The sequence below is a fragment of the Struthio camelus genome, chromosome 1 (genome assembly GCF_040807025.1).
Source record: "Struthio camelus isolate bStrCam1 chromosome 1, bStrCam1.hap1, whole genome shotgun sequence".
Lineage (NCBI taxonomy): Eukaryota > Metazoa > Chordata > Aves > Struthioniformes > Struthionidae > Struthio > Struthio camelus.
In genome coordinates this window covers 144,597,194-144,879,746 of record NC_090942.1, presented here as the reverse complement: position 1 = coordinate 144,879,746, position 282,553 = coordinate 144,597,194, and the positions used below count along the sequence as shown (strand labels likewise).

Sequence of the window (282,553 nt, the reverse complement as noted above, 5' to 3'; positions counted from 1 at the left end):
TATCCATATTTGGCATTAGTGTTTTCCTGCAGATTCATATTTACAGATAACAGAACTACTTTTGGAGAGGATCCCAAAGATTCACCTACTGTAATGTGAACATCTAAAATAGGAAAGAGAAGCCACCTTTACAATGCCTTCCTCCATAAAGTCTAAAAAGACTAGCACAATTGCATTGTGAGCATCTGAATGTGAATACAAGATGAAATCTACCAAAAATGGCTATAAAAAGTGTTCGAGACATTTATACGGCAAGGTATGTATAAGCCAGTGAATAGTCACTGATAAATGCTGTATCTTCCATTACTTTTCCCTGCAAGTGCAGTTCTTGCATTTTTTGCTTCAAGGGTCATTGGATCTAATCCAAACTACATTAGGGTAAGAGAACAGATGTTTGGATCATATTGGAGGTGTCCTTGTCATCACAGGAGGTGAGAAAGTCAGGCTACATTTGTAATAGTCTTCTAAAAGAACAAGGGAAGAATAGTCCCATCTGGCCTCTTGCCTGGTGATTTGGGCCTGTGAAGTAAAAATATTTTGTTCAGATTCTCACTGGCTGAGAATTTTGCACAATCCAGTTTTTCCTGCATGAGCTCTGTTACCAATAGGTTTTTGTCCAAAGGTATGCTCTGCTTCCTCTGTTAGTCAAATACTTTCAAAAGGGAATTCCATAAAGAAAACAGGCATTTCTTCAGACATACTGGTGTGACTAATCTCCTATCACATTATATTTGCTAACTTTCGATTGTGTCTCATTTATTGTGTACGAGCTGTGAAACTCCCACGAGACTCACAAAACACAAGCTGGTAAGACTGAAGCTTTCTCTGATGGAAATGGAGAGAGATATGTTCCTCATTTAGGCTATGTCGATCTCTCTCCAGAATAATTGATCTGCTTATTATACAGGAAGCCTCTATATGCAGTTCAAGGATTCTGCCTTGCTGGGACCAGGTGTTTACATTTGAGTATGACAATGACAAAATGAGTGGAATGACTATGCCATATATTCTTGATGATAAAGAGCCCTGTACAATAAACAAATAAATAGTAAAATGAAAATATTTTCACTTTCTTCACTAAGGTTCCATGAAAGAGAGCTGTTTTGAATAATATAGATATGTAAATATTCATCCCTTACTACACAGTTGATTTTCAAAATCCCCAGTGGAATAGCAGTTCGATTATTAGCCTCTGGATCTGAAAGAAGAGAGGAGAAAAAGATGTTTGGTTTTTTTCCCCTATATTCCAGCATTTGCATCCTTGATGCATTTTACTGTGCAATGAAAATTTAAGATACATTCTATGACCTCCACTCATTTGAAGTAGACTGTACTTCTAACTTCAGATGGCTTGATCACATGCTTTTGGAGAGCATTTATCTTATCTAAATCTGAGGGGCACAGATTTACTGCAAAGACTGAATAATTCATCTATTTCACAGAATCACATAATCACAGAATGGTTGAGGTTGGAAGGGACCTCTGGAGATCATCTAGTCCAACCAGGGTCCTCTAGAGCATATTTCCCAGGATCGAATCCAGGCGGGTTTTGAACGTCTCCAGCAAAGGAGACTGTACAACCCCTCTGGGTAACCTGTGCCAGTGCTCTGTCACCCTCACAGTCAAGAAATTTGTCCTCAGGTTCAGGTGGAACTTCCTGTGTTTCAGTTTCTGCCCGTTGCCTCTTGTCCTGTTGCTGGGCACCGCGGAGAAGAGACTGGCCTCATCCTCTTGACACCCCTGCTTCAGATACTTGTAGACATTGATCAGTTCCCCCCTCAGCCTTTCTTCATAGGAGAGATTCATGGACTATTGATTGCTCAGATTATTTTGGAATACTTTGCAGTTTCCCAATTATAGTTCTTCTAATCGTTTACTCAGTAAAAAAAAAATAAAAATGCACATACTTTACCATGGTCATTAAACAGGTCTGTGGCACTGTTTAATGATTTTGAAGGGAAATTCTTTAAAATGTGGTTGTAAAGATCTTTTTCCTTAAAAAAAAAAGGAAATTATATTTTTAAAAGTATAAAATAAAAATCATTACTCATGAAAGAGCTGAGTAGTAAATATGAACAGACAGAAGAACATGATACTGAAGAATATGTAAAGAGAAACAATGCTATTAGATGATTTTGTTCCCCTGAACACCACTGTCAGCACAATCTGTTGTTTGTTAGAAAAAGCATCTACAGATGGAAGAACATCACATAGAACATGTAATTTAGAAGTATGCACTCAAAAAATAACAATCCTGCAACATGAAAAATGTCACTGAAATTCCAAAATAGTAGTGAAGGAAAAAAAAGGACCAAAGGGGCAGGAAAAAAAAAAAAAGAAAGGAAAACAAAGCGAACATCTCAAGATATAATATAATTCACAAGAAAAATTCACACTATCCACTGCAAAACATAACTATCTGGTACCAATCAACAGGAATACTGTGAAGACAGAATTGATTCAAGGAGACGTTTCTTCGCCCATCCCGCCAGTGGCTGCGGGCAGTGAGAGGCTCCCGGCAGCACAGCAGGGAGGCCATGGCCTGGGCCTATCCCAGACGGGAGCTGCTCTGAGCTGCACCTGTGCCTTGCTGGGATATATAAAACCTATGCCCTATGCCAGGGATATTATTTGGGTCTAAACAGGCACCTGAGTTTATCTTCATCTCTCCTTGACCCCTGGATATCTCCTCCTGTTTCCAGACCCCAGTCCTCACTCAGGATCGCCATTAAGGCTTCCTGGGCCTAATTCCCTAATTGTCCTTTTGCCTCTGGTGGTGCTTGAAGGTGCTCAGCCTGTTGTGCAGCTACTGCCACCGCCACTTCCCCTTACTCCAGGGCTGCCGAACATCCCTGCTTCAGCACCCTGCTGCAAGCAGGTTATCCTCTGTTCATAACCATCTACACGACCTTGCAACTTCTAAAACTTATCTTCCTGCCTCACTGCCTTCTTGATGTGTGGTCATTAATAGCTAAAACAAATAGATGTGCTGATCACCTATTTTTCTCATACTATACCTCTCTTTAGCCAGTTTTAACACAATTTTCTCCACTGATACCAGGGTGGCCTTATCTGGGCTTGAGCCCAGGAAACAGGATAATCGATTTTCATAGCCATTTCTTTCCATGATCTGGTCTAGTCAGGTACCACGGACTCATTTTGGGAGTCAGGGTCATCCACCGTCTTCCCTTCCAAAATGCCCTTCTGTTCAAACAAAAAGATTCCTCAAAGGTCTAAAACCCCTTTTCCCCAAACTGCTGACCCAGAAGCCAGCAAGTGCTTAAAAAGCCTTTACTGATCTCGTGTTAGTTCAACAGATTGATCACATTCTCCACTAAAATCATGTCACACAGAAAGACTGTTCAATTCACATAGTTTAAGTGAAATTAAGATTGAAGAAGTTTATTGATTTATTAACAACATATAATTAACTAACAATCTGTGGGCTCTACATTCAGGAGATATATCAGCAATGCAGCAATAAAACTGCAATCCCAGGCACTTACCAAAGGTTAGTAAACAATTACAGATTTCTGAACAGCCTTGTATAACTAATCCCCAAAAGTTCTCATCACACCCCGCACACGCATGCACACACGCACCCGCACACAAGCACACACGCACAGTTGGGCGCTCCTCAGTCATGCAGGTCACCAGCACACCCGGGAGCGTGGGTTCCCCTCTTCTTCCCGTGGGAGATGCAGATGCGCTAATGGTATGTGAGCCCCTGACACCCCCAAAAATCCTGTGGACTCACATGCAGGGGGACATCCCACGAGGCCCTGCGCACCCCCGGGGCGGGTGCCTGCACGCTGCCCCGCAGGGCCAGCCCGCTGGCTGGGCACAGGCACCCCACGGGAGGGATGCTCTGCCCTGGCTCGTCGGAGGTCGCAAAGCTGGGGGCGACTCTTGCAGTGTCCAGCCCGGTTTGGGAGTTGCCCTGTTCCCACTTCCCTCTCCCCACTGGTACAAAGTCTCATGCTTCTTCCTCATGTCCTTTCAAGCAGGTTCCTCTTTCCTTGCAGACGGCTTCTTTGCAGTCTCTAATTCCTTGGTTCCTCTTCAGTCCAGCTGATGGGTATCTTCCTCTTCAGCATGACCAGCCTGGAGCAGATGCCCTCCCAGGTGCTTCTGGGTCTTCCATGCATACACGGGGACTGTGCTCCTGCTCCTATTTAACTGCTGTTGTTACCCAGGGCAATTTGCAAAAGGTGGGCTGTGCAGACACACCTTACAAGACAAACACAATTTGAAATAGGCATGGTATTTGAAAATTAATATGACAAAACTCAATATGAGATCTTATGAAAGGAAAAGTAATTTTTTAATAGAAAAATCTCTAAATTGATTTTGCCTGTTCACATTCTCACATCCGCTTATTCAAAGCGTCAGGTTGTGTGTGTGCAAATGATCTGCAAAGGAAAAAGCAGAGGATGTGGCTAGCTACCTTTCAAGACATCACTGCATCTATGGAGTTCTTGAATGAACGGATTTTGGACTTCCTTTTATATCTGTTGGATTGGATGCTGTATGGGATATTTGCTCATTATTTTGTTTCATAAGTTGCATGCAAGCAAACAAAATGACTCTTCGTTTGCTCCTTCCCAGTCATCCTCCCTTTATCTTGCTGAAGGGGAATTAGAAGCCCCCTGACTTACAAGAAAGCAAAGATTTTTTTGTTTTTTCTTCTTATTGCAACATAATGTGTGTATTAGGATAGAGTTAGAGGGTCAGAAACATAACCCAGTCCTCTTCTTACACCCCACACATTCTCACTCTAGGCTTTACTGTGTGCTGACTGGTTGACAGGCCTGAATCTATTACTCTTAATACAAAATGTACAGCTGTTCTACTCGCAAGAACAGTGGAGAGTGAGGTCACTGAAACATTGAAGAGAAATTTAATTGGTATCTTTCTGGCTCAGTACCTCTATATTAATGCTGGTGGAATTCTTCCTCACGCAAAATCAGGGCTAGTGATTTTTTGCACCACTTTTTAAAGAATGGCATCTTATTCTATTTTGATATAGTCAAATTATATTCTGCTTCCATTAGGTCTTCACAAAAGACATATATTTTAATTCCAGTTTTACAAATTCTAAAAACTTTAGCTCTACCAATTGTTTAGATTTTTGTGGTTACTTCCTGATTTGCCACATATGCTGTATTTATGCTCCTTAAAACAATTTAATGAATGTGATCTTGTTAATGAGATCCTAAATAACTTCATGAAGAACGTGACTTGTCTCCCAAACTCATCTTAAAGTAAGCTAATGTACTTCTTTCAAATCCTTTTTTAAGCTAAGTTGTGTAACTTGTTGTTCTAATTAAGCTTTTATCAAAAGCTGTTCTGAAGCCTTATTTCAAGAGATACTACATATGCTTTAGTGTTATCTTTCCTCGGACTGAGCTAGAAATTAACATTTAATTTGTTTTTACTGTGCAAATATCAACCTTTACCATACCTTTCACTTTCACTCTTTGACATTGCTCATCTATTTATTTTAAAGATTTCTGAGGCACCAGTAGTGAGCTAAAAATAATTTCTTGCTTCTGAACCACTTAGCATGACTGTCACTTAGAGAAAACAAAAAAATAGCAAATCTATCGATCTGTTCCTATCCCCACCCCATACACCCGCAAAACCTGCAACTGTGTACTTGCCAGCCTATCATTCATTTCTGCACCAAAAAATTCTATTTTTCAATTTGCTAGAGAGAATGCTGGACTTCAGATTGTCTGATCTTGAGAGTATCAACACGGCGAGATTTGTCTGTTCATGAGTATTGATGGCCATGTGGAGTAAAAAAATGTTTCTGTGCTGAACTATCCATTCACCTTTGAACTAACATGTGAAACAAAATGGTTGAGTTCTGGGGTTTTGGGATGGTTACTTGTTTGGTGGATTTTTGGTCTCGCTCTAAATTTCTGGCAGGTTCTAACTCTCTGAAAAGGAGATCTTGGCTTCTTTTAATTGCATAAGTAACTATAAGAAGCTTTTTTCTGAACAACTCTGTATCTTTTTGTGATAAAGTTGGCATATCCACACCAAAAAATTCCTTAGATACAGAAAAGCCCAAGTGTATTGACATTATTCTCATACTTTTTAAATAGGAACTATCTTATGAAGGATGGGACAGTTAAACTGGAGGATCAGTCAGATGAGATCATAAAAGTAGAATCTGGATCTGTATTAACAAGTTATGCAACACTAGGCAGACATCCAAATACTGAAATTTTAGATATTGTTATAGTAAGCTGAGAAGATCAAAATAATAGCAGAAACCAACAAAATAAATAAGGAGTATCCCAATTGTACCACTATTATCCTTTGCTATTGAAAACCTGTGAGACTGCGGGAGCAGTGTGAGTAAAAATGGTTCAACAACTAGAAAAAATATGGCATCTTGACAGAAAATCTATTTCTGATACACAGTAAATGATACATCAGTAAGATAACAATAACAAGCATTACCAGGTATAGTCTCCTTATTAAGGATACATCTGGTGAGAAAAGTGGAATTTCAGATAGTACTAAATAATGTAAAGTATTCCACACATTCCAGTAAAAAAGTTTATACAATTATGTTTGTATTCATATAAAAGAACACAAAGTGTTATAAGATGGGCCTCGTTCTCAGGAAGTGAAAATTTTGTGACAAAAATGACTATATGGTTAGAAAAACTATCTGAGCAGAGACTCAAACAACTGCAAAAAAGTTTAGTTTAGAGAGACAAAGAGTAAAAGGTACTAGAGTGGTGCTATTGGCACAGCCTTGAATAAAGAATACTCAATACATTTAAGAATGTATTGTCTGTCCTTAGATGTGATTCAGGCAGTAACTTGACATAAATGAAAAAGGAATTAGACATCTATTACCTCTCTAGTCACAGGGCTTTTTTTTTTTTTTTTTTTTCCTGGGGCAGGAAGATGGTCAGGGGAGGATTGTTTTCTTTCCTCCTTTTTTATTTTTTTTCCCCCCACAAAAGATATCTAAACTTTATAATTTAGGATCGTACCATACTTTGGAGCACTATGCAAGAACAACCCAGCTAGGTCCATCCCAAATTCTTCCAACCGTGTATTTTACTACAGCACAATTCAAAGCTTGGATCCTGAAAGATTTGTAGCCTATTCCACTCAAAATCTTTTTTATGGACAAAAAGGAAGTATGCATTAGATACAAGTAAATCCAAGAATTTTTTGTTAGTATAACTGAAATCCTAAACAGTTTAATTCAAGAATTATTATTAATCTAGATCTACTTGTTAGAGAAAAATAAATAAAAATAATATAATTAAAATTGATATACACACTTCTTAGTTTCTCCCCCTTTTCCTGATGTTTCCCCTACTCTTCCGGGTTATAAGGTTAGTGGTTTCATTCTGATGGTGGTGGCAGGTGTTGAGGGGGATTATCAGCACATGGTATCCTTTGAAGGGAGGAGCACAATGTCCTTGTTGATGGTTTCTTCTTCTGCAATCTAGGATCCACTTAGGATCATTTTTATATTTGCTAACACATTGTATCACCTTTTACTTTTTCTTCATTGGTCTGCAGGTTCACATTACATCCAAATTTACTATATATGGTGGCTTTTACGTTTGTTAGTACTATTTCTTTGTCACCCCTATAACCAGTGTTGTCCAGCTCCAGGTCTGCATTTCTTTAACTGACTACTTGTGAGTTGTTTCTCTCTGTGGGGTCTCCAGTGAGAAGCCCGCACCCCATCCCTTACCACCCCAGGCCTGCACTCCTCTGCAATGCATCGTCTGCCTCCACTTCTCAAGGCCTCTGCTCTTGTACCGGGTCTATATTCCTCTACACTATGTCAGTGCGTTAGAGTTGTAAATAACTCATTCTACACAGAATAACTGTTTGATACTGCTGACTATATAAAACTATTGTTGTACCATGCAAATATAATCAAAAATAAACCAAATGAGTGATAGACACCTGATCAATCAGAGAAATTGCAGTCACAGCTAAATGAAGTCAAACAAAGCTGAAGGCAGGTAAAGGGAAGTTCAGACAGAGAAAGCCTGACAAGCCTTAGTCCTGAGGCCTTGCAAATTCATTATAAAGCTTAAGATCTATTACTAGCAATGGTTACACTGTATTATAGGGCTACATGGTTACAAGACATGTAAGCTCAGGTGCTACTATCTCACATAAAGCAGTGGATTCCACTATGTAAATGCCATTCATTTCAAAAGAGCAAATGTTCATGACACCTTCTGAGTATAAATCTATAATCTCTTTTCATATCTTTAGCAAACCAAATTAAATTTAGTCTTTATAAAATGTTGGTGGCTTAAAGACATATCCATTCTTTGTTAATATATTTCAAGCTAGAATTTATCTCTTACTATACAATCTTATAGATGGGTTATAGTCAATTTTTAACACATAAAAATTATATATCACTGTTCTTCAATTACATAGTTCATTCTCCTATGCATCAAGCACATTGTGGATTACTAATTTTCAGAATATATAGTAAGATAAGAAGGTTTAGTCCAAGGAAAGAAATGAAAACTTGGTATATTTTGCTCTAATACGTCTTAATTTATAAGTTTAAATGTGTGGATAACATTAAATGAAATCAGTAGGCCAAAGGAAAAAGAAAAAAAAAAAAAATCCTGTGGTGCTTCTTGTTGACATAGCCTAAAGTGTAAAATTATAGTCTCTAAACTGATTTGAAAGCAAAATGATGGTTATTAAATGATGAAAAAAATGTTGATAAACAAGAATTTCAAGGCAAGATGCTTAGAACTATACTTCCATATCCATATGTAGCCATGCAAAGAAATATGAATGAATGTTAGAAATCCAATTCCAGTCATTGACATAACCTTTGAAATTAAAATGGTTCAGTACTTTGCAAGCTCTGGAATGCATCTTCTTATTGCTGACCATGAAAATAATAGTGACTTAGGAAGAACACAGGCTGAAGACAAAGAGGGTAGCTGTTTGTTTTTGTGTTTTTTTTTTCCCTCATAATCATCTCAATGGTTTAGGAGCATGAGCATATTGAAAAGGAGAAAGCAAAAAAAAATCTATTTCTGTAGATTCTATTCACTGCATTCATTCAGTGTATATTGTCAATATCTTTACTTGACAAATACATAATTTTTTTGCATAAGTAGATAAAATTTTATGAGATATTGACTAAATAAGAAATCAGATTGATAGAACGAGCACAGGTTGCAGAAGGTATTAGCACAATTCCTCAAGACTGATTTCTGATAAATCTTATTTAATATCTTCATTAATGACATCAGCTTTAAGAGCAGGAATGTGATAATGACATTTGCTAATGGTCTAAAGAAAAGAAACATCATGAAGAGGAAGAATAGAATACTGCAGAGAGAAATTGGATGATCTTAAACACTGAGGTGACTTCATTGCACCAGAATGCATTGTCTTGCAACTGGAAAGTGAACCTGATCTTGATTGTCTGCCTACTGAATACCGCTACTAAAAATAAAAGGTAAAAGTAGTGGTGAGAAATGGAAAAAAGCTGTGTACTCCCAAAATACAAGGCAAGATAGAGAAGAAGAAAGAACTACGGATGACTGAACCACCTGTGTAATGCCACCCTGAGGTGAAAAGGTGTCTTACAAAACCCAGAACATATGTGATTTATTTCTGATACACAATAGGAAGTTTTAACAATACAGCAACTTTCAATATCCCATTTATAATACTGTTCTATGGACAACTCCAGGCATCCATATTAACAAAAATAAAGTTCAAAACGGAGTAAATACAAAGAACAAATGGGAAATGATGAGCCTTTCATAGGAGAAAACGTTTTATCTTATGAACTTAACTTAGGTAGACAAGCTTAATAAAGAACAAAATAAGGAAGATAAGGAAGATGTATGTAGTCTATAAATAAATCAGGAATGGACATTTTCAAGAGCCTAAATATTTTATTTGGATTTTAGAAGGATTTAACCACAAAAGGAACATGGTTACTTTTGAATCAATTTCATTTTGCATTTATAAAGAATAAATAACTTTAATGTTCACTAGAACCTGACTTTCCCACATGCCATTGCCATTCCCTAACCATGAAGCAGCATAATTTTTTTCACTCTCGCTCTCACTTCACAGGTAAATAGCTACTATAATCTAGATCAAAAGTATTTACTAATCACTAAACCTAAGCATCAGCTTACTGTGTGTGCTAGGGATCTACACTTTTTAAATTACGTAACTACAACAGCAACATCACAGTTACAGCTGATCTATTTATGACTCTAACCCTCATAATTCTTGGGGATCATATACAACCCTGATTGTTTAACTATAGCATTTTCTTGACATTTCAGGTCTATTTTCTTTAAAATTAAAGAAAAAAATATCAATAGCTCATAAAGATAAAAAATGATCTTTTACCATACCAAAGCATAGTTAAATAATTCTATCTAACTGGCCAAACTGACTTACAGAGAGTTTTTCTATGGAGATACTTTCCACCAAAACATGCAGGACAGGACAGTTTCTGATTCAGTCAATGGCTGCTGGTTCATGGGCAATCTCTGCCTATCTGTGGCTAAAGAGTGGATGATCAATAGAGGAAGAGAAACTACACTGCAGAAACTAATTTTGCTCTCATCTTGGTTTCTTTGGTTTCTGCATGGTGATTATTAACTATTAAAGGTCTAAATATGAAAACTATAATGGGAAAGGAACAGAAGCAGAAGACGCCTATAGTTTATCCTTTTAAATTTCAATTTTTCTTGAGTTTCTTGACTTTGCCTACTCATAGTTACACTATCCTTGCTGCACTGTCCTCTTGAAGTGTCATTAACATAATTGAAACTAGAATTTATTTAGTTCTACCTAAGTTGTTTCAAAGGGGCTTATAATATGCTTTTCCCCTTGGAGCATTAATTCACCCATTCAATTATCAGTGAAACAAGACAGAGGGAGCACAACTATATGTAACAATAAATTGTATTGCTGAAGTACTCCTAGAAAAGAGGATGTCCTTTCAATCTGTTCTAAACAATATGGATTTATCAGTATATTGGATAAGTTCTTAAATATTGATGACAACTTCTGTTCTGTTGTAGTGCTAACATGTAAAAAATAAATTTATTAGATACCATGTTTCACTTGCAGGCACATTCATAATAATCAGCTGTAAGTGTCTTGCTGTACTGGTGTACATTTTTTTACTTCATAGCTGCACAATGTAATGTGAAGTAACATATTGTGTTCTCATAATTAAACAGGTTTATGCCAATTGCTTCTATTAAATTCTAACTATCTTAGAAGAATATTTTCTCATCATTAAGGACTCCTGTTGCCCTTTCAAGATAGTACAAGTTTACCTTGATATTGGTAGGATTTTATCGATTGAGATCAATTCATCCATATATATATTAAGGCTTCTGCTTGACTTACAAGTACAAATCTGGCCTCTGGTGCCCTTCAAGCGATGACCAGCCTTTTTATTGGCTCTCTGCACTGTCACCTTTTTTTTTGGCACTGAGCAAGAGAACCAAAATATGGGTGCAATATAACCCATGTTCGTATCGTAAATAATATAAACACTTATATTTATGGAGGTGGTGTAAATCACGGTCTAGCCAGCAGCTACAGTAGGTACATATAGGCTGCTAAATATCTGTGAACTAAGCTCAAACTTTGAGTCCAAGGCTGACCATGCCGTTTGATTGTTAATTCACTCCTCAACTCTGCTGTGAACTTAGTTTTCTCCAAAATAAGTCTGATACAGGATGTAGCATCGCTGTGTCAGTATAAATTAGTCAGTACCATTTGGCCACATAGCTGGGGATTCTTTAGCTCTCTTTTATTTAGCAACATGAATATAAGTTTGGGGCCTTTTAGTTGTGTCTGAGTCCCAATACACAGTATTGGCTATGTTCATATAAAAGTTGCACATCTTTTTGTGTATATAAACAATGTAATAATTGTGACATTTACATCCACTGAAAAATGCATGTATTAACATATTTCAGAGGAGCTCTTTCTGTTTAGAGATAGAGAAGGAAGAAAGCAAGGGCGGGAGGAGAGTTTATTTTTAAGTAAGTTTAACATATAATGTCACCCTCAGCAGTCAAAGTGATAGACACTTTTGTTAATGAACAGACACTAAAGTATTCACTCTTTAGATGTACAAAATATTACATGAGACACTAGTAGAAAGCAGCGTTACTTTATGCCAGTTGACCAGCTAACATCATTTTTCCACTGCAAAATAAGTCAAATTCAAGACATTAGACAGACCAATGGACTGCCTGAAAGAGATCAGTTTTATATGGCTTATTTCTATTTTTTTTTCTGTGTTTCTTACCACATATAGGGATCAAATAAACAAAATATATTGTTATTTCTCTCTTCCTATCTCAGACTAAGGGCAATGTTGTTTTGCTGCAATACTTTTCTTAGAGTTTTCTCTAACGAATTTATTCACATCATTTAGCAACAAATCTGTTACACTGTTTACTGGTTTTAGGTTCATGGTGTTTTGTCTTTCTGTAACACAGAAAGTCTTATTAAATTAGATCTCACAAGTGTTAAATCCTTTTTCAGACTGCAGTAATAATTAATTCAGCATAGAATTTCTTTCCAAAGTCTTTTTTCATATTGCTTCCATTTATATCTATACACATAGAAAACATATTTTGATCTTTCATTTTCCTTCTTGTAAAATATTTGCACATTAGGATAAAATTAATCTAATTTCTAGGAAATATTATGTTTAAAATGTGTCAAAAAATTCATTACCATTTAAAATATTTCTTGCATTATTTTAAATATTTATCCTTTTTCTTTCATTTCTCTCTTTCATAGTTTATTTTTCTTTTTATTTTCTGTTTGGGTAGGGTGACTTGTGATAGATTCTGGCCTACTTTTTTAAAATTTCACAGAATTATTGGGGACCAGGGCTATAACTCCAAGTAAACACCATAGCCACATCCAGAGTCTACACATCCTTTACCACCTGGTGTCTAGGTATGCATGGAATTTGGGTATGTAAGTAGGAAGATTACAGATTGTCTGTCAACCAAGTCCTGAAGCTAGGCAATCAGGACAAGGACTCTAGGATGTAGCACAGCATGTTTACATTTTCGATCGGTTTAGGCATTTCTGATCAGACCCTTAAAAAAATTTGAGTTGGGTTTGATTACTGGAGACCACCATCTAATTCTCTATTTCTCAGAAGTAGGGAGGTTTATAAAGTTATTATTAGTCAGATAGGTTCCTTCTGCATAATATTTGATGATGAAAGCTATATGAAGATCTTGAGCTAAAGTCTTTTCCTGGAAACTTACTAAAACTTTTGATAATAGAAGCATTAGAATTACCTGTTAGTGCTTCTTCCTCCTCTGTGTCCACTTTCTTATTTTTAATTTATGGCTTCTTAAAGCCTTGATTTTGCTTATAAAATAGGCGTTTCACTGGAAAACCAAACAGATTGGATGATTATAAAGTGTGTTATATGTTTCTACTTTTGTCTGAAATAACTCTACTGCAGTGAGATTTGGGAATATAAAAAGAGTGTCTTAAATTTTGCTCTTAAAAAAAAAAAAAAAAAGATTTCACCAGGAGATTGAGAAACTCTTTTTCTTTTACATTGGTCTATTGAATAATATTTATATTTCAGATCGTTCATTATGGCACAGAAACAGACTTACACATTTAATAGTCTTCACTTGCAGTCTTTTATACAACTAGAAACAAGATAGCTAACCCTAATCCTATTTTTCTTTTTTTTCTTTTCTCAGACAATTTCTGTACAATATCTACCTGAATAGCTCTGACATGGCTTTACTTACACATCTGAAATTACATTGGACTAAAATAAATAAACAATATAAGTGGTAAGAATAAATAAAGCACACCTTATACATCGTCTGTCTGCAAGTAAACAATTGATAGGCGCCACACAGGCAAGCGTGGGACTCAGGATGGTGCAGCCCGTAGAAGAGGGGTTTGCTCTGGGGTGCTCCCCAAGAATTTAGGAACCCCGGGTGCACTACGGCCAGAGCCACCACACTGTGGGGTTGCCGTAGCCTCATGGGTGCGGAGCATGAGTGCAGAGCAAACCTAGTCAGCAAAGGAGAAGTGACACCGCAGACTCACACTGTAAGCATCTAGATACCTTGGAATTTCGTACTGATAGCTGTTGAATGTGCGTACTGATAGCTGCTGACTGTGCGCACTGAGAGCTGTTAAACGTGCGACTGCTAAACATGCGCACTGATAGCTGCTGAATGTACTGATAAGCATTCTGTTGACCATCCTGTCGGCATCCATACTGTTATGACCTGAGGCCATCTGTTCCATTGTCCAACTGTTGGTCTGGCACTGATTAATGAACTAAGCCCAGGAAGGATAAAAGGAAGTAAGCCACATACCTCTGTGTGGACTCGGACTCACCGACTCACCGTCAGCTGGCCTGCGGACCCGACAACCCACCCATCAGCCGGGACGCCCCTGATGCCAACTGCCAGAGAGAACCTGAATCCTCTTGGCGCAGCTCGAGCGTGGTGAGAACAATCCGGGGAAAACTATACCGGAGGGGTGGCCCATAAGGACAAGGAAAGGGCGAGAGCGGTCATTATACCGTGCATCCGAGAGCAGTCATTGTACTGTGCTTCCGTGGCTTAACCATAGAGCTCTGATATGTGTGTGTTTTTGATTCTTTACTATACTTCTTAGCTTTGTTATACTTGTAGATTGTCTGCTGTTAATGGTTTAGTGTTGTCCAGTGTCCGTCATATGTGTAGAACCTCTTAGATCTAATAAATTCTTACATCTGACGAAGAATGATCTCTCGAGTTCAGTGCAACTAATCCCAGAATACGAAAGAATCCCGGACGCCCCTCTAGTGGCGCGTCACAACAATTTAGGTGCTAATATAATTCAAAGCCTAGTTCAAGATTTGCTCTTCTTTCATTAAAGTCTTAATGAAAAAGCAGTAGAAAAAAAAAATCTGTGCATGCGAATTTGGAGTGTAGACAAGACAATGCATACAGACACCCTCTATTCTAACAGAATCATTTATTACTGTGATGCCAAGAAATACGAAATAAATCTGACTGAAGTTGCTTTCCATTATTTCTTCTTTCTATCAGATATCTTCTATTAGATTTAATTGAATCTTCTCCAACAACCAGTTTAGCAACAGCAAATAGCACTAACAATTTAGTAAGTGTTTCTTTTCCTCATTTAACTCATTTTAAACTTTTTTTGTGCATTATTTAAAGGTCTTAATCACACTTGCACCAAGTGAACAAGAAAAAAAGAAATTATTCCTTTATTTCTATCTTCTACTGAAGCCATACCACTAGCAAGCTAGAGCTTTGTGCAAAACTACACTTAGTATTGATGCGGTTGTTTCAGTATTTTGCTATTCCACAGATCAAGATTATACTATTTTTTTTTGTCTGACTTCTAGACCAGTGTATCCAGCCTCTATTTTTGGCAATATGTTGAGGGACGAATGTCCCTATGCAGAGGATCACTCACTCTGCCACAGACGTTAATGAAGAAATGGGGCTGAAGCTGCACTATTCCAGGGCCTGCATATGGATGTCTTCTTTCTGTTCTTTCTTGCAGTATGTCTCCGCAGGGACCAGCCTGTCAGAAGCATCTTTATCTTTCTGCATATCTTTTGCTTAAAAAGAAGCTTTCAAATAGCAGGGGGAAAAGCATGTAAGTAAACACCGACAACATTAATTTGCCTACCCAAAGGGAGGGTTGTCTTGCAGTATCTTTAGCTGTTTCACTAGTATGAGGCCTGATGATCCTCCTCCCTGCCCCTTGGAGGATCCAGTGGGTCTAAGAAAAGAAGGGGATGGTAAAGTATGAAATCATCTAATTGCTAATTTACAAGCCAGAATTTATTAATCCTGCTTTCTTTATTCTGTGGAGGTGGAGCACAAGACTGACATTAAGAAGGTAAGGTCCTCATGGCACAGCCCCCTTGCCTACCTGCAAAATGCTCAGCATGAATCCTAGTGTGTTCCACAATAACAAGTATAAAATAGGATTGAAAATGGAGGAAAAAACAAATTCCATCCAACCACTTTATTTACTTGTAATTTAACTATCTGCCTTTAATTGGGTTAAAGGGGTTAATGAAATGTTTTGTTATAGGAGTTTGTGATCTGGCAGTTTTGTAGAGAGCGAAGGAATAAATAATTTGCTTCAAGAAACAGGTAATTCTATATGCAAAAGCAAGATGCCCGTGTAACTTCGTCATTATTTGGCACTCATGACACTTGGCAAAGAGCTTGCTAACTTGCCAGCAGTCTTCAAGCCCTCCGTTTTGTAGTTCATAAGTGTAAAGAGATAAGAGAATATATCTGGACTGGAAATAATTTCAGCAAGTTTTATAATATACATTGTCCTCTGCGCTCTGATGGTCTGCCCAGAGAATCTGTGGGCCAATTAATCCCGCTCAGGGCTGAACTAATTCTAAATATTGAACATAATGCTTCTCTGTCGCTGAAAGGTTTATTTTTGACCCAACAGAGGCAAGAAAAATGCCCAACGGCAGTAGAGAGGTCATTATAGGGAAGGTGTTCCTCCCCCATTTGGTTGCTGAAATGTAGTACATGGAAACTAAACCTTGTACAGACACTTTACTGTTAAATCATTTCTCTCAAATGTACAAATCTGATCTCATAATTCTTTATGGTTGATTTTGTTACTGATAAATATATCCTTCTACAATAGCACTATCTGCAACACTATAATTTTTACTTTTTTTTTTTTCTAGAACCATTTAAATTGATTTTTCTTGTTTTTAAAGTTCCCCTACCTGTCCTGTACGTATGACGAGAGGATGAATACATCTTGAAATAGATGAGCAACTGTGATACAATGCCAGTTCTTTTCAGTATCACTTTAGAAAGAACTATAATAGCATCCGTCAGTAAAATAGGTGTTCTTTCTAAAGAACTATCATAAACTAGATTTTTTTAGTGTATTTTATTTATTAGGAACTATCTATGTGAGATACAGGGATGACATATATAGGATGACAAACATCTTTTTTTAACTGCTAAAGGACCTTAAAAATTAAGGAAACTGTCACTGAAGTGATTTTACAGTTATTACAAACCATAGCCTGTGAAATTAGAATTTAGTAGCATTTTGAGAGATGTTTGTCTGGAAATGAGGCATCTAGAAACATCAAGTAGTGCTTTTAGTTTCAGCAAAGGGCAAGGACTAATTTGCATGCTTCTATGGCTCTTCCTATGAGCTGATCAACAAAGCAATGTTGGCTTCAGTCCTGACAATTCTGGCTGATAGCCTCACTTCCCTGGCTGCATGGTGTGTGACTCATGCATTTATAAAGTGCACGAGGGATAAAGGGATTCATCCTGCACTCATTGACTTCAGTGGAACAGTATCAAACACAGAGACTCATTGAAACTCAATGGGATTTAGACTCCTAGGCAGAGCTGTACAAAAAACTGATTCTTTAGTTGTTACACTGACATTTTTAAGTAGATGGAAAAATAAAAAAGTAAAAACTGGGTTGATTAGAAACATTACCATGCTTATTTTCTTGGAACAACTAAAAGTCAAACAAAGTATGTCATTTGTCTTAAAATAAAATTCTTCTGTTTAGGAGGAAAGGACGATCTGATTTTTTATTATTTTAATAATTTTTAAAATGGAAAAAGGTGTTTCAAAACAAACAAAGTAAATATTTCACTCTGAAAATGTTGATACGAAAACTTCAGTTAAAAGAAAACATCATTTTCACTAAAGCTGTTCATGAATAATTTCAGTATCTCCAGATTGCATCTTTTTTTAAATAAATAATTTATAGAAGAATATATTGCTCATACTATCTATGCTAAAGTACCTTCTCAAGCTGGGATTTACAGTTTTGTTTCCTTAGTGGAGAAGGGCTTGCTCTGAGGCAGCTCCAGGGGTTTGTCCTTCCTCCAGTGCAGTCCTTTCCCACAGAGATGCCTATTCTTACCTCATAGCTGACTTCTGAAGATGCTGCTGAACCATCCTGCCTTTTAAAAATGAAAGCAGCACGAATTTTGAGTCATTTAATGCAGCAGGTTGTAAACTGTGCTCACTCAGGATCTGATTCACAGAAAAGTGAGCAGGCTATTTAGCAAAGAGATGGAAGAACCCAAGGGCTCACTGGGACAAACTGGGAAGATAGTCGTGTGTACCCCAGCGGGGTTTTGAACAGCCCTTGTTTGTTAGTCAGAGCCATTAGGCAGGCATTTGAAATATATTTCATGAACTATATCCCACTGGTTATAGTGGGACGTACCTACATGCTTCCACAGTCTGGTCTTTAAATAGCACAAGTCTAAATAGACCTGTAATTTAAACACCTTAAACATTTTGGACTTAAGTGGAACTAAAACAGTTTGTTCCAGCTTAGAATTATCTCCTTCTCCTGCCCTTCTGTTCCTTTTCCTCTAAAGCTACTTTTACAGAAATGACAAGTCAAGTTGCTGTAACTTTTTTTTTTTTTTCAGTTAGAGTTTGCAACTCTTTTGCCTTCACCAGGATTAATTTAAAAGAGTAAAGCATTTTTATGACTTAAAGTCACCTCTGCATCTTTCGGCTTGGTAGCTGTGCTCATACCACACTTTTGAAAGACTAAAGAATAAAGAGCTTGTATTTGGATGCCCAGGACTTTATCACAATCTCCTCGTAAAATTAAAATCAGTCAGCTACGAAGTAAAAGCTCTAAAACAGAAGACAAAACACTATCTGTAATTTGTTATACAGATTTAGCTTAGACATTTGACAAGGCTTCTCACAGGGGATATATAAAAAAGATAGTGCCAAGTTTATGAATTGACTTGGAACATCCTTATAGAGATTCCCTCTTTGTCAGGCTAAGACTCTGATAGATAGCTGTGATTTTAGAGTGTACTGGATGACGGGATATAGCCTTAAGGGAACAGTGGTGTGTATTAGTTGTACATAAAGCTTTGACAAAAACAAGTACAAAAATATATTAATTTCATCTCATAATTCATTTCAAAACAATGCAAGAGTAATTATTATAAAAAAGGGGTTTTTTTTCATTCTTTGATACTGAAATCTTAATGTGAAATTTTAAAAGGTTAAAGACTGCTTACTATATATGAGTTTCTCTGTAATAGCAAATTAACTACTCATGCAATTAAGCAATCTGCTTAGATTTCTTACTCTGATTTTTGAAGTGTTAATAGAGCTAAATTACTCAAATCTAGAAATGTTAATTAGATGAAGAAATGGAGAAAAGGAGGAGCAATGTGAAATATAGATTAAAAAAAGAAAATAAATATTTCAATTGAGAATAAAAAATAAAAAAGAGAAATGAAATAGTAACAAAATAACTATAAATGACTTGATTCCACCCATGATACAGTAGAATATTTCATTTATTTAGGGCTTATTGATGACAAAGCCACATAGCTATGGCTAAATTAAAATTCCTATTTATTTTAAGTGCTGGAAGTACCTGGGATATTCTGAGCCACTGGGAGTGTGTCTCTGAATCATCATGAACATCAGGGACGAGACTCAGAGCCAGGCTGTTGGAAACTAAATTTACAGGTCAGGCGGCTCTCTAAAGTGCTTGGTAATTAGTGGAGATCTAGGCAACACAGCCACTGAAGACTAGAAAGCCGTTCAGATAAGGCACTGATAAGCCGTTCAGATAAGGCAGATTTTACTTTAGGATGAGTACGCAACTGGCTGTATTGACTAGATAACAGTGTAGACACACTAAAATGTAATATAGGCCCTTATGTTGCAAACACCTACATTTAAGTGCCTGAATCTGAAGCAGAATTTCACCGCCATTTACCACCTATTCTCAATACACATGTACAGAAGAAAGTGCTGTAATTTTAACAGTAGCCTCTATGCAGCTGATCACAGAAACTTTGAATTCATTTTCCTGAACATTTCTTCTTAATATCTTTTCATACTGAACATATCTCTGTGTGCACAGGGTTGGTATATGTACGACAAGCTTTATCGGAAACCTGCACCCTTCCCGACTGGCCAGTGGAGGTAAGGAGGGTACCCCGCAAGACCTGAAAAGGCACGGGATGCCTGTGCTTGTGCCGCAGAATCTTTCCCTGAAACCCTTCAGATTGGGAGAAGGTGGCAGCACAGCTGCTTGCTGACCACAGAGGACGGGGGGCACTGAGCTTCCTAGGCTCTTCCCTGAGAGCTGGAGGGGACATGGTCTCCTAGGATTTGCCTATGATTTTCCCCACGTTTGGCTCCTGACTGTCCCTTCCGTATTTTAACTCTTAACCAATCGGACTCACGCTATTTCCAGTTTTTCTCCTTCAAAGCAAGCACAAGGAAAATTGTGCCAATTTCTGGTTTGAGATAGTTTCAGTTTGGCCAAAAAAAAAAAAAAAAAAAAAAACAACTTCCAAAGAATCACGACTGCGCCCCAGGGCTCCATTCCCTGGATTTATAAAAAGAAGTGCTCTAAAAAAAGGCCTGTTATCGTCCTTGCCTAAAACACACCTGAATGCTCTTCTCATCTATATAGAGCACTTTTCTGCATGTTGCTCAGAATTTTTATTCAAAACAGAGAGGTTTTCCCTGTGCTCTCTTCTCAAGGTTAATTGTCATGTTGCTATTGACTCTCAAATGATGGCTTCATTTTACTACCTGTCCCTGGGGCATAAAGAATGTGGCACAGAAATTAATGTTCCTGAAAGCATGACTAGCCAAATGTGGTAGGAAGGCTTTGTTGAAGTGTAAAGAGGCTGGACAGACTGACAGTCCTTTCTTTCCCCCTATTTCTCATCCAAAGCCTGGTCACCTTTAAATCGTGATAAACAGTAAATATTAATTATGACAAAGAGGAGAGCTGTTTTAAGCATTTTTGGAGGATATGCAACGGACTGAGGCGTAACATACACCAGCAGTCTGAAAGAATAAAATAAGACAAAACGGAACATCAGGTAAAAACAATTAAAAATAGTACTTCATTAGGAGAAGTTGCAGGCATTAATTTCAAGATACAACTGATACCATAGCAAATCTTTTCTTCCACAAAGATTAGTAACAAAGATGATAAATAGTGTGATTAAGTATTACACAAAACCTAAGGTGATGTGTCACGAATATTACCTGAATACATATATTTTATAGGAGAAAAGAAAAGGAAAGTTGTAGCTGGAAAAAAAAAAAAACAACAAGCTTTTATATAAATATGTTGCTTGGCTCCGAATCAGTTATAGGAGCAGTTAATATTTTTTTTCATTCAGCTGCTGAAAAAAAAATTACTAAAATACTTTGGATTTACCAAAGAATAATAAAAATAAAAATCTATTGCGTATTCTTCTGAAGTAGATTTATTATGAACTCAAGGTATTCTACTTCATTTGAAAGATCTTTCTTTTTTAATCAGAAATAAATGATGCTGATAACTGCTGCATGTTGTTTCAAAATAGCAAACAAAAAAGTCAGACGTTGCATTTTGAAAAAAATTCACAAAAATGTGTTATATTTTCTACTTTTTCTCTCTCCCTTCGACCCCTAATACTTAAGGAAATTCAGTTAGTCTGGAATGAGTTGGGGGGGAGCTACGAGGTGGATGATTATTCATTTCATTGAGAACACTTTTTTCAGTTTTAATTATTACAGACTAAATCCTAAGGGTTACTTTTTGTAGACAGCAATAGATTTAGTGATTTGTATCTTTATTCTGTAGCAGGTATTTACTTCATTTGCTTCAGCAAAGTTTCTCTTGACTTCTTTCCAGTGATCTGTGATAGCAGAGTTTATGCTATATCATGCCAGTAGCTTGCAATGTAACAGGGTACAATTCAGCAGCAAAAACCCAACATAGTTTTGGATTGCTTTTGCAGAACCATGTTAAATACAGGACAGACATCCTGAGGGAGGTATTTATCATTGAACAAGGACAAATTATGACAAACTGCAATGGCAAGTGAGGTAGTGAAATGTAATTATGTACAAGCAAAATGATGAAGAAAGGCATTGTACTGCTAAGATCTATTGTTAATCTTTGAATTCCTAAGGGAAGAGATTAAAGTCCAATTGATCAAGCCACATGATGCTCAACCTTACAATATGCTGTTAATATACTATAAGAAATAATGCTGGATTGATTCCTTAGAGGATTTAATAAGCTTGTTTTTGTTGTTATTTTCTCTTGATTATTTTGTTGTTTTGCGTATGGGACACATATTATAAATCACTTGGTTAACAAGACTTCCAGCAGAATCATAGGAGAATATTTCCTCTTCACACTCCAGGTGGGTTCCTATCCTTTTTAAGTTGTTCTTCTTCATGCAACAGGTAGAAGCAAAAGTTACAAATTTGGGGAGATTATTGAGAATTTTCCTTATTTTTAGGTTGCTTTTGCTTATCAGAACATATCAGAACATTAAATGATATAAAAACATAGGGAGAAACAATCATAATACATTTTACTTTCTGTAAAAGATTTTGAATATCATAATAAACATCAAAGGAGGAAAATTCCATTAATTGTTAAATTTATGTATATGCCTTCTTAACGGTATCTTGTGTAACTACATAGTTGAGACATATTCTGTGAATGTAAGTTGAAACTCTGGGGACATGGTTACTTACTTCCATAGAAGTAAGGTTCGTATCTAGTCTATTCAAAATGTGAAACCTTGAAAATTCACCTTATATGGATTATCTTGTATTACTGTAAAAAAGAAATGCATTTTCAAACCATGGAAGCCTTTAGTCTTAACATCTGACAATGTTTTAGAGAACAATTAATATCAAGACAAAAAATATGAATTTTTGACATAAATTCATATATGAATTTATAATACACCTGTAGAACTCAGCAGACAGAAATTTCAGTTAAATAGGCAATGTTGGTGAGAATACAGATACTAAATATCTCCAGTGATCAGAAAATCTTGTCTATTGCTGCCTTCTGATGGGTTCCACGTCTAATCCTGTAAAGCATGTTAGACTATTGTAGAGTCTGATAATGAAGTATGGTTCCCATTGATGGAGATTCAAAAGTTAGATATAAATCACCTGATATTTCCTTTTTAAAAAACACTATATTATTATTAGTAGTAGTAGTATCATTTTAGTATCCTTATTGACAGAAGAAATCTTTCAATTAGTACCTAATGTACAGTATTAGTCTCCAGATCTGCAAAATCAATATACTTCCTAAAGGAACACTTGCTTTCTATAAATTTTAGCTTTTCAGCAACACTGAAAATGATAGATTTACTTAGAGATCTGATTGAGACTATTTAGACATTGTTCTCACTGACGTAAAGCAATGCCACTTGTAGACATGCAAGTCTGGTATAAAAAGGTTGACTTAAGACCTTTCTCTGCAGAAAGTTAGGAAGCTGAAGGAATTGCGATGGAGGAGGGAAAACAAAAAACAAAAAAAACCAGTCAGCCATTATGTGAAATGACTGTTTTTCATATATGGGCAAATTTCAACATTATGGTTGTGAGTTTTTTTGTCCTGCTTGAGTACATAGAATAATGAGTCACAGGATTAATAATATTACTCAGTTGAGGGCAGGAAGCTGATGTTGCTGTTCTTATTACCATCACAACTGATTTGCCAAGCCGTTATTGTCAGGACATTGCATCCATTTAGCAAATTTCATTAATATAGCATGGCACGTGAGATCAGAAGTGTGCAGATGATGGTAATGCTAATTTGAAGTTCAGGAAAAAATCAATTTTAAAAAGAATGCATTAGATACAGGAATCCATTTGTTTACTTCTTTCCTAATTATTATAACTTTGTTTTTGTCCTCTAATAAGGATAGCTAAGGATTTTTTTTTCTGGGACTATGAAGTTATGCACTTTAATAACATGAAGTTCATGTTGAATTGCATGTCTTTGACTGATTCATGACCTCATTTTGATCTAGAGGTGTAATTTTCAGCAGTTCAAGAAAACCCCATTCACTGCTAGGAATTAGAACTAAATAGATCTCTGACCAGTAAGAGATCCTTGTAGTAATATGAAAAGAAGCCATTGCAAATTTTTAAGATGAAAAGGAAAAAAATTGAGAAGTATGGCTTAAGGCATTCTCCTGAATTCTTTATCTGCCTTGAACCTGGGCTTAGCAAAAATTAGCACTAGTGCAACATAATACAGATTTTGTTTGGTCTGATTCTTGTAAAGCTCTTTGAGAGAAATCAAGTTCATCAGTTTTATCTGGAGATTGCAAAACAAACTTTGAGAGGAAAGGGATAGATTCTTTATAACTAATGTATTGAATCCTGCAGGATCATACAGTACATGACTGAGAAAGGTTATGGGTACAGATGAAGCAGGATACACTGAAACTCAGACTCTCCCATATGTTTTTTTACCAATATCTCTGTTCCTTTTCTCACAGCCACAAAGTAGTGTCTGTGTCAAAGCAGAGGGTAGAAGTTATTTAGCAGTAGGAAGTAAAGCAGACTGGTCTCTTCCCTTCTGAGCAAGATAAAGCACAGGCTGGGGTGAAGAAAGAGCTCCTAGTGAACAGAAAGGGATTTCTACAGAAACAAACATATTTTTTCCACCTGCTTTTCATTCATACATTTTCTCTGTCTTTTTCTACAAAGTGTAAAGACCCAAAAGGCAAGTCATGCAGTCTGCTTTCTTCTTTCAAAAGCATAAAGAAAGCCAAGGGAGCTGATATTCTCAAAACACCTTGTAGGTCCTATATGGCAATTTATTCTGTCTTGTCTCTGAAGAAAAGCTTCTCAGTTGAAGGAGGGAAAAGGAAATGTTTCTGTGAAACTTTGACTTTTATAAAAAAATGAAGGTGTTCAGCCAGCTCCACTCCACAGTAAAGAGTGCAGTATAGCCTTCCCTGAGGAGCAGAGCATGAGTATTTTATCAGAGAACAATCCTCTGCCTTGAGGACTGTCAGTAAGAGTAGATTTATGACCTGAAGCTTAGCTGCACAGAAAAGGTGGAGAACAAGCAGAGCAATCACTTCCACCCGGATACGAATAGTTCCTCTCCTTCCACCCTCCAACCAATTTGCTTGGAAAACGGACGGTTGCTTAGTAGCACTGCCCGCTTCTTTCCATAGCTCTGTACGGTAAATGTCATGATCATTTGTTTCTTTCCTGCTCTAATTTTAGATTTTGCAGGCAACTTGATTTGAAGGCATACTCTAAGGAAACTGAAAGCCTCAGGAAAGAGATGATGTGTTTTCCTCCTGACAGAAGCTGACTTTAAAGAGTGAAATTTCACTTAAAAAAAATCACCTAAATAGCACTAAATAACAAAGTAGGAAATACAATATAAACAAAACAAACAAAAAAACCAAACAAACAGCAGGAAAACAACACAGTATTACGCATGGTGCCAAATACAGTATAGAAGAATAGCCATATAGCTGTGAAGCAGTAAGAAGCAGAAATATAAACTTTCAGCATTGCTGCTAAGACCAATATACTACAAATGTAAGTCAGCTGAAGCTTTGTACCAAGAAAAAAAGGGGGGAAAAATGCTGAAAATTTAGAATGCTGTCAACTGAGTTTTATGTTACTTTTATAGATTAAAATGCATCAATAAAATGTACATTTCTTGGAAAGTAGATCAGCTAAAATTGTCTCAAGCATCTTTAATTATCTGTAATTTAATGCTGATATGGTGGCAGTGATGATAAAGTGGCAAAAGCTGATCTGAAAACTGCTATATTCTGGGAACTAGTGTTTGCAATCACTTGCTTGTATTTCCTTGAAAGTACAGTTGGGTACAGATAATTTTATTATCAACATTAACAGTAAGAGTATAACAAAAATATGCACCTCTGTAGTAAAAAAAGATATGAGGATGACTTGCAGTGGCAGATCTTCATATGCTATAAATTGACAAAGTTCTATTCAATTTAATGCAGTAATTTACTCTGAATGTCACTATCAGGTTCTCTCTTGCTGTACAAGCTGGTTTTAGTTTGTTTGCTTCCTTTGTTTTGCTTCTGGATTCAATGTTGTTGTGGCACAGATGTCCTTGTCAAATCAAACCCACCCTTCAACCTCTTCTGTGAAATATGAAGTTTAAAGTGAAAGTGTACTCCAGTTAATGAAGACAATTATTGTTCTAAACATGTCACCTGTGTCACATAGGAAACACTTGAGGGCATATTTCTTTGACAGTTATTTAATTATTATAGGGTTAAATAAAGTATATTCTTGCCTTACTCACTTTGAAGCAACCAAACAAACACCTCTCAGATTAATTACGATATCATATGTCATTATTCTTATTTTTGTCCATTTTGAGACTAAGCTGAATTTATTTTTTAACTATCATTTGATGTGACTACTCATTAGAAACTCAGATATACGCCAACTACTGCATCTAGTTTTCCCTTTATTCTGTTATGAGATCTGGTGAACCTTTGCACTTGTGTGTAAGTCATGACACAATGTGGGTCCTTTAATATCATTTTATCAGGGTGATAGTATTTCTTTAACATGACATTTTGTTCTTTAATCTGTTTATTATGAGCATCATTGTTTACTGCTTGCGTACAATCTGCAGAGTAAATTGTTAGTTCTTTTATCTTGGATTTCCTTATACTTTATTCTGCTTTAAAAATAGAAAGTTCATTTTACAAAATATATATACATATATATACATATATATATACATATATATATACATATATATAAAAAACTGAAGTCACTCTGATTTCATTTTTTTCACAAATAACCAGGTTTTATTTCTGGAAAAATATAGTGAAGATTTCAATATTAATACAATCCAGTGAAAAAATTATAATATAATAAAAATTCAGTAGTTTTCTCATTTACCCTCTTCCCTCAAAATTTCCTTAACTACTGGAGGAAATTTCTACAGATAGTTTTATGTGAATTATATGTGAATTGAATCAAAATGGTGAAATGCGCCTGCTGAGCGAAGCAGAAATATATATAAGTTTAAAGTGACATTTAATTTATATTTTGTTAAATCTTATTTTTGTTATTTCGGGTATATGTCACAACATTTTACTATAAATAAGAAAAAAAAAGAATTATAAATATGTACCTAAGTGAGAGTTTGGAGATGGCAGGATATCATTGATAAAAGAGATGAATCAAATTATCAAATAAGGTATCAATGCAATGTAACATTAAACATACATAGGAAATGCTTGATAAGGTAACTAAAAATAAGTTATGCTATCACCAGAGTAAATTATTCATTGATATCAACCAAGTACAGCTCCCTTGAGAAGGGGAATTTTTCCTGGGGCTTCACTTTCCGAATATGCTGTTTCTATACTACTTTATCAAACAAAGTATTAGTGAGACTGAGCACTGTTTCGTAATAATCAACATTCTCCCCAATCTTCAGTGATAAATTATGATTCCAACTATTACGTGACTTAAAACATGATATTTAGTATGAGTATCACTTCTAATGACATTTTTCAATAAACATTGACTTTCAAATATGTTTTAGACAGATTGAAATGAGTCCTGCAAATATATGGTAAATATAGTCTTAACTGTAACTTCCTTGCTATGGATAAACTAAAATTAGAATATATATGAACAGGGCATCAGCAACTTATTTTTTCAACTTGTAACAGAAAAAAAATATATACAGAAAAGGCCTCACGTTAGTGAGAACAGAGCAACTGCTACACATTTGTGTTATTCTGGAGAGAGCATGAATATCATTCTTAATTCAGTAACATTGAAGTCAGTGAAAATTTTGCAATTGCTTTTAGATAGAACAGATTTAGACCAATATGTACATCCATGAGTAAAGAAATAGTGGAACTAAGGCTTTGCAGAAGCACACACAGTGCTTTCTAAAGTCACAGATAGGCATCTAACTCTCATGGGCTTTATATTTAAACGTTATTAGCTCGTCTAACCATGTATGAGGAAATCTATTATGACAGCCGAGTGAACAAGGGAAAACACTTTCCACAGCATTTAATTTGATTTCAAGAGCAAATTCTGATGTAGCAGCTTCTTTCAGTCTTTCCATGTTAATAAACTGTAATTCCCAAGTACATATCTAAATATAAAATTAAATATAAATATAAATATATATTTTTTAAAAGTAGCCCAGTTGAGGGAACTATGGCTTTTATCCTCTTAGGGACACAGGGGGCAATTTTCTCAAATAGAACTTGTGGCCAAAAGAATCCCTGACAGGCCACCACTGGACTCTTGGTATGTCCTCACGGCATAAGGTGCCTCTTCTTACTAGGGATTCTTATTCAGTCATTTCTCCCTGGTATAGTGATAACACTTTTCCACCATCTGTTAGACCTTCTACTTGTGAGAATACTTGTCCAGCTGGCTGAAATGAGAGTAGTGATTGCAGATGCACAAGTTACTGAACACTTCTCCCGGAAGTGGCCAAGAAAGGGAAGGATTGTCTTTACCCTTCACAGATCATGGCCTGGCCCTGGGCCAAGGAAGGCCTGAGGACTAGTCTAGTCGATGCTTGACATGGGAGGTGGGAGGAGAGTGAGCAAGACAGAGCAAAGAAGTCAGGAATGTTATATTCAAGCTGCCTGTGGCTGTACTCCTAAGTCTAGATTAATGCTCTGTCCTACCCACACGCAGCCCCCCAGGCTCAGGCTAAAAAGGGTGCCTGCATGTATGTGTGCAGAGGAGGGGGGAAGAGGGCAGGGTAGTAAATTAATAACAAGATATGTGCAGTCCAGTGAGTGGAGCACACTGAAAAATACTGGATCTTGGTTTTTTGTCTCCAAAGACTTTTGTTTTATAACCAGTGATACAATGAAACAGAGTACAGGAAGCAGGAAACAGAGATTTACCCTACCTTCCACAATTAATTATTAGAAGGGGAAAAGTATATGTTTGAAATAGGAATGCTGGTTTTATTATTCTAATTGGAATTCGGAATGATAGGCCAAAAGAAGGAACAAAATGTGTACTAGAATAGCTTACTAAGTAGAGTACTACCAAGCTGTTAGAAGCTATTATAACGTTTCTTTGGTTGAGAAAAAATGGACTGTGATGACGAAGACACATTAAGGTCATCTTCTTTATGTTCAGAAGACAAACTAAGAGTAGAACACAGTAGCTCATTTTGTAGGATGAACAAAAGAAACTACTTTTTCATCTTCTGGTTACAGTTACTCACCTTTTCGGTGGAAAATTCAGATTGCTCAGATGTAGACTCATCAGTCCTACCCACATGCAACTATGGCCCACATCACCAGAAGAGATACAAAGAAAAAGTCAAAAAGGTGTATATATTCTTGCACTATTCCATCGGAGGTAAGTATCAGTAATCCAGAGAATGGCAGAACTGACATGGCTATATCAGTTACAGTGCAGGAATGCATGCACAGTATCATTATATTGTCTTCTCACAATATCTGGATATCACCATAAGTTTATCACCGTAATGCTGCCCATTACTGCTTTTCTCATTATGTACACATTATATAGACTTCTAATAAAGATATGATATAGTTTTGTCTAGTATTTCTACAGCAGTTACATAAATGTAGCAGAAAGAATGCAGGAACTTTTTAAAGGCCATTGTTTATCTGTTGTGATTCTATTTATTTTTAGTCTTCTGACCTTGTCTTAGTTGTATATACATTTTTCTAATAGTTATCCCTTATAGTCTCTTTCATCCACTCTATTTCATTCTTCTGTTTTGTCACATACGGCCATTACCTTACCCTTGTAAATGTAAACCCTGCTTTCACCTAGCCAAGGTTTTATATAACCCTTTTATATTTTTACCTACTTCTCCAACAGCTGTTTCTTATTCATTGTGAAATCCCAACACAGATGCTGAGCTAGGAGAATACTGCTTCTGAAATACTTGCTTCAGACAGCCTGTGACTGTAGCTTCCGTTTTTAATTCCTCTCTCAAAAGTGCCTGGGGTCATTTCAATTCCTATTGGAAGAACAAGCCACTAGAAAGCTGATACAGTGAGTGTGAAATTCACAAAGACAGACCACTGGCTCACTGCTGAAGATGAGGCACACTGGGACTTCTCTCCTAGATAGAGCTGATGTCTTGTTGGATCACTCTTTTTTGCATGATGCCAAGGAAAGCATCCTGATGATACAAAAGCCATAATGACACAAAATGATCTAGATGTTGGTGCATTCTTGTTCCAGTCTGCATACATATATATGTGTATTGCATGCCTTCAGGCTTTAATGGTGCAATTTACTATTCCAATTGGAGTTAGGTGTAAATATGAGTTTTAATGTTCTGCAAGTATAGACATTTCAATGTTTATAATAGTCTGAAAAAAATTATACAGAGGTTCTATCATTATCAGTTAATCATTATTATTAAAAAATAATTATTTCCCTATATATCCAGTCAATATTGCCCTCTCAATTTCTCCAACAAATTTCTCTCCGGTTGTATACCCTCTGGCCCGTAGTCCTTCTTTTCTGTTCCATCACCTCTTTCTCTCAGTACAGTTCCATACCTGTTCTACCTCCACCACAGCTGCTTCTTCTTGCATTTCACTCCCCTTGTAAGTCTTTCCTTTCTACCTTTTCTTCTTGACAGCTGAGGGACTGCAGAGTGACAGAAGTACAGAGTGATCCTCTGTATTGTCTATCCCATCACTCCTTATTCCTAGGCTAGGTATTACTAGGATACATACAGCCAAAATCAGAAAGCTGTCCCTTCATTCATAGATGTGGATATCTTGAAAGATGGTTGTAGTTGATCTAGGATGGAGCAGTCCTGAGCTGCTGAATGCCTTCCTGTCTTCCTCCTTAGTGTCAGCCTGAGTACCTGAAGGAGCTATACTAATCTCGATCATTCATAAACAAGGACACAAGGCACTGATGAAATTAATCAGTAAGAGGGGATTTCCTAAAGCAGTAAGACTGTTATCCTAGTGCCAGTATTTCCTAAATCTGCAAATCACTGTGCCCTGAAGCTTGAAAGTGTCAGCTGTTTGAACGTGCGGACCATCTGAATTATTGATATTAAGTGCCATGGAAAAAGCTATTAATAAAGAGAGAGAACTGAATAATATCTTCATTTTCAATTGCTTCAACAGCAGTAAAACCATGTTCTTTGTGGAAACGTACATTCTGGGAGCTCTGTTGAAATTGCTTTACCGTTCTAGTTTGTAATCTCCACTCTGAGCATACAAGGACTCAATTTTAACTATTTCCTTTAAAATAAACTTTTTATTTCCTTTCCCTTTATAATGATTAAAAGGTAATGGGTTTAAATCATTTCAGGTTGTTTGATTTTGTCACAGGGCTCTGAGTTATGAAAAGCAGACTGAAAAAACTATGTCCGGATATAGAAGCTCTAATTTTCTTGGAATACCTGACAATGACTCTATAGGTTAATTTTTATTCTAATCAACTAAATATCATTTAGTTTCATTATATATTTTTTTTTCCTTTTATAGATGCATCAGAAATGTTTGTGTTTCTTATTCTCCTGTGGCTAATGTATTTGCTGGTGCTACAAATGTGAAATATCACTGGAGTCACTTCAATTTGAAGTCACTGGATGCAAATCGCATTTTTTTGTGACTTTAACCTTAAAATTTTGCATGGAAAGATGGAATTTATAAGATGACAACATATACTATATTCTGCTTATTCAAGTTCTTTTGATGTTCTGACTTTCTTATTCATAACTACATTAAGAAGCTCAGTATAGTTATGACACTATAGGATAAAGTTCCCTTTCATATTAAATGTCAATTGATTTTTTTTTTTTTTAATTCATACTTATTTCAACAGGAGTGTAACCCAAGACAGCTATATATAATTAGCTGTATTACTTTGATTATTTAGATTTGTAGGTGGTTTTATGGAAGTTCTTTGCTCTAAAGATTTCAGATGCATGGAAAGTCTTAAGAGCCTTTACAAGTTTAAGCTAATGATTATTCAGCGCATAAAAAGAGAAAAAAGAGAAATAAAGTGAGACTTAAACTGTCATGTTTATAAACTTTTAATTTAATCAAACTTAAAACACTCAAAATAGAGAATCTATGTTAAAAATTATTCAGTTAATTTGTAATTCTAATGATAGTAGAAAGTCATGTCTTTAGACTACTAGCGACTACATGTGTTGTAGATCAGATTCAGTATTAGGTGCCAGATTCAGTATTAGGTGCCAGATTCATTTTCTCCAAGAATAAAATACGTTCCATATTTTTTTGTCTTTATATCTATGTATATTTGTATTTAAAGATTTTTATTATTTAACAGAGGCTGTTGCAAGTCACCTTGTGGATTGAAAAAGATCTATGTTCCTACATGTCTTTAACTGAGAAAATCTCAAAGTTTACGCTTTGCAGTATATTATGAGATATACTAGGGACTCTTTCGTTTGATCTGATCTCAGAGTTGTCATGGAAGTATGGAAAGCATGTGTTTTTCTGTGTCCAGTTCTTAGTTAACATCAAGGCTTATAACAGGAACATACAAGACTAAAGTGATAAAAAGTCCAGCTTTGAAACTGGAATCTTCATTATATCAGGAACAACAACAACAACAAAAACTATAATACATACTTATCAGTTCTTTTTGCAGAGTGGAGTGACAAATCTGTTGTCCGTGGTTGAAATAGCAAGTCTTCTAGTCAGAAGATTTAAGCAGCGAAGAACTGCAGCACCACACACTGAAATTCATAATTCACTCCCCCCAGATCTAGTAGTGAAAAGAATTATCAGAATGAGTAAAATAACATTTGCAAGAAATTTATGCTAGGTAGCGCCTAGAATAGATAATGTCAAGGCACTAAAATCAAATTATGCATTAAAAAAAAAAAAATCTCTTTAAAGTTGTGGTTTGCATTTGTTTTTGTTTTGCTTTGATTTTTGTGTACATGTCCACTCCCAGCATCCTGAGGTGGCTGGCAATTTAAGTTAGTCTTAAGAACGTTTAACGTAATAGAAAAGTGGCATATTTTGCCACTAACATATTTAACAAAAGAGTTCAGGTTCTAAAAATAGTTAACAAATAAATTCCAGTTCACTGCTGAATCCTTAAATCACCAGGAGCAAAATTAGATTTGCTTTTAGATTTGTGCCTGTTTTATTTAAAGAAAAAGGGAAAAGAAATATCCTTTTGTCAGAACAATCTACTGTTTGAAGTCAACAGTGGGACCTGCCCTTTCCCTTTTTCATGGGGTTGAGCAGAATTTCAAAACAAGTAAGTGTTTTGTAAATGGTTTTAGAACTTAGAAGCTTAGGAAGCATTTTGGGGTCAAAATCAAAGGCACTGCACCATGAACTGAACACAGACAGCAAGATGAATTAGCCTTGATGTGGTGGGAAAACCTCCCCTGTTATACCTGCAGGCCATATTGCTAAGTGGTTAGCCTGTTAAATAAAGTGAGGGACTGATGCCAGGAGCACGGCGAAGTGCCAGAGAATGGTTTGCATCCACAAACCACTGCGGGACCTGGGTCCTGGGTGGCTTGGAGGCATAGGCGGTGCTCCTGGACTGTAGTTTTCAGTATATATCTTCATGCAAAAGAATCCAGTTCACGTGCTCCAAGAACACTTGTCATGCAAATCAAAGTTTACTTTGTGAGGAGTTTAATGAGTAAGCACTGGCAGGGTTAATTTAAAAATAACGTCTCAATCCAAACAAAAATACTAATGTAAGTACTCCTCGGCAGTTCAATATTGCTTCTTTTTCCTGTGGCCTACTTCCTGAATTTTTATTTTCAGTATTATGTGCTTTCTGGTTCTTCTCTTTTCCTGGTTTCTTTTGCACTTTTCTTTTTCTGAACACCCTCGGAGTTCAGTCGATACAGGTTCAGGTCACTGTGAAGTGTCTCCTCCTGTGTGCTTCATTAACAAACCCTTTCTCCTGTAGCTCTTGCCTTCCTCCAGACTCAGTTTTGTCCACTCTGCATCATTCACTTTTACCCTGTTTCTGTAACCTCGTTTTCACGGATGAATAGGATTCATTCCCTTTCTCTGAGGAACAACTGAGGACTAGATGCTGCAATAGAATTACAGCAACTGAGGAATTATTTTCACCAACTGTGTGAAAATAAACAAGCTAAGTTACCCTCTCACCTTCTGCTGAGTTATATTATACTGGTGTGTCTTCTGAAGAAAAGCCAGTGTATACCTCTGGAAAAAAAATGCGTGTAAAAGGACCAGTCTCAAAATATCTGTGAAATTGAACCTGTATGATTTAAATTCTGTGACTCATAACTATTTGAAAATAATTTTTTTATATTCTAACACTGGAATCTGACAACCAGGCAGCAAATAACAGCCGTGTATACATATGTGATAAATTTAACTGTTCATGAAGATAGATGTAGAAATGTACCTCAGCTATCAAGATATGTAGACATCTAGATCCCACCCCCCCCCCCAAAAAAAATCCTTCTTTGCAAGAGTTCCTGAAAAGGTTCTGTATTTGCACATAAAACATCATACTGACTGCTAAAATATTTGAAATAGCTTTCATACTCATATTTCAAAGCTTGGAATATAAAAACTGCTCTAAAGCCAATTGCTAAAGTTATGGAGGCATATAATGACCCTAGAAGTAACAGAAATATGGTTTTGATTAATTTTTTAATAAATTATAATTTTCCATTGTAGAAAAAAATGATAAATGTTCAAGTTTACCTCTCTTTTAATCAATTTGCATTTGCTTTTTAACTTTTTAAAGGAAAAAAAAAATTACAGTATTAACAAATATCAGATTGCCTGAGACTCTACCCCATCAAGAAAAAAAGTGCTATTATTCCTTATATTTGATTCATTTTCTTTATAGATGAAAAAAGAAAATAAAGTAATAATCTGTCATCTGCTTCAGACCTAAAGCACCATTTTCCCTGTTCAGAAGGTATCATGAGAAAATATGAAAGAATTGACATATAATGAAAAAGATCAATATGAATTTGAGAGTTGAAAAAGGCTATATGACACTGTCGTCTCTTAAAAAACTTTACTGTCTCCTTCAGGCAATCATTGAGATGACTAAAATGTGTTAATTGTCCTACGGTAATTTTTTTTTCTGTTTTTAAGGAAAGCACTGACAAAAGTAAAGCTCTATAAATTCAGAATGTATGGATACCTAAACTATGCAGAAAGGCATCAAGCCCAAATATTTTCAGTTGACAAATAACAATGACACCAGATCTAGATTTCAAAACAGAGAAGGATGATCAGTTTAGTTTAAATGCAGAAATCCATCCTAAGAAGGACAAATGTCAGGATAAAATTATAGGTCATAAGGACAGATGTAAGCATAGGACAGATACAAGGATAAATACTAAAAAGTTTGTATCTATTCTTCCAGGATTACCTGAAACCTACAGATTTTTGAGTGTGATATCCTAGATTCATAGGGATGTATAGAAATTGTTGCAGCTGTTAAATTTCAGTATACTTATTAACAAGTGATTTACATTTTCTGTTTTGTGTTTAGCATTCTCTCTCACATGGTACTTAGTAAAAAGATTTTTTTGTTTCTTATGGTTCACCTATTAGTAAACTGCTGAGTGTCAAGAAAGTTGATCAAAACCAACTCTGCAGAGGTCTGTCTATTTGGTGAGATATTGTCGCTCTCTTGAAGAATTATTTTTTTGCTTTTAATCTCTGTTAGTGCCTAGATACATGACAGCATTCTGGATGTATCACAGGAAGAACCCTGCTAGCAGAGGCTTTGCACCACCGAATTTTGGAGGTTTCATGAACCTGCATAGGTTAGAAATCTATGTTCTCAGTTAGCCTATGGAAGAAGAAACTATCCTCCTCAGGAAAATTCATCACACGTAAGATCTAGATGGCCTGTTAACAGTGGGAGCTGAAGAAGACCAGATTCCCAATACAGATCTCGAGTGTCCAAAGTTCTAGCAATTAGTGACGTCTTTGCTTTTCTTCAGCTGTGTGCTGCACGTCTGAGTGCTGCTGACAGTTATTCCGCGTGTCCTTGGCCTATATAAACTCATATCTCATAGGATCAGCAGGAAGAGCAGGAATTTCATACTTACTATTTACTGACGCAGCAATTTACAGAGTTGCTGCAAATGAAATACCACATTTTAATCAGGTGCACATACAGTTGATAATTTATCCTATAATTTCATTCATTAAACTTATCTTATTTTAAGTGTCCACTCTGGAAATATAATGACACACCTGCAGTTAGATCGCAAGATTCTAACAACCCTGAGTATCCCTTCTCTTACATATGCTGGAGATTTTATTTTTGATGATGGCATTTTTATTTGATTAATTTTTACTCATATTCTTACTGACTTTCCACTAATTTCATGGTGCAGAATCTACAGTCTGATGAGCAGCTTAGAATTTTTTGAATAAGCTCATTATAACCGGGAAGAGTTGGGTATTAAACCAGCTCCACAGGTGATTGTTGTCCCATCTCCAGCAGCTCCCTCCCTGACCACTGCTCCCTGAATGCCTCCATTGCCCTTTTTGCAACTGGCAGCCCTATTGAAAGTAGAGTAAGGAGCTCAGCTGGCTCTTGGCTTGCGCTCCCTGAGTCCTGGGGAAAGCTGGCAGCACATGACTCCTGATCCCCTACTTTGTTCTGACTGTCCACCACTCAGAAAAGAAAAAAGGCTTGTAATCAGCAACCAATACTATTCCTTGTTTCTCAGCTCCAGCTTTGAGGACGCCCTAACATATAACAGCTGGCAGTGGTTTTTGAGGGATTAAGGGCTAGTGTTTCCTGGAACACAGCATATTTCAGTGCTCTTCCTTCTCCATGCCTCTACCCCAGGAAAGTGAGGAGAAAAGCAGATTTGGAGCATAATCCCTCTCTACTGGCTTCTGCACGTAAGAAGGTTCTCCAGACAGGATCTGTGCTTGGTTTCTACTTTCTATATTCCCTGTTTGTGTCTGACACTTCACCTTTCTTGAAATAAAATGATTTGAACTTTTCTTTTGTCATTTCCCAATGCAAGTGCATATTTCACTTTCCTGTATTATTGACCATGGCAGCTCTGTTGCCTGTCTAAAGTAGGACATCTTGAGATTTAATTTTATACTTCTTAATATCCAGATCAGCACAGTAGATTATGTTCAACATTTCTAAATCCATATGGTATAGCATTATGACACAATGCCTTTGTTCAAAATCCCATTATAATCTCATTATATGCAGTGATTTCATTTTACTAGTCCACGTAAAAACGTATCCTTTGAGATACTCCTTTATTTTTTTTTTTTGTTCCTTCCCACAGAACATATTTACTGTGTTATTTTAAGATTAGGCCACTTCAAACTTCTACCTGCCAAATTCATTTAGAAACAGATTTATTTGACTACTATTTATTTTAAAACCTTCTTCCTGCAGTTTCTCTGTTGCTGTTTATAGGTGTTCCTGAAACCACAAACTCAATTGAAAATACTTTTGCAATATCATCTTCATTTCTTGAAATCTGAAAATTGCACTATAGCTTCTAAAGTGGGATATCCAGTGACTGAAGTTGTAGTACTCATGAAGCTGTTCTCTATCAATCTGTGTGTTGCTGTCTTTACAAAATAACCTCCAATGCAGGATATGAGAGGATGATCCTCAACCTCTGCAGTCACCTCAGGTCTTGTTTACCTTTGACACCATAAAATGAAATTTCTATACATCAAAATGGTAACTGCATTTTTTTCCCCAGATATATGAAATAAGCCTTGTCATAAAGTGGAAGCTACTATCCACTGATACATGCATTCTTGTCACACAAGGGTATGTCTGCTACCTATTTGTTTACTCTGATTGGAGACTTTTAATGCAGATTTAAGAAATATGAAAGATTTAGAAAGCTTTTTACATGTTGATGATACAGCTTAACTAGCTGTAGCTAAATACGACTTGAGAATGATGTCTTTTTAGGGGTTGAGAAGTCTTGCTGTGCAATACAATAGCAGTCTACTTTACTTGAATCCTTGATTCAAGATCAATATTGAGAAGAGCTAAATGCTGACAATGAATAATAGCAATGATATAAACAGCAGGGTAAGAGGAGAACCTGGCTCTAAGCTGACACTATCCCCTAAGACAAACACTATGTCAGATCTTGACTGCTGGGCTGGCATGAAGTGCGGATAGCCATAAAGACCAATGCCTTTCAAGGATGATGAATACTCTTATGTAAATAATCTTTCAGTGGAATATTTTTAACATTAAAAACAGAACAAGAAAAATGATGGATGAAAAATATTCTCTCACAGTCATACAGTACAGAGTGGCACAAATCTGGGGACAAACACAGCTGTTGTGATAGAAAACAAACAAACAAGCTAAAAAACATGGAAACACACCTGTACCTATCAGGGAAATACCTGATGAAATAGTGATAAATTATATAAGTGAAATAAGAGATGGCAGAAATGGGTGATGGCTGTGAGTTAGGTACAGAAAAAACATGGTATCAGATATCAAAACCTGAGAAAAGATAAGGTACTCTCTAGAAATGTAATGTTTTTTGAATAAAGCATAGGTGAAGTTCATGATGATTTTAATGCTAGGTCTTTGGCTGTTGGAAAGAAACATAACTCTGCCATTAATCTAAGTCAATGTCAAATTATGCCAGTTCTGAGTCTGGCCTTTCCTTTTTAATCAAACCTGCGCTCTTGGGAATGGGACTACTTTGAAGCATATGGATAACCTATAATCCCTGAGAAGAGGTAACAGAGGAATAATTTTTTGTTTTCTCGCTTGAGGGTCTTCATCTAAGAGGGAAAACAAAAAAGATATCATCCCCTATTTCATTTCTCATTTACATAAATAGACATTTCAGAAATGACTAGAACTTCCTGGAAATGTTCTGCTGTTTTTTGGGGAGCAGGGACAGAAAATCAAGTAAGGGAATTGTAGATATTGTCAACATTTGTCAATTTTCCATTGAAAAAATGGAATGCACATATTTTCTTTCATATTTATTTTCCATTTGAATTGTTTCAATATTAATGTATATTCCCCTTAATTACCACAGTGTCTCAGGGGAGCTGCAGTTCGTCTGGTTCAGGAGAAAGTTCTTTCTGTCATCTGGCTTCATGGCTGCATTGCATCTTCTCCATCCCTGGCTGACCTGAGTAGAATTAAGGTAAAGTAGTCGGGGTGGCCCATAAAAGGCTGCAAAAGCATAGTATCCCTAAAATATAACTATTAGAATACATAGTGGGAAACTTGGTGACCACAGCTGAATATTAAAGAAAATGGTTTGAATCAAAACTACATTCCAAAGTGAAATGTTATTTATTATGCTATAGCTCAGAGCAGATGTCTAGACATTTCCAAACCCCTTCCTAAATTTTTTATTTGCATTGATAAAAAGTCAATATTTGGCTTTTCAATCTAATCTGAAATGCAGATAAGCATGTTAACATATTATGATATTGAATACATAATATCATAATTTCTAGTGAGATGAAAATCCCAGTTTTTACCAGCTGCTAATGGTCTTTGCAGAGACTCAGGATGATGAGGTTTGTGATGTCAAACAGCTGTAGATGAAAATATGAGAAACAGTTGACAGTAATTAAATAATACAGATGTAAAACTACAAATCTGAGACAAGCACATAATTGCCACGGTATTATTTCATATGATTTTATGTGATATTAAATACCAATAAATTGTCATACTCTCAAGCAAAGTGTAAATAGGAATATACTAATCTGCAGATTTATATTTCAGACAGTAAAGAAAGAAAACAACACAATATTTAGTTAGCATGAACAAACTTCTGAAGTTTTTTTCTTTTTTAATATGAAATTGATTAACTGAAAAAAGGTGATTTATTGAGTTCACCCAGCAGTTTAAGGTGAATAGTTCACAGAAATGACACAATTGTAGCCTTTTTTCTTGTGTATGAATTATCTCAAAGCAAGCTGTGAATTTTTTGAGTGTAACTGTAATTAAACATATTTGCCAAACAATTCTAAATCTGCAGTTTATTTGCAAAAGCTCTATATACAAATTCAATATTCAAAAGTCAAGCTGTGTGATTAGGTCAGTAGGCACATAATATGTTTCTTTTTCAAAAGCTTGATTCTTCATATGCAAAGCCTGATATTAATCATTCAGAATTTGCTTTTTGCAAATACTCTTCAATAATATGCTCAAAATTCATCAAACATTATTATTAGTACCTCTATTCAACAGAATAGTTACAGAAAGCAAACAATATCCAACCTAAATCACTAAAATGTCTATGCAACTTCCCAGTGAAAGGAAGCCTGGCTGATAAATGGAATTTAACAGCATGAAAGGAGAAACTATAAGTGCTTACTAAATTTAAAGGAAGAATGAATTTCACGTACCTGCAGTATATGTAAAACCCTTAAATATATATGAGTAACAAATCTATATTGCTACTCTTACATATTTTTTCTAACAAAACTCTTTATTTATCTAAATTTTAATATAAAATGAAAGTGTATTTACTTTCATGAATGTATTATAGTTATCTGAATTATTTTGATTCTTAATTTGGAAGATATATTTACAGCTGCTAAGCTATACACTGACATAGGAAGTTGCTTCCCTCAGCTTTCTTTCAGTGCTACAGAAAATACTAACAGAACAATTAAATCATTAGTTCAATGGGAGTTGCAGCGCAAACAGGTAATAAATATATGGAGCTTATTCTCTTATATCTTCATTGTCTCAGTTTCTTTCCTTTTAGTGGCAGGCTTATAGAACTACAAAAGCCATGATAACTCAACAACTTAAAAGTGCAACCTCTGTTACTTTAACATTTTAAAACTGTGTGTCAAGGCATCATTTACATTAGATAATGAAATGGGTGTGGGGGAGAAAACACACTTCTGAAAGACTTTCTACAAAAAAGGATGAACACGTAGTTCTTTGCACAAAGCATTAGAAAATACTGTGATATTTTATTATTAAAAATGCTGCTGAAAAGTTTATACATATGTGTCCAGCCATATATATCTTCTATCATTACTTAAGGCAAAAAACAAAAAATTGCAAAACAATAACAAAAGAAACCATTAAACCCTGCGTGCCTTTTAAGGTCAAGAATATAAGCCTGGGAAAGTACTTTTTCTTTTACAGTTTGCAAAGTATGTTTTGAAATCATTATTATAGAATTCTATGAAGACCCTATAAATCTGTTCCTTTTATAAATCATACATTGGTTGAGATGTATTAAATTATGAAATCAACTTGATTGTAATTACTTTAAAAGCTAAAATCATTCACTTACAGGATTTTTTTTTTACCCAAATGTCACAAGCCTGACACAGTACTGTACATATTGCTAGCAGAAGACAATTGGAAGTACTAAACAAATACTGTAATTCACATTACAAACATACCCAACTGATTATGATGCCAAGCATCATTGCCTTTTTTTCTTTTTTTTTTCTTTTTTTCTTTTTTTTTTCTTTTTTTCACCCTTTTTTTTTTTAAAGAGTCATGAACTGCTGCATCTCAGCTGAGGCATTACATAGGTGGCGAAAATGGCCTGGTATAGAGTCAGCATTAATCAACATGATGTGATGGACCAGTGAAAAAGACAGTTTTCCATTTGCTACTACTTGTACTTTGGGCTTGTTGCTTCATCAAATTCCAACCTGATCATCCAGGCCGGGGCATAGTACATTTATCACATATACAGAATTATATCAGTCACTTGTTGCATTTTTATCATATTGTTAACTTGCTTTTTATTTCTTTCTTTCAGAATATGTTTTACTGCCTGCTACAACAAGGGAGTTGTGCGGATGAACAGACCTCAGTGAATCACCTTGTCTACGATTTTAGTTTTCGGGATGACTATTCCAAAGCCTTTTGGAACAAAAAGAAAACAAAAAGAATAGAAAACAAAATGAGGTACAAGGCATCTTGTGTTAGATTCTGTATGGGACATATAATATTTGATGCAGCTTAGTCGTGAACTAATAATACAAAATACATCTGGGATAATCATGTTCAAGTGCAGACCAATTTTGTTCAAACATCTTTGGTTACTATCTCCTGGTGACACAGTAACTTTCTAAGACAAAATATAAAGCAACTTTCATTTGTGAGAACCTATTTCTAGCTTTTCACATTCAAATCACCTGCTTAAATGAAATTGTTCACTTCTTTGTTTGATAGCTCTGCTTGGCCCTTATTTTTCCAGCTAAGGGAGGGCAGAAGAGAATAATCAGTTACAAATTTTGCCATTCCTGACAGTGATGTTATCTGGAATTTGCAGTTATATCCAGATGTAGAACATCCTATGACCTCTCTGCTTCTTTGTCCTTATGTTCACTGACTATGGGACTACTCTATAATAGATCAGCAAAAACAGTATTTTCTGACAATTATGCTCTCAAGCACAAAAATAGGATATTGAGCAGAGTAGATCTTCACGCACTGATCATTTTAAAACTTTTTAGAAAATAGACAACCAATGAACCCATCATTTCCCTACCTTTATATTGCGTTTTTCCCTTGTTTAGCCAAGATGAGAATGAACTTTCTCAGCTTGGATTCTTCTGTAGCTGCTGGTGAATATAGAGCTATTTTTCCTTGGAAAAGGCTGACCAAAAAGCAGGCTTTCTTTGCTTTTGTCAGGGCACAAAACTCTTCCTAATGCATCACAACAATCAAGAACTACAAACTGGACTTTTTGAATATATATTATTGGATGTTTCTTGGTTCAGTTCAACAAGCTTAAAATAGTAATTGTACTTTTTTCCCCCCATTTTCCAATCCATTGCTTTGTTGCAATTTAACGAAGGCTAACATAAAATTAAATTATAGAAAAAAAACATTTCAGAAAAGAACAACAATCTCCTATGAATGCTTTAACATGCACTAGTGTAACCTGTAAGAGAAATATGCAGGTCACACAAACAATTGTATCCTCTGCTTGATGCCATGGTATAAATGAAACATGTTAGAAAAACCTCATCTTTTTGTTTACCACTAGTAATTAAGAAGAAAATCCTCCTTTGGGCCTGGAGGAAACAGAGGTGATATGACTAATGTATATACACATAGGTCACAACTGAATGCACAATCTTTCTAAAAGCTCTTTTCAAACTGAAAACATCAATAAAAGCTTCTTCTTTTTTTTGTTTTTAAACTCACAGCTATGTACATTTTTACAAAGTTTCTTTAAATATAGTTCAGGCTGGCAAGTCATCTCTTTGCACAGAACTATACGTATTTTACTGCATAGTCAGTCCTCCTCTTTTTTTTCTTTTTTGTTTTTAATAATAAAATCCTATTCCCCCTTCTGGATTACAGCTTCATATGCTGGGTAAAAGCCCATGGTGATGTCTTTGTTTTAACAAGGGCCATTCATGGTATGGCACATAAAGAACTTTTTTTGATTTTATTTATTAAAAAAAAAAAAACACCTGTACAGTCACTGGCTCTCTGTTCCAGAAGATTCTGCTTTGCTTGTTACATTCAAAACACCATTTTAAATGACTTCTTCTGGCCTCAACTTTCAATCAAAGTGGTTGAGATCTTAAAGCAGTATCGTAACAGCAATGTACACGTTTCACATTTCACAGGGTTTGTGGTTGATCTTTAATATCAGAGAGTTTCTATGGGAAGGATCAGCAAGAAAATAATGACTGTCCTTCTCTTTTACTTGCTTTTACTTTAGATTTTGACAGGGTGTTCTATGGATGGTATTATTCTTTTTCCTCTTCTTTTGCTTTTTGTTTTTTCTTTTTTTCTTTCTTCCAAGTGGCTTGTGAGAGTAGAGGGGGAAGGGCCGAGCTATACCCTAGTGGTGGAATGTCCATGGGGCAAATTCGTACTGTTTTGTCCTCCGCTGAAGGTGTTGAAAGTATGCAAAGGCTGCATGCCTGTTAATGTATTTGGAATCATGGTTATGGTGTTGGGTGTCATGAGAGGAATGTCATCTGGGGACCTTCTCAACGTAAGGGTATAGTCAGGCGGACAGGTGAGTCTCAGCGTGTCGTGAGCCTGCAGCGATTCACACTCGTGGTCGTGTTCCAGCTGTTTCATCTGCAACGACATAATCTCTTCGTTTTGTATGTGTGCGATATCATTGGTTGTGTTCCTCTGGGGGCTAGGACGCCTGTGAGTCTCGTGACGCCGCTTGTCTTTCTTGTAGTATAATGCAGCAAAAGCTAAAATGTTGAGGAATAGCAAGGAGGCCCCCACGGCAATGGTGACGCTCAACTCGGTGGAGTAATCTCGCTTGTTTTCTATCAGAACTGTTGTATCCTCGGGAGCTGTTTTATGGGTGTCCTTTGAATGTTTGGGATTGTTGGCTGGTGTCATCGCTGGGCGTTTGGTGGCTGGCCACAATTTACCAGGAGAACGTCGGGTAACATAAGGAAATGATGTCATGTCAGGAGGGGGGACTTTAGTTGTTGTGGAAACATACTGAAATATTTCATTTAGGTTGTGAAGGTGTGGTACAAGCTCCAACCAGAAAGCGACTTTTGTCGCTCGGTAGTGATCGCGAACTCGGGGTTTCAGGCCAATATGCAGATAAAGCTGGTCTTTAGGATTGTATTTGGACCAAGCCACTTCTTCAAAGCGGTTGGGTTTAGTGTGGATGAACTTTGTGTCCTGTGGAACAGGCTGGTTTGGATCGCTACAAAAATAAAAACAAGCAATATTATAATCACATTAAAAAAATATCCTAGAGTTAATACTTTATCCTATAATTAATACAATCTAGAAATAGAAATTAAAAAAGAAAGGAGCTCTCAGACTTTACAGTAGAAGTTAACATACAAGCAAATGAATAATTACTCACGGTACAACAAATCTCAGGTACTATGATATTTAGTTACATGAAAGTAGAAAAAAAAAAAAAAAGATGCATTTCAGGTCCCAAAAGCTCATCTGTATTTTTGTGATTGCCATTCAGTCTCATACGCTGAAATGATCTTTGAGAGGTGCTAAGGTACTTCCCCATAGGTGTAGGTTCATAAAGGTGTAGGTTCAGCTCTTCTCAAGACTTGAAATTAGCTTTCTTATTTAAGATACCTTTGCTATGAGTAGTAAATACAGGCATCTAACCTCTATGGCAATGTCAGTAATCCCTGTGATCATAAGAATTTTTACCAGTTGAGGATTTCATATGTATATTACATAAAAATTTAAAGACATGAAGTGGTAGAACTAATACAGGTAACTGGGAACCACTGCTATTTGTGTTCCTTGATGTAACTATTAGATGTCCTTTGTTCAGCTATCTACCGGAGGGAAAAGCTTTTGAACTCCTTGTATGTTGTAAATCTTTCTATTGTTTGCAATCAGAGATTGCTATTTGAAAGTTCAGCACGTTCAATGGCACTAAATAACTGTATTCACTGATCCTTAACTGTCTCATCTAAGGATGAGAAATATAATAGAAGAGGTCAAAAAGCTTTATAATAGTTAAGTAGGAGTAGAGATAAGATTAGTACAGTATAGAAGTGGAGAGATAATTTCAAAATTAGTAAGCCAAATATTAATTTAAATTTTGCTTTTCCCATTTTTTTCCTTATAGGTTCAAAATAAAGCAAACTAATGGCACAAGAAGCATTTAAATGTGGTTAATGTGTATCTAACCTTATAATCTATGTAAACTTTATGTAAATATTACTTTATCTGGGCATGAAAAAATATACAAATAAAAAAATGTAATATTTTAATATTCTGTTGTATATGAGTTTGAATTCTCTTGCAGCAAAACATATGTTTCGGACTTTGTAATATGTTGTACTGAAAGTATATAATTTATTTTCTGTACATTACTCTGAGAACTTTCCATTCTGTTTTTCCATTCCCATATGCATTAGTTTATTTCCTGTGAAAATTATTTTAATATTTTTTTCTAATATATTGTTATGTATGTCAGGGGAATTCCAATATTCATTCCTACAGATTTTAAAGCATTTTAGATCTTTCCTTTTTCTTTTTCCAAATGCTCATGAGCATGATTACCTAGTTCAGTGTTCCTTTGCTATTCATAAAGAGCTATTCCTTAGTTCTTAGGCCAGAATGGTAATCTGGCTTTAATAATTTAAATATTTCTTGTAATTGCGTGTTTAGCTGAAAGAATTTGTCTTTCAATTTTATTGAGTGAAAGAAAGAATTCTCTTCCTATTTCATTTTGGTACTGTGTTTTATTTGTCTTTTTTCCTATTATGCTGTATCAAATATTTCCCATTAGAAGAAGGTATAAACTGGAGATTCCAGAACTATGGCTATTATTTTATAACTTTTAGCCAAATTCTGTGTATTATGAACCAAACTTGATTTCATATAATTGTTCATACTTGCTGAAGCTGGGGAGGAATATCCAGTTCCACGCAGTACAGCATCAGATTTCAATATACTGCTGCTTTGAGGGATTCTAACATGCATTCAGGAAAGAAATAGAAGTATTATTTCTTTTGTTCTCAAAGAAGAGACAGGAGGATTTGGTAAATCCAGAGAAGATATTGGCCCAATACAATATATCTACTATAGTAATTTTAGGCTCAACACGTAACTTCGAAAACAAAGAAAAAATCAAGTTGATTGTCACAGTAAAAATCATCTTTCTTGTCAGAAGCTCAAAATCCTGGAAGCATTACAGCACAAAATTTCTGTCCTACATACTACTCATGACTTAAGCACTTATTGGTCTATTTCTTAAGCCTAAAAATCTAGGAAGAGTCCTGTAGAATACACATAAATTAAGCTAGCGTATGTAAATGAGTTTTTCTTGAGACAAAATACGGGAGCTGAAGAAGAACACTTCTGCACTCAGTTTAATGAGCTCTGGGTCCTGATTGCCGGCTTCCCCCTTCTCCTTCTGTAGGTGATGATAATGAGAATGAAGGGAGTTCTGGCCCCACAGAAGGTTTGTCTTTTATCAAAATTGAATGTATTGAAGCACTTAGACTGATCACTTCACTTTTTTTCATGTCCCTATACAAAGGAGAGCAGACAATGATTTTGAAATGGCTTTGAAATTAACATTCCCTTCCCTATGAACAGACTACAAAACAAATAAATATCAGCTCCTTTCTGTCTCTGCCATTCTGGGCCTCCATCTCTCCTTTTCTACAATATCTGCTAGGAGTAGCCAATAATATTGCCACCTCCTCCAAATGCAAGAGAGAAAAATTATATGTATGTCTGTATGTACATACGTATGTATGTATGTATAAGGATGGCCTTATACATACAGGATAAGGATGGCCCCTGGTATTTCAGGGTTTCTTTATATGGCTGTGTGTGGGCCTGAAAATCCTCAGGGAAGGAAGGAGTAGGAAACAAAGGCAGCCAGTCCTACAGACATATCATTGTTTTGCTGAGGGCAGGAGAACTGTACAGTTGACATGAACTATAGGGTTGATACAATCAGTTAATAACTGAATAGATGGTCTGAATATTAGCTCTCTGAATCTGGAGGACAGGCAGCTAAAGGTATTTTTTCACAAGACAATGGAATAACTAAGTCCAGTCCTAGACAGAGGATCTAATAAATCATGGATCTTGGTTTTGTAGACTAATGTTAATTTACCAAAATTATTCAGTGGGCATAAATAATAAGATCTTTAAGTTCTTTGACTTGCCTTCATGCTCATGGTGAAAGTTCATAAAAACATGAGGTTATGACTTACGATGTGTTAAGTCTTTTTCTTGGGGTGCAGTACAGTTTATCCTACTGTATATAGTTTTCAGGTACTATAGGTAGACACAGAACATAGATGTACATAACCATTTCTTCTATCCGATTAGCTGTTTGCCAACAATTTTGATCTTCCATTGAACTGTAACTTTCCCATTTCTATTTTTAGCCCCTCACATCACCTTCGAGTATCTGGCCACTCTTGAGGCTCAGGTGTGTCATTACAGAACAAAAGACCATCCTTTAAAACCCCACAGTAAATCACAATGATAAGAATATAACCTGAATAAATAGTTTCAGTTCTGTACTTCCTCCATTAATATCATAGGAACAAGATAACTCAATTCCCAATCCCATCAGTTGGCAGGGGGTGTTCTCTTTCTTCATTCATTAGCTATAACAAAATTGTTAGTTATAGTTGTTCATTTTTTCTTCTAATTATTTATTTTTATCACTTTTAGATAGTTTAATTTAAATAGTTTCTCCATCTAGAAATGCCTCCACCATGAAATTTATGTAATGAACTTGTCTTTAATAGACAAGAATGGTCCTTCTTGTTTTATCTATCTAAGGTGTTTTTTATGAACATGTGCAAAATCATCTGATTTCACCTCTCCCTTTTTTCCACTTTCAATCTGCGATGGATTTTGCTCAATTTGAAGGATTTTGCTCAATTTAGCATGTTGCAGTTTATTGTCATTTAAGTCACACCTCATGGGTTACAACTGTACGTTCAAAGCATCGATTTTTTTCTCAAGTGCTATAAAATAAATGTACACTGACTGAAGAGCAACAAACATTCCCATTCACAAAGTGAATTAGCAGCTCACCATTAGGGCAAATGATGGAACTGAATATTTCATACCAGGTGATATCAACACCAGAAGAATGACAGAAACCTTAGAAGTTTTCTCTTAACCTGAGTTCCATGTAACATGTTGAAATGACATTTGTCTTTTATGTACTGTCACAACAGCATTAACCATTACTCAGTACAACAGAATTGTCGCATTGGTGCTTTCGGACATTAAAGTATTTCATTCTTTTGTGTCATTCTTTGACTTCATTGGAGAACCAAATGCCTTAACAGTTACACACAGTCAGCAAGTATGTTGAACCGAGTCCGTCTCCAAGACACTAAAGATCCCTTGATCATTTATTTTCTTTCAGTAGTCCTCTTTTGCTCCATACAAGAAAGAAAAAAAAAAAAAGGGAAAAAGAACTGCACAGAGTTTCTTCATACTCCTCTAATTTTCCATGATATCACAATAATAATAACGATACAGCCATTCTTGCCTGAAATAGTGGTGCATGAGCATATTTTTTCCTTACCTCCTTTCCTCACTTATCACCATAGCACACTGTTTACCATGCTCTCAGTCATCTACTGCAACTACTCTGGAAGCCAAACCATAACTGTACTGTTTCATTTGACTAACACACATACTTATGTCTTCAGACAGATATAAAAAAGAAATGCAAGTCTCCTAAAGGAGTTCACAGAGATGTGATATGAAAATACATTTTAATCATTATAAGTTAAACTGAGTCTTCCATTAGAAAGCCAAACTGAATATAAAGCATATATCCATTTAATCAGCTATTTGCTAATTTGCTATTAACAGTTAGCTATGCACTTCAGAAACAGTGGTAGTAAAAGTAATTCAGAAGAATTTCTCCGATTTACAAAGAAAACAAATATATGTCCTTTAGGACTATAGCCTTCTCATCACCAGTATTACAAGTAAAGCTGGATGAATGGGGGCAGAAATAGGGAGCGTTGTATCTACTCCAAAGAAGGTAATTATCAGAAACTCAGTAGATGCCTGTAAAGAGAGCATGGCTTCCTATCTATTGTATGAAACTTCAAGTCCTTCTTTCCAAGAGTGTAACTGGCAGCATATTTCAGAAGCATTGGCACGTAACACCTCATGTCACTCACTCTCCCCCACAGAGGTACCTGTGAAGGCTGTAACACAACACTAACAGAACATTTGAGCATATAAAATTACTACTACAGTTACGATTGTACTACTGGCAGCAGACTGAAGCTTTAAGCGCACCTCTTAACGAAGCTCTCACATATAATTTTGCAAACAGTGAAATCAAAAAAAAAAAGTAATTTTAATATCCCAAATGTGGTTTTTCACACCTACTCTATAACAATTTACTTCCCTATTTCTGAGGCATGTTTTCAGAAATATATAGTTTCGAAAAGGCTAAGATAACTGTGAATGCAAAAAATATAGTCTTAGCAAGGTAAAAAATTTAGGATTGGCAAAATGCAGCTTCTAAGTATTCATTTCAAGCACAATCCATTTGACATTAAACAGTCACTTTATTTGTCACCTCTTATTTGCTAGCTTCAGTAACTGATTTCAAAGTAAAATGCAATGAAAGCACTGTGCTTTGTGCTGTAGCTTTGACACCTAGTGATTTTAGGGCATTGACCTGCCCGCCAAACCCAGCCTTGGCAGCTGGCCCATTAAACAACGTGTTGTTTTTAGCAGCGGGCAGCAGCGGGCAGTGTGTGTCAGTCAAAAGCCCAGCACAGCCCATCAAGAAAGATGCACTAACTGATGAGTATTTACGCAATAAGTAGCTGCATAGGGCTTCTGTGTGAGACTGGAAGATTATTAGAGACATTAAAATAAACTAATAAGTCTGCAGTCATCTAGCTGTCAGATTTTGTATACATGCTGCTGTGGGTAAAAAGAAAGCCAAGTTATATCAGAATAAAGAAGAGAAATGATGAATAAAAAAAAATAATTAAAAATAAAACCAGTCCTGAACCGTATCATTCTTTTCAAGAGCTGGGGGGCCTGAGTGTGCACGTGGATTGCTCATGGGAGGGTAGAGAGAAGAACAGCTGCCCCAGAGAAGTCCCCTGTGTCTCTTGGTTTGAAGTGCTACAATTTTCTTTTTTCCATTGAATGCACCAGAGGTGCAGAGTAAATGAAATCTTACATATTCTTTACCTCCAAGAATTCTCTTACACTATCCGGAACAATTAATCATTGTTCATATAAACCAAGGGGGAAAAAAAAAAAAAAAACAAGTTAACATGCCTTGCATTGCTCTTTTCCTTTCCTTGGGACAACTGAAATTTTATTCATAGGTCTTTTATAAATGACACATCTTTCAGACAACTTGTAAAGGGGCGATTTTATAACAGAATATATGCTCCATTCCTGTCTCATTTCCATTTACTGTGTGTATCAGCGATGAGGAAACTTCAGAAGTGATTAATGGTCCTCCAAAAGCATTTGTCATGTCTTCAGGTGTAACATGATCATGGGTTCATAGCCGGAGGACTCAGTGATGGTATGTGTAGCCCGCTAAAATTAGCTTTCAAGTAGCAATACCTGGAAACTGCTTATAATTATGAGTAATGGTAGCAGTCAGGGCTGTGAGAAGTTCCTATCAGCCTCAAATAATCAGCTACATGTGACTTCTCACTCTGCAGGGAACAAAAGATAATACAAAGATATATAAGGTGTATGTACATATAAGTGTGTGTGTGTGTGTGTGTGTGTGTGTGTGTGTGTGTTTGTAAAGATAACATAAAATATGAAGAAACTGGAAATAATAGTGATGGAGTGGAGATCTCACATCTCCTTAATAATTCAATCATGTATTTTTTAAGAATCAGAAGTCCTATATTCCATTCATAATAATAAAGGTAGAATGATAGCAAAATAATCTTTCAGAGCGCGCAATACAGCCAGCATGCAGCATTCTTTGTCCATAAAGCAAGCTTTCACCCTTAAGTTTGTCCATTCCAGTACTGATGACTTCTTGTTGCCAAACACATCCAAACATCCTGCTCTTCATTCTCTATTGTTGCAGTATGGTGGGATTTCTGCATGTAGAAGTTCCTGTCTGTCTAGCATGTAGTGCAACAAAAGATTTCTTTTTGTCTTGTAAAGTGACCTGAAGCGTTTGATTATTTTTCACTCAATTCGTGCTCCAGTTTTTTGTTAAGGCTGCAAAATCTCCCTCATTAGAATGTCATTTGGGTTCTTTAAAAGACTGCTAGAGCTGTTGAAACCCCTGAGTGTCAGAACACTAGGCACGCTGAAATTTTCTTATATTGCTGCATACCATTCACTGCACTGCAGTAAAGCTGCAGTTTCCAGAGCCCAGTCCTGCCGTTAAACATTCATTTGAAAGATTTACAGCCCCTTTGTGCCACAAGTATCTTTATTTTAATTCAGTACCGAAGACTCAAGGTTAACAATAAAGCCCTTGCTGTTGAAGTAAAGCACTGCAATACTCTTTAAAAGAATGCTACAGAAAGAGAGTTTAGAGCACAGAAATTATTAATTGGACTTGCATATTAAGCTGCTTTGAGGGCTCTTTCCTTGATGTTTACAACTCCATTTTGGCAAAGCATTTTCGTCTTTATTTGGTTTGGTAATCAGAATTAATTTAAATTTTAATTTTTTAACTATCTTGAAACACATTTTATATCTGACACTTTTCTTGATTCTAGTCAATTACTTCTTATTGCCTTTATAACCCTCAGAAGGGCTGTCTTTCTGATCCATAACTTCCTCAAGTTGCCATTCCCATGAAGGTCCCTATTTTTGCAACAAATCAGTGCTATCTGCGTCACAGTCTCCTCTTCAAGTAATAGATGTTTCCTCTGATTTTCAGCATGTTAGTGAGCCACCTCTTCTCTCGCAGACATGCTTTTTCATAATAATTGCCCTATCTTTTGAATCAAAAGTACAGTGCATTATTCTTCTCGCTGAGCTAGTGAAAGAAAACAGTTTGAGAGAACACACTAGTTAAAAATCTATATTAAATATGAATAAGACCCAGTTATATACTGCCTTACGCGTCCCAAATAGTGCTGTAATGCTATTGTAAGATCAGGGTTTGAATACACTGCTATGCAATACTGAATATTTTGGAAGCATGTTATCAACCAAAAGGAATGCTCGAGGTCAAACATACCCAGTTTTGGCGAAGTTTGTCCAGTATGTCATAACCACTGCACTGAGCATGACGTCGTTCTTGGAAAAGTTGCAGTTAAACAGTTCTGTGGGGCCAATCATAGGAATGCCAAACACGTAAGGGACTTCATCACCATGAGCTGAATCCGCCCAACTTGGTTTCATTTCACTTTGGCAGTGGTGATAAAATGCATAGAAATATGTTGGAGATCCATACTGGGCATGTAGGTCAGCGGTGGCCACAGCAGGAGCAACCCACTGGTGATCGGTAAAAAGAGCTACCAAGGTCTTCCGTCTTGTTTCAGGGTTTTCTTTGTCTGCCCAGTCAGTGTACATGAATTTAATGGTCTCTCGCAGCGTATCTTTCCCTTCTGGATAACCGTATAGATTGTCCACAAAATTGGAGACGGAAAAGTCAAAATCATTGGGTGAAACACCATCTTCATTGTCTACAATGCCATCCACAAATTTTAAACCTTCCCCTTGATTGACTCCTAGCATTATGTCATAATTAAGGAATTCCCCTTGCTCCATGAGAATCTGAGGGTCATCTGGAATCACATCCCCATCGATCACAGGCCCAAAGGCAATGTGGTACGTGGCTGGAGTGATGGTCTGTTGAATGAGTTCTTTGTAGTTCTTATTCCGAAGGCATTCAACCAAATCAGTGGTATCCAGCATGTCGCAGCCCACTTTATCTGCCAATATCCGAGTGTACTTGGCAGGCTGATAGTTCACTGCCCAGCTGGACAGGGCTGTTCCACTCTGTATGATTGCCTTTTGGAACAAACCTGCAGGTGCAAATTGTTTAAATGCAAATTGAAATATATTTTAAAAAAAATTAAAAGCAGCTTTCACTAAGCAAAGAATACTTTGATTGTATGATGCCTAAAGGATGAAAATTCTTCTATTTCAGTTCAATGTCCATATTTCCTACTCACTTCTACCTTTCTATAGTACTAATCTCCAATAGCCTACTAATTAAAATCTCTTTTGTTCTTGATGCTCATACACAGAAAGCATGAAGGTTTCAGGTTACTGTTTCAAGAATAAAACTCATGTTTGTAATGTAGTTTTATTGCATCTTTAATGGAAGTCCCCTAGCTTTAACACAGCAGTAGTGCTGTAAAACTTTCTTCTTTAAAGGAATGGCAGCTACAAGCAATCATATCCTCTTCTCCATGTAAATGACTCTCATAAATGCGCTCCTCAGTAGTTTAAAGGTCAAATGAAAATTACATGCTCTCATTCCCTTCACGGATGCCATGCACCACATAATTTGAAAAAATTTCCCCTGTTAAAACCAATTTAATAGGCTTGAGCCTTCTACTCTGACATCATTTTTTTCATTACCGTCCACATACACACATATATATACACGTATATGTGTGTATATGTATATTTTTTCTTTGTTTAGCATTGCCTAGTTAGTGAATTAAGATATATTTGCATTTTTCTAAAGAGAATAAGACTAGATTCAATGATCCTTTCTGGTTGTTCTCTATGTACCAGTGTACAGATCAACCAAAGATACAGACTGATGAGCTTCTTTGTGTCACAGGAGCACTGAAAAGCAGCTAGAGCACACTGGTGAATCTGCCCCATCTGCTTTTTCTTGGTAGGATTGCTAAAATGGCCAATGTTATACTTAAGCTAAAATGCCTGGGCCTCTTCTGCACACAGTTTCCAATGACAAGCTCTTGAAATGCCTAAGACAGCAAAAGTTTCAAATGAATTTAAATACCTTGAAGTATTTATACGGAAAAGTGGCTGTGGTCGATATACCTTTGTGATGATTACTTACTGCACATGCTACAAAATTTCAATGCTGCAATTAGTTAAGTTTTTCATTGCTCCATCTGCTTGCTTTTGGCATGGCTTACTCAACAGTTATTTAATGCACCCTATTTGTATCAATACACTGAATTGTCACGGACGATTCTACACACTCCCAAATAAGGTGTTCTTACTAGCAGCTCTGTTACAACCGCCTGCGACGGCTCAGCCTTCTGACATAGATTTCCGGATGTTTAATATAATAGAAGGAGCATGGGGTTATAAATACAGCAGATTCGTTGGTCCTGCCTTCTTTTATTAATTCTTTGTAGAGGTGATCTTACCAACAGGAATCTGTATGGTTCAGTGCTGCTGCTGTGTGTGCGTGTACATACATATATGTATGTAAGTACTTTTTTTTTGAGAGTAGACATCTCACAGCTCTGATACTTATCAAAATATTAAGAACTTAGTGTAGGATCACACACTACTTGCAGGGGGTTAACTTATTTTTGAATAAGATCAAGATATTTCATTATTAAGTAATGAGTAATGAAAGCATCTAAAGACATTTTGGAAGTGCAGACAGGGGTGCATAAGAAATGGAAAAGGTCACTGCCCTTTTCTATTTTAATTAGAGCAAACTTTGATAGAAGAGTCAGTGGAGAATATTGATAAAACTTTAAAAGTATATTGCTCATAGCACTTTCTGCATAAAATTTCAGTTATAATAGCATTTATTTTTTCATGTCAAAAATATTTATATTGACTAATATGAATGCAGAATACTAGCTAGAAGGTATTTTACAAAAATTACAGACTTTACATAATTCTAAGAGTCTACCTAATATGGCCACTTGCCTTACACTATAATGTTAAAAAAAAAAAAGGTCACATTAGACTTAAAAAAATCATTTTACTATAACCAAACTACTTAGCTCTGCTCATAAGATCATTACCTTCCGAATAATGAGAGAGTGTCAGAAGACTAACACAGGAAGCTCCTGCCCCAGATCCAAAAATAGTAACTCTTTTTGGGTCTCCTCCAAAGGATCCAATATTTTCTTCAATCCAACGCAAAGCTTGGATTTGGTCAAGCAATCCATAATTGCCTTTTGCAGCTTGATCCCCAGTACTCAGAAAACCTATAAGGCAAAAAAGATAATTTTAGTTCACCAGCCACAGTGTTCGCTACAGGGTATCCACATAGTCACAACACATATTCCCATCTTTTCATCTTCTGGGCTTTTTTTTGCTTCTTTTTTTAAAGGTCACAGTACTAGTTAAATGTCTCCAATGCAAGCAGTGGAACTCATTCTAGATGCTGTTTGTTTTGTTTTTTCCTACTGCAGAGGTCAGCGTTTTGGTGAAAAATCATTACCTCCTCTTTGAAATAACTCTATATCAAAGAAGCAATGGAGATTGCAGATTTTAGACATTTAATAACTGTATGCAAGTAATGCACAAAAACTTATGAAACACTTTTTGTGCAAAGACAACGTTCAGGAAGAAGTGGAATAGTAGTTCTCTCACTAAGGACAATGTTCCATAACACATTCATTTAAATGTCTCTTTTCATGGACTAAAATTATTCTAAACTACATATAGTTTATACTATTAAGCTATAGCTATATAAGCTATTGTACTTGTGATACAGATAGACATTCAGAAATAGAAAAAGAAGGATGAAGAAAAAAATAAAAAGAATAGCAAAAAGCTTAGGAAAAAGACTGCACTCCAATTTTGCAAAGGGTTTTTATTAGGAAGATAGCAGGTAAATCCTCAGCATTTCAGCCTTTGCTATGGAGATTTTATCTGAACAAATCAGGCTTTTTTTTTTTCCTTGGAAACTGCAGGAAAAACTGCGCTGTAATTTTTTGTTCTTGCACTGTGGTTATCAGATTTTAGAAACAAAGCATGACACATTTGCTGCTTGTCTTGCAACTTAGAACAAAATAACCAAAAGATTTGGACTGAGATTAATTTTGTTTTTCTGAATCTTGCTAACCTGAAACATTACACTTAGCCATGCTGCCTATCATTCACAGCCTAGACCTTCTGCTACGTCCAAATTACCACGCAGGGTCATGCACTTACACTCCTCTTTTTAACTCCCACAGACCTTTTCCTGTCAAACAACTGGAAGTCAGAGGTCTATTAGAAATACCTTACAGCAGATGAAAGTTTTCAGATGGACGCTACTGATTTAGGCCCCACTGATAGTTGCTTATCAAGACAAAGCAAGGGATCGCTCACTGGTGTTTCCAAGTCAACTATCATACTTCAGATACATTTGCCAGAAGAGGGCCCCAGGACTCAGGAGATCGGCAGTCTCGAAAACACTGAAAGGTTTTGCAGTGAAAGGAAGATTCATTGTCTGTAATCCTGTAAGGATCCTCCGCATGCTGTGAAAACACCTTTGTGCTCCTAGGGAGGGCTGTAAGGGGAACCAGAGGTCCCTAGGGAAAAAAGGCCTTGCAGTACATTTGAACGACTTTGGCACAGGGGAACAGATTTCTTTTGTGCTGGCTGTGGTTATTTTTTTTAGTGACAGGCAGAATGAAAATTGACAAGGTTAAAGGCAATAAATGAATGAAAACAGAGGAAATGGAAGAGGAGAAAGAGCAAGAGGAGAGAAGCAGAAGAAATTAGAGGTGTCAGACTTCATCACACCTGCATTTCCATACTATTTTCTATGGTAAAATTCCTACCAATGAGATGTAAAACCTAGCCTCAAATAATATAACATAAAGACCAAACTTTAAATTTGGAATGCTATATAGTCCACATTATGGTAGCGTAAATTTCTACGTTCAAATTTGGCCATGGTTAAATGAAATGTATTATCTTGCACCAAGAAAAAATCTTTTTCATATTTAATTAGCTATTATTAATAGGGATTTAATATCAGCAAGTGCCTCTTAAGCCGTTGTATTTATCACAAAACAGTTGCTTTAATTTGCAGTAATATGAATCATACCCTTATTACCTAGTATTTGACGTAGCTTTCTCATAAAAAATTCACTAATAATAGCAATCATCATAGTTAGAAGAGCAGTAACGTCTTATTTCTCTTCCATACAAGTAGGGGAAAAACAAACAAACAATTATCCATAATTGCTCCCCTCCCCCCTTTTTTAACAGATATGTTTTTCTCTTTTTTCACATGACTTTATTATCTTTTTAGGACTGTCAAAGAAAGAATAACCCACTTGCTGGTTTTGTTGCTGCAATTCACTGCAATGTTCTATAATATTCTATAATTAAGCCTTTATTCAATCAGAACTATGACCTCCCTGGGAGAAAGTGACTGTTGTAGCCTTTAAAGCAGCATGATAATTAATATTCAGAACCTAAACATGCTTTAGCTCTTCTACCAGCATCAAGCTAAAGCTGGTTGATCTTTGTGCTTTTGAATTCCTTCCAAATGTACTAAAAGGTGACTGAGTGAAACAGCAATCAATGAATATCTGATGTTAGACAAATGAAGAATTTTTGTTTCCACAGTTCTTGGCTGATTCTCATTAATTGCAAAAGCAAATCTTCCTAATTTAAAAGCTAGTCATCAAAGCGAAGTGTCAGCCCCACGTGACACCAAAATGAATCCATAAATCTGTCTTTTCTTGATGAGAATATATATACTTTCATGCCCTGAATACTGAATCAAAATATTTCTTCAAAGCCATTTCAAAAAATTCAGGTAAAGAGTATCAATTTGTCCAGAAATACACAACAGTAACAGAATGTTTTCTTCATGTGACCACTATGAAGATTTCACAGCAGTATGTTCATGTGTCACCCTAAAATCCCGAACAAAAACCAACTCAGCTTTGTTTTATCTTTTGTGGCTATTAGGTATATATTTTTACGTGCAGTAAAAATATTTTCTATTGTAGTGTATGTCATGATATGAAGGCCAGTCTGTGAACGGAAAATCTCTTGACCAGGGTTTTCCCAGAACCTGAAAGTTCTTCTCACTATCTTAATACAAAAAAGGAAGGAATTACAATAGTTCAATATGGAAAAAAAAGGAGTTTTCTTCCACATAATGACACAGAAAGGCATCAACTGTGAAATTCACTTCTTTACTTTACAAAACTTCTCTTAAATATTGAATTGTAAGGGTGTCCACATGGCCCCCATTGCAAATTGCCCTGGGTAACAACAGCAGTTAAATAGGAGCAGGAGCACAGTCCCCGTGTATGCATGGAAGACCCAGAAGCACCTGGGAGGGCATCTGCTCCAGGCTGGTCATGCTGAAGAGGAAGATGCCCATCAGCTGGACTGAAGAGGAACCAAGGAATTAGAGACTGCAAAGAAGCCGTCTGCAAGGAAAGAGGAACCTGCTTGAAAGGACATGAGGAAGAAGCATGAGACTTTGTACCAGTGGGGAGAGGGAAGTGGGAACAGGGCAGCTCCCAAACCGGGCTGGACACTGCAAGAGTCGCCCCCAGCTTTGCGACCTCCGACGAGCCAGGGCAGAGCATCCCTCCCGTGGGGTGCCTGTGCCCAGCCAGCGGGCTGGCCCTGCGGGGCAGCGTGCAGGCACCCGCCCCGGGGGTGCGCAGGGCCTCGTGGGATGTCCCCCTGCATGTGAGTCCACAGGATTTTTGGGGGTGTCAGGGGCTCACATACCATTAGCGCATCTGCATCTCCCACGGGAAGAAGAGGGGAACCCACGCTCCCGGGTGTGCTGGTGACCTGCATGACTGAGGAGCGCCCAACTGTGCGTGTGTGCTTGTGTGCAGGTGCGTGTGTGCATGCGTGTGCGGGGTGTGATGAGAACTTTTGGGGATTAGTTATACAAGGCTGTTCAGAAATCTGTAATTGTTTACTAACCTTTGGTAAGTGCCTGGGATTGCAGTTTTATTGCTGCATTGCTGATATATCTCCTGAATGTATAGCTCAGTGACTGTCAGCTAATTATGTGTCATTAATAAATCAATAAACAGCTTTTATCCTTATTTGATTTAAGCCACGTGAATTTAGCTTTTTTTCTTAGGCATTGGTTTATTAAACAAATAAATAAACAAAAATATGTAATTTTATGATAATAGAAGTGAGCCTACAGAGTTCTTGATTTGTTTTGCTATGTGACTTGCAATCAGTATTGCCTTCTTTTTTCTACATTCTTTCATGTAGAAAAAAGTAATGTTTCTTCAAAATGAGTTTTCTGAAGTAAAAAACATTTTGATTTGTCTCTGATTCTATTAATGGAAGCATTCTAGATGAAAGCTTTAGTTTTAACCAACTAAATTAGCTACAGTGAAGAAGGAAGAAGACTGTAAGTGGAAATTACTGGGAATTTTCCTTTTCCACGGCCCTTAAAAATGAATAGACTTGTAAGTCACATGCTGTCATTTGTACTCTTTCAACAATGCAGTGAAGACACAGAGCTACACAAACAGCTCCTTTGGATCCTACTTACACACGACGAAATCTGAGGCTGTATCTCTATAGTTGTTTTTCCCACTGTGCCACAGGAATCTTACTGAGACACTAAAAATTAAACAAGCAGTGCTAATTCCTCATTCCAATGAGAACCACTAAAAAGTTATGCTGTGAAATAGGAGTGGAGCTGCAGTGAGAAACAGCCAGTGCCAATCCAAAATCCCCACAATCCACCCAGGCTGGGTGGATTTACTGCTGCCCAGCTCTCACCTTGACCTCACAGATTGGGGGAGGGAGGGAATGTCTATGTTAGCAGGACCTGCAGACCCACAAGGGTCAGTCTGCAGAACAGAAAAGTTGGTGTGAGGACCTTATGTACACTCTATATGCATGTCAGAGTTTCTTTGTTTGCTCATTTTGTTTTTTACCTTGGACTAGCTGTTGTCTGGTACCATGGACGACTAATCATTGGCAGGTGGAGCGTTAGGGTATGCGCATTGTCCAGTGGAGGTTTATCTGGAAGGAATTCAGCTTGTACCTGACAGGACCACTCTGTGATATGAGACAACATGCAAGAGGTGGGGACAATCTGGAAGTTTCCTATGAAAGTGCACTGCTGATCTGAACTAAAACACTAGTGTGGACACACTCAGAGTCATAATGATAATCTTCCAGCCACAGAATCTTGATGTGCATGGAGAAGGCTCTGGTACAGCCATATTTCAGCTGTGGATCTTGCCCAGATATGCGAGTAGTTCACGAGACTGCTTAACAACTATAAAGCATTTCATTTTATAAGATATTGGAAAATATTCTAGCCTAATACTAGTAAATAGTATTCCCAACTAAAAGTTATGCAATGATTTATGGAAACTGAATAGATAATTTGGGGAAAACAGCATGAGTATGTCAAGAAGCAACAATCATGACATCTTTGTGTCATGTAGAGCTCCAGATCAGAGGAGCTATGAAAGGATGATTGGATCTCAGTGAACTTAAGCCATCTGAAAGTTGTGTCTCTAATCTAACATTATTCATACCACCTTGACTGCTAATGCAGGGAGACAAAAACAAAAACAAAAACAAAAACAATCAACTCTAAAAGCAGCCTCAGATTTTTAGACACCTATCTTTGGAAGAGCTGAATTCCCATCACAAAGTATTTTTCTTTCCCTGTGGAAGTTAGGCAAATTTGACAACAGATAAAAGACAAGCTTAGATTCATTACCTATCTTTTAGGCAACGTAAGGTGATATCAGTTCCTACCTAGAGAATAATGTCACCTCTAGTAGTGGTGGCTCCTGTCGATCATGACAGAGAGACTGGAAATGAGGAAGATTCTGTTCTGCCTGTTACTGAGATGTAAATACTGAATGACTCCCCTAACTTCACTGCAGCTATCCTGGGCTTAGCCAGTAGAAAAATGAAGAGAAATTTGTTTCCATTTGAGGACACTTTTCATTCCTCTTACTTGCTTTGAAGTAGTTCTACGGAAAAGAAGAGGTTTTATCTTCTGAGAATTACTAACCAAGCTATTTGCATGAATAAAAATTTCACTTTTAAAAGAATAGAAAAATAATTAAAATGCATACTCTTTGGAAAAATAAAGAAAAAAGCCACCATGAAGTTTAAATACTGTAGATTATGACCTGAGAGCTATAGCTTCAGCCTGAGCGATAAATGCCACCCCCAAGATAACTGCTATCCTGTAGCAATTTGCATTCATTTTATTCCTATGTACTGATTTCTCATTCTTTTTAAATCATTCCAATAATAAAATACTATGACAACTGTCCTTTGCCAGTTCCTACACAGTATTAGCCAGTATTATATCACTGCAGGAAAAGTCTATTCTTTATCTTTGTATTTTGGCCTCTGGGCTAATCCGTATCAAATCAATTTGATAGCTGGCTGAAATCCTAAATTTCAACTGTGAGTGTTCTTCCATTGCTTTGTCCTTTTTTTTTTTTCTTTTTTATTCTGTTTGTTTGCTCAAAAAGCAATGCTAGCAGGACACTGGAAACTGAGCTACACGTCTGTGTTCAGATTTTTTTGATTGCTTCCTCACTCATCCTTTCTGCATCAGTCAGCGATGACACTTGAATTCCAGTATCAACACCAACTGTAAATGAAGAACAGCAGCCCCCAATAACAGTTACATGTAATAAAAGTTGCCTGCTGCAAGTGAAGAGCGGAACAGTGATAACAACAATTGATAACACTTCCACTACATTACACATTTTTTGAAAACATTTATTTCTTTTACTTTCTCTGCTTAACTATTAACTGCTGTATGCTCATTTCTTTCTCCTCTTACAGAGTTCCCACTGGATATACATAGTCACTGAGGTGCAAGCATAGTTCTCTGTAAGCCATGCCAGGGTGTAATAGACTAGAAGTCAGTAGAAACATAAGGGGAAGCTAGGGACAACTAAAAATGCGAAAGATTCCCCTGTTGTGACTTTCTTGCAGCTTGGATTTTTCAGTAACTTTTATCAATAGTAATAAATAAATAAGTAAATAAATAGATGCCTTCTTTTTTCAAGGATGAATGTTTTTGCACCACTCTAGTAGCTCTTGGGAAAATTTTTGATGTTCTAAATTTGTACTGCAGTGGATAATATAAAATGTCTTAGCAAAAATAGCAAAGACTGACTTGGTGTATCAAAGCCAATATTTTCTGACTGTTTCAAAATAGTAGTAAAATTAATAAATGCAATTCAACATTAGAAAATTATATTAACTTTTTAAGATTTAAGAAAATCAAAATGCTGAAATACATTTGAGTTTGATATATTTGGCTATATTTGATTTTTTCACAATTAAAGGAAAAAATAAATCTGAATAATGAAAGATAAAAAACTCATTCTATCCAACATTTTAATAGCTACTACAAGAAATTTAAAAAGTTCATCTAAAGTGACACACTCTTGCCTGGAAAAGAAGTATTTCTGTTTCCCTTTCTGCCCTTCATAGACTTGCTTAAAAACAAAATATTTAATTTATGAGCTGAAGACACAACCCATACATAAAGATTAATGTCAAACTTAATAAGCCACACTGAACAGCCAAGATATCACAGTGAGAAATCCATCATCAGGAAACCTGGACAAAATAAACAAGCTAGTACATTATGACACATTTGTCTCCTCCTTTCTAAGCCTCTGCTGTATTCTCTCATTTCAGATTTTTGTCTGTCTTTATGCCTCTTCACACCTGCTGCCTACACCTGTATAGCCTGATGCAATTTGTTTGGCAGACAAAATTCTCACAAAGAAGATGGACTTATACAAGAGCTGATCAGAAAGTATGACATAAGCAATATAAATAATATACAAGAGACTATGCTTAGAAGCATTATCTTGTATTTTTTTGGTTTCATTTGTGAAATGACAGAGCAGGGCATTTTTAAAGCAAATAGCAAATGGCAAGTATACAGCAGGGTCTTCATATTTTCTAATGGCTTTTGTCTGTACACATCACATTTACCACTGTAAAAGTGTACCTGACGAACTCAAATGTTAAAGCGTTCAAATGTAAAATGAAAACCACTGGGGATTACTGTGTACTTGGAGACTATAGCTGGTTCAGGAAGTCCCTGAGATATAAATAGTTGGAGGCTAGAAGACTATTAGAGGGACTGATCAGATATGTTTGTTCTTCACCTTCCCTAACCATCTGCTAAACTTCACGAACCATCCCCAACAGTGTTTGCAGACCAGATGCTTGGCTTGATGATCATTTGGTTGGAATCAACGTAGCTGTTACTATGCTTCCTTTATCATCATATTATGTATACTGCTTTTGACTTTGAGTCTATGGTTAACTTTGCCAGTGCAGTTTAAACTTTACTAGAGAGAGGGTGGGATGCAAGACAGAGTGATGGTGTTCTCGGCACACATTTAGCAGGAAGAAAAACACTGCTGAAATTTTTCTGTAGCAGGAAGGACCCATGCAATCCTCTCAATATCACTTCTGCACAGACTTGTCCTGTGCAGACAGATCCTGAGATAAGCTATGTCATGACTATGACAAATAGGACTGTAGAGTGGCCATGTATGGGTTTGTGTAGAAATAATGTAAAGGTAGATAGTTCTTCATGCTGAAAACAAAATAATGCTTTTCTTTCAGCTGCAAAATGGTGTAAGATTTGCAGGTGCTACTTTCAAAGCATTTTTGTTTTAATATTCAGCAACTTAAGTGCTCAGCTATTGCCTTCTGCTATAAAACAGTGGTCACAGAAGGACATTTCTGCACCTTACGGCCTCTTATTCTATCCTGCTCCAGATAAGACTCATTTAATTTTAACTCAAGATATAGTAAGTAAAAAGAAAGTTGTAGTGAAGACAACTCAGCTTACAGTTTTCATATCAGTTAGTAGATTAAGTTATAAGATACAAGATAGCAATGTCTTTAATCCAATTTTCCAACTCAGGTGTAAGCAAGAAAAAAAAAAAAAAATCTCTTATGATTCTACCTTGATGGATTCTTTTAAATTACTTCTATTGTGAAGACAAAACCTAAGTCCGCTTATCTAGAAAGAACAGCTCATTATCACATGTGGTACAAAAGAATAGGTCAGAGAGAGGCTGAATTGAGAATATTATCGTTTGTTTCTATATTGCTTCAGTACTGAAATCTAAAGTGTGCCCTTTGCAGTTAAGGAGAAAATCTAGCCTTAAATACATAAAAGCCTTTTGAAAATGTCCTGGATCTCATATGTTTATAAGAACACTTAAGGAGAAAAGAATGAGAAAAGACAATAGGATTTAAAACTTATAAATATACACACACACATATATATATATATTTAAACAGTGAAAAGCCTCTTATAAAGCATAAATTTAACAAAGCATTAGTGACGTCAACAAGCCTTCTTTAGTTAAACCATTGTGATATTTCTACCATGAAATGTTTTTAATGAATAAAATAGAAAGTTTAAACATGACACCTTAATTGCTTTTAAATTTACCTTGTTTGGTGTAAAATGCTCTGAAATTACTGCAGGTTAGGCCAATGAATGTTATCTAAAATATTAGAGATTAAGGATATACTCAGCATTCAATTCTATCAGTCATCATTATTCAGGATGAGTAGCACACAACTCTGTAAGAAGTACCACTGAAGAAGCTTTGGTCATTTGATATGAATGTAGATTTTAAAAAATAGTGAATAAATATGGCAGCAAAACACATTAATCGATTTAATGTCTTCTCACTTACTATTTAACCAAGTGTTCACAAGTTAAACTTGCCATTATGCAAAATACAATCAATAACACAGCAGGTCCAATAAAAAGTTGTTGACTATATTATAAAGAGCCTAATTTAGAAAAAAAAAAAAAAAAGAAACAGGCTAAATTCAATCAATTGCTCTAAGAATGTTATTGTCGGGGGGGGGGAAATAGCTTATGTGTGTTGGAGGAGAGATTTACAAATAGCTGATGTAGTTAGTCAGCCTATGTTTAGAAACTATTCTCTGACCACTGCTCTAGACGATCACTTAACAAACAAGAGAAATGTATAACAATTATAGAAAATCAGGTGAATGACCTATTAATTATTCCACAGTTATAGCAAAAATCTCCATACCCAAAGCATCTGGTCTTTTTTGGAAATGCCTATTTCATCACGAACAGATTGTGATCTGCAGCTCTATGACAGCTGTAAAGAATTTTTGTATTATTATCATCAAATATATATCAACTTTATATATGAAACCAAGGCTTAATTAACATATTTTTGATTTTTCAACTAAATGACCAATATGGTAAGGAAGAGGCAACATCGTTAGCTGGCCATCCATCTTAGAGAACAACTAAAACGACATGTGAAAAAAAGTTACTTACTGTAAAGCCAAACACAGATATTAAGCTTACCCAGGAAGAACGTCAGGAAGGTTAACCTGCATGACACAAACAGCAACCAGCTGCAAGCACAGCATGGAGATTTTTACTTTTAATTAAAAACTATAAAAGATTGGAATCTTTTGAATAAAAGGATCACTGGAGATTAGGCATAATTTTTCTTGTTAGGAAAAACACCAGGTGACCAAGCAGACAATACTATCAAATGGTTGCAAGTCACTTTAAAAATGAGAAGTAAGGGTTCATTGCTTTAAGAACTTCACTGAGCTTTTTTGTTGTTGTTGTTTAATATCTAAAAGAAAGCTACCCAATAGGTTTATTGTTGTTGCACAATGCTATTTTTAAGAAAAATAAAATTGCACTGTAAACCCCTAAGTTTCTATTGAACTGTAAAGAAGCTCACTGAAATAGAGACTTCTCTGTTGCTGGATATGTGGTTGATATGATATTATTGAACCATACCTCTGCAAACAGACAGGTGTACTTCTTAATGCCAAATGTGTAGTAATATTCAACTAAATTAAAAGTTTACCTAAATGGCTCCCAACATGAATCCTGTTGGCAGCTTAGGAAGTAGCCACCAACACTGACATATATCTCTGCACTTTTAGTTTTATCTTCTTGTTGCTTAGCTGCATCTTTTTCTATAAGATTGCTGTTCTTTGATGTGGCTGGGAACAAATAGCACTCAAACTGTCTGACTTGAAACATCAATGAGATATGTGTCCACTAGGTCCAGTGGAAAGACATTTGGAATTGTATGTTTCCATATCTAAAATAACACTGTTATGTTGGATAGTGCATATCACGGCGTGACCTTGATTCTGTGAATTTGGTGCTTTCAAGGCAGATGCATACTGACGCAACAGATTCCCTACAGGTAACACGCCCAGCTCGCACAGGAATGCTGCTTCTCACAGGATTGATGAGCTGAGTGTAAGGATTCAGTGGAGGCACAAAGCTGGAAGCTGGACAACACATGCACTCTACATTGTTGACACTACAGTAGAAAAAAAGGGTCACATGGAAGAAAAACCAATGTGGCAAGGGTTACTCTGGTTCTGAGATGAATAATGACCTCTTATGGATATGTCTGTCTATATCTACATCCTTATCACTATCCTAGAGAGAGGTAATAGACATTTAAAGATCAGCATCAACCATCTTCCTTGGGAATGTGCAGAATGAATGATCTGGGAAAAGTGTCTTCAGTGAGCCTTGGTGCCAAAAATGCCTCCATGGGCATGCAGGTAGCTGGCAGGAGTTGTGGTTTCCAGTGGGTTGACCTGATGTCAGAATGGTCCCATTGTCAGCAGGAACACACAGGTCAGTAGCAAGCTTGTTCCCAACTTGAAATGTATGTCCCCCAAAGGAAAGTGCATCTTTGTGCCTCAGGGTTCATGCTTTTCCTGTATGCTTTAATTTAAACATAAAACTAAATATTTAATTGGAAGGATGGATGCAGCAAAAGTTTCAGGAAGCAGCGGACCAGCAGATATTGAATAAGTAATACAACACAAAGACATCTCATTAAAAATAATTGATTTGCATTTGTTTAGTTCGAATGGACTACTTTTAGAGGTAAGCATTTTTTAAATGCAAAAAGAAGGACAATCCCAGAAAGAGAAAGCAGCAGATAATAAAATACAGCAAAACTTTTCCCTAACATTCAGCATGCCTTCATTCATCTATTAGAAAAGGCTATGTGTTTTCAAATGGCAGATTTCTAATGAGGACTGACCATTTGGAAGCGGACAATGGTTAACAACTGATCATTAATGTTGGTTTTCATCTTAGCTTACTTGTCTTCTGCTCCGTTGACAACTCTCTTACTCTCTTAAGCACCATTCTCAGATACAAGAGGCAGACATTAGGGGTTGCTTCATTGGGTTGTGTGGCTTTCTGTGTCATCCAGGTACAAAGTCCATTCCCCTAAACTAGCAAACAATGCCTAACATTTAGAATGCTTAGCTTATACAAGTGAGAATGATCTTTGCTGGTTTTTAACTACAAATATTCAAAGACAGCAATATATTATACATCTAGACTACAAAACACTAGCCTCAGAATAAAAATCCTGTTAAAATTAAAACTGAACGTTTTTAGTTTAATGACAACTTTTTCATCAGACAGGCATGCCCATTTTCAGGCTAAAAGACAGAGAGCAAGAAATCTCTTTTTATCTAAATCAGAATGGAAGTATATCAAGCTGAAGAAAAGAACAAACTCCTCCTTTTCTAGTTGGAAATATTTTTGCATAATATTTTGTTTCAGACTGTAACGCTTTAAAGGAGAATAATATATGGCCCTGTAACAACAACAGCAAGACATACTTAAAAAATGAATGTTTTTTAACCATTAACTTGAGAAACGATGGTTACACTGGTCACAGGCAGAGATCCTCATACTTCTTTTATATATCCACAAACTGTCCAGTTATTGTGGCTGCTGCTGCTTCTTTTTTTATGCTCACAGAAGAATACAAGTACAGAACTGTAATGTAAATGTACCTGGCCCAATGCACCAGCAATTATTCACTCAGCAACATTTGAAAGCCAGAAACTATTGCATCTGTGCCAGCTAATCTATGATGAAAAGAAAAAAAGCATCAGAGTTAACCCTTCTTCTTTTAGCAAAAATATATTTTATGTTTCTAATATTCAGCTGGCTTGAAGCCTGGACACTCATCAGTGCTCTGTGTGGGAGCCATGAATTGGTTATGGATCAGTTCTAGATCTTGCCTTCAAAAACATTCTTTGAACACTAGTGAAGCAAAATGCTCGTTGTTGATAAGCACACAGAAAACAAACACAATTGGTACTGAGAGAAAAGCTAAACTGGCTCTTAGTACAAATAAAGCACTCGCTCTATTTCTCTAACTTCCATCATAATTTTAATTTCCAAAAATTTTGTACTAGTAAGCAAAACAGAATTCAGAAACATTTATTTTGTGTCATAAATAATGCTGTGTTTATTTAGACTCATATAAGAGTGGAGCTTTTTGTGATTTGGATTGCTGTGGATTTTTAGATCATCAGATCATTAGTGCTTACTATTAAATTGAAAGTGAAGCGTTTAAGATTACCAAGCATATTGCATTATTTTAATCCCAACAAATGGTTATTGACCTTTTTATTGAACAAAGCTGATAAGGCCATTGCATTTGTTTATTTGTGGTGGATATCATTGATATCAATAACCTATAAACTAAGTAGTATTGTGTTCTGAAAGTTCATATAACATGCAGTGGGATTTTCTGAGGGATTAGAAAAATAAGCTCTGCTGATAGTATTTGACTAGAATTGGTAATATCCTTAATACTTTGAAAAATGCTTAACTCCTTGACAAAGCACTAAGGAAAGGGACTGGGGAGAAATGAACCTTATCGCTTGCTAGTCTGACAGTGACTAATCACTGGTTTGACAAACCTTAAATAAAATTCCTGGGAGCCAAAAATAGACTTGAAGAGAGACACTATTGCTAAAAGTCTTTTTATGCTACGTACTCTGGATATATCTTGCAAAAGAGATTAATAAGCATACTGTACAGACCCCTTTGAGAAAGGCATAGCACAAATGGTTTCCAACTGGAGTAAATGATTCATAACTTTTTATCTTGATTCACTAGGTTTTCGATCCTACATCCTCCTTTAAATGCAATTTCTAAGATAGAATGCACCATCTAAAATACCTTCTAAAGAACCCAGTTTTAGTAAGTGGATACAGGCAATATTTCCCACTTAAATACAAAATAATGGTGTTTTAAAGCAGATTATAAAGGACATAACAATTTTATGTCAATTTTCTTTGCCATCAGTTTTTAAGAAAAGCCTGAAATAAAAATATTTCCTGGCCTTCTAATATTGGTTCCTTCTTAACATGCTTCTTAAAGTGATTAAACTTACTTTGTGTTTTATCAAAACTAATTGGCAGAAGAAACTGCAAACTTTATGAGTTCTGTTGCTGAAGTTACCAAAATGGCTGTATTCAGAGGGATCAGTTTGGAGTGTAGTTAATCTTTTTCAGCACAAGATTGGTTGGCATGCAAGGGTGACTTAGGTGTCTATATCCCAAAGTTAGACCCTACCTTTGCTAATTCTAGAGCTATGGGTGCACTGATTAGTCTGTCGTAAACCTTAAAGAGCCTTCGACCTTTTACGGAATAACAGGGTCCCAGGAACCCTTCTGATGCTGGTGAGAGCAGCATTGCTACCCAGCTTCCATCCCTCATAAGCCTCATACTTACTGGTTTTGCTGTCTGAGTGGTCCATTAGGCAGCTTCAGTAAAGGGCTAAAATTAGGTTTTTAGAAAGCTAGAAGTGTTTACATACTTTTGTCTCCATCTGCTATTTAAAACAGAGCTTCAGAAAACTTGAATCAGATAAGGTATGTTTCAGCAATTATACGAACAAATCTAAATCCTAGTAAGAGAGGCAAAATGTACATATTATTTCTGACTTCTGCTGGTAGAAAAAAGTCCTATATGCGCATTAACTTTTTTTTAAAGAAGCTTTTTACAAAACTATCTTTTCTAAGTCTTTGACACTGAAGAATATATTAAAATAGATTGTCCCAGATTAGTTTTGCACATCATGAATCTCCTGTAAGAAATAAATAGATTTGAATAATACGCGCTAGCATTCATAGTTCTGCAGGCCTTCTAACAAAGTGATCCAAATCAATTCTTTTGCACATTCACACACATGGAATATTCTGATCTGAGCATCTAAGGAGTTTACAATAATGGTAGAATTATTATGTGCCAAAACCACTCTTCTGAAAAACAAAAAAAGGAAATATAAAACCCCTCTTAACACTTCTGCAGCCTCAGTAATCCCATCATTTAAACATAGCAGTCTGAAATATTTTAAATAATACTTTGACAAAGAAATTAGAGGCAGAAAAGGGCTTATTCAGTCAAATAGTCTATGACACTTGCCCATGAAGGAGATTGCCTTTCACACTGTTTACTTTTACTGATCTGACTATATTTTTATCTTTCTATATAATTATTCATGTTTCTGGTGCTTTTCTTTCATGGTTTTGTCCTTATTAAAGCTGTAATAACAACTGAGACAAGGCTTAATGCTAAAAATATTATGAAAGAACCAATATGTATATTTTTGACATTTTAATATAAACCCCACCTGCTGGCAGGTGAGCTCATGCTACAATTGCCATCATGTTCATGGATATCGCATAAACTTCTTTCTCTTAAGTGGTATATAATGGTTTCCTAATAGAATTATTCTAGGGCTTAGAGAGTAATTGGATTTTTAATGATTATATTTCTAATTTAAAAATAGAAAATGACAATTAGATTTTCTAATCTAATCTCCTACATAATGTGGGATTTTCCCAACAGTATATTTGTACTTTGCTTTTTTTTTTTTTTGAGTTTCATTCTAAATAATGAAATAATGCAAGCAATATGGCTTCTATATCTTCCCTATTTTAGCTGTACTTATTTATCTAATACCACAGAGAAGTTTTGAAAATGGAATTAGCAGTATATGCTTCATGTAACTAAATCACTGTAAGTGCTAACAAAAATTAGTTATTATTCTCTAGTTTTAAAAATCACTTCTATGAAACTCAAAATAAATCTATTTTGTTCAGTCTCATTTTGTTTATTTGTTGCACTGTTTACCTACCCATGCAGCAGTTTTGATGATAAAGTGAGAGAAGTCTAACAACACTAGAACAAAGACATTAAACTAGAATTGGCTTGAGCACATATTCTGGGGCTTCTAGACATCTGCAACTATTTCTCAAAAATCATCTTTTTTTCCTGCAGGATACATTCCCTTTTGATGGTTTCTGTGAGACAAATGGAAACCCTCCAGTGATATCCCTTCCTCTCAGACATGATTTTGGGGGTTATCCTCCCCACTGCTGTCGTCCTCAAAGCAACATTCCAAAAACAAAGCAAAGCAAAGCAAATCCTTGATCAGTTGACAGAAAAAAATCACAAGGGTATTGAGAATTTTTCTTCAACAAAAGATGTGACTAGTAAGAGGACCCTATTCACACAGGCAAACCCTGGCAAAGAAAGATTAATCTTTCTAAATTTTTGTATAGTTACTGTGAAGAGAGAGAGAGGAACTTTTCTAGAAGGTGAGTTAAAATGTTTAAGTTACTCTAGAGCTCTGAACTGCCACTGAAGGAATCCCTTTTCAGATCAACTAAAAAGAAGGTAAGTGGGACCAGCGTCTTCTTCCATGGGTAGATCACCCTGAGTACAAGATAAGATGTGTACCTCGGGGCAAGCAGGGGAAGTGCTTACAGAAGTGTGTCGAAGTGGACTCCTCTTCAAACCCAACCAAGCAGTGGTGAAACAGTGAGGAAGGAGATGATCGCTTACTGCTTTCTAAAGAAACTACCAGAACTTCTTATTGGGATGCAGCACAGGTCAGAGGAACGGTCTGAAAGACAGCCACCGCCTGCTAGGGTTAGGCAGGGCTGCGAGAGCAGTTAATATGCTTCTCAAAGCTATTGCTTTTCCAATGCCAATTTCTGCTACCACTTCTTCTTAACAATGAAATTTGCATATCCACATCCCAAACCTGAATCTTAGTCCTACAGAATCAATTCAGCTCTCCTTCTGTCATAATTTGGCATATATTAAATCAGCAAACTGACTCTTGATATCCCTACATTCGATGTATCGGCAATAAAAGATGAGAGACACTACTAATTTCTGCCCCAACTGGTTCTCAAGGAGTTAACTCAGACCTATAAGACAAGCGGAACTAACAGGTCTTAGGGCTCAAAATCCAGCAAAACAGTTCTGAGAATATCATAATTATCACCCAGCCAAAATGGTAAAGAAAGAAATCTATCTACAGCAGAAGAAAATAAGGAAGTATTTTATAAAGGCATAGTCTGTTCATCTCAAGACTTCAGTTTGGTTACTCCAGTCTGAGAAAGTCATATCTGCTGAAATGATTCTCCATGGCAGAAATGTATCTGCAAAGCCTGAAAAGTCTGTGATTAAATTATGTTATTAAAACAAAAATATTAATGTAGCAAAGAAAACAGCAAAAGATTGTGACAGAAAATCCTGAAGTGGCTTATAAACTATATAGGAAAGTCAAATTTGCTTCTGAATTTACACACACACCTCTTATTTTATGAAATAAATGTGCATTTATTGAGTACATGGACTTCTCTGTTTCCATACCATATTCTTTTTTTATCAAATAGATGCTATTTGTCGTGAGCAAAAGAAAAAAAAAATCCTGTTCAGTATTAACATTTTGAATATTTCAAAATGTTATTAGAAAAATCATAATTTTCCATTTGTTATTTTTAACCAAAGGATGCAACTGCACACAAATAAAGGTCTCTCTAAAAATCAGTTCTGAAGACTATGAGTTCACATTGTGTAGTTTTGGCAAAGCTCTTTGTATTGTTTCTATAGAAAGCCAGAGATGAATGTTTGTTCCCTGTCCTTTGATTCTCGCAATTCTTAAGCTGGCAGAGAAGAGAGAAACAGTTCTTGCATAAAATAAAAACATCTTTAAATCTCTCCGCATTATCTTATGTTCAAGAATATAACACTAAAATTAGGAGATTCTCAGTTCTCTAGAAGTTAAGGATAATGTTACCATTGACCACATTGAGAGCACATTCACTGCATCTTACCCATCCCTAAATTATTGCTCAACGGAAACCAGGAATCCCTAGGAATGACTACAGAGAGAGAATTTTTCCCTTCAGTCTACCATACTTCCAAAAAATTCTGACAACAAAGCATTAATTGCTAAATAATCTGAAAAAAATGCTCTCTATGAATTTGTTTTCATATATGGATCCTCAGAAATAACAGTTTCTGATATGTCTGCATACAGCTCTGACAGGAATGAAATTATTCTTTATAACGAATAGAACCAAAGTGAGGGTAACTTTGTATCAAACGTCTCTTGCTGTTACACTACTAGAGGCAAAAGCAAAAAACATTTTCATATTTATGGTTGTACTTTGTAGAAATTTTTTACTAAATCTAACTCTTGCTGACCTTTTATTCAAAAATATATTTTCGTTTCTTTTAGAGGGCAAACCAATCATTTATTTCTTTTGCAGTATTTGCCTATTAAAATGATTATTTACTTTATTGTAAAAATGGAATGGTTTTATGTTGCCTAGAGACAGAACAGAACTTCATATTACTAATACACATGAACAAATAAAGCAATCACAGATGAAAATTACTTATTCTTTATTCTACCAGTTTGTTTACCCTTCTATTTAGGGATAATCCTTTTTTTTTTTTTTTTTTTTTTTTGCCATCACTTTACATATTTTGACAACAAACCATTCTTACTGAAGGTAGCAATAACCTTTTGCAGATTACTACATTTTATGGTCTTTCCTTTACATTCAAAGCATTTCACCAGATAACATTGTAAATGGATTATTGCGCCCATTCACTAGATTGCTGGCACAAAGATGAGGCTGAGCTATGGCATTCAACTTCCATAACTTTACTTATTGCTCTAGTTTTATTTGAATGTAAATATGATGCAAAGTGCCTTTCCTGAAAAAATATACAAAATTATTTTAAGGTATACTTTCCAACTTACATCATGAGACAAGCACAAACAAGTAACATTTGTGCTAAGTCTACTCCCATTCAAAACAGTCATCGTACAATGAAAAAGATAATAGACTACATGATTTCAAATACATGTTTTCAGACTTGTATAATTTGTTAGTGTTATTATGCAAAAAATGGTAATTCCCCTCCTGGTTTTGAACTTGAACTGTACCTTTTTCCCTACGTATATTTTCCACATATTTGTATATTTCTATGCATTTGTCTCTGGAACATCACTGGCAGTTATATATATATATGTTTATGTATATATACATGTATATATTCATATACATATGTGTATGTATCTATAGGCATTCATTCAGCAACAGCTTAAAAATATATGTCTTTTGTTAAAAAATTTCCATCTCCTGCATGGAAATTTGCTAGGACATGTAAGTAAATTAAATCTCTAAACTAGGAGAAGGTTGCAGACCCTATTCACTGGTCTATCTGTTTGTTTGTTTGTTTCCCATGGGAATTTAAGGTGTAATACAGATGTAATCTATAAACTTTTTCCTCCTACAATTGCTTTCATCACCAGATAGCACATGGTTTCTGTTTGCCTCTTTACTTTCTGGCCCCATGATTTTTTCAAGCCTGCCTGAATAGTTACCTAGTTTACCAGGAAAAATAGTCTCTCATCACTCCGAATATTTCCTTTGGGACTGAATAAATAATAAACCAGTTTTCCCACTTCTTTGGTGAATATGCTACTATCAGATTATGATGCCCAAGGTGGGCTATTTCTATATGCTGCCTCCCACTGAGTGCAAGTCAAATTGGTTCCTAAGAGGAAGATATCTAATACTGCCTACCTTCAGTTGCATGGATCCTTCATCCTAACTTGGAAGACACCTAAGTTAGGGAAAGTGAATCTTTCCTAAGGTCTTCAGAGCTGCCTATCTCTGTCCTTGGACTTTACTAGAAACTTGGTTTATTTTTAAAGAATAGAGTCTAACTGTGGAGACAGGCATCTGAAATGTCCATGAGATAGTGTCTCAGTTTAGCCTCTAGGCAAATACAATTAACCTGGGGACAGGGCTGCCACTTAGGGAGACCCAGACGGGCTGGAGGAACAGGCCAACAGGAACCTCTGTAAGGACTAATGCCAAAACCTGCCCGAGGGAAGGAAGAGCTCTTGCAGTGACTCAGGCAGAAGACAGAGGGGTCAGGTATGCAGGCATGGGGTCATGGCAGGCAGCAAAGGGATCAAAAGCATCCTAGGCTGTATGGACAGGAGCACAGCTATTCAATCATGGGAAGGGATTATCCTACGCAGCAGTCATCAGACCACATCTAGACTGCTGTGTCCAATTTTGGTACCCCCAATACAGGAATCACAGAATGGTTGAGATTTGAAGGGATCTTTAGAGATCTAGTCCAATTCCTCTGCTCAAGAGGGTCATCTATACAAAGAGGAAAGACACGGACAAATGGGGGCGAGCTTAGAGGAGGGCCCCCAAGGTAGGGGAGACTGGAGCATTTGCCCTGTAAGGAGAGGCCGGGAGAGCTAGACTGGCTCAGCCTGGGGAAAAGATGACTTCAGGGGCACCAAACTGCCCTTTCTGCGCCTACAAGAGGTCATCAAGGAGACAGAGCCGGTCTTCTCACAGTGAGGCATGGTGTGAGAGAGACAGGCAACCACCACAAGTTGCAACAAGAGATGCTCAGGCTGGATATAAGGAGAAACTTCCCTGTGAGGACCATCAGGCAGTGGAGCAGTTGGCCCTCCAAGGTTGTATCATCTCCGACCTTAGAGGTTTTCAAGACCCAGCTGGATACAGCCCTGAGCAGCCTGATCTGATCTCAGAGCTGGCCTTGCTGTGGGCAGGGGGTTGAACTAGAGACCTCTGAGGTCTCTTTCTGCCTGAACTACCCTGTGATCCTATGAACACTTTATTTTGCTGGCAAAACAAAAGCTTATAAACAGCCCAACATCTATACAAACGTATGAAATACTCTCCTCAGAAGTAATTTGCAGCACCACTTCCAAAAGAATTTTCAAAAAAGAAAAAAAGAATTAAGAGCTAACATCTCCATTTATTTCAAAGAGAACTTTAAAAAGCCCACCCTTATAGATTCACACATCTCTAAGACAAGGAGGGTTTTCGTCTTGCATAGTAAATATTATTTGGGTAAATAATATGTGAGTTGTGGTAAAACAGCTAATGGTAATTGGTATTTGCCTAACAATTTGTGGAACACATGAAGCAGCCTGGATATTGTGAATGTTCTTTTATGTGAGTTGGTTAGTTGTTTGTCGTCATTTGCTGAATTTGTTACATTATATAAAGAGACAATTCTGCTTGCATGCTACTTTGGGATCAAAGCAATGACTCACAAGCACTATTTGTCTGTTTTGTGACAACACGTCTTTGTACCAATATTCTTACTGAAGATATCAGAGCTCCCAACAGGATGCAGGATTTTTATGGTGCTTTCTTCATTCTCTAACTATTTCATGGCAGGTCACCAAATATTTTTGTAAGTGGGTCATTGAGCCTATTCACAGTTTTTCTTTTTTGCCTATTTTGATCCAAGATACAAAATGCTCTTCCCCTCCCCCCCCCTCCCCCCAGTGGTAGCCTCCTGAGAATGAGTTGCAGAGACAGATGATCAGTGCACAGATATATTTATTTGTATTTTCTAATACCAGAGCACAGTGAATAAGGTTTAAGAATGAAAAGTAAACCAGGAAAATGCCCTAATCCCCTGGACAGAAGCTTAAGTGTTTTTTTCTAAAACTTGGTCTGAAATATTTAGCACATAGATATAAATATATGTGTGTATATCTTCATTCCAGTTAGAAGACATATGAATCCAAAGATTTTTAGTTTTCATGGACTGGTTTGAGAATTTTTAATTCCTTGTTAGCTCACCATATGTATTGCTTCCAGAGACTTAACTTTTAGGTTATATTCCAAGCCGCTTGGCAGAAAGTTTCAGCTACAGGAAGAGCTGAAACTCTGAAAGTGCCGGCTTCTTCATATTTTGAGATTTTAAAAAATCCTGTTTACATAGAATTTTGAAGACCTAATATTAATTTCAAATCAAACAAAACAAATGATGACAATTCAGTTAAAAAATTAAACAACTTTTTTGACAGTCTAATACTGACAGGCTTTGCATGAAATTACTAGAGACTGGGTCAATGTTTCTTCTGGTATCTCCTAAATAATAAGTGCAATAAGTGCATGCACCCCTACCAAATTGCTTCTCTGGAACAGCAACTGACGAAAAAAGGTAAATACAAAAGAGAGATAAAAATAAATGTACATGCTCTCCAACCACAGCCTAGCTAGCCTCTACTGAGTACAGGTATACATAGCCATTCCTGTGGTAGGATTACTTTTGTCCTACTTGCTCCTGCCTTCTCTTCCACTGTTCTCTCTTTTATGCCACACCAGGGAGAGACTTCACTGGTATCATGCCTTTGAGAATTAGAAAGTAGAACTCTCTTCCTTTTACAAATGGAGAATCTGAAGCAGATAAGCTGAAAATTCAAGAAACTGAGAAAAATATTTTTAGAATTATTAATGGAAAAAAGAAGTGCATGGCTCCCAGTCCTGAGTTCGGCATGCTATAAAGTGAATGTTTTCACCAAAGATTTGAAAATAAATAGAAAATCACTGATAATAAATTTTCCAGGTGACTGATGCAATGAGGATAAAACATCCAGATAGTATGATACAAAATCATTTAGAACCCTGTCTGATTTTTTTTTCAAATAAAAAATCTATATTTAAAGCAAAGTGCAGAGTTATATAGAAACAAGGAACGGAAGCCATAGCTACAGAATGTGTGTTAATGTGAGAGAAGCAATGGACAGTATCCTGGAAATCAATGACTAAAAAAGCCCTAGGGCTTTTTAGAGCAACTGAAAAGAAGACTCCAGTGCAATGGGCTGATGCTATCTTTGGATACATAAGCAGAGAGCAGTTTGTAAGAAAAGGGAGATGACTTCATCCCTGCTAAGAACACAGCAATCCTTTCTGAGGGCTTTTTTAAACTTTACTTTTATTTTAAAAAGTTATCAGTGCGAATGAAGGATAAATCAAAAAATGTAGGAACTGAAGAAAAAGACAGAGAGGAACGATAGGATTCATCCTTATTAATTTCAGATGTAGTCACTGTAGACAGCTGACCTGGTCCTCTAGGTCTCCCTTTAAAGTCAATCTGATTCTTTAGACTTTGGAGCCCCAATCTGCTGAGTTTTTGCACAAAGAAGATTGAGACATGACTTAACTGCAACGTAAAAGTACTTTTCTGATCACAAAAAAATTGTTTACTTAGCAGGGGAAAGTCATAAAAGGAAAAAAAATGGCTGTAAGCTAAAGTGTGACAAATTCAAATGAGGTATAAAACATGCAGGCTTTTTAGTAAGAGTAAGTAACGATGATACATTAATCTAATGGTTAGCGCATTATGTTGACTTCACAGAACTCCAGCAAGAAGTTGTTTTGGGAGCATAAAATTTAAGTGCAGAATTATTGTATCTCACAAAATACAACTTTGTCTGTTGAAAGGACACAATCTGAAGATGCTGCTTAGCTATAATATTGCAGTCTCAACGGGCACACAGATTAACTTGCAGACTACTAATAAAGAAGGGAACTGAAGTTTATGTTCTAGCCCAGGACCAAAAGACAGCTCATCTGAAATTTCTGCATGCCCATTAAAGATGGCATGCAGGGCTCTTTCTGGGGCATGTGAATAGTAGAGCTGATCGTGAGGGGACCGTGAGAACACCAGTTACAGGGGAACGTAACATTCTTACAGAGCCAGAACTAAATTAGCAGCACTAAGCAAATTATTAGCATAAGAAACCACTCCTCAGACTTGATCCTTTGATTAAACGTTTCAATTCTGTAAATTGGTGGAAGCTCCTTTTCCCTCCAGGATGGAAGCATTTTCCTTTCCATTGAAATTTTCCATTAGTGTGCAACCATTTTATTTCACAGTTATGTTTTTCCTGATCAAATTTTCCTCCTCTTACACTACTAAGTGTGCCAGAGACCAAGCACACTGGTCCGATCAGCTTCCTGAACTGCACGCCCTAAAGGAAGGCAAGTGATCACAATGTTATGAATGCATATTGCTGCTCTTCAAGGATATAAAGGGGGATTTTCATGTAGTAACCTCTAATCACCTGCACAACCATCAGGGAAAAATTTGTCCCTTTATCTTGTCCTCTACAATTCGTTTAGGATACCATTCAGCTGCTTTCCACGGTGCGTTAAATCAATAGTTCTAGAAGACATTAAACTTCTCCCAGAATCTTTCAGTTTTGAGACATATAACTTTTCCTGTACAATGCAACACAACCAGTAATTCCATTTTAAATGAGAAGTGTTAAGTCCCATGAGAAAGTGGATATTAACTTTGTCTAAGACTTCCTCTAAATGCATTCTACAGCTAATGCAGTTTTCTTGCTGTCATTTACAGGGATTTTATGTTATTTCTGACAACCATGGTTGAGAATTATTTTCTTCTAATGGTGAATCATTTTTGTATGTAAAAAGAGCCATTGTTCTAGCAAATACAGGAAAATTCATAAACAAAAAGTTTGCAACATATTTTAGAAAGATTTTAGGGAGAAAGATGAGGTTTTAGATTACTGGCTGGTATAAAAGCCCATATTCCTTTAAAAATAATAATTTTAAATAGCTGAAGCAATGCAAGATGGTTTAATTACATTACTACTATGCCATGAATGTCATATTTGTATGCTCTTCCTGTGATTAAAGCAAAAGAAAAAAGATAAACAGAATTTACATAGAAATGAACCTAAAATATTATTTGACAAAAAACTGAAAAATAAACATCTAAATATACTACATGATCATAAAGATCACAATTGGAAATTATTGAAAAAATATGAATCTTAAAATTTGCATCTTAAATTGCATTTTAGCTAATCTGCTACAGGGAAGCAAGGGATATACAGATATGTCATAGAGTGAACAACAGGGAAAACGGAATGGATTTTTAACCAGCATTTTCAGTATATGGTTATTTAATTTTAAAACAACAACACAGACTAATCTATTGTATCTTTTAAGTCAAGCAGTTCATAGTGGCAATTACATGCATTTACTTACTTATTAAATGCCTCACAATGTTTGTAAAAAGAACATTGCCATGAGAATGCAAAGAAATTAGATTAAAACAAAGCTCAAAACAAACAACAGACTCACTGGTAACTTAACAGACCTCCTGCATGAAATAAAATAAAATGCTGAAATAAAGAATAGCCTTAGCCTTCCCAGACTAACGTGTCTACGACAGTATTTTTTTTTTTTTTTTAGGCAGAAAACCTGTTTAAGTCCCACTCTTGCAAGTACTTACAGACAAGTATAACTTTGCACGTATGATTAGGCCTTCTGAAATCAACGGACCCACTCACACTCTTAAGCATTTGCAAAATCAGACATTGCATAACTTGTATGAACCATTTCCCAAATGCAGAATCCAGTAGCTGTAAATTTAATGTTTACCATGTTAATGTTGTCAACAAAGTAGGCTTTATCTAAAACTACCAGACTGCAATGCACTTTGCACTAGAGTAGCGGTTTCTCCATTCTTATTCCCCTGATTAGTCAAAAGCTAAACAATGTGAAACTGTTTTCTCCAGTTGCAACCACATCTCTATTACAGGAGGAACAAGTCCCCCAAATGGTAGCCCATTGATCAAATTGAAAGACGGAGTTAAGAACCATGGTTCCTCTGGCAGCAATTATATTTATCAGACCTCAGGAGAAGCACTGTAGCACAATATCCCTTTCGCAGTCAACTTTGCCAGGATGAAAAGTAGCACTGCAAAAAGTTTCACAGTTAAGTAAGCGAGATCATGAGGGTTAAAGAGTGAAAAGCAGAGCAAAGAAAACAACATGAACTTCAGTGGTTATCCTAAAAGGAATTAAGTCACTGTCTCTCAGAAGATGAAAATTCAACAGAACTAATGCAACTGTGATATAACAATACAAAATATAATAAAACATATATGATATATAAGATCTTATCTCTTATATAAAATATGTTTGATATTTGATATATAAGATATTTGTGATAATTTTAAGTCATAATAGCACAAAGGAAGAAACCATGCTCAGCCCTAGACAGTGGAAAGTCAATGAGAGAGATTAATATAGAAGGAAATATTTGGAAGAGACATCTCAGAGAAATAATAATAAATAAATCATGCAGAAATATTGTTATCAGTACTTTGGGGGATGGATATGGATTCCGTTAAGAATAAAAACTATTTCTCAGAATCTCAAGGAAAAATACTCTCAAAATTACTATAAATATATGAATGCAAAACAGCAATATGCTATTAACATTTCAGATTAAAGAGTTACGGACAAAAGGACAAACGTGCAATTACTTCCTCTCATCCACAGCAACAGTAAAACTTTACTTTCCCTAGTACATATAATTTCTAATTACGCCTGTTATGATTTCATTTTAGTTCTTACTGTTGCTCTAAAAACAATGCAGAAGGAAAGAATAAGTGTAATACTTCATAGTGAGCTTCTTTTGGGAGGTATGTACTGACATCTGTTATGCCCATAAAAGCCTAATTATTAGTAAGAACTGGCTGGCAAACGAAAAGTATATCATTTCTCAATTGTCAGCAATGACAAAAGAAGAAAAAACATGAGGAAGAACTTTTCCGTCTCTCCTTGTACACTTCAATGTATGCAGTGCTGCCTATTTTTGTTAGGAAAATCATATAAAAAACTTGAAAAGAATCTTCTTTTCAAGTTGGAATGACCATTGCTACTTCAAGTATTTCTGTAGACACTTTTGAATGCAATTTAGTCTTTGCACATGGGATTTTTTTCAGGTGATTTTATTCTAGGCCTCATAGTTAGGGGTAGTCATCTGGGAGGTGGCCATCCCAAGTTCATACCTCTTCTCCAAATTATGTACTTATGTATATAATATCTCTGATGTACTCCTCCCACTTTTTCTGCTCAACAAAAATGAGACTCCTGGTGTGTATTTAAGCTGCACTGTAAAGTGACTCTTTCCCAAAAAGTACTTCTGTCCTGCATTTCCCAGTGTGCTGTAATCAAAATCAATATATGTTAATGCAAACATTTGCTTTTAACAAATTAGAACTTTCCAGAAAGATAATATTGACTAATTAAAAATCAGGAAACAAGATACCAAAATATTTATGGTATATTCAATTCTCTTTATGATTTCCTTTCCCATTCTCCTCATCAATACTTCTGTGTTTTAAGGTTGTCTTCATATTCTTTCAGTTAGTACAGGCATATTTTTGCTCCTTACAATAAAATAAATAATACAGACAATGAGTGAATAGCAGCCCAAAATAAAGGATAATTCTTGTTTTATGGTCAAGTCACAAGTTCATGAACATCAGTTTTGCATCTTTTTAGACTACGATCAGATATAGATGGATTTATGAACATCAGCTGAAGGATTTCATACCAGTGAAAATGACAGTGTGGATGATAGATTTTACTATTGTAGACTGTATGTTTACTTAGAGTTGAAGATTTTGAATAATTTAAACTCATATGTTTTAATATTTGGACATTATTAATGTTAAATCTTCTCATATCTAAAAACAGATTCTCTATATGTGTTTACGTTTTTGACTTGGCTTTTAAAGTCATGTTTTGTTGCTTCTGATGGTATAGTATACTGTGGTAAGGACGAGAATCAGGCCTAACCTATCTTAAAAATACTTCGTCATTGTTATGTGATCAACCTGAAATCAGATTGATAGCTGTTATTTAAAAAAAGGCTTTGTTATTTCAATAACAATACACCAGGTAATTACCAGGTTAAATTCATGAAGCATTTACATTTATGCTACCATCCTCAATGTCTGGAAATATGACTTAAAGATGGTGTTGAGAAAAAAGGAATAAAAAGCAAAATGGAGAAAATGTTGCTGAACATCTTTTCTGTGAATAGCAACATAGAGAACCTTCAGAGACCTTAGGTCTTAAGGGATCAGCCAATAGTGAACAGGGGTTTCAAAAATATCAGAGAGATAGAAACATGGGTGCCTACCTGCTTAAATTGACAGAAAAGTCAAACAACTGGCGGGAGAAAAAAAGTATAATTACCCCTCAGCTATAGATAGGGCAATGAAACAGAATTATGCAACCCATAACCCAATTGAATGGCAGGTGTTCATATTCTTTTGAGAATAAGGCCTAAATAAAACCAAGGTCAAGTGGGAAATCTGATAATAATCGAAAGTGAACCCCATTCTTTCAAACTTAAGTGAAAGTGCACCCTTTCACCTCAATAGCATAAATCCCAGACCCATACAACTTCACAGAAAGCTTAACATTGACTCAAGAAGATTTGGATAAGAGCCATGATATCAGATGCAGCATTTTTTGTTCAGCATAAACTTCCTTAAAATCAATGAGAGATGAGAGCTTCATTTAAAACTCTAAAAAGGAAAAAAGAAAAAGACTGCTCTCTGTAAGTAGTTGTAATCTGAACTATGCACAGTGACTACCAACTATCTATCTCAAGTCACTGTACAATTAACACAACAGTAGTCCTTTCAAATATAAAATTAGACCTTTAACAGATTTAGTTCTGTGACATTTTGTAGACCATTAAATATGTTAAAAGTCTGTTCAGCTATCTACATAAGATACAGGAGAGAAAAAAGCTAAACCTTATACACTGAAATGTCAATGTCAGTTTGAAGCCCCATTAGCACTGGAAAAGTCATTCTTTGCCTAGAAAACTGAAAAACATGAGTCACTTCAAACTTTCAGTATATTTTTCACAGGATCTCAGTCATTTCTGAGAGTCTTTTTTAATCTAAATATTTTTTAATAAAGCAAACGCAAATCAAGTTGGAAATGATGTACGTCTTAGATTGTCAAAGTCCTTTCAGATTTTTCCTATACAGCTCTGCTTTTCTTACACATATGGGCTAAACACATACACAGGCGACAGTAACAATTACATTGGATACACAGTTGAATTCTCTTCTTCATTGTGGGCTTCAGAATACTAGTTTAGGCAGGAAAATGATGTAGCTACCTAAGTTCTACCGAAGGTTTTAAGGTATTCACCAAACCAAGAGGCTTCAGGCAAGTTAAGAGTAGGATTCCTTTTCAATTAACTTAAGCAATATCAGAGTTAAGGCCTTTGCCAAAGCTTATGATCTAGGTTCTTTTAGCCAGTCGATGAAAACTGTCTAAAGGCAACCTTGGCAGATTGATGGTTATGGAAAATATAGTTCCTTATTTTATGCTAAAGTCTAGAGCAGCAATATACACATTACTACTGTATAAGCATACGCACAGTTGCAAATGCCAAGTACATAAGCGGGGTTTCGTAAAGGATCTACATAGGCTTCACATAATCCTGCACTGGTCAGTATAGCCAAAGGACCGGCATTTGTAACTGATATCAATAGCCGGTCATGTTTTCAGTGACAGGTCCTTTCATACTCTTGTCCTATTACCCACATAATAGTAGAGTGACATGCAGTGACATCAGTGCTATAAGAAGACATATTTTTCTTGTCATCATGACTGTGCACACAGGAATTTCAGAATGTTCCATATGATATTTGGAAGGAAAAGAAAAGAATAAAATCAAAACCAAGATAAAAACCCTAACGACAAATTAGGTCCTTAGTGTGATCTAAATATCTAAGAAACAAGAAGCAAAGTTTCCCTGAACAAAGGAGATAATTGATGTGCGACTTATACAGTGTCCTGCAGTATCTCTTTCAAAATAGCTCCCTGTGCAGACACATGTCCTGAGATAGAAGGGGGAGGGAAGTGTCTTCTGGCTTAACCTGTGTCCTTCTCAAATCAACACATGTTATCTCAGTTATGCAGGTGAGTAATCAATATAAATTTCTCTAATTACCATGCTTTTTAAACCTGAAAATGAATTATATTGCAAGAAAAAGACCATATTGTGAGAAACTCACTATAAGCTGCTCTGCTCAAGGTTAGACAAATATTTATACAATGTACATAGATCATTATCAATCATATTTCTAGTTCAAGTCTAACTTGACACCACAGAAGCATAATTTATACACTTAACTGTGGTGATTCTTCTTGTCTAGTCCATTTGTCCAGTTAGTGGTCTTTCAGCTTGGAAGTTGTTTTGTTCTCACTCAAATTACTGTCTTTGGTAAAAATGCTTATTTCAATTCCCACTTTATTTGCTCTCTAATCCCTCATAAAGAAATAGTTACTCCTTTATGGTCAGTTTATTTCTATATCTCACTTGCAATTCACAGAAAGGAAAGCAAAAGGAATGCTCTCTGACTTATTTCGGTACTGCGGCTCTCACAGTAAAGCTGTTATGCAAAACCTAGATCATGCATAACATTTACAGTGCTTAAATACACATAAAATGGACATAAATGCTATTAAAAAACAATGTGGCAGAAGAGAGAGTTTTATTCTTAATGCATCTTTGCCATTGGAAACTCTAAAAAGCCTTCTATAAAATACTAGCTTTGTCTCCTCTATTGTATTCGTTGTTCAATAACACTTCTAAACACCTAAAAACATCAGCAAAACCTGTTTCAGCTCATCAGTCCTTCTGATAGTTATATATTATGAATGGACACTACAGTGACTGGAAACCCAAACATTGGAATAAAATGCTAACTTATAATAAAATATTCACTTAGAAGAAGATTATTAATGACAATATCATTTTCACTTTTATTATTTTCATAAAACAAAACATTGATGTACATTTTTCAAAAGATATAAGAACAAGACGATATCAAATCAGTTTCCTCAATACAGTGTCATGACAGGAAAGGATGAATTAAAAAATCCCTACCAAATCAAGGATAAAATTCGGTATGCTGTTTGATAGTAGGTTATGAAAGACTGCAATTGATAGAATGAGATCATGTTGTTATAAGAAGAAGAAACGTTATAAGAAGAAGAGATTAGCTAGAAGTGATATATGATAAATTCCATGTAATTTTTTGACCTACTTTTATTCCTTACTAGGAATTAACTCTCATATAGGTAGCAAATGAGTATACTGCATTATAAGAGAATAAGAAAATGATAGCATCAGACTTGCTAGTGAGAGAGATTTTGGTCAGAAAATCAGTTTTTCAGATCTGACTTTTACATGATTTCATTGCATAAAATAAACTATGTATTTGCTTTATGGCTTTTCTTCCAGTTTCAGTTATGTACAATGCAGAATTTATGAGTGTTTGTCTGAATAAATTTATGCAAACTAGAGGAATAATAATGTCTCTCAACTTCCTTTACTGTGGACTTGATTATTTGTCATAAAAGGCCATTTTAAAAATGCATTACTTGTGGTAGCTCTACATGAAGAGTATCTTTTCAACAGAGAAGAGAAATAAACAATGACTAACTTTTAAGTTTGATTTAATAGTTCATGAATAAATAAAAAAGTACTGCTCTTTCTGTTACAAGTACAGATAAGCAAATGGTATAATTCCCTTTGTCGTCTTTGTCATCTCGTTTTCTCTTTTTACCTCCAGTCTTTTTATACCGTGTTTTCAAAACAGTATTGTGGTGTTGTTTCTTGCTTTTTCAAGTACCCCCATGTGCAAGCTGCACTGAGTCAGCTCTACTGGAAGCAATGTTTTGGAAACAAGTGAATAGCAAAGAGATATGCAAATAAATTGATAAACCGTCTGAACCAAAACATATCCCCTTTTTTTTGTAACATTCAGTAGCTGGCTTACCTTCGCATATTACCCTATTGCACTTCTATGCCATTTACGAACTGTATTCACGTGGTAGGTCAACCCATAAGGCAAAGTGGATACAAAAAAGATTGCAGGCAACAGTGACAAAACTAGTAAGCACACCAGCAACCAAGCCAAAGGCTGCACTGCCTAGAGAGATATGAATGAAGACGCCTCCAAACGTAAAGGCAATTAGGACTAGATGGCACTTTCCTTCCAAATCATATGCCCCGGCAGAAGACAGCAGAGACAAGCCAACAAAGAAATCAGGCTAGTAGAAGCAGCTGTGCAGAAGCTGAAGTTGGACATTTGAATACTTGGCAGTTTTTGATTGAAATTTCTTCGTCCACATTTTCCTAATTCTCCCCTCTTTCTACTTATCTTAGCTCTCCTATCTTTAGTTCACCTCAGTTTTACCATCCTTCCTCTCTGCCTATTTCCTCTTTCTTTCCACTTAGATGACTCTCCTAAGAATCCCTTCTCTTCAAGTACGTTAGCGTCCATGATTTTTCCTACCACCATAATCTTTATGTTCCTCTGTCACCCTCCTTCCATGCGAGTGCTTGTCTACAATAAGCTTTTAGGACAGAGACTGCCCACTGCTCTATGTCTATGTATTTCTTAACACACATATCATTCTTGTCTGTGCAGGTATAAAGCACGATTAATACTAAGATCAAATGCTGCCTCAAGTGAGCACAAATATTTCCCCTGAAACCATCAGAGGTTACTCATATTTTATAGCTTACGTTGATCATATAAAGGATGAATTGCTCATAGGATTATTAAGAAATTAAATACAAACATGACCGTTTATCTTTACCAGGCTCTGATGTCCATAAGTAAACAAAAAGGATAGAATTGCATTTGCAAATTTTGTAAAAATTAATTTAAAATTAACATTTACTACAAGTGATAAATCCTTGAAAATCAGTAGAGAATCCTAGTTTTTATTCTCTGTGAGAAATAATATATATGCTTGTCTATAGCTACAATGAATTGCATAGTGGGAACATGGAGTTTCATCCACAAGCAAGCAGACTGAATTTTCAGAGATTATCACCAAACTCTGTGTACCTAATACTAATTCTGCATGCAACTCCTTGTAACAATAATAGCATTCTGTTGCTTCAACAGCAATAAAAGCAGGCTTTATTTATTTCAGGAGAACATTTTGCTACCATTTTGTTAGGTCAGGATTTTACCCACAATGTTTATACAGAATACACACAATTAATTTGACTTAGACATTCAGAATGATTTGATAAGATCCAAAAGCTATTTTACGCACTAGAACATGTGAAGGAAGACTAGTTTATGTGAAATCTCCTGGAAGTGAAAAAACAAAATTAAAATCCAATATCAATCTTACATGTTAGACTAATCTGCAATTCTTTGACATCACAGTACAGAAAGTCCTTCAAAAAAGAAAAATAACTGAAAGATCAATTTTAAATATCCAAATAAATTATTTGATCATCTTAATTTATGATGTCATTTCTTCTCTGTTCTGAACAAAAGCAAATTTCAAATTGTTGCAAGTAGGTAAAATGTCCCAAAACTGAGTGGAATAATAAATACTAATGAGCAAAATTCGAAAGCTACACTTGAAAGTACAAAAATTCTGTGCAAGAAAAATGGAATGTAAGTACAAAAATAAGGTATAAGTTAAAACTTTATTTTCCATAGCTCTTAGTGTATTTTAAGAAAGGAGTAAAACAATTTTCTCTACAAGTGAATATACTCCCACAGGAAGTCTAAATGCTGACATATTTCCATGGGTATTTTTCACCTGATTGTATGTTAGAAAATTCCTATTAAATTTTATAAAAAAGAAAATAATTCCTTAGCAACTGCTCACATGTTCATGAAAAACTCGCAGAAGGAGTAAAGACCTTGCTGATGTGCAGTGTTACCTCCGAGGGGGAGAAGAACCATGCAGCATTTCCTTTATGTGAAAGATGACCACAGTAGAGTGACTGGCGGTATACAGTGATAGACTGTAGCACTGATAAACTACTCTGATGGGGAACCCCTCTATTAAGAAATAGTGTCTTGCTGGATATTGCCAGCAGATATTTTTCATTGAAACAAGGGATCAGGCCAACACTCTGTGTAGTTAAATTAGTGACTAATGTGATTATTAAGTACATTGGGGTTTTAGTTCAGCACCCTGATAAAGCAAAAGAGGCAATTCTTTTTGCATTCTCTTAATAAATCTTCTGACACAAATAGCTAACAATTTCACCAAGCTGTCTCCTGACGTAAATAGACAATACTTCAGCTAAATCAATGTAGCTGTTTTATTTCACATTGGCAGAGAATGTTGCTCTTTCTGCAATATCATAAGATAAAATCCAAAGACAAGCCCAGTATACTGATGCCAGTGTAATGCAGTACTAATGCAGAAAATAAATCTAGTGTGTAGGGGGTCAACTGGGGTAGAGCCTGGTGGCAATAGTTGAGTTAGAGGTCTTTTCAAAGTTAAATAAATAATATATGGATTGTAAAACTGGATAATGAGACCTTTATATTCACATAGAGTAGAGTTAAAAATATCTTTAAAAAAAAAGTAACAGAAAGGGAGATAGAGAGAAAGGGAAATTTCTAACAGAGAGAGTGAATACAATATGAGGACTGGATCAGTGTCTTTTCCCAGTCTTCCCGAGAAAATACTAGTCATTTGAATAGACTTCTGGGACAAGATACTAAAAATGTAAGGGATTCAGTACCTATGTGAGGTAGACTGGATTCCATCTTTGTGGTATTTCCCCCATAATCTGCTGGATGAACCTGTTTCACCATCCTTAGAGGTTCAATGGGGGTTGAGATGGATAGCAGAAAGTTAACACAACCTCTCTCTCTAATTCTAGGTCCTGTCCAGCCACACAGGAACTGAAGTCACATTTCCTACACCCCAAAAGATTGCTCCAAACACTAAGCCAAGGAGTATTCCAGGCAAAAAGCCTAAACATATAGGATGAAGAGCAATAAGAATAATAATAAAAACAAAAATGGCCTCAACGCACTGGGGACAAGCAAACAGACGAGAATTTTGAGAATTTTTTGAATGTTATTGCCATATGTTTCTATTTAGAAATCAAGGATTATTCAACATCCTGTCACTGTACAATTTTATATCAAGGCTATCCAAATCTTTATTATATTTGAATTCTTTGAGCTGTCTAGACCACACCTTCATACTTTGGCAGGAAATTATCTTTTCAGACATTAAAAAAAGGCTCAGGATTGAAATTCTTTACCACACAGTGCATTAAAGACAAAAACAATATGTTTCAGGAAATACTATTTAAGCTGGGAGTAATGTATACAAAGATAAAGCAGATAAAACTCATAGTAAGATACTCTTTCAAATTCTTGTCTTTTGTTATTGCAAGGACTAAATCAGTTATCTATGAATATTAATATTAATTACTTGAATCTTTTCACTGTAGCAATATCAGAAAGTCTTTATACATTCAATAGTGTATTGATTTCATATAAAAATTCTAAATTCATGTGTTTCTAGAGTCAAGATTAGAATGTAAGGTAGCTGTCTAAACTCCCATCATAAGCAATAGAGATCTAAACAATCAATGGAATTAATATCAGTTGGTTGCACAAATGTAGGTATCTACTTTAGAGAGAAATGAATAGCTCCCTTGACTCCACTGCTTGGGCCTAACTCACATGTAACACCCACAATGAAGATATCTAAACTTAGTTATTTGAATCTAGACCTGAATGTCCCCTTATCCCAATAACATTAGGTTGTCTGGTATGATGATTTTTAGATTTTCCCTAATTAAAGACTATTCAATCTTTTTTTTTTTTTTTCTCGTCACATGCTACTTGTTCATGTATGCATGAACCATTACTCACTTCAACCATGGTAAAATAATTCAGCTTAGAAAATTATCTGTATCATTACCTAAAGCAAAAGCTCAGCCAAGCTACAAAGAAGCTGATCTCTTACTTTTCTTCTCTTTCGTTTTAGCAATGCTCTTCCCTTTCTAGTTTGAATATAAATTTCAAGCAGAAGTTTGAAACACTAAGCAATTTCTACCACAAAGGCACCAAACACAATCCACACCTTTGTGCTTATATCAACAAACGTGTTAATCTCGGACATAGGCCACGGACACACGCTGCATTTCTCTACTACATTACTACACAATTTTGCACAACCCGGAAGATAAATGACACCCTTCACCTCATAATTTTTTGTTACCTTTGTTTTTAAACACAGATACAAGTTTCACAAACTGTTCAACTAAAGTGCCTTTAAAAAACATACTATAGCAAGCCCTCCACCTATACTCCACCTGTACCCTGAAGGGATCCTTAAACATACAGTGGCTGAATGTAAAAATAAAGATTTAAACCACATGCATGTCTTTGAGCATGGCTACATATACAGAGATAACTGAAATCCACAGAATTCCCAAAGCACACAGAATTCCCACACAGAATTCCCAAAGCACCTTAAAATAGTGGGTCTCCACAACTAAAGGTCTGCTCAGTTAAAACTTTCCAGTGCTTAAGCGCTGACCTTCCAGGATTACTGCTGCTTATTCAGGGACCAAAGTATGTGGGGCTTCAGTCCACAGCAGGACTCTTTCCTCATCTTGCTGATTTGCCTGAAAGCTAGATGCAGATGCCAACTGTATATAAACAGACAATGGGATAAGGAGAGTTCAGACAGAAAGGAGATTAAAAGTAGTTGCAAATAAAATATGTTCTATTCCCTGGCTAACATAAATTCAGGCCTATCTTGTGCAGTCACTGACTGAAAACTTTGAAGAAGACGATTACGTAGGCCTGCCGGTATTTTGGTATGGAAATGAATGAGCTAAGTGAGATGCATTGTTGGAGTACAGCTACAGGTCGGAAAGGCCAGATGCACAAGTCAGATGGAAGATCTGAAGAAACATAATGTTTAATGATGCAAATTAGGGCTTGAATTCATTCTTTAAATGTATATTAATGGAGATATCACACTCTACATGCTATTCCCTTTACAAGCAGTCATTGCGTTCCTGTAAAATGTGTTGGCTGTTAATGTTGATAAAGGTTATTCCTGCAGACAAGGACTGATCGGGCTGATGATTGTCTCTGCCATATGTCCTGTACTTGTATACAAAGATGAGGATGTGCTCTAAAACAGGAAAATTCAAAAAATTCATTAATATGCCATGCAGTAGTTGATGGGTACATCCATGTTTTTTTCCATTACTTTCCCATGTGTTGACTGTCCCAACATTATTTTAGTACATTAAATACTTTGCATAGCAACACTGGTTCTAAAGTTTGAGTGAATTCGGTGGCAGTGAGGCTGTAATTCTTAGCAGTCTTGAAACGCAGCATAAATCATTCATTTTCTCCAAGAATATCATGCACTCATATTAATTTCCTCCAGGCTAAAACACAATTGCCTGGCATCTGTGCATACATTTCAATAGTTCTAAATGATTATCCATCTTTATACAGAAAGACAAACAGAGATTTATCAATGAATCAAAATTCAGTTTAAGTTGTTGAAAATTTCAGTCAAAATTCTAAAAAAGATTTGGGGAAAAGCAAATTGTGGTCATTGCGCTTTATAGGAGCTGTGATTTGTGTTCTGCACAGCTTCATTCTCCTGTAAAGGCCAGTCCTCTTGGTCTGTGTACATGCTAGAACACACCAAAGCTTCTCACTTGGAGAAAGGAGAGAGTTTATGCCTGGCAAGAGTCGATAGTAGGTGAAGTCTATCGCAAGAGTCTGTCTAATTGAGGAGAATGGAATCAAAAGTCAAAAATTTTAAATCTCATGACAGTACCATAGTAGTTTTTCTTTTTTTTTTTTTTTAAGTAGCTATTTGAAAACTGAAATAACAAAAAAATTTTGTGAAAAATAAAATCAATTCCATTAGGAAAAAAACCAGATGATTTCAGTTATATCCCAGAGTTTCTATTTTTATTTATTTGAATTACTGTCTTGCACTTGAAGAACTAAATGGACAGCGAAATGATGTCTCCTTTTCATGACTGTAGGGTATCATCTTCCATTTTTTCCCTTGGCTAAAATATTGTCATTAGATGATAAATAAGCTTAGCAATTTCAGTAATTAAAAATTGTGGTTAAATGGTGAAAATAACTTCATATGATCATTTAACCTATAAAGCAAGGGACGAGCTAGAAGGCTTGTTTTCTTTATGGAAGATAAAGATTTATTGATTATATGAATAAAACAACAGTAATAAGTACAGCCTGCCACATACAGAATGTAGGCTGTTGAACAAACCACGAGATGGAGAAATAAATGTTCTGGTTCCTTTTTAGTCCATTTTCCTTTCCTCATTTTGTTTCTTTTTTTCCTTTCCCCTCTCTTGAGCTGCTTCTGTATCTTATGCACCAATTGGATGTAATAGTTGAACTACTTTTTAACACAAAACAGTTTTTGAGAAGATCTAATGTCATCTGAAAGCCGCATATGCAACATCTCAGTTATCAACTGAAAATTACTACACATTCCTGACAAAATAGGAAAATGATGTCTTATGTACATCATTTTATTAATCTGTCTTTTTGCCCTTATGTATTTTTTCTGGACCTTTCACTTACAATGAAGATATTCTCTTCTGCCATACAAAGAACTTTTCTGTTCATGGGTTTTATTGCTGTGGCCCTCTCTGGATCCAACTCTCTACAAGACCATCATGTGAATAACATGTAACTGCTAGTGGGATCTTGTAAAAAATGAACTCATTTCAGTATGTCATTTTCAAAGTACACTAAATTTTAAAATATTTTAAATATTCCATTCCTCTAGTATAATGATTATTTGTCACATAATAATGTAAAATATCAACTTTGGAGGAAGAAAACAAAAACCCAGGATATGCACATATTTGTATCCTTTTCTGTCCTAGACTTAGTCATGCTGAAGGAAGTGGTGACTCAGTCACCCCATTCTGACAAATCCTTTTATTCTTTCCACTTAATAGCTAGGGAGACAGGCTTTTTCTTAAAGGTCAGACGCCAAACACTGGAACTGCATCTTCTGCTGTCAAAACCGTTAGTGCTGTCAGGTCCTCTCCATGTTTCTGAGTTGAGATGCAGTGTTTCCATTAGCTATTGTGTATACTGTCCCCTCTGGGGATGGTGTCAGGACTCCTTTCATTCAGTATGTCTTGCAGTGTAAGCGACACCAATGTGTGTGCCATTATGCCACCTCTATTTGGTATTTCACACTTATAATTTCATTTTCATCCCCAAAATTTATATATCTTGTTATACTGTTTATTCAGCAAACCCAGGGAAGACTATAAAGTTAGGAAGGCTGACTGAGGACATTGGATAGTAATTGCATAATAAAATTCTGTATTCTTGTGAATTCCATTTAATTAATGGTTACTGGATTGCCAAGCACAAGAGGGATAACTTGACTCTAAAAAAACTTTAAAACTTTGTTTAATATATTTACATATTCTGAGATCAAACCACATCCTTCTTTATATAGCTCCAAAAGTTAAAAAAGACAACACTACTTCCAGGTTTCTTGTTCAATAACTGTACTATAAGATTACCCACCTGACAAAAATCTAACAAAATAAATTATGCCTATATATATGTTCAGTAGTATCAAGTATTGACATGGTTCAGCTCACATGATAGTAAAAAAAAAAAAACCTCCATGAAGCTAATTATAGTTTTTCTCAAGGCTTTCAGATTTCTGAAACTCTGCAAAACATGATTGTTACAGCAGAAGAAAAAATAAAAACCAAACCAAGAGAATGCCTAAAAAAACCCCAAAGGATAACTCCAGTTTGAAATACTATTTTTATTGTGCAGGAAAGTAATATAGTACTGCTGTCCTGTATCTCAAAGAAACTTTTCTTTTTTCAGAATCATTCCCTCAACAGGTGATTCTGATTCATCCACAGCCCTCACCTTCTTGCTAGTTCCCCTATATGAAGAAACCGAAAAAAAAAAAAAAAACAAACCCTTTCTTCTCTACTAACAAACTTGTGTTTGAATTCCATTACACAGAAATTGTAATTACCTAAATGTTTCAGGTCTTTTGGAGTCTTACATAGTAGGGTTTTTAGTGCAAGTTTTCTTTTTTTCTCTTTTCTTTCTCTTTTCTTTTTTCTTTTTTTCATTTTTTTAGTGCAAATAGCTGTTACCTGCAAGCAGTTGTTACTGGTTACCAGTTTTATGAACAATCGCTGTCATCTGTAGAAAATTTCAATTTTTATTGATACTACAGTAACTGAAAATTAATTGTGTAAAACAAGTAAAAATGTGATTCAGAAGGATATCACAATACTTTGGTGGAATATTATTTGGGCGTATAAGGTAGGATTCAACTAACCAAATAGACTTTTCTATCTGAGTTGTCAAGATATTCTTTATAGTAATTTCAGAGAATAAGGCATTTCTAGGACTTTATTTTCTTCCTCAGTGGTTGCCTAAAATGGATCATATTACTTTTGCTTACATCCACTATGTACGGAGCATACGATCTGAGCTCCCAATCAGACCTTGCCTCCTATGTCCTCAAGAGGTTGCCTCATGAAGGAAGTATTCCACCTCCATAAACTCAAGCTTGTAGAAACAGATAGCAGCATGAGGCATTCAAGCTAAAGTTTATCAGATGCTCTAGGAACATTTCTTAATAGAAACACTTGAAAAAAGGTTGATAGATTTGCCATTTTGAGAAGCATGTGGGGAAGTATTAGTGATCAGACCTTTTGTTAAATTAAAAATATTTGAAATTTTCTTTTCCATTTCATTCTCATGCTTTGATATTAAAATTTTGTGCAGGTAGTCTGCTACCTCCTCAGTCAAATTATTTAACAATCAATTTCTTTTTGTCTTGGTTGAAATTATTCAGTTTCAAAGAACAAATGTAATCCACCTTCATCAATTTAGTGTCTAACTTAGGCCCTTTTAACAGGTACGGAAAGATGATCTAGTCCACCCACAACAGGTACCAACCTTACCCACTGAGAGTACCGGGAATGTCATGCAGTGTTACTCACTGGAACTTCAGGCGGAGGAGTCCTCTTCTGAAAACAAGAGCTTAATTAAGTCAAACAAAGTGCTGATTTCAGTCTACTTAGAGAAGACACCTTGTTTCCAGAAGAGTGTCCTTTTCACCAATGCATGTCATATGTACGTACAGTATGATCCACTGTTCCTTTTCATCAAGCTGAGAAACTGCAGCTGGGAATGCAAGATGTCAAGAATAACAGAGAAGACAAAGCCCAATTCTAGGGTAGGTTAGAGCACTTAGAAGACAGCAGAATTCTCATTCAAATCCACCTGAGCATAGAATTGCTGGTTATATTTTCCACAACATTAAGTACAGGATAGGACCCCAGTTTTCCACTTCATGAGTACTGTAACCACTAGACCACTAGACAGTAAACCACCACAACCACCAGGTCAGATGAAGTTAATTACAATTCTGAGCTTGTCTAGTTTTCAAGGTTTCTCCAGGACATTTAGGTCTTCAGGTCAGGATGTACTGGATCTCAGTGCAGAATGTAGGTAAGGAGGTGACAAAAAAGAAAAGTCAATGGATTCCTCACCTGGAACTTAAGTCTAGGTAGACTCAAACCCAGCATAATACTCTAAATCAGATAATACTTCATTAAAGATTTTATGTGTTTCATGCTAAACTTGTTTTAGTTAAAATGATGATGAAAATACAGTTGTGCAATTGTGCACACTCTGTATCTTTTAGAGTGATCCTCTTGTGATCCTCCAAAAACGTTTGGAAAGACCAGATCTATCTAAAGACTGCAAGAGCTGGGCCTGTTCAGCCTGGAGAAGAGAAGATTGAGAGGGGATCTCATCAACGTGTACAAGTATCTGAAGGGGGAGTGTCAAGAGGATGAGGCCAGCCTCTTCTGCGTGGTGCCCAGCAACAGGACAAGAGGCAATGGGCAGAAACTGAACCACAGGCAGTTCCATCTGAACCTGAGAAAAAACTTCTTCACTGTGAGGGTGACAGAGCATTGGAACAGGTTGCCCAGAGAGGTGGTGGAGTCTCCTTCCCTGGAGATATTCAAAACTCGCCTGGATGTGATCCTGGGCAATATGGTCTAGAGGACCCTGCTTGAACAGGGAGGTTGGACTAGATGATCTCCAGAGGTCCCATCCAACCTAAACGATTCTGTGATTCTGTGATTCTATTCCTGATAACATTAACGAAAAATATAAAATAAAATAAAATAAAAAGCATGCAAAGGGGAGAATACCTGTCTACCTTGCCAAAAAACAAATCAGCAAATGAAAGAAATAGTAAGGCTTTCATTTTAAACAAAACAGAGCTCAAATCCAATTTTCAGAAACTGTTTGCAGGTTTAAAAGTGGAGCTTTAACTAACATCTAAAATACCTCCCTGAATGAATGAATCTCCTAAAATTGCATCTTAGGTTTGTTTTTTTTTTTCCTTTTTTCCAACAATGAAAAAAATCTCTATTCATTAGTGCATTTTAAATGAATAGTATTCATGAGACTGAGTACTAGTGAAATGTTTTGCTGGATCAGAGCCAACTGCTCAGCACCTTGCAGAATCAAGTGTCAGATTCATTCATTTGATGATTGAGCCTGTCATTGCAAAAAGAAAAACTTTATATATATCTGCACGCGCAGATCATCTGGTAACATGCTCTGACACAGCCGATCATGAAACAGTCTTGGAGAGACACAAGAAGGCTCGAAGTACCCGTACTGTTTACGTATTAGTACAATGTTCATTTTTGATTTGCTAGGCTTCTATCTTACATTGAGACCCTGCAAGGGCCACGAGGACACTACCAGCCCTTACAGGTCCTGATCAGCCCCACTGTGGACCCTTCAGGCCACCCCCACCCCCTCAGCCCTATCCCCAGCCCAGCCCAGCCCAGGGCCATCAGTCGCTGCCCTCCGGTGCCGCAGCAGTGCTGCCTCCAGCCCCAACACAGCCTGGCCCCCTGGAGGACCTCCTGAAGGCCCCTCAGACGTCACTGCTGCTGATCCCCAGCCCTCTCCCTGGCCCTGTCTCCTTTTCCCAGAGCCCCTGGAGGGACCTCAGACCTGCCTCATCGCTCGCGGTGCCAGAGGCTCTCGATGGATCCCAGGACCAGCTCCATTTCTGCCGCTGCTTGCGGACCCTGCCGGACACTGCCCCATCAGCGAGGGCACAGCCAGGGCTGTGGGCACCCTCGGCTCCCGGCTCCCCTAACCCGGGGAGCAGCCGGTCCTTGCTGCACCCTGACAGCCTCTTAGTGTTTTGTGTGGCAATGATCTTTAACTGATTTTCTTGAATTCTCCCATTCAATTAACTTCTTACAGAGTTATTGACATTTTTAAGAATTTAAAAGAATTAATCCAAAACCTAAATTCCACCTTAAAAGTTCAGCGTATGTTAGATCAAGTCATTATTGTTTGGATAGAGGTTTTCCTTTCAATTACTAACTTAAAATATTTTAACTTAACTAACTTATAATATTTTTCTGTAACCACCTGGCTATATAGTCCTGATTATTTTTTTCCCTTCTCTCTGTGGCTGGTTTGTGCCCAGCATGATTTGATGAGCAATATATACAGTGCCCATGTTGTCGGTGTCTCAGACTAAGTTGTCTATATCTTATAATCTTTCTCCCCACCTGTGAGAGTTCGAGTTCCCACTGAAGGAGCCTCTTTCCCTTATTGACTATATAGCAAGCTTGGTGAGACCAGCCCTCTACTTACTTCACAGCTTCATTACTTTCTTTTCAGCCTCTGGACTGAAAGTTGTTGAAAGCCATATTGAAAAAGGGGGGATTTCAGTATGAATCCTGATGGCCCATCACCCATGCGAGTAGTATAAATACGTTCCCGGTAAGACCAATAATGTTAGCATACTTTCCACAGATCTCTAATCTTATGGGGGTACTGTTGTTTGCAGTTTAAGTCTTTGGAAGACATAAAGTAAATAAGACAAAGACTTTCCAGAGGAACCTTGGACAAATCCACAGAGTAAGTAAAAATGAAAACCTTTGTGCCAGAGCTTTTCTAAATATTCAGCATCCAGAGAGTCCAGGACCTAGCTATACCTCATTTGTGCTTTATCCTGGCAATAAGGCCTCCCCTTTTCACAGAACCCCTTCCACTTAAGGGGTTATTCCTTTCCTCAGACCTCATCATACTTCATTCAGATTAATGGTCTCCTTTATTTTAGAGGACAAGGTACCATTAATTGTCTTCAGCATCTCAGTTGCCTTATGGATTCAATTTGATTATTCTTCTACGGTTAGTTCTGTCTAGCATATGACCAGTCCTTCCCTGCACACAGACCACTTCAAGTGGTTATCTATGTGCAGCATAACTTCTCATATGCACAACAGAGTATGTTCTTTAGGGCAAGTTAAAAGAATAAATTTCGCTTTCTAACTAGATGATAGGAATGTCATAAGAAACAGGTATGTCTCATATCACAGTTTGTTATTAAATTGTAATATACTGACACACAGTCTTCACAGTACTGAAGCAGACTTTTAAACAACCAACTTTTCTCTTTGTGTTTATACAGTGTATGTTCTCACTGGTAATTATTTAGTGTAGTCTTTTTTGCTCTATTTGAAGGCTGGGATTAGATTTTAGAATATAATCTCCACTAAGTAAGTAATGATCAATAAACATTAGACATGAATTTAATAAGGTATAAATTAAGTATAAACATATAAATTAAGTATATATTGATTGTGAAAAGGGCATTTCTTCAAGTTTAAGATATTTAAATCCAAGTCACTTTAATTTGATTAAAAACAATTCACAAACAAGCAAACATGTATTAAAGTTCTTTTTCATACTTAAAAAAAAAAACATCTTAACCGCAGACAAGGAAAAATGCATCTCCAGCCAGACCTCTGTTTTTCTCTCCAGTCCGTGGACTACTGTAATTAGGCCCAAGTATCTTTTTACGTAGCAACTGAGGAAGCTTAACATTTTTGAAAAGGTATTGTTTATTTTACAAATGCCTAGATGAAAGTATTGCCCACATACTAAACATAGAATTACAAAAATGTACCTATAAGTTAGCAGCTTTACAAAGCAAAAGCTTGCAAGCTTCAAGGATAATAGACAGATAGAGATATAGATTATATTTATAGATATTATAGATATATGTGCATATTTATATGCATATAAATACATGCATATAAAAATACATATTAGTTATGTATATATGTCTATGCATATTACATGTCTGTATGCTTATATATCTATAAATATAGGTATATGAATATACATATTGAATATACATATTAGCTGTATATGTACATTTATATGCATATAAATGTATGTTATTATAAATATGCATACAGATATATATATATCACATATAAAGAACGATATTAGACTAAATTGACCTAACAGAATAGTTTGGGACATCCAGAGTAAAGAAATTTCAGAAAAACAAAATTAAGATGTATATTCTTTTTGTAGTTCATTAAGATGTTTGCCTGGCACAACACTGAATATATAGCTAGGGACATACACCACCTGCTTCTGTCACAAGGCCAAGTATTTTTTCTTTGGTTAGGTATGTATTATTTACTTAATATAGTTACTACTTAGAATACCAAGGGTTTGGTAAAAACTTTGTGTTAGTCTTTATTTGTCTGCTCCATGACCACAAACAAAATTTTGCCTTCTAAAGTTACTATTCAAATCCCTGCTTCTTTGCTGAAAATCTGAAGTGGTACAACTCAATTTGCAGAATTTGTCCTTCAATTTTGTGTTTACATTGAAGCAGAAAAAAAAAATCCAGAAGAGAAAGTAGTTTATGGCAAAGAATACAAAACACTTTTGAAAATGATTAGATGTGTTAATACACTGATCTTTTGCACACCACACAAGGACCAGTATATAGAAATAACACTTTTTCAGTCAAGAGGGTGTTAATACCAGTGGTGAATGTCATGACTGCATTGCACCAGATGATGTTCTTTGGAAACAGATCATTGCTTTTGTTCTGTTTCTTTGAAAGGAAGGTCTTTAATAAGATTCTTCCCTTCATGAGAAAAGAGAATCCCTGTTATTTCAACCTATTCCACAATAATGATCATAGTATATGTAAATAGTTATATATCTATCTAGGTATGGTAGACAGACAGAGACTTAACCAAGCAAAACATAAGCCTAACAAACTGGACAGATAATAGAGGGCAAAAGAAAGGATTAGGGTCACTTAAGAACACAAAATACTAGTGTTGAGAAGTAAACCTAAAAATACGACATGCAGTCTACCTTCCACACCCAAACAAACTCTAGAACTTGCATATATAGAATTTATATTTCCACTGTCACAATTACAATTTGAATATCTTTATCTAAAGAATTTTCAGAGGATTTCAAAACAGCTCATTAAAGAGAAAGAAAAAGATATTACAACTTATGACACCATGCAATTAGAATATGGAAAATAAACAAAGCTCTCTAATGTAATTGAGCACTAGTACTGTAACTGAGCAGTAGGCATGACTTCAGAAAAGTGACTATAGGTAAAAATACATGCATGCATAATGTGTTCCTATTTATTTAAGTCTTCCTTTAAAACAAGCTGTTTTGAAAGCAAATAGAATTTATGTGTTTAATTAGACCTCTTTTCTTTTATCAAACAAGTTTTCTCAGATCAGACTATTTTCAAAATATACCAGCCTGACAATCAAAGCTCCAGGGCTTTTACCTGGACTTTTACCAGGATTTTTCACATTCAGCTCAGTGATACAGACAGAACACAATATTTCTCTTACAGCCTCTCCTTGAATTCATTCAGGTATTCTTGCCACTCCAGCACTGTTATACAATAACACTGAAGCTTCAGATAATTTAGCAGTTACAAAAAAGGCAGTATGACACAATTTGGATAGTAACTAAAAGGGCATGATAGTAAGTCAACAGATCTTAAAAAAATGTAAATAGTTAATGATTACTCTAATGATTAGAATTCTTTTTGTCTTTAGCCCCCATCGCCAAATCTGGTTTGAATTCAACAAACAGGTAATCATCTAGTTCTGATTTGGTTGTGCTTGCCGTTTCTTTCACCTGGCATTTGGATATTTTCTCTCATGCTGGAATGCAGTTTTGCTCTCTTTCCATTTTGATTGTTTTTCTTTTCTTTTTCTAAAAGACAATCAGCCCCTTGAATATAACTGTTCAGGCAGTCCATGTGCAAAATACACAGCATGCTTCAGGAAATGATTAAGGTCACAATGCTCATCAGGCCTTGAAACCATGTCAGAGGTAACCTTCAGCCCTAATGTCCTTAGGCAGTGTTCAGGAAACAGCTAATACTCATGCATATGAAAAAGAATCAGCTCTAACTAAGAGGATTTGAATGTGATTCCTAGCTTACCTGGAAGAACTAAGATACACAGTTTATATAGGAAGAATGCATGAAAGCAGCCAACTTAAGGAAATAATTTGTATGTCCCTACCTGAAAGATTGCTGATCTATGTGGCATAGACAGTAGAATATACTGAATAGACGTAAATAAAAAAAAAAAACAAAACAGTGTCTAGAACCAGAAAGGCTTTTTTAATTTTGCTTTCTTTTTGGCATTGCACTTGGTATATACACCATTCTACATTGCCTGAGTGTTGTCAAAAATTAAACAAACAAACCCAACAACAACAACATAAAAAAGGATAAGACAGAGCAAAGTATGGTCTAGAGAAAATTCTTCACACTTGTTAAAGGGATCTTCTCATTATTGATAAGCTTTATATTCACGATCAGTTTGATTGCACCTGACTAATCAGCTTCTGAGGGAACATTATGTACAACCTACGTGGGATCACTAGAAGATACTGAGCATTACAGAGAAAATAAAACAAGTTAAAGTAGTATCTCTGAAAAGAAACAGCTAGAGGAAGAATAAAGGAGCCTGATGGACACATTTCACCTCAGTTCTATATTAAAGGTCTATAGTTTCACAGATTTGGGTTGTGCACTTTTTGATATGCTCACAACTATTTCTAGAGGTACTGACAACACATATTTATGATACTGAAGACACCAGAGAAGGAACGCTAACTTATTACTTTCATGGTTGGTTTAAACTTCAGGATTCTGCACACAACCTCACGATCCTGTTTTTTTCTACCTCTGTCAGTTCTAATGTTTATGTGGCCACAGGTAAATGGGATGAGTTTGTTGAGACTTAAAATTATGATGTACAGGAACAGTTATCAGTTACATCTGTGAATTGCTCTGTCTCAGCCCACAGCTTCACATTTGGTAGAACAGGTTAAAGGAAGGAATTTTACGTCTAATTTAGTCATCATACAGGTCAAGGCAAGTCCTCCCAAATATCCATCCCATTTCCTAATCTTTCATCACAGCAGAATGGAAGTAGGAAAAATAGACTGGTCAAAGAGTATAACTGAGATTTCAAAGTCACAAAGCACTTTATATGAGCTGAACTTTTACACAAAACCATGACTAAATGCAATTTTTAATTAAAGCTCCATATAGCACAAAAAAACTAAAGAATAATGTATGTTGTATGTTGAAAGCTTCAAGAATCAGGAGGTATATTTTTACAAAAAATCTCACTCTTACACTTCAGGGTAGGGTATCAGACCTTTTTCCCTATCCTAAATAGTAAGTAGTGCTAAAAATGTTCTGTGAATACTCATACTTTTAGATGATTCCAAACCAGGAATATTTGGCAGTATTCACTAACCTCTTGGTTTTACAAAATAACAATTTGTTGTCTTCGGTAATAATGCCAGATGCTTCAATATTTAAAGTGTTACTTTATCTGTTCTGTAAGACACAGGAAAGAGTAGGTACCCTAGGGAAATTTCCATCTAAGCAGAAATTTCTTGTAAGAGCTAATATTAGAGATGTTAGACCTTATTTCTGCTGTAGCCAAAATTAGGGAACTGTGTAAAACTATTTTTAAAAAAAGGTATCAAAGGACTAGAGGAAGAAATATGACATTCCAGTTAATGGGCCTTTCACTACTTCCTTACATTTTAAAATAGCCAATATTTTAATAATTATTGTAGATTTGTATCTACAAACCATAAATTCTGCCTTGCAACACCACTCTATTCTGAAAGAGAAGAACTTAAAATATATTAGAACAAAAGATCAGGAATATGTCAAATATTGTTTTGGTTCTAAAGTAGCCCACATCTTCTAGAAACAATGGAGCGTTTATATATTTGTGGATATTTATTAAGAAATTATGTAATAGCCATATCTGCAGTTTCTCAAAAATTGTGTATTTATTACATTCAAAAATGTATAATTGTTTTTAACAATGAAGACCTATTATTTAAAAGTGTGACAATACTTAAAAAAAAAAAAAACTCTCAAGCACCAGTCTTGTGCATAACTCTTTGAAAAATAAACTGAGTAGGTTTAAGCAAACAGTCGAATCTTGATTTCATAACCAAAGGGGAAGAGAAGAAAGGCAGAAAGGGGAAAAAAAAAGTCAATTTGGATGGAATAAAAACAGTGTACTTTCTTTTCTTGGCAAAAATTTAAAACTTCTTAAGTTAGTTTCCTGCTTAATTAAATATTCCTATATGACACAAAAGGTCATCTATGAGTCATTTCAATAAAAGCAAAATAAATGTACTGAAATATCCTTTTTTTGTGGAATTACCTCTGAACACACTTCATATGTTGATCATGTTTTAGGTTCCTATAGCAGTTGCTTCTGAATAGTCATTGCCTATTGCAGGACATACCAGCCTCAGATTCAAAAAATGGGAATTTTATTCCTGAATTCACCACTGATCTTTTGAATTTCTTTATAAAGTTATTGTCTTTTACTATGTTCTCATTACTTCTCCTCACTTGTGAGCATATATGTTTCTCTGTGATGATGCTCAGTAAATAAATAGCATTATGTAAGAGGAAGTACTCTAATTCGTAATCTTCTGAGTGATGTGCAGAGTTTAGTTTGGCTTAAATAAACTTCTTTAAGGTTTTTTTTTTCCTTGAAGAGTGAATTTTGCTTGTAATTTAATATTCTGCTTCATAATCACTGGAAGATAATAGAAGCAAGTACATAAATAGAGACTTTTGGAGTCTCTAATGCTCAGAATTTTGCATCACGCTGTAAATTGTGGCTCACAAATACATACAAAAATGCTAAAAGGTCAGTTCTGTCTGTAAATGCTGATCATTCCCTGATCATTTTTTTCCAAATTGAAGTGCTGATAGCCCTTACAGAACACCTCCCATATATTTTATGTTTTCCAGAGTACTATATCCCATGGCTAGACATATTTTCATCTGCAGTTCTTCTTCTGAAGTCCCAGTGCCACTATTGTTCTTAGAATAATTCAAGAATCTCTTCTACTATGAGGACAAAATTCTGACAGGGAGAATAATTTGCCATCACTAATAGCTTGGTTTTAAGAATGAAGTAAATAAAATTTTATATAAATCTTAAAAATAAGACAATTAAGGCTTCAAGCAACTTCACATAATGTTATTAAATGAAAAGATAATGTTATATGCAAATCATTGGTATATGGAATTAGGCATTTGCTTAGATGATAAATTCTTTGTGTACATTTATCCATTGTCATGGAGTAAATAATACACAATGACATTACTTAATATTATTAAATATTTATTTAGATCCAGGTTGAGAAATCCACTAGCTGCTCAGGCCTTTTTATGGCCTCCTATCAGAGGGCACACATCTTGACTCAGAATAGATGAGACCAAAACACTGGTAAACTTCCTTCTCTGCACCTCACTGAGGATCAGCTGGTTACATAATAGTGATTATCTCATCATCTTGTAAAATGTCCCTGTTGCTGCTGTTGACAGGCACTCAACCAAATTTGCTTAACATCTGCAGGTCAGGCTTGCCACTTCTATGATGTTACCACTGTGAGCTATTTTGGATTGATTATTCTGTTTCCATGAAGTATCAAGGAAAACAGAGGAAACACCTGAAACAATTATTTAGAATATAAACTAGCACACTGATTTGGATATAGCTCTTTGAATACTGTTATAGTTCAAGCTGATCTTGCACTTTTCCTTACAAATTAAAAAAGTAAGAAAATCCCAACTTGCTTCCCAGCATGCTGTTTAGAGTCTAACTTCTGTAACGGAGTATAACAACTTCCTGCTGAACCAGCACGTCAAATTACATTTTTCTAACCAACTGCATGTGTTAGTGGTCAAAGAGATTAATCAAGGACTTTGCTCAGAATTGTTTTTACGCAATCTTGCTTTTTCTGTAGACGACAATATAAAAATGTTTCATTTTACCAATGAAGGGAACATGCACAGTTGTTTCCTAAGTAAAATATATTGTATTGCATATTTACTAATTATGTTAATATATGATCAACATGGCAATTTCTCATTTTTCTGATCCTGTCCTCTATTTTCTTTTTCTTGTAAACAGAAATGATACAGATAATTCATTAGATTTTCCAAAGTAGAATCCCTCTGTACACGATTTCCCTATCCCATCAGTTCAATTTCCCTTAAGCAGGGTATATCAGAGTCAGGCACATTTTGTTTACGGTAAAAAAAACTAGCTTCAGAGGGGAAAAAAAAAATTAATAACTGTAAGTGGACAGGATACGAAGCTGCCAATTCAGAACTTCTGTGAGAAGTTGCCTTTTGCTGTTTGTGATTGTAAATGCCTTTAAGATGACATAAAAGATATTTCCAGGTATGGGAATTATAACATATTCTTCTTTTAGGTACCACATCTGAACAGATACACAGATCTTGGCAATTTGTTTCTTGATGAGTCAGCTGTGCGGGTAACTGATTACCAGACTGAAATATTTCTTTGTCTAAGTGATTTGCTTCCTGCTATTATCTTTGCAAATGCAGAGAGAGTGAAGTTATTAACATGAAAGGCTGACCTTCTCTGCACTAGGAAAAGATGATGCCTTTTACAGAAAGCAATCTGAAAGTGAAAACTGGATGCCTTAAATTGAAAGGTAAAAGTCCTATTGATTTCAACAGCAGGAGGATTTCATCATGAATGTGAGACAATTTTGTCCCACAGGTTATTGAATATATTGAATACAGTTATGAAGCAGAAATAATAATCAACGTCTGTGCTATTTTAGCATGGATGCAGAATGGATTTCTTCCTCTCTATAAATTTTCTCTTTTAGAAGACTGTATTTGAAGGAAATCTCTAGAATATTTTCTCATGCTGTCCATGTACACGTCCTATAAGAAGGTCGTAAAGAGTGGGCCAAACTGCTGAGTTTTAATAAATAAGCATTCCTTACAAAGACGGGCTTTTATTAAATAACTTCTATTTCTTAGAGATAAAAGACATCACAGCTCTAATACAAAAGTAGAAGAAGACTAGCTAGGCTTGATTCTCTCTTATCAGACACAGGCACAGCTAGCCAGCTTCAGCAGGCACTATAAAGATGTCAGTAAAATTAGCTTTCATTTCAGCTGAGCCTTGACCACAATCATAAGAAAAATCAAATAAATGAGAGTCCATAGACTCTTTTCGACAAAGGCCTAGTTTTTATTTCTTGATAGAATAGCAAAGTGATTTAAACTCAGCAGTTCTGGCAGGAAATAGAAACTTCCACAAATCAAGATAAGTGAATGAAATATTTTTCCTTTAAAAAAGCGATTGTAGTATTTGTAAATGAAGATGAGACCATTTTTAAAAATGAAATGGTGATTCTCATATGGAAGAGGCTATGTGTGTCTACATAAACAGATGTAAGCAGGCATGAGCTAATGGGCCATGACCTGGAATCTGTACTTTGTGCCTTCATTTTGAGGTGTCCAAGCAAAACCATCCAGAAGACTCTGGGTGTATTCATGCCAATCTGACTGATGATGCCATGAGAGTTTTTAGGCTCCTGAACAACAGAAGGAAGTGTCTTTGCTCTTGATACTTTAATAATTTCTGCTGCATTGTCAATTAGGAGTAGCAGTCACAGATAGGGACATCTTTTGCATTGGATAGATCAAGCAACAGAAAGATGGAGCCTTCTCCAGAGATTTCTGTGGAAAGAAAAGTGATTATCCTCCTATCACTCTTCTACCATGAACAAAAGGCTTACCCCACTTATCAATTTGTAACCCTGGCTAAAAGCAAAGAGAAATCTTCCTCTCCTTGAAAAGACATCAAATGAAGCAATGCAATTCCTTCCAAGAGCAAGGCAAAAGTAGAGATGAAATTAGGACCTTATGAGTCATAATTTGTTCTCTGCTCTATTCTAGGAGCATAACATCTGTGAGCCACCCTTTATTCAAGGATATTCAGAACTGAGTTCTCTATATTTTCATCAAGGACTAATCTAGCTCCGTGATGAAAAGGAATTGAGTGACTATGGTAGAAAGTGTGTGTTTGAGTCCTCCTATTTTCCACAGTAAAATAAAAAATAACAATAAAAAAATTAAAAAAGGGAAAGGGATTACTTTTTTCTCTGCCTAAGAAGCACAGGAATAACGGTGATATTTCTTTTGTAAATGGAAAATTACACAGCAGTCGCATACTATGTTTGTATTTGTGTAACACTGTGTTATGAAGCTTCACAGTCAAACTTCCTAAAAGTTTACAGTAACTAGGTCATCTTTACCAAAGGCATAAAGCTTTAATGGCATTTCTTTTCCTTAAAAAATTCCCAACAGAACAAGAGTTCCACTGATTATGTCTTGCTTGGGCAAGTGTGATCCTATTGAGAGCATGTGGGCATAAAAATTTGATGTCACGGCTAATTAGTCTTTGTCTGACACTGGCTATGGAATATATAATCTTCTACTGAAAATCAAGACATTATTTGATACATTTCTAATGGTCTGAAATATATTTTCATGGAAACTCAATTATCTATGGATTAGATTATAATAGGAACATTAGGGAGTTAGCTATTTGCTGTTCTAATGTAAAAAGATCATTTTAACGGAACATAAATATTTATAATCAAACAGATTTGTTATACATGGAATAAAAATTAAATGTGAAAATTTATATTTACAATACTGTGTCACAAATAGTCACATGCCTGAGTAAATGTTAAAAATTGGTTTAATATTTCCAGAGGAAGTGAAGACACACAGCTATGCGGGGCTCCTACAGAGATTAGTTTTGATTTTCTTTAGATTTCCAAATTCTAATTTACTGAAAATTAATGTTGAATTAGTGAAGAAACCTAGGTTCCTTTTGCTCTTATTTTCGCCTCTAAAGCTCGGAGAAGACTATAACCATTTATTTACGCTTTCCCAGATCCCAAAGAGGGTATTTAGTTCTAGGTAAAATAAATAATGCAATCCACAGATGGCTTGGGAAGTGGGAAACAAATAAACAAAAATGTAAAAATCTGAAACCAATTTTTTTGCCTGTTCTAAGCCTGCCCACCTTTTCCTACAGTAATTTTATTACACCTCACATTGCTATACATTCTCATAATTGATCTAGGCTCCAAAAGAATCACTGCTACCACAGCAGACCTGGCACTAATGAATGTCGAAGGAGCACATTATTTCGATTCCCTAAATGGAAGTCATCATTTTCAATTAGAAGGCAGAAATGAAAAGATGAAAATTGATGACCTATCTATCTCAGCTGCTAACCTTTACCAGCAGATATCTACCAGAGAATCCACTTAATATCCATCACCAGGAAAAGCTTTATTCATTCAATATTCTCAGATACCCTAGATAGGCTTTAGGAGCCATTAAATCGAAAATTTCATTGTCAGTTCAGAAACTGAAGCCCTCAAAACACGCAAGAAGCATATTTTTAACTGTATAGCATATATTCAAATAGCGGCTAGTACTATAGAGCTAAAGCTTGATAAGGTATTGCAAAGCGCTAAAAAATATTTCAGTCAGTCATTGCCAGCCAGTCTGTGATTTCAAGGAACAGCTACAGGTTTGAAATAATGCAATAAAAATATATATTTGTTTGGTGCTATCCTTCTGAGATAATATGTCAGGGGCTGTTGCAAGCTTGCAACTGTAACTCTGCAAGCTGCTAACTTTCACTTCAACTCTTGCAAAATGCTCCCCTGCCTTCTCAAAGTAGTATATTCATACTCATATTATTACCAACTGCCTCACACACACTTTTGCTATCAGGATAGTTTCCAAGGGATGACTAGACTGAATAATACTTTACATTATTCCTTCTACTTTCTGCATAAAATATGCAAACCACTGTGATAAGGGAAGATTTCATACAAGATGAAAGATTTCATATGCTTATCTTCTGGTCAGCCAGAATCTTTATTGTATTATTAAGACAATGTACATTTACACTTTTGAAGAAATTATACAAATCTTCGTTTAAGAAACACAGAAATGTTGATGGCTTTTTATGAGATAAAGGAATTAAATACACTGAAATCTTGATGCCTTTGAGCTCATTTCTTGTAGACCTCAATGGACCTAGAATTTCAGTCATATTTCTTTTTCTCTAATACACTACAATGCAAGCAATGTATATATTATCATTAGGAACTCTTACGGCTTCTATTTCAGCCTGATGCTCTAAATTACTGTTTTTAAAGTCTGAACATCTCAAAAATATTGTGAAAATATTTTACTTCCAAATTCAGACATCATCTTAAAATATTGGTAGACTTCTCCTTATTTCTTAAGCTTATTCTATCATATAAAACCATTCCAAACCTTTTACATCCATTGACAGTTGTGAAATCAAGTACAAAGTTTCAGATTTCCATTCATATGTCCAAACTGACAAGACAATCTTATGTATATCAAAAAAAAAATTGAAAATGAAAATAAAAATGAGAAGTGGACATAAGAGTCAAATCCAGTAGAGTCGTAACGATTTATCCCAACACAACATCCAGTTCATAGATACGAACAACATCAAAAAACAGGTCCAATGCTCTGATTGGCTTGGTTCTCCATAAATAAATAAATAAATAAATAAATAGGTCCTCATATGAAAAGAAAAAGAAAAAAAAAAAACTAAGAAGCTCTGCCCTTCTCCTCAAGATTTCTTGCACCAATTCAGGTGAGTTTCAGATTTCCCACACTTTCCTCTAGTCATTTTCTACCATTTTTGCATTTCTGTTCAAGACAATTCCTTAAGTGCTAAAGAATGGATACAACTTATGCTATGCAAGGATTTTTATTACCATTCACAAGACAGGCAAATGAAAATACTAAGTAATCCTAAGCAGTATCTGATTTCAATAAAAGCCTTAATAAGAAACTGACAGCTGCCAGTAAAGCTTTAGAAAATGTAGCCAGAAATAGGTTTTCACACAAGTCACTAGGAGCAACTTGTCATTTTCAAATGCAAGGTCAGAGTTATGTGCCTTATGGTATGGACTCTGGTTTCTACTTCATGGCTTCCAATCTCTTCCAGCCACAAGATTTCCTGCATAACTGCCTGCTGGCCATCACAGGCTTAATAAGCATGAAAGAAAAATCAACAACTTTTGTTTCTGCAAGATTCGATTTTTGACTGTAGAGCAGGCCAGCATATCCCTGGAAGCTTGAGAAATTTGTAATTCTAGTTTTTACATCTTTGAACTAATATCGAAACTCTGCAGTTATGCGAAGGACAACTATAATTCTAGGTTTAAATAGATTTGCCAATAACAAAGATGAAATTGAAGGTTTTATAGCAATGTCTTTTTTTCTCCTGTTCCAGTGTTATATACACTCTATTAGTTGTCAAAGGAAGTTTGAACTTCACTTTCTTTTTATCAATTGTCATTTTATACTTGCATTTGTTTAACCTGAGGTTATTCTAATTGGTTGTTACACTTTTTTTATCACTGATTAAAGCAGCGACCGTAAGGCAATACTTTCAGATTTATACCAGGTTATCACTGACATTGAATCCATTTCTGAATTTTGTAAGAGTAGCACAAAATCCACAGTGAGTTCAATACAAATATGGAACAATAGGTGCCAGACTATACTCTGAGAATTTTATACACTCAGCCTATGTTATGGATATATATAAGGATGGAATTTGACCTTAACTTTAATATCTTCTTGTAAACTTTCAGGCAAAAGCTTCATTTAATAATGATGAATTGAAATTATTCTCAAATATAATTCAAGTCTTAAAAAATTGTACCAATATGGTCAAGTTTGCTTTTACAGTACAAATTGTCACAACTGCCTTTCTGTAAATTCTGAAATAAATGATTCCCGTTTGTTTTTCTTCAAATGTTCTTAGCAATACAGGCAAACTACTGCCTCACTGATAAATGTAAAAACACATGGTTATGAGAAAGGAATTAGCTTTCAGAAGAAAAAAAAAAAAAATCATCTAAAGGCATGATGTTTGAAAAATAAACTCAGCCTTGCAAGAAATTCTTACTCTTCAGTGTTATTGTAGTTAAATATATATATAAAATTAAAAACTAAATAAATATGTATTATGAAAAAAATCACATTTTCATATTCATGTTTCAAATTAGAAAGTTGTTTTAAGATAGTGTTCTAGGTACAACAGCACTTACCTTGATGATCCTAGAAGTTTTCATATGATAACTGCTGTGCTTCATATACGCAGCAATAAACTGCTGTGCTTCATATATGCAGCAATAAACTGCTGTGCTACGTATATGCAGCAATAGGAATGTAAGCTACCTAACAAAGAGTTTCCTCATAGCATGTTACATTTAGTATCCATAGATCACTGATTAATATAAACATTTTAGAGCTTCAGTAACGATATTATGAATTCAAATACCACAGGAAAAACAGAGGAATACCGATTCAACATTTTTACGAGATTCAGCAAAAATTTCCTTCTATTTTGTAACAACTTCTCTTTTCTATAAACTGATTAACTATGAAATCTCCACAAGCTTTATATCTATTATGTAAAAACAATTTAATACTAAAAAAATCATGAAAACACAGTTTTGACCACAGGTCAGTGTGGCAACAGTTCACAAATACATTGATAAACATATACTTCATCAGATTCAGAAATCTTATTAAATGAGCTTTCAATTAGATAAAAATGTACCATAGGAAAATGTGCTTAAACATTTCTGAGTTTTAAATGTGATTTAGAGATTTGAATAACATATTTCCTATGCAAACAAGTTTAACAGTTTCATTTTTGTTCAATTTGCTTAGGCTACCTCATAGAATGCTTACAAAAATTATATTTCAGTTTGAAATACTCTGAATGACTTTATCATTTGTTTTTAAACCTGCATGTTATAAATGCATATGTCAATATATGCATAATTTGGTGGGTTTGATTCTTCCTTTGCAAGTAGCTATTGCCTGAGATCAGATTTTTTTTAAAGTATCATCATTTTGATTTTGTTTATTTCAAGTACTATTTTAAAAGATCTAGCAATCCTCACTGTTGAATTCATCTAAAATTCAGGCCCTCTATCCATATCAACACAAAAAGCGATCTTAAAAAAAAAAAAGACAGAACACCTGTTATTCATCACTTCTACAGATGAATCACCAAATCAGGACAATCCTCTCAAACTGCCTTAATACCAGCATGAGAGCATAATTTCAAACACTCATTCTCTAATTTTTTAGCACAAAGCTACGGAAAAATCAATTAAAAGGGTAACATTGTAAATGTTGGTTGACATAAAACATTCTTATGAAAGAAAGTAGGCTCAGAGTGATGACCAAGTATCAGCCTATTCACTGAATTACCAATATTCAGTGAATTTCCTAAAATTTGTCTCTTTTTAACGTCTTCTATACTGTCTTATAGCTTTCTGCTTTATTTGACAATACAGTTTACAATAAAAATTTTCTAAAAGCATGCTTTACTACCTCAATCAGTTGGTTCAATCCGTCAAGCCTGGAGATCTGTTTTGTTGCCTTGCGGCAAGAGGAACCTTCAGTCCGAAGGTTGTTGCTAAATTCCAGTTTTGACAATTACATACTAAGAACGTCCATACTTGTCCCTACAGATGTACTTGCCCCTGCAGAATTATGTACAAGTTATCTAAACTTATCAGAAGTTTTAAGACTTCAAATGATTTCAGACTCTACAAAGGAAGCCATATGAGAACCGAACAAGCTCTTACGATCTTTTAGCGAAATAACTGCACTTCTAACCTGTAATCACTCTATGAAAGGAATATATCTAATGTTAGAAACCCTATGAATGTACATTTAGCTTCTGATGATAGTGCAACTCATATACATGTTACTTTTGAAGTTAGAAGCAGAAGACGTAGTAACACGACAGTCCCAAATTGTGAAAAGTTCATATTTAATGGGAAATGGATAAGGTGTGTCAGCTGCATTTGCACAAATCCAATATCTGAGACCTAACAATATATTTAAAATAACAGAACAAAATATTGCTCAAAAAGTTAAATAAAAAATAACATAATTCTGATGTATACAAAAAGGTGTTAATACTCATGGAAATACTATTTATTTACCATTGCTGAGAATTTAGGAGCTCCATTGAAGTAGAAAGTCAGTTCAACTGACATTATCTGGCACAGTTATTGGAAAACAAATAAGACAGGCCAGGGACCAAAATGACCATAGAATCTCCTTGTATGAAGCTCAGAGATGTAGGTAAGGCAATGTAGCAAAGCTTACACTGGCATCATCAACACAAACAGTCACTGCAAGCTAAATTGAGCTTAAATAAACTTCTTTTCTTGTGTAAGCACGGAATTGTGATTTACTTAGTGCACTCCCATTCCTGGACCATTTCTAAGGGTACAGATCTACCCCTGGTCCTTTCTACCAGCGATCACACTAAAGTTTTCTGTACTAGTGGAGTCACATGCACTGGAGATAGAGGAGGGCAACATGCAGGCACAAAGGGAACAAATAATTGCATTCAATTCAGTTCAACTGATATCTCATTCAAAAAACCCATAAAAGAATCATTCTGTACAACAATTACACTTGTGAGGATAAAATTGCAACATATTGTAGGATACTGTACAGAGAGGCCCTATCAGCATGAAGGAATCTACCCTGTTGGAAATCAAGGTCATATACTAATTCATTCCTTTGATTACTGCTGTACAGCTTCCAGAGCATATTTTTATAAATCAGTATAATATATAGGCTGCTCACAAGAACGTCAACTTGAAGGTTACACATGCTGATGGTCAATAACTGTTTATTTCACTTGCATGCTCCTGGAAAAACAGGCTTTCAAGTTGCTACAAAAAAATTAGTACTTTATTCAAGATTTATTTCTGAAAACCCGCTAATCTCTCAATCTTAATAAGTTAAATTCCACCATATTCTGCTTACTTAGTACATAACGACTTCTTAAAGAACCCATAAATTACATAAAATTCTCCATCACATTTTGCCATCCACTGACATGCTTTGGTCAGTCAGGTTCTAAGCAGTTCATTTACAACATATGCTACTTCAGGGCATTGATGTTTTAGATTGCACACCAGATACTCAACAACGTAATGAAAGCTAAGGATCTCAATATCTTGCTGAAGTACATAGCCTCCTTGTAAAATAAACCCTGATTTATACAACATTGTTTATTATGATCATTTATAGAGAACTATAATTGCCATGTGGATATAATTTCCACTGAAAGGAAATCCATTTTTTTAAGACAGAGTACTCACTGTGAAAAAAAGGAGATAGATAAAAGATAGACTATTCTTATCTTCATGATTTGGAGTTCTTAGAGGAAGAAAATAATAAATTTTAAGTCATTTTGAAAATGTTAAGTCAATTTTATTTTTATTTTGAACTCTGAGTATGTCTCGTTTGCTGCATTAGATGTTTCATTGAACTCTGGCTTCCAGAATACCCGTTTCATATTCCTAGCATTCATCTCAGATTTTGCCCTTAATAGCTCACACAAAAACATCAAGTTCATATTTGAATGTGCAAACCTTTCTAAGGATTGCTGATTTTTTTTTCCAAGTTTATAAAGCGAAATCTAAATTAAATATCATAAAAATAGAGCTATGTTTTTTGGTGGGGTGGGGAAAGGCTGATTTGGGGGCCTCTTTTAAAAAATGGAAAATATCTCTGGTTCTCCTACTCACCACATTTTATTTCCACTGTTGCACAGGCTAACCTGGCACTCAGCATATTCAGCAGTTATCACAGAACACTTCAGGTCATGTCACAGTAAAATAATAATAAGCATAAATCCCCCTTCTTTACACAGTAGCACTCTGCTTTGCATTGCGCCTCTGGTACTAAGCAAAAGGAAAAGTTAAGCCTCTGGTTTCTTTTATTGTCCTGAGGGATCCTATCCAGGGGATATAATTTGATAAACATAAACCTGACTTCACAGGGAAAAATATGGTTTTCTGAACAACAGCAACCAATATTATGGCTGTATACGCTCTTAGGGCTCTAGGTATCCCAGGCACCCCTATTCAAAGGACAGGGAGGTATAATAAAAGAGTTAGACAATCTTAGCTGAGCTGCTAAGCCAAGCTAACCCGTTCAGCCTCGCTGTTCGTTGTTTTGCTATGTTACTTGAACACACAGGGAGAAGTGAGATACTTATTCCCAGGGTAGCTCTGCAGTCAGTCCTTCAAGAGGGAGAGGAAACGTGGTTCTCCTGTCTTCTGGATATGAAGATAAATACCATTCAGAGCACAATCCAAAGGCTTATATTTTAGCCAGATGGAAGAAGAAAAGAAAGAGAGGAAGATATTTGTCTCTAATATCCAACTAAAATGATTTATAGCTCTGAAGGTCACTATGTTACAGCTACTGCAAGTAAAACTTTTTTTTTCTGACTGAGATGCCTACTTTTTGGTAACTTGTGACCAAAAGTTTCAGAAAAAGGGTAACTTGAGACCAAAAGCATATCACACTTATAACAATAGGCAGCCAGATTGAAGCCAGAAAAGGATACAGAAACCTTGTCTTTATGGAGTCTGCTAAAACCTAGTTTTAAAATTCTAGGGGTGTAGAGGTGTACGTTATGAGCAGGTCTTTGCAAATCGTAAGATTTTAGTGAGTTATAGGATGAGCACAAATTCCTTTAAATATAATGAAAAATTAATAGCAACAGAATGCAATAAAAAAAAGAAGAAAAAAAAAGGCCCGTCCGTATAGCTTGTATTCTATCACTTTGATAAAAATGTCATGGCTGTATAGATATTTTTTGAGGCTAAACATTGTGCTTCAGTAAAAGTCAGTCAGGTACAGTAAGTGGTCCCTAACAGTTTTCATTTTCCTTCATCTGTGAAAAATAACTGCTAAAATACAGACTTTGTTAAACATATATAATCACTGTTATCAATTTGATCTCAAGATTTCAAATTGAGATTTTCTGACTAATGTCATATAATGATTATCTATGCTGTCCTCATAGATTTTCTTTCTATTGCTATTAAAGGCACAATAGAGACGGACAGGAAAATAATTTAATGTAATGTACCACAATTACAGGACTAACGTTTATGATAAGAATAGTAACATACAAGATTCAGGTGCATTCAGGTGAGAATCTTCCAGAGGAAGAAAAGATATACTTAAGCGATGTGAGTACCTTATTATTATCTCTGACTGATGAAGTGCATAGTCGCCTATCGCAGGATGTGATAATAGTAATAGAATTACACAACCCCATTATTTTAGTCCAGTCTGTGTATGTCCTTCTATGTATAAACACCACATTTACAGATATAAATACATCTTTCAAAAAAAAAAAAAAGGATAATTAACTGGAAATACTGGATACAAATCTTGTCACTCTTCAAAATTTCAGGCTTTACATAAGCTTCTTCTGTAACAGTTTGTAGTATGAGTACAACCCTTACAAACAAATCCATCACTGTGTTTTTCTGAGTATTTCTCAGAGGAAAAAAATCTTAGATAACTTTTTAAGTATGCAGCACTAATTATACTATTTTTTTAATTGTGTTTGTTTCCATATACTTGTTTGTATAAAGAAATATGTCCTCTCGTACATTATTTTCCTTACAGATTAAGGAAAAAGTATTTTGAATTCCTCTAACATTTTCCAAAGTCTATGGAATCTAATGCATTCTCAAGAATCATATTCATATTTCATAAGACCAGAAAGAAATAAATAGAAATATGCTCTTAAAGATACAATTCCTCTGACTTGCTTTAAGTGTGCACTGTATGGATATTCCGAATATGTTTTGGCTTCTACTCCAAATGTAGACCTTCTACAGCAAAGAGCAAATTCTGTAGAGTCTCAAGTTTTAACAGTTACTACTGTTGAGAGGCATATTTATTTAATGCCAAATATAACATTCTATCTTTCCTAATCCATGTAAAATCCTCGCAGCTTTTACTTTGCAGTTTCTCATATGAATATCTCTGTATTGTGCCTTCTTTTCCTAAATAACATAATATAAAAAAAAGTATTGGCTCTCTTTCTGCTGTTTTTTGTTTATTTTCAATATAGGTACCTACAACAGGAGTTCATAAATACAAATATTACAAACTTTTCTTTTTCCTTTAAACTGATATATAGCAGCTGAACAATGTAACGTCATCTTAAACTACTTATAATCATCTGTATCCCTCAACAATATTAAGAAATCAGCATAAACTTTTAAAGAAATCCTTTCAATAATAATAATTTTTTACAGCTAGGTCACTATAATCAAGTTCCTGGGCATACAGTTTATCTAACATAGAAACAAGACATTTTATGAAAGATTATACATGTGCCCGTAAAAAGTGTCTTGAATTCTTCATATATACTTTTATTTTCTCTCTTTTTTGTGCATCTGTGTCCCAAAATTGCATGCACACACACACTAAAAGACCTTTTTCCATTTCTGCCTTAAGCTTAAATCTGCCTCTAACTTGGACAACACACTGTTCCACATTGAACGAGTCAAAATCAAGAACAAGGGAAAAAAAACCTCAGTACTTTGACGAGATAGAAAATGGTTTAAACTTTTTAACCACATTTATAAATAATCCCTGCAAAAGAAGCTTCATCTGTTCCAAAGAAAGACATTCTAAGAATATAGACCAGCTTTGCTATCAACGAAGCAAGATTTAAAATCTTTGCACAAGTCATCCTATATCAACACTGAGAAATTACTAAATCTTACCTTGTACATCTAAAATGCTGAAAATATGAGCGTTCTAGCAATATGCATTCTAGCCTACTATTTTGTTATTTAATCTAATGTTGACATGGGATTATTTGCAACGTCAAGAGATGCTACTCTTAGCAGTTTGAATAATAACGTCACTCAACAATATAATCCATGTTTATGGAGTTCCTGATATTTAGAAAGAGAATGTACATCCTTGAATGTACTCCTTGAAACCCCTTGACTCCATTTAACCTGTAATATAAATTCTATTAGTGTGTATAGTCTGCTTTGTCTGTATTACCTCTACACCTTCTGCCCTAAGAACCAATTTCCACATCAAAATAATACAAATAAATAACAGTTCCCCCTTCCTACCATTATGAATCATTTTAAAACTGGTAAGTACTCTTTCTTTATTTGTTTTCTTCTTTATTTGCATGGAATGGAGGAGATTTTAATGGAAGAGAGATATTAGTACTCAAACCTGGCTAAATCATGGAGCCAAGAACAATTATGTTGTGATCACACATTTAACATAAACTAATGTAGCTATAAAAATGCAGTCATTTTTGTTTAAGGAGAAGGCACCTCTCAAAACGAAAAGGAGATGTAGTCTAGCTCAGTTACCATGAAATATTGAACAGAATTCAGTATCAGTAACACAGTCAATCCATCCACCAGTAAGAATGTTCTGTTTTAAAAACAAAACTGGTCCAAGTGCTCTTAAAGGGGGCTGCGATCGATCAGTGGCTATATTAAGCAATTACATATTTCTCTCCGAGTAGCCACTTAATGGAAACACCATCTAAGTACTGCAGTATATATCTGATGATGAACAAAAGAGCCACTTACCTAAAACTCCCAGCCTGTAATTGAGGGTGACAACAATGACATTTCCATAACTTGCCAGAATGCTCCCATCAATCATGTTGCCAGTACCCTCCATGTAAGATCCACCATGGATGTAGACCATAACTGGTTTCTTGCTGTTCTGATCATGAATGTCTGAAAAAATTCAAGTAAGGAAAACATAATAAAGTAATACAAAATAATGAAAAAATCATATTAGCTATATACAAAAATGCTAACAAAAATTCTTAATTATTTTCCATGTTATCCATTTCGTCACCGCCACTTTTAATCAGCTACCTTGCTCAGCTCAGGATCATCTACAAGCCTAATAGGATTATAGGTTGAATGTTTCTATTTGTTATTTCAAATACAAAATGTTCTCAAAAAACTAGAAATGCCTTCAATATTACAAGGAACATAATTTGAAAGTAAACATATAGTCTCAAGAGTAAAATTAGACCACAGAATAATCGTTTTTAAAATATTCATATTTACATACATGCCAATTTACAAATATCTGTACATTTAACAATAAAATTACAATAATGATCTGTACTGTCTTACTCCTCACTGAGATATATTTGTTGAAATTGTATTTTTGATATTCAGTAGCAGATATTATCACAAAACCAAATTGTTCTGTTAAAAATGAACATAGCAAACCATCCCTCCTTTAAAGCAGTCTAGGAGTTAACACAGAGAATTTAACTGAATTCATGGTCCAGACTTTCGAATTTAAATCAAGTGATGTCTTTTTTTTGAATTTTTTCTTATCAAAGTAGTCAGGTGTGAAAGAAGTAACCTTAATTTAGGACTCTGAATTGCATGGTTGGTCTTTTGTACATGCAGAAAAGCTCTTCACTACTTTCAAATAGGGAAACAGCTGGGTGTTAATTTTCAAAAGAGAATTAAATGAAATTGATATTAATATTTTCACACTTCAGAGTGAGTTATAAAGATGCAAAAATTAATGATTTGGGATATAGGGGTATATTTAGCACTGCATTCATATATCTTTTTCAAATTATCAAAAAATCAGGCTCCTGACTCCAGTGAGGGTTCACACTACCTAAACTAGGAACTTACATTTTCTACAGAAAAAAAAAACAGACACCAAGCTACTTTAAAAAGCAGAAGGCAATTTAGGCAGCCTACCTTAAATTTTCTCTCTTCATTACAAATACAATTCTTACAAATAATTCAGTGCATCTGCATGAGAAGAACTTATTTGAATCACATAACGCAACATACTAGGCAAAGCAGAGTGTCTGACTATTTAATCAGGGTTCAAAACAAAATGTGAGTTCTCTTCTGAGTAGGGTAGGTATGTATTGAACAGTGGAAAAAAGGAGGTGGAGGAAGAAAAGGCTGAGCCAAAAATTGAGAAGTAGGAGATTTGGATCTAAAAGCCTTCCAGTACTCTTCCTTCCTCTCAGAAACACTCTAACCTACTAAAAACCTGAACAACAGTGAAGCAAAATCTCTTCTAAAGGAAACATTTATAGAAATGTATAAAAAAAATGTAATATATTGCATACATGGAACTACTTAAAGATAAAGTAAATTATGCATGGCTATAGCTTATGGCTCACTTTTTACTTTCCTCATATTTATGCTGTACTCTACCAAGAATAGTCAATTGGGTGCAAAGGAAAATATGATCAAGCTCCAGATCTACACCTGTCTAGTTCTCACAAGTTTGAGGCTTCACACAGAAGCATTCTTCATTTCACAAAAATACACATATTTTACTTGTACTATATATGCTGTATTTAAGCAGCAGAATAAAAGCTTTTGTGGTAAGAGATATGTAATCGTTTTAACTGTAAGACTAAGGCAGCCATTATATCATAGAAAGAAACAAGATGCATCATACTGGACATATTGTTACACTTGCCATATTCTCAGCAAAGCACACGAAAACGTGTTTGACACCTTCTGTAAAAGCTCAGTTAAGTGCTCAAAAGATGCAAGCTACAATTATTTGTGTTACAGAATTATTTTCCCCTTCTATACCAAAAGTCTCATGGCATGATCTGTTGTATTTAATCCTGTCTTACTACATAGTTCTACCTCAGGGCTCAATTTTTCAGTACTGAAGTCTATGGGAGGTTTCCTTTTTGCCTTCCTGGGAACATGATTAGCTTCAATATAAAAGAAATGAGCTCCACTCTTTGTGTGATTAGATCTCAAATGGATGTCCTTGTTAATCATCAAATCCTAACATGTTATAATTTTGGAAGAAGTCTGAATAATAATATATTCATAATAGTGTACCTATGTTAAGTTTTTAAAGACATTTTGGTTTTGCTTGTTACTTATCTTTTGCTTAAAAATTAATTATAGGAGTTGGTACAGCACATGATGATACCATAATTTTTTTTAAAAGGTGTTTCACAGAAAAAAAAATGTGACATTCAGGTAATAGCAGGGTCAGTTTGGAATACTTTGCACAGTGTTTTCTGTGTTGTAAGAAATCGTGTACTTTAGTAATGAAGGTGGTACAGTAGAGAGCAACCAATGTGAATAAAAGACCAGAAATTTTTATTTCTGTATTTTATATAGACAGAGTAGCTCCAATAGAGCTGAACTCTCAGGAAAAGAGGAGAATAAAGGGTGACCTTGCTGCAGTATACATGATTCTAAGGGGAACAGAGAGGATAAATGTTTTAAAGTTATTTGAACTGATGTCAGATAGAAGAAAACAGGACAAATAGAAGAAAACAGGACAAAGGCATGGAATAACACTTGGGATTGGTCAAGCATGAGAGGAATAAGGGATACATTATTCCAAAAACAGAACAATAAACAGCCCAAAGCTGTTAGCTACTCAATTAATTTGAAAATATTTTTCTGAATTTGATAAGGATATATCTAAAGTAAAATAAACTGTCAGTGTAACTTTAATGAAAAGCAAGGGTGAGAAGAGAGGAAGATTTCATGACTTCTTTCCATTTCAGCGCATCCTAAACAGCTTGCTGTGCCAAGGCAAGAAAAAAGTATTTCCTGGTAAAACTTTTTCTGGGTACTTCACTGTGAACTTTATCATTTCCTTTCAGGGAATCCAATCCAACTCTGAAAGAAGTCAATGAAAAAGACTGTCATCGATTTCAGTGGGAAGCTCGTCAAAGCCAGAATGAATGTATCTCAGAGGATAGCTGATTACAGGAAAAAAACAGTAAAGCAACATCAACAGCTGTCTTTACTTTTGTGTCCTCGAAATAAACCACATCCTGTGAGAAAAAAATTACATAAAAATACCACAGACGAAGCACAATGCAACTGCATCCAACATACAGTATGTGCACAGGGGAAAGAGTGGAAGTGAAAGGAAGGATATATGTGAGCTATTTCATGAATTTCAAACAGGTGAATTTACAAAATGTATAAGAAGGAAAAGAGCACATGCATGTTTCAAACTCCTTTTCTCATCCTAAGCAAGAATAGGGGGGAAAAAGCATGTGGCTGTAAATAATATTTATACGACTCACTTCACACATATTTAGGGATAACCTTTACACTTATGTCACAGGGGAACTGCAGTCATCTATATGCTAATTTGGATTTAAAAAAGAAAAACAATGAAAGTAGTTTCTAGACAAGAAGAAAATAAAGAAGCACACTCAGGTGTGCCTTTGCAAATAAGGGACTAAAAATCATGTTGAAATAACAGCAATAACAATAATAATAGTAATAGTAATAATAAAAAAGTTTATGTTCATGCATCAGGGTTGAGCTTTGAAAAAACAAAAAATACCTTCATCTTCACCACGATCATTACTGGTTATATCATCTGCGCTTTTCTTTGTGTTGGCTCCTGGGTCATAGTGAGGAGGAGAATAAAGGGAAAAAGAGAATTCAAAAACAGCAGGTTCTCAAAAATGAAAAACACAATAGCCCCCAAAAAAGAAAAATGTAACAAAAATGTCAAAATCTGTTACATTTGAAATTGAAAAACAAAAAAGATGCAAACTGCACATAAACGTAAAATGTCAAGAAGAACAAATAGAAAACACTTGAAAAAATGTATCGTATTTTGTGACAATGCAGTTATTTCAGTTAAAAGTGATTGCTGCAAAAACAAAATTAATGTGCTATTAAAAAAGAATACTATAAACCAAAAAAGTATATTTAAAAATTCACCAAATTATGGTTTCTACATAAGAAATGCAATTAATATATTCCATTTTGTAACCTTGAAGAAATAACGCCTTCAGTCACTGTCGTCAATGACTTCACATTTTATTCATCCTGATTAGGATATATTAACTATTAGCCACAACCTGAAGTTCAAATGGAACCAATATAAATAAAATTATTATGGAGTCTTATACAACTTGAAGGGACCAAGATAAACCGGACAGCCCTCCTTTTAACCTTCCTTCCTGTATGAGCAAAAAGACATTTAAAACAGTAAACTGAAAATGAAGGAGAAACATAGAGTTGAGTCAATTCCAGATATGAAATTGGTCCAAAAGTAGCCCTCGTTCATATTATACCATGTTTCATGCTCTTTAAAAAAATCTAGAAATTAATTGAAACCAGTTACTTACCAGGATAACAAGCTTGCACTTATTTTTTAAAAGATTTAACAATGAATACATTCTAATTTGGATTCAGTGTGCTTTCTCAAAATACTTTTTATCTGTACACATGTATACATACACCCAGATGCATACATACACACAGATACAGACACATACACCTCCCCCCCCCCACACACACATCATAGCTTGCGCTTACAAGAGCAAAGGGAAACAACATGATAGTTCATCATCATGCTTTTCCTTGGGTAATAAATCTTTTTTCTGACTGAAAAAATGACACTAAACTATCCTCCTACCAAATTTTTTTTTTTTATTTACTGTGCCTATTCCTCTGGCAAGTAACCCAGTGCAATGTAAAAAATTATTTATTAAAGAGTGAATTATTAATTTGAAACTCAATTTCTAAGTTAATTTAAAACTGAAACACGGCTACTAAACAAATAAAATTTGTTTAGTACCATTTTAGTAACCATTTTAGTAAATTAGTAACCTTTTTTTTTTCCTAATTTTCTTTATTGGAAAGTGCATTTTCCATCCAGGCTGAAAAAGAACTACATACTTCATTAAGTACAGATTTTATATACAGTGTTTGTATACGAAGGATGAACATGCCACAGAAAAATCAATACTATGGTCTGGTATTAAAAATCTCTAAATTATGGGCTTTATAAATCTAACGGTTGGTCATTTGACATCGTGAAAGCTAAAGGGGAAATCTTTCTGATTTGATTGAATTCAGGAACAACAGCCTTCCATATGGTTATAGTAGACACTTTCTGCCCCTTAATATTTTCTTCCTAAATATTTTCAGGTATCCAGAAACTTAGGTTTTCTTACTGTGGATAATATTCACTTTATTTTATTTTCATTTGTCAATAAAGTTAATAAAGTTGAACCAGAAATTCATTCTCCTGTGGTCTTACAAGGAATGTAATCTTCTTACTTGGCGAGGGAGGCTTTATACCTGTATTTAGCTAAAATGTTTATTTTATGATTTTCTTTTCTGTTTAAAATGTCATTATCCCCTCAAAATTCAAGGTTCCAAAAAACCCAGCCCATAACTGTAAATAAGACAGAATGTGCTTAATTGTTGTTAAAGTACTAAAGACTTGTTCATATACATAGTTTTAGGATTATGTTCTGTGCACCAGTTTGCTTTCCAGAGCCTTCTTGATATAGATGGAACATGGATTTTGTATAGAAATTTTCTGGAACCACTATCAATATATTATATACGCTGGCTGAAAATTGAAACTAGCCAATTCAAATTCCAGTGAAGAACATTATTTTCTCATTAACCGAATGGTTTAACAGTGAGGTTGATTAGTTAGTCAAACGTGTGGATGAGACTCCATCTCCATGCCAAGCCTATGTCTTTGATTCAGTTGCACACATGTTACTGCATATGTAGTATATGAGTGAGTTCAGTTATATGTATTCAGCACATAATTAACTAGGTAAAATTTCACTGACAGTGAAATATGGTTGGTCGCTAATCTATCAATTTTGTTCACAAATGTCAGATACGGGCTCTAAATTTCTGTCATCATCCAAATTTGCACACCTTTTTTTTGTTTGTTTGTTTTTACTTTTACCCATAGGTTTTCGTCCAAATAAGGTAGAATCTTCTCTCAAGTGCTACCTAAACAAAATTTATTTTGTAGTCAGATATAACAGTTACTCCACTGGTAAAATGTCATTATTTTCAAATCCTGAAAAAAAAATAAAGAAAAAAGGAAAATATAGCCAATAAACCCAAAAGGCTGCAAACATATAATACAGGAAATATTGATGTCAGTCCCTCCAGTGAGATATCCTTCTAATTATTTGATAAAACAATATATAATCATCACATGCCAAATACAAATCAACTACTGTATATGAAAAGAAAGTGGGCTTGTCTCATCTGTATTGATTAAAAGTTGACAAAACCCACATGATCCAAATTATACTGCTATTAGACAAATACTAGATGTGGAATCATTTAGACTGTAATCCAGTTTGAAGGACTTTATGAGTGTACGAAGGAAATATGCCTCACAGTGTTTCAGTTCAGATCCTACCCAAATCAGAAAGAAGAAGTATCAATATACATCAGTGAGATACTGCATGGATTTTCTCTTAATGTAGTGCTTCTTAGAATGACCCTGGCTCATTCAGCATCAGAAAGAACAACACAAGCGTGATGACAATTTAGGAGGTGTCTCTACACCATGCTACTAGCTGGGATCAAGCACAAACATCACATAACTTAGGTATGTGACATAAGTTTATTAGAAATATCTGAAATATTTTGTTTTTTCGGTCTTCACAGCTTGAAGAAATTATCATGGGATCACATATTTTGAAAACAGTTTAATATTATACTAAAATGTATTACAGTATATTGTGCAGGAATGCTGTCTCTTTTACCTGTTGTGTAACATTCTTCCATTGGTTGTGAGTGTCTTTTCTTTGTTTTTTTTTTTTTCCCTAACTGAAACATACTTTTACGACTAAGTTCTTGTCTGATGGTTGGGTTTGATTTTTAATTCTTTTTGAGATCTGCTAAAACAGATTACATCAATGAATTCTCAAACTGGGTGTCTGTGTTGCTAGCACCATTTTCTTTTTTTTTTTTTAATACCACTAAATAGAAAAGGTACTAGCCATATGGGTAATAATGTTAGTATAAAATAATTTGAGGAGAATAGAATTGCTACTGCTGGAATTATTTAAGTAGCACCAGAAACATATACCATAGTTCAGAAAAAATTATATCAACCTTTATGTAAGCTGCCAAATATAAGCTACCAGAACCAAAATACTCTCTCAGACATGAAAGATTTAGAATTTTCCAACCAAGTTACTTGGGTTTTTTTTGTTAAAAATGTTGTTTCTTTAATCCTGAAACTTCTATAAGAAGATTTTATCCCCTATCTTAGCAAAAAAAAAAAAAAAAAAAAAAAAAAGATACTTTATCCATCTAAGCTAAGGTTGCACTTCAAGTCCTTAATCTAAGGAGACAGAATGGGAGCTTGACCCAGAGTCTTGCATGGCTCAGCGGAGCTCCCTACATACACAGACGCCTTGTTCCACAGGCCAGTGCTTCCCTCCTCTTTAGGGTTTCATTGGGGGGTTTTGGGGAATGGGGCATTTTTCTTCTCCTATGAATACAAGTAACAGGAGCAGCAACTTTAGCCTTTGATTCCCACATGCCAAGGGAACATTATCACTGTGTTATAAGATCAACACTTCTGTAAGCTAACAAATATGTAACCATTTATCCAACATGAAACAGAGAAATGGTAAATCTTAAGAGCCATCCTGGCACTGGCAGTAGAGAACAGGGCAGGCAGCAACTGTGATCTAGAGTATTACAGACTGAGTTCCAGGAAAATCTCCTATTCTATTGACCAATCTGCGGTTTGACTGGACATCTGAGTTTTCAGTTTGACAGGTCTGTGTTTCATTTTGATGTAGATGAATAGCATCAAAGAAAAATATTTCAAAATGTCAATAGGATGAAATTATTTTTCTGCTTGACCAAGATCGAGGAACTTTTTAATTACATATATTAAATATGCTGTAGATATTGTAGATCGATTGAGGACTATATTGCTATGAAAGTTCGTGTCTTGGAAAGTTCTAAGAGTCCATAATGCTAATGATGACCAGAGAAAGAGGTGACTTCAGAACTCATGTACCAAATGTTAGGTGACCTCCTGACATTTGTCCTACAATTCCATTCACCGCTAAACGATGCTAAAAGGCATGGCATAATTACTCACTGAACTGTCAAACCTCTTTTGTAAAGGAATTTTGCTTGTCAGAAAATGTTTGCTATTTTTTAGAATGCACTTCTGTATTACAGGCACAGAAAAATGTAGGAATGTAGCACATGAGCCAGTTCTAAACTAGTGCCAGCCAGCCTAGCCATAACAGTGCAAACTTTCATTTGGGCTATTTTTTTCTTCCTAAGAAGCTCTATGTACAAGGTAGTTGTAAGGTTTAATTGTTAGCAAGTATCTTGCTTGAAAAAGTTTTTCATTTTGAAATGCTGACCTACGTGCTCATTCACTTAAAAATTTACTTAATTTCACTTATTTGTGGTTGTAGGTTCATCTTGCAATCCCACGTTCACTCTGTCTGGATCTCACAAAAAAACCCTGTCACAAATGAAGAAGTCACCCCACTGTCAGTCTGTCAGTGGATATTCATCCACTAGCTCACATTTCCTGTGATTATGAATAAAAATCTTATTCAAAGACACGTTTTCTAGGGTTGCAGGTCTTTGCAGATGTATTCATAACTGATGCTAAATCCTTCTCCCATCTAGTCAAATATATCATATATATGTAACGCAGGTAGGTCCTCTGCAGGTACTTCACCAGTGCTTGCATTTTAGATATCCATTCTGCATCCTTTAACGGCAGCAAATAATTTGCAGCTATTGCTTAAGCTGATGCCATTTCTTTGCATTTTATATGTAATTGCTCTGTCTGTCATACAGTATATCTTTCGACACCATGTAAGTTTGGGAAAGCACTAAGTTTTCAGAAATTACACAGCACATTATTAGTTGTATGACCTCCCAACTTCACAAAGAGCCTGCTCAACTTTCTGGAAACTTTTAGCTCAAATCAGATTAATAAAGAATTTAATAGTCATTCTCTCAGTGCTATTATGTCTTACTTATACAGATATTCCAATAGGTCTCTAAGGCTCTTGGTTTCCCATCCCATGAGAACTATTATAATCTTACAATCAGCTCAAGTCAACAGTTCATTACCATCTCAAGGGAATAGCAATAGGGAAGCAGAAGTCTGCTTTCCTTTCTGCATTTCTCTCGAGACTTGTGGGTTAGCTTTACCATAATTCTTACTCAGTGCACAAGCCTTAAGTTATCATACTTCCAAAAAGCAGGGTCTGTCAGCTGGTGTGTTTGGCTGTCATAATACTGTCCATGGCTCCAGAACTATGGCCAAGGCTCTGAAGTCGGCTTTATAGCTCTGCCGAGAAATTCTCATTTGGCAGCTGAAGAAAGATCAAGAGAGGCATGTAGGCATTTCAAATAAAACTGAACGAAAAAGATTATCAAGAATTACAGCTTGTCAAAGTGTCTTAAAATCTGGCTGTGGATTACCTACACCAGGAGAGAGCTCAGAGAAAGGGAAGACATCTATTTATGCACCTGCATTTTTAAAGGCTTGTTGATTTTAATCAAGGAGACATATATGCATGTTCTCTAGATTTAAACATCCATTAATTCTCAACTACTTACAGAATACTGGCAGCGTGTGTGTGTGCACTTGCGTATGGGAGTATATGCACGCAAATATACAGACACGAAAACACCATCTAGTTAATAGTCTTCAAGAGAGAACACAGGGTTTATTTTTTTGCCCCTCCCTTCCCATATGGTGTTAAAATAAAATTACAGTCTTTTAATTTTACATACCTAGACCTGAGGCGTTTGTACTAACTGTACACATATGCATATATTTTCCAGTTACATTCTGCAAGTAGAAGGTAAAGGAAGACATACATATTCTAGAACTCTTATTTTCTGGGATAACAAGATAAATTAATTTAACAATCATTCTTGTAACTGTTCTGGACAACTTTTTCTTTAGATAATTTATGTGATTAATTAAATAATAATTGAAGGAATGTTAATTATTTCATCTATCCCTGAATTTACAATTTGGTAACAAAAGTAAACAAGGTAGGAAAATACAGGGATTTTATAGTTTGATGCTAATCTTTTCTTTTTTGATTTACATACCAGTGAACATTCAGGAAACACTGTAGGTGATTCATGTACATATGTAATTAGCCTCCCCTTTTTAAATACAATATGACTTTAAAATAGAAGGACCTGTGCTTTAGTTTAGGCAAACGTCTGAAACAGTATGCTAAATGTAGATTATTTATATTATGTGAGAGAAAGTATATTCATCTAGCAGACTCATATCTGCTCTGTATAAGATTGTACAAATGTAGGACTGAGGATACTTATTAATCCTCCGTTATTTCTATGGCAAATTTTAACCAATTTATAGTTTGTCAGTTTACTGGTTATTAATCTGATAGTATAGATTCTGATTTCCCTGCAGGAATTACCTGTCAAGGGATGGAAAATCATGGATTTGTAACAGACTGTTTTGCTACAAGTGAAGACAATCTGAAAATGTCAAAGATCACAGGACATGCATGGGAAGCAAGGCCTTCTGCACACAGACCTCACGTCTCCCCTTGCTTGCAGGATTCCATATGTTTTTCATGGAGTATCTCAAAATGCATGACAAATGTCTTGGTTCAAGGATCTCTTATCCTCAGGGACAACCAAACTGGAGTAAGAGATGGAGGGTCAGAATTGACTCATGTTATTAAAGGAAAATGAACTAATAAACAGTGATGTTAGCACTTGCCCCATATACACCTGCTGGAAAACATTAGGTTTAAGGCACAAAGAAGGATCAGAGGAGGGGCAAGAAACAGAAGATCCTATGACCTCACAGATTAACCAGAATGCACCCTTTTCCTCTTGGGCAGGGAAGCTTGTATGTAGGTATTATTTTATAAACTCATACATACTATGCAAAATTTATTCAGGGTATCACTACAGAAAATATTTAGAAAAAAAGATTACATTCTATGGGAAGAATCTGCATCAAAAAGAGGCCATGTTACAGTAGTGTATTACTTAATTTTTGTATTCTTTTTGAGGTTCTGAGAGCTTGTTCAAGTCCTTGTTCAAACTTTCTCCCTCGAAATTTGAATCCTTTCTATAGTATGCGTAACTCCTAACAAAAATTGCTTTCAATTATTTCAAAGCAATATTAGCCAAAAATTAGACGCCTTCCATCTCTCTCCTAAATAATAAGCGGACTTAGAGTCCTACAGTCTGGTAGTCTTTAATGTGAAAAGCAATTAAAGCTTGTTAGGCCCAGAGCTTCACTTAAATCTACTGGAATTAGTTTTGTTTGGTTGTGTTTTAATTCTTATATTATACTTGAATAGTAGAAGACAAAAGATTACAGTCATCACCATTCTAATACCAATAACAACAATAAAAAATATCCTTTGTGTTGCAACGGCTGGCACTGTATAGTAGCAACTAAAGAACAAGCAATATAACTGAATTTGTATTCCTCCACAACACTTTCTTAATAGCCTCAGCTGCAACAGTAAAAAAAAAAAAAAATACTAGCATTCCAGACCAGAGCAAATGTGTAGCTGCTGTATGGCCAGGAAATGTGTCTTTTCAAAAAAAGAAAATTAAAGAACAATTTTGTGTCATATTCAAAATTGAATGGACTGCCAAAAAATGCTGCAAAATCCCTAGAGCTCTGTGTTCCATGCATTAGTGAGAATTAAAACAGAAGAAAATGCTATTTCATAGGCTTCTTTCAAATAGAACCTTAGAGAATCAACAAAAAATCTACATAGGAAAATTTATAGAAAAACATGGTAGCAAAGGAGTTGCATTAAAAAATATGAAATTCTAAAACCTCAGTTCTTTGTTCTGCATTATATAGCCTTCAATTAAATGATTGCAAATGGCTTTGTTCCAGAAAGATTGTTTGCATCTTTTAGACCATTAATTGTTCTATACACAGAGAATGAAAATGGGATGACAAGTGCAATAGTTTAAGTGCCAATATTCTCTATATTTATGTTCCCCCCAAACAAAGACAGAAATAATGACTCCTCCAAGCCCTAAATTATATTTTTTCTATAAGTTTTTTTTCCCTAGACAACAATAAGTACATTAATTCAGATCATAACTCAGAAGTTTCACATGCTTCAAAGTAGACTAGATCTTCCATCAAAGTAATATAGGGTAGTGGAACATATTAATTGGCACACAGAGCTATTGCATTGTCCAGTATAGCTCCACAGAAGGATGGAAGCAGTTTTGAAAGGTGTGAATGCTGTGAAATTTAGTAATAATTGCTAATAATTATTATTTCAATATCAGCTATGATGGATACAGCAGTTATTCTTCTTACAAGCTTATTCCACAGCAATATGTTAAAATGGATTCATCTCAATGAAAAGAAACTCCAAAATAGAAAAAGGAGTGTTCTATGCTTATTGATATATAGATAATTCATATTGCACTTTGAACATGATATGCATCAGATATGTAAAGATAGAGCCTATGTGACATTGATCAAATATTAGATTGACACAGATTCCAGGGTAGGGAAAGTCTTCATACTATTTGTTCAGATAGAAGAAGGAAATGTGACCCTGATCACTGGTTAGGACCACAAAGAGCTTAAAAAAACAGTAACAACAGTTATTAATTAAGAGCTATTTTTTTTATAAAGTTTTGTTCTTTTCACACTCTGATTACCTTATGCTGTATTCACGTCAATAGCAAGTTGCTACTGACTCTTATTCCAAGTAAGATTCAAAAGATTAAACCTTAACTTAGGTATATTTACACAAATGGCATTTCCCTGTCCCTCTCCCAAAGTTTTCAAAGCCTTCCACATATTTCCACGTAGGAAATTAGACGCTAATTTAAAGCAGGTTGTTAAATATACATCTGTGATGTAGGTAAAAGAAAGGCATTTAGGCTTGGACACTTATCATACTTGCTAAAATAGACATACCTGAAAGCTTTCTCCTATTCTGAAACTATTGGTATTTATTTAGATTGTACTTATTCATCCTGGAGAAGGTGATAAAGCCAGTTTGATCTTTCATTCCGTATTAATCCATTTCACTACCTACTTCTCTTGGATCAGTTTTTTATGAATAATTCACCACGGTACATAAGAAACACTTTAAAAAAAAAAAAAACACTAGATTTATTTTAATGTACAATTATTTTTGTTAGAAAACCTAACTTTGGATAAAAATTACCAAAGACAAGATTTTTTAATGATATTTTAATAGTTATTGCTTTTATTAATTATTATTCCTTTAGAAAATTAATGACTATCATTAATATAGAAACGAGGTAGCTGTACACTTGTTTAGCAGTCTTTTTAGAAGGATTTTCATCACACAAGTTGCACCACATGAGAGGATCTAGAGCTTAAAGTCTTCTAAATGCAGCACATTGCTTTGACATAACAGCCTATAATGGCTGAAAAGAAAGAAGCCATTGTGCAGCCTATCCTTTCAGTGACCTCCAACAGATAAGGGGAGTGTTTCTTGCACTTCCAGCGTAACTGAATCCGCTCTGTTTGATTTAGGGTTGGACTGAGCCTGCAGTTCTTGCTGATTGAATAATGACACGCTCATTAAAAAGCATAAATCTACTATATAGTTATTTAAATTAATTCAAACTTAAGCACTTTTTTTTTTATTCTGTACAAGCATCAGGAGGAACACTGTCTATATGCTATTCTGGCAGTGATCTCAAACAGCTTACATTTCTGTGCTAAATTGGTGCACTTGATGAGGTATGAATGTAAAAATGCTAAAATCTCTGGGTGCACAATACTGCTATGTAAAAGCAGAGCATTTGCTTTCACCCATCTCACCTCCCTCGTCAGTGAAGCCATTTTGAAATTCAGAAAAGACAACCGGATGCTCCTTTCCTGAAGCATAAAACCCAAAATCCAACAAGTCAGATAAATTCAAATATTAAAAATAACACTCTTTCTCTTTGCTGGCTCTAACCAGGCAAGGCTCTTAGGAACATGCCTAGTTTTAAGCATATGAGCAGTCCTGTTGATTTCAATACCAACACGCACAAGCTTCAGCGCTGTGATCAAACCGGCTTCAGTCTTGTCTGAGGACAGATACGAGTAAGCTTTTGCCTACATTAAAGCTCCAAGAACATGAGAGTCCCTGTAGGATTCAGCCGTCACTGATTTCTGTCTGCTAAAGGACTCTGTTGTAATTGAACAGAATCAGGAACTGCACACCTGACTAGTTTTACCTAGATACTTGTCCCACTTACTATAAAAAAAATCAGAACTGAACTATATAAATCCCACTGCAAAGTTTGTCCAGAAGGACATATAATATACTGCATTAATAAGTAAGCAGGTGTAAGGTATGGGTAGAGCACAATTAGCTGCAGAGGGGCACAAGATAATTATGATTATACTGCAGTTAAGTTTCTAGGAATATAGAGGACTTCTAAATTTGAAGATATAAGTCAAATTTATTATTAATCAACATTCCCAAGTCTATGCATAACTAGACTTTGCAGAAAGGGTTTAATCATTTTGACATAGCATTACCTATAAAGGCTAAGTAATTTCAAGTAAGTTTAAAAGAGAGAAGTACCTGTGTGCCCTTTAAAGTGACTGTAAATGGCTGTGTAAAAGAATTTGAAATAACATTCAGTTTTAGTAACTAACAGTAACTGTCACACTCTGTCTGCACATAACTGAATAATCCAGGAACACATTCTGCATTTGCGACTGATGGCGAAGCTCTTTTTGCAAACTTTCCTGTTGGGTATTTGTAGGCACCAAGCTGTGAGCTGAATAATCAGCTCTTAAGAATACCTCTAATCGTTTGGTGCAGCTATTTTAATTCTTCTTTTTGAATACAGCCTCAGTTTGCAGCTGTCTTTGGAGAGCTGAGGAACTAATAGTGCTTGTTATTTCAGTGGATCCTGTGAGAATGGAATTCTGTTCCATTGTAGTGACATAGTAGAGTATTTTTGCACCTTATTCACTTGTAATTTTGATATTTACTGGATCTCTGATATCTTATTTTTCGTTTGGGAGTTCTGGACACATATGTTACCAGGTAAGCAGCATATCTGTATCAGACAGAAAACATTCAAAGGAAATACATGCGACAGCATGCAAAACTTTATTTCTTTTTAGCTTTTGCTTTTCAGCGCATGATACTGAGTTTTCCTGTTTGTCCCTATCAGAGACATTTCCATGACATCTTCATCTATTTGCAGCAATTAAACAATTAGACCAGCAAATAATTAAAAAGTTAAAAAACAATTGAAAGTTAAAAATTAAGAGAAAAAGATGACACAGAATATATTCTATTTCAAGGAAAGTCAGACCTAACCTGGATATGATGAAGATCTTTATAACTTGAAGTATGAGTATTTAATTATTCTAACACTTTTCAAAAACAGTGCACATGCAGAGAAGATTTTCGCTAGAAGTGATAGTGTATGCTTATGATATAAGATGGAAGTTGATAAGGAAGATCCATTGAAATGCTTTATTCACTATTCAGTGTTGAAAATGTAGACAACTTTATCAAACAAATATTAAGAGTCCTTATTGCAAAGAGCTTATGCTCTGAGAAGATATAAAGGGAAATATTCACTGCCAAGGCTTCTAAATAAAATATACAAAAAATAATACTTTTAAAGAAGAAAAACTTGCATTCTACTTTTGAGTTGTTGCCACAGAAGGAAAAGTAAAGACCAAAAGACATGAGGATCAGGCTATTCAGAAAATGTGCAACTATAATGTCAGGAGACAGATTCACCGGGTAACAAGGTGGTAGTTCATGAGCAGGCCGCTATACAAAGAGTCTTGCTAAGATCCTGGAAATCAGAAAGAGCAGATCTAGACTTAAATAAACAAATATAGAAAGAGAAGGGACATTGGTTTTGTTCATGCTATGGTTTGTGAGGTCTAAATTTGTGACATGCAAAGTTTATGAGCAGCCCCACACTCAAGTATTAAAGAGTATTAAGCAGCTGTAGGACTTTCTAGAATATGCCCAAAGTTATTGCAGGATTTTGATTTTCATGCATCTGGCTACACGAAAAAGAACTTTAAAAAATTCATCAGTTGATACTAGTTGTATTTTGAAAACATAGTATTCCTGGCAATACTCCTCTGTCCTCCACTTGGTGAGATTCAGAGGAAATTTTCACAGAAAAACATTAGGGAAGAGGGTTGAAGAAGGGAAAAGCCCGGACAGAAAGTGCAACATTCCACATTATTTTGGTTTTAACTGTTACAAAGCATAAGTTTTGAGCATCTTAGGAAGCTGTTTTGAGAATTTGCATAACTAAAAATTTTAAAGTTGAACTATTGTTTTGATTCAAATGGACTATATAATTTTAATTATATTATACTAATATAAAAACCCTTGGTTAGAATCACCATGAAGAATGACATGTTGAATTTTACATTTAAAGGGAATCATATACGAACGAATCATGCAGAATTATCTGTGAAATAACGGGGCTTGTGTATGCAATTACTTCTAAGAAGTCCTATTCCAATGTTCTAAGACTAAATATACATGAATGGCTCTTGTGAGAAGGAACAGCTCATGTTCTAATTTCTTTGGTTTCTTTAAGGAATATTGTTATATATATATTCACGTTATCTATTTTCTTTGTGTACTTCAGCTCTTACAGCAGAAAACTAGAACTTAGGACTGCATTTGTATTCAGCTGTAAAAGAGATCTGAATGTTCACTTGTCTCAATCAGTGCAATTTACAATTTAAAACACCTACCAGCTATTTAAGGAAATTAAATATAATTGGCAGTTTTGCTCAGGCAAAAAAGCCACAGAATTTGAGCACGCTGAAGGTCACTGACAAAGTAAAGGAGTGCGGGTGTCTGATGGTAGAACTGGCACAGCATCTGTCCAAATTATACCTGCCTGTATGTTGTCGGCAATCTGTCATTCATTTCAGTATTGCAATACACTCACAGAATCAAAACAAAAATGCTGGCACCACAGACAGCTTCTCTTCCACTGATAGCAACAACAGGAAGATATTACGCTTAAAAATACAGAAAAAAAGATTGTTGCCGTCAAATCTCTCAGGGCATTACTTCCAGTTTTCTTCAGGCATCTATGAAACCTCCTTTGCAAGCTTAAAACCCACTGATGAAGACTAAACGATGTAGCAAGATGAACTTACTGCGTAACCTTGAGCTCTCCTCTGCACTCTGACACACAACTCTTCTGCTGAACAAAAAAAGCAGTATCTGCAAACTGCTTTTCACCTGAGACAGAATTTGAAGAAAAAAAAACCACTAGGTGAAAGGTGATTGTTGTTGTTGTTGTTCTTTTAGGAAACTGCCAAAAGGACAATTTCATGGATTTCACCATGTGTTCTTTTGCCTGTGTATGTGTGTCTATGTGACATTTGCCATATTCTCTACGAATTTTAAAATTCCATACTTGGACTTGTTCACAACACAGGAAAATGCTGAGAATGTCTACTGCTTTTTGTTTTCTCTCTCAGGCACTACAATGGGTATTTTCACACTTCTTAGCAGCAAAGCGTGATAAAATTGGGCATAGATTGTGGAGGATGGGAAAGGGAAAAAACTCAGTTCATGAATAAAAAAGTCATTGAACTCTCTGAGAAGCTGTGAGAGCTTGGATATGTGCAATATTTTGTGTAAATGATAGATTTGGGACCAATTTCACCGTAAATTCAGTAACAGTCCCTCATGCAAACACAACAATATTCAGATCTAAATTATCAAAAACTTGCCATGATATTTCTGAGGGGAGTGTTTTAGCTTGGCATGTGTTTTCTAAAACCTATGATATTAGTTTTGCCATATGTTTAATAATTCATACAATAAAAGGATAATGGCAAGATCTGCAAAATTTGCATCTTGAATTCAGTGCAAATATCTTTCTAGATGTTGGCCTTTACATAAACCTTTGCCATCATCCACATTTTAACTCTGATGATATAATTTTCCTAGAGATCAAAGTGCACTCCCCTTTTCTGTCCCATATTGACTTTATCACATTTCATTTTAATATCTCATTTCACATGTCTCTGCATGGCTTCCCTCTTCCCTTTATTATGAATTTCTGTTGTAAAAAGCCGCAATTCCTGCAACAACCTTTAATTTGTGATTCAGATTCTTGCCTTTGAAAACAGGTTCCAAATCCCTTAATATCAGCAGTATGGTACAAAATAGACCATCAAAATAATTGATAACGTTCCCTTTTGCCACAGTAGCTCACAGATTTCCTCACTAAGTAAGTGATATCATCCGACAAGTTGTTTTCTTCCAACTCTTTCCCCATTCCTTTTCATCTCATAGCATCCTCTGTTGCCATACTTTTCTTCACACTGGTCAGCTTTCTGAAATTACGTTTTTACTTCATCCTTACGAGTCTGATCTTTCTGCTCCCTCCTATTTCATGATGTTACATTTCTTTTTTTTAGTTAACTTTACCCTTGCTCAACTACCTTTAGTATATACTGTCCTACACTATCAAAACTAATCCAATTCCATGCTGTCTTCAATTATTGACCATCATTAGCAGTCCGGTAATACTTGAGCATTATTTCAGTTTCTCTAATTTTGTATTTGGTATTTACTCTTCATTTACTCTTTATTTCTTCTCTGGGTATCTAGTTTTAAAAGAAGTAACAGGAATTAAAGACACCTAAGAGATAGTTACAATAGGTCACATCTTAATAAACTGAAGTATCAGAAGAGGAAAAAATAGCCCCTATATCCTTAGATACATTAAGGATAAACCAATATTTTATTCTTAAAAAGGCTTGAGGATAAAATTGTTGATCTGTTCGCAAAATACTTCAATATCTAATTAAAACAAGCTAGTATAATAGAGGATTAGTAGGAACAGATATTGTGCATATTAAAACCCAAGAAAAATAATGTTATGATAGCCTAAGGAAAATAGCAATTAAAAACATCATAAAGTATTTAGATACATTGATAGAAAAAAAAAAAAAAAAGCTGTCTTTAAAGCATGCTGCTTTAATCTGCTAGAAATCTTTAGGCATCTCCATAGACTACTTGATAAAAGAAACTTGTTGATAAAGTTATTTGGGTTTTCAAAAAGTCTTTGATAAACCCTTTTTGGTGGGAAGATGAGAACATAATTAGTCACAGAGAAAGAGGTGAAATAATGTCATAGATTCAAAATAAGCTACACAGTGTGTGTTAAGTTGTAACCACAGGTCAATTTTCAATGTAGTAAAAGACTAGAGGTGTAGTGAAGTGATGCTCTATATTAAGCTGGTGTTGTTTAACATTCTGTTAATAAGCTGGAAAAAGGGATGAATTATGATACAGTAGAATTTTCCAAGAATACAAATTACAATGAGTCAAGGCCCAAGAGAATGTGATTTTCTTCAAAGACAGTTTATAAAACTGGATAAGTGAGGGATGCCTCTTAAGGTGCTATTTTTTGAACCAAAGTCAATCATACATCTACATACCTTAAAAATATGACCAATTCACCCTAGGTACTCCCTGCAGTCAATGGAGAAAAAGAATATCTGCCCCAAGTTGAGATGAGTTGCAACCTAGGTGTGTTTATTTTCTCCATATTCAACAAAATGTGAGCTTAGGAGTGGTTAGCACAGAGATGGATATACCTGTACTGTAAGATGTTTAAAAAAGAATGCACGTGTCATGCACAGTGGAAATAATAACTCGAGCTAGATACACAATTGCTATGTTCCAGGAAAAAGGCTTGGGCATCACTCTAGTCATATCAATGAGAACCTTACCAAAAAAAGGAAGAAAGAAAGAAAGAAAAAAAAAAAACCAGCTGATACAATGCTTAGAATGTCAAAGCATAAAACAAAATAATTCTGAAAATATTGTAATTTTGTATTTTAATATATAATAACTAGTTATAGCTGGTCTATATTAGGAATGTTGCGTTCACTTTCAGTTTCCTTTTCATACAAAACTTAGAGCAGAAATAAAAAGAACAAAAATAGATATTTTTAAAAGGCAATGCATTCACAACTCATTGAAGGAAATACCAGGCACTCATCAACATTTTGTAATAATTTTTAAACATCTTATACGATATAATTGACACCAACAACTCAATAGAAGACAAAATGGACAGTTATCACTGTTTATTATATTGAAATATGCAGGACGGCTTTATGCTCAAAATCAAGCTTATACTGCAGAGATCATGAGTTGCATGTTTCACTGTATAAATCAGCCACCAACAATCTAGGAGGAAAATTCTAGTGAAGTTAACTTGTGACAGAATTCCCCTTTTTTTAACTATTAATATTTCTTGTGCTGAAGCATGAGAAAGAAGCCAGTTTGAGAGTGAGGAACAGGATAAAAATCATTGGGCTTGTCTTGAACAATCACTGCAACTTCAGTTTTAAACGACATCAGAGTAAATTCATTTGTACAGCGATGTATAAGGATAAAATTCAGGATGAAACAACTGTGGGAGCAGATGTGTGCAGATGCTAGAGTAATATTAGGATTGAAGTCAGAACCTGTTACTGTCCCCAATGCTCACCATTAAACCTCATCTGGAACAGCTTTACCACGTGAGACTTTATGGAAGGGAGGAGCTGTGAGCCTGATGCCAGCTCCACTTGTCTATTGTGGGAGGATCCCTTCTGCCTTCTCTCAGCCAGTCTCTCAGAGATAGTAGCGATAAAAATGCAGCTCTTCTGTTTCACTGCCACCCCCACAATACCACAGATAATGAGTATGGTGAGAGTCCTTCCTTCATTTCAGGTTTTTGGAACATAATCTCTCAAAGGAAGAAATCATTCTTCCTTTGTGAGTGTGTGCATGTGTATTTAATGAGTAAAAGATATAAAGGCATAATGAAAAGACATCTGCTCCATGTGGGTGTTTGTCATAAATTTACTGCTTAGCTTGTATGCTATATATTTCTAATCTTAATGACAAAATTAAAACCGTTTTGGAATGCGTTTTATTCCACCTGTAAACCTCAGTGTATTAATTGATTCATGGTGCAATATTCTCTTCCAACCCTGCCATCTTAGAAGAAATGTTATATTGTCAGGGATAAACGTGGACCTCTGTTCATCTTTAAGAACATGTGTGCTTCACAGTTATCTTAAAATACACTTCCTTAAAAAATAAAAGCTAAGGGAGCACACAAAAGAGGTGCAACCTATTTTCTAAAGATCATTTAAACCTGCAGTGTAAGTATGTGCCTACTAATGAACATATGTCCAGAACGGATGTACAGTAATAAAAGACATACATAATGATCTGTCCTGAAAGCAGCAATGGCAATAGGAAGCACAAAGCTTCACCCTGACCTCCACCCAGCAACACAGGAGATAGGCTCAACTGATCAAGAGCTGCAACGGCCTTAGAAAAAAAGGCATCAAGTTGTAATGACAAATTAGCAAAGCTGTGACTGTCTGGCACCCCTTCCCATATACAACTGGCTAATATAATATATCGTATCTGTATGAAAAATAATATAATTTTAATAGTTATGCTTCATTAATAATTGATCATTATAACAATCAATAATTATTTTATATATATATATATGAGAACTATAATATCTGTCCTTTATGGATTGAGGCTGCATTTATTAGAATTAAAAGGGACAATATCTTACTAATAAATATAGTAACAATCAGACATGCGTAGTCATAATCTGGTAATTGGGTTGGGTTATTAGTAAGTCGAAAGAGAATAACAGCCCATACCAGAAAAGGGGCAGCAGGACACAGGGAAATACTGCTGTTTCTTTAAATCTCCAATGTATCACGACGCTTACATCATGCTGCGTTGGGTTACATCATGTTACGACCAGTGATGTAACCCGTCGCAATGCAATGCACACATCGCATTTAGTCAGTTACTTAAAGAAATAGCACTTTTTCAGCTTGCCCACAGGATCACTGTGGACAAAAGAGGTTTTTGTTGTGTTAATTAAAATTATGCATTGCTACAGTACTTCTGGGTACTCTTGAAGTTCCTTGTTTTAAGAAAAGTAGGAAGGCAAATAGAACTAAAATACATTGTAAATATATGTAACAAATATGTATAGCAAGCAGATAGGCTTGATGTGGCCACAAAATGAAAACATACCCGACTACATGAATACATCATATAGTAAACTTGGAAGTAAATAAAGGAAGGAAGGAAATCTCAGTTGCTTCACTCTCGTTATAAGCATATTCCCTCTTTAAATATAAAATGTATCTTTTTGTTCGATCAGAATTGCATTTTTTATGGACTGGGTTAAACAGAATTTAGGGTAAAGTTTTCCAATATTTCCAGTTATCTCTTGTGCTATCAAAGCAGGCTCTGGCTGCAGCTGAAGCAGTCATTCCCAGGCAGCAGCAGGCTGCTGAAGGCATCAGAGCAGCCCCATGCACGCTGCCTCCACTGCACATGCCCAAGTCCGGTAAGAGCCAAACTGTGGATGATGGTGGTGTGGCTGCCCAGAGGTTATTTGAATAGATGAAGTAGCACTAACAACTGTGATTAGAGCCAAATACTCCACATCAACAGTAATATTTTGCCTAGTGTTGAATAATAAGCTAGCTATAGTCTTATGACAGGAAAGAGCTACAGCTGTGGATTCAAATATCTATCACATTTCCAAATAGAAAACATCTGATAAAATTGCCCACAACTAATTCCAGATTATGCTGTTCAAGCATTAAGGACTGGCACCAGCACTAGACTAAGAAAAAGAAAAGAACTGGTCAAGGTGAGACAAAGATTAGGCTTGCTTGTTTGTAGATAAGACTGCAATTAGTTTAGAATTTTACTCTTCTGCTTTCCATACTATCCTTTGGAAAACGATTCCTTTTTTTAAGTCTTTAAATATATGAGAGATGAACACAGTCTTCAAAATGTATTAACTCTTTTATTAATCCCATACTCCGTAAAACTCAGATTTAGATGGTGACCAGAGAAAGTGCCTTTAGCATACGATCCACAGAACCTGGAAAGGAAATGTTAACATACTGTTTCAGTCTCTGTCCTGGTTTTTCTGCTGCCAGATTTGAGCATTAAATCATATCTAATCTACCGAGCACACTGTATTTTCCCTGTTGTATTGTCCATGCTCAGTCAATATTTCATCCATTCTGTCTACCTTCACTGAAGGCATACACAGTGGATCTATACAGCCTTGCTCATTTTCTACTCTGCTCCACTTTGCACACCTTGTTCTACTCATAGCTTGCATGCGTGCACACATACACACACACACACACACACACGCACGCACACGCACACGTACACGCACACGCACACACACACAAAACCAACTTCCCTTGAAGAACTGACTCTAACTGGAATAATTTTTTAAGGATGGTAGGAGACCTAGACAGGAATGTACATCTTCTTCCATCAGCAGCTGTAGTCATGAAGAGTTTACCATTTCTAGACTAAATCCCACCCCTTCTACGCTCTCGCTTACCTGCTTATTACTATCCTCTTGCTATGTGCTAATTCAACCTCTTGTGTGATTCCTACAAAGCTCATCTCAGACAAAAATGTGTCAAGTTAGCAAAGAATCATTCTTTAAACTGATTAAGCTAAGGTATTCTGACTGAAATGGGTCAGGAGACAATCATATGAGCAGCTTCACTAGCAGAGGCAGCAATTGGATGACAATCAGTAACTTTGTTAGGTGCTACAGCTGCAGTATGAAAAGGATGTGTATCTACTTCCCTGAAATATTTAAGCAAGTGATAAGTCATTAGCAGAGAAGCAAGGATTAAGTATTTGCTGGAGAAGGATGAACACTAATTCAATCTCTAAGAACAGAGTTGGAAAGCAGAGTGGTATTATGTCATCAGGAAGCAGGAACTATAATTTATGAAAGAGTAGATGCCAAAAAATGACAGTAAAAGCATCAAGACACTTAACTTGATACAGCTGACTCTCAAAAATCTATGATTCCAATTTTCGAAAGAAATATTTCGTCTTATGTCTGCTCGTTTTCTCCCTTGCCCTTCTTATATAGCAACAGGACATGCTATATAGTACCCCTGTTCTTCAAAGGATCTTAAAAAATACTAACGAAATACCTGAATTCGGATCACAACACAGTCAAAGTGGCTCACTATGACTGAAAGAGAAAGACAAACATATGGAATGGGGTCTTACTCCTGGCACTTCTGCAAAAATCTATACTTGTATTAAGTATGCAGCCCCTATGAAATCACGGCAATTAAGACTCAGGCATTACTCAAAGTAAAAGAAGCATATGAGTTACATCGTAAATGACCAGTTCTAAAGAAAAAAAGATAACATAAATTCAATGCTGCAGGCAGAGAATATGACATTATATTAAAATGGATTAGTTTACATGGAGAACAACCTCTGGATGCTGTATTTCAACAGCAATCAAATTTTACCTCTGCTATATTAAAATAACTAAATCCTTGGAGCAAACAGAAAGCAAAAAGGGGACTGAGCTTGAAGGGTGTCTCTAAGGCACTATACCTTCCAGGGCCCCTTCTGGGACAGTGCTAATTATGCATTAGGCTTCACTCAAGGCTTTGCCTGAAGGCACGATTGAGCCATAAATGATTATTTATATCATCTGCTCCAGCCAAGACTGATTCTTTTCTACAGCAAAAATGTTAAACTCAGAATCAGGTCAGAATCTCATAGAATCTTAATAGTTATTAAGTAAGCTGAAAAGTCTTCCTTTCTAGATTATGTAAAGCCTTTAAAGTAAAAATCTGGGTTTATGGTTGAACTTCTTGCTCTAAGGCTTATGCTAAAACATCTAAATTTCCTTACAATTTATTTCTAGAATTTTCTACCATCTTAGAGATAAGTGCTGTGCCCTTCCTTCACCCAAGCAGCAAAGATTCATGACATGACAAGCTAAGCTATATTAATGAGACTTCTGTTAATGAGGAAAAAGTACAGTCTAGCAGAATGAAAACTTCAGCAGTTTGTCATCCACAACCAAAGTCATTAGCAAAATGCTGTTTTGGCTTATGAAGTTTGTGGCATCATATTTCATATTCACAATGAAAAAAAAGGATGTGATATACAGTCCAGATATACAGAGCAGTAACATACAGAGTAGGTTTTATGATGGAGAATTTGCAAAAATGCACAGTGGCATACGAAAATAAAGTGTGAGTATAGAAGAGTATTATTTTTTTGTATTGATACACAGCTTCATGGCTATTTGTTGATAGTCACATTCACCTATGTACAAAATGCAAAATTCATGCATCTGAATTACCACAATGTCAGTTTTTTGAAATTTAAAATGGAGTGCATTACTAGGTGAGGAAAAGCAGGACCATGAGGAACCTACTAACGCTTTTAAAAGTTCCAGTCTCAAGGAGGTTTGACCCCATCATCAATTTTCTACATAACACGATTTATTCTCCCCAGAATGCTGTAGCTATTATACTCTTTGTACCTTGTGCACCCTGAATGGGACACTGAAAATGATTTATCTTAAGTCATTATATTGTCAGTATTTTCATTGCTACACTATAGAAGACCTAATCCAAATCTTAAATATGATAGTCTTACTATTTATTACACTTGTAGAAGTGCATATTCATAAAAGAAGGTGAAACAAGTATTGACTTTAGGATGGCCACAGATGACATTCATTCACATTATGAAACAATATGTCTGCTTCCACATAAAATATCATTATTATTGTGTGTAGATGGAATGAGATAAAGACTATTTTATGGTATTCATTTGCTGTAATAAGACAATTTAAGGGGAAAAAGTAGGCCTTCAGCAGCTTAAGAAAAATGAAACAGAAAAGGACAAAGTTAGTACAGTAAAAATCCTGCTTCTCCAACCCATATTAAATTCAGCATCCTCTCTTTTCCAAAATGGATTCTATTATATGTGCATATGAGTGTGTGCTTGTGGATCCTGAAGATCCTAAGAGGATCAAGGTGTCCTTTTGGTCCTTGCTTTATGCTCAGCATACCTGAGCCCTCTTAGTGTGGCTGCAGGATATATTCTAACAGTACTTTTAGAATGGCAAACCACAGGTATATATCCACGTACTGCTTGTTTCAATGCTTATGCACATTCTGCAGATCGACCTGGAAATGATATATAGGAATGCAGGAATCTACTGAGAGCTATAATGTCAAGTCCACCTAGAATTTGAAGAGAAATAAAAGTATTAACTCTCTGCAAGAAGGAATTGTACAGCTTGTGCTGCTAACTTACTACTTCTGGTAGTCCATCCAAACTAACAAGAGACTTAGGGATAAATACAAATCAGAAAGTATTTTCCAGGGACTGAATTACAGACAAGCTGTTTTAACAATAGATCTTGTCCCCCAAAATCCATGTCAGTTGCACCATATTGTTCATACAAATTAGCATCAATAGTTTCAGCATTAAAGTCCCTTTCCAAACTTTCCATACGTAGCCAGTGACTGGAAGAGAATGTGCAGAAAGCAGACAGCAAGCCCCACCAAAAGGACCTGCATTAATGGTCTAGGCAATAAAAAATGAAATGTGTTTACCTGAAAACACCAATGGGATCTTTACTGCTCCCTGATGAGGTATGCAAAGTAAGAAATGCCTACTCTTCAGGACTGCCTTCCTTCACTGACCAGTAAGACACTAGCTTCAATCCTGTTCCCTTGGGAATTCATTCTGGAAACAGTGGTGGCTATGGGCCAAAAGCTGCTGTCAATTTTACTTTTGAAAATCCAAAATAATTTAACCAAAGGCAGTACATGGCACACATGACAGAAGAATGCGGCTGCATATAATCTCATATAAAGTAATTAATTGTATTGCTTTGGGGATTGGAATGGAACGTAGCACTGATAACCTGTCAACAATTTAGGTGACCATTTCAGTAAAGTTCAGGAGAGACAGTGGTAATGGAACATTTCCATGCCTTTAATTATGTTCAAAGGCATCAGAAAGAGTCAGAGAGCAACAAAAGTCAGAACTGCATACACATATAGAGTTGTCTTCTAACTTTCAAATGAACTGAAAATCTGTAAAATATTTTCTCATGAATAGAAACGAAGACTATCAGGAAAGAAAAGAAATAGACTAACTAAAATAACAAACAGAGCACACTTAATGACACTTACACTATTTGTCCAGAAGATCCCAAACATTTACATAGATTCTGACCAAAATTCAGATGTGAGGTTTAGATTTGCTCAAAAATAGTAAGCTGCGTGTTGTTAGATCTTTGAGATCCTGAGACTCATGTTAACCTCCAGTTAAGGAAGCTATGTTTGGTTTTTCCAGTTTATAGCAAATGTAACAGATGTAGCAACCAGGAGCAGTCCCATATTTTGGTTCCAGCTTTCACCTCTTTAATGCCTTTGTCGTTTTTTCTTCCTCGACAGAGAGCAATTACTCAGTCTTGACAAAGACAAAATGGTTTAACCTCTAACTAAACTCTAATTAAAGTGAGATTATTGCCCTCTTTCCATATACTACTTGTTGAACTACTGTGAACAGCTTGAAACCAGTGCAATTACTCACAGAAGTAAATATTGATTGTGCAATATTCGATAAAGAATAGAGAACTAGGGAGCAGAGAAGTAATCCCCAGTTATCTCTGCATATGTAAAGGGTGTAAAATTTCTTGTTGTCTTTCAACTTAGACCCCTAAAGAAAAGAAAAAACTGAGCCTCAGTAGACAGTAGACAGGGGAAGCCTCTCCCAAAAGCAATTCATACCGCCAGTGATAAGCAGGATTTATGAGCGCTAAGTCAGTGGTTTAATTATGAAATATGTATTTTCTTGTAAAACAGTTTCTACTATCCTGTCAGAAGTTCAGACTGACAGTCTATTATTTAAACAAAAACCTACACATTACATCACAAGGAGATAAAACATTGAACAGACAGGAAACTGAAAGAACTTTGAAATGTAATACTAAAAACCAAATTAGCTTTCAGAGGAGAAACATACTTGTAAAACAAAGAAGCTTACATTAATAAATATATAATGTAGGCAACACACCAGAGTTTCAATTATGGGGAGAAATAAAATAGCTTTAACGAGTCCCTTAGAGATTGTCTGCAATGTGTGAAGTAGCAGAACAGAGAGATCCCTGAGCTAGCACTGAACAAGCTCATTGGCGACTAGAAGCAGAATAACTATATCACATTCCTATTACCCAAGCTAATTAGTTCAGAGTGGCAAGAATACTTAGTCTGGGTGCAGCAACCCATTATGTTGTGTAGGAAGAGCTCTCTTCTCCTCTTACAGCACCGTGCAATGTAGATAAATCGGTTCCTGTGCAGTTTGATCAGCAATATTTAAAACAGTTGTATTTTATAGCGAAGACACCCTCTCAAGGTTTTGCTTCCAGCAGCTGGGACTCATCATTCAGTCTCTGAAACATCTTCTAATGGCTTTTTGTCATAATTTCAAGTAATTATTAAAATGGCATCTTTTAACAAAATAAAGAAATTAAAAGTTCTCCAGTTCACAAATGGATCTTTTTTGACTGCATCTCTCTTTGACTACTTATCAGGAATTTGGTGCTAGCAAATAGCAAGATCTACAAAGGAAAAAAATATCTTTGTAAGAAAAAGATATGTTTTGGTACAGCTTTGCAACTGTTCAATTATTGTTATAATTTAATGTACAATTATTGTTATAATTTAATGTAATAATATATGCTACAATAATGGCTTTGCATGTCAGGTGCAACTGAGCTAAAAGCAGTATTGGTTTGAAAGAATACTTACAAACAGAATAATCCTGTTTCTAATGACTATCAGATACTGAAAAAGTGAATATAGGTATTATCATTTAAACGAAATTATCCTATAATTTGGCTTATTTCAGTAAATGAATTATTTAAAAAAAATATTTTGCACAAGAAAAGTTCAAGTTAAAAGAGATCCTTTCTTTCTCTGTAAATAACAAACAAGACCCATATATATTTTTAGTTGCATGAATTCAGCTAAAATAATTCAACGTGACAGCAAAACACCTCCAAAATGTAAGCTAAAGAAGTCACCTCAGTCATATCTCTCTAACCCTGACAGAAAACATGCCATTTATTTATCTGTATTATGTTCAGACCATTTCAGACCAGTTTCAAATGCCATGCCCTTCAGTGCAAAGCATCCTGGCCTCAGAGTCCCTTGCTGTAATTATAATTTCACATGCTGGCATCACAGCACTGAGATGTGTCTAGGAAATGAACCTGTAAAGCATTGTGTGCTGAAAGGCTTGCGGTGGGGAAAGCCTGCCCCCGGCTATAGCCTTCAACCACATGTCCACCCGTGCACAATCTGTTACAAAGGTTACAGCCACATAAGACCACATAATTATTGAGGATTGTATGTGCAGGCGTCATGCGAGGTCCTGCACGTTCATCATTTGCAGTGCTGAGAAACCTGAGGAAATCTCAGACTTTATGATAGAACCGTGAAGTTTTAAAGAATCACTCCTAAACAGATATTCCTGGGTTACAACAAAAAGCCAAATTCTACATCCAGCAAGACAGCTACAATTAAGCAATGGTTAAGGTTGTTACATAGGCACGAATGGGCACATCATCAATTTATCCTCTTATGCATTCATCCAACTTTGACCACTATTCATTTCTGCTGAAAAACCTGCAATGTTTGAGTTGAACATTGGGTACAATGTTCTCTCTCTGATAAGCTCTGAAGGAGGCTGGTATCCCTGTATCTTATTTGCTGTCTACTCTGAGACTGCACTACCTAAAGGCCATCTTTCAAAGATGTTTACTGTGGAAAAGTCTGTCTTTTTTATGCAGATTACAAAATCTTCTTTAGCTTTTCAATTACAAATTATTATTATTATTATTATTATTATTATTATTATTATTATTATTATTTGTGATACTACAATAGTTACTTGTTACAAACACCTCTCTCAAAATGCAGTATAGCTAAAATGAATTTTCTAAAATGCCTGGCAACCCGGATACATAAAGTTAGAGCATTAGGATTATTTGTGTGTTCAGTTTATTCAAGCAGAATCTAAGAAGAAAAAAATACTAGGGATGCCCTGCCTTTCTTGTGCCTAAATAGCTACTGGAACGATAAACACATTTTCAGTGCAAAATTTAGCAAGGATTTATCCTTATTTTAAACTTGATTTCTCATACAGAAAGTCATGAATTATTTTCTTGTTCTAATTACAATATTAAATCTCTTTTCTATGCACGGATTTTTACTCTGCTACTTTAATTAAAGCTCTAGAAGAGAAAGTAAGACTTCTTTGGCTCTGTAATGTTGTTATTCATTTGATACTGCTGTTCCTACTTCAGAGTCAAACAGCAAATTTGAACCATGGGAGTTCTGTTGCTGACTGTTAGTTAGCAGTGCTAACTAGTACTACCCTGCACTCTAGTACATACTTGACAATATTTTCATCTATTGTACACATATTAATCTTTATAAATAATAACTTTGTAATCAGGCCTATTAATGACAAAAATTGGCTTGAAACCTCTCATGATACCGAGGTCTTCATTTTTGTGGCTGTTGTATGCATAGCTATTCTACTTTTTTTTTAGGTTTTCTGAGAAAGACTGCAAGATTTCTTTCACAATTACATTTTTAGCCTAGTTTCATATGGCTATGACAATCAGGGAATTACATCTATCCATCCATACAAATAATTACACTGCTAATTAATTTCAGCTTTAATTTCAATGTCTCAGGTTGCTACAAGTCGCTCAAAAAAAAAAAAAAAAAACCAACCAAAAAAGCAGCCGAAATCCAATCTAATGCTACCTCTGAGGGAAGCCAGGATTAACTCAGATGTACCTTCCCTGCAATCAGCAGCCCAAACCACAGCAGCATACTAACCAGTCCAACCCAGCTACTGTTTACCTTGGGACTACCCAAAACAATGCCATCTTTTGCCTCTTTGAACTGTCACAGAGGACATGGAAAGATCTGGGAGTACAGTAAAAGGCAGGGAGGCAGAGGGATTGAACAGGAGACCAAAGGTACAAATACCTAACAAACAAGTAATTCTATTGTATCCTACTGAATATTATTTACTATTACTATGTGAGAGTTCCCATAATGCTAAACGCTGGAGAATGTGGGCAGGGGAAGGCACGGTTCTCTGTCTTTACGAATTGAATCTGTAAAGACATCCAATTCAGATATGGTGATTCCAAAGGACCAAATAAAGAGGTGGTTCTAACTTACATTATGAAAACCTCCTCTGAGAATTTATTTTTCTTTCTTTTTTCTTGTTATGCCTAGTGGTAGTGTTTTGATCACATAGTTTAGCTTTGGTGACCCACACAAAAGCTGTTGGCATCAAAGACACAGTACTATCCACATAATGGAATGGTAAAAATATGTCAAATATTTGTGTTAGGATGGAGTAAAGCATAAAACTTGTGCGCAGAAAATTGCCAGGGAAGAAATAAAATGTCATCTCTTCAGTAGAAAGAAAAGGAAATAGAATTTAATAAGAAATGCGAACAGAACTGGATGCAGTGAAGTTTACTTGTGTTCCAACAAAGGTGTCAAGAAAGAGAATCAGTCTTAATATAAGTGTCAAAGACAGAAAAAATAGAGGACTTCAGGAAGAAAATGACAGTATCAAAGGAGGTTTAAAAGGAAGAGAAATTGATTTTCGCTGCTTTTGTAACTGATAGGCTTTATACCGAAGTATTGGACTTGGTATTTCTTTCAAACTTCAAAATTTCTTATTGCAGTAGTTCTTTTTCCCACACACAGATCCAAAAATTAAGTATTCCCTGAAGCAGGAATTAGAAACCAGATGCGTCCCTCCTTCAACAGCACCTTAACAAGCTTGTATACGATGCTACCTAGAGCAACAAATGTTCAACCATCTTATACCCTCTAAATGGAAACGGCTAAGAAACTTCACTCTGGAACACCCTATTGAATGGGGATTGAAGCACTTTCCATTCTCTGGAGAGGAACACGTGGGTTCATGCTCCCTTAGCGGAGGAAATGAGTGGACTGCCTGCCACATTCTGCGTAAATGCCTTGAATGTCACATAGTAAGTTAAAGGGAATCTGCTTCTCTTCTGTCCTCCTGAATCCACCCCTGAAAAAAACCTATAAAAGCATTAAAAGTCTTAAGACTGTTTGCTTTTAAACTGCATATAAGCCTACAGGCTACAACACAGTTCATACTGTAAACGCACGCAACACAACAAAGCAATTTTGCCTCTTGTTGTCAAAGCTGTAAATAAAATACAAATCAGAAGCTACTTCTTCCCTTTTAGACAATCATTATTTAACTGCTAAAGAACAGGTGCAATGATTCCTGTCTGTGCATTAGGTAAATCCACACCATTGAAAAAATACCACTGGAATCTGTATAAGTACTAATAATGAATGAACACAATGAAATCTGCATTTCATAAAAAGGATTTATTAGACTCAGGATTTATTTATGATACTGTTAGAAACAATGGAATAAAAACTGCACTCTGTCCTACACGGTTTGTTCTTCTCTTCTGGCATTATTAATATCAATTAATCTCACATATGTCGCTTTTGCCCCTTCAGTACAAGAAATACGTTGCATGTATTGCCAAGAAATGCAGTTGAATGGACACAGAAGCATCAACATACTGTTCCTGCAGGGAGAGGTCTCTTTTTACACTCCCTTTTGAATGTGCAGAAGTCCATTTGTGCAGCCAGGCATGCACCCCCCACAACCCGACTGAAAACTCTCTGGCAGGAAGAACAGACTGGTAGTGGGAAAGGTATTTATTACTACCCATCTAAAAAGCATATTCTGAATCACGGAAGGCAAAGATACTAAAAATGTGTTTTTCAAGTTAAGGGAATATCTAACTCAGTATATTCATAGTCTTGAGAGACAGTAGGTAGGAATTATACAAATTATCCACGACAATTCTGTATATTCTTTACTATTACATTTTGCTCAGATGAAACCCTGTGAGCCCAACTTGTATGTCTCTAACGCATACCCTAGGTTAATATATTCCTGAGATGAAGAATAATCTTTCACTTTCCTTAGGATTTTGTTCCAGTATTGCATAGTCCTTACTAATAAAATAAAATAAAATAAAATAAAATAAAATAAAATGATCGCACTTAGGACTGTTTCCCCATTTGAATTAGTCTGACTTCAAAATCTCACCCACTTGTTCTTGTGCCTTTTCTTATACTCCAAATTAAAAGGTCTTTTAGTGCTTGTTATTTTCTCCCTGTGAAGGTACTTAAACAGTGTAAGTAAGTCACTTGAAATCTTATTTTTCACAAGCTAAACAGATTGAGCTATTTAAATCTTTTGCTGCAAGGAATTGTCTCTGACTCCCTAAAAAGCCCTTTTCTGCATTCTCCAGTTCTACACCATTTTTTAAAATGTGACTGTATCAAAGTGTCCTAAAAAGAAAATTTGGAGAATGAAAATACCTACTGAAACAATTATCTAGTATTTCAAAATACTAAAATAATCACTAGAAGAATAAAAAAGAGTAATGATTAAAAAAAAAATGCAACTGCTTCCAACTATATCAAATTGAAACATTAATTTCATGTGTTACATGCCTACTAATGCTACATGTTGCATGACTGCCAAATTATTGATAACACACATGCTTAAAACAAGGACTTCCTAATTAGGCTTTTCTCTGCTTATAGTGAAGCTAAGTTGAGATATAACATTGTTAAAAAAAAAGACTAGTACTCACATTATATTTTCTCTGGTGTGCAGAGAATGACTGGGAGTCCAGAGGGGTAAAAAAGAGAAATTTATTTATATTCAAATATGTCAACTGAAAAGTTCATGAAAAATGACAGAATAAATTGAATCACACAACAACCTTCGTAACAACCATCTAAATAATCATATGACTTGAACACCACCTTGGAGGCTTTGAGGTAGTCACCCTCCTAATTTGAAAGGTTTAAATCTATTTACAGCTAATGAATGGGCTATGCTGACAATTCTAAAACTAGAAATATTTAGTTTTTTTACAGGATGGATACAGTGAAAGAACATAAGTATGACTGTACTGGGTGGGATCAAAGATTCATCAGTCCCTGTCAGCGGCCTGAATATGATCAATAAAAGTGGAGTTTTTTACAGTGAAGACACTTGCAGCAGTAGAAGCACCCTTACATTTTTTTTTCCAGATTAAAGTTACTTATAGGTCTGTACTTAAAAAACAGAGGTAAAAGAAAAATTCAAGAATGACTAAGCTAATTAATGTCAATTAAGGAAGTTATCAATATTTTCTGGGCATAAGTTTGTGTTTCTTTGGCAGTCCAGTGAAATCTCAAGAATACAGACTGACACAGAAACCTCCAGTGAATGAAGTGCTGCAACTGTGAAATGGATGAGTAGACAATTATAATTGAGGGAGACAGTCAACAAACCTTGATGAGTCAGTTTCTTTAAAAGGAACATCCATCTGCATAGCTAGAAACAATTAAAAAAAAAAAAAAGGAAAAAGAGATAGGCAGGTGGCTACTGTGTATAATAAAGTACTGTATTATTATTTTCAGATGCAACTATCTGACATACTGGAAAGGAAGCTTATGTTTTAGGGATAAAGAGAACCACAAGGTAGCAAACATGCAGGGGAAAAAAAAACTCAAGGAACTACTGCAACTGCTGTAATAAAATTAATATAATGTATCAATGGAAAAAAAAAAAAGAAATAGGAGTACATCTTGGGTTAATATCACTACTGAAGAAGAATAAGAATGAAAAATTAAAGAGACAAAATTGGAAAGATGCTTAAGATTGCAGTGGAACATGAGAAGTTTCTAATTACTTACACAATGAATGTTCATTAATAACTGCACAATTAATATATTCAAATTAAAACAGAAAAAGATTTCCTGAACTACTCATATTTCATGATTCAAATGAAATTTTGATCTTCCCTATGATAGAACTCTCTCACCCACCCTTAAAAGGGAACAGGTACCACCTCCAGCTAAAGCATTTGAACTCAAATTACTAAAGAATGGAGTAGATATAATGAAACTGGGCAGAAGTAATAGATGGTACAATATATATTTGTACTTTGGATATATTAGAAATTTAGAGTTTGTTTATGCAAGAGCCCTTTAATATTTTAATTGGTCTTGAAATGAATATATTTAACCTAATACAAAACACTGTGATCTCATTTCCACTTATTGCAGAATACTTAATCTTTTAAAAGTATGATTCAAATTCTCTACAAGTCAATATTTTTTTTCTGTTTCTTTTTTATATGGACTTTAGCAAGCTCCAAAATTAGATTCGATGAATGTGGAATCCTAAAAAGAGATCTCTAAATAATCATATTGTATATTAGAACTTTTTTAGAAAACAAGAATGCATTTTCCTCCTCAATCTTGCCTGTGAGGGGAAAGGAGGGGATGAGTTTTCCAAGGTAACAACTGGCTGTGCCGCTGGTGTTGGCAACAGGGCTTTGGTTTCTATGACCATGGGACCCTGTTTGAAGATCAACAGCTGATGGGGAGCGATGGGATCCACCTTACCAAGTGGGGCACGCGTGTCTTTGCCAACAGATTGGCCAGCCTGGTAAGGAGGGCTTTAAACTAGGCAAGATGGGGGAAGGGGAGTGGTATAGTGGCAGGGGAGTCAGTAAAACACCGCTCAAGTCAGGATGCCTCCAGTGGGTGCATGCAGCCAGGGGAGACAGCATGCAACATGGCTATGGAGGATCCTCTTGCACCTCTCCTGGGAAGCCTGCATGCTCGACTGGCTCTCTGAAATGCCTGCATACCAGTGTATGCAGCATGGGGAATAAGCAGGAAGAGTTAGAGATCTGTGTGCGGTCGCAGGACCACGATCTCATTGCAGTTACAGAGACATGGTGGGAGAGTTCACATGACTGGGATGCTGTCATGGATGGCTATGTGCTTTTTAGGAAAGACAGGCCAGGAAGGCGAGGTGGTAGAGTTGCTCTTTATGTGAGGGAGCAACTAGAATGTGTGGATCGGGGTGGATGGAGAGCAAGTTGAGAGCCTATGGATAAGGATTAAAGGGCAGGCTAACATGGGTGACACGGTGGTGGGGGTTTACTACTGGCCACCTGATCAGGAAGAGGAAATTGATGAGGCCTTCTACAGACAGCTGGAAGTAGCCTCACGATCACAGGCCCTGGTTCTCATGGGAGACTTCAACCACCCTGACATCTGTTGGCAAGACAGCACAGCTAGGCACAAACAGTCCAAGAGGTTCCTGCAAAGCATTAAGGATAATTTCTTGACTCAGGTGGTGGAGACGCCAACGAGGAGAGGTGCAATGCTAGACCTTGTACTAACAAACAAAGAAGGTCTGGTTGGAGATGTGAAGGTTGGGGGCAGCCTTCACTGCAGTGACCGTGAGATGGTGGAGTGTAGGATCCTACGAGGAGGGAGCAGGGCAAGAAGTAGGATCACAACCCCGGACTTCAGGAGAGCTAACTTTGGCCTCTTCAGGGACCTACTTAGGGGAATCTCATGGGGTAGGGCCCTAGAAGGAAGAGGGGTCCAAGAAAGCTGGTTAATATCACCTCCTCCAGATTGGTGCATCCCTCTGAGGAAGAAGTCCAGCAAAGTGGGCAGGAGACCTGCATGGATGAGCAAGGAACTCCTGACAAAACTCCAGCAGAAGAAGGAAGCCTACAGAATGTGGGAAAGGGGACAGGCCACTTGGGAGGAAGACAGGGATGTTGTCAGAGTGTGCAGGGATGCGACAAGGAAGGCTAAGGCCCAGTTGGAATTAAATCTCACAAGAGATGTCAAGGACAACAAGAAGGGCTTCTTCCAATACATCAATAGCAAAAGGAAGACTAGGGAAAATGTCGGCCCACTGCTGAATGGGGCAGGTGCCCTGGTGACAAAGGATTTAGAGAAGGCAGAGTTACTGAATGCTGCCTTTGCTTCAGTCTTCACTGCTAAGGCCAGTGCTCAGGAATTCCAGACCCTGGGGACAAGAGAGGAAGGCTGGAGAAAGGAAGACTCTCCGTTGGTTGAGGAGGATCAGGTTAGAGATCATTTGTGCAAACCTGACATCTAAAAATCCATGGGCCCCGATGGGATGCACTCACGAGTGCTGAGGGAGCTGGCGGATGTCATTGCTAGGCAACTCTCCATCATCTTGGAAAGGTCCTGGAGATCAGGGGAGGTGCCTGAGGACTGGAAGAAAGCCAATGTCACCCTAGTCTTCAAAAAGGGCAAGAAGGAGGAGCCAGGAAACTCCAGGCCTGTCAGCCTCACCTCCATCCCTGGAAAGGTGATGGAACAGCTCATCCTGGAGGTCTTCACTAAGCATGTGGAGGACAAGAAGGTGATCAGGAGGAGTCAGCACGGATTCATGAAACCCTCTGCACCAGGACAGGCTGGGGGCTGACCTGCTGGAAAGCAGCTCTGCAGAGAACAACCTGGGAGTCCTGGTGGACAACAAGTTGACCATGAGCCAGCAGTGTGCCCTTGTGGCCAAGAAGGCCAATGGTCTCCTGGGGTGCATTGGGTAGAGTGTTGCCAGCAGGTCGAAGGAGGTGATCCTGCCCCTCTCCTCAGCCCTGGGGAGGCCTCACCTGGAGTCCTGTGTCCACTTCTGGGCTCCCCAGTACAAGAGAGACATGGCACTACTGGAAAGAGTCTAGCGGAGGGCTACAAAGATGATGAGGGGACTGGAGCATCTCTCCTATGAAGGAAGGCTGAGAGAACTGGTCCTGTTTAGCCTGGAGAAGAGAAGATTGAGAGGCGATCTCATAAACGTGTACAAGTATGTGAAGAGGGAGTGTCAAGAGGATGAGGCCAGCCTCTTCTCCGTGGTGCCCAGTGACAGGACAAGAGGCAACGGGCACAAACTGAAACGCAGGAAGTTCCACCTAAACCTGAGAAAAAACTTCTTCACTGTGAGGGTGGCAGAGTATTGGGACAGGTTGCCCAGAGAGGTAGTGGAGTCTCCTTCCCTGGAGATATTCAAAACCTGTCTGCATGTGATCCTGAGAAATATGGTCTAGAGGACCCTGCTTGAGCAGGGAGGTTGGACTAGATGATCTCCAGAGGTCCCTTCCAAACTACGCCATTCTGTGATTCTGTGATTTCACTCTACACAAATGACTGTTTACAGCCTTTGCTAAAAAATGGAAATAGTTATCAAATTTGGTAGTTACCAAATACAGCTATTTGGGCCTGTCTATAAAAGTCTGAAAGAAGAAAATAAAAAGATAAAGACTGATGTAAGAAAAGCATGGGCCGAAGTCCTTAAAGATGTATTTTAGAAAAGTATATTATTTGGAGAGAGAGCGGAAGACTAAAGGGAGAACAGCCAAAAATAGTTAAGATGCTGTACTATCAAAATATAGGAAGGAATATGTGGAAACAGTACTAAAGATATAAATAATAATAATAGAAATATAAGAAAGGTAGTAATAAAATGTCTATATCCCATTGCAAGTTTTTTGAATCATTTATTCTTTAAAATTTGTACTGTTATTTCTTGAAAAATATAAGCTTTATTTACAAGATTAGATTGACTCCACCCTGACCCAGCCTTATGAGAGAGGAAACATGATCCACTCTGTGTACTTTATGGCCTGGTAGGAATTCAGGCTAGACCTTCTCAGTGAGTGTACAAATTACCGACTGCTTTAGAGGTGGCTGCTCCTTTCTCCTCCAACAAGCTGGCTATTGAATCAGTTCTGCTCAGGGAGCAGGACCTGAGAAATGCATTTTCATGTCCAGAGTGTAAGAAATCTTCCATGCTACCTTGAGTCAGAAAGGGACAGGATATGCTTCTGTACTTAAATTCCTTATTTGCTAACTGTCAGCAGTTCCCCACTTTGCTAGAGTTTTGGATTGCTCTCCAGTGGTAGCCAGCTTTCTCCATGGTAGTCTTAAATACTTAATTCGGGCACGCTGAACAATTTGGAAGCTATCAGGTGTTTCTTCGTTGGGTGTCCTGTCAGGGGACTGGGTAAGCTCCAATTCACCATCTTTTGAACTTAATGAAACAGATGAAGTGATTAAATTATACATAACAGAGCATACAACTCCCCCCAAAAATTGTAATGGCAGACTCAGGGATAAACTCGTTAAAAGTTTTTCATTCTAGGGGAGAACTGAGAGATTGACTAGTTTCCTTAAACAAGTTTACTCCAACAATGGGACTGATGGTCTTGTTCAGAAAATAGAAGAACAGTCTATTTTTCTTCACTCATTTCTGTAACCAATGACCTTACCTATTAAGTATGACTTTTAAGCAAAAATGTGGAGCTTGGCCTTAGGCCTCTTACCTGATTCTGTCTATGCTACCCTATTGCACAGCTGAGAGTAGTGAACTATATTTGAGTACAAAAGTCATTTGGCAGGAAATGTCAATCAAATATAAAACTAATTATATAGAAATTATAAGTCAATCAAAGAAATTATAAATCAAATTTGTTAGTGCTTTTTTGTTGTTCATGAAAAATTTATGAGCATCTACTTTCTGGGTTACAGGCAAGCCATCACATTTTTAGAAAACAGTAGATACAACTTTTAAAACTATTTCTTCATAAACTTCAGAAACTATCTTAGACTATGTGTGATTGGAATGAACTCTCCAGGAGCGTGTCACACTTTGTGTTACTAAGGAAAAATACTAAGAAATGCTGGTCTCAAAATTCGCACAAAAAAGCATAACAAATCAGAGTCACAATCTTCTCGGGCTGTCCAAATGACCAGATCGATATTGCTGATGAGAAAATAGTAAAGCTTTCTTCACTCAGTTGAGTTTCTATGATAAGTCATGTGGGGGCAGGGGAGAATCAGCCTTGTTTTATGCCGATAGACATAAAACCTGGTGGCCGTTGGTATTTTACTCTATTTCAGCTGAAGTTCACCACATTACCTTCAGACATAATGACTACGACAAAATTAGCAATTGTATATGCATATATCATCTTGATTAGTACAGCTGACATATGTTGAAATAATCAAGGTGTGAAACATTACCATAAACATTACCATTACAGCACATTAGATGAGCTGTGGCTATTCTTAAGATGTGTACTTTACAACAAACATAAGGTAAAATGCACTAGCTTAAACATCTTTCACTGTGAGGGTGACAGAGCATTGGAACAGGTTGCCCAGAGAGGTAGTGGAGTCTCCTTCCCTGGAGATATTCAAAAGCCGTCTGGATGTGATCCTGAGAAATATGGTCTAGAGGACCCTGCTTGAGCAGGGAGGTTGGACTAGATGATCTCCAGAGGTCCCTTCCAACCTAAACGATTCTGTGATTCTGTGATCTTTCATTAATGCTTTTTACATTTATATTTACAAGTTAATGCATTAATATTAGACTAAGAAAGTGCATACAGTCATCTTGTGTAGCTATCTCTTGTACTACAATAGCCTGGTTGTGTTTCTGAGCTTTTTAGACCAGTCTCATCTGTGGGGAAGAAAGGATAATGTGTCTGTCAGTGGAAAGGGAGCACATTCATCATGGCACCATTCCCACTTTGAAGGGAAATCAAGGTTACAGCCAAGGTTACAGCTAACTGATCAGAGAAAGCAAGTTAGGGAATACACAGCCAAATACTATATTAAGGAAATTGGGATCAGGCAAAAATGTGACTTTTTCTACTGATAAACATCTCTTGGGTATTGTAAGTAAAAAATAATATTTTCTAGTTCTACACAACCTAAGTGCGCTTCATGCAATAAGCATACAATGCCTTTGAAGAATTAGGTTGTGAACACACAAGTAGTTGGTTGTTCTATGCACGGTTTGTTTAGCAGCAACAAGGAAATTAACAGTGCCAGCATGGGGTAAGGTCTTCGACCTTAGCCCGCTGAAAGGAGTACTAAGGAAGCTTCACACAAAAAAAAAAAAAAAAAAATGCAGCTGGAGATCCCAAAGTGCCTGGTGCCAGTGTACAAGCACTTAGGCCCTTTAGATCCAGTCTCAGGAGGGTGTTTATAGGTCATGCTAAGTATTCATTTCAGAACGATGTACAAGGGTAATGCCAATTAGGTCACAGCCATCTGGCAGACCTGTGAGAGCAAACACTCCACGTTGTCCTCAGGAGTAATTTCTTTATTAGCTGAGAGAGAGTAAAGAAAATTAAAGGACTCTCAAAGACATTCAAAATGATTAACTCACATCTGTAAACAACATAGTTTCTTCCCAAACCCATTTCTGGTTACTAAATTTTATTACATGTTTTGCCTTCATTCCTTCCTTTGGTAAGCTTTGCGATAGAAACATGTTAACTATGCAGCACATATTAATAACAGCTTTTCTTTCATTCATCAGCAATTTATCTAATCACTTACAAATTTAAATAGATTACACTGGCTGCTTCTTTGCCTTATCCATCCACAAAGCTTTTCTCTTCTTTAAATATTTAAATGCCCTAGGACCCTCTTCTAGCATAGTTCTTATTTCTTATAATACGTCTTCTATCTCTTGGAAGAAATTATATCTGTTATCTTATTTCTGGCCCTACTTTATGAGCATTGATAATAAAGAATTAAATGTAAACTGTGATAGCATGGCTTCTCTCTTCTGTCTGTAAATGAATTAGATCATCTTTTAGATGCCCTAGTTTTAAACTTCTTTACTGAATACTTAAAAATCTTCACGGTACAATGGCTCCCAAATCTATTGTCATTTGGACCTGCCAGAGTTTTGCTTAGAGGTCACAAACTAATAGCAACGCTAGGCAAATTGCAGCCAGTAAATGGGTCACAGAGGGGAATAAAATAGAGCCTAGAAAAGACAGTGCACATAAATGGAAGTAAGGATGCAGTCTTTCAGGTTTTAAGCATGTGGGAAGTAAATTGAGCATTTTACCACCCATTGGCATTTCCTGCTCACAAGTTTCTAACCTTAATCAGAGAAAATAAATATAAACTTCATTTTCCAAATGGACAACCTAGACACAAACATAGCAGATTATCTGCAAATATTTAATGTGGCCTCTGTAAGAACGGCCCTGAGATTTCCTCAGTCCCAACATAACTTCCCTGAGAAATCTTTCTATCTGACCTCTTTGATTAAAACCCTATCCTGGAAAGTTCTGACCTGTTGAGAATATTGACAGCAGTGAAGACAGAAAAAATCTTTCTGCGTATCCAAAGTAACACGGTTTTAGAGAGAGAAATCAAATTTCTGCCAAGCGTGTTTATATAAATGCTGTTCAAATTCTTCTCAAATAAGACTGGCTTCACAAGAAAGTTGCTTAGGGCAAACAAGACTTTAAGAAAGTACATTCGAAATAATTAAAAAAAAACGAAGAAATAAAAAGTTTAAAAAAACACGGTGCTGTGGAAGCACATGCTGAAATCTATAAATGCAAAAGAAGACCAAAACTAATATAATGCTTTCAGTAGGAAAAAAAGAAAGGAAGAAGAAAATAGTCAATTTTGGTTCACATCTGTATATTCCCAAAGCAAGCTATAATAAATCTGTACATAAAAAGGCAAAATTGGAAGGTAACTTCATAAGTGCATACACCACCAACTAATGCTTATAAAAGAAACGGAAAAGTGACAAAACAGCAAAAAAGGTTATTTCTGGTAAAATAGCACACATAAGAAGATAATTCACTAAGTATATCAGGGTGGAACAGATGCTTTGATTAGGCCCATTTATAATGTAGAAAGATCTGTTTTATCATCTTATTTTATGACTATATTCTTATTTCTACTGAAACAAAGCAGGAAAATGATCACAAGAGAAAAAATGAATATAGACAAGCAAATTCAAAGGCTATTTATTTGCATTTTGAAAGAAGTCAATTAATAATCCTAACACTAAGCCATACTAATTTATTAGATATTATGTATTAGATATCCTGTATTAGATATTATGTAAAAGAAATATGATAAAATGATGTGTATCCAGAAGTTCAATATAATACTAAAAATAACACATATGGAAGCAACATTCACAAAATACACAAACTACTAATTAATATTCTTAAAGCCTCATTCATGCTAGCATCTTATACCTTTAATATCACTTACTAACTTCTTGAATTATTTAAGAATAAGATAAAATTATCTAAGTATCACCTGACATATTTTCAAAGGTGCTAAAAGATGAAAATAAACACTGGACTACAGCAAAATAAAGGTTAGATGGTGGAGGTATTTCAATGGTCTTTAGCTGGCTACCTGTCCTGCTTAGGCATTCTGAAGGCCACTGTATGCATTTAGAGAACTGATGCTTCCAATATCTGAAAATTTATCCTGCTCTGGAAGTCTTGCAAGATCGCCAATACTTGCAGAGCATATTTATACAATGTAGTGTGGGACAAGCATTTGATGAAGAAAACAGACAACCTAGCAAGTGTAGGTCAGATTTAAAAAAAAAAAAAATGGAGAACTAAAATAAAGAGATCACTAATGTAGCACCATAGACTTCACGGGCTCCTCAGGACAAATGCAGCCCTCTGAAGGAACTCAGGGAATGATGAATCCAGTACAGAGAGACTAAGCTTTGAGAGAGATGTCTTTCTCCCTTCACCAGGTTCATTCACACCCCCATAGTTGTTTTTCCGGTCTACATATTCCTTAACTTGTCTCCCGAAAATAATTTAAGAGCCCCAGTTGATGTTTCCTTCCCTTTTGTTCTTCCTTGTGTGTAACTTTGGTAAAACAAAAAATAATGAAGAATCTCTGAAAAATGTATTTGGGGAAATTGAAATTGAGACTACATCTATTATATAGCATTCACTTGTAAAGTGAGCAAAGGGACCACGAAAAAATTCAATGACAAGTGAAACAGGCAATTGCAAGAAATAGTAAGACTGAATAAAAAGAAAAGAAATATGCCTTGAGTATTCTTTAACAGTTTATTGTGAAAATGGTAAAAAACATAGGCGGCTAGAGTTAAGAATAAAAGTTTACCTATTAAATCAATTTACCCTGTTTTAGTTTTGTGAGTGAGACAGAAGATATAAGGATGTTCCCTTGAGAATGAAATGAAGATTAAAACATCCAGTGTGGTTTTTAGAGACTTTTCCCATTTGAGTTCATATTACTGCATTTATTGGCATTTCATTCTTTCTACAACCTGTTTTTTATTAAAATACTTCCTCTGAGAGATTGTCATACTCGGCTGCTCTCTGCTGTACAGTGTTTTCTTTGACTTAAAAATATTTTTGGGTCACTGTTAGTGACAAAGCCAAATATTTTTTCCATATGGATGGTTTTATGCTGAACAACATCTCCATCACAGTCTATATCCGATTTGATCCAAATCCCAAGGACACAACCTAGTCATCAATTACAACTCAGCATCTTGCACCTATTCCCTGAAGGCTGCACAAACTGTTGTTTAGGTAGAGTGAGTTCCAATGCTAAAAGTGGCTTGCCTCAGCAAAGGCATAAATATACCAGTTCTTTTGACAGAGATCTATTAGGTATAATAGCAAGGCATATGGGGGGGGAAGCTCTCCACCCTATAATTTGGCACTCTGGATGACTTAACACAGCTGTAGTTATAACTCCAACATGATGATGGTGAAAACTTTACATACTATGTATTGTCAGTAAGGCAGAAACTTCACCATGCTTAACATTTTTGTCTTAGTTAAATAAGAGGATGCAATGTGCATTTGGTATTTTGTATTATTCAGCTTTATAAAGATAACATAGAAAATGGAGAGTCAATAGCACTCTGATAAATCTATCTCTGTCTTAAGTGGAGGTTATAAACTAGAAGGACAAAATGATTCCTTTCTACATAAGAATTTGTACACTAACTCATCATAAACTAATAGAACAAAATTTCTCTACATTAGAATCAACTCTGCCATCCAATTCCTTGTAAGAATTTCAGATTAAGCATTACTACTTGTTACTCAGTTACAAACTTGTGAATTCTCAGTATGCTTCTCTTCCAAACCTTTGTTATTTTATGCTAATAAATAAGTCGTCTGGTGTGAGTTTGTCAGTGTGAGTGCATTTTTTTTTTTTGAATAGGTATTTTTCCTTCTATAAAACCCTCAATCCGCAAAAATAGAACTAACATTTACAACCTTATTAATTTGCAGCTTGGCAAAGATGTCTTCCTATCTGTTTAAGGACATAAAACAGCACCTATTTGCATGTTTTACTTTATTCACCAGCATCATTTGCGATGCTCCAATGATGTCAAGTGTCAGAAAAAATTAGTTTGCTAGGTAACTTGTGCTCCCTCTGCTGACTGAACACAGCATAAATAGCAAGTGAAAGTATAACCACTGGAGCAGTGTTACACGTGCAGAATCTATTATTTAAAAAGTCCTAGACACACTAAAAATACCACATAAAAGACAATTTGATGATTATATATTTATAATAGGATGAAATGTATATATTTGGATTGGGTTGTCATTTGCCCCACTGCATATTTACTGAATCAGACGGTGTATCCATGATTTCCAGCTATGACGGTTCGTAAACATTACAAATGATTAATGGGATAGCCATTTGAGTGAGCACAAAGTAATTTCTCTCTATTAGAGTAAATATGTCACACCCCGTCAATTAAAAATCCATTTAACACCAACCCAGAAATAACAAGCGCTTTGGAATGAGGCACCAGAAACCCTATTTGCAACTAAAATTATCTGTATATCGTATAAGAAGTTGACTTTGCATTGCAAATAAATTTATTCTTCACTATAAATTTGCCTACAGCAAGAATTTTAAAAGACAAATTTTCCTTTTATTGTAACATTTCTATATTGGATTCTTAGTACATCAGCGCTAGATAACTATAAGCATTAGTTCATTGTCATGGTTTCATAATTATTTCCATCTTATTTGCATTTTGGAGTACCAGCAGCAATGTGATGATAGATGTTACCTCTACATTAAAAAAAGCAAAAGAAAAACAAACCATAACAAGATAAAACCATCCATATTCCCTCAGATGATGATGATATCACAAACACAAATGAAATACACTATCTCTGATATTCCTTCTTACTTGGCTAACAATTAATGCATTAACACCACAGAATGTAAGCATGTTTAATTGATTACATGTCGTTCTAAGAATATTAACTTTAACTGGAATTGTAAGTAACAGGCACTGATGTGAAGACTTGCATGCTGGTAATGCTCATTCACTTTATAAAGGATGCCAAACTGAGGCATTGTGCAATGACCTAATATGTTCAGAAGCAATTTTTGCCTTCATTTCAGCTGTGAACAATTTTGCCTGAGGAATTATGAGAAGAAAATGATAGGCATTTGCTTTACTTTTAATTTATGTTAATTTATTTCCTAAACACATAAAGCATTTACAGAACAGAATTACACAGTTGCTTGGGTCACACAATACCTATAACTGTCACATTATTGTTCCCATGTTTTCTTTCTATTCCTTTCGCAGCCTACTTTTAAATGTCCAGTGAAAGCAAGCTTCTGTCATTTCTCTTGGAAAATCACTCCAAGACCCTAATATATCTCAAGGTTACAACACGTCTCATTTCCACTAATTAAAACAGGAATAATTCCTTTAGGTATTTCCACAGACGAGGGATGTCCCAGCCTTGCGAGTTAGTTCAGCTATTCAACAAGTGTCGTTTTTGTGTGAAGCTGCAACTACGGTGCAAAGCAAGAGATTCTGAACCAAATTTGAAACAAGATAAAAATAGCTTTTAAAAAGTGGACAGACCTATGCAACACGTATCTGAATGAAAATCACTGAGATCATAAAATCTTTAATCTTCTGTCAATCATTTCTGTAGGTGAAATGAAATCAGAGCTAAATACAAATGGTGTAACCATGACACTGCTAAGATCAGAGCATATACCACACCATTCATTATCCAAAAATCTAGGGAGGACCCATTCCACTGCCTTTAGGTCAGAATGCCTTACTTTTAGGAGGAGTCTTACTGGTTCATGTTTTGGAAGAAAGCAAGAAGATGCATAGTGAAAAGCAGCAGTGTATATGGACATGTTTCACAGGAATGCAGAGAGAAACTGCATTAAAAAAAAAAAAAAAAAGCAGGATCAATGGGCAGAATGAAGTAAAATCACCTGTCTGATCTGTCTCATGACCCACATGACTAAAGACTGTTTATTCTGTGTCACTGAACCAAATGGCACAGCCTCTACCTCTCCAAAGGCACTGATCTTTGACTAAAAGGATAATAACTTCAATTTATCTTTGCAGAAGAAACAGTAATTCATTGTGTTTGAAAGAACATTCCCCCCATTCTAGCAGGTTTTTCAGCACGAGGCAATGATGAGACTCTAGGAAATTGCACCAAAAATCCTGTTCAGATTAGATAATGCCATATTGAATGCTGAGCCTTCTCGCTAGGCTTCACTGCATATCAGTTCCTGAAAAGGCCATTTGCGTACAATCCTGTAAAGGGCCTGTGGAATGGGCAACTCTCGAGGGAAGAACAGCCTTTTGAAATCAGCAACTAAATCTGAATTTAGCTCTAAGGATTTAAGAACTTTATTTCATCTAGATTAGAGTCCTGTTCTTTGGTGTCAGAAGGTATTTGTGACTGTTAAAAGCAAGAATGTAAAATAAGGGCCTGGATTACCCACAGCTTTATCCTGGTAGGCAGAGGGTAGTCAGACATATGCCTTCTTCTTTCTCACAGATGCTGTGATATTTCTGGATTAGCAGGAGGGGACCTACTGGACCCTAACAGTGAAAGAATTGGCTTGAGGCCCTCAGACACAATGGGGACTTTATTCTTCACAATAGAGAGTGATTTCCTCTCCCTTGTTCAGTTTATGTTTCTGTTTAACTGGGATTATATGCAACTATTCCAGCGTTAGTATTTTATATTGTAATTGTTTTCTGTTATTAATCCCTCTTAGTTTGGAAAGCTATACAAGCATTTTACAAGACAATATGTCTTGTTGTGTATGATTTCTGTACAGTATAAGCTGGAAACACACTTCAGTAACAGCAGAATTTTAAGTCTGCTTTGTCTATTTTTTTTTTCCCCAAAGAAGACAAAGAATTGACTGAAAGGGTAGATGTTAAAAACAAACAGGTCATTGACAGAAACTGTGACAATCTTGAAAGTGAGCAGAAACTCATTTTATATCCTGTTTTTTTTTTTTTTTTCTCAAAAAGACATTATTTGGACTATGAAATTGTTCAAATATTATCATCCACCAAAAAAAAAAAAAAAAAAAGCCCTAAACATATTTTTTTTTTTTTTTAATATAACTGAATTTAGGTACTTTGCTTTTAAAAATAGCTCATAAAACAGAAATAAAAATTTGTGTTACTCTACTAATTATATAAATTACAAATGAATTAAACAACACATAAAGATTTAAAGGAAGAACAAAAATATTAACATGTGAACAACAACAGATATTAGAATTTCTTTAAACTACCCACATAAATACTGTATTGATTTCCTAAGTAACTGCTTAAATTTACAAAAGGAGTGAAGAAATAACAGATCAACTACTATTTAGAGATTACCTGATACATACCAGATATACATCTACTCAAACTTCATATAATCTAAGGTGGTCTAATCTGTGGAAATTTAGACTTATTTAGGAAAAAAAAAAAGTCACTATTATCACCTACTAATAATTCAACAAAAATGACATATCCTGTACACTATGTTATTACTTTTCTGTACTGACCCTTATTCTTCATATTAGTAATGAAGCCACTAAATAGCTTACTTTCTTATTCTTTACATCAAAAGACTGTCAATATGGGCCCCATCTCTCTTCTTCCTATCTTTGCCTTTCTTTCCTCCTTCCCCAAAGGAAAAAACAAAACAAAATAAAACAATTTCCATCAACAGAATTTTTATCATTCAAGTTTTAACATGATGATTTTGATAAAATATTTTTTTCCAAGTTAAACAGATCCTGCAATTCAACAGCAATGATGTGGAGAAGGCTGTGCATGCTCAGTTCCATACTAAGCAAACATCTGCCAAACACGAAATAGCAGCACAGTGTGTAAGCTATAGAAAACATTTAATGTCCTTCTTCATCAGCTTTGCTCAAGTTTTTCATTTCTTTATTGCTTAGTCTACTAGAAAAAGAGCCAAAGATGCAGTTATTTTTCCTTCACCCTATTGTTCAGAGAAGAAATACTGTTGATCCCTTTGCTGTTGCCTAGGACTTTTTGTCTTCATGGTAGCTCATAGTTAAATATATCACTAACCTTAGACAATATTCTGAGATTCCCCTAGTGTATGGAAGAAATCAAGACCTACCTTTAATAACTATCATGGCCTACCACCTGTTGTTGCCGCTTCAATTATATTTAGCGTGATTGAAATGAGAACCCACAGAGCATTTTCAGTGAGCAACCCTCTGCAGATGCGAAATACTTCATTTCTATCCCTAACAGATATACAGCTGTTGAAAAGCTACTCACTTGTGTAAGATGCACCCTCTTCACATATACTGAAGTAAGTAAAGTACATACGCTTACTATTGCTCATGCAAATAAAGGAAATCTATTTTTTTCATTTCCATTTTGCAGAGCAGGGATTAAACAGAAAAATGAAAGATTTGTTCATGTTGCTTAAATAAGTTTTTTTATCTTGCCTTGATATTAATACAGTTTTTAAGGTTATCACGAAAGAAAGCCAAATTAAAGGGCTTTTCTGTTTGCTTTTTGTTATGTGTTTTCTACAGTTATGATAAGAGTTAGCAATCTCCTTCAGCATCCACAGATTCAAATGATAAAGGCCAGGGATTAAGCACAGCCGATTAACAGTCTGTGTCCTCTTCAATCTAGCATTTCCACTGTAGATAAACCCATATTCAGACTGAAGTTATAATAAACAGACTGTCCTCAATATCATTTCCCTAGATGACCTCCTCAAAACTGTCATTCAAGTATTCTTGCGGAAAATTACAGTAAAAGGAAAATCAGACATTACAACACATATCCACATAAATATGATATTGTTTATTCAGAAGATGAAGCCAATATTTAGAAAGCAATTTGGATAAAATGATAATTTTACTATAAACATTTTATTTGTTTCAGTTCTGAGTAATTTCTTATGATTATAGATTTGACATAGTAAATAAAAGCAATTTGCTAAACGTTACCTTTCTTTAATGCTTATACTAATGATTATCTTTAAAATTACTACCTTATTATTTATACTTATTATGACAAAATAAATACATAGCATTGGCTTATAATGTTAGTAATTCTTTTGCCTCCAAAGACAAAGGCAAACACATATAAAAATTCTCCACCTACTGTAGATTCTCTGAAATAGAAATGTTACTCTAAGGGATGTGGTAGTACAAGCCATTCACTGAGTGAACAACAACAACAAAAAAAAAAACAGGGAGACACCCTTGCAGGAATATTCTGTTAGGTATCTGTTTTGATTTATATCATAAATAATATTTTCACCTAAAAAAGAAAAAATTCCTAACAATAGAGAGAGTAGAGTAGGCTTGTAGGAACATTTTAACATGCAAAATTCTGAAAGGCTTTTTTGGCCTCTACTATCAAAAATTTGAATCTAGAATCTCACAGGTTAAAAATAAAACAAAAAAAAAATTGAGGCTATGTTTAAACTAGACAGAAAATGTGTAGTAACAGGCCATTCTAATTTCTTTACTTAGATGTTTCAACTATTTTAAGGAACTATAGAATTTTGTGTCATTTGATTTCAGTGCCCTTCTTTAAATTGAAGCAGTAACATTTCAAACTGTGTTATTGCCAATAAGTAATCTTATCTAACCAGTTAATGGGCCTGGATTCTATTCTTATTTCCATTAGTTTATACTGGCAGAATTCCAGTGAAGTAAATCTGAAATCAGATGAATGTGTGTGTGCATATATTCTTCAAATCTTCATTCAAAGCACATGGCCAAAATTTTGTTCCTTTTGACTAAACTACACAAGTGATAAGAGATAGGTCATACTATACAGAGCCAAATAGGAAAAAAAAAAAAAAAAAAAGAGAGAGAGAGCTGCATTTTGATTAGATGTTCCCTACCTAGACCTGGTTTGAAGTAAGCACTACATGTGATCACAGTTGATTCATTAGAGTTATTCAGAAATTCTTTTCACTGGAGGTTAAAAAAAAAAAAGACAACATAAAATGATTCAGATTAAGTCTCATAGTCAGAGCATTAATTAGGTTTGGATGCTTCCATCCACCTTTTCATACAGACACAAAACAGTTTCAGAGCCCTTTTAAAGAAATCTGTACTTGAGAAAGAATTGAAAATGTGATTTTAACTCAAAGTCACTCACTTTGAGACCCTGCTTCAAAAACTAATTTTATGATCTGTCTCCATAACAACGTAGCTTATTTCTGCCAGCTAAGACCCATATAATGAAGCATAATGTGTTTAATCAGATTGTATGGACTACAATTTAAGGCAATTTATGTTTAGTTCGATTTGGAGACGCACTAATTTAGATGATGTGATTTGTAGGTCAGTCTCTTTAATCATGTTTATGAGCAAAAGGTTGCATATTTTCTCACCAAAGAAATATACTGAGTTATATTTAACTAGTGATAAAATACATAGTACACAATTAAAACTTCCTGTATTGCATACCTTTATTTTTAAATTTCTCATTCTCTATCACAGCCTGCTAAGAATGCCTGTCCTATAGCACAGGATCAATCTTGCCTTCAATCATTTCAGTCTTGCCTTGTCATCACTGACACCAAATTGCATTTGTCCCTATTCAGCTATATACTCTTGTATACGTGGGCTTATTTTTTGAAGGCTATATATATAAAAGAAAATGTACTCCTTTTGCATGCTAATTTGCATTAAAAAAAAAAAAAAGCTTTCTTATACCACACTAAAACTGACATATAAAAACTGGGAGGAGGAGAAAGATACATGTTTTACAGAGTTAAGTAGACACAAAAGTCTACAAGATGTACAATCAAACCTAACAGACCTTTTTGTTTATAAGTTAAAAGGAAATACCATTAGCTATTACATGCAAGACAAGCAATTTTGTAGGCTGTTAGTCATTGGGCACACGGCATTTTATTATCATATATTTGATATTAAATAATATTTTTTCTATATATTTATATATATATTTCTCCATTTCTGATTTCCTGTCCTCCTTAATGGAACAAACTTCCTGTTACTGGACAGAAGATATTTATGAATTTGTTTAAAATGGCATTGGTTAGCAGAGTTGGGATTCTTCCAGTGCGAACAAATAAGATCTAAAGTCAAAATGTTTTCTTAGGACAAACTTGCCCTAATGACTAATTAAAAGCTGCAAGATCAAACCCTAAATGTAAATAACTGTGGGGGAAAATTATCCAAGTTAATATCTTAGGAGTGACATGCCGGGCAGTAAGACTGGAAGAGGGAAAGAACTGAGTGGAAAGATTTACTCCTTCATGTATGTGCACATACACACACACACATGCACACACACACGCACATACACATACAGAGCTTTTCCTTCAAAATACTTTTCTTTTAAGCAGGTTGGTAGTAATTATGTTTCCAGAGCTCCCCATATTCCCAGATCTTACCCTTTTATTTTTAGCTTTCAGGTTTTTGCTTTGGCTGATGAGAACAGGAAAAGAAAGTGGCATGTTTATTGCTGTCAAATGGCTTGGAAATTCTGAGTAAAGAAGCCAGTCAAGGCAAAAGGATTATAATAATAATCAAAGAACAAAAATTTGCATATTTAGGGTATGGTTACTGAGAAATAACAATGCCATGGTTATGCAAATGAAGCCCTCTGCTAAAATGAAGGGATTTGCATATCTAGGAAAAATCTGTCATGTTATGCATCAGTAACTACATTCTAAGTGGCTGAAACAACTGGCTTTTAGCAGAATATTAAATATAATTGTCACTAGGATTTCTTATTTCCCTGTGATAGAGAATGAACTTTAATCATTTGGTGCCTGATGAAAACAGGTCTTGTTTTCAGTGGGAAGCAATATCACTCAGAACCTCAAAAGATACATTTAATATGATATAAAACTAGAATCTTTAAGATTAAAGATGATCATGAAAACATTCAAAAAGAACTGCATGTTACCAATTGTACTCGTCCTTGTTGTCTATAGAAAGTAGTCCTCTTGAGAGAAGATTGCAGAAAATAAATGCAAGTTTAAGTCCAGTTGTTTATTTAACAACTCTGCATAATATAATCATGTTCACTTCACTTTACATTTAGTAAACGAAGGATAAAAAGTTGAACTAAAACACTTTATTAGTAAAAAATGCAGACTGAACTTCTGTAACAATTTTATTTTATCTATTAAAATCAAACCACTTAAAGGTTGGTTCAAAGGTATTAAAATTAAATTAAAAAGAAATAAAATGTAGATAAACTCTCCTTTAAAATGAGTTATGTTGCAGTATTTGTGCCATTCATACAAAGGAAAATAAAATGTTACTTCTGCTTAATGTTTAGTTCCTCCTTCCTCTTTTGCAAGTGATGCTCCACCATAGCTCAAATATAAACTTAAGGCTGGCTTACACACCCTGGCCACTACCTGCAAATAAAATTTAAGTCCAGTGATTCACAGATATGTGAAAGAGAATCCATCCAAGCATGTTCGATCTGTATAGTATTACTTATAATGAGTGTAAAGAGATAAAACACACAGATAAAACACAGAGGAAACTGATCAAGCTGCTACAGAAACCAGCCTACCCACCCTTTGCAGAACTGGTGAGTGACCTGGAGAGGGGCTGTTAGTGTACTTACCATCCTCTGTGGGCACGTAGATATTCAGATACAGGCAGTCTTCATTTTGATCTTGAACATATGTCACCACAGTATCCAAATTGGCTGTAAACCAGACCGGCAGCATGTCGTTGAGCAGTGACCTCTCATCCAGGTACTGAGGGCAGACGGCTGCAAACTGTGTGGCATTACGGACACCCGTCCAAGAAGATGGTGGCTCCGGGGGCTGAAATCTCCTTTCTCCAGTTGGAGGGGAGGCATAAGGAACACCCAGATATTGCTCCACTGGACCAAGGATCTCATTGGGCAAAGGTGTTCTTAAACCACGTATTTTGCCATAATTCGTGGTAACAACTGGGTATTGTGCTTGGCCATCGATGAGAGTAAATCTTATAGCCAGTGCAGTTATCCACAGGAGGAAGTTAGAATTCAACATGACACAGACTGGAGTGAAGATCAAAGGCAGCCATAGAAGTCCCATTGGTTTCGACATTATTTAAACCAACATCAGCAGGGCTCTCTTTCCCACAGCCAGGAGAAAATTAATCAGTTAAGGAAAAAAAGTCAAAAGGAGATGAAGCAAGGGAAAATGTAACTTAGTTCAGGTAGTGAAAAACCAAAAGGTGATGATGAGTGGCAGGTGTCTCAGTTGACTGACTGTAGACAAATTCCAATGCCAGAAGAAACAAGGAGGTGTTTGCCCCTGAGGCCCATCCCAGACTTCAGTGCTGGCTTAATCCTGACAACACACAACACTTCCCAACAAGTAGAGAGGGAAGAGATCCACAATTACTCCACTTCCCTGGCAAAATGGCTCCTTCCAGTGAATTGCAGCCCACTAGTCAGCCTGTGGCCAAGAGAAGAGAGACAACTAAAATCAACAGACACATTCATACTGGCATAAATCTAAATATATATATATTTTAATCTATACATTAATTGCACTCCAAGGACCACAAATGTTTTATGAATTTTAGCCACCATGGTTAGTTAAGATTTTCTCAAGGCAAATAAGTTAGGAAAGCTGAAAACTAAAGCCATAAACTTGTCCCGTCTTATACCACAAATCAAACATTCTGGCCCCCATATGCTTTCAAAGCAAATCCCAGTCCCAGCATTATGGCTTTCAGGAAGGGCGCCTCACATGTATGGGCTAGCTCCAGGCTATTTTCTGCCCTAAGCAAGTAGCATCTCTGTCTTAAGCATATTTGCACTCACACAGCAGTCATTCAATATTTTGCTGCACTGGATAATCTACTACATTAGTTCAAAGTGTGAGAATAGAATTGGTCAAAATCAGGTACAAAGTTACTGGTTTTCATGTCTATTTTACTTGTCCTATATCTGAGAAAAAGGAACAATGGAAACTGAGAAAGAAAATCTGTGATACAATCTCTGAGAAATCAGATCCTGACCTACATATTGTAACAATGTTGCATTACCTTCTTGTATGCTCTTAATTTTCATTTTTTGACAGAAGGTAATTTAAACTATAATTCTGTTAATCTTTAATGGCATATAAGTAACTCATATACATATGTTAACCGTTATAAATAGTATATATAACAATACAACACTTGTTAATGTTGCATTCTTTTGCTTGCTCAAATAAACTGAGGATTTCTTTTTTACCCATTTTTCCACTTAAAATCACAGATAACAATTATACAGCTAAAAAATTCTTGCTATAAAAAACTAATACTGACCCTTTACCTTTGATAGGATGATCACATAATTTATATATAAAACACATATATGCCGACTACTAGGTTCTATTTTCAGTCAGGACTCTGTCTTATGAAGTTATATAATCAGGTTTCAAGAGTAGAAAAAAGAAGGTAAGTAGCTATTGACAGTGATTTCAATTCAAAAAAAAAAAAAAAAGGAGAGAGCTATGTTGATTGTTTTATGCAAAGAAAGACATTCAAAATAAAAATACTTCACTCTTTCAATACCTCCGGAATTCTTCTAATGATTTTGTTTCAGTACTTGCACTACGAACTTTGTGAAATATCTGAACACAAGAGACCAGATAAATTCCAGACACACATCATCTAGAGATTTACGGATTTCTCAGTCAAAATTCTTGTTAGCTCTTCTACTGGTGGACAATAGGCCTCAGTGCTTGCCCCACAGGACTTGTCACCTAGGCATGGTATCTGAAGAGAGAACCAGTAACAGCCCTAAGGGCCAGGGCTCTGAAGGCACTGAAAAGCCTTACCTGCCCTGACCAGGCTCATGCAGGGCCTTCACCCACACCCCTGGCCGTGGGCCCAGAGGGTCCCCAGGGCCCTCAGTTGCTGCTCGAGCTGTGCTGTGGGGAGCTTCATGCCCAGGCCCATGCCCAGCCCCTGACTCCACTGCCCTGACATGCTCATGGGGCTTCTGGATTGACCTCAGACCTGACTCCTCACCTTGCCCAGTTGGACAATGGCCGAGAGGGGGAAAGATCCCACTCCTAGCCCTGTCCTGGCCCTGATTGGGTGAGGTGGGACAGCGCTTGTCAGAAAGGGCACTGCCCTGTGCAGTGGGTCCTGGCTCGTCCTCCCCAGCAGGGCAGTCCTGCTCCTGCTGATACCTGACACTAGCTGTGGCCAGCTGCTACCTGTTACTAGAAACTCCTCCTCAAGTACTGTCTTGCTTTTCGATTTCTGCTGCTGTCCGTAAGGACAGAAAGCAGCAGTGGGCAACTGAGTTTGGGTACTGTTTCCTCATTCTCTCTCCATCCTGACTTTGGAACGCTTTTCTGGCCATGCCGCACAAAGTGGCCAAACGAAGCTTTATTCTGTGCTCAGGGAGCAGCAACAGGTCCTACTCCCCCGAGACCCATACTGCAGGAGGCTGTAAGACCACTATAAGAAAAAGAAATGTAGAATAAACTAATGAGAAAATTGCCAAGGTGGAAGGAAAGACAAGTGATCCAGATGATATGGACAGAGAGAAGATTAGGCAGGGAAAACAATCAACAAATAGGAAAAAAAAAAGGAGGAAATTAAAAAAAAAAAGAAGATAAGAATGACAAATAAACAAGAATTAAAGCATTACCAGCATGGAAAGAAGTAAAAATGACAACATGAAGGGAAGCGGAAGTCTTCGGTTAATATATATACTAAAGATAACATACAGCTGTAGAAGATTTGACTTAATAAACAAAGTTCATCCGTATTAATTCAAGGGTGTTTGTGGAGTGTCTGTTGTTGTATGGCATTATTTCAAACAGGGGGTGAAAGCAGGACAGGAAAGGTGAAATTTTTCACGATTCATTATTGTCCTGGGATTAAATTCACTATCTGATCTCTTATCTAGGGAATCATATCACGAAAAGTTGGTTCTGTGGGTACAAAATCCACTAATACAGCATATTTTATTTTTCCGTGTACCTTAACAGCAGCACACATGAAGCTTGCGTTTCTCATTCATGTAAATATAGACACATAGATTTTATTAAAGTCCTCTTGTACACATAAAGAAACACACTTTTGGCTAGTACACTAAATATAGCTATCTATCTTAGCCCCACAGTCTGACCTGTGATAGACCTGCAGCCTTTGACAGCCAGCACTAAAGTGTAAATGAACAGCAGCAATAAGTGCATTAACAGAGGCAAGGTATATACCATAAAAAAAGCAATTCTAAGATTATAAATATATGAATTAAGACCTTTATTTATTGTAATATGTTCTAGTTATTAACCATTGTTGTCGTTGTTATCCAATTAAGTGGCAGAAGAAGCAATCAAGGTTTTTAACAATTTCTTATTACACAGTTATATTCAAAAAGTTAAGTAATAAAGCACATATCGATATTTTGTTATACGTCTAAGGAAGAAGTGGTCTCTCATAGATTGTATTAGCCAGAAAATATCCCACAACTTTCCGTTTGTTGAACTATTACTAGATAAATTACTGTTTTAATCAAGTTAGTTTCACACATGGAACATATACACACTTATACACACAGAAAGATACATAGAACAGTTTTCAGTAAGAGTATCAAAAGATCAAGAAATAGATTATATATAGATAACTTGCTATCTATAAATTCATGAAACAGCAGATGTACATCTTTAAAAAGAATGGAAATAAAGAATACATAGACTAAATAGAGAATCACAAATTGCAATTAGAGATTAATCTTCAATATGAAACAGCATGTATATTACAAATGTTTTAGACAGATACTAAAACAATTTTTTTTGTTGGATGCACATCTATATGCATCCAGTCAACTATTTTATATACCTTTACATACTGAGTCTAGAAGAAAAAAGGTACTTGTCTTGTTGCTATTATTTATTATCAATCAGCAGGAGTTGCCTCTACCAACCTAGGTGCTATTTGAAATAATGAACAGTGGAACGCAGCAAAAGCACATTTCCCTTTACCACATTTTGACCACAAGGTAACTGTTTACAAATGCATAATCTTTTCTGCCTTGTTAATTGCCATGTGAAAGAAAACTGCAGGCTATTTCTAGACCCACCTCTGGACTGGAAAAAAGTGTGACTGAGTGACTGAGTAACAGAAAGTTAGGCATGTTGGACACATGTTTTGGATGAATTGATGAGTTGCCGTATGAGATAGTTCTGCTCTCCACTGACTTCAGGGAGAATTTCCCAATGTCTAGGTTAGGTAAGACAGCCTTTAGAGAGTGAAATTAAGGAAAGTAAATCCTACTTTTTCTCTTTTTCTTCTTTTTTTTTTTTTTTTTACTTCTTGAAATGTTAGAAAAAATGTGCACAAATGGGCTTGTAAATACAATAACTAGCTGGAAGCATCACTCACTGAAACAACCAAAAATATGTTCAATTTAAAATGACAGCTTTTAGCAACTTAACACATGAAAAGAAGTCAAAGAAGGCCTGAAATCATACACTTTCATACATGCATTTTTTTTGTTGGTACAGTAGTGTAATTTGAGGCTAACGAAACATTTATGGCCTTTGAAGTAAATGTAGATTGAAGTTAACACTGATGTGCATCTACTAAAAACATCATTTATACTTGATTATGAATGTAAGCCCCAAGCCACAGTTTGAGATGCTTGAACAGTGTATGAATCAGGCCTTCAGGGCAAACCTGATGTTTACTAGGATCTACAGTTAGCACTTACTGATTTTTCCACCTTGAGCAGCTAAGTTTGTCGGTAGCTCTACACTAATATTGTACCTGCTGGGGAAATCTGAGACAAAGCTTACAATGTCTTCTTTGCTGCACGGTCTGATAGCACACTCTAAAGTGATTTCAAGTTTTTGTGACCTACTTGCGGGGATCATGGACAGTGACAAGGAAATCAAATACAAATATAAATGATATGAACCCAGGAGAGAGAAGACTACACAGATCTCCTGGGATTTCGCTGGTTTTATCTAAACTGACTAGTACACTACTGCACATCTCAACTTTCAGTCTCTTATCATCTCTCTGTCTCTCCCTTCTGTCCAAATCCCCTGGGGCAAGTTTTTTGATGGTCTCATCCCAATACAGGGTCAGGGGATGGGCAGGATATATTCCCACGTTCTGCTGCTTAGATATATGCTCTGAGAGCACACAGTTGTCTTAATTAGCTGAACCTTAATCACTAGAACAAAAATTGTAAATAATATAAACATTATAATTTCAGATTCTCCCTATAGTGATATTTTGTTTAATATTTAGTGCACTTTACAGAATATTGGGATGTCACAAATATTTCATTTACCAAAAACATGAAATGTGGTTTTTCTTCTTTCCCTTCTCTCCCCTCCTTGAAAGATGTCAGCTGGGAGGTTCTAAAATAAGAGTTTTTTTCCTCTTTTAATAAAAGTAATGAAAAATCCTGTTTTAACTATAAACACCATTCTAGAATAAATGAATGCAGTGGCAGGAGATCATAAATAAGAATGAGCCAGGGATAGCAATTTGTGAATAAACTCTTAGTATTATTTTTAACAATGCATTTATAGAATTTGGAAATTTAATAAAGAATTAATGACACAGTCATTTTCTGTAAAAGCTCTTCCCATACCAGGTTTAAAACTCTGGCAGTAACAAATTCAGCATTGCAATCTGTGACCCACCAAAAAACCCCTACAACACAAGAAGGATCACAGTAGATCTGCAAGGAGGAGGTGCCCCTGAAGCTCAGGAATAACGTAGGGTGTGACTCGTTAACCACAGCTGTTGCACAGAAAACTGACTTTATCTCAACACAAAGGGAACCTGAAGGTGTCCTTTGTTTTAGACAAACCTCTGTGTCAGTTGAGTGGGCCAAATGACTACACCCCAGCTGAGTGGATCAACTGGTGTAAATGTTGCTCCCTGAGTTCATCAAGAGTGTGAATGTCTCCCTGAGTTAGCCAGACCAGCATGGGAGAAAGTGTATGTGCAGCTCAGCCCAATACAGAGCATAAAAATTGAACAATTAATGAAAGAATTTCAAAGAGAGCAGCAGGTTTGGGCTGGCTTCAACCCACGTATTTCTTCCTGGTGACTGGGAACATCCAGTGTCCTGATAGTGAGTATATAATACAGACTGTTAACGGGGATCACACTGGCATTGCGATTGAACTGTGTATTGCAATGGCTATATTTTGCTAAGTGTAACATACACTTGTATTGTGATTTTAGTTTAGTGCTGTATCACTCTGCTAAATCAAAAATCACATGTAACATCAAATATTATCAGATAAGTAAATTTTGATATTAAACATTATACCTTCCATGTGTGGAATATCTAAAAGAACCTGGTCAGAGAGTGTTGGACTCTGACATTACCTCGTAATCATTACTTTAATTATTCAAAACATTTGCTCAATAACATCAGAATAGTTGTTTCAAGTATCACCAAAAACGTATTATTGTTGTCTAACACCCCTTCACATGATATACAACTATGACTTTGTCAGGCTTTTTCCCAATTTCTAGGAATATTTTCTTCGTGCACTGAAATGAACTTAGCTTTATTTTTCCTCATGCTACATAAAGTTATTCAGAACAGTCAAACAAAACCACAGTGAAGAAAAACATAAAGGAACACCAGTCATGAGCTAATATGCAGTTTCTGGACTGGATTACTCCAAAATTGGTGGGAAGCTTAATAACTGAAATTAGCAAAAAATATATATTGTTAAATATTAAAACTTAGTCCATGGCAAAGTGTAGCTTCAAATTAGCATGCAGCAGAGTCTTATGAGGTAAATCATTTGTCACAATAAAAGCTATGTGTTTATCTTTGGGATTTTTGGAAGCAATTTCACAGTAAGACGAGATTCCAATAGTGTATTCATTATGCTAATTGCCCACACACAGGAGAAAAATTACAAATATTCACCTGTGACACGACAACATATTTAAAAAAAAAAAATCTAATTCATCATTATAAACTTCACTAGGGATGAGAGAGCACTGAAATCAACCAAACTCTGTCTACGGAGTATACGAACTGCATATCTGCATTGCTACTGCATTAACCTACTTATATATTGGTATGATTCCTGTAGTGTAGGTTACTGTGCAATCAGAGCAATTCAACAGGTAATATGGCCTAGAGGGATTTTTAGTGATTCAGAATACCGTTTTTTGGTCATGTTTCTTTTACTTAACTTTCTAATGTATCTCTCATTGCGAATACTCAGATGAGGATTTGAAGAGTAGAAATGAAAAGAAAGTCAAATATCAGCAATACAAAATTAAGAATTATGTTTTGTTTTTTCTTAAAGTGAAACCAAATGTAAACGATATAAACAACACCGTGGAACTTGAAGTTAGTCTCAAGCCATACTAGTTCTAGTATGGCTAGAATTAACTCAGGACAAAGGTAGGTCATTCTTTTTCTCAATATAGAAAGAAAAGGCACAAATCAATATAAATGTTATACAAACATTCAAATAATCAACTTTTTTCAGCTGACACACTGCATTTATCCTTTTCTGAGTATCCCCAGAAAGTCTCTCAGATAAGCTGTGAAAACGTTAGCAGATCCCTCAGGTAAGAAACTGCAATCACTGTTCACTTTTCAGAAAATTGATACACATTCATCTTGTATCATTGCTTCTTTCCTGCAGCTACCCTCTTATTCTGAATTTCTAAATCTCGTACGCTATCTAAAAGAATGATGGGATTATGAGAAAAGGCTGTGCAGTCTGGTCCCTAAATTGTTTTTGAAAACTGCAATGCTCTCAATAATAAAAACAATTTGAAAAGCAAGTGGAAGGAAATCAAAAGAGTGACTATCACTCCTTTCCAAGAAAAGCAAAAGAAATACATTTCTAAAACATTCTATAAAAAGTCAGGTGTTTGGATATAAAATATAAAAACTTTTGCTGAACAGCCTCAGATATGGTCTTCCATTACTTTTTTCTGTATTTAAAATCATAAAAAACATTATGTCCAGGAGGGCAGAAGACTAAGAGGAAATGCTCAGTTAGACTGTTGTGCTTATCTTTCTGACTTTTAAATTCTACCTTTGACTGCTATTGCACATAGGATGCATAGAAAAATTTCAGTGATCAGGTAGTTCTGATGATACTTTCTGCTTCTTGAGGTAAATTGATAAAGATTGCAAAGAAGTATGAGTTATCAGTATAAGGAGAAAAAGAAAAAACCTGCATAAACTGTTTAACTTCTTTAAAATTACTAATTATCTCAAACTTTCATTGTGTATTCCAGTCAGATCCAAATTTGACGACTCATGATATGAATCTGAGCTTCTCATGACCGAATGGGCACTGTAGCCTGAAGCCTTCAAAATGCCTGAAGCCAGAAAGCCAGAGAGGTCATGACACATTCTCACATAATACAGCAAAAATGAATTCTGATTGCAAGCCGTTGCTTGCAATCTATGCACTTTCTAAGCTTTTATTCTTTAGAAAGTCTCATGTTTAAAATATAACCATGAGTGATGATCACAACACACGTCGATTTGGTAATCTTTGTCTAAACATGGCTGCAAAGTCTAAGAAAATTCTACTCAAGCATATATTTTAGGAGAATGAACAAAAATAGCATCAGTACAGCCTAGCAGGATCCTTGACTTCATTGCCAGTTCTTCCTTCTGACATGACCGTGTAAAAGAAATGTAGCTTTATTTGGGTTTCCCTTTATTTCCCTGCTGCACCTTCCTTTTCAAAAATGCAAATGTTTTATTCAAAAATAAAACATTATGGTCTGAAAGAGAATGTTCTACACTGAGTTTCTGTAATGCAAATGCTCCTATAGAGAAAAAATTCTTGCTCCTGGAGTAAAAAATTCAACTATGAGTATAATAAATGAAATATATACAATAACCACTGGTTTACATATTTCTTTAGGTTTCTAGAATAATCTTTTTAATTTGACTCACCTTACACAAATACCAAAGATCACCACCCACTATGGCTCCAAGATAGAAAAAAATATGGAACAGGCTTAACTTCTCACCAGTGAGAAAGATCAAACCACTGAAAAGGAAAATTCTTAAGGGGTTCTATCAGTTTTGCCTAAATTTTCATTAGGAAACCCATCTCCTTCCTCTCTTCCTGTCTTCTCCATTAAGCCTATGCACTGCCTCCCAAAGGATGAGAGAAACTAAAATCCTAGTCTGCTCCAACTCGAAAGGAACTCATTGTTAGGCAATGTGATTGATCTCTTTAATGGGAGATTGGGCTCTTTAATGATTAGGATTTGATTTCTTCCTGTTGTCTTTCCAGTACAAGAAGAAAAAACACTACCCATGGTACAATAGCTAAAAACTGGGTAGGAAAAGAAAATTAAACCAGCCGGGCATGTAGCTTTCCACACCCCAACATATTATATAGCAGAATAACAGTTGCTGTTCTGCTATTATACACGTCCATAATACTGAATCAAGCAGAAGATAGAGGTTTAATGACATTTTCATTGCAGTACCTACTTCAGTGACCAGTGATGATACCTTCTTCATTTATATGACAATGGCACATTGACCCACATCCTGGAAATGGGTGAGCTGAATGACTACCCTTGAATACATGAAGTAGTTTAAACCCACACCTCTCATCTTTCATGTTACAAGCATTAGATCTCAAATTGAGCTTTTTCTCCATGAAGTTTGCTTTCTTTTTGACAGTGGATGACTTCATCAGCAGAAGGGAAGAATGTCCTATAAATTCTGGTTTTGTGCGGCTCTCTTCCTGCCTGACTTTAAGGGCTTTCTCCTGTAAATGCCAGCCTAAGCCCTTTATATTTAGGAGGAGAGACAGCTCTTCTTAGCAAGAGAACTCTCCATACAGTATTACAGAGGATGGAGGTCATCACGGTTACTAGCCAGATGAGAACAAGATGTTTTCTTCTCTTAGGAGATGAGAACAAGGCAACCATTCATATCCTGCTTTCCGGCTTCCTCTCTCCCCACCAAACACACAGCTTAAGAGCCTGCCTAGGAGACAGTCCATGTCATGTACTCTGTTTAATGTGCTGTGTATGCTGAATTCATATTGAAGTGCCAAACTCAACTTATCAGTGGATCTAGGCACTTAACTGGGATTTGTAGATTCTGTTCTGTAATGTGGACACCTAAGAGCTAGGCAGCATCACGCAGATTACTATCATACAAAAGTCCCCATACAGAACTAGATCTCAGTCTGTTTTTAAGCCACCACAGTAGCACTGGAGTTTAGGTCTAAGTAGTAAATTAAACAGATCTAGAGCATGGGCTCAAGCACAGGACTGCCACAACATTCATACTATGTAGTTGTGAGCAAACTCCCTTGCACAATGTCACCTAACAGTTTCTAAGCCAACGCGCTAGCATGATCAAGGAATCGGAGCAGAAGTTGCCCTCAACAGGCAGTACAAATAAGGCAATCCTTTCCTAGAGGTAAGAAAGATTTTAACTATAGGGATGCAAGTTGTTCTGTGCTACATGGCCCCGGGGCCAGAGAACAGGAGCTGGACATTTTTATTTACTACTAGACATAGCTTCATGGGCAGAACCAGACATTTTTCTCCCCCCTCCCTCAGAGCTTGAAGCCCAAGATTGCCCATACTTGCTTTTATTTAGTGTACAGGCTATCCCTTTTTTGCCTAGATATGGAAAATAATAACAAAATGAGAGGAATCCCTCCAGGAACCTCATGAAATCTAGCCATCATTTGACATCACAAATGTTGACAAATCCATAATACAAGAGTATATAAACTTTAAAAATAGCAGGACAAGTTTGTAAAAAGACAGTGAAAGCTAAGTAATATTAAAGAATTATCCAGAGTCTGACAATAAAATCTAGAAATCTGGGAAACAGACTTCTGGTGGCGGAAGTTTCATTCCCTTGGGACATTTGAAATTAAGTTACACAAAGTACCAAGAAGATGCACCACAAAGAAAAATTTGATACACACACAAGCCTGAACAAAATGTCCTAGTATCAATGATTTGGGGGAACACTACATTAACAAAACAAAAATAAAACTCATAAAATCTAAACAGATTTCTTAAAATGATTTGCTTGACAGCCCTTATCATTCTACTGCAAGCATAACAATTTTAAAATGATCATATGTTTAGCTAATTAAATTTTCTTGCATCAATGTCTTTTCAGAACTTATAACTTAGTATATCATATTTGCTTTGTAGTGTGTAGAACTGGTATCAAAACAGAAAAGGAAAGCCAACAATGAATCTGGGAATTGGTCATTTCTCCTCCTCCTGCTCACCCTACCACCACCATTAGTGGAACTTTCCAGTGTTACCTAGCACCATGAAAAGGTACTTCCTCTACTTTGGACCCCTCACAGCTCGTCACTAAAGCTAGTATTGTTCTCACTGATGTTAGTGTTGTTCTCACTAATGTTATCTGGCAAAGTTAAGTTACACGTTCTGTCTGAACCACAGGCTACACTTCACACAGATATTATTCCTACTGTAGCAGTGTCTGACATTAAAAACAAGATGAGCCAAATCACCATAAAAACATTCTAAAGCATATGTTTAAGGAGCCCAAGTCATTGGACATGTAACTCTTGGACGGCTGAAGTATGGCAAGATGATTTCTTCCCTCACCTATTATCAATATACACAGAAATATTCCTTAAACTATGATACAGAAATAAAGGAAAGTTGTCATTTTCCTGTGAATTTCATATGTGAACCAAGCCCCCAGGACTAAAATCAGAAAGAACATAGTCTAGTTTGAGTTTCTAAAAGTTTTTGTTGGTTGTCTGACTAGTTCTGCTGATGGTTCAAACATGATGTGGAGTCCACTGGTAGATCAAAGATGACGTGAAATGCATTGGTAAGAAGTAAGTATAGAGGATTTAGACAGAACTTCAGCCTTTTTCTCTCATAACCTTCAAATCTTTTTATCCTCTAATATTAACTTATTTTTCATAGCTTCTCTGTGTTATTTTGAAAACTCTACTGCATGATACCTTCCCTGAAGCAAAGTCATCTCTCACTGAAAAAGGTTATCAGTTTATTTCCACCAGCTACACCTAACATTAGTCTTTACTAACATAAAATTGATAGATTTGAGGGAATATTATGTTACAAACGTATGGTTATTTTGCTTCTCTTTCTCAAACAGAAAACATATCCCTCTTCTGATATGTTTCCCATAACTTTTTGAGGCAATAAGCACTATTTATGGATAACTTTCTAATGGAACCAGCGTGACATTGTTACATATCATCTTATTTAGAACCCTACCTGTTTTTTTAAAGAACACGAAAAACTACATGGGACTTTCATAACTGCAAACAGATACAGAAATTAATCCTATGATTTTTCAAAGATTTCTTTGACCATTTAATACATCATTATATACATAATACTACCTTCTTAAACTAAACATACTCTAGGTTTTTACATGATATAAGATTCTGATCACAGTTGAGAAAACAGAGCAGAAGAAGGTGAGCAAATACACTGGCACATTATATGAGAGGGAATAAATTTTAACAGTATGACTTTATGACAAAATATTATGTCCCACTATCTTTCTAAGGTCTTTCTAAGACCTTTCTTATTCTTGTTTTCTCCTGCTTCAAAATCTGCCCTCTTATCAAAATATCTCTACAAATTTTGTCTTTTGCACATGGTGTCTCAGTTTCATGTCTGATTCCCATATCTTTCTCACTGTGTGCATTCCACTAACTTGTTCTTTTCTCCAAATTACAACTCCTTCCTAGAGGTCTCTTTTTCTCCATGGTTATTTCTCTCCAGCTTCCTTTCTTCCCTTTTTATATATATGTAAGATATGTACAGAAACATATGCACCTATTTCTCACATTCTTCAATTCAGTCAACATAGAATAGATTTTATTTATTTTGTAAAGGGTTTCTGATTTTTTGTTTGGTTGGTTGGTTGGTTTTTTGCTTTTTAACATATTCATATGGGATGACACAGCAGAAACAATAGAATCAAAAACAATTTGTAGCTCTCAAGTTGACTAGGAAGAACTGATCTATTTTTATTTTGCTAGGTCAGCTGATTTAGGTCAGGATTGAAAAATTATACCTTGCCACATGGCAAGAGTTACAGCTTCCTGTGTGCTACCATTATATCATCTTAAGAAATCCTACTAATAAAACATAATATCAACCAAAAATATCTACCACAAACTAATGCAGTCAATTAATAGAACAGATGGAGGTCAGGGCAGACAATTAAATCCCTTTGACAGAGGAGAAGATTATTCTACTTCATATTGGAGATATGTCAGTAATTCCTGTCTGATCTGACTTACACTTTTATTCATCAAAATAATTCCTTCTATAATGCTTTATTTGGCAGGAGAGAGAGAGCTATCATCTAAAGGCATTGCTTGCTGTTCTCTATAATTATTTATTTTTAAGGTGGTGGGAAAGCGCACATATGTTTCGTCAGCAGTATTTTTACTGATTCTAGAACAAGAAAATCAAATATCCTCTTTGCTTTTGTTTAGACAGCTGCTACTCTTCTTGAAGTCTGCCCCCTCAAAGGGATGATATAACTATCACCTTGGCAAGTTGCTAACCACTTTCCTTTTGGAATGTAATATTCTGGTCCATATGCATTAGAGAGAAGATTCTCTCTAATGAATCATTCTTCATTCATCATTTCTCTGACTCCAATTTCTTGGCATACTGAAACCTGAAAACTATTTCAGCATATCTGTAACACTTATCTTTCCTAAATGCTGGCACCAAGATGGTTGTCTTTCTATATATCAGGTATATCAGGTCTATCTATATACCAGGCACTGGTAATGCTAAAAATTACAAGTGCTGTTCTAACATTCTGGCAATATTGATTATATAGTTCACATTTCCAAACACTTTGCTGATTACCTGCCTATGCATTAAACCCCTAAGTCATAAACAGCAATAGTTAAAAACTATGTAGTTATGAATTTAAATAAAATTCTTCATGAATTGACTTTAAAAAAATCCATATTAAATGAACCCAAATTTGTTTCTGACTACAATTCACTTGAAAAAACAAACAAACAAACATAATCCAATGTTACAGTCCAGAACATCATCATATCAAAGTCAAAAGGTGTGACAACTCTCTAATCACTTGTTTTCAAACCAATTTTTAACATATTGTGGTAATATCTAGAAGTTACTGAGCTCAGAATCCTGTTGTGCTAATACTGCATAATATTTTAACGCACTGAAGAGTCTGTACTCTAAAAGACGATGAAGTTGCCAAAACAGTGGGTTTTTTATTCATAAGTTATAAATTCATCCAAAACTCATATTGTGCGGTCACTTTACCTTCGTGGTGCATATAAATTGTTTGAACTAAAATATTATGTGTAGTCCACTGATAACATTACTCACTTTTCTGTTCTACTACAATGTGGAGATAACAATGACCATGACTCACATGAGGTTTAAGAAATTATTTTATACTGTTTCTTGTATTTATTTTAAGATTTCAGATTTTGGTATATTAATTGTGATAGCACTACTCATGACCAGACAGAATAAAACACCTCTGTTTTTGCACTGCTTAATATCTTGATTAGCAGTCATCATTATGCGCTGAGTTCCCAGACTAATACTGCATTATGACACAATGTGATTTCGACCAATTCCCAAATTAGGCAATTTCATCTCTTCAATTTCAATAAGCTCTTAAGCCTGGAGGTGCCAAAGTTCGTTTTGTTGGCTACCCATCAAAGAGTTACCTCTTCAAGCTGTTTTAAGATTGGACAAAGTTTTTTCTTGCTTTAATTCGTCAAATTTATTTGTTAAGTGTTCAGCAATTAAAATAACAAACTCCTTCCCCTTCAATCCCTTGTTTACAGCAGATAAGAAGCATTCTTGAATTAATATCTCTTTCCAGAAATTTCTAGCCAGGCCAACTTAAAACACTTTTCTTGTGTTTGTAATTCCATTACTAAGTTTGAGGTATCAGATGTGTTTTGCAAAATCACTTCTGCAATATGATGAATTTTAGTGCTACTGTTTCGCTACCTTGACAGATTTAGGGGGAGAGCTATTCTTTATTTTGCCAGGCGTTCTCTTTAAGCACAAATATATATATTTCCCTTGGTGATGAGGGAACATCCCACTGAATGACAGTCTTGCATAAAGGCTGTATATCAAGGTTCATAGATTATTCTCAAAATATTTATCGCTTCCATTTTATGACTCGTCTCACATATCCTCCTTCATGACATTCCATGAATAGCAGCACTCTGAAGATGTTGAGCAAATTATGGTGGCAAAATAAGGATGATGGTGCTAGAGGAGGGCAAAGAATCTCTGCCTTTTCTTGTGCTGTTATAGAAATATTTTTGCTAGAAACCCTGCCATTAGCATCTATCCTTGCAAAAAGTGATGCTGCAAAAAGTGGGATACATATTGTGGTTTCACATTGTGGTTAATTATTTTTCTTCTAAACATTGTAGAAAAGTCAGCAGAACAACTGCTTGCACTGCATACAGATCTACAAAGAACCTGAAATGATGCCTCAGTACTGTAGTATCTCAAAATGCCTAAAAGTAGATTCAGAATTCTGTGTTTTTCTCATAGCTGGATTCATCCAAACTTTGCCTTACATGAACCCCAGAGAATACTTCAGCATGTTAAAGTGTACACTTTGGTTCTCAAAGTATTTGAAATCCTTCTTAAAGCATTTATTTGCTGTAAGTACAATTTTCTGATGCTGTTTTCGCTCAGCAACCCACAATACATAGTCCACTTTGATTTTTATTTCAAATTCCAGTCTTTGTGGAACATTATACACATGGTGGCTGATGTAGTGTATGTAGCATATACGTACAGTATCTCCTTTAGTTTTCTGAATGGCAAAATGTGTGACAAAACATTTAAAACATTGGGCCAAGAAATTGAAGCATAGCAGAAATTCACCTCTACTTTGTCAAAATGCATTCATTTATTCCTACATCACATTTTATTTTCTTTTTTTCCCCCTTACAGTACTTAGCCCCTTCTCAGTGGCCAAAGAACACAACTGTCCTTCCCATGCATGCAAAAATAAAACTTTCCAAAGTCACTTCTCTTTAGTATAACACATTCATACCAAGTACCTCACTGGTTGCTCCTTTCTCTGATCTCTGGTGGCAGATGCTATTTCAGAGCAACCAGTCAGAAGCACTGGGACTGGTATCAGATATATATTTATATGTAGAACAAAATAAGTTGGAGTTTCTGAGTCTGAATAAGCCACAGTACACGAAAAAAAATGTGAAAAGTTTGTAAATATTTTCCTGGTTAGACCTTAAAATGCTTGAGAGCAACGTGACGTTATTATAGTTTGCACTATGTTAAATTCTCAATCAATGATACTGATGGCGTCCTTTATAAATCAAAATTCTGTATGTTCTTCACTCTTTTTTAACAATATATTTTGCATCCTATTTAATAGCCAACACATATATTTGCAAATTTTCTGCAACCAAATACAAGCCTGTTCTACAGTCCTGCTGTTCACCTACAATTTGTCAAAAGGTAATTTCTTCTTTGATAGATCTACTAGTGTAACTAAGCCAAATGAATCTGTTTTGCACCTGTTTTATGAGATATGTTCAGACTTTCACACTGGGCAACGACCAATCATTTTGCATATTATTGCTGTGATTATACTGCCCAAGCTCCAGTATCCATGCTGGAAATTCTCATACATTTACTTTCCTTGTCAAGATCATCTACTGAGAACTCTTGCTTTGAAAATTAATAGACTCAGAGCACAGCTTCTGTATTATCATCAGAGCTGTGTCCTCCAGCTGTGTGTTCTTTAACAAATCCTGCTTTTGAATCAGTTTATAATTTATGTTGAGAATAATAGATATGAATTTGTTGTACCTATATGTAGCACATTAGCTCACCTATTCTCACCTTTGCTTTTTGTTGTGATGGCTTCTAAGTTTAAGGAAAATACATTTTAGTTCTGCCATTTGATGAACCTTGTATTACACCATCACACCACTGCACTCGGTCAGATGCTTTTCACTAATATTTTCATAAAAATACTAAAATAAAAATGGTTTCAGTAGCCTTTACAATATTTACTTTACATTTCATTTGGCCTAATACAGTATATTTGTTGTAATTATCTTTCTTTAACCAGAACTGTAGTTACAATGCACATTGTCAGTCTCTAATAATCCATCCCCTACACTTTTCAACTGACTGATCATCATTATATAAGCCAAAAATATAAAGGTCTTATTTTTTTTTTCTTTTTCCTTTTTGCTAGCTTCAGTTAACGAAACAGGAAGGTAGCTACTGTTATTTAAAATCGATAGGAAGAAAAGTTGAACTGCTCTTAAATGAAGATGTCTAGATGTAACACTGCTTCTCAGATAAATTACTATAATCTTTAAAAGAAAATATATTGAAATGCTTGGGTCATATGTAATAAAAATATTTTTTCACATACAATTTGTGTTTTGCCATCACTGGAAAAAATATTTATAAGCATATCTTTGCTAATGAACAATAGTCGTCAAACTGACTTGTTTACTTACATGCCTGGAGTATCAGACAGTTTCTAAGGTAAAGACTCATTCAAACAAGCCAATCAATTATCAATCAAAGGACAAATTAAAAGATTTCAAATTTCATAAGGAAAGCTTGCATTTTCAAAGTAGAATAACACAGAAATATATAATTTGAGATAAATCTTTTAAAGAATGAATTATAGCTAAACTGAAGTTAGTTTATATTCCGTTTATGCTGTGATGTGATTTTAATCAGCAAGTACTACAAATCAGAGACATTTCTTCAAAAGTTTTCTTATATTTATAGGTTTGATAATTCATCCTTCATACCCTTGTCGAAAGTCTTATATTTGAGGGATTTTTTTTTTCTTGTCAATGAAGAAAATAACACATGTGATTCTCCAAAGTGAGCAAGACTAAAGTCCTTGGATCAGAATAAGATGAATTTTAGATGTATAGATAACTTAATTTTCCCAAAGAATGTTGGTAATGTGCACGCATTCAACTCACAAAACGCATTCCAGTGTAAAAGACAGGAAGGCCATTACGTGAGTTTGGGTAGCATTCAGATCAGCTTCAGAAAGGCAAAGCTGGTCATGGAGATAACTTTTGTTGCTACAAAGACTTCTTTATATTCTTTGAATTACTAATTATAAATAGAGAGCAATTGTTTTGCAATGTGTTTTTCCAAAAAAAAAAAAAAAGAAACTAATTGGAAACTACCTATGGTAATAGCTATTTTTTGGTAATAACACTCATTAAAAATAGGTGTATTTCATTTGCCTACTAATGTGTTATTTCCTGGAGTCCTTTCTATCCCTCTCTCAGGTTTAAATTTCAAGTCATACTTTGTTTATGTGAGTGCACATGTATGCATGCATGCGTAAAATACATCATTTTTGACAGGGAGGATGACAGATGGAAAAAGGCAGTTTTTAAAGCTCCATACAAAGCTTTGTGTACTTTATATACCAAAATATTACTAAACTAGGAATAGCAAAAATGAAAGAAAGAAAATTCAGATTATTGAAACTCTTCAACAGCATTTCACAATTGAGACAAAATCATACAGTAACAGTCAGATTGCTCATTATTCATGGAGAATTTTCAAGCGCTTGCATCTCGTTCTTGGTTTTGAACCAAACTCATGAGATAGCTCTACCGGTAAGAGTAGTCGCAGTGATATCACTTACATATTTTTAAAGCAAATCACAGTCTCATATCATAGAAGCAATCCAACTTTTAAACAATATTAACTCCAATGACTGCAAAATACATTATAATTAACTGAGTGATTTAGTACCTATTTTGTTCCACCATGGAGAACTAGAACAGAATTTGAATAGATATTTGGTAGCAGATTACTAATTTCTTATACCAACACAGATTGTAGAATTTTAAGGTAATAAATAGCAACTTTGAGAATCAAACTTCATCACTTATTTTCTAAAGTCATTTTGAAACATATGAAAAATTAAGTCGATGTTGCTAACTTTCTGCGAATAACAATGTAAGGTTTATATCCACATTCATGCTGTGTGCACACGTGTGTGAACCTCTGTCACTACCAACACAGCTGTAACCAGACGAAAAAGAACTGCACTAGTCCATCTGTGTTGAGAAAAAGTAGAGACTATAATGCCCGAAAACAGATAAAATCTTTTTTTTTTTCTTTAACCTAAGTAAAGTCATCTGCACAAAGATAATTCTGAACCTTTTTTTTCCAGGCAGTGGATAGTAATATTACCACATTTGTATTGTGTTCCCTTTTTTAAGCTTTTTCCCCGGGAAAGAACAATGGAAAGTAATGATGAAAGAGAGGTGTTTTTGGATAATGAAAACTTGCAGAAAGGGTATTTCAGATACTTTCTGCTTTTATATTAAAAGATCAATAGAAACATGTTGCTTTTACATACTTTATTCACAATTTCAATAGAAAATCAAAACAAAATTCTGTTTTAAAATATACAGCTGAACAATAGTTTGGGATTTGGGTCTAATTTGACATGCAATTAAAGCTAAATACATTTTATATTCACCGATACAAACAAACATATTTTCCTTCAGAATCACATAATAATTTTCTGTTCTAAGATAATTCCATACATAAGCACTTTGAATTCCTGCTGGCAAAAGCAGTTTTATTTAGGGGTTTTCTTTGTTTTTTTGTTTGTTTAGTTGCTTGGTTGGGGGGTTTTTAAGAAAGAAATTTACCATCATTTTCCTAATCACTCAACAGCTGTATCAATTTGTTTTCAGGGCAGTGATTAGCATAGTTGTGGTAGACTACCTGCATTTGGCAAAGAATGAAAATAATTCAGTATTTTTCATGCTACATTGTTTCCCCAAGTGATACAATACTAGGATTTTTAAAGATACTTAGCCAAATGAAGTGTCCAGTAAGCTTTTCAAAAACATCACACAGACCGTTTTGCTCTCCTCCAGCCTTCTCTCCAACACTGGCATTCTCAAATTCATTCCTAACAATACGGAGCAGCTAGGCCTCCTCTTGTCAGCATTCATGTCACTTAGAAGACTTCTACCTCTTCAATCCTCTGCTTCCCCGAGATGCACTTCCATAGGGTGGAGGTTAAATCCAATAAATTCCATTACCCAGAATGGGATCCAGATAGTCTTCATGTGACTTACTATTTAACTCTAGAAGTGCCTAACCTCAGGGAATTTTGCCTGTTTTGCACTGTAATGTTCTCTGAGGCCCAAAATCACAAGAATTTGTGAACTTTTGGGTGCAACACTCAAAACCCCAGCGAGCATTTGAGGCATCTGAAAAGCTCACAGTTTGTATGTTTTCCATACAAACATAAAGATATGATTCCGTGCCTGCCCAGATGTCCAATATCTTGACTTGCTGCTTGCCTCACACATATGAATATTTTCAGATCCAAAACTAGGGATTACCTTCAGTTCCAGATAGCAGACACCTATCTTTGGTGTCTAAATGTAGTAGTCTATCTGTGAGCAAGGTGCCTAGCTAGTCAATAGGGATCTAGTCTGTTTAATTAAGTCTAGAAACAGTCAGAATATGAAAATGGAAATGCAGGTGCATGTTTCTGAGTATTCAACCCTTCTATGTAGGGCTAGCAGGTATGACATTGGACTTATGGGGGAGCCAGGCCCTTTGGAGCAGTGCTGGAAGAGTAACACACTAACTAATACAGGATTCCTAAAACTGTACTAGAAAACTGTGTTCAAAAATTCTCCTGACCTGCTGACTGATAAACACTGACACACATGGCTAGCTGACACATCAGTGAAATCAGCTAAAAACAGTCACCATGACAGCTTTATTCAAAAGGGTTCAGTTTTATATAATTTCTTAAATATGCACAAAAATATATATTTGTGCAATTTTCTAACAACTTTCTCCCAAAATTTCAAATCTGATGCTGAATTGTCTGTAACAAATAGTGGTTTATGTATATTTAAAATAATTATTCATGTGTGTACAAGGTAATTTACTTTAAGACTCTTGCATATTTTGAAGTGTGGCCCCTGGTTTCATACCCTACATCATAACCTGTATAAAAAGGATTACACAATATGGTTCCCCTATGATAGAGACTGAAGTTGATGGTCCCAGAGATCTCCTTCTATCAATTGTTTCAAAAAGAAACTTAGACTTCAGTGTGCAGAGGTCAAATTAAGCCGTGGGGTCTCCATAAGCACACAAAAACTTGCTCTTAAAGAGAATCTTTCAGATATATTATACCTTGTATATAAATACTGAGGAAACTAGCAACTGAATGGCTAATGGCAAGCTACAGGGATATTTACCAAAAGATATGGGAGATGCTCTTCCCTTCCCATACTGTTCAATTAGGCATAAAACAAACAAAAATGATCACAGTCTTATTGGTCAGTACAGTACAGTGTCAGGGTGGTAAACCATTTTCAAGTTTTACCATTACAGATAGTAATAAAACTTGTACTCCACCTCTTTGAATTGAACATAACCCAACTTCAAAAATCACTTTTAATTAGTCAAGTGAATTTGTCTATGAAATGTATAACATGATTATTTTCTATTTCTCTTTCACTTGCTTACTCATTATGTTACTCAGTGAAAGTTATTGAAATGTTGAGTATCAGCCACAACTAATCAACAAGACCAGATTATTAGTTCTGGGATATTCACTTGATTGATAACTTCATTACATGGTCTTACTTATCAATATGTTTCAGTTTGGAAAATACACCTGTTATCTTTTCAAAAGGCACCACTTCAAATTGTCTGACTTCTCCTAATTTTGAAACAGAAAGGAAAGGATCTGGAGAATGAAGAAAGACGGTGCACTATAGGCAATGTCTGCATAACCTCTGTGTCACAGTATAGCTCTTAAGAGCCTACTTAAATGATGGATTTCAGTCTCATGCTAAAACTAGCCTAATTTTTCCACAAAGAAAGAAGAAAATGCAGGGAATATTTTTCTTCCATCTAGGAGTGTCAAATACAGTGAAAATCAACCAGAAAACTAGAAAGAAGAGTTGAAGGCACTGTTTAACAAGCAGTTGAACTGCTCAGCTGAGCGTGTTTCCATTTACATTCACCAGTCATAAACCCTGGAGGCAAACAAGAGGCAAAGAGAAGATTCTGGTCAACAAAGTGGGATCCCAAGAGCTGAAAAGGAGACTGAGGAGAGCTCACAGCTGCAAGGATGAGGGTTATATTGTGCCTGGGTTTTCCTCAGAGAATTAAGAGCTGATCCCTTTCCTAAAACTCCCAGGACTGGAATTGGAATGATTCATTTCTTCTTTCTAATATGAAGGCTTTATTATTCCTACATATTTGTTATCATAAATGATATAAGACAGAAGGCTTGATCAGACTTTGAGAACATGACCAAGAATCTGACAGTATGTGGCTACATCAGAGAACCTACACAGCATCCCACAGACTACTACAGGGCTCCATCTGCACAGTCAGCTGTCAGGTCAGGATTTTAGAATGAAATCCTGTCATTTAAACTAGTATCTACTTGGGAAACAAGATAACATCTGAGGACAAAGCAAACAGTCGACTTTGTGCTTTTATATTTACTGTCTTGTGCATTGCCAGTAAATACTTGCTGCGTACTCTAAAAATAAGTTACACTTTTCAGTTTATGATGATGAAGTTTTTTCACATTTTTGGCTGAGAATGATAGCAAGAAAAAAAGTGACAAAGGCATGAGGAGTCTTTTCTGCATTTTTCTTAAAAATAAGCAGCAGACCATACAGCAACCTGTCAACAATCTGTCTAAGCTACCACACCTAATTAGTTTTTGAATCAACACAAATACTGATTCACACCATTCTTAGAGTTCTTCTGTGCATAAAAACAGATCACTGTGATCCACTAAAAATACTCGGCTGTGATCATCAAAGTTAGTTGGCCTTGGGTCCTACACTTTTCTGAAAGTCTTCAGATGCATTTCAGTTTGAGTCTAGACACACTTCTCCCAAGAATTCAAGCTTCTTCCAGGCAAAATGACAAATTCCCTAACATATACTAGCATAACTCTGTTGTGTGTTAGGTAAGTTACTTGGAGTTTGCAAATGGACATACATGCTTGTCACTACGGGTATTTCAGGAAATTAGCGAGCAGAAGAGAAGCTGACATAAATTAGGAGCAGATTTACAACTTTAATTTCTACTCTTCTGTTTTCTTTTATGTATATTCCAATTATCACTTCACATTAACAGGCAAATTTTCAAAAGGCACAACTGGTTTCTGATGTCCACTAACTTGGAGTGGGAGTCAAACAGCTGACATCAATAGGCTGTATCTCACTTTCCTGTTTTAATGTTGTTTGCTTCCCTTTCTTCGCCTGCTCCCTCTCTGACTTTCTTTCTGTGCATTATTAAGAATAAGCAAACAAAATTTTGAGAAAATAGTGAAAATTAAAATCACACTATTCCCTCAGAGTCCCCTCCAGCCTTCCTTCACAAACTGCTGTGCAGGTTTTTATTTCTTTTCCAGATTATCACAGAGTACTGTAATACGTCTTGAGTAGATACTTTCTCTCCTTTCTCGGAAAATGGCTATGGCTAATTCCAGTACAAAATGATACAAAACTACTATAAACTGCTAGTTTAAAATAAATTCAGGGATAATTCTGACTTTGATGGCAGTTTTGGATTCTTTATATCAACTACTTGCCTCTATCCTGAAGAAATTTCATATGTTTTTTGACGAGAGTATGTAACTGAATCCTATGGATGATATTCATGCATATGTATACTATTTGTTATAGTAATCAATAAGAGTTCAGCTTTGATCATGATCAACATGCATGCTAAACTATTAAACAGGCTCCTGTTCAGAAAATGCTCTTTATTCAATGTCATTTAAATTATAACAAATTGGAATAAACATAGTTCAGTGATGCAAAAATCACATGAGTTTTCAAAGCTGTTATTTTCTTTGTCTGATTTTTACACTTCACATAATGGTACCTTTGGATCTCATAACTAACCTGGCATAGTATGAATTATTGCTTATGCATAACTTCATTATCATATCAGATATATTACTATTCCTTCTTCTTGTATTTAGGACCCAATGATTATACTAAATTGAAATGTCATTGCACTGCAGCTAGTGCAATGATCACAGCAAAAGCCACATCTGCTTAGAAATTCATAGTGCATATAATGTGAGAAGGAGGACCTATGCATCACAGAAACTGTTTTCTGGTCATTTATATACGTCCTCCCTAATCTTATTTTGAAAACTGAAGATTTTTCAGCTCTATCTAATACACCGTGTCCTGGAAAACCCAAATGTTACTGATTAGCGAAGTTACAGTAGCCAGGTTTAATCCCATATCTTTTAACCAAAGACTAATTGGTCACAGTTAATATTACCAAAATTGAAAAATAATACTAAGTTCATGTTTATCAAGAATAAGCGCATAAACAGCACAAATGTTGGAATAGATTGCATCCCACGCCTTGTATGAAAGCACCCGAAACTACAAGCATTTTAGCTGCAAATACACAACGCAAAAACATACTTCAAATGAATTTGAGAACATTAGCAACAGAGAATCATTATTCATGTCTTTAATATACTTTTACAGAAAATGGAATTGTTCTGAATGTATTTTAGCACTTACCACTGTGTCGTATTTTTGTGAAGCCTTCAGAATCCTCCGAAAAGAAGCAGCATGATATCATTTCAGTTGCAGCAGCATTTTTTCCTGTTAGGAAGAAATACATAGTGCTGTTCAATTAAAGAAGAAAAATAAATAAACAAACACGGAAATAAATAGATGTCACCACAAGCATTTCCTTTTTTACATCTTTTCACCTTTCCATAAAAGATAAAAGTAGAAAATACTGTTGGCTAAAATTCATTCCTCTCTCCTATATTCCAAGTTTATGAGTCACAAATGATGAAGAAAAAGTATTTATGAATTCAGCTATATTTCTGATTTTTCAAGATTAAAAAAAAAAAAACTTCAGAATATTGATACCCAGAGGACAAATATATTGATCACAGTATATTAACTTCTGTCATAACAATCACTAGCAATATTTCTTATTTGTAGATGGATCTCTGCTCCCGAAATAGATTTCCTATAAAACCTGGATAGCAAAAAAGTAATCATTTCGGATGAAAGCTAAAGCAAGTACTTTAAGATAAAAGAGAAAAAAATTCTCACTTTTTACATTATTCCTGTACAAAATATTTCAGTAAACATATACTAAATATTATTCAAATATGAAATATGATCTCATTTGACTATTAATTCTTCTTTCCTGAAATTAAATAGTATGCAAATTGACAGAAAAGGTTATGCCAAAATGCCAGAGGTGCACCTCCTACTGTTCTTCAATCAGATTTCCATATTTGAAGCCTCAGAACAGCCTGTTTCAGTTCCAAACAGTTCAATTAGCTTCCCAGGACTTACCTATTTTCTCACATCAATATACAGTGCTTTTATTTATTATTTTTTCTCTCCACAAAAGCAATGATGATGGCCAGAATAACAATATGCATTTCCCAGAAGTTTCTTTGGGACCAATGGGTAATTCAAAACCATAGCTTACACTCCAAATGACACTTCAATGAATAGCCAATTTTCCAACACCAGTCCTTTCTGTCAGAACTATCCTGAGACACTGCAATTCAAAACTCTGACCTTAATGTGTTTAAAAAGTTATTTCAGCTAATTTGAATAGGTTCCAAGACCATATTAGCTGAAATACTTCTCTCCTCAAAAAAGCCAACATAGCTGAATTTATGGCACTGATAGCTGCACATATTTCTCAGGGGACATTCATGTACTGCTTATATTTTTTGCTGCACCTCTCTCAAAGCACCAAGGCACTGCATATCATTTGTTCTTTTTATGACTATGTTAATCATTAGAGACAAGTACTTTGTGTGGAAAATAAAATTTCAAAACACATTACAGAAGCAAGGGTTAGGCCATCCAGTATTCCTAGCTTCCTAACAAAATCGAAGCAAACCATGCTGTGTCAGAAAAATCACACAACGCATTTGGCCACAGTATAGTGCTTATTAACAAACACTTCTGCAATGAGCTGAAAAATATATTCTGCAAATTTACATGGCTTTCAAAGTCCATTTACATGGTATTTTCCAGTAGAAACAGACATGACTTCCGGATAACTGCTGAAACATGACTACCATCACAAACAGTATACCTATCCACACACACACAAACACCCACTAAGTACATAAATATAGTTATAGTCTATTAAAAGAAATTATTAGCTGTTATCAATGAAGATCCTAAGGAATATATATATATATATATAAAAAATCTGTATTTTAATGCACTGAGTTTCCATCCTATATTTCAGCAAATATCCTAATATCATTTAAAGAAAAAAAAAAAAATCAGTTAGATTTTGGGATTCATTTTTGTTCAAAATCAATGGTGTAAATAAAATCAGAATTTAATCCTTACTTGCCACTGGCACATTCTACAGTCTTAATCTCACTGAATAACTATTGCTCTTATTAATTCTTTGACTTACTACAACTACATCATTCAATGTAAGTACAATTCATTTCAAGAGCTGCAAACACAGGACTTACTTGAGTATAAAGAAGGTGATTATTTTAGAAACTGAAAATATATACCAGGGGATGGATACCTGAATATACCTATTTCAGCCGGAAAGGGAGAAATTTAAAAATATGGAAGCAAAGCACAATTCCTCATGAATAAACAATCTGTGATACATCCTAGCTAAACAGTGAAAGTGTCCATCTGGACACTTAGGGCATTGGGAAGCCTGGCAAAACCATAAATTTTCATACACACCCATTGAGGAATCAGATGTTGAAGTTTAGGGCAATCTTTATTCCAAGCTACAGTAATGTCTTAAATCTCTCCGTATGATAGTGTCACTTTTACTGGAGATTTCAGTGCTTACTACGTAGATTCTGACAGGCATTCCAGTTCTCCGAGAGTAGTAGATGATTAAATCTAGGATATAAGAAATAAGGAAGGTTTCAAGGAATGGCCGGTCAGTGAATATCCACTAATCCTAACACTCTTTTCCTTCTGAGTTAAGTTTAAACTTATATGTCTTTATTTTGTCACTCTTTATAGTTTAATTCCTACTGCAGGAAGTGAACAAAACTCACCTCAGGTCTCCGCATTGCACCAAAGCAATGCTCAGATCTGAAGCATAAAAATAAATGAAGGAAGTGCTATTTGTCAAGTAGGTTTTCGAAGACCTAGTTTTTCAAGTCTTTATCTTTGTGCCTCCATGTTTATCATTTTCACCTCCATTCTATTTGCTTTATGTATCTCCTAATTCTCCTTGCCAGATCGACTTTAATTGTAGATGACTAGATTATAGTTTAGATTTTGTATATTCTGCTAAACCACACTGATCTCTCTTGCCTATTTACAGCTCTCCTTTAGACTTAATCTCTGTGATAGGCAATTGTTCTCTTAAAAACAACTGCAAACATTACAATTCCTTTTTATCAGTATGTTCTTGGGTGCATGCTGCAGCAAAGTGACTAGTATTCAAGGTGTCAGACAAAATATAGAAGTCTTCAGTATATATTTTCTTGTCAAAAATGACATTTTATTCTCCATAATTGTAACAAATGATTTCCTCAGAATTATAAAATTCTAATAAAAATGTTTAGGGAATTTGGCAGTCCTTTTAGGCATATTTTTCTGAAGTTAAAAATAGTTTTTGACACTTCAGTCTAAAGACTCAGTGATAACTTAAATCGGATGGTCCTATAATCATCCTAATTTTAATGCTGCTCAACTTGACCTTATTGTTTGGCTTATTCCATAGAATTATCACAACAGTCTGACTTTGTAGGCAATACAGCAAATACAATTAAAAACAACTAAGGCTTATGTTCTATCATTATATTTAAGAGAAATTAAACCTCTGTCTCTGAAATATTATGACCTAATCTCTCCAGCTATACTGAAAACCTCTAACAGTGTTTTGCAATAGCCAGACATAACCTAAACAGAATTACTAAGTCTTTCATGCTCAATTTTATTCATCACAATGACTGGAATATTGTAATTAACTTCAATTTTAGCAGTCAGGTTCACGAGGTATTTCTGAAAAAACATAGCATCTCTAAATGCAGAAACTTTAAATGCAGTCGCTAATGTATCTTTACATACATCTTTAAATTTGTGTCAGTTACAAATATTTTTCTCTATTGACTCAGTTTCATAGCAAATTAATATTTTTCTGTTCTGACAATTGTATTAATAAGCTCTTCCCAAATTACAATTTAAGCATTTTATATATAGGAACACATTCCATAGCAATTAGCTTTTCAAATTTTTTTAAACTACAATCAGAAAATCATTGAGAAGACAATGGGTAGATATGTCTGGGCAGTTTTGTGATGTTCTCTCAGCATCAACTGCCCAGAAGTCAGAGTAGCTGATAAGCAGATGATTCTCTTTCAATTGTTTATTGTCTGGACTGTTGGGGGGGGATTCAGAAAAGGAAAGCTAAAGATAGATCTTGCACCAGGAAATGGACATGATACCAGCTGGAAGAGTGCCAGAAGCATGCAAACGAAATCCACTTTTGCCCTAATTTAGGAATTTAAAAGCTAAATATCTAAATCGGACCTCAACCTTCCTTTAGATTGAGTAGGAAAAATTAGGCATTCCTAATGTTACACGACTGACTTATCTCATGAGTCAAAAATTATGGGCTTTAAGTCAGAACACAACCATCCATTTCTCACATATACTAACTGAATTACAGATATCTAAGAAAAAAGTGATGGCACCTTATTTTCTTTACTTACAACAAATGTAAGTATCAAGCAATTTAGAAGGCAGTAAAATGTAACTTCTCATTTGCTAAATGTACAGGAACTCTCTCTTAAGCAAGAGAGAGGAAACTCATTAACACGGAAAATCTGAGGTGATCCTCTCTCTCTCTGCTCAGCCCTGGAGGCCGCACCCAGAGTGCTGTGTCCAGTTCTGGGCTCCCCAGTACAAGAGAGACACAGAGCTCCTTGAGCAAGTCCAGTGAAGGGCTACGAAGATGATAAGGGGACTGGAGCATCTCTCCTATGAGGAAAGGCTGGAAGAGCTGGTCCTGTTTAGCCTGGAGAAGAGAAGGCTCGGGAGGATCTCATCAATGCATACAAATATCTAAATGGAGGGTGTCAAGAGGATGGGGCCAGACTCTTCTCCGTGGTGCCCAGCGATAGGATAAAAGGCAACGGGCACAAACTGAAACACAGGAAATTCCATCTGAACATGAGGAAAAACTTTTTTGCTGTGAGGGTGACTGAGCACTGGCACAGGCTGCCCAGAGAGGTAGTGGAGTCTCCACCCTTGGAGATATTCAAAAGCCATCTGGACAGGGTGCTGGGCAATGTGCTCTAGCTGATCTTGTTTGAGCCCAGGGGTTGGACTAGTTGATCTCCAGAGATCCCTTCAAACCTCAATCATTCTTTGATTCTGTGATCTTATGGGGGGAACCAGTAAGGTTCACTGTTCAGCTTTAACCAGAAGTAGCATGCCAGAAGACAGGAAGCCTCTCATCTAAACACTCACCCTAAATGGATGTATTTCCATTTACATTTATTGTCTTCAAGCAGATCAGGAAGATATGGTGGAACTTGTATTGTTTCTCTCTCTCTCTCTCTCTAACATTGTAGTTTCCTCTGATCCTCTGCTTCTTCTCTGTCTGCTTTACCTATGAACCTACCTGCGCCTCTCGTCTCGATTGCTGCCTGTCCCATAAGGATCCCCTTGCAGTAGCATACTCAGAGAAAGCAGGAAAGAGATTGACACTCCTCTGAAGTCAGAGGTGAGGGATTGTTTCCTCAGCCAGAAGCAACTAGAATTTCCCACAGAACAGGTGGGTGGCTTCAGAGACAAGCTAAAAGAAAAAGAAAGAAGAGATATGAATCTGTGGCAAAGTCTGCAAGGTCAGGAAGAAACCTAGCGGAAACCAAGGATGAACAGAGAAAGCAAGCAGAACAGCCTAACATAAATGACAATCCAAAACTGCTCTTCAGAGAAAATGGGCTGCTTCCAAACACTGCAGCAGCAGAGGAAAGATACCACTGACACTGAAAGGCTGAGAATACCTCCATCGGATGGAGACGAGGAAGGAGGAACGAAGCTATTTCTGAGGCATGGTACTTAATTTTTCCAAGTACACCAGCACTATTATTTCTGGAAGAAATCTTCCTGTCTTCAAAAGTATTGCGATATACCCGCATATTCTTTGCTAATAAGATCAAGGGCAAAATGTGGCTACATTTCTCATGTGGGTTACAGCAGGATTATCACGAACTATGATACCTATGAAATGAAAGATATTGTGTGTGATATGGCAGAGAAGATTGATGAAAACTCCTAATCAGAAGAAAGAACATGAGTAAATACTTGAGTACCATATGATATACATCTTAATAGGAAATCTGAAGATTTAAACAACATTAACAAATGAAAACAAAAAGGATAAAAGGACGACAATAGCAGTGCAATGAGCTTCCAAATAAACCTAAAAATAAATACTGCAGGTAAAAACTGCTGAGAGGAAAAAAAAAAAAAAACAACAGCCAACAAAACAAGCAAATAAAAAAGGAAACCTAGAAAAAAAAAAACAATCTGGAAACAAACATGTTAGACTCATTTTGAATTAAAAAACAAAATTAACAAAAATAACTTCTGAAGAATTTGCAAATTGCTATATAGAAGTCAGGAAGAATTACACTAATGCGATCTGAGCCCAAAACAGCAAAACAAACAACAGAAATGCTGATGATGCAGAACAGAGTGATTTGCCATGTTAAGAAATCTGAATGGTGAACGGAACGGTACATTCCCTTAGGGGAACTCCAGGCCAGAGAGTATGCAACACCAGGAAAGAACGTAAAATAAAATATATTAAAAACGAAGGACATAAAAAGGCTAAGTCTAAGGTCAAAGAGAAGGGGAGAGAGTGCCAGTCCTGTGTCAAAAGAAAAGGCTGAGCCTCAAATCAGGGACAAGAGAGAGGCCAAGCCGGAGATTAAGGAGGAGGAGGAAAAACAGACCAAGAAACAGCTAAAGGAGAGACAGGGGACAAAGGGGAGGGGAAAAGACCAAATTGAAGAAAGATGAGATTAAGGAGAAACTTGAAGTCAAAGGAACAGAATCCAAAAAGAGCTTCAAGACCATGCTGAGACATACTGAAATTAAAGATCAGCTGGAACAGCAAGAGCTCCACATAATAATCCTCAAGCCTGTCAAGGTATAGCTTTCAGAGACTGTAGATAGTGAACCAGATGAATAGAAGATAGAATAATCCACCCAGTGGCATGGAGTTCAGATCATCTATCTACTCCAAGTATACAGTTAAGTCTCCTCAGGCCTTTTAATATTGTTTCTGTGTTTCTGAAAGTAACAGCAAGAAATGTGCCTAAAGATACTTAAACAGTTATTACAGTGAGGCTCTTGCTATTCTCCAACGTTAACTATCTGTGTCACTTCCAAGTTATTACAAATAAAGCAATTACTCTTGATGAAATCAGATATGCCACTCTGTGCACAAGCAAGCTCTGATAAATATATCTGCCTTTCTCCCATACGACTCTCTTTAAAAGCCTAGGTAATTCAAGGAGAAATTCTCTTAAAATTTTCATAGCTAGATCATACACAAATTAGATCAAAGTTCTGGATTCTTTGTCTGCTGTCTGACTGATCAGTTGCTGTCAACAATTGACAATCACCAGCTTACAAATCACTGCTGTCAAAGAAATGGTAAAGTCCTCTACTAAGTAAATATTGTTGATATAATTTTTTTTTAAAGCTGAAGAGGTTTTCTAGCTATTCTGCTTATTAAACCACCTTCAAAATGTTCTTTTCTATGACAATTCAGATAGTGTCATCCATTCATCTGAAAAGGGTACTAATTTAGAAGCTATGCCAACAGCATTATTTCACTACTTCCAGGTGAAACATGCTCATCCAGCGTAGGGAATTGTACCTGATACAGCTAAACCCATACACCTTTTTTTTTATCCAAAATGTTCCTGTTCAGATAAATTTTTATACATAACAGCTGACTAAATACAAGGAACTTCAACATATTTAATTCAGCCTTTTTATTTCACCTAGGCATAACCAAAAGCTGAATAAAGGCACACAACAAAATTTTATAGAAGGTGATTTGTGCCAGCTCAGAAGGTTCACACTGAAATTCAACAGAAGTGAATGTAACTGCTTAATGCTGCTTTGAGAAGAGCAGTCTAACTTACTATTTAAAATTAAGTTCTTTCAATAAGAGAAAGCTGCAACATGCATACTGTATAGATATAAGCATGTAGCAGTGTTCCTAAAAATGAAAAAATAAATTTTTCTTTACATTCTTTTCAAATTTAGTAATTAAGTGAATTGTTTTGGTTCAGCAAAATTGTAATAAGAATACACATACTATAGGCAAAAAAATCCACGAAAATATAAGAGCGAATAAAAATTCAAAGAAAATTCATTCATGAAAACCCTCTCATAGGGAAAATGTTTGCTTCATAGCTCTAATTTACATATCAGTTTTCTTATAAAAGTGACAGATATGATGATTGTTGGTTAACAGACAGTCAAAATATAAGCCACTGAGCTGCGTCCGTCCCTCCGCCTCCCCAAATGTTAAAATGTAGTTAAGGTGAGAGAAATGTAATCAAATCAATCAAACTCGAATCAGTTCATCAAAGTCTGTCTGCACTTAGGTCTTTGCTGATCTAGCTGCATAAATTTGCATCCCTATACTTTCTAAATATTTTCCCAGGGGATAGGACATGCACAGTGAAGAAAATGGAGCTACTCCAATTTTATGTTGCTACAATAGAAAAGTTGGCCTTTGAAATTTAAATGAGATATTGCAGCATATCTTTTGAGATAAGTGTACAAGGTAAAGAGTCCTAAACCGAATTTGAAGGACTGCCTTGTCTTACGAACAGAGCTCTTACCCATTGTCACCTTCACAGTGTTTAAACTATGCCAGTACTCCCAAAAGATATTGAACTATTTTAGTAAAACAAATCACAGAAGCTATCCCATCTACGCTGCATGCCTAAAATAAACGCTCACAGAAAACCTCTTAACTTGCCCAGGCCCCAGGGACCAGGGGGCAGCCGTCGCTGCTCCTGCTCCCTCCCGCCCCCCAGCCCCGTCCCCAGCCCCGCCCCGCCCGGGGCCGCCGCTCGCTGCCCCGCGACGCCGCCGCGGAGCCGCCTCCAGCGCCGACACCTCCTCCAGCCCCGACGCCGCCCAGCTCCGGCCCCGCCGGCAGCCCCCGCCCGGCGAGCCCTAGGCCTTCGTGGCACCCTAACGCAACCTTACCAAACTCCTCACTGCAAGTAAACTGTTCATGTGCCCCAAAACTCCAACTGGAACCAGAGCGATGATGGGGAAACCAAAGCAGAGCACACCCTTCTTGGTGCAATCATCAGTTTCACCCACGGCAGAATCCTCCACATATCCTAAGCCTGTGGTATACTTCTTTTATATAATAATTCTTCTGTTTCTGAAAAATTTAGCTCTGATCCTCCACCCAGACTCACTAAAACCTCCAAGATCAACCTGAAAACTTAAATCTTTACCTCTAACGAGTACACAAAATTATAGACTCCATAGACGCATCAATTTTATGGCATGTTACTATTTTCTCTCTCTTCTGTGGAGAAGCCCTCAATTTCTACAATGTCCTATTCTCAGTGCTCATTACATGACTGAGCCACCTCCTTAGAACCTATTTCTGCTGCAGAGGCGTGCCTCTTAAGTTGTCTAACTGATGAATTAATTATGTTGTGAAAGTGGTTATATCTACATTTCTTTAGGAGATAATGCTCAGAATAACTGCTGACAGCTTTTGCTTAGCGCAGTTTGCTGCTTTGGTCTTCCCATTAGGAGATGGTCTTTTACATCCAGAACCTCATCATTTTTCCAAGCATACCAGTTGGTGTAATGAGTGATGTCTTATAACCCCTTTTGGTTCAGATCATACACTGATAATCCACAATTAAATGTAGGACAGAATCAGGGCTTTTCTCTTAAAAGTGATATTAACTCTACTACCCCATTTATCAATTTTGCATGAAGATTAACTCCCACCTAAGATGCATATATTAGGATTTTTAGTACTCATTTCTTTTGGTATCTTGCAAACTTTGTGTACAGTCACATAGATTAATATCTTGTACATGAATAAGAATTAATTTAGTCATAAAAGCTGAAACAGACAAGTGATAGAAGTGAGACACAGAGCAACACGTAATTAATACAGTAACAGTAGCTGGATGAAGGCATTTTAAATAGTTAAGATCACTTCAATAGTCCTGCTAAATGCACGTATGAATCGTACCTAACACATCTAACAAGGCAATGGTTCATAGCAGAAACAGTACGTGCCATTCACTCAGTTGGAGATTGTTAAACTCACACAGCCGAGTCAGAGAACAAGACACAGCATCCTCAGATATTTCAGTGCAACATCAGCTGCCTTAATTTAAGCCATCTACAGCAGAGTGTAAGCTAATGTTGTTTTGAAGCAAAGTAGCACTTTCCATTCCCCAGACTCAGTTTGGAAGCAGGCTGGTGAAGAAGGAGCAAACACCTGAAAATAAATTTCTCAAACTGTTGTAAATATGTACAGGTGGTCATCACCGGACTACAGCCTCAGACAATGTAGGTATCATTTATCTTGACATGCTGCCTCCTTCTGTAACCCTTGCCCTTTCTCCTTCCGAAAGGTATTGAACAAATTATTTCTTCTACGTAGTTTTCACTTGGGCAGAGGTTATCATCACATACTAGGGACAGACACAAACACAACCTCCTTAGACTGACACACAAACCATTTGAACTCCTATAATAGCTGCTATAGAAACATACATAGGTTTTGTTTTCTGATTTTTTTTTTTCAAATAGACTTTCTGGTTGCTGCGAGGAAGTGACTAAAACCCACACGATTTAAACTGAGAGAAATGTGCTTTTCTAGCCTTCTAGAAATGTGCTTTTCTAGCCTCCTTCCTTTTCTCAAAGTGTGGTTGCAAAAGAATAATGTTATCAAAAAAATATTAGGGGACAGGAGGAAAGCAGCAGATCCAAAATATAACAGCACTCTGGCAGGATCATCTTAGAAGACTCTTTCAAAAGACTGAGTGTGGCTAGAAGCATTCAATAATTGACTAAATTGATTTCTCCAAAGTTTTTTTTAAGCTAAAACTTGACCTGTAAATATGAGTACCTGTTCCAAGAAAGACAGCATCTGCTGTCAGAATGAGACTCTGGCCTGGCCTCAAAGGAACCAGCAGTCCTGTGGCAAGGGTTACAGCAGATGTTCAGTGCTTGGTTATGTCTAATTCATGCCAATGACTCACATCACCAACAACTCAGATCATTGTTTCTCCTTCTGCAGCAGTGTCATTTGGTATTAGTAACTGAAGAAAAGCTTGAACCATGATCTCCCACATCTCAAGTGAATATCTGTGCAAAACTGAGCAGAAGCCAGGTTTAAGTCAAGCAGAACAGTCCCATATCACCAGGGATTGTTCTGTCTTCAAAAGAGAGGAGGGAGAAACATTTTAACTCTTTCCTACTTAATTTATATCATGGTACAGAATCACCTGCATAGCAATGGAAAGTTATAGGGTCAGAAAAAGGGGAGAGAAACAGCTGCATCTTCTTCCAGCATGACATGAAACAGGATGTAGGAACCTCCCTTGGCCTCTTTGCCACGGACAGAAAAGCACTCAAGTCTCTCTCTGGCAACTGTAGCCTGGCTAGCAAAAGCAACACATACTGAAACCCATAAGCCTGTGTTTCTTATGACTGTTGTGAGAGCCCTTCTTACCCTGCAGTATAATGACTGTATGTCTACCACCTTCCCCTAGTCCTCACTCACACCACCATCTAGGTCAGAAGTCCTCTTGCTAAAAATCACAGCTCCTTTCCTTCTTGTGTATATGGGTTTCCTTCCAACAAATACTATAACATGGCAGGGGGATGAAGAGTAAAAGGGAAAGCAGTGCAATTCCATATCTTGGCCCAAACTACCAATAGCTCACCCTGCCCGGGCTGTTCCAAAGCTCCCACCAGCTTCCAGTCTGAGCGCAGCCAGAATTTGCGTTAGAAACCAAAGGTAAAACCAACAAAAATTACTGACAATTTTTATCTAAAGTCCCCACTTTTTCTTTTCTTTTCTTCCTGGCTGGAACCTTTCTTCCTCCAATTACATTTCATTCTGGCTTATCTGGGATTTACTTGAAACTATCATTTTCCCCTTCTCTCACTTTGTTTTCAGGAAAGTTTTGACAGTTTTCCAAAATCATAGTGCATGAAAAAGCAAGTCATTAAACACGTGTATCCTTTCTGCAGCCAAAACACAACATGACAGCAGTGATGGGAACTGCTGCCAGCACTACTACAATACTGAGAGAGCCTAAGGAGACTCGAAGATAAGGGATCCTGTCTTGACAGAAACATCTGGATCAACCCCATTCCTTGATCTCTAGAAGCAAATGAGGCAGGGACAGGGGATGGGAAGGCGTTTGTGAGATAGAAAATTAAACCAGGTTCCCTCTAAGAGTTGGGAATTGTACCTGAGATACAACCGCCCTCTTCGCTTCCAGACTCATGCTGAGTCTTGAAACTTTGGCTATGTTATAGAAGGTGTAGCAAGAGTTGTACTTAATACAACATGTTTTTTGTTCTATTTTTCTTTAACTTACAATATTCCATAAAGAACATACAAAACCAACTCAAAAATACTCGCAAAGTTAAAAGAACATTATTCATTTTTGCAAAGTCTGAAATTAAAAAAGTCAAATTGAATTTACCAAAACAATCTTAATTTGATCCTCTTATGATTTGGCCCCATTAAAGGATAGCATCTTTACTTAAATTATTTTTTTCGCTGAACAAGTTGAAAGAATTTGTTTTTCCCAAGCAACCTTAAATATGCTAATTTCTAAATTCTAGTGTTTGATTTTCTTCATCTGAATGATATTTGCAGGCTAATATAATATCAGTAGCAAAGCCTGTCATCATATTGTTATTGCTCTTTGCTACATATGTTCCACAGTGATTTTAATTATTTCACAGAAATTATGTTATTCCACAGAATTTTGATTATTTCTCTCTCCCCTTATTTTAATTTGCTGAATGTGCTGAAGGAAAAAAAGGGTGGGGGGGGACATACACTGACGATGCACAATAGTGTAATAGCTTTACCTTCATCCCTCTTCTAGTTTCAAAAGTTTATTTTCTCTTTTAAAAATAAAAGCTCTCTATCTATGCTTATTTATACCCAGTTATATTGTCCTGTTGTAGCAAACTGATTTTCAGGTTCCTTAAACAAATCTTAGGCAAGTAACCAGGATAATTAAAATGTAGACAAGTATCTCAGGTAATATCTTGAAATTATGACACAAGATTCCTTGGATTTATATCATTAACCTTAAGGCATATGCTGAAATATCATCTAACTGAAATATTTGAGGCGAGAATTTAGTATACTATTCTATATGCCTTCATTGCATTTAGTGACTTGAGGCTGTCTTGAAAAACTAGCCATAGCAGGTGAGAACGTGGCCCTAAATCTTAGTTTTACATATTCAAGAGATATTTGTGTAGTAAATGTGTTTTGTCTAGTGTTCTATTAAGAATTTAGTCCAATGCATAAAGCGTAATTCATTAATTATAACTTAATTATTCATTATACTTTTATAGTGTTGAATGAACCATGCAGCTACAAGGTAACAGTCATTATGTATTCCTAGGACATCAACAACAGAAACATAAACCCATGCCATTGGATTATCTTCCTCAGCTAGTCAGTCACTCAGTGTACTAACTGAATCTATTAAATTTACTATTACTTCTCCAAAATTAGCATCAGACAGCACAGAACAATTGAACAAGCTAATAACAAAGACAATAATAATAACAGCCCTTAAATTTCTACAGGACAGACAATCAATATGTTTGTAAATTTATTTAGACTTTATTACATGAACTGAGTAAGTTCATTAAAATGTTTTCAGTATTTTGGAATATTTGCTGAAGATTCTGAAGCTTCCCAAAATTCTAATAAATTCTGTCTTGTGTCCCATCAGAGCAAGAAATGAAAATTTTTGTCTCACTGTAAGGCTATATATAAAATCATTGTTCCATATTTAGAATGTTCTGTTTTCAACAAGACCTTGCTTGTTCAATACTGTCAGTCATCTTTAGATCTCCTGCCTGAAACAGCAATAGGCTATATCATATGATGTTGATTATAGGTCACATCAAAATAAATTTATGATTTTCACGCGTCCAATATCGCCACTCTTTTTCCACTTACCAGGTTGAAAAGCCAATTGTTTTTCTCTGCCCTACTGTTACTGGTTACTTGGAAGAACAGCAATATCCAGGTGTAAATGAATTATGAATACGCTGGCCATTTTGTATTTTAGTTCCCAAAGTCAAAGAAAGGGTATAGATGCTATGAGCAGAAACTGAGAGATCGATCCAGAGCCTTTTGAAGTCAATAGATGTCCTCATGAGATCAGCAGACTGCAGAAAAAGGTCTAAGGATCCACGTCTCACACCTGTTGTATCATACTTTGCTGCAAGCTATTGGACAAATAATTTTGGGAAGAAATTCTGACATAAGATAGGTAACTGTACTCAGTGGTGATTGCCATTAAAAAATTATAAATCGCACCAAAGAACATGATTTTGACAACAGTAACCATCCGAAGTTCTAAATACAGCATTAAAGAAAACATTTTTTTAAAAAGTGCCTTGCACAAAAGGCCAAACTGCTGTCATTTCGCAGACCACAAGACGAATTATATCTCAACTGGCTGTAAGAACTGATGATACACATTAAGAGTTATGTAGAGAAAGTAAGTTAACTCTAACTAGGTTGGTATGCCACATATTATGTTGCAGTGCTGTGCAAAGACAATAGTTCAGGTCCCAGCAGCAGAATGTTAGGGGACCTTCCACCCAAGCAAAGCATCCAACACGCAGGAGAGCTGAACAGCCCTGCCCTGTCACTGTGCTGATCTGCCTGTACTGAGTGCAGTTTTGAAGCTATCTTGCAGTCACACATTGCACAGCCCTGCATAATACTTTGTAGATGTATTCTGAGTACGCACAGTCTCCAGAAAGGTACATGTGTAGCCAATATCTATATTGAGGATAATAATAAAGTTTAAGTCCACTTTAGGCAGCTAAATGGCCTAATTTCTAAAAGCTTTGAAACCCAATACCCCAACAGACCCCACTAGTCTCAAACTACTGCAGGAGAAAAACCTTGTCTTTCTCAAGCACTGTAAACTCAGCATGTTGTGTTTCAAAAATAAATTGCCTATTTGTGCCAAATTTTCTCACCAGAGGTAACTATGCTAATAAAGATATTCTACATGTAGTTAACTCTTCTGAGATTTATACAAATAGGCTACAACTTCCATTAGTATATGATTAAGAACACACTGCAGTTTGCAGTTCTTTTTTATTCCTATTGACTCGTCTAAGATGCAACAGAGCAAGACTTACAGACAGGCAAGTAATAAATGCCTTTGTTGCAGTCTTAAGTTTAGCATACATGGCAATAGAGTAAGAGGTGGTAGTCTGAGCCCTTTAAGCATCAGCCACAGTAAAGCATATGCATTAGTTATTTCCAATAGATGCTATCTCACTAAAAAAAAAAAAAAAAGAATATCTCCACCCTTTTTAAGTTCAAAAGAATATTAAACCCTACAAAATGCCTCCAAACAAGTATTTTTGCAGCAGTATGTCTCACACGGAATATACTTCTAGATAATTATGCATATAGCGATCAGCATATCAAATATCCTCTACTCTTTCTAAGTCCTTTCATCTGTAATGATCTGCATCCATCATAACCAAGTAGCTTCTATTATTCATATATGACTAAAACGACTGAACAGCAATGCTGGACAGAAGAATGAGGTTGCTTGTCACCAATAACAACCTCCAAGAAACTATGTGAAAAACCTACTAGCAGGCAAAAGTCCAAAAAGGATGATAATCTGATCACAGATCATTCAGGCCTCTGATAAATGTTGTCACAACCGCAAATTATGGGTAGAGTCTAGAATATCACTGACACTCAAGCATATCAGACATCCAACAATCCTGCACCTTCCTAAGTAAAATGTACATGAAAATGATACAATTGGTCAAACATCAAGAATGCTATTGCCAAAAAAAGAGAAATCCTTCATGTTAAAAGCAGACTAGTAACTCTACAATAACAGAGAAAACGATAAAGCTTATTTGGAAGGGACCTCTGCCACAGCTATCGCTTCAGAAATAATATGCGTCTGAGTTTCCTCAACAAGGCCTTAGAACAAGAAAAACAACAGCATATAGTCCATGCAGCATTGTAAACTGACTAAAGTCAAATGTACAACGCTTCATTTGATCCAATGAATTTACTACTCATAAACGTGAACAGTGAGTGCTTCATCCCACTCTAAAGAAGACATTAGAATAGTTAGATAAATTGCATCCAAAAGTTCTTATTTCTTCCCATTTCCAATGAGAGCCCAGAGTAACTAATACACACACAGATGTCTACAGTTTTGAAAGCAGACCTCTGCAGTGGTGAGATGAGATGCTTTACAGTGGACTCAAGCAAGGTCTTTCTGTAAAAATGTTTAAAAAATCTTACAGAGTATATGCATATTCTTTCAATGATGCTATAAAGTTCATCTAGGTAGCATCTTATATTACCTCTACTAGAGGAAGGGTAGCAACTCTTAGGCTTAGTTACAGCTTTTCTTAGTCACAACTAATAAAGCTGCAGTTCCAAGAGATTCAGAACCATGGTACTAATTTTCAGTGATTTCTGGGCCAACATAGTGGCATAAAAGATTCGTTTAGGAAGTCAAAGGCACCAGCAGACAGACAGAGCTGTCATTTATCTAACTGACACCTCTTTGGGGGAGGACATGGTTATTCATCAGAATGTAAATCACAGAAACCCAGAGGTTGTTGGTGTCTCCCACCACCGCCACCTTCACTGCATCAGGTGCAGAAAAGAGATAGTACGACATTTTTTTTGAGATACAGATTAGATCATCTAAAATATGTGAACCTCAAAATAGAACTCATTCTTTGCTAATTTGTGTAATATAGTCACTATTATTTATTTATTTAGATAAAAGTTTTTAAACACAGTCTTGCTACTTTGGAGCGATTGGCCTCATGCACAGTTAGCAGCGGGAAACAGTGTAGCAGCCCTGCAAGGATCTTTCATCAACTACTAATCAGTGAGCAGAGCATATGGTAAAACAAAGGGGTTTTTCCCCCCCTCTTATTTTTTTTCAGTTCTCATGATAGAACAGTCAAAAGTCTAAATCACTGTTATTCCTCAGCTTCCTGAGTTCACAATAGCCAAACTCTAGGAATAACTAGTTGGACACATCCAGCCACCGGACAGCCAGCTGCTCACATGATCTGAAGTGGTTCCTTGGATCATTAAAAAACAGTTGCAATCCTTCAATGCATAGCTTTTTTCAGGAAACAAAACCGTAGCTAGGCTTAGAGATGTGATGACAAAACAAATCTGTAACTGTTGGGATTAGTTAGGGAAGATTTTATCAGTCAGTAATCTTGCTCAAGAAATTCTGTGGGCATCATTATTGTTCGCCATCATTACAAAAGCCAAGAGCATCAAGGATAGCTCTGTATTCCCTGCTGAGCTACTTCAGCCTCTAATGAACCTTGCCATCTGATCCTGCTACATCATTCCTCAAAGTACAGCTTTCTGAACGTAGCATTTCTGGGAAGAGCACCAAGATATGACAGAATTCACTGTATGTGTTGTTAGTGCCTGTGGCTAAATTTTGTATTTTGGAACACCCTGAGGCATTGGGTAATGTGGATATCAGGCATTTTTTTTTATGATGATTTAAAAGTCATAGTGCATTTAAATGGATGGTTGCAATTATTTGCTAAGTCATATAATGTTAGAAAGAGAGGAGGGCCTTCCCTCCAAACGGTATGTCATAAAATACTATGAAGTCATAAGGGCGCACAAAATCAGCTCATATTTTAAAACAGTGTACAAACAACTACTGGTTCTAGATATAACAACAGAACAAAACATAAATTTACCTTTTTGTCTTTAAATATCATCAATTTTTTTAAAAACATAGAAGTATGTTGTGCTAGTGTTTAAAGCAATTTAAACAAACAAAAGTCCCTCTGAACTCTCTCTACTTTCTTTTGTGGGGCAACATTCAGGAGAAAGTCCTAAGCTCTGTTTAGATGATCCTAATTTTCATATCTCTAATTCTAAGCTTAAGCGATCTACTGGGAATTTTTTATTCTTGAATGTTTTTGAGTCATATTTTGCATTAAGGACCTCGCACCTTAGCCTTAATAATGTATTTGCAGCTCTGTAAGCCTTCCCCTAAGCCACTGAGGCAGTGTTTTCCAGAGCCTCAGTAGCAATATTTTTATTTTTCCCTTGATCTGATGCTGTGGGTCTTGCATTATTATTCACACAGACTTGCAACTGCAAATCCCAATAATGTTGTTATGGAGGGTTCTCATGGAAAACAACTACCACTGGTATGAGAATGGCCCTTCTTTCCCTCCTTTTCCTTACCTTTTGTTTTGTAGACCTTAGTTTATATTAGAGGAAATCAAAATACAATGCACGGCAAAATAGATAATAAGTCATTTAAATGCTTTATAAATATTACCCAATAACATATGTGTATAGAAGCTTAACAGCCAATGTGCAACACTTGCACCTAAAAATTAGCATACTCCAGTCAGAACTAATAGAATAAAAAATGGAAATTTCCAATGAGGAGTTTGAGCACATCTTGACTTAGCGCTAAAAAGCATGTCAAAAAAATTAGCATCATTATCCTCTACATCTTCATTGTTACTATCTACTGCACTGGAAAGAATACCCAGAGGAGGATGCCATCCAGGGACACCCTCACTGCTTTTCCTGGCTGATCACTGCGGGACGTTTGTCCTTCTCCTTTCTCCTTCAGCTTTTGTATTTACTTACTTATTTTCCTCCTAAAGTACCTTCCATCATTAGAGTTGATGTATGCCATCAGCTACAGAGCAAGTAATAAAACTCTGTGTACCCAAGCCTGTCTCAACATCCTTCATGTAACAATACTTAAGAAAATTTAGGATGCGAATTCTTGCCTGTATCTCTAAACCGTCACCCAGGAAAAAGGAATGAAGTTGTTGGCAAGTCCATTCACTTACCTTCAAAATCACGGGCCAATGAAAAGGCCAGAATAACTTCTGGCACGACTTTAGTTACATCTAGATGAGAGAATCCAGAAGGATATCTCAGTCCATGGACTGAAGTTCATGAACCAGCTACATCCTGATTGTATGTTTGGACAAGGTTCCCATTCACTGTTCCTTCCCCTTCCAAAAGCTGCCATATTGTAAATCTGTGAAACAGGTTTGCATGCTTAGATATTTGAAACCATTTCCTCTCCTACAGAACAGAAACTTAAATCAAAACAAAACAAAAAATACAAGAAATTAACCCCTTTTCCCCCTTCTCCCCCAAAACCCCTATTCCCAAAGATTTATCAAAGAATACGAAAAGTGCTTAGCAGTCTCGACAAAGCCTAGATTCTTCACCTTTTTTTTCTAATATACTCTATTTATTTTTTGTGGATCTTTAAAAATGTTCATGCTTTTGCAAATAAAGACAGAATATTGTTCTACGAAAACTGAGTTCTTTTTTGGCCAAACATTTTATCAGCCTTCTCCGGAAAAAGACTTCTGGGTTGAGGTGAGATATCTCCTTACATAAAATCCAGTGCTTATTTATTCATAGAAAATATGTACTATAAATAATCAATCCTGGTGCATGTCAGAGCACAGAAAGAAATCAGTATAAGGCAATAAAGTAGCTTGTCAGGGGATTTTTCTTTCCTCTTCCATTTGATGTTTCATCCTCCTGCACAGGAAAGTTCTACCTGCCTAAACACAAAATTTGAGTCCATATTAGAAGTTAGCACAGATTACGAATTTAAAATATTTTCATCTTTAAATTCCAATAAAATAATGTTCTCTTGTTTAACAAGAATCATCTCATGGGGACAAATTTAAAACCGAATTTTATCTCAGAAAATGTCCTGATTAAATTCTAAGCCTATTTACACACAGGAAAGTGTGTGTCATGATCAAGAATCTACTTTCCACCACTTCCTGTCACTCATTTGTATCCTCGTCTTAACTTTTCGGAGTCAACTGTGTCAAGAAGGTTAATGCAGTTACAGGAATTTGTGATGGACCATTTCACTTCCATTCACTAGGGCAAACATATATGGCTGGCTGGTAAACAATTTATTCCACAGAGAACACGTTCTCCTTAGCTGAAAAGACACATCTGACAAATCAATCCATTAAATAGTGAGATGTTAGCTGCAATAGGAGAAGAAAAAACTCAAAAGAGTTTGACTTTCTTTTTTAAGCACATAAATAAATACTTCTAGACACTCAAGTATCAGGCACAGTACCACTGAAGGCACTGGTATAAAACAAGGTAAAAACACTGTTAATGGGATCTTAATCATGCTTGTAATCTTTCAAATATATAGTTTACAACAAGTAAAGTAAAAGCTTCTTTTAAAAGTCATGATATATACACTCTATATGATATAAAGCCATAAGCATAGGGGAAACTTGTTTATTAGGGACATGGAAGGCTAGTGCCTTACATGTTCTGAGGAAAAATCACTGATTTCTTCTGGCTCCTTTTTATCCTAAAGATGTGCTGTTTTACAAGACAACACTTTTGGCTGGTCAGAAGTACACCAACTCTTATTTTGTTTAAAAAGTGAGTAAAGAAAATACTCATAACTATAGATGTGATGTAATGGTACAGCAGCCCACGCATGGACTCTCCATCAACTATTAAAGTAATATATTTAAGTGATATATATGAGTAGGTTGAAGATGAATTTTACTCTAATTTTCTTTTTTTTCCTCCTGTAACAATGACAGAACCGTCAAACCCCACATAGTTTGATAAGTCTGCTTTTATATAATCCAAAGTAAATTTCTGGACATTCTGCATGATTCCTCTGCAAGACTAATTTCTTTCAGCAACTATGGGTTAAAAGTCATATTTGTCATATTGCAAGACATATATATTTGAAATAAAACAGAAAAATGTATTATAGTTATTGGAAAAAATGACATACAAACAAAAAATAGGCATTTATTGAGTGATGACACAATTAGCTATAGTTCCACTAAAAAGAAACAATTTTTTGATATTTTAATAGGTGCTTTATTTGGACAAAAAGTATTTTAAATAATTCTTCCAAAGAAAAGACTGGCTTCAAAGACTATAATCTAGATCCATTTAGAGTGATGATGATACTAAGAATCTAATTTTTTGATGTGATCCATACAGGAAACTTATTTCCAGTATAACGAACACTCTTAGGCAAAACCAAACCCTCACCTTCAAAACCATTACCTCCTCTCATAAGGCTGTCTTGACTCATATGCCACTACTACAAGCTATCCAGCATCCACTATTTGAACTCCCACTACTCTCTACTCTCTCTGCTCTATCATCTCTACTCTGCAAAAATGTCATCCCCTCTTTCCTGTCCTTTCCTCACACTCTCCTATTCTCTCTTCAGTGAGTTTCCTGAATTTGAAACTCTACCCCAAATTCCACCAACTTCTTACCTCATCCCACTCACCCTTCTTCTCTCATTGTTCTTCTTTTTCCTTGAAAATTAACCATGTTAGCCTTTCTTTGAACCTCATAATCTGTCTGCAACTCACTGCCTAATTACATTCACTAACTAACTCATCCATCCTGGGCTCATGAAAAAAAATAGAAGGAAAACACCAGACCAAGCTAGGGATGAAGAATAAGGGATGGGGGTCATCTGAGAAGCATCCTTGTCATGCACAGAAGAACTGGAATATGCAGTCTCCCCATCTCAGACATATTATAAGCATAATTGTCCCACTCAGTGCTTTGTTTTCAGGCCTGAAGAGTGGAAGAAGTGTTACAGATGTTACCATTACTTTGAGAAACTCACGAACGCAGCCAAAAAAGAAACTGGACCAACTCTCTACCATCCCTATTGACTCCTCACACTCCAGAGAGAGCGTCTTCTCCAACCTTTGGAGTTTTGGTCCCTCTTGATAAACCAGCTCACTATTTTGTAACACAGGTAAATGAATTCAGAAACCAGTGAAATACCAAGCCTAACCAAATGGTAACTCCCCGGGGGCAAACAGAAGCCAAACTCCACCACAGAAGGATGTTTTCATGAAGTATTAGGGCCCAATGATCATAATCATTAACTCATATACTCCAGTGCAAGATTTGTCTAGCATTTCATGTTTACGTAGCTAATAGCTAATAGAATTCAACACATTTCTGCTATTACAGTTGCTGTGATCTCCTGTCCTTTTATCTAGTGTTGCTAAAATAATTTCTATGATTTCTATTGCCAGCACAATAAATGCTTCTTGAAAAGGCACTCGAATTCAAGACAACAAAACTGCTATTTTAAATCATTCAAGAGATAAATGGGTTGTTGCTTTAGCTACTGTGGCTATGGTCATCACTTTGACCATTATTACACCCTTAATAACTCATGAATGTAAGAAAGCAGTGCCCAGGATCTGGGATCTGCCAAGACAAATTACAAAGTTAAGGGAAAGAAAAATATTTACGGGAAAGGCAGAAATAGACAAAGTGGAAGATCCTAACTGCACGTTCTAATTTCAGTTTTCTGGAGCCAAAACTGTTAGACAAGATAGATTGGGGCAGGAAGACAGTTCACTTAGAACACCTTTTTTCTAAAGCAAACAGGGAAAGGAAAATTCAGGCTGACAATCCCAAGGAGAATGATTTATTGGCTAAATAAAAGTGCAAATGAAGATGGGAACTACTTTTAGCTGTGCTTGGATGCCACCACATGACCATAACAATTCCATGTGAGGTAACAGTACATGCTAACTGCACCACTGATCCACTGCATTCCAGTAACATCACATCTCTGTACCAGACCAAGGCAGATAAATCTATGCAACGCTCTTTTCACGTTCCAGTAGCGTTAAAGTCTTACTGGCCCTTCTAATTTACTCTGTTCTTTAGATACTTGTGCCAGCTGCCCTGAGTTATTATGTTCCTAATGCACTGTGTTTGATGCACTATGCTAAGTGTAAAGATGACATCAAACCAGTACAAACACTAATCATTTCTCTTTAAAAGTCATAATTCAAACATGGATCAGTTACAAGGTCTTGAGAAAAAGAATGACATAACAAATGCAAGACTAAACATACTTCAGTGAAACAAAACGATGTATTTTCTTAATAACTGTTAACCCCTTTACACTAAAGCAATAAATCCACCATATTTTGCACCATAACTTCTGCACCTCAACTAAGGCAAAGTACTATCACAATGAACATGAAATTAATACACTATTTCTTACCTATGGAGATGTCCTTCAGCTCTAAGATTAATTTCCAGTTATGACAATTACCTATATTTAATCCGTCAAAGCCAATGGGTCTGCATCATTTGTGCCCCAGTTCACCACCTGCATTTTGGAAATTACAAACACTGAACATTTCTAAGTCAAGCAGCAGACCTTCTGCAGGCTGTGTTAATATAAATTCACAGCCTTGAGTGCCGCAGCTCATCTGTCCAGCTGTGCATAATTTGCAGCAAGTTCTACTTCACCCGCACTCCATTGTGCATTGAGACCTTATCTTTGCTTTCATGTATATGATGCAAAATGCAGTAGGCAGACATTATAATAATTTCATTAGTGCTAGAGCTATACTGGGCTTGGAAGACTCCAAACAACAAATCAGTGACTATGTACCTAACTGAGAAACAACACTCTGTCTGATGAATGTTATCTTGCAAGTACTTCACTGAACCATTTGCTGCAGACTTTGGGTGAAGGGAACATCTCATATAGAAATAACTCACGAGCGGCTTATCTCTTCCTCTGCCTGCCTATCAATATTCAGTGTTGCTGGAATCTTTTTATTTTAGTTGCCTGAGAGATCTGACAAAATCTAGAAGCAGTGCTATCACGCTCCTAATTTAAATTAAAAAGTTTTGGTAATGGCAAACATGTAAAAGATTTACATGAGCTTCACCTCTTCTTCCCCAATTCCTTTGGAATCCAAGAGAGATTTTTTGTTCTTTTCTCAGAATCTCAGATAACATAGTATTGAAATCTATGCTCCAGGAACAGTACAACTGAAAATCCAGTGAGATTACGTAACAGTACTACAAAGCTAGTACAGATATGAGGCAAAAACTGCTTCTTCAACACAACCACAGCTATACTGCATGAAAAAGTGTACAAATTGGATGTGTGAAATCCATCAGTTTAGTTACCAACAGATACCCAGCCTCTGTTGAAAAACAAAGTCAAGAAACTTCAGGAAGAAATCACAGGAAGTAAAAAGTCTGTCAAACCATTTGTCTTTACAAATGCAGTCACCAAAAGAACATCAATTGAGATCATACATGCACCTACATCATTTAGGATATCTTTCTAGTGTATGTAATCATCTTCACCTATAACAAGCTCTTCAAAGAAGGGATGGAATTGCATATTTATATAGTTGCATATAGACTACTGATTTCTTTTTCACTCTTCCAAGTTCTACGTGAAGCCAATTTCATAAGCAGAACTTACCATTAAGTTGACAGAGACCCTTTAAGCTGTAGGACATTGCCAGTTCTATTCAAATATTACATATAATTCTATCCAAATGCTACCTACTCATAGGACCTGACCAAAAGCCTTTTCAAATCAGCAGGAATCTTTCCACTGAATGCAACAGCCTTAGTCCCACAACACTAATCTGTTAATGGTCTGCTAATCTTGGTCCCATTACACTAATCTGTTAAAAATAATGGTCTATGCTACATCCAATAAGAAAATGAATAAAAAACAGTTGTATGTTGGATGACATATGGCTGAGATCTTATACAGTCAAATGTAAATAACATATTAATTGTGTTTATTGAAAAAGAGGGTCTGGAAATATTTCACAGCAAATCAGTGAAGGTAGAATTGTATGTCAAAACATAAGTGAAAATACATTCTCTATATAACCTTCAGGTGTTTTGAAACACGTTCTTTATAAATCCAGGTGCTTGAAAGAGCTATTTCATGGATAAGGGGTATAGATTTGCCAAGACCTATAAATAAAGAAGTAAAGAAGAAGGAAGAAGTTTCATTTTCAGAAAAATAATTTTCAAATGAATAACTATAATATTGATAACTTTTATGTAATTCCCTGCTCCCCTCTTTTAATACTAGAAATCTGTATAATGTCTGCAAACACCTGTATTTAACAGAAAACTGACTGCCACACTTACTTTGCAAGCTTAAGATTTTTGGAAAACTTAAAAATGAGATCTAAAATCTAGACTTAAAATGTCAGTATGAAGTGAAGATACAAATAAGAAAAAAATCTGGTTCCATTCCAAAGTCTTCATTTCAAAATAAGCCTATCAGGTTTGCCCTTGTTTAATTATATTTGGTGAAATAAAATGTAGTGGTTGTATATATCAGAAGTCAACAGTATGACACATAATGTATTATTTATTTGTTTTAAAAGAACAAATAACTATTTGGAGCTGAATAAGGTACAGTCTGTCTTGGAGCAAAAACACTGAACGGAAGAGTTACCAAAACTCTGCAATTTGTTTGCTACATAAAAAGGAATGAAAGAAGTGTTATATGAAATGTAACTAATTTATTTGAGCTCTCTTCACAGCATTTCTAAACAGATTTTGGGGAGAACAAGTTGCATAACCTGTTGCCATTAAATTGATTGTTTTTCACTAAGGGTCCAAACTGAACTTCAAAATGTAAAGAAGCTTGATCATCAACCCAGAGACTGTGTGGTAACGATATCATACGATCACCACATGATGGCACTAATCAACATGGCTGGTCAGTCTTATTTAGAAAGACCATTAACTGGAACAGCAACATTATTGAGCACAGCTCCAGGAGTTGGAAAATCTGCTCCTTCCTGGTCTTTATTGGGCCTGTAACTTACCCAAGCCATAAAAGAATAAGTATTTTCAAAGTAATTAAGCTATCAGACCCCTTTAAACAACACCTTGGGACACAAACCCCTGCTTATGGTTCCCCTCCTCCAGTTTTGGCTGTACTAGGCTGCTTCTGAGTGGCAGTGACTACCTCCACTTAGAAGAAAAAGAAAAGGTCTTATTTCTGGAACCATCTGTATTGAGAAGCAACTATACTTTTTTCTACTGCATTCAACAAATGCAAATCTGAAAGATTCTCTTAGATAAAAGTTTACTGCCATCAGATGATGACACTACACTCATACCTTTTTCATCTGTCATTTATTACAGTGAAATATTGAAGTGGCTAGTCTCAATGACTTTTGTAATTAAATTTCAAATAATAACTTCATTATAAATAACAATTTCATATAATAGTAAATAAAAATGAGCTACTTCATTCTATACATTAAATTAATCACTTCAGAATTATGGCTATATGGCTGCTGGTTAATTAGGGTAAAAATATTCTACAACTCTTGTATATAGCTATATTATTATGAAATGACTATAGTCTAATATAATAATATATTCTAGCTAATACATAATCACTCTTCAGTGTGAAGTTACGCAATATTTAAAATAGTCTCTCTATAAGCAATAAGAAAATTACTTTTAAAGAAAGAAATTTGAATAATAGAAAATGGTAACAGCTATGTCCTTCTCTAGCCTCCAGAGTGAATCAAATCAATCCAGTGTGATACCATCTCTAATATTTTTTCTAATAAGAGTGTCATTCATTTTCAAAGCTTACCTCGCTTAGAAGGCTCAGCCTTTCCATCAGGTTGCAAATCTCAGTAAGCACATAAATAACAAGAAAGATGAGCATGAGAAATCTCAGTCCTCTGCTGAAGTTAGTCAGCAGCATACACTTACCAAAATACACCCTGTAACACTAAGTGATGTGTGGGTTCAGCGCTGAACGCAGCAGAAAGACAGAATCACGCACTGTGATATCAACAGCTGCAATTTATTTTTAGATTGTTACAGTATAAATCTGAACATTTCTAGGTAGAGATCTTTCCAGTACATGGAAATGCATTCTGTTTGAATTAGCAATGCTAGTAGTAAAGCCCCACTATGAATCTCACAGGGAAAGGCAATGTTCTAGAAGGACTACTGATGTACAGATCGTCATGCACATTGTGCATGTAGAAAATGAAGCAATGCTGTTTCAGATACAGCTTATTTTTTAATGTCAAAATTCAGAAAAATCTCCCAATCATTTTACAGGGATTTGAAGAGAGATGAACTTGCATGTAAAATTCAGAATAATTTCTCACCTTTCAAATTCACCTATTGTAAACTGTCCATAAAATATACTTTTCAATTGTCTCTTTTCTAACCTTAAATCTATTTTCAAATTGTGAAAAGCTGAACCTCATTGTGTCTCATCTCTCTTATTTCCAGAAAGAGTGCCAATAAAACTTCTTTTTTCATCAGACAGCAAAGGCTGGGGGAGGAGAGGGGAGAACGGATTTGAGTGTGTGGGGGGCATGGGGCTGTTTTTTGCAAATCCAGTGGGGGGACCACTAAAATAAATACAATGAGAACTATTAAAAGGTGACAGTCGAGTACATAACCCCATCAGACATGGGGATCGAAATGGCTCAGAGCATAAATGCTTTACAAACAGTGCTTGAGCGCACCTGGGCTGAACTGTGACAGATAGCTGCAGAAGGAAATGAGAGCCTTATATTGATTTCAGTAGCTCACTGGTGAGCTCATGTTTATGTATGTCTTGGTTTTATTAGGATTTCAAAAAAAAAAAAAGAAAGAAAAAAACGGGGCCTGATAATCCAGTCCACGTAACTAACGAATCTTACTCACGCAGAAGAGATCCTGAGTCTCTACGACAAGTCTGCAAGTGACAGAATGACTAAATTATACGCTGGTTATAGCATGATGCTTATTCCTGTCCTACCCAGGTGGAGCTGTTCTTTACACTATGTGATTCAGCCATCAAATAGCAGCATGCATGTTTGAAAGGCCAGGAGGAGGCTGTATTGAGAACCTGTCAAAAACAAATGTGCAAACCTCTATGCAGTAGTCAGTAAATGTTCCTTGAATCACTCTTTTGTTTAAAAAAGCCAAATAAATCCTTGTTTCTACATGATATCTTTTAATATAAAGTTTAACAGCTTTTCTTTTTACCTCTTGCCTTCATCTCTGCCTGACAAGTCTTCAGCTGACGGATGCCTAAGATTGACATTTTTATCAAATGTAAAAATTTTCAGCTGAATGTTCTGTCCAGGAACATAGGACCAGCTAAAGAGCTAAAGTCTTTGTGCAAACAAAAAATATATAGGAACTCCAGTAAAATTACCAATTTTATCCGTTATCCTAATTTAATCCAACTGGCCTGTTTCATTGACGCGATGGGGCTTGTTTTTATTTGTTTGCATTGTGATGACTTCAAAAAAAAAACAAAAACAAAAACACAATTCTTACTGATACTTTAGTGGAGAAGAAAAAAGCATTGGGAATTAACAGATTTTTGTATTTATAATCTATAAGTGTTGTGTTACAACACTGCACTTTTAAACAATACTAGGCAAGTAATCAGTCCCCCTAGGAAAGCAGAAGGAAGAAAATGTATTTTATTGTCCACACATATGTTTTTCAGTAGACACACATCCTAAAGGACATTAAAATCAAAGGGGGAAAAAAATGATCTAAAATAGCTCTGAATCAGAATCCTCATGAGGACCAATGTTTTTTGGATGCCAAACCGAGTTTCAGTTTTAAATACCTGGTACAACTTAATCAGTTGTACTTGCACACAGTACACCAATAATAATTGCATTTATAGGATATATAGGCACATGAACAGAGAAGAGAGAACAATAACATCTGTATTTATGTACAAAGGGGTAACAATGCCAAGACGCGAAGAATGAGTGGGCCAAAATTTAATTCAATTATGCATTATTCTTAGATAACTACATGTCATCATACATCATCTGGTTTCGCATTACTAGAAACTGCATGGCATGTTTTCATGTCCTTAGTCTTTAGTGATTCACTGGAATATGCTTATGACTGTACACGCAACCCCCTAACCAGTATTGTAAGTAAAAATATTTGATATGTCCTGCCTTAAGACATAGTGTTATCTATAGCCACTATTAATAGATCTGATGTAAAATGCATATTTTGTAAATAAAATGAAAATAAAATGTAGAGTTCATTAAACATAACAATTATCTCACTTGTACAAAGCAATCTCGAGTTTTTATCCAGGAATTAAAATTAGTGGAAATACTTCTCTTAAGGTGACTTTTTTTTTTAATACTAAGAGAGGATTTATACATCTAATAATTAATAGACTTAAATTGTGTCCCATAGGATGCAGACTACTGCTCTTCCATTTCTCTGAGGTATTTAAACTTGCAACTGTATGTTTTCAGAGGAGGGGAACACCAGAGAGGTCCATTTTGGTGTAACTCCCTGTAAATTCATCCAGTTTCCCCTTGCTTTCTAATCCCCTGCTTCAAAACACATGCAAATAACCGTAACACTACCAATCACTTAAAAACAAAAATCGGTCTAGACTTCTACAGACGTTTGTTTCAATGCTGATCAAACACAGCCGAAGAGCTCTTTTTTTTTTTTTTTTTTTTGGGGGGTGCACTTTCTTTTTCAGTTCAAAGCATCTAAAAAACGTATATGCATTTGTGCCATCATGACGACCAGCAGTACCCCCACCAAGCCTACAGACGCCAAACGCAAAGCGCAGGCACCTCGGGCCATAGTTCAAATGGCTACATCGGGTCTCCGCTCTGCTTCCTGCATCACCACGGCTACCGCGGTTTAGGCTGGTGCACTTGATCTACAGATGAAATACAGAGGAGGTCCTTCACATTGTAGTCCGTCTTCGACAGAGTTTTCATCCCTTATCTCAATTCCACAGGTTGTCCGAGCTCCCTGCTTCCCCCCCTCTCCCCCCCCGCCCCGCTGTCATATGGCTAAAAACTTCCCCTTAAAAAAGCCTGCCCGTTCGTGTGGTGTCCAAGGCTCAGCGCGCTGCTAACGCTAGTCCGGCTGTTAAACCCTTTAAGCTACAAAAGCCTGCTTGTTTTTAAAACACACATGCAGCGGGCATTTTACAAGGCAGAAGAGAAGACGCCGTGGGAATTAAAGCCTCCCAAGCCACGGACCCAACTTCAAAATAAAACCCGTATCCAGCCATGCCTCGGAAGTGCCCACACTACCACCTTGTGGAAACCCCCGGCAAGAGCAGCCCCATGCGCCTTCCCACGAAGTTATTTTTCCCCGCGCCGAATATAAAAACCAGCCAAGTCCCCCAGGCTAGACCGCGCTCTATTATTAGCCCCGCTAATGACAATAGGCCGGGGCCCGCCCCGCTGCCCCCCGCCCGCAGCCTCCCCCCCCCTCCGCCCCCCGCAGCTCGGCGCTGCCGGCGCCCCCCCGCCGCCCGCCGGCAGCAGCGAGGCGGCACCAGCCCCGCCGGGGCCGGAGGTGGCCGGGCCGGGCCGGGCCGGGCGGCAGCCCCCCCGCCGGAGCCCTGCGCAGCCCCCCCGCCGGCGGCGAGGGGAGCGGGCGGCGGCGGCGGCCTCTCCTCTCGGGAAGGGGGTAAGCCGGCAGACGCCTCACGCCGCCGCCGCCCCGGCTTTGCAGGGAAGCCGATTTACTGTCGGGTGGTTTGGGTTTTTTTTATCATTATTATTATTTTATTTTTTTCCTTTCCTCTTTTTTTTTTTTTTTTCCCTCCCCCTTCCCCACCACTCTAGTTATTTTCGCCACCGCTCCGCGCACTCACGCTCTCCTCGGTGCCAGTCCCGGCTCCATCACGTGCGGCAGCCCATGCCCATCACAAAAGCAGGCATTTCACCCGAGCCCAGAAAAAGAAAAAAGAAAGAGAAAGAAAGAAAGAAAGAAAGGAAAAATCCCACGGAATAGCGAAGAAAACGCGGGCGAACCGCTTAATCCAAGACGAGCCAAGATTTCCGCTCCACAGCCTCCTCCCTCCTCGCCGTCGTCCCCCTCCCCTCTTCCCTTTTTTCTTTTTTGTGGTGGCGGTGATGGTGCCGAGGGAAGTGGTTAACCAAAGAGCTACGTGCCGGTTGTGGATGTCCCCCCAAACCACAGGCGCACATGAGGTCCCTCTCTTGCCCCTCTCCGCGTTTGCGGGAAACTGGCTTTGCTCTTTCTCTCTCTCCCTGTACTGCAGATATTTTTTCCTCCTCTCCTCCACACTCTTCTGTTTATTTGGCTGTAAGGCAGAGCTACTTTGTAAACATCTCACACAGAACCCCAGAGCCTTTCCAAATAGCTGATTGCAGCAAAATGCCTCCAAACAAATTATGGTGCAAGGGGGCGATGGGGGGCGAGACCGAAGAGGACAAAAAAGAAATAAATTTGCATAAATATGCATATGTGACATCGAGATCGCGTATGATGGTGGAGACGGCAGAAAGAAAGTATCGCTTTATAACGATGCGAAAAGTAAAAGCCCAGACGACTGCAGCAAACTGGTCGCCCTTTTCCAGAGTACCAACTGCAACACCTCTCCCTCTCCCCCCACCCCTGCCGGGGGGGGGGGGGGACATAGGGAGAAAAGGTACTGAAAAAGAATGAAAATGAACACGCAAACGGTAAATCCAGCACTCCTACCTTAACACTGCAATTGCTGCAGATAATAAGGGTCTTTTTTACATAGCCAGGAAATCCTCACAGGGTATCTCACAGCCGGAATTATTCACACACGGTTCCTGCTCTCCTTTTTGGAATCCAACGCAATTTGCTTCTCCAAAGGAATGCAACGACCACGAAGAAAAAAAAATAAAAATAACAACAGGAAAAACAACAACACGGGATTTGAAGGAAACTCGTGCTTGCGGTTGTAAGCGACCTACATTCAGGCAGAAAATTCGTTACAATCAGTGCGAGAGGGAGAGTTGGGTCTGCGAGTACTTGCTCTGATTGCCTATGCAGAGAGACAGAGACGGGCAGAGAGACTGATCTGCAAGGAAAAGAGAGCTTGAGGAGGGAGAGAGAGAGAGGTCCAGGCTGTACCAGGCTCTCTCCTTCTGCTATTGGACCAAACTGAATGAAATTTCCCCAGCCGGCAGCCAATAGCTCTCCGCAGTCTGCCCCATCACTACAGAAACCGTATCTCCATCCACACAACCTCTTGCAAAAAGCATCTAATCCGAGTGCAGAGCAGCGGGGACAGAATTATCCAGGGTGCCTGCCCGGTTGAACAGGTGGGCGTTTTACACGTGTGGAAATGAAAGTGAGTTATGTGGGTTAGGGAGGAAATCACACAAAATATCACGCAATTCGTACTGTTGCTCTTCCTGCTCCAATATCTCACACAAGTGCAGTCCTTGTTAACCCTTGAAAGCTGCAGTTTCTATAGAGGGTTGTTAAAGTGGCAGCAGTACCAGCCTGTTGTGATGAAATTTACTCATACTACCTATCAATCACTGAACTGTTTTGTTCCTGTTCTCCTTCCTCCCATACACAAATAGGCATTTGTCCAGTGCCCAAATGTTTCAGATAGATTTTTTCTGTTTTCTTTCTTTTTATTTTTATTTTTTTCCACAAGGAGATGGGCTGCTTAAAGTCTTTATTTTAGTTAGCTAACCACTATTGTGAAGGTCAAGTATAAGAGCTGAAGAAGGGACCCTGTGGTTATTGTGAAGTACTACAATACAGCATCTCTGGTTCACTTCTTGCCTATGATTTCAGACTGAGGGTGGTGTAACAAATATGTGCTCAGGCCTCCAAGAGATGCCTTGTTTCACTTCACAGCATGTTCCTTTGGTCAGTTAATAATAGCACTTAATATTACCCAAAGTGTGCAATCCTGAACTGAAACCAGGTGAGGATTGTCTGAGTTCTCCCAACTAAGCCAAGAACAAGAGGGTAAAGGGGTCTTGACAATCTTTTCATAATTTGAAACAAAAATCCAGTGCATGCCTTGATGAGACTTCCTGTCACAAGACATAGATTAGACTTCATACCCTGAGTCTTTAGCATTTTCAAACACTGAAAAACAAATCTGCAACTCTTTTAGTTACCTGCTTTATTTTGCTTTGTTCTAGGTTCTTTGTTTCTGCCACCGTAGCTGATTATCTCAGATCCTTAGAACAGAACGGATGACACACATCCTCACATCTGGATTCTGGCTCTGATGTTGAGTTTGTCATTTCTATGTCTTCCTTTTTTTTTCAAGTGGTAAAGGAATATATACTATTTTATTTAAAGACACCATCTAGCAGAGAGCAGTAGGCCAGTTATGTGTGTATTCTTCTTATACAGCTCCTTCAGTATCACCTTAGGAAGGCACATTTTGTTTTAAAATGTTGTAAGTCAAAGTATAGATGTAATTCACTGACTTAAATAAAGCACTAAGCAATGCAACAGCTACCTTAAATTGTTAACTTATTTGCCAGTGAAATAATTATTTTTCTATGACTTAATTATATGTTTTGCCTTACTTATTTTAAGTGGCTCTAGTAGCAGGTGTTCACGCAAGTGAATTTTACTGCTTTTGTTATTTTAATAACGCACCCGGAATGTGCAACCAATCATATTGCTTGACTGAGTGAACATTTTGACACATTTAGAAAAGATGTCATCTTGCACTGCCATCTGTCCCAAATTTTGCAGGACAGTCTTTATTTTGATGAGTATGTCATGCATTTTACAAGATAAATTTGGAGACTATTAAAGTATGCACTAGTTAATTTGACTAATGATCTTCCACCTGTGTTGGAATATCAGGAGGCAATTTATTTTATGTTATCATAGGATCACCTCTAGTGTTTGCAGCTCAGTCCCAAATATCCATAAGTACATCAATAAAACTAAACTTTCCATAGACTCTACACAAGTATACGATCAATCAAAAGTGAAAAATCTCCCTTTCCTCTCCCTTCCAGCTGAAACTGGAGAAAAGGAGTTAAGTAAAGGGCATTTGGTCAGAACAGTATAATTAACTTTTCTCCTCTCACAACTTTCAAAAAGCTAAATGTACATCTGAAAGTTGTGGCTTACTTGGGAGGGCATCTGCAGCAATACATTGCATATTTATAACAGTAAGCAGGAGACCAGGAGCAATCATTCAGAGAGAAGAATGCCACTTGCTAAATAATACCATCATTTGTTACAAGGAGGCATTGTGTTCTAGTATTCACCCAACTTGACTCTACTTGTATACAGTGAAATCTGAAGAAATCACAACACATGACAGTTTGACTGAAGACAGGCCAAACTCTGCTGGGTTCCATCCCATCCCATCCCACCCCATTTTGTGTCAGTCAAACTGAGGCATGATTTGGTCTCCTGTGTCCAATCACTGCAAATATTACATAAATTAATTTTAAAAACAGATTTAGTATCTTGCATGATGATGTTCAACCTAACAGCAACAAAACATGAAGATAGCTGTTTAGTAAAGAAAAGAGTCTCTCAAATCTTGTTTAATTTTAGCTATTATTCCTTTCAAACAACGCATATTCGAAATGCAAACTTGAAGCAGAACAAGAGGGGCTTTCTACAATTGCATGAACAACATTTGCCTCTTTACCCCCGTCTGTTATCTGCATGGTCTTATTCAAATATTAATTATGCCAATGTACTTTCATTCCCTTTTGTACAATGGTGAACCTATGACTGCATGGTCTTAATACACTTCCTGCAGTTGGAATAGCATTTTTCACCAGCTTCATGGTGCAGGCAGCTCATCTTACACCATCTGAAATCCACAAGGCATTTTCTACTCGCTTCAGAGCAGAAGGATGATAATAGACAGCAGGTATAATCCTTGGTAAGACTTAAAGTAGAAGAAAGCTGTTGAAGAAATTCATGCCGAACTGCACAATGGAAAGGAACTAAATAATGAGTCCTTCAGGCCCACCAAGTAAACAGGAAAAACATGGAGAGTTAATTCTGAAATGAACATGCAGAAAAGGGAGATTTGGGAAAACAGCAGGTCTTTCCTAGTTGTGTAGCCTGAAAATGCTGCATTTTATGGAAGTATTTTATTTCATATGTGGCTTATCTTCATATGGTTTGGTGATAAAAGGAAAAGTTGATCTATAAGTATTTTCACAGAAAATTACACGGGTTTACAAAAATAACATTAAAAAACCATATATATATTACCAAATTCAAAAATTTTCATTTACAATAAAATAAAATGCTTACCTCATTGCTGTTTGTGCTACATGCCACATAAGTGACAAATATACTGCAGAGTTTCACCTGCATGGCAAGTCTAACTACTTCATAGTAAGTATACTGTAAGAATGAATATTCAGTAGAGCCTTCTAATAATATGAATTTTATTGTGATAAGTGCCTGACTTTTTAGTTATATTCTAACTGTATTTTCCTTAGTGCTTTTACTAAAATTTTCTAGTGTCATTTTCTTCTTTTGAAAAAGGTTCAAAAATAAAATGTCGCAAACACAGATAACAGCGCAAAAAGATCATTTCACCTAATGGGATTTTTTTTTAGAGAGCAATATGTAGGAATTCCTAATTTTACAACTTCTGAGATGCAATCTTAACTCTACTGAGGGGGTGCAGACATTGACTTTAATAGGGCCAATATTTCAATCTTGGAAGAATGGACATAGTTGCTGGGCTCTGGATTTCCTTTCATAAAGTCAAAGCTAGAAGAGACCATTATAATTATCTACAGAGACCTTTCATATCATTTAGGCTAAGTGCTTCATCAGGTAGTTCTTTCTGCATTAAGCCAAATTACTGTTGAACTCAAGTGTGTGAGTTTTGCCATAACAACAATAAAAAAGTAAATATTTCAAGTTGTGCAGATCCTACCTTATCTGAGTATATTTTACTAATAGAAATTATTCGCACTGTCAAAATCATGTTCCTGACCTGTAGTCTTAAAAAATTGCACTTCATTTTGACTTGGTGTGTTAAAATAGAAAGCCCTTTGCTATTAACTTCTTCTTTCAACTTGCATACTTACAGACAGACCTTTCTCTCTTCTGTATTATGTACTATACAGATACAGTGGGACCGAGTTCCTCGGGTGCTACTGCAGGTAATATAATTAACTGTATTAACAAAGGGCCTCGCCCCCAGCACAGGCAGACAAACCTATGCTTCTTCAGCAATAAGCCTAATTATTCCCTGTGCTGTACAATCAGCCCATTTTTTAAAGTTAATATGGTTAGATTTTGATTCAGGTTAATACTTGGAATTCTGTGTAGCATTCACATAAACACGGAAAGTGCAGTTTGCCCTCCATACCCATAGAAATCTAGATTTGATCTTGACAAATGTAGTCTGTAACTTTTCATTGAGCTAACCAGGGGCTAGTTATCCACCCTTGCTTCCATTCTCGCTTAAATTAGATACAGATGCAAAGTGCCTTGTAGTCAGACCTTACAAGTTCTTTGTAACCTTTTTACTTTTAAAATGCTGCACAGACTGACAAGTTATTAATATTAGGACAATTTTTATAGCATAACTTAAAGAGTACAGAAAAGAATATGCCTGTATAAAAAATATATAGTTTATTGGCATGCATGTACATCTTAAACCTTAACCGTACTTGAACAGCACAGAAAGGAGAACAAAAATATCGTTAAATGAAAGCCAAGAGAAATGAGTTGCCTTCCCTAAATACCTAACAGCAATGCCAGAGCCCACGTTGATTTACAAGTCATCTCTCTTCAGCAACTTGGGTTTCATCTACAGCCACAACATTAAGGATGTGGACTTTCAAAACCAAACATAATAGCTCTGCAGGTTAACTCCTTTGACAATTGGTGGTCTATATGATGCTGCTCACAGACCTGGGTACTTCAAAAGAACAGTACAGCTCCAAGCTTCAGAAGGCAAGTAGGTTTTCTACAAAAATCATTCTTGGAAGTTGTTAGAAAATCTCCTGCTTTTGGACTACAAAGAGAGTCAATTAGAAGATTAGAAGTATTAGAATTATTTTCTCTTTGCAAAATAATTACATGAAAGACAGTCTGTTTTAGGCAGTGATACCCATTTCCAAATGTCCTTCTCACTGGATTATATCATTCATGCTCTTCCTAGCCAAAATAATCCTGTTTCTCTTGCTTCCCTTCCTTCAACAGGAAGGTAGAGAGTGCTTTCTACCCAAATAGCCCCTATTGTACTATAGGCTTTTGAGAATGTATTTCTAAAGCTCCTCAGGCTGATGAAGGCATTGAATCCAAGTCGTCTAACTTGTCTCACCGAATGCTTGAGTAAAAAGAGCTATTATATAATGACCAGACAATTTCGGAAGCATTAATGTCTTTGACAGTGACTTTCACAAAAAGATTCTAGTATGCATAGAGATTCTTTAAAAATGTCATGGATATCAAGCCACTTACAGGACCTAAGTGTGAGATCTCTAAGGTATGAGAACGCTGTCAAGTTCTGTCTGTGACCACAGCTACCTGTTCATCGTCATATTAGCTTATCCCAGAAGTGAAGCAATTTTCTTTATATAGATTCAAAATAATATGTTTTACTCTGTGATTAAATGAGCTAAAGGCATTTATAAACAAGCACTAGTGAAGCTGGCTCCAGTTTTACCAGTATACCTCTACCAGAGATCATTCATCATTCCTCACAACTAAATCATCAGGAAAAAAGGTGTGCCTGTGCTTCAGACACTTAGTATAAAGCAACAGACTAGCTTAAATGAGGAGTGAAGAGGAGTTTTAACTAATCTGCACGATTTTGTACTGAAGTGATTGAGAAAAAGAAAAGTTATTCTGCCACCTTGGCTGCAAGGGTGATCTGCAGCAGCAGAACAGGAACAAAAAAATTGGGTTTAGGGAATATTATCCTAAATTGCGGCAGTTGCAGCTGTTTGCCAAGTGAAAGAAAGTCAGAATCCTAATAGAGTACATAATAAGCTCGGCTAATGGGTGACAACTCATTAAGCCACATAAATTTGGGCACGTTTCTTTGTGTGCTCGTAGTTAACGCTCTGGTGGTCTGACTGGGTTTAGTAAGAGTTAGGTACTAAGGTTCATGCTTTTTTTGGGAAGACCAGAAACATAGCTTGAGGCAAGTAGGGAAATCTGAAATCCAAACGGAAAGTATCTTTCAGTACAGGGAATCACTTTGGAATAGCAATGCTACAGAGTTTCTGACCTCTTCAGAAACTCTACTTCAGTTTTTGAGCCATTTTAAAAACAAATCATCCTAATTTCAGATATGAAAATGCTTAAGATCCGTTAGTTTAAGAATGGGTTGAACAAATAACTGATATAAACAAACAGCTGAAAGCTACTGAATGGGTTAAATTTGTTATGCCCAAGTTGCTGCCAAATCTTCAGCTAAGGACAGGAAGTTTATTGGCAATTTTCTGAAAGAGGAGGAATCCAATGATAAAATGTGAGCCATTTGTCTTCCCAGCCGTTAAAGGAAATTCACTTTAAGGATGCTTCTGGAGTGTCTGCTTCTGCTGCTGAGCGCATTATAATTTATCAGTGTGTCTGCTGATAGTATTATCATCAGTTGGGGCTCAGGTGGACTTCCATTAGTGCTATCAAAGTCCTCACTGACAAAATATTCCAGTGACCTAGACAGGATCTATTACAGCGTTTAAAGCCTCATCTGCCTTGAACGTTTTTTTTCGCTAATTATTTGCAGCAAGTTTCTAACATAATTCCTCAGGATGAGTTATCTAGGGAAAAGCAGCAACAACAACCATATTTAATAAGTAAAACTGTGTCAGTCATCATCATGTTCATTTATTTTTTAGGTCATATCCTTCTCACCCTTCATCTACTTGTGTAACATTTAGAACATAAACTCTCTGAAGGAGATATTTTCCTATCTATCTTTACACAGAACCTAACTTTCATAAAGGTCTTTGGGCACCATCACAGTACACATCTTAAATACTAATATGGATATATACAATAAGTGTAACTAAGTACACTTACTTAGTCATAATTAGGTTAGCTTTATGGCACTGTTTCTCGCTTTGACTTCCAGTTATGTTACGTTCATGCCAATTAATGGAAAGTCAAGCTTGCATAGTCTCTTTCTTTTCTTAAATGACCAGATACGTGTGTGAAAGCACGTATCATTTCTAAAACCAGCAATTTGAAAAAAAAAAAAACCTGTCAAAAAAAAAAAAAACCTGTCAAATCGCAACACAACTAACAAACTCTGTAGGATTATAATCTATGTATGTGGACTATAACAAAAGATGAACTGCACTATCCTATTAAAAAGGGTGACATGCAAAAAAATTGTAGATGTTAATTAAATAAGGGCTTGGTCATTAGGCCTAATGAGAGGCTTAATGGGTGATGATCTGTCCTTCCTGACCTCATAATATTAATGAAATTATAATAGTAATTCATAACTTATTAACAGTTATAACTATTGCAGTTGCATCCCATAAGGCTTAGCATAAACATATAAAAAGGCGATGTGTGCCTTGAAGTCTTTATTATATGCATTAAAAATGAGAGGCAACATGTGGATAAAACAGGCAGAAAAGAAGTGGCATAAGATTACAGTAAAAACACTTCTGAAGAGTAGTTAGCAGTTATCACAACCGTCACCTACCAATTTATTTTTAATAGAAGAGTGGCTTATGGCTATCTTTTTTCATTTCTCCAAACATACCGTTGCCCCTTTTAGCGCTCCTTGTTTTGTAGCACAGTTGTCAGTCATTTCATGCAGCTGACAGGGTTAGTGAAAATAATCTACTATGATCAGATGCAGTTACTGTCTCTGAGTACCCCTCAGTCACTCACTGGCCTCACAAGAAAACAAAACAAAGGTGGTGTATTTTTATCACTATTTGACATGACTCATCAAACACTTTGTAACCAACCTTTGAGAGTACACTTATAAGTCCAAAGACTGAAAAAACTTGCAATTTGCCTCTTTGTTTCAAATAAGTCAGTTTCCTAGCAAGCTAGGAAAGAAATGGTATATTCACTCAAATGCTAAGTGAGTGTTCATCTAATTTTCTTACACATTTTGAATAAGGTATGTCTCAATATTTTAAAAAAGCTCATCTCTTGCTTTTTTGGGGTGATGATATTTTAAGTTAATAACTTACATAAGTAACTTCTTAAATGTAGATTCCTTGAAAAGTAAAATAACAGCTAGTATTGGTACCAGTGCTACTGTACTTCCACACGGGCTGACCTATGCAGTTTTGGAGATAATAGTGAATACAGTAATACCGTACTGGCACCGTATTTTAGAAATGGGTGTTATTTCTAATTTGAGTGAACTGCAAAGCAAGCCATGGCTTAACTCCCAGTAGATTACACTGTTACTCCCACTTAACCTGCAAGGTGGAGTCAGCATTGCTGGGTTTTTAGGTAATTATGGGAACAATAAATAAATAATCAATAACAATCACAGTGAAGCACTAAGGTTACATGGAGTGAAGTGTGACTCGATAAGGTCACAGAAAATCAAAATGAATATGTGTTCAATTGCAAGTTTTATTGGAGAAAGCCAGTTTTCAAATAGCAGCTAATGTGTTTGAACAGTCCAATAAGCAATTTAGGTCCATTCAGAGTGTGGTTTCTAAGGGTTCTAGCTTACAGGATCTGATTATTCAAGAAGTTATTACATACAGCTGTCTATTCTGCCCCTCTAACAGGTGCTCCCGTATTATAGAAGGTCAACAGAACAGGTAGCACGTCTGCTCCTCAGTTCTCAGTTTTACTACTTTTCTGTTAACTTAGACTGGCATTGGCTATTAGAAATGACACATTTTATTATAAAAGCTGCCAATAATTTGCCTTTCTACATTGCATTGTGAATTAAAGAGGCAACAAAATCTGATTTATGGACCCCTTTGGATTTAACTTGATTAGCTGTGGGAGCATTGCATTCTTATTGCAGACACATTTAGAAACATTTGGAAGCCAAATTTTCTTCCTTAGAAATACAATTTGTGAGAGTCTGGCAATGTGAAGGAATTGAATAGTATGTTCAGGCAGCAATATCCTGATGGAAGAAAACCAAACCCAGATGTCAGGATGCTAGGTCAAAGGTGGGAAGGCTTGAGCCGTGGGCACTAAGTGATTCTCTCCGGCGGAACAGTTGCTTGGTCATTCATGTCTGTCAGCACAGATGACTGAACCCCTAAGGCTATGCTAGAGGCTAGCTGGATCCAGATAGCACCCGAAATCCAATTTACATATGTTGAACACTGCTCATGGTATGAACATGCCAGTGTGTCTACTATTTGTCTCTACTGAGTAATTTCAGCCGTGGGCAACTTTTCTGTTCAAAACACAGACAAGATAACCAAAGATGATAACAGATTTGCTGGCTTGCCACAAGCTAACACATCTTCACGCTTTTTTATGGTCTGTGCTTTCTAATCTCCCTAATCCCAGTTGTATTCAGATTTATAAACAGTGATATAAAAATAATTTTATTTGGAATCTGTGTTACTTTTGTCAATAAATAACTAACCTCATAAAACATGGTATGCAATAGATGTGAAACAATGGACTTACTTAAAAAATATTAAGAATTCCAGGCAATAGGGGTATTCTTTTGATAGGTTATACATCTTCTGAGTAAAAAAGAACAACTTACAATAAAGATTTCTGTCTGCCAGTACAAAAGGTCAAACCTATGGGAATGCTATAGATTAGTCACAAATTTTAAGTATTTATTGTACTTCATTGATAATACTTTATCTAATATTATCTACCTTTTAATTTTTAGCATTGATTTTATTGTGCTTTAGCAAAATATTTGTTAAAAGATAGCTAATGGGATAAAATTAACAAGGAATGTATCAAATAAATAATGTAGGATTATGTGTTAAACTCATATTTTGGAAAAAATTTTTGCATTACTAAAGCCAATACTAAACTCAAGTTAGTGTAAGAGGGCTGGGATTTCACTTAGCACTGAAAAGAAGAAGAAAAAAAGGCAACTATTTTAGAGGATTTTTTTTTTCTCGCATAGGCTATACATACATACATTGGATTGAAAACTCAATATTATTTTGTATGATAATTATATTTGTACTAAGTAATCCAGATTGAGATTATATTTTCTTAGCATGGTACATACCTAATAAAAAGACAAACCCTTTTTAAAAGCTCTGTGGTCTAACAGGCTAATGTAAAGAGGAGTGGAAAGACTCCCACTGACTTTAGCACATATTAAGTTGTTCCGTAAGTATGAGCAGAATGTTTGATCATTTAATGACACATGCTTTGGATGGCCTGGAGAACATGGAGAGAGAAAGAGGGCTTTACTTCTCCCAAGTTATGAATAATTATAACGCTTTGAATATTGTCACTTCTTCTTTTGTTGTATCTGTCAACAAATATCATAGATCTTTGCAACAAAAAGAGAGAGAATATATGAATGGGCATCAGTACCACACTACGATTCAATAAATGAGTTTCCATCAGATATAGTTTTGTAGCTTTGGAAAAATACTTTTATTGTTGGAATCACTCACTTTATAAAAATCAAAAATAATAGTTATAAACTGACATTCATGATAGGGACTCTGTGATCCTGAAACAAAATATATCCCCAAACCCAAAGGTCTTTGCTCTGGGATGCTCACCTAAATCTGTTATTATTACTTACGTAATGCAAGTTTTGTCTTTTAGCTTTCAACTGTACTCTCTTCCTTTCTCAGAAGTTTCCAAAGGGTCAAATAAAATACTGACGAAGGAAAACACACTGTAGCACAGTCAGACCCATTCCATAGGTCCTGGCTGTGGCTAATGTTGGTCACAAATCAGTTGAATATCAAAAATCATGAACTACCTTCTTTCACTAGCTTCTCACATAGAAAAATGCTACTTTCTTTAATTTTGGCTATGGCATCTGATAATTAGTTATCACCATGCTTAAAACTGAGCAAATTTATGAAGAAAAGTTTATGAACTTTACTAGTATTCAAGAAATGCTTCAGATGATAGTGCAGCCTTCCATCACCAGATATACCCATGGAAATTGTATCATGTCCTCTAAATGCTCCTAGAGTTCACCTTTAACTAAAAAACATATTTCATCATCTAACTATAGTCTTGAGGAAAATATGTATGACCTTTCTAAATGAGTAAATGTTGAGGTTTTTCAGTCTGTATAGTACCCTTGGCATTCTGCATGAAAGCATACTGCATTTCACTAAAGCACCGAAACAAAACAAAATTCCAGTTGTCGGGCTTGCTCATTGCCAGACAGTTATACTATATTTCTCCATAAAAGTAATGTGTACTGTTTGTACGTGATCCATCCAGCACTATATACCAGTATGCATTTGTGTGTGTGTGTGTGTGTGTGTGTGTGTGTGTGTGTGTGTGTGTGTAAATATATTTTTCACACTATATTAAAAAAATTGAATATTTGCATTTATAATCATAACACTTAGAAGCTTTCAGAACTTGTTGAACCATGATAGATGTTTTTCACTGATGAAAGAAGCTCGGTTAGGTCAATACCTTCCTATTATATAAAATATACAGAACACTGTTTAAAACTTCCAGAAATTAAAAGCAAATAGAAGACACTTTCCGTTCTCTACACTTCTGTAACTTTATCAAAAAATAAGATGTTGACTTTTCAATTTGTCAAATAGAATGTTTCTGATTCCTAACTCAGAAATATCAACCTAAAGTTGCCAGCAACTTCCTGTCAGTGTGAATCCTCCACTCTAACATATCAACTTGAGTACACGGAAATACCTTGTGAGGTAAAGTTATTTCTCCAAAGGTCATGTCTCTGAAATAAATTCTAAATTGGTGAGTCTTTGCATGTATTTGATGATAAAATATATTGCTTGTTTTCTCTATGTAGATTATAAGCCAGCTCTTTAGGGTAGAGGTTTGCCTCTTCATCATACTCCTTTAGCATAGGATGTCTTGATATTCCCCCCGACCTCAAAATAATAAATAAAACCTTGTGAAAAGTAAACAAAAACGTCAGTTGGGACAAGAACGAAATTAATTACATTACATTATCACAAGGAGCCCCCAAATCAAAAGCAAGGTCCTGAACATGCTAGGGGTTATACAAGAAGAAGCAGACTCTGCTCATAAAAATGTTTTATCTATTATTGAATTGGACAAGCAAAAGCACAGACAAGTATGTATGCATATATACATACACACATACACACACAAATTTTGTGCATGTATTTTATACATCCATAATAATATGGACACTTGTGGTCTCTAGTATTACTGTTCTATTTCTTAAACTAATTCTAAATGAAGAAAAGAGCTGTCATTTTAATAATATTAATGTATGAAATTTCAGTGAAAATAATCTTTTTAAGTTTTCCAGTGTGACATATTATCCTAGAATTAAACGTAATTATATATATGTTATAGATAGGCAAGAACACGAATGGATGTGTACATGAATGCTCCAAGTTTTCTTTTAATCTTTGAACGTTAGATAATGTAACGATTCTGAGTCATCGCATACAGTGTTATGTCTCTGTCACTTAATTTGATTACACACTATTCAAGGATGAGAAATAGCTGTGGAAAACCAACGAAGACAAAAACTGAAATGATACTGATTGGCTGAAAAAGTACTGAAAGCTGGACTAATAATTTCACCATGGACAGTGGATATATTTGACACTGATTACTTGAACTTGCATTTGTCAGGTTCCTGCTTCAAGAACATAAAGCAGCTATAACAAGGGCAGTGTTTTTCCTTCAGTTTTTAACTATCTTTGGCCACTAGTTTTGCAAATTGCGTTCATTTGTCACTATGAGATTAGACTATGACAATGAGGTGCATCTTGTATCTAGAAAAAAATTTCATATGGTCCAAAATATGCCATCCTATTGGTATCATACAGCATTTATTTCTTAAGGACATGAAACCTGTTCTCGTGGATATATCTGAGTGCCGGTAGTCATCTGATTTCCTGATTGACTTCAGAAATCTTTAAAATATAGTGCAAATTCTTATACAACTTGGAATGTATCCAAAGAAATCTCTCATCATGCCCTACTATGCCACAACCACAGTGTGCAGTTGGTCTGTTCTTCTGTGTGGTATTAGATCATTGGGAACTCATTATAAGCAGGACATACAATTCTCTCCTAATTTATTAGAATCAGAGCTGTGTCACCAGCAGCAGCTGCTAAGAAAACCTAGCAATTAGCTTCCGAAACTTGCCTTCACTAATGTTCCCATGATGTTACACTGATGGATATATACTAGAAATAGAAATGAGAAGACATCATGAAGAAAAAATATAACTGAAAGCGTTGCCAAAGTCTCTAAAAGCCTTTAAAAAAGATCAAAATTCTATAGTTTCTGCATTGCATAGTACTTCTTTATTGTTGCAGCATTCAGAACTGTCAAACATTACCTTATTACAGCAAGCGGCTTTGTAAAAACAGAAGAAAAATCCCAAGGACTGTGTATCTGAAAATTCTAGCAACAATAGTAATGCACAAGAATGGTGGTTCTTAAGTAGTAACCCATCTTTGGTCATTTACTCATAAGCATTTATTAAATAAGCTATTGCTGTTGAACTAACAGAGCTTCTTCTGGTGGAGCTACAATTAAGATATCATCTGGATATATTAGCAGTCTTATTCTTAAGTCAGTTCGAATTGACACTACTGGTCTTAATAGGACAGTAAGTAATCTTGGTGGTACTAGAAGACTCAGAAATATCAGTCTTCACTGTGGCAAGATCCTCATTTTTATAAAGTATATACTCCATTAATAGCAGTAATAGGGTAGGTAACACACTGCAGGTTTCATACGCTAGGCTTTAAATCAATGCATCAATATGGTAGTTTAATACAGTGACTAATCAACAAAATAAAGATGAAAAATCAAGGTGACATGAACAAACTGATGTGTGCATCGGGTGAAGAGGTGAATTGCTGAACCAGTAATTATTACTGCAATTTTGAAATTCCATGAGAGGACAAAAGGAGAATACAATCTGAAGAACAAGTAAAAATTGATTCAGAAAGGTCTTCATTTCTTTCAAAGGTTAGTTTGTCTTCAGTATTAGAAGAAGAATATGATTATATCTGTGAATAGATAGAATTTTTGTAAAAGGAAGGAAAGCGTACAAGTAAAATGCAGAGTGAAAAGAACTTAGGCCAGCACAAGTGATAAGTGTAAAGCTAAGAATAAGGAAAGTCTTTGTAGCCACATCTATATTAATTAAATTATCTATCTATATTAATTAAATATCTATATTAATTAAAAAATAACACAAAAACACAGAAGCAGTTTTCAGTTTAAAGCTTGGGATTTTTTTTCAATGAGAGACTAAATGTAGTCTAAAAAACCTGCAAGCCGTCCTGAACGTTTTATTTTTTTAACATTTCTTGCTTTTCATGTAAAAAAACCAAATTACAATATTTGGTAAGTTTAAGTGATGAATATATATGTTAAATTCATAGATGGAGAAGGAAAGACAATTCCTCTACTACTTTTTGTAATACCTAGGTCAGACTGTTACTAAGAAAGGAAGGAGTGGTGCTAGGCATATCATCAGGAAGCAGCTATTATATTCATAAAAACATAGGAAAAGCCTTACTAGGCCCAACTAGGCCCATAGGGCCAAATATTTGCCTGTGTAGCAGTAACAATAGGAGATCCTATTTAGACACATGATCCTTGTCACTTTTTGTGGCCCGTTCCCCTTGTATTCCCCTAACATCCATACTTGTTATACAAGGAAAGCTAGAAAGGTCATCCCGGACTAGTCCTTTCAATCTCCATTTATCGATCTGTTGCACATGAATTTGTCTATATTCCTTTTCGAATCTCCTGATACCATCTGCCACTGCATGTGTGATAAAATAAAACATGTATTTTATTTTAATAAGAAAATGCATAACAGAAAAGTATGTTTTAAATACATCCCAGTACAGAAATCTCAACTCCAGAAATATACAATATTTGCAACTCATTTTGTAGTTATATGGGTTTAATATTACCTACAGCTCTCTGGCAGATGATGGGATCAGTTATTCCTTCTCCATGCTTTTTCATCCTTAGTATTTGAACACTTACTCCCTATAATGCAGTAGCTTTAGGACAGTCAAATTTCATAAAAATGTCGGGACACTAAGAAGGAACAAGCCATAGAAGTGAAAAGTATTTCCTGTGATCGCCTCTTTGATCAATATTGCCACTTTGCTTTGGGAAAGGTTAGTGGAGCATATTCAAGTCAATTTACACACTAAGAGTTTTACTTATCAAGGCAGGAAAGAAAAGTTGAAAAATGAAGCTAGGTCCTCCTGTTTTGATTTGTTAAGATTTGTTCTACAGAAGCAGAACAGAGATTGAGATGAAAATTGGAGCCCAGCAGCAGAGCGATTATTAAAGCCATTAGTTGTTAGGTGCTGGAGAAAGGGGAAGGGAATAGGGTGCTCATAAAGGAACATATTCAGCAAATCTGTAAGCTTTTTGTTAGCAAAATACAAAGCCCCTTCACAAAGGGCAATCAGTTTAGTGCCCCCACTATTTTCAGTGAATATTGACTGAACTATGGAAGTTCAGGATGTAGACCTAAAGGACAAATTCCCTCTATTCACAAAAGAATATGGATTAGAAGAAAGAAGTGGGCCAAATCATTAAGTCCTTACTTGGGTAAAGTTCCCCTTGCCTCAGTGGTACTGCTGCTCAAATAATAGTTGCATGCAGAGATATTCATCTGATTAGCAAGGTATGGAAATATACACCAGAACAAGGGACACACACTGTCATCCAATTTTTCATTTCAGCATTGAAAATCAGAGTAGACAGGGTTTTTATCACTCTCCTGTATTCCTGGTTTTACACTTTGATACAATTACAGGTTTAAATGGGAAGAGCTTCAGAAGACTTTAAGCCTAAAAAGTTTTCCTCCTATGACAATATTTGAGCAATGTCTCACTATCCACTTAAGATTGAATGACTTCACTGCAGCCAGACAGTAAGTGAATTAACCTGAACCTGTGGTCAAGTTCACATATCCTTGCCTAGACAGCAGCCAGTTTCTGTATTCCATGAATACTCATGCCTGTCACAAGCTGTCTGCATCCAGTTGCCAAAGGAAATTGGTGTGCAGACTGGCTCACTCCATATTTAACGCTAGCTTCAGCAGTAATTAAAAATTAGGAGAGATCTTCAGGAAAATCAATTATTTATGCATGCAAAATGCATCAACTAAATTTGGACGCACAATTAGATGACTAATCAGAGTTTGAAAAGTTTGAGAATTGCAGTTGCACACTGATAACGATGCTGGTAACCTATCCAACCCTAGATGCCTGTACTTTCTTTTTTAGAAACTTCCTACTTTGTCACTGAGGGCTACTACCTAATCATTTGACATACCGATAAAGCAAGACACCCATAAAGGCCCGACAAAACGTTTACATTCACAATATAAATATAAGCGTCAACATCAAGAGTTCAGAAACTTTAATATCAGAATTTCTTTGCTTACTAGTGGGAATAACCTTATGCCCAGTTTTGGGAAAGTCTCTCCTGAAACTTGCAATGGCAATAAATCAATGCTACTAAAAGCAGGCCTCCACTTGGGCTGACATGCACAGCAGTATTTATCTACCCAAATTTCCACATGAAACTGTGAGAGGAATGGTATGTTATGACAGTCCTGAAAGATGCAGGATATGACAGCTGTTAAGACGTTTTCAATCAGAGGACTAAGCACAGAACAGGAGTTCCTCAGGTCACAGAGGAACTTAGTGACAACACAGGAAGACTAGCACTTGGTTTTCCTAGTGCATGCTTAAGTCTCCACTACTGATTCAGGATTTAGGTATTAATATCTGTAAAAAATACGTTCCATAGGAAAGATGCTGATGTGGTAAGTTTTTCCATTTTGATGTCTTCCCCCTCCCTATCAAAAGGGAGAAATATTAGGATCTCAAGCCAGATTCCCATGATCTAATCTATACTGAGTAATATCTTACTCTGGAAGTATTTTTAAATAATCATATTCCCTTGAATGGAACCATTTGGAAATAAAAGTCAGACAAGTTAAAACAAGTCAGTCAGAACTTTTTCCTCTCTTTAGATGGAATAATGTTTCTGCAAGATCAGAGTTAACAAGATTAGAAAAATCCTTGGAGTTACCCCTCTGACTAACGTCCTATCAGAAATTTGACAAGCTAAACTATCTTCTCCACCAAGAGAATTTCATGACCTTTCCAGATGTGTAGGATGGTAGGAAGTAGAAGTAAACTGATTATGAATGCAAAGCTGGTATTTCAAGGAATTACAGGGCAGAAGAGTCTGAATCCAAATCCACAGTGTATGCTACAATACACTTACTCAGACTGGATTGTGCCCTACTTGGTAAGTATTCCTATTTCTCTCATACTGATAACCATATGAAATAATGGTAAATCTTGTCTAACTCATCTTCCGTCTAGAAACTGAGCAAAGTAACTATAGGCACAATGTTGTGTTAATCAAAGCTATTTTATATGTATCTGAGTCACACCTGTATTGTGATGACTTGCAAATGTAACTGAAGGCCCATTCCATCATGTATACACGGTGTGGTGTCTTAATCTCTAAGCAATTCCATGCAAAATAGTTCTATCAAATAAGGCAGATGCACATACACCATTCATGAGATCCGTACCTTTTTTCTTTTTAAAGGACTCAATCACTAAAAAGTAGGCTACAAACCTCAGTACTTCATTCTCCTTTATTGTATATGACCAGAGCATTCTGATCTACACAGTACTGGCAACGCTACTTAAGCATTGCAGTACTTAAGCAAGTTGCAAAACAAGAGTTTCACCAGTGAGTGATATGTAAACTGACCTAGTGCTCTTCTGAGATGTACGTATTTTTACTGTATTTATACAGCTCAGATGTACTACAAGTGAAAGCCATCTTACGCTTCTGACAAGGTTACAGAACAAAGTACTGTCAGATCATAAGAGGTAGACATGCAGTGAAAACTACTTCTAATAGGGATTAGAGTGTTTTAAGTGTTTTGTAAGGTTGAGGTCTGAACTCTCTCTTTCCTCAGAAAAGCGTATTTTCCAGTGCTGTCTGGCAAACTTAACATCTGCCTTGTAAATTCATCATTAAAGACCACTATCACAAAGACATTTATTATTTCATTGAAGAAGAACATTCAGGACATGAATGATGACAGGAACAGGATATCATGTAACACCTAAAAATATCATGGTTGCATAATATACTTAAAACCCAACATTAGCATAATGTGCTAACAAAACTGTCCTTGGGTTTTCTTAGGTGATTCTAAACAAGAATATCTCCAATCCTTTTTCCTGGAATACTTTTATAAAAAAAAACCATATACTGTGTCTTAATCATGCAAATGAACTCTTTGGGTACACGTTATTAGGAAATAGCACTGCCACCACTGACCTTCCCCTGATATGTTATTCTTTGTAACTTAAGTTGTTGTTACAGTATGGTATTCAATAATGAAAAAAACCATGAACACTTGACAAGCCCAGCTTAGTTCACAAACCATTGTCTTAGTATTGCACAAATTTCTACTTCTCAACTGAGGTATTTTTCATATAACTAGCTTCTTTATATGTGTTAGTTTATACATATTAATTCCAATGTTTGAAACTATTCAAATTTTGGCAACTAGAAGGTATACAACACCTATAAGTTTGCAAATAAAATAAAAATAGACAAAACTAAAAAAGCAGCGTACCAGGTGGCAGCCTTGTTGTTACATTTATCTTGTAAGCAGTATGTCAATTTTTTCCATAATAAGCGCATCCCATATTGTGTGTGTCCGTTCAGTCATTGACGGAATTTCTGTGCTTTTCCAATTTTTCACACTGACACTTTTCGATATCATGATCACAGCTGAGACCAGAGGTCACAGCACTGCCTCATGGTCTGCAATTTCAGGCACAGCAAAATAAAAGATGTGTCAAATTGTGTTTGTGTGTTTTGGGGAGCAGGGAGCGGGGTTATTTGTTTTAATCTAAGTGGAGGACTTTCTGGATGAAGCTATTCTAAACCCATTCTTCCTTCTTTCAACGCTGATAGTAATTTGCATTGGTAAGATTTAGTCTTCTGACATTACATTCATATGCTCACCAGTTCCTGTTGAGTGTTTCATTTCGAGAGGACAATGACACATCTAACACACTATTTTAATTACTATTCATAGCATTAAGAAAGATACTATTTTCTCTTTTGCCTTACCCAGGAATATGAAATGAATCTTTGAAATATAAAAAAAAAGATGTGAAGGCTTCCTTACAGTCAATGTACCCTCTCCTCTCTTATCAGTATCAGTTAAGAGAGAATTCACACTGCAAACATCAATTATGTCAGTGGAGACGTTTTCCAAATACAAATAGCAGAAAAACTTCTTCTGATACATGTTCTGTTTTCCTTCCGTATTCCTTCTAAGCTTCTTAAAGCAATCTGTCTTTGCCATATGCCCCTCAGTAAGCAAAATGAACTAATTTTCTCCCAGCTGAGACCTTCAACTTCCTCCTCATCTAAAAGGACAAAGTGCGGCTTTACAGAACCTCTTCCACTACTTCATTTCATAGTCCTAAGATGATGATAAACATCTGGAAAAGTGCTAAAGTACTATATCACTAAAAAGTGTTGTTTAAATACAGACGTTTGCTAAAACCCAATGCTTGACTTCTGAAGTTAATAGTGTGTGAATCTCAGAGCATCCATCATCATGTAAAGTACGTTGTTTTACTTTACAGTGATAGTCTCTATTTACAGACAGCTACTAGAGAGAATATCCTGAAAAAAATAAATGTTATCCAGGAAGGATTTTCCAAACAGCTTCTAGAACTGGTCTATACCATAGGGCAAAGTCAGAAAACTTTAACTGACAAATTAAACTCATTAAAGTCCTCCAACCATTTTAATATCTAATATATTTGAAACTCATTATGTGAGTGTAAAATCTAATTTGCATTAAAACATATTTTGTTTTAAAAATATGCTAAACACTGACTACAAAAATTTCATTATTGAATTTCTTTAAAAGGAACATAAAAGTGCAAGGAGCCTAGCTATCTAAACAGACACACTGGATATCATTATAGTAATGCCAAAAGAAATCAATACAATTTTTACCGTATGCTACTCCTTCCTCAGTTTCAAGTAAAGGTTATCCCTAAATACATGTGAAATGAGTAACATAAATATTATTTACAGTCAAAGAATTTTTTTCCCTTTCTACTCTGGCTTAGGCTGAGAAAATTAAATTTAAAAACATTTCCATACAAGACAGCATTTCATACATACTTCTCCTGTCTCTTTTCAAGACAAACATCTACTAAACTTCAGCAGCCACAAAAACTTTTTTTTTCCACTGGGAAGAGGGAGGATAGAATACTTTCCCCCCGAGAGTTGTGTTCTGCCAGCTTATCAACAGACACACGAGGTATCATTACACTACCATGGCAGTATCTCCTTTCGTTTCTCTTATATGAGAGCTCAACAAATGCGTCTAAATAACAATTCTGAGATAATTTCACTTCAAGTTTTCTCATGCCAGCTTGGCTGCTATGACACAAAACCTCCAGAATGGCCATTAAAGCTTTGTAGATCTACTATTCTTCATTTACTGACTGTTCAGGAGAGATTTGAAATAGACTTATGCTCTTCAAGGCCTTTTTCTTTCCGCAAGAAATGCTTCCTCCTTTTGCTTCCCTCCTGACTCCACACTACAAATACAGAATGGCAAGGGTCACCTTGAATTTAGAGAAAGTTCTTCACATTCATGAGGAAACCAAACAAAAACAAACAAACAAAAAAATTGCATATTCCTGCTGCAGATTGGAAGAGACAGATTGGAAACAGACTTTTGTTGAAAGCAGCAACAAACACGAGGCAAGTTCCTGACCTGTTACCAGCTGTGATAATGTGGGGACAGCAGCATTTAGGATATTAAAGAAGCAGCAGAGAAACACACCAACATAATTCATTCAGTTCCCTTATGAGAATTCTCTTATAGGAATATGAGAACAGATGCTGCCAAGTTACAGGGATCCCATGTTTTTGCTAAATCTCCTCAACCTGTAAAGGCTCTTAGAGCTTTAGGTTCCATCCTATGCCTGGTTATTTTCTTTTGCTACTGAATTTGCTCTTAAACACATAGGCAAGAGATTGCAAAGAATATTAAAGTGACACATCATATATCATACAGGAGGGAATAATGCCTAGAAACATTGAAAAATATAGACCAATGTCGATGTTGAAGAATCATTAGAACGTTTTTCGTCAATAATAGAGCACAATGTCTCTGCTCCTGCTCAAAACACAATAATAATTTATAATTTTAAAAAGTCTTAGGATATGTCTGTCCTAAATGCTATCGATTGATCCTGTCAACTGTAACACTTCTGGCCGGATACTGTAGGCAAAGAGGCATTACTAGTATCTGTTCAATGAATCTAAAATATTTTCCTTGCTTATATAGATCTCAAAGTTCTCATAGTTCGGTTTTAATTTTGTAAAATAAACAAACAAGCATAAATGTAATCTTATGTCAAAGAAAAAGGGCTTTCTTGGAGAAAAGACTATCCCTTCCTAATATGGTGAGGAAACATATTAAAGGCTGCATAATTTTTATTCAGAAATCTAAAATGTTCAAGTTTCTTGACAATGTTATTTCTTTAGAAACTGAGAAATGTAATTTCTTCAGAAAGTGAGAAAGAATGGATTTTTAAGGACCTATCAGAGAAAAGTCATAGAATATTGTGTTAAAACTGCAATGACTGCCTTGTTGTATTAAGCACTCTACTCATTTAATCTTTTATCTAGGTGTAGCAAATCCGGTTTGACAAAAAAACAAAAAAACAAAAAACACCAAAGCAACCACTTTTCCTTCCTCTCAGGGGCATGATGCTATAAGCTTTGGTTATATTTTCATTTTGCTACATGAGTAGCGTAGCTCCTCTATTGTCACCTGGTGTTATCAAATCCAGTGGTCCAGATGAAGTCTGCCCAAAAGCTGTGGGGTTTTTTTTATTTTTTAGTTTTTTGGTTTTTTGGTTTTTTTTTAAGACTTAATTTCCATAGTACTTGAAGTCAGATTCAGGAACCAAATGAAATCCACAGTCCAGTAAATAGAATTGAGCATGTGTTCATAGTAGTCAATTTCCGTGCCTTGCTGTGGCATGATTCATGCCCTTTCACTACTTTTTCATTCTTCTAGGTTTAAAATATGCATTATTTTTACTATCAGCTAGGCAAAGGACAGGACAGATCCACTTGAGTATTACAGTGTGTTATTAGCAGGTATGCTTTCAAAGCACTGAGCATGGTTTTAGCTTCAAAAATTCATACTCTCAACCCTCCCCCCCACAAGAAAAATAACTCTTCTGTTCCCTCCCCCCCTTCAGTGTCATGCTTTGTGAGCAACATCTATGGATAGTTGCTTTCTGTCCTTAAAATTGTAACTTAAGCCTTTACATCCTCATGGCAGAAGAGTGAATGTAAAAGTACTCTGTATGCATGCACTTCCTTGGAGCTTATTAATGACAGCATTTTTTCTTCTTAATATTCTGTCCATGTTCCTGTTCACAGGAAGGCTGAATGATGTAGACTGTTTCTTGAAATCTTTCCCTTGATGATTTTTGCTTCCTTTACCCATGTTAGCATAAGGTACAATCAAGAAATAAAAGCCTATTTTTGAGATATTGATAGGAATAGCAGAGTACTTGCCTCCTCACTCCTCCCCTTCGTTCTCCCCTCCTTTTTTTTGAGAAAATGATGTTTTTTGTCTGTAGGGCTTTCTTTGGGAATCGATTGATTTCATCTTCCTGTTCAGTGTGCGTCTGTGATGCCTACTGAAGGGAAGTCTGCATACTACAAGTCAGTTTCTTGTGAAAGTTCATCCTCACTTTTCATCTTTTTGCAGAGCTCTATAGCTTCATCTTCTTTCCCCCTAAATTCTGTGTCTTTGTATCATTCTATAATTTAGAGCTAACAAAATATTTGCTGATAATGCTATATACATTAATATCATGCTAATGTCCTGGAGTGACCCAAAATTTATTTTTTCTTCTTTTTCCTTGAAAAAGGACATAAGCAGAGAGCTATTAAAACTTAATTCTAACTCTATTATTATTTGGCATTGGATTTATAGCTTCTTATAAAGCATTTGGTAAGTTACCAAGCAGTCCTTAAATAATTTGCCGCTTCTGTGATATAATATGTTCATTTTCTTTTATCCTAAAGGCTAAACTAAATCATACAGAATCTTTGAAGAAAGAGTAAATAAAGCACTAGATTTTCTTCAGCAAAAATCATCTGGTTGATCTGACCTGACTATATCTCAGATGAAAACTGTGCTGAAAGACAGTCAAAACACATCTTCCCCTAACATTTGCTGGAGATAACGACCTTCACAAGCCCAGAAACAATATTCCTATACAAACTCATTATTAATACCATATAGTATATAATAGGTCAGCTACACATAAAGGGGCTTTACTTTAAACGAATGCCTTATAAAGTGTGAACAGTCCTAGTTTTTAAGGTTCCCCTGAGGAAAACATGGAGACTATGTTCTGTCTGTGCCCCCAAGCACACCTAGGAGACTTTAAATCTGCCTGTTTTTGAAAATACATATTCCAAAACAAAGTTATAAATACCTTCCTTTCTTTCCTATACAGTACATGAAATACTGAGATCAAACTGTTTTCCATATCAAAGGTTGAAAATGCAGGAAGAACCTTTGATTCCTTATTCACATGGATACAGAAGAAGCTAATGGGCTGCACTGAATACAGGAACTCTGGATCAGGGTCACAGATCAACTATAGCTTGACCATGATTATTCTTTCCACAGAGGTGCTTACTACTGCTTGTAACAACTCAATTCCACTAGAAGCTACATACTTGGAAAGATAAAGAATCAATCTGTAATAAAAGATTACAATCTAAAATTTGCTGTTATAACTGATTAACATCAATGCTAACATGGCAAAACAGGAAGCAAAAAGCATCCTTTATCAATATTCTTTTTAACTTACCCTCTGCACACGATCATTCCTTTGCCCATAGTGGCTAGCCATACTTGCCATCTTGCCGGATTGTTCTTATAGGGGAAACTGACAAAGTAGCTTTTTCTTTCCTTTTTTTTTTTTTTTTTTTTAAATCAAAAGCAGGCACTTCTCTCGTTCCTACTTTTGAATCTGTTTCTCCAAAATACTCTGTACCCAGTCAGTTCTGCTGCAGATCCTCTCCCAGTCTGCCAAACAGCTCTAAACGTTGTTTGCAATGAGCAGACTTCACAGCCCTCATGATTTATCTTTCGATCAGGCCTTTCTGGGCAGTGTAAAGTTATGCATGCTAGTTGTTATTTCTATTTATTATTATCTCCAGTTGTTTCAATACATAAAAGGAACTAAAATTACTGTTTCAATTTAGACAGAAAACTCATCCATTTGCAATTGTCTTTGCAGCAAAGATAACTTTGAACATAAAATATAAATACAATTTCTTCATGTCTACATTCGATAAGAGAGCTTTAATGGGTTTAGAGACATGCTTGAGGTTGCAGCACTTTCAAGAAAATAGTGTTTTTTTCAAATAGACCAATGGGTCATTTTAGTATGTCTTATACTCTGGATACCTTGTGAAAATTAACTCAGAGTCTATACCCTCCTTTCTTAAGCAAAATATTAAAAATCGGCTTTTTTTTTTTTTTAATCTTGAAACATGCAGAGCTTGTTATGTGCTTAAACAGTACCTTAATTTAAAACACTATGCAAACACAAATTTGGCATCAAACAATTAGGGAATATTCTCTTTTGGGATGTTAAACCAATAAAGCAATTAAATCATGGCAGAAAACCAAGTTAAGCAACAGTGCCATAAAATGAACAAATAACCCTGTATCTTCTTTCTTTGTATATGTAAGCATAGGCATGGAAAATAGAGAATTATATATATAATAATAAAATATATGTTTTTGCTTATATGTTTTATACGCAAAAACACATCCCAAAATTACTATCTGATTTAGGGGGAAGGAACTAAACTTCCATTTAACACTTACATTTCACCTTTCTGAGAAATACTGAGCTAGAAAAGCAAAATGTGAGTGACACTACTACAAAGCAAATGTGAACAGAATTCTGTCATCATACCTAGAACTTCCAAAAACTCTTCTTAGAGGTCCCAAGTAGTTAATGAAACTTAGGAACTTAAACTTCTGGAAAAAAAAAATTTAAGCATGTATTAATGGCACTGATATGAGCTGCAATAACCATGCTAGAATTTGAAAAAATGGAAGAATCACTAGGAATACTACCAGCACTTTCTAATAGTTTTCTTCTGTATTTTGGGTAGCACAGTGATGGCTTGTATAGAAAAGCAAAAAAAAAAAAAAAAAAAAAAAAATCTAAGCCATTTTAAGATCCAGAACATGATATATTGTAGTAAATGAAGGGTGCTTTCTTTTTTTTAGTTCCTTGGGTGAATTTTGAGAGCGCTTTTCTGCTCTTTTGACTTCATGGGCACAATTTATAGAGAAGATGCCAATTTAGTAGAATTTCCCCTTCCACTGTGAACAATTTAATTACTCTGTGAAAACAGAAATGGAGATCTGTCCTTGTCCATCATCAGGCAAATGAGTACAAGCTGAAACAAACACTAACATCATGGAAAACTTTTATTGAAAGAAGAGAGGTAAACTAGCTGCAGTGAAGGAGGGATGGATTTCATGAAAGTCTACAGTGAGGACATTAAATCTCAACTAGAAATCCAGGAGGGACATTTCTAAGGCAGGATTCATTTCATATCAAAATAGATTCCTCAAATAGAAAACAAATTTGTCATCAAGAAAGAAGGTGGGATATTATGATCAACCAGAGCAGTCACTGTGGGGAATAAGTTTGGAGTATGCTAGACCTGCCTATACTAGCTAGAGTTAGTTAGGTGCTAGTAAAAAGCCAATATAGAAAGGTGTAACTGTAAAACTACACTGCACATTTCCTTCTCCACAGTCTTGATTCCACTGTCCACTCCGGTATTCTTTCAGAAACTAACTCCCTGCTGTTAGGAATTTGCAAGGAATCTCCATTAAAGTAATTGTTCACTGTAATTTTCTGCAACAAGTGATCCCACAGAAAAACTGCTTTTTTTTTTTTTTTTTTTTTTTTCATTTGCCATTGTATAATCAATGTTACACACTAAGATACAGGACTCTGAGTTAGTCAGATTTAATAAAACATTACAAAACTCAAACTGTGTAACTTCTTTATCACTTCATCAAATATTCCCTTCTGGTGGTTGCCACTGGAACTCAGAGTCAAGGAAGACTTCTGCTACATTTCTACATCTTTAGTCTTTGAGTAGTGTTTGATGCATGCCCAGAGTATACCTATTATAAATTATTATACTTTTACAATAACTTAATATATTCCCTTTATTTTTTTCCTTTAGGTATTGCCATTTCTTCTAAATTCTTAACATTCCTCAAAAAATTCACCTGCTGAATGCAGCACTGCACCACAAGAAACTTAACCTTGTTCTATGTTTTCCCACTCAGCTTCCCCACATACATTTCTACGTTTCATGGTTTGTTCATGTTAAGCATATATGCTAACTTCCACGCAATTTTTGTATAAAGATTCTATATCAGGTTTACAGCTTATTCAATTACAAAACTCCTTACCTTGAGGGGTAGCAGGATTGGTCTTAAAATTTCATAAACTGAATAGACTTCTAGTATTACTTCACTGACATCCAATCCTTTTTCTTTAGGAATGGATATACACTTTCAGCCTCAGTATTACCATAATATATACTTAGGCTTGTTCATACTTTGGATCACTGTTGTAAGTGTGCCTGAGCTTTTGCTGACCTAATCCAATATACCCATACCTTAAAAATTTAAGTGGCATTTATTGGTCAGGTCAAGCACTGACTAAATACAGCTGTTCTGTTTCCAGACCTGAGGTAGAGCCACCTTATATATTTGCAATCATCTTTCCAGGTCTGATAGTTCCAGAAAAATATGAGATTTTGGCAACTCTGTATCAACAGGGCAGACACACCAGAAAACTTCCATGGCTTCCATGTAAGTAATAGAAAGAAAAATCCTGTATATATTCGTGTAAAAACAACTATAGTATTAATTTAGACAATTCAATTTTAAATTTCATTTAATGAAAAATATTTTCATGATATCTCCTTTGGCTACAGATATAGTGAGAAACAAATTAATGATCGATATGTAAAGTGTCAATATAAATTTATAAATAAAAATGAATTAATGTAAGTTAATATAATCATATCTCTTTTGGAGAAGAAAAATACAATGCATCATAGTTTTACAACTCTGCAGCATTTCTTCAAAGGCTGTAATAAAGATTGATGATCTAAAATTTTCAACATCATACTAACAAAACTGATGCCATTCTTTCTGGGTTAGAGTGCAGCTGTGTCCAAACACAAAGCCTATGTTAGCATTAAGTCTTTGACCTGAAATATATTACAGTAAGATGGTTTATAAAGTCATAAAAGTCAGAACAGAATTACTTACATTGCAGTCCGACCAGGACACCAGGATTAGTAACCTCTGGAGAGAGATGGGGGAAAAAAAAGAAAAGACATGTGATCATGCATTAAAAGAACTTGCCGTATTTACATTCTAAAATTATAAGCAGGATTTAACTTAATTGTACCAGTCTAAGACCCATGCCTCTTCCATCTACTTTGCTTGCTCTTAGCCCAGCTGTCATTCCAGAAGAAAGGATCTGTATAGGGGAAGAAGGAGGTTTAGGACACCTGTTAGTGGGAAACTCAATGATAGTATAGTCACAGTTATCTGTGCTCAATCTGCCCAGAATATAAAACATGGTACAAGCATACTCCAGCTTTTAACTGCCAGATCACTTATACTAGAGCTCAAATTGCATGAAAAAAATAGTATGTAGTAGGAACCTCTGGCCTTGAGAACAACCTCATGCCTGCCTGGTGGTGAAAACACGCTCAAAGCATGTGAGATGCAGGATACAGTGCTGCCACTTGAATCAACACTGAGACTCCAAGAAAGATTTAAGTAGGCAATCCCCAGAGCAGACTAGGTACCGAAGTATCCAATCATCTAGCTTATTTTTCAAAGATTTCATAAAAATCACAGCACAAGGTGAGAACTCTGCTAAACATACAGACTACACAAATCTCTGATAGTCACCAGGAGTCAAGAGAGATGTACAAAGAGCCATTAAGAACAAACTAAAACAACCTACACTTTAAAGAATACTATATCTATAATTTCCCACTTAGGAGAATCCCCTGTTCCTTTTTTTCTTCTAATCCAAAATCATATCTAGGATTAATCAGACTATGTTCTTACATGAAAAATAACACAAAAATATGCATATGCATAATATGCATCATACCATATGTTGCATTTATTACTATAGTAAAACTACAATCACTGATATTAAACTCTTTAGTGAACAGAGGATTCGCAAGAACATCTGCTGATGTAGCCTTTTGAGGGGAGCCTTTTCCTCTTTTAAAAAGTCTCCCATTGTGAAATGCCTGTGTTCTCCAGAATGGGCTATATGAACGAGTAATAGTAAAGTACAATGCTTGTGCCTCCACTATAACTGGACTCTGTTTTAGAAGGTTTCTTACCTTCTCCCCACTAAGGAAGTCACAAGTTAACCTAAATATTTGCGATTCTTATCTCTAAAGAATACATTGTTAATATGATTCTCTCTACAGCTAACTAAAACCAATCTATGTGTGGGATTCATTTAATTTAGCTTTAATTATTCATGAGGTAAATGTAGAATCTAAGGGAACTGTTTGGGCTCCTATGGAGGGAGACAACTTCAGAGGATGAAGCATCATTTTCTATAAACGTGCTCTGAATTCCTCTCTAGAAGTGTGTGTTGTTTTCCATTGACCCACAGCAGAAGCCTAAAGTCCCAGCTGAGCTATACTCTTAAGTGGCTAGAATAAAAGATTTTACATATATAAAACCAGAAAGATTAATTTCCATGTCGTAAGATACTATAGAGTACAAGATTAGACAATGTAGGGATAGAGCCAATAAGAACTTTGAGTTGAGCACTGACTCTCCCTGTATTCATGGCGGTAGCTCGGCATTTTGGAATAAGATCAGAATAAGAGCATATTAAGCAAAGAATTTTCAAGGGTACGAGTGCAACACAGTTATGTAATTGTGAGGAATATAATTTAATCACTATTTATCATGAAACACATAATATAGTCTAAAACTTAGGAATAGTTTATGTTCTAATCATTGGCTTGCAGTGGCACTTTGGGATCTTTTCTTAGGTTTCATGAATAATTAACTACTGCTTTTCTGTGAAAGATATGTGGCAGTATAGTGACATTATCCTGAAAAGCTTAAGAACTTGTGTTCAGCTTTCTCACTGGGGTGCAGGTATGAAATTGGATCACTGCAGCAGGCTAGAACTACAATTCCAGTAGTTTCAGACTTTAATCTGAAAAGGGGAGCTAACTCTTCAGTTTACCTGCCGGAGTTATGCAGAGAAACAGAGCATTTAAAATTATACCCATCTCCTTTATTGGATCTAGTGTGTAACACTGGTTTTGAGGTTAATTCTTTTTCATACCGTTTGTATTGAGTAGCTTGAGAGTAAAAAACCTCTGAAAACCTTTGCCATGCTAACACTCTTAAGGTATTGCTTGTGCTGGTAGGTAACTGCACTGGAAAAGTGGATAAATTTTTGAGTACGACTATGATGCAATGCAAAGGTTATTGACCTTGTATCCTAAGCACAAAGTTCCTACACTGCTGTTTCAGGCTTAGCACAAAGTATATCTTAAAATAAACATGGCTACATAAAGGATAATACATAGCTCTTAAACAACTACTTCATAAACAAGAATTCAGAAAAGTTAAGGAAAATAACTTCCTAGAATTTGTTCTCATTTGTGGAAAGAAAATATTGTGTCTGAACATAAATTAAGTATCCAAAAATAACTGTCAGTGTTACTAATCAGAAAACTTGAAGTTACTAGGAAGTAACCATGAAATAAATATAGTAATGTATTACACAGACTCACAGAATGGCTGAGGTTGGAAGGGACCTCTGGAGATCATCTAGTCCAACCTCTCTGCTCAGACAGGGTCCTCTAGACCATATTTCCCAGGATCACATCCAGACGGGTTTTGAATATCTCCAGGGAAGGAGACTCCACTACCTCTCTGGGCAACCTGTTCCAATGCTCTGTCACCCTCACAGTGAAGAAGTTTTTTCTCAGGTTCAGATGGAACTTCCTGTGGTTCAGTTTCTGCCCGTTGCCTCTTGTCCTGTTGCTGGGCACCACGGAGAAGAGATTGGCCTCATCCTCTTGACACTCTCCCTTCAGATACTTGTACACGTTGACGAGATCCCCTCTCAATCTTCTCTTCTCCAGGCTGAACAGGCCCAGCTCTCGCAGCCTTTCTTCATAGGAGAGATGCTCCAGTCCCCTCATCATCTTTGTAGCCCTCTGCTGGAATCGCTCCAGTAGCGCCAAGTAGTTTGTATTCTACAAACAGAATTTCTATCAAAAAAGCGATAAATCCGATTTACCTGGCTAGGTTGCAGTTCCAAGGCATCATCTGAAAACTGGAAAATTATGGAGATTTTAGCCTAAATTGGTTTGTAAGGGATTTACACTGCTTTAAGTTTACATTAGTCCAAACCAAATTATGGACTAATGTAGTCGCAAAAGGACTACAGATCTTGTGCAGTGCTTCACTAGCAGTTCAACAGGCATTCAACAAAACATTTCAGCTCCTAAGGTGGCTTTTTGCTACAGGTGTAAATATACCTGTTCTTAGGAGAACAAGGGAAAAAAATGACGGCTGAAGTTTTCCAGTATCTGAGGTTTTAAGCAGAATCTTTCTGGAATGTGCAGTTCAGCCTGGTTACTGGGAAATTCTGAGGGATAAGGACTATGAATTCATTTCCTCTTAACTTTGGGAGGCCTAGAAATGCATTTCCTGCTTTCTGCCTTGCTGATCTCACTACTAGGTGGATGAGTGATGCTCCTGACCCCTAAAGAAAGAATGCAATTTGTAGCTTTAATTTTTTGTTGTTAAAAGGTAGCTTGATTCGGGGTGACTAGCTCATGAAGGAGAGCAAATCTTAGAAAATCTGACACCCCTTGCCCCCCCCCAACACACTTACACACCTTTTTGAGTTTCCTATCGACTTTGAGTTTTCCAGTGCTCTGTCATATAATTGTTGTCATCCCTATCCTGGGATAAGGAAAACATTACATAACCCAGAAAGACACTCTTTCTTTCAGTGGCATCAAACAGATTGGAATTTTATGTAACTTGATCTAACTTTCTCCAGTACGTTATAAAGTGATTTTGATAACGTATCAGTGATATTCCAGTAACTAATAGGTATTAATATTAAGTGGTTATCACAGCTTTATACCTCTATCTACAGATACCTCTTCTAATGGATCATTATTTTTTATAAATTGAGCTTTCAGTGAACCCAGGACAAAGATATAGATGTGACTCGGTTGTGCTAATAAAACATTAGTTATGTTATCAGGAAACCACAGGTTGAAAGCTGATGAAGAACAAAGGGGTTTATAACAAGGACTTCCAAATACAAGGACAGATCCTTGAAAGTGCAGGCACAGAAGATAACAGAGGCCTGTGGGCCATAAACAGAAATCACAAATGGTCAGTGCATTTAGTTCATCTTTAGTGCATTCTTTACTAAAGAAATGCAGCCTTGGAAGCTGAGTATATCTGATTTAAGGGACAACAGAGAACAAAGAATCTAGATAATGTAAGACATACCACATGTATTAGAAATCCAATATAATTCAAGGACCAGTGAAGTGAGTAAACAGACTACGTCAGTAAATATATAAAAATAAGCAGTCAGAGTTGGGTCTCACTAAGGAGGGAAAAAAGAAACCACTGTTCCTCCTAGTGAAGAATTCAATGGCTGATACCTTGACATAAATCTTACCCACGCTTTTCTTGGGAAAGGCTAGTGTGTTTGAACTTAGAACCCAGAAGGGTATAGGAAAGTTGAACAAAGCATCAGAAAAACAGATATATGGAAGACAGTTTTTATGCATCGTTTTTAACTGTATTATTGTTATATAACAATAACCAAATACTTTGGTCTGTTATTGGACTACTGCAGTAGTCCAAGTGGACTATTAGTATCACTGTAACTGGATTAATAGTATCTCTTTCATTAGACTGTTAACACTTTGGGTAGACTATCAATAAATTCTTGGCTCTGCCTATAAAGTATGCTTCTTCAACCCACACAAATCACATGGTGTGCACTGTCTGGTACTCCATCCTTGAGACTTGGTTATAGTTTGGATAAATACACAGCAGAGAGAGCTCTGCGTGATCAAATCAGGTGCATGAATGTTAGTCAGAGCACTTTACTTTTAGGTTTTCCAGTCCTATTGAATAAGGCTGTTTGAGGAATATCTTCCAACACAACTGTTGCTATACAGACATCCATGGGCCATGCTGTGAAACATGGTACAGAGGATGAATGAACATGTCGCTCCTTGTGCCTAGAAGCTGAGTGAATAAGTGTGAAAAGGAAATAGCCTCTGTTAAGCAGCAGATTGCTGAGAGGGCTGGTAGCAGTCTCTTAGCATCAGAAAATGGGGGCAAAAAGAAATGGATAGGAGTCTCCTTTCTCATTACTCTAGACATGGCTCTGCTAGAGGTCATACTCTTACTTCAGAGTTTCTGTACACTTCATGGACAACTTCTCTGGTAGTGAGACAAACACTATTCTGCACACGTCTTATACAGAGAGGGCTAACAGGCAAAATAACTAAGCATTATACAGTTCTGCTTTAATGTGTATTAGCAAAACTCTGACCTCCTTACAAATGCTCCTCATTTACAGTGACAGCAGTAAATGAGATGCAATGAAGAATCATTCTTTGCAAGAATCTTTTCCAATTCCAGTGGACATAGTTATCTCCTTCGGTTTTGTTTGGCTTCTCTTTTCGCCCTGTGAAATTATTCTGCATGAACTGTCATTGCAACAGGCCGTTTGAAATTGTCTTACCGACATTTCCTGGCAATGTACAAAAATACTGGAAAAATTAGGAGGGCAGACCGGTAAGTTTTCTGTGTTCTTCTGGGGAAAAAGAAAGATCTCTCTAATTCATACATCCCTTTCAGACCCATATATACAAATAACTTAAGACTTTTTGCATTGTGAATTCATGCAAAATCTCAAAACTCAACGATATTGTGCACCCAATGAAGACTGAAAAACATTTTTAAACACAAATGAAGATGAGAATATACCTGAAGACTGAGAAATAAAAAACTTGGGATAAAAGTATTACAAGATCCCAGATAAAATCTCAGAAGACTGTTTGAAAACTCAGATAATTCATGCAAATAAATGATTTAAGTGAAATTAACCATAAGATTTGGATATTTTAATCCTACAGTACTCTAGGGTTTTTCCTAATAATACTGATTATACTACAACCAAAACATTATTATTTGCCTTAAAAAAATACACATGGATAAAATAGTGCAAAGCTGATGAAGAGTGCACTTTTTATATTACCACATTACACCACATTAACAACATAAGTGATTACTCAGGATAGATAGCAGCCAAAAAGGAATTGGATGTTTCTGCTATGGACAACTTTCCAGAAAGAAAACAAGAGACAATGTGACTATGAACATTTCTTTAAGCAGATGTGGAAAAAATGAAAAAGTTTTAGGACCTTAACATAATAAAATAATGACTAGAGTGAGTACTTAATGTGCTTGAGTAATGTGTTTAATGCCATTTTATCCACAAGTTAGATCTTTAGGAAAGGATATGACATGACCAACCACATCTTCATTTGGATAAATGCAGTTAAAATTGCCTTCGTTTTGTTGTTTGTTTTGTTTCTAAAGTCTTCACCAGAGTCAAACCCTTGATATGCCATATTGATATGAAAACATTTCTATTTATTTTCATAGCACTGATGCCACATTAAATTTATCAGATTCCACTGCTTTTCACTTAGCTGAATAGCAGAAGAAAGATTCCTTATTCTGCCCTCAGAGAATAATTTTTATAAGGCTTTTGTTTTGTTTTTGTATTGATAGATATACTCAACTCCCAAATGAACAACCAATTAACCTTGCTGAAACATTGCTTTTGAAACTGATGTCTGATACAAGCATTTCAGGACAATGGCTCTAATGGTCATGATTTCAGAAAGTATTTAAATGTATCTAACTCTAAGAGAATGAAAAATCTCCACAAAATTGAGGTGATTTTTTTTCCCATGGTAAAGCTAGAGCTGTGTTGCACATAGTTTTGCAGTCTGTATTTGTATTATTTTTTACTGTAAATGCAGCTATCGAGAGAACAATACCACATTATTTCGATAGTGAAAAGCAGTGCAAAAAACTGGTGCAAAATGTCTTGTTGAAGCTTGTAACAGCAGTATGCTGCAGCCTGTATCACAATTAGCAGGGACTGAATCACAGAATCAAAATACTGGTATCCTCTGGCACGTGCCAGAAGGTGCAAGCAACCTTAAGAATTGACCTAATAATCATATGACATGTGATGCCTGCAATTTAATAATATATGCTGGATTCATTAATGGGCACATAATCAGAAGGAACTACAAGGCCTTGTATTCTCTGAAATGGCAAATCAGGAGGTAAGGTGGAGAGTGGATGAACTCTTTTGATAGGTTGCATCTAGCCATACGATGTGAATGCAGCCACCATTACTAACAGTGCCTAGACACTCCAACTCAGTTCTCTTAATTGTGCAGTCTTGCCTAACATCACCTACGAAGCTTCAGAGAAAAATAAAGATAGTGTGAAGCTCTCCTGAATTTCTGCATAACCCATAAGAACAAAGGAGAGGATGGACCTCCTGATTCATCATCATCACAGAAAGGAAAGATACTCCCTTTCAGACTTCATTTTCTTAGGCTACAGAAGCCAAACTTGTTTACTCTCACAAGGTAGATTTCCTCTTCCCTCACAGTTACCCAGGTTTTTATTACCTTCTTTTCCCCTCCAAACTGGGTGCCATCAACAAATTTCACTAACACACTCCTAGTTACCATGTTAGGTCAAAAATTAAACAAGATTAACTCCAAAATGATCTTTGAGGAATCTGTTTGCAAAACAAAATTAATGAATCACAAGCCTTTGTCACCCTAAACTCTTTCTTTATCACAACCTGTTTGAATCTCCTCCTTGCTGAATCAATACATGCATTAAAGATATCCCACTAATCAATTAGTCACTTTTTTGGAATTGAACTAACAAATTCTATGTGACTTAATATCAAATATCCTTGAGGCTAGATAGATTAACACCTCTGGGTTAACTTCATCTACATCAGTTATCTTAAAGAAAGATACTCTATTACTGCAACATAATCTACCTTTGCTAGAAGATCTGGGTGAGTGAAATATTCATATTTTTCCATTTGCATCTGTATTTCTTTCTGAAAAAAATGCTATTGTGTTATCAAGGTCAAAATAACCTGAGTTTTCAAGTACCAACTCTTCCAAATCCTGACAAGATATTGTCCATTTAATCTAATTTGAGCATATAGCAATCTTTTCATTTTATTTCATATATAATTATCTTTCCCCCACCCCGCATTTGTTCACATTACCCACACTGCTTATCCTCACAGGTGATAACACTGTTCAATTTTGTTTTGGGATTATACCTGGATTATCTTTCTCATTTCACAATGCTATGCTCACTTCTCCTTTTACTCAAATGGCTGAAGAATTTATTACTATTTATTTTTATTTCTTTTGAAAATCATTAGACTTTAAGCTCTCTTTCTGCATCTGCTCTGCATTGTATTCTTATGCGTTAAATGAATTTCAGTATCCATACAGCAATAACTTCATGAAACATGTAGCAGGAAAACTCAACAGGAAAAACTAAAGCATCAGAGGAAACAAATACTTAGATATTTTAGCAGCCTATCTTTCCAAAATTCGTATCTTCTGTATACTGTAGAGGAGTGACTGGTAGCAGGAGTAAACTATTATTTTCCATTTCAGTATGACTAGTGTAGTCAGTGACTTTTAGAAGTACATGCTGAATGTCTTTTGTTTTGAGGAGACAGAGCACCTGATCCCTAAGACAGCATGATCTAATCTTCACAAAAAAGAAAAATATGTAACTTAGTTTCCTTCAGAAGGACACGTTATTGTAACTTTTTAAAGAACAACATATTAGAAATCAGAGGGGTGAGGTGTGTGTCGAGGCAGGGTGTTTCTGAAACGCACTTTTGTAATCTCAGTCTCCTATTTGTAAAATGGATGAACAACACCTGCAGTTTTTCCAAATGAGACTTCTCAGAGTAATGGCTGCAAAAAACACAGAAGAAATGTCAAATGTTGGAAAAATTTGCAATCTACTGTCTCAACCTCTCCTATATTAAAATGCTGCTCCTGCCTTCTATCCTGCACTCATATGGAAGTTTGTCTTTCCTAATCATGCAAGATAATTATGTGAGCAAGAATAGAGAATTTTACTCTGCTAGATATTCACAGACAACACCCCCCTTAAGTTACTAAAGGGAAAAAAATCCATTGCCAAACCCTAAATCCCTGCTCCAAAATTCAAGGCCAATTCAGAGAAAATAATTAACACTAGCAACAACTCATTTTTTTCTACATCTCACAAACTAACTTTTAGCAGAACATTTCAAAAGAAAATTTCAGTCTGAGGCAGAGGTTTGCCATGGAAATTATCCATCAAAATGGTTAAAATTCAGGAAATCAAGAAGGAAAAGAACATACAGATGAAGAGCGGAGTGTTGTGGAACAGCATTTCATACTCTATCATTTTCTAACACAAACAGAAAAATCCGTGAATCTGCTAATAAACTATATATATCTGCTAATAAACTATATATAAACTAAATATAGTTATATTCTACCTTTACAGTTTGTATAAAGTAAGTGAATCACTACAGCATTGGTGATTCATTGCCCACAGTGATCACAGAAGAGTTGAGATGAGCTAACTATTGGAAGCCAAGAAAAGGTCCTTCTTGTAAAGTCATTTTTCAACAAAATATTAGCAAATAACAGCTGTAACATACACCCAGCTTGGCTGAAAAAAAAAAAAAAAAAACAACTAGTAAATTCATGACTTACAAGTATATTGCATGGCCTTACTATTATATCAAGATTTTACTCACAAATCTACAAGAAGTACATATAAAAAATAAAAACAAACAAAATAACTCTAGCTGACTTTCTTTTCTTGTAAAATGCTGCCATAATCAGTGAATCAAGCCAAAAATTATAAAGAGATGATTACATTAATTTAAAATGGCTTGGTTGATGTTTATGAAGCACTTAAGCCTGTACTTATTTTATTATGAATGGTTTGCTAAACAGCTGTAACTGGTCAACCACCAAACAAAAGCAATTTTATTTTAAGGATTATTGCCCAATAAATAATTTACTGAGCCTTGCCTAAGCCATATTTAGTAAACTTCTAAACCTTAAATTAAAACAAATTCATTTGCAGCAATTATTGGGGGTTTATAACTGTCATGTGCTCTACCATATACTTTACAGAGGGTATTAGATACCTGCAGATAGGTAATCATAACAATTAAGTATCTATAATGTGTTGTTAGGTTATTTCCTAAACGATGCATTTACTAGCTGCACAAAATTAACGCTGTGAATAATGTGTTCATATCAATTAAAGGATGCCTTGACAAGGACATGCTACTTTACAAGTAGAGGAGAAACAGAGAAAATTCAGCAACAGCTGAAAATATTCACCAGCAAGAGGGCAGAGAGATGGTTCCACCTGTGACCCCTAAAGCCAAAATTATCCTCAGGATCATTGCAGCAGACTTTTCAAAAGTGTAAAAGAACAGGTTACAAAGAGATATATTAAAATATTTCCTCTAAGAAAATGTTGACAGGGCATTCATACAACATAATAAAAGGATAAGGGAACAATACCCTTCCTTAAGAGCAAAAATAGAAGACTAGATTTGCAGTTACGGGACTAAACAATGATTTGATTCCCAGATATACCAGACAATCCTTAAGTAATCTTGGGACAGGCCATTTGATCTTTCTGTGCCTCTGGTTTTTAATCTGCAAAATGGGGTTACTATTTGAGAGAATTCTCTATCTCAGAGAGAAGAGTAAGATAGTAAACTTTGTTTTTGAAAAGCCTGGCCATATCTTTGGCTAAAGACACCTGGACATGTTCCTAGCCAATGAGCATTTTGAGATGATGCAATTTTGCCTTGTTAGTTTCTTTATATAATAAGTATATGATATTTTTAATTAGGGAAAAGGATATTGGCTGATCTGCTTCAGCCACAGTCTTACTGTATTCCAGAATAGGTGTAAACTTCTAAAATTGTACGAGATAACTTTTGGGACATGTGGAACAAGACTCTTTCAATTTGTGTTTGTGTCAGCTGAGTGATGGTCATGTAAAGATTTAGCTGAGTTCCCCCCCCCCCCCCCCCAAAAAAAAAAAAAAAGCTTATGATGTTTAAAACTGAGTTTGTATGGTCAGTAACACAAGTTCCCACAATAACAAGGTGAAAATTCTGTCAGCTGATACTATTCTGTGGTCAAATCCAAATCCTTATTAAGGAATTTTGAGGAATTCTATACATATCTGCTTTCATAGAATTACAGAATCCTTTAGGTTGGAAGGGATCTCTGGAGATCATCTAGTCCAATCCCCCACTCAACCAGGGTCACCTGGAACAGGGTCACATTGCCCAGGATCGTGTCCAGGCGGGTTTTGAATATCTCCAGAGAAGGCGGCTCCACAACCTCTCTGGGCAAACCTGTGCCAATGCTCTGTCACCCTCACAGTGAAGAAGTTTGTCCTCATGGTCAGATGGAACTGCCTGTGTTTCAGTTTGTGCCCGTTGCCTCTTGTCCTGTCACTGGGCACCACGGAGAAGAGGCTGGCCTCATCCTCTTGACACCCTCCCTTCAGATACTTGTGCACAATGATGAGATCGATCACCTCTCAGTTTTCTCTTCTCCAAGCTAAACAGGACCAGCTCTCGCAGCCTTTCCTCATAGGAGAGATGCTCCAGTCCCCTCATCATCTTCGTAGCCCTCCGCTGGACTCTCTCCAGTAATGCCACGTCTGTCTTGTACTGGGAAGCCCAGAATTGGACACAGGACTCCAGGTGAGGCCTCCCCAGGGCTGATTAGAGAGGGATGATCCCCTCCCTCCACCTGCTGGCAACACTCTGCCTAATGCAGCCCAGGATACCATTGGCCTTCTTGGCCACAAGGGCACGCTGCTGGCTCATGGTTGACTTCTTGTCCACCAGGACTTGCAGGTCCTTCTCTGCAGAGCTGTTTTCCAGCAAGTCAGCCCCCAGCCTGTCCTGGTGCAGGGGGACAATTCCTCCCCAGGAGGAGGACCCTGCACTTGCCTTTGTGGAACTTCATGAGGTTCCTCTCTCGCTGTCTCTCCAGCCTGTTGAGGTCCCTCTAAATGGCAGCACAGCTCTTTTCTTGAAAAAAAGAATGCAACTGAATTATAACTGCAGTTGAAGAAAGAAACTAAAGTGGTTCTGCATGCATTCCTAGACTATATTGAATATTTTATCTTGATATAAATCTCAACATAAAATGTAAACATAATACAAAGTTGTGAATTTTAAGGCTGCAGGTAACAGGTGATACTCTCAAATTTGTCGTTAGAGATACAAGGCTTAAATATATTTCAAAGTGAATGCTGGGATCTCGTGAGCTGTTTCTAAACTTTTCAGTTCTCAGTTTGTTAGTGCTACCATAAAATTATCCATTGGAAGGGAAGAAAGAACTAAATCTATTTCACTAAGGTTATACATTAACCTAGGCCATGTCTGGTTTCCAGAATCTAGCCATCAAAATTTGAAGGTACACATGCTCCTTTCTCTACTAACTAGGTCATATCAGTAGTCAGCTTCCAAGGAAGAACCTTCCCTTTGTCCTGCAGACTGGAACAGGTTCTTTCTAGAACTTTTCACTAAAGGAGAGAAAGTCAGCAGATCTGTACCCTCGCTACACTCCTATCAAGAATAGATTGAAGATAGTTTTATCACATGGTTGTTAGCCTAGAAGTTGTGAAGAAGCACATTTTTCCCTGAATAAAACCTTAGCGCCTCATTATGAATAGAAGTGGCTTAATGTAACCTGCTGCCACGATATCTTTCCTTCCTGCAACAAATTGAGCATTTGAATTAGAAAAGAGACTGTGAGATTGCAAGAAAATTGGCTACAGTAACAGAAATTGTGACAATATACAGATGATTAACTCCATATACCTAATTTTCCTCCATTCTCCACATCCCGTAGTAGCTCAAATATTTCCTGATATGGAAAGAATACCATTTCTACTCATTTACTTTAAATTCTATGTCTATAATAACAAATATAAATTATTTGCAACTCTCCTACCTGGAAATTGGTATTTATTAATAAGATTTTAGTACCATTAACAAAATAATATGAATTTTTTTCTTAAGAGAAACACCTATCAGTTAAAACCTGAAGTCTTTTCAACTGCTAATATGTTTTTCCCTTTCAGCTAATTTTATTAATTGCTTTTTTCTTACAGAGAAAATGAAAGTAATACTCCTTGTTTTCTGAAAGACTAATAGTATATTTTGCCTTAAAACCAAACCAGAGAAGTTTTCTCTGGTCATTGTTGAGAACTTTAAGGAATTAAGGCAACTTGATAAGCCCTTTTGGACCTACAGTTACAGTTCACATATCGAAGAACTTAGTGGGTAGGAGTGAGCTGTGTTTTTCTCCTCATAATAGTGCAACTTAACTAGAAGCATTTAGTTTGCAGATTGATAGAATAAAACTGTATTTTCTTATCACCTCTGGGTAGAAAAATGTATTGCAAAGGAAAACTTTCTAAGTGTACTAAATATATCTGCAGGGAAAGAGCAAGTAGTACTTTGACAACAGTATAAAATGTGCCAGAGGATCAGGACAGATCGAGTAAGTATTTTTCAAAAAAAAAAAAAAATTGTGGCTATCATTTGGTTTACAATGTTTTGGTAACTGCAAATGCTGGCATTTGCCTGTAAAGTTACAAATGTTGACATAAAACACTCCTAAATTTATGTTTATTTTCACAAATTAGAAATAATTTTTGTTATTTACTAAACAGATTGTAAAACAGATTTCTCAAGCTTAGAGCTCACGAAGCTTTAAAAAGAAACTAACAAAAATCACAGCTGTAACCAGAAGCATCTTCTGTACAAAAAATTCAGGGTAGAAATCTGATGTTTGTGGAATTTTGTCTTGGAAATGTCTCACCACACACAAGCTACTCATTTACATTTTTCCTTTGACCATTTGAAAGAGGGAATATTCCCCTTTTTAACCTTTGCAGTGTCATCATCATATTGCATCTACCATATTGGCAAGCCATCTGTTGAAATATGTGGGATGTTTTATTGAAGAAAAGAAGTATAAGAGAGGATAGTATTATGGCTGTTCCTAGTCCACAAGGGGAATTTATATTTTTTTGACTGAATGGACTTACAGAAAAGCCTGGGAAAGGAATAGTAAGAAGTTCAAGCACTCCAATGAAATTATGGTTTCACACAACTAAGCAGTGTTGAGCAACTTTCAGTGGTTTAGCTCTAGAAACAGAGCTATAGAGGCAGATCACATTTCTATAAATCTATATAATTTTTACAATCTTTACACAAAAAGGCAGTACAAATCTAAGGAATAATAATTTCAAGATCAGAGCCTTTGTTTTTTTGTTTTTTGGTTTTTTTCTCAATAATAAAGCAATCTTCAAGCATGAAAGATGTTTTACAGGCATCTGCTGTAGACAGGGTTTTGTTTTTGTTTCTTCAGAAATGTGCATAACAAAAATGTTCCTACAAAAACTGAATAGTATAAGTTGATTACATTAATTTGTAGGTGAAATGGCTATGAATTTTCCAACAATCTTTTTAAAGAGGAAGTATTCATCAATCTAAATCAAAACTTTTCTCACAGAAAATCAATCAGGAATGTTGTCTTCATCTAATGGTTTAATTGATCATCGGAAGAAGGGGGAGGGAGGTGGAATAAGGCAAACAGCATTCTTGACCAGATCAGTTTGGGAGGTAGGAGCTTCAGTTCAGTTTGCCTCAGATATGTATGAACATCCTATACTCTAGCCTAATGTAAATAACTCACTTTCTTGCTACTGAAAGTATTCTATAGATGTACATGTCTAATTTAATATATATTGGAATATATCTAATTCAATATATATTATAATAGTTGGCTTTACCTTTAGCTAGTGGAGAAGCATAAAATCACAGAATACGAGTACTAGGGCTGACATCAGAAGGTCACCTACTTTGGTCCTTCGCTTCCTGACATGACTAAGGTATCTATGTGATGCTTGACAGAAGTTCATGCAGCTTCTTTTTAAATGATGATAACCTTTCCACAACTTCTTAAGGTAATCCACTCTAATTCACTATTTTTATTAGAAAGATTTTCTCAATTTAAATAAATCTCCTTTGCTGTGAATTAAGCCTTTCAGTCTTTGTCCTAATTACCTTTGATTACTCCCTTCCTTATCACAGCAACCTTTTACACGTGTGCTTACTGGGCTCTTCTCTCATTCTGTGTCCTTCTGCAAACTAAACAGATGCAAGTCATTTAGTCTTTCTTTGCAGGTCATAATTTCTAGACCCATGATCATTCCCATTGCTGTACTATGGACCACCACTCAGCACCATCCCATCTTGAAGTTTGATGTCTAGAACTGGATACTCTCTATATTGACTATGTGAGGTACTTAGAATCAGCTGTACATTTAGTCAGACAAATTCCATTTTTATCATTTCTATCGTATCTGAAAGACTTGTTAGCAGTCCTCACAAATCCATGTCAGCTCTTATTAACTGTATTGTTATGCTTACAAATTGATTTATCATTACAATATTCCTGTTGGAACTAATGTAAGACTCGAGAAATTTTCTTGACTCCCCTTTCCACCTATTCTTTCCACTGTGACATAACTAGGCCACACGTTGTCTACTATGGATATTTATGAACACTATCTACATATATTGAAACAGATTTCTGCTTTTACTTACATCTCTGGCCATCATTACACTACACATGAGTAAGCTAAAACCAATATTATTTGCTAGTTAAATGACTAGATTTGTCTATACTCACCGTATTCCTTAATAACAAACTATCATTGCTTTATTTCCATCCCTATAAAGATTTTTTTAACTCTAGAAGCATACAAAAAAGAACAAATTCCCTCCTTGTATCACTTGATCTTTGAAGGAGATTTAAAAGGGTAAGATAGATACTTCAGTCAGTGGAAACAGCCAGCTAAACTCCAGACATTAATGAACTTTCTGAATTCTGATTTTACTTTCAACTCAGAGTTTCACCCTTTCTAGTACCACTTTTCTAACAATATTTTTGCTTCAGTGGTATAATTCCTTGGCATATTCCTCTACCCTAGAATGTCCTTTTCTCTTTCTTATCTATATAGCCAATCCTCTCTCAATTAATTCCCTATACCCCACGAATAATGAAACAAAACTAAACCTAATCACAACTTTACTGCCAAAGACTACAGTCCCTACCTGGATATTTCGCTTCTCCCATTTTTTAAGTAGGGCATGGCTTTATACTGATTTTCCGTATACGTGGGAGTTTTGCCACATGCATTTTGAAAATGTGAATTCCTAACGTGTCATTCAAGTTCCTGTAAAATCTTTCAAGAAAAACCTATCCGTCCTTTGTCTTTGGCACTAGAAATCATGTAACATCCTTATATTCCTGAATCAAGATAAAATGAAGATGGATTAAGTCAGCCAGTTTCTCAATATCGTATTAACTTGATTATTTAATTAGTATAGAAAGGTATACCGGTATAAAACTGGAATTTTTTATCTTTTTCATTTATTTTAATTTGTTAGAACTCTCAATAGAAAAACTGATAATCTTATGCATGTCTTTAAAATACAGCTTTTATAATGTTGCCTTCAAATGCACTTGATTCAGGTAGACAAAACTTGGCCGGTGTTTTCAGAGATAATGAGTTCTCATTATTGATGTAAACGACATTAAAAGATATGGAAAAGGTTCCCATCAGCTGGCCAGATAAAGAGGAAAATGGACACCAGAGAAACTTGTCTTTCTTTCTCTTGATTTTTGTCTGTATACCTAAAATGTGCACTTTTGAATTTTTGAATAATGTAGTTTCTCTAGGATTTATAAAAGCTTTTTCCTAAATCTTACACAACAATTTGATTTAAAAACAATTATTTTAAATATAATTTCTAGCTAAAATACAGCTTAAGTCAGTAAAATGCATTTTGACAATATATTTTTAAATTATGCTAATAAATCTTAAAATGTGAAGTTTTGATTTACAAATCTTTTCCTTGTGCTTGGGATACAAATGACAGATTTACAAATCAGGACTTGAAAGTTGTTCAGTTAGGATCAGCATTTATAAATCCTTATTCAGTGGGAGCATGACTTTCCACAAAGGTACCCCTTCAATACTGTGTATAAGGGGTTGCACAGTAAGCTACTTTAAAATAGACACTTAACAAGCATCTGCAATTCAGGTGAGTACTCCAAAAACACTCTGTATACATAAAATAAGGCATAAAAACATTTATAACACTGAATTATTTGCTAGTAAACTTGAAGTCTATTAGAAAGCTGACAGCATAGAACACTGTAGTGCACAGTGAATTTTAAACAGCATAAAGCACTCTCCTAACTCTTAGTGGATATTCAAGCAGGGGAAAAAAAGTTTCAGTGAGCGTAAAGCACAATGGAGAAACTGACACTAGTTCTTGATCAAGTACCAGAATTGCCTACTGAACAATCCAGATGTGGCAATCACTGTTTACTTACCCTATCTCAAATTACATGATACAGCCCTTCCTCCATACCCTTGGCATTAAATCTAAGTTAGTAGATTGAGAAAGCTAAGATAGTCACTTCAGATTTCTTTATATTGTAGGGGAAAGGCTGTGTCAGGCACTATACTTGTTATATGATAAACATGGAAGAGGATATAAACAGAAACTTCCATAACTTAGCCACACAATTTCTTTCTCATCATGCTTTCTAGGTCACTTAGACTAACTGTACACTTGACTGTAGCCTCAGATACTAGCACTATCTAGTGACCACAGTGGGGCGAGGAAGGTAAAGGTAAGAACAGTCTTTTTCATACAGGTCTTCATGAACGTGTTGATTTGCTATACCTGTGTCTGTGAACCCTGCAGAATCTTGCCTGCCTATGTAACATAGCATGTATTTAAAATACAGTGACATGCCTATCAGAGATAGAATTTTGTTATCACTTTAACATGAATGCTGGGGGTTCTGTAAGCAGTATTTTAAGAATAACATGTGTTTTCTCACCTTATTAAACTCAATCTGCTAGGAGAATTTTCTGTCAGAGCAAATGTTAAAATGGACTGTTGAAGATTGTAGTTATAGTCAGAAAAGTGGCTGTCAATATGGAGCTTGTTATTTAACACATTGGCTACTCTTTTTGTAAGTCAACTGCTTTCCTGACAAAAGTAAGCTTTTACCATAGCTAATACTACAGTACTAACTCAGCTATAAAAGAGTAAGTTGGATTTTACTTCGTGTAGCTGACATTTTTGTTGATATTATATTTAATTCTGATTCAGGAATCCTTATTATAGATGATGAGAGTCCACGAAAATGAGACAAAATGGACCAATTTTCTAATCTCAGGTTGAATGAATAGATCTGAAAGGAAGGAAGGAACAAGATCACTTTGAAATTGAGCAAACTTCAACAGAAAAAGCTGCGGAAGAACCCTGTATTCTCACATACACAGTTAAAACATTCTCTATCCAGAACATGGTCTCATTTTAAGGCCAAACTAAGATTAAGAATGATTTACCTAAATTCTTCAATGTTAAAACCCACGTTGTTCTTACATGCTTCATCTGTGTGATTGGAGGAAATGAGCCAGGGTCACTTGTTTTAATGAAATGCATTACGTTCTCCTTCTGTCCATACCTCCTTGCCCAGGAACAAGAAGGTGGCCTCACTCATACTACTTAGTGAGAATGATCTTTGGCCCATAATAATCTCCAAACTATGCTCAGGCAATGTCTGGGAAGCAGCTAGTTGGCATGAGCCAAACCTGTGCCAGAAGTTATGTGGGGACAAGCAGGGGGATCCCTATCTACAGCTTTAACATGTTATTACCATTATTACGTTAATCTTCAGACAAAAAATAGTTCACTTTAGGTCTTAGTGACATTAAAGAAAGAAAAATTTGTGAAGACTTTATTTAAAATTGGAGCAAAAACTCTTATTCAATAAAATAGTTCACCAAAAATATACTCCAAAAAAATAGGGATCAATGTTCACCAGTAAAGTGAATTAGTTAGGATGCAAGGAAAAAGAAAGACTAAATAATTTATCATCAAAATTTACTGTGAATAACTAAAGCAAAAATTCTTAACTAACAATACTAGAAATAGTAAACAAAATTTAAAAAATTAACTGAAACAAAGCTTTCCTCTGTGGATAAACTTTTAAATTCAATGATGGTACTAGAAATAACACTTTAATAGTCCAAAAGTACAGGATATTGTGTTTATGGTATAGAGCAGGAACCGACATTGCATATCCAACGATTGTTTATGCAGTTAAGAGTCTAGATGGTGAGTAAAGACAATTCAGCTTCAGGCATTTCAGAAGGTTATCTCTTCTACCAGCTTCCTGCTTCATCCTCTGGTTCGTAAACAGCTGACTCGGTTGTAGATCAGCTTCTAGCAACTACAGTTCACTGCATGAAGTTTTAAGGCAAATCAAAAATCAAACTGACCTTTGAAAGGTTGCAAGAGAAATTTAAACAACTTAGCATTTCGCTCAAACGAAGCTCAGCACGGGCATAGGGCATAAACCCAGGGTGCAACATTGTCAGAAGCCCCAAGATATGGTATTTCATTTAGTCAGCCAGATAAATTGCTAATAAAAGCTGATGTAACTTTCCAATCAGGTTTTTCAGCCATAACTAATAGTACTGTGAAAATCAGCTTGGGCACCTTAGTAAACAATTGCCTTCTTTTTAATTGTGGTAAAATTTATACCCTTGGTGAACTAATTTATCCAATTAAGAAATTTAAGTAATTTTCACTTTAAATCCCTTTAATATTGTCAAAATGGTATCAAAGGGCATTTGTGTAAAAAGTAATTGAGTCTTGACAGTGGTCGCTGTTGCAAAACACACACAGAAGTTTAATATCCTAATAATATTTGGTGTTTGTTCTCAAAAGACATTGGTTTTCTACGTAATAAATATGATCAGTTAATCAATTCTTAATTATGTTTGTTGCATTTGAATATATTAAATAAGTAATAGTAAACCGGTATCTGAAAGTCTGGTGATGAAACATTGTTACAAACCATTTGCAATGTGTCTTAAGAGCTCCTTGTGTCATGAGGTGGTATTATACATCTATTGTTTTTCCTCTGAGATCAGTCAAGGTTCATGCATTGTTAATAAGATAGCATTCACAGCCACTTACCCATCCTTCATGTAATAGCAGACATCATCAATCATTTCCACTACAGGAAAAGTTCAGATCTGTCTACATGAGTTCTATTCGAGCAAGTATCACTATCATATTTGTGTGCCTTATAAAAAAGAACTTAAATTTAAGATATGGCTGAGCAAGCAAACTGTATACATACCTCCTTTCTACAATGTTATTGAGATGCATTCCCCTTCCTGTTTTTGTCAAGTGTTTTGTTTCGAGCTTCTCCTGCTGCTGCTGTTGCTGTATTCGAGGATTAATAAAGACGAACACCTTAGATTCTGTCCTGAAGACCGTGTCATCTGTTGCTTGACCTGTTTTCATTAAAATGTTACTGTTAATTTCATCATTTTTGTAAAATGCAACCCTTGAAGGAAATCAGAACCAGTAATCAATACACTCTTATGTAACTTTGTACTCACAGTACAAATAGTTGTAGTAGCTCAGCAAGGAAGTAGTTAAGAAGCAGACACCCAGTCATTAACAAACAGAAGGTTACACAGTCTTTTCAGGAGAGTTCAGTGAAAGAGTAATTTTGATATGCCAAACTGTCCAAAAGTAGAGAACTTCAGAAGCTCTCTTTGACTACCAGTTTTCCCTCAAAAAGTACTGCAGGTTAGTCATTAACAACTGACTTCAAGGTTTGTCCTACCACTAGAATCAGTCAGTCACTGCTAGTTTCTCCTTCGAATTAAAACTTTCTTGCTGCTCATCTTCTGTTTGATTTAGATTGCTAACTGATAGTGCTATCCAGGCAACAGAGCAACATATTGCCCTGTTGTTCGCTTGCAGAAAGAGTAGCAGAGTAGAAACCAGCGCATTCGCTGTAAGGAGAGAAAGTGATATTGGAGGGGAAGCAGTCCATCCCTCCAGTGACTGCAAAAGGAGTAATCAGATGAGTTATTCACTCAGTGCTTTAACTAATCAGTAGCCCTTACCACTTCTATGAGGCAATAAATTTGTTCACAATAGTGCATACTGCTTCAGAAAAACCTATATCCTCCTCCTATTGGTCACCTAAAAGAGATCATTATCCAGTGTCACCCACATTCCTTACTTTCTTTTATATGCACGAAAGCTAGCCCAGGAGGTATATAGCACATGAGGGAAAGGTGAAACACAGACAGCTTGAGGACAACTTTCTAACATTTCTCCTCCTGAAAAATAGTTTGAAATTCACTGGTTCTAGAAAGTCTGGATGGTTTGTTAAGTATTTTCAGACCACTGATTTACTACATACTGTTCTCAAAAATGTTTTTATAGTTTCTGTTGGGAAAAGTTAAGTACATCACAGATTTCTTCTACCAGCCGTAAGGTGTACATTTTAGAATCACACATATTTTTGTCCTGTTTCAGTTGCTCTTGTCACTTTAACAGTCTTTTATTTAAGAAAAAGTTAAGCCTTATTTCTCATAGAATGTTATTTGGTTAATGTTTTCCAATGAGATTGACCCATATTTCCTCCAAGAAACCAGCAGATAGTTTTTTTAACAATCAGAGAATAGATTTTAGATCAGTTTACAAGTACTTCAAGTTGATGGTGTGATTTATCTATGTTAGTAGCACACTTGAATTGTAGACCAGAGTTGTACCGGTCACAGTTCAATGACTATATTGTTTGAGGATAACTCTCTCCCTGAAACAGGTTTAGTTTTGGACAACATTGAGAGGTAATTCTAGACAGCTGTGTCTGATGGGTCTTGAATGTTCACTATCATCTCATATTTCCTTGTTTTCTCCTTGACCTGCTACAAGCCATAAAAGTCTCCCAGCAGTCTAGGAGTCTAGTGACATTAAGGATTTGTATAAATAGCACTTTCTCTGCTTATTATCAGCTTATTTTATTTCACTTACATCTCCAACTCTCCTACCTGTGGAATTTGGTGGGGTTTAGGGTTATTTAAACCTTGTGAAGAAGAACTGCCTATAAAATGCCTCAGAAAAGTTTGTCTCCTTACTGCCCATCTGCCATGTTATGAAGACAAAGATGATATAGATTTCGGTCACACCCTGGTAGAGCTGACTACTTTGTTTATTTTGTATCCTTATTAGTTCAGTATGTATTTTACTGACAGGCACCAACTTATCGTGTAAACCAAGAAAACAGAAATACAAAAGTAGGGAAAAAGTTAAATGACTTCCCTGAAGAGTAGAAAGATTGGGAGACAGAAACCTTTTCAGACAAAAGAAAAGAAAAAAAGTGAGATTAGTCTGTAACAACAGACTTCAGACTACACTTCCACGAGAAATTTTAGTTAGCAGAGTTTTGAAGAGTCTGAGTTCCATTGCTTTCTTTACCAGGACTATCAGTACAGAATAAAGGTCTGGTACGAGGCTAACTGTAATATACTGAAAATTTCCCAACAATTACAACAAGTCTTGGAACAAATCCAGAGCTTATTACATATGCTCACAATGCACAGAATCCTATCTCCCTTTCAGTAATAGCATTTCATTAGACAGTTCTTGTAGCTAATTATATGGGCCTAAAATTCACAAGCAGTATTTATGAGACTTTTGAACCCTACGTATAAAAGAAATCTCACAAAAGCTAGCTGTTTGGTGACATTTCCAAGCTACAGCCAGGACTAAATCCTTCCCATGGTTTCAAATTCAATACAATCACAGTGCAATAGGTCCTTACATCATTCACTTTTGAGAGGCTGGATGATTACAGCCATTAGTGCACATGTCTGTCTAACATGAAATTTTATCATTAGTATCAGAAATAATAAAAATATGGATGCATCAAAGACTTAATTGGAAGAATGGGTCGGAGGAAATTTTTCAAAGGCACAAGTGGGAGCTGGCTACCTGACACAAATGTCTTGTAAAAAACCTTCTCTATGATTTCTTAATGTATTCTTAAATTATGGCTTGGCAGCTGAACATCTGCCAATGAACTGTGACAAGTAATAGAATTTTACATTATCCTCTTTGTCAGAGGTCACTTACAAAATTAATTGTTTTAGGAGTTTCTGAAAAAGGGTAAATCCCTTTGGCTATATTTAAAGCAGGCAAACAAATACCTGAGTAACGCAGCTCTTTGAGACAGCGACTTTTTTTTCCGGTTCAAAGAATATATCACTTTTCTGCACTTGAAACTTCTTATAACTAGCAGTCATAAGTACAAGTGGTTGTACTTTCTAAATGACAACATGCAGCTTAGGACATTCCTGCAATAAAATGTATGTAGATCTGTCACAGGCAGAACAGTCTAGACTCAGGATTTGAATTAACTGAATTTCTTGCCAATTAACAAACTTTTAATTATTGATTTGGGTATTAAGAAACAAAGAAAATAAACACTTATGGAAATGCCTTTCCTCCTGCTTCCCCAGGTTCAACTTTGGGCCATTAACTCTCCTCCTCCCTTCTTAGTCTTCCCTCTCACCTTGATGTTGCTGCATGTCACACTCCCTCCCCTCCATGACGTTGGAGCCAGCGCTCAACGGCCTCTCTCTGCCTCACACACTTTCCTTCCGCTGCTCCATTTTGGGTCCCCACTTGCCGCAGCCCCACAGAAGTGCCCTGTGCCCCTTCTCGTGCCTCCGCTTGTGCCATCCCTCACGCGCGTCCTCCTGCTTCTCTTGCATCCCTGGTTGTGTACCCTCCCATGCACCCCCGTATATAACCTTCCCCTTAGCAGGCTGTTATTGTGGTTTCTTAAATACATTTGGGGCGGCACCAGGCGCTCTCTGAGGGGCGCGCGGTTGGGCGCCACTGTCGCAGAGCCGGCTGGAACCGGCTGGAACCGGCTGTGACTGGCACAGCGCAGCCTGTGGCCCCCTCCCACACAGGGCACCCCTGCAGCCCCCACAACCCAAACCCCGCTGCACTGAGGCACATGCGTTTAAGAAGTGCTTGGGATATACTTCCACTATTTGCTTTGCTGTTAACATCCTCACAACCTTAATATAGCTGCACTGTAAACCCCACCCTTCCTCCCAGGCAGTAGGGGCCAACGTCCTAGCAGGGGGTACCTACCCTCGGTAAAACTCCACCCCTCTCCCCCCAGGGAACAAGATTATGCCTCGCAAAGGCCACCCCTCATCCCCATGGACCAGTCTATAAGGTTTAATGTTGTAACAAATTCAATATGCGTTATTACAAACTTCACCTCTCGTCCTCATAAAACACAAAACCTAGAAGGTTACAACGTTTTGAACATATGCCCCTTACAAACTTCACTTTGTCCTTGCACGGGGGTATCTCCTTTACAGGGAGAGCAAGAGTGGGCCAGTGCCCCACATATCCCGTGGCTGGCCAACCCCACAGCCCTCCCACCTCGTGTGGGGCAGTGCCAAGTGCCACAGGCCCCCAGACCCCGAGACTGATGCTCCTTTGAGCCATCATCCATGACCCAGCGGCTCTGGTTTCCCAGCATCTTCATAGCCACTGTGGGAACATCACCCATAGCTGTCTTCAAAGACATTTCAGTAAAGTTCACTTGGAGTGACAGATCGCTAAGTGGTGGTGCTCAGGGGAGTGGTGCAACCCTTTCCGTAGGTCTGCTTAACCACTGCAACCAGGGTGGTGTCAAGGGCTCCGTTTTTAATTTGTGATCTGAGTCCTCACTGTCCCCACTCTGCAAAGGGCTCTCTTGGGTCTCCTGGAACTGTCCCATTCTCCTCTATTCTTTTTTATTTTCTTTTTTATTTTCTTCTTTATTTTATTTCTTTTTTATTTTCCTTTTTTTTTTTTTTTGCATTCTAAGTTTTTATTCCAATAGGCTGTGAATGGCACAGGGTAGTTCCATGACCTTCTGCTGTACAGGGCACCCCTACAGCTGCCTACAACAACAACCTAACATTTATGTCCGATGCAAGGTCTATTAAGGAACCAGCCTCCTATCTTTCTGAAGAGAGAGGATAGCCAATTGGACAGTAATTTCTAATTACTTTGGAGCACTCTAGATACCATATACTTAAAATTGTAATGATACATTGCTGTAGTTGTTTTGAGAAGCCTGGCATGT

General features: G+C 36.1%; 1 protein-coding gene across 11 annotated transcripts; it reads right to left on the bottom strand.

Annotated features, from left to right (window-relative positions):
• Positions 1–39,878: 39,878 nt before the first annotated feature.
• On the bottom strand, positions 39,879–230,069 carry NLGN4X (neuroligin 4 X-linked). Of its 11 annotated transcripts, XM_009683702.2 has the most exons (10): positions 229,651–230,069; positions 203,605–203,778; positions 200,700–200,864; positions 198,516–198,599; positions 173,525–174,350; positions 123,472–123,531; positions 119,715–119,867; positions 55,254–55,439; positions 52,520–53,309; positions 39,879–44,539 (listed from the first exon to the last, which is right to left on the bottom strand). In XM_009683702.2, the coding sequence occupies exons 5-10, from the start codon at positions 173,994–173,996 to the stop codon at positions 43,690–43,692; spliced, it is 2,511 nt and encodes an 836-aa protein (XP_009681997.1). In that variant the 5' UTR covers positions 173,997–174,350; positions 198,516–198,599; positions 200,700–200,864; positions 203,605–203,778; positions 229,651–230,069; the 3' UTR covers positions 39,879–43,689. The 11 variants fall into 11 exon arrangements, with proteins under 11 accessions (XP_009681997.1, XP_009682000.1, XP_009681996.1 ...); XM_009683705.2 differs by lacking the exon at positions 200,700–200,864; XM_009683701.2 differs by lacking the exon at positions 203,605–203,778.
• Positions 230,070–282,553: the final 52,484 nt, after the last annotated feature.

Excerpts from the sequence above, each read along its gene's own strand:
- NLGN4X (XM_009683702.2), bottom strand. The coding sequence starts at position 173,996 with ATGTCGAAACCAATGGGACTTCTATGGCTGCCTTTGATCTTCACTCCA. Across the intron at positions 55,440-119,714 it reads TTACAGGCTGGGAGTTTTAG|GTTTTCTGAGTACTGGGGAT; the intron begins GTAAGTGGCTCT and ends TTTGCCTTATAG. Across the intron at positions 53,310-55,253 it reads ACTCTCTCATTATTCGGAAG|GTTTGTTCCAAAAGGCAATC; the intron begins GTAATGATCTTA and ends TTGCACCTGCAG.